This window comes from Pogoniulus pusillus, chromosome 12 (genome assembly GCF_015220805.1).
Source record: "Pogoniulus pusillus isolate bPogPus1 chromosome 12, bPogPus1.pri, whole genome shotgun sequence".
Taxonomy (NCBI): Eukaryota; Metazoa; Chordata; class Aves; order Piciformes; family Lybiidae; genus Pogoniulus; species Pogoniulus pusillus.
Window position 1 is genome coordinate 10,017,365 of NC_087275.1, and position 252,004 is coordinate 10,269,368.

At 40.6% G+C, this 252,004-nt stretch overlaps 1 protein-coding gene and 1 pseudogene across 5 annotated transcripts; both read right to left on the reverse strand.

The window, feature by feature from the left end:
* Positions 1-15,110: 15,110 nt before the first annotated feature.
* Positions 15,111-175,029, reverse strand: NRIP1 (nuclear receptor interacting protein 1). 5 transcript variants are annotated; one of them, XM_064152320.1, is made up of 6 exons: positions 174,621-175,029; positions 98,296-98,381; positions 97,066-98,197; positions 89,949-90,032; positions 39,341-39,389; positions 15,111-24,151 (listed from the first exon to the last, which is right to left on the reverse strand). In XM_064152320.1, exon 6 carries the CDS (start codon positions 23,779-23,781, stop codon positions 20,296-20,298), a length of 3,486 nt encoding a protein of 1,161 aa, XP_064008390.1. In that variant the 5' UTR covers positions 23,782-24,151; positions 39,341-39,389; positions 89,949-90,032; positions 97,066-98,197; positions 98,296-98,381; positions 174,621-175,029; the 3' UTR covers positions 15,111-20,295. The 5 variants fall into 5 exon arrangements, with proteins under 5 accessions (XP_064008390.1, XP_064008392.1, XP_064008391.1 ...); XM_064152322.1 differs by lacking the exon at positions 174,621-175,029 and adding an exon at positions 125,591-125,697; XM_064152321.1 differs by lacking the exon at positions 174,621-175,029 and adding an exon at positions 98,606-98,680.
* Positions 175,030-233,164: 58,135 nt separating this feature from the next.
* LOC135180246 (U1 spliceosomal RNA) lies at positions 233,165-233,306 on the reverse strand (annotated as a pseudogene).
* Positions 233,307-252,004: the final 18,698 nt, after the last annotated feature.

Below are 252,004 nucleotides of genomic sequence, written 5' to 3' on the forward strand. Positions count from 1 at the left end.
ATTCCTTCCTGGGTGGCAACACTGATGGCTGGCTGTATCATCATTTCTCTACAGCCAGATCTAGCTCTGCAAGAGAGAGAGATCATGAAATCTTTGGTCAGGAAACCAATATCAGACTGTGTACACATATACATATGTATATACACACACACATATATATACACAGACCTCCTGTATTTTACATTGTCTTACTCCAGATTTCTCCATAGCAGCCCTAGCAGTCACCGCATTTCCTTAGACTACCTTAACTCATAGATCTGGTGTTAAGGATTAAGCCCCTCCTGGTAGGAGTGGACTGGAATTCTGACCCCAGCGCCCCCCCCCCCCCCCCATCACCAGTAGGTGTGGTGTGGAACCTGAGCCCATCGGGTGCTCAGTGGCCCCTCCTGGAGAGAAGTCCCTCCAGGTAAAATGTTAGCCCATTCCTACTTCCTGCTGCAAGCCTAGTACAGACAAGCAAGCTTCCTCTTCTCGCTCCCTCTGTGCCTCACCTGCAGGGCAATGCCCTCACTGCTACAACGGCTCAGCTTAGCCACGTGGGCTAGCCCAGAACCTGGCTGACCACCTACCACGTGAATCTACCTCCCTCCAGGACAATGCATTCTCATCCGTATCCCTGTATCTGTTTTCCTTTCCTTATACCTCAGTAAATTCATTCCCTTACCCTAAACACGCATTATTTATTTTTAAAGTTTTTTTTTTTTTTTTAGCTTCCACAATGACTGTTTTCTGTGGGTGTTTTTACTCCTTTTCACTCCTCCTACCTAATTATTTAAAAAAAAAAAAAAAAAAACCAAAAAAACAACCAGGGAGAAGAGAGGCATCCTATATTTAAATTTGTTCTATGGGCTTTGGGTCTCTGAGAAGCACTGAACTAGAACATCTGGGCCTGCTGCAGTATTTAACTGTGCCTTAAGGACATCATGCCAGTGGTCCTTCAGGTGGCTGCAAGATTTTATTGAGTTCTTGCTGAAAGATAATTGCCATCAGCAGAATCGCTCTCCTCAAGCCCTGTTTTGCCTTTCTGGGCAGTTGCTAAGTGCCTCTGTGAGCTGTGACCCCCAGAAACAAGCTCCTGTGGGTGGCACAGTGAGTCACTCCTGCTTCCAGTGCAGGAGGACTTGGGAGGAAATGCTGGCTGCAGCACGTTCCCATGCCAGGCACCTGTTTGGTTTTGATGTCTGCATCATACCTGACCTGGTCAGAGCAGCAGCATGACCCAGCCAGAGCAGTACATTGGTACATCTGGTGCCAGGATAAGAGGGTGCAAATGGGTTTGACACAATCTGGATGAGATCAAAATAATCTCTTGGCAGAGCTGACAGAATGTGTAGCGGGAGACTTCAGGCTACTCAGTACTTGTCATCTGCTGCACTCTTTAAAAATGCCTTTGAAAGAAGGCTTGAAAAGTTCCTCTTTTCATCTTCGGAGTTGTTTCTTTCGGGTGTGTGCAGTTCTCACCCTCTCCTTTTAGGATTTACAAAAATACTTTAGTGGATGGTGTGAGTCTTGCAGGCAAATTACATGTATCTTCCAGCACTCTTGCATATCACCACTGCCTGGGTTTTGGCCCTCTGCTCCTGCCGTTTCATCAGAGTTCTTGTTAGATGTTATTTTTCTCCACTCCCACCCTCGCACAGGGATGCTGGAGGCATTGCCTGGACCATTTATTCCAGCAGGGTATAACAGGTCTTCACTGGCCTGGTCCAGCCTCCTGCCTCCACAAGGAGGAGGGATGGCCTGGAGGCAGCCTCAGATGCCCATGGTCACCATGGGGTTGGATAGGCACTGACATGAGGAAGGGAGGTAGTGACAAGCCTGCTGTGGTGCCAGCACCTTCTGTCTGACCTGATGGAGATAGTGCAGCAGAATCATAGAATCAGTCAGAGTTGGAAGGGACCACAAGGATCATCTAGTTCCAACCCTCCTGCCATGGGCAGGGACACCCTACCCTAGATCAGACTGGCCAGAGCTTCATCCAGCCTAGACACATCCAGGGATGGGGCCTCAACCACCATTCCAGGGTCTCACCGCTCTCATAGTGAAGAATCAACAGGGCCTTGCCCTTGTGGGTCTGGTGTCTGCCCCAGGGGAAAAGTTTTTGGTGTTGGTTTTTTTTTTTTTTCCCAATGGGAGCATAGAATAGAATTGTTTAGGTTGGAAGGGACCTCAAAGATCATCTATAGGCTCCAGTCTCTCTGCCATAGATGGGGACATCTTTCACTAGACCAGGTTGTTCAAGGCCCTGTCCAAGCTGGCCATTCCTCAGTGCAGATGCTCTAAACATTGTCTTAAAATAATCTTCTCCCAAATGGTATGTGACACAGATCCATTGGAAAAATACTAGATTTAGAAATGTAGAATCAAACCATCAGTTAATCTTGCAAGAGACCTCTGTTTCCCCCTGCAAGGGAGATGTGGGATCAGGCAGCTGCTCAAGCAAAGAAACACTCAAGCTCTAGGAGCTATTCATAAGTGTGCCTGAGAACAAAATTTCATAGACTTCATACTGTCAGCACAGTCACTTGCCTGACTTCTTTTAAGTCAATAACAAACATTTACAATAGAGTTTATCAAGTCATTACCTTACTGCTCTCTACTACTACCTTAAAGGAGGTTGTAGTGAGGCCAGTGTTGATCTCTTCTCCCAAGTAACTAGCAATAGAATGAAAGAAAAGGGGCTTCAGTTGTGCTAGAGGAGCTTTAGATTGGATATTAGGAAAAATCTCTTTGCTGTAAGAGTGGTGAGGCACTGGAATAGGCTACTTAAGGAGGTGGTCGGGTTGCCATCCTTGGAGCTGTTCAAGGAGCATGTAGATGTGGTGCTTCAGGCTGTAGTTTAGTGGTCATGGTTGCTGGGTTGTGCTTGGACTCCGTGATCTTAAAGGTCTTTTCCAACCCTAATGATTCTGTGATTCTATTTACTGTTTACAGAGCTGCAATTTACCTAGTTATAAAAATGCAATACCCAGAAGGTCTGATGATGTGAGCTTTTTCCTGTTTAGGTTGTGGCAGTAAAAACTTGCATTAAAATCTTAGAAGCAGTTCAGAGTGACACTACACCACTCACAACAAAAAAAAAAAAAAAAAAAAAAAAAAAAAAAAAAAAAAAAACCAAACATGGGAATGATACAAGATGGGCCTGCCAGTGAAAGCCCAGATTGAAATTCACAAGCATGGCAGAGTTTGGAGTTGTCATGGTACCAGTGCTACTATGTGTGAATCACTAGACCATCAGATCACACTGAAAAGTACTTTTGCCTGCATACAAACCAAGCAACATCTTGGAACAAGCTGTTCCATACCTTCAAGCAGATCAGTGTTCTCTCTGATCCAGCGGTCCAGATCCAGAGTTTTAGAAGTGGTGAAATTTCAGCAAGCTAGGCCTGACTCCACACTGTTGTGATAATACACAGATTGCAGAGCTGCAACTCTGTAATAAGTCAGAAGCACCAGAAACACCCCAGCTCTTCTTACAATGTTGGCTCTTACGTAATGCTGAAAAACAAGTGGCTTGCTCGGGCAACTGTACCTCATCCACAGTGATATATCAAATCAGCAGAATCCTGTCTGTGCTCAATGCTTTCATTACTACTACTGGCCTTTTTGTGCTCTGCAGAGAGCCATGCACATTGCAGCAGCAGAGATAATCCATCACTATCTTGTTAAACTTATTCTGCAAAATTTTACTTGAACATGTAGGCTAAGCTTTGCTCCCTTTATTGCTATGCTCCTAATAATAGTGTGCAGCCAAGTGTGAAAGATCTCTGTCTTCTCAATTAACAGACTATTAAGCTTTCCCCTAAGAGTAATAAACTCCTGTAATGTGGCAGGGGCAGCAGTCCACAGATGTATTTTTTTTCCCAAAGTGCAAGTTTCAGTTTCCAGATCTTTGTGGTTGCTCTAAACAGATTTTGCCGAAGAGTCGCGCAGAGGGTATATTCACGCTAACTAAAATGCTAAATAGGTGAAGAGTCATCTGGTATACAATTAAATCTAAATTGTTTCAAAATGTTTCTTCTGCTTCATCAAGTATTCTGCATCTTTTGCTCACAACACACGAATAAACTTTAGAGACTGCCTATCAACGGCAGATATTTTTCTCCTAAGGTCACAGGAATAGCTAGAATATGCAAACTTTTTGTCAGGACAGTTGAGTGCACTAACTTAAGAGAGTCTGCCCTTTTACGAAGTAAATGCAGAAGGGCAGTAAATTCCAGGGCACATGCTCTAAATTGAGGGTTTGAAGAATGCAGAAACTGAAGATAACAGCAAATCCCCTCAAATGTGCAGTCAGATACCTGTGGAATAGCATGCAGGTTATCTAAATTTATATCTAAATGCACTGCTGTTTAGTTTAACTCTCAGCGTTCTCCATAAAAGAGGTATACAAGGTCAGTTTGCAGAAGTGAGGTGGTACTGACACTCATTAGCCAAATATCACACCCAAAAAAAGCCTGGCATGTTTTCACAGTGAAAAAGGTACTGGCTAGGTATTCACAGTTTAACAGATCCAATGCTAGAGATGTTCTTGGGTCATTTAAAAAAAGACAAAAGAATACGGTTTTGAAATTTATGATTTAAAGACTTGGAAAAAATGTCATCTCCCCCCCTTCTCCCCAGAGTTTGCTGAAGAGAGCAAGCAGTTTCATCTACCTGTAGCTGCTTGGCTCTACTGTAGGTGTGCAGCCCCAGTAAGTACACAACAATATTATGAAACAAGATGAGGGTAGATTCTTTCACAATTTATAGATCAAGTAAGGTCATCTACATCATCAAACACCATACAAAACCCATGGTTGGTTTGTAATTCTCCCAACAGCTACGCTATACCAGTTGTAATTTGATACTTTCTTGTCCCTTGCAACCAGAAGTCAAAAAAGTATTTCCTCAAATTCACTACTAGGGAGTCCCACTGCATTTTAATTCAACTTGTAGTGATAAGATGGTATTGTCAGCACTAACCTTTAAATAAGCAAAGACTAGCCTTGGGTTGCAGTGAGGGGACCACCCACGCACCAGACTATACTTCGGTGCTAGTTAAAAGCATCTAAGTATAAACAAAAGCAGCACCCAGGGACCTGGAGTCAGCTCTCTCCACATAGCCTTTCCTGTTTTTACCTCACTACTGCTCATTTTTCAGATCCAGATGACACTTCACTTCTCTGCTAAAATCTCAAGGTCAGTCTCATGCAAAGCCCTGAGAGCATGTCTGCAAAGCAAAGTACTGCTCTGCTGCTGTGGCTGCGGAGACGCATCCACGCTAGCTGTAAATGTGTTGGCATGGGCATCAGCAGCATTTCCAAGAACATCAGAGCTTTTAGCCAAACACCTCAAAGCATATTCTAGGTTTCCTAATGCATTAAACAAGTTGAGTTTTCTCACTTTATTTTCTCTCTGGCTGATTTAACTTCTTTCATAACCCACTTCTGATCTCCATTTTTTTCTCTTCGTACTCTTTCCTGGGTTCATGGGAGATTTTTTTTGCAGGATCAGTGAGGAACCCCTCAGTGAAAGACCCTTTTTCTGATCACCTACATGACACACACTGTCAGCAATCATTGTTATCTCAACCTAAAAACTAACACTCTCCCTTCCTAAAACAAGGAATACCAATGCCTACATAACAAATTTATCAATTACATAAACCCTCCTCTACTCTTATTTACCATTTTGCTACATTTCGTAAGATGCTGGATGCTCTAGCTTGACTCAATGCTGGAAAATCAGCTCAGCACCATCTGTAAACAGCATTTCTTGACCAGCTCCAGATCAATGTCAGTTGTTACTTTGTAGTTCCAGAAATCCATATCTTCTCCTCATTGCCTTCAATCCCACTGTAAAACGTTTTCCACCTGCTTCCTTTTTCTCCTCCTTTGCGTGACAGCCTCTTCGAATGGCAAGTCATCTTTGCCCAGCGTCAAGGATAAAATTCACCCCACGCAGGAGACAGAGCCAGGTCCATTTAAGTCTTCCAAAGAATTTCACCTCAGATGACTTTCCCCTCTCCTTTTCCAGACTCATTCCTTTCACAATACTTTTCAACAATGACCTCAGTCAGATTCCTTCACTACTGCTGACTTGTACCAGTACTTAATGTACTTTATAGGCTTGCAGTGTTTTTTTCTGAGTTTGTAATAGGCTACAAATTCCTTGAAGCATGTCTCATTATATTTCTGTATAGCTCCACTCACTCTGTCTCTACTTAATAAATAATGGCTACTCTACAAGAACGTTCACTATACACCCCTACTGGTTTAAATACCAGCCCTTGCACTGTCAGCTTTTTCAGTTGTTCTTGTCTGCATAAGCCATTGTACTCATCTTCTACACATGTTGATGTATGCATGCTCATTCACATTTCTCTACACAGAAAGGAAATGCCCAAAAACCTTATCTCCTTGCACAAAAATTCCTTATTTTACACATAAATCCAAACAATCTGGGTCAACCAGAGTCACAATCAGCTTTAAAGATTTTCCACTTTTTTATCCTCCCTAGAAAAGATCCCTTTTCACTCCCAAAAACTTTCTTAGAGAGTAGAAAAGCACTGCTTTCTTCAACAGAAGCTATTTCAGACATAGATTCCATGTTTAACTCACCCTGCTGTTGATATAAGAAATAGTGGCAGAAGATAAACACATGCTAAAGACACACTGAAATCTTGAATGCTGAAACTAAGCCTAAGTGAAAGAGCTTTATGTTGAGAAAAACACAGTGAGGTGTAGCTCGGCTGAGAAAAAAAAACAGTCATCAGGCTCCCACAAGTGTAGTCACAATAATGTGCTTTCCCTGCTACAAGGTCTTATTTACTTGTCCAAGCCTATTAGAGGTTAGGCCTGCTACACAATTGCAAGCCCGGGGTCAGCTTTCACAGATTTCAGGTACAAATCATAGCCAGTGCTCTGCTACTGCTTTGGTTTCTCTCTCGCTTCAAAAGCCTTTTTTCCATTTTCTTCATTCTCAGTGGCTTTCAAGCTTGCTCATTTAATGCACTGCAAGTTATACTTCTAAAATGTTTCTCGTCCAAGCACATTTTAACCTAGTTTTACCCAAAAGTCTCAGGTGAGATGACCAAGGTAGAAGGAGTATTAGAGTGTGATTTAAATAACCAATGCAGGTAGGACGCAAAAGCGATCATAGTTGTGAAACTTATCTTCTACTTTGTGATCTGTCGTGTGCAAAGAGGTTTCTAACAGATTATGAAATCACAGAAGTTTTATCATCTGTAGGGATGTTTCCATAGGACAGAAATCTTCATGTTTAGGTGCTATAAATAGGCAGGCCAAACAACATGCTCTGCATTTTAACACATCAAAACATGGACCTGGAGTATAGGACATCCTGTCTTAACTGTCTCAGATACATGTTTGAGGAGTCTTTCTAATACAGAAATATGACCTGTTTCATGCAGGAGGCTCCTGGTCCTCTCAGGAGATGTTCCGTGGGCAGAATAGGCATAGTTTGAAATCAAACAATGAACAGCAAACCATGTTGTTCTAGTTTTTGTTAAACAAAAGACAAAGATGAGAAGAAAACTGGAATAGCACCTTTCTTACTGAAGTGAACCAAGTTTGCAAGTGCTAAGGAGACGCAGGAAGACAATGCAAGTCTGCTGAAACCAAGTCTCCTCCTCTCTTAATATAACCAGCTTATCCTTAGGCCTTCTATGCAAGTTTTAAGTAGTGAGATGTATTCAATACAACAGCTGCTGCTTGTTTTTAAAACATTATTCCTCCTCCTCCTAAATAAACAACTGCAAATCTATGCTGTGCAAAAATACAGGATGATTCTTTGGGTTGTTAACATTTTCAGCAAGGGATTTCACTGTCTTCTCTTCCTCTATCAGCATCTGCCTCTGTTTCGTTACCAGTGAGAATAGTCACCACTAGCTACCAGCTCTCTGCATCAGTCTCATGCAAATGGAAGCATGTGGCCCCCTGGGAAGCAACCACTGCCTGCACCACTACTACAGGCTCCCTCTGGGAAAGAATGTGAGCAGGCAACAGACTGCCAGCTAGACCATGCTGAGGACACCTGGGGGGGGAAACAAACCAACCCTCTCTCATTTTCCTACTCTTACTCTGTCCTTGGACTTGGTCCTTTTATCCTATGTCACTTAAATCTTGACTAGAAATATTGAAGAGAGCAGCCCTGTGGAGAGGGACCTGGGAGCCCTAGTGAATAACAAGTTAACCGTGGGACAGCAATGTGCCCTTGTGACCAAGAAGGCCAATGGGATTCCGGGGTGTATTAGGAAGAGTGTGTCCAGCAGATCAAGGGAGGTTCTCCTTCCACTGTACCCTGCCCTGGTGAGACCTCATCTTGAATACTGCATTCAGTTTTGGGCTTCCAGTTTAATAGGGACAGGAATCTGCTGGAAAGGGTCCAGGAGAGAGCTACAAGGATGATTAGGGGCCTGGAAGGCATGGCTTATGAGGAAAGGCTGAGGGACCTGAGACTTTTTAGAAGTCTGGAGAAGACTGAGAGGGGATTTCGTAAATGTTTATAAACATCTGAGGGCTGGCCAGGAGAGGGAGGACAGGCTCTGCTCACTTGCTCCCTGTGATATAAGGAGGAGGAATGGCTGTAAGTTGCAGCACAAGACGTTCCACCTCAACACAAGGGTGAATTTCTTGACGGTGAGGGTCACAGAACAGTGGAACAGGCTCCCTAGAGAGATTGTGGAGTCTCCTTTTCTGAAGGCTTTCAAGGCCTGTCTGGATGTGTTCCTCTGTGATCTGTGCTAGATTGTATGGTCCTGCTCTGGCAGGGGGGTTGGACTTGATGATCTCTTTGGGTCCCTTCCAACCCCTAATATCCTATCATCCTGTGAATTTTTTTTTTTAAGGACTTCATGACAAACTTCGCTTCTTTCTGTATAGTAAACAGCATTCTAAAATAAAGGGATACTGGGCATAGATGCTGCTAAAGGTCATCACCTCTCTTCTTGAAATGGAGACTTCAGATGATTACCTTCAGTAGAGGAGACCAGGATACAGGCAGTCATTGCAAAACCTAGTACCTTAAACAAATGCATATTTCACAGCAGGATTTTGTGTAAAAGTATATACTTTGTTTTCCCTCCTCTGAGTCCTTTCAATTTCACAACATCAAGGAAGAGGAAAGGGAAGCAACGGCATGAGAGTCAGCAGTTGCTCACACAAGAGATGGCTACACCACTACATACAAGAATTAGGTACATTAATTCTGTCCAGATTTTCAAGCATATTTACAGGCTGACCAACCACCAGTAATTCTGCATAATGAAGGCTTCTTTTGATTTAGGACTAGGACGCAAGGCAACTTGCATCAGTAATATTCCAATATTGAAGCAGTGATACTGAACTATAGTTAATGCAAAATCTATTACATGAGTAGCTGCATGCGCTTCTCATTCCCTGAATGTATGTAATTCTTGCTGCAGATGCTAATGAAGACTTTCTCTCTGCAACCATGCAAAACTGAGGGAAATGTGATGGGATTAGAAAATAAAAACCACTTAAGATTAGCATATTTGTAGCTTGTTACCCTAAGATTCTTCCTTCCTTTTCTTTCCTGTTCCTCCTCTCTAGCTGCAGCCCAACAGGTGAGAAACACCTTCATGTTGCTAGTTCTTCTTGGTGAACTGCCTGGAAAGGTGGTGGAGTTGCCATCCCTGGAGGTGTTAAAGAAAAAACTGGATGAGGCACTTAGTGCCATGGTCTAGTTGACTGGATAGGGCTGGGGGACAGGTTGGACTGGATGATCTTGGAGATTGCTTCCAACCTGGTTGATTCTATGATTTTATGAACACAAAAGACAGACATATAGATACATATGAACATAGGGGTAGCATGTCAGAGCACAGGCTTGCTGCATGACCAAAGGTGAACAGCATACAGCCATTTGTTAGGCACATGAGACTTGCTTATGTTTCTTTAAAGGGAAAAAAACAAAAAAAGAGGTTTTCTCTCAGAGCCAGTGTGAATAACATATTTGGAAAAAATCCTGCACAATTCCAACAGCTAACAGAGGTATCAGAAGATCTTCCTTCCAATTTCCACAGAACCTCAAGAAAGCTTTTTCCAAGCTACAGCATTCAAGAGACTGAATGTCAGGGCATCCTAACTCTAAAACATGGTGAATGCAATCTTTTACTGTCTCTCTTGGTACCAGTGATGAGATTTCTGCATATGTTCTAATCAACCAAAACTTGAAAGAAAAAAAAAAAAGACATTTTGCTGGAGTTATAAAGGTATAGATCGGCAAATATTAAAAGATAACAGCAACAGATTGAACGTATTTGCGTCCCAGTGGCTACTCCCAGCTCATTTGTACAAGTCACCTTAGAGATCTGTACTGAAATGCTTCAGAGAATTTCTGAGCATGCAAAAGGGAGTGACCTTGAAAAGCCAACACCATCTTGAGTCAAGACTGATCCTCACTAACTTATAAAATAGCCCAGTTATCCTCCTGTTTACTGAGAAGTATCTCCACCACAAACTAGACTGGGCAAAGAGAACCAAGACAGGGGACAGTTATTTCTCCATCTCTCCTCAGCACCTCAAGATGCACCGAAGGCATATGCTGAGTTTAAAACTTGATACTTGCCTCCAGTATATCTAACTAGCACAGTCACAAGTCACTAATGTATGTTTTGTGTTAAATACTGAGTAGTTTAATCAGAAAACGAACCTGGAAATATTGACAATTCGTCAAGAGCAAGCAGTCCTTAAAAAGCCAAATCGAAGCGAGATGCTGTGAACTCGGATCAGCATGTGGTCTTTCATCACCAGCATCGAAATTTACCAGCTGTTACGAAGGGGCTAGTCGAAACCCGAGTTTGGAGTGAAATGCAACGAGCCCGATTCAAAAGTTATTAAATAATGTATTAATATACACAAATTAACTCCCCCAAACTTATCACAGTATCATCAGGGTTGGAAGAGACCTCACAGATCATCAAGTCCAACCCTTTACCACAGAGCTCACCAAGCTACACCATGGCACCAAGTGCCACGTCCAACCTTGCCTTGAAGTGCCCCAGGGACAGCGACTCCACCACCTCCCCGGGCAGCCCATTCCAGTGCCCAATGACTCTCTCAGTGAAGAAATTTCTCCTCACCTCAAGCCTCAGTCTCCCCTGGCGCAGCCTGAGGCTGTGTCCTCTTGTTCTGGCGCTGGCCACCTGAGAGAACAGAGCAACCTCCTCCTGGCCACAGAACTATCTTACAGAGCGTCTCTGTACAACGGAATTTTGAAAGGGTTTAGAAATGTCTTTAATAGAGAGCCTGGCAGCTTAACTCACCGCTTGCGAGGGTAATTAAAATCCTTTAGCAACTCGAATAAAGGAGTTAAGAATACTCACCAGTCCTAACGTCTGTGGCCCAAAACATAGGCAGGAAAATGTTCAGCAGAAGTCCTGTGGCGAATTCCACGTGAGCTGCAAAGTGGAATCAGCTGCCGGCTGAGGCGGCTGAGGCGGTTTGAGGCGGCTGAGGCGGCAGGCGCGCGGGCGGCAGGTGAGCGAGGAGCGTAGGAGCAGGCAGCTCCTTGTGCACCTGTTCACCCCTTTCACAGGACAATGGCCGAGGCTAATGGTCTCACTGGCCACACAATCACTCAATCGCCTCTGGCAATCACCCAAACAGAGCCACAAAAGGCAGACCCCACAGGCTGTTCTCCTCCAAACATGGGGGCGCCTGCGCCTTGCACGCCACAGGCGCGTGAGCCTCGCGAAGCCCCCCTCAGGTGACCGGATTGAACCGGACTCGGGCGCCTGGGCTGCTTTGTCCTGTTCTCCTGCCCCTGGCTGCAATGCAGACACGCAGGTGAATATGTCTGGACAAGGCAGGACATGCTCAAGCCCATTTTGTGCCCTTTGGGACTATTCACCACACCAGCAGAGAGGATTTTCATGCCCCAAATTCATGCCATGCTCCCTTTGAGTCACTCTGACAATCAAAAGGAAACAAAAGTATGATCGACAATTATTAGCTGCATGTCCTAGCTACTGGTCAAGGCTTTTATCAAGTCCCTGCAGACACTCCCATGGGCGCATTACACACCTCTAACATGTAAAGCTGTATCACACATAAAAACACAGTCACTGTATTCTTCACTTTCAAAATCACTTTTTTTTTTTTTTTTGACCAAGCTAAGAGCCCATGAAGAATAATCACAGAATCACAGACTGTTAGGTGTTGGATTCCAGAAAGGATTCAACTCCAGAGATCGAGTCCAAACCCCCTGCCAAATTTGTATCACCTGGGGCAGGCTGCGTTTGTAGTACTGCAACTAGTTTTTCAGCTCTGATAAAGATTCCTACAATGCATAGTGTTTTAAATGATCTAGCAGGGTCCACAACTGTCCTTGGTGCCCATAATGCTGCAGTTTATTTCACTGAGGAGCCTAAGAACAAGCTGGCAAATTCTATAAACAACTGCTATTTCCCCCCTCCCCTCCCCCATATGTTGAAATCTCTGATGCAGAAACTTCCAGGGCTTTTTTTTTATGCAGCAGCTGTTTTGTGAAAAATAATCAGCATAACATTTATCTTTCATTTTGTGAGAAAACCAGAAGATCAAGAAAGTTCCACATGACAGCAGGTCTATCAATAAAGAGCTCACTGGTGATTTGCAGCATTTTGGAATGAGTTTATCGTGAATCGCTATGAAAATGCTGCTGATGTTCTTTTGGAATGAAATGTTTCTCAGTATATTTATCACAGAATCATAGAATCACCTGGGTTTGAAATGACCTTTAAAGGTCATCTAGTCCAACCCCTCTGCACTGAGCAGGGATATTCTCAACTAGATCAAGTTGCCCAGAGCCCCACTGAGCCTCAGCTTGCGTATCTCCAGGGATGGGGGCTCAACCACCTCTCCGGGCAACCTGTTCCAGTGCTCAACCATCCTCATTGTAAAGATCTTTTTCCTAACACCCAATGCCTGTCCAACATCCTCATCACTCCAATGGACATGTATCATACAACATATGCTCAGCTCACAGGTCTGTTTGTTCTGGTAGACACAGAGCAAGTTCTACCTGGTGTCACACCACAAAAAAATTCCATAAATATTAATGAAGTTGTTACAAATGCCTGAACTCTCCAAGTACGGAAGCAAAAAAAACCCCAAACCAAAACAAAACCCACCCCACAGTAACACTCAGGTGCTCCAAGGAGCTGTTTCAGGGCATCATCGCTTAAGAAATAAAGGCACACCACTGATTTTTTCTTGGTGGGTAGAATTAAAAGCAAAGGAAGCCAGTCAGTGAGGAAGGATGTTTCAGGAATCATTTCAAAGCTACACTGCCATTAGAAGACTGCATTGTCTAGATTGCTTTTGCCTGTGGCTGCATTCTGATACAGCATTCATCTCTCTCACAATTAGAGGTGTGTATGCAGAGGCAGAATCAAGGGTTTTTAACTTCTGAAGAGCTGAGTAGCAACAGTGGCATTATACACATCTTGAAGATATGGGAAAACAGACACTATCCCAGTTCTATTCCACTTATGGAATCATAGAATATTGTCTGGAAAAGACCCCTAAGATCAAGTCCAACCATCAGCCTAACCAAAGTGCTATGTCCATACGTCTCTTGAACATTTCCAGGGACCCCACCTCCTCGATCAACCTGTTCCAGTGCCTGACCACTCTTTCACTGAAGAAATGTTTCCCAATATCCAATCTAAACCTCCCTGGCACAGTTTCAGGCCATTTCTTCTCATCTTAACACTGGATCCTAGAGAGAAGATACCAATCTCCACCTGCTTCCAACCTCTTTTCAGGTAGTTGTAGGCAGCAATGCTCTTTCTCCAGACTAAACAAACCCAGTTCCCTCAGCCACTCCTCCCAAGACTTGCTTTCTAGAGCCTTCACCAGCTTTACTACCCTTCTATGATGCCAAACAATACAAAATGCTTGAGATTCATGGAGCTAGAGTTTTAAAACTAATTTTATGGGTAATTTATGGACTAGATAACCTTTGCAGGTCCCTTCCAGCCCATTCTATGATTTTCATTAACAGCATAAATGTCAAGGATGCAAAATATGAGGCAGTTGCACTGTTATATCTTTGTATAGCCTTCATGGGCAAAGTGAATCATAGAATCAGGGTTGGAAGGGACCACAAGGATCATCTAGTTCCAACCCCCCTGCCATGCCCAGGGACACCCTACCCTAGATCAGGCTGCCCACAGCCTCATCCAGCCTGGCCTTAAACACCTCCAGGGACAGGGCCTCAACCACCTCCCTGGGCAACCCATTCCAGGCTCTCACAGTAAAGAACTCCCTCCTCACATCCAGTCTGAATCTCCCCACCTCCAGCTTTGCTCCATTCCCCCTAGTCCTGTCACCACCTGATAGCCTAAGAAGTTCCTCCCCAGCTTTTTTTTGTAGGCCCCCTTCAGATACTGAAAGGCCACGATAAGCTCACCCCAGGGCCTCCTCTTCCCCAGACTGAACAGCTCCAACTCCCTCAGCCTGTCTGCACAGGGGAGGTGCTGCAGGCCTCTGATCCTCCTCATGGCCGCTCTCTGGCTGTGCTCCAGCCCGTCCACGTATCTCTTGTAATAGAGGCTCCAGAACTGCATGCAGTACTCCAGGTGGGGTCTCCCCAGAGCAGAGGGGGAGAATCACCTCCCTCTACCTGCTGGCAAGTGTCTTCACTTTTCTACATTTTACTTAAGAACCTAAAATTAATTCAACTAAAAACTCCTCTCTGTGAACGGTCCAAAGCAGATTTTAGTGGGAAAATACCCCCCTTCCTGCCCTGCACAGGGGACATGAAAAAAAAAATATCTTTCAACATTTGTTCAAAATTATTTTTGCATGAAAATTCCCATTGAGAGGTTTGCAATTTATGGTCACCGATTTCAAGTTAAGCAGCAGAAGGGTATGTGAATAAAACATAAACACAGTGCTTTGTAAAGTAAACCTGCTAATGTGATTCAGATTGTTGCATTCCCAGCTCCGTGACCCTCCTTCCAGCCAGCAGCCTTGCTGAAGTCTGCACCCCCAAATTCCTGGCGATGCTTTGAGTTGTCAGAAACTCACATGAACAACAGCGATGCCAAGAGCACGCTAGCGCTCCGGCAGCGGGAAGCACACACGAAATAAAGCAGATTTAAAACCCATCAAGACAATGTATTTTTGTCATTTATTCAAATCTTCTGCAGGAAGTAAACACTGAAAGATTTAAAAAAACTTCACACTGCAGTATGTACAGTTTTGTGACATCACATGAGGAAATTAATTTCTAATAAAAAAATGAGACCAGTTAGATAAATTACTGAAGACACATCACAATAAAATCGGTTGTGGTAAAATCCCAAATTCTTATGTACGGCAATGAAAAAAAAAAAAAAAAAAATCAATATTCCTTAAGTTTCACAGGGATGGAATAGTCCTGGTACAATATTTCAGTTATGCAAAAATGGAGTCCTGAACTTCTATGACTGATTATAGTTGTATGAGTACTTCATGGTTTAGAAGTAGTTTTGCTCTTTTATTTTCCCCCCAGACCCTTTTGATTTGAAGCACATTCTTTCACAAAGCTAAAATACCACAGCAGAAGTCATGTCCAGAAGTGGAATACTGTTGTGTGTTTTGAACTGACCTGACTTTTAAGACTCGTTTTGTTTCGCCAATGCACAGATGCACAGGGTCCCCCATGCACTTTTCATGCAGCAGGTAATCACAACTTTAAATAAAAGTATTTTTCTATACATTCTTCCAGACTTGCAACTGTATACATACATGCAAAAGTTTTTAAACTTATGTGATCATATTTACAGTTATACATGGAATATACATAACAACAACCAAAAAAAAGATTAAAAGGGTTTGTTTTGTTTTTTTTCCTTTGCATTAGAACAATACAAAATATGTATTTTTCATTAAGGAAACCACTATTTACATCACCTTTTAAAAACCAATTTCAACATATTATAGGTGTAACAAGTCAAACTATTTACATTATATATAAATATATATAATATATACTTACCAGTTTACTCCTCTGTAAGATGTGGCAGAGAACAAACTGGTAATATCATGTCACTGACGTCAATGAGAGCTGTAATACTTTCACCAACATTTAACAGGGAAAATTTAAACCATTCGTTCCTTTCTTTTAAAAACAGTCATAAATTAAAAATTTATAAACGCTACTAAGAGTAAATGGCTAAGAAAAGTGAAAGTTATGGCTGATTTCCCTTTTGATCTCACAATGTTTATGAACTTCTCAAGCTGAGCCGCTTGGTTATCAGCGGAGAAGCCCTCCAGCAAAACACCTGATTCTGTGGTCTTGCATTAACTCCCCCCTTCATTTCCTCAGACTTTGGCAGAGACACTAGAAATCTGGTTACACATTTCCTCAGACTCTGGCAGAGGAGACACTAGAAATCTGGTTATCTAAGTCTTGTACACCTTCCTCTGGAGAGAAAGGGCCTTAGCTATGAGGAAATGACAAGTCAGCCCCCACATCTAGCTGGCTCAAGTGCTACGCTACCATAGTGGGTGAAGAGGCCCGAGCCTGTGGGTGTCCCCTCAAGCAAGGCATTGGACAGTTAACAACACAGCTGTCACTGCTGCAGCCATTCTCTGTTAAGTGAGGCTACAGGTAATTCTGGTACAGATCCCAAGGGGCTGTAATTACAGCTATAAATGTGGTATAGAACACATCCCTCGTTCACGTCTTCACTGCTCTGAGAGGCAGAGGCAGCTTTCCCGCCAAAAGTCTGAGCCAGCTACAGTTGGGATGTGTTCTCTCCTCCCTCCCTGCACCTTTGACAGCGAGATCACACAACAGTACCCACCAATCCTGCATCTTCACCAACACAGCTACAGCTGCCAATTTCAGAGAAGGCTTTACTTTCCTTCAAGCCTACAGCCTTAAGGCTTAGCTGAAACTTCAGCCTCCTGAGTTTGCAGAGCTATCTGTGAAGCGTTCATTCCCACAGAGCGAGGAAGCCAAAACACACATCCGTGCAAGTAAATGCCTACTGAATCAAGAACACAGCAGTTATCAAGAACACCAAGCCTTACTCAACAGATGGCCTTGGTTTGTCCTTCCATCAACAGGGACTGGGATAAATCAAGGATCTGAGTTGCTTGGTAAAACACAGCCAACCCTGCCAGTCCTTCTGCTGAAGCAACTAACCCAGCTCCTGCACCCCACTTTTGTGACAAAAGAGTCCCCAAGGAAAATGATGGTGACTCCTTTTTACTCACCCATGCTACCAGATTAACAATAATTTGAAAAAATCTTAAAGTACCTTTGGTCCTTAGGTTTAACAGCTGTAAATATGGATTGGGTAGATCTGAAAGAGGCTTAAGTTCCTTCAGAGGGGTAACCTGCTGGATACTGGAGAATCTGATAGAGGAGGCTGCTGCCTGAAGAGCACTCAGTCGGCCTGCCCTATCCTCTCTCAAGAGCCTTGCCTTGCACTGTCTACAAGAGATGAGATCTTCCCACAAACAGCAGTCCTAAACTGTGTGTGTGTTTACTGATGTCTGTGAGAATGGTAACACCCTTTCATCAACACCCTCTACAAAGAAAGCTAAATCATTAACTGGTCAACTCTTAACATTTTAACTTAAAGCGTTTTATAAAACTTTAAAAACTAAATGTTCAGAACTCTATGTTATAACAATAGACTACCATAGAATAAATACATAGGTAAGCACACTCCTAGACTCCAATGATTAGTTTTTGTTAGGGTTAGGCCCTCCCCTCTTAATTTTTCCTCTCAACTTTGTTCTGATGAACTTTTCCTAGCCAGATTATTTCACGCCTCTTCAAGCTGCATTTTTCTGTGGAGCCCTTTGAGTAAATTATAGCCCTGTATTTACTCTGGGGACCATCTATTATTCTATATTCCTAGCTATATACATGTTGTTTCAAGAAAAAGAATCAATTAAGACTTTAAGAGACACTGAATGGATGGCATAAATACCATCATTTTAGCATTTATGCCGGGTTGACTCCTATAAAAAAGAACTCAGTTCCACCGTCAATCCAAAACATACTTCCTCTCAGTAATGGTGATTCTATGAGACACCTCAACTGTCATTGGGCCACTTAAAAATGCAATATTAAAGACAAACAAAATTTTATTTTTATACTTCAGACAATGACATTTAAAATGATACTAGATTTGTGTGAAGGTTTTTAAAATATAAATCTTCTTTGTACAGCCCATTAATATATTATGCTTCATCCAAATAACATAAAAATATATCTTTAAATTGCTCTGTTATTTCTCATATAAACCAGGGGGAATGCTCTAGAGCTGAGATTGCCAAATACTTGTGTTCTCTACAAGAAGGTATGCCTCAGGGGTGGGGTTGTTAAGGAGGGAGGCAAAACAGAATAGTGGTGTATCTTTCAGCTGGCAGAGATGTCCCTTTCAGTAGGGACTGCACTGGAAAGAGGAGAAGCTGATCCCAGACAGGGGGCAGGGGAGGAAGAGGGGACAACAGCTTGCTCTGCCTTGACAAGCTAATAGCCTAGGAAAAGGATCTCTGAAAGAAAAGCCCAAAATGCCCCATCACTCATCTCTGGCATGCAAACACGAGATGGACAGAAACAGCAGTTTTGTCATGTCACCAACTCTCAATGGTGAAAACAGTCAAAATTAAAACAGTGTCGCTTTTGTCACCTATCCTAGGCGGCTACTTAGCTGTTTGCTGATAGCTCAGGGGATTAGCAGCAAAATTAGAAGCTACAGAGGTTGGCTGTTTTTTTTTTTCCAGTGGAGGAGAAAGTTCAGCAAGACTTTTGGTTGCCAATAATGTATATAATTTAGGGCAACAGGATTTTGTCCTCCTCCTCCCCCATGAGAAATGAGAGCTGCAAATGGAGTTAACACTGACAGCGTTAATAGGAAAGCAGAGCTGCATGGCTCTTCCCCAGCCAGCGATTCTTTTAAAGTGTCACAGCTTTGACCGCAATTTTCAGTTACTCCCATCTCAGACTGATATTGCCAGATGTTACAAATCACAGCACAGGTGGGGACTGAGGAAAAGGGCAGAGGAGGATTTCTTGGACATGTCACACTATCCATTAAAGAACATGACAAAACCCACCATTTTATCCCTAGTGCCACCTGAAAAGTTATTCTAAAGCCAGATTTTTCTGCAGTGAAAGGGTAGTTCATTAAACCATGCATCAGCTGTTGAGAGAGTAATAAATATTGGCAGAATATGGATTCTTCTCCCTGGGTGTAGGAAGAGGCCAACACATATTTCAATAAAATCCTATTGCATCTTCAGGTGGAAGTCTGATGTGCTGCTTTAACGTGGCTGGAATTTCTCTGTAGGGAGGGCAGGATGGTGCCCAACAGACAATTTCATTCATTTGCTTCACAAACTTTCCACCATTTTCCTCCCCAATATATATTTACTAAGCTTTCTCAACTGCACTAAGAGGCACTTGGGCTTTCTCCTCTTAAGCAGGGAAGTGATAGGAATGTGCTGACAAATAGACTCATGCAGTACTCGCGTGGCCTATGACAATCTGCCTTTTGGGTATAAAAACCTAGAAAAAAAAACTTAAAGCTGGTAACTATGGCTAAAGATTTTGAGGAAGGCATTTGTCAGGGGCAGGGCGAGGAAGGAAACCAGATTTTACACCACCATTCTGGCAGAAACACAAAGGAGATTAAGATAAGAACAAATATTCTGGAAGCACTAAAAAATCCCTTTCAGTGCATTTTCAATTATTAACACTGACACCATTTTTCCAATAGGATGAGCTAAGACCTTGGACGGACTGCTCCAATTTTTAGAAGTTATTCTTAAAATGTCACAAAACATATTAAACATTTAAAAAGGGGAGGGGGGGAGGAAAGAAAAAGTACACTGTCTCTATGGTCAGGTTTCCAAAAAAAAAAAAAAAAATAGGGAGTATTTTACAGGGTGGGGGTGTGGGAAACGCAGCATTACCATCACCTAGGCTGTACTTTTACACTTTGTTATACCAAAAACTTGCAGAACCAAATAGGACTCTGATCAAAGAGTACTCATAAGTTAATCTTGGTACATAAACGTCTCGTACAAATTACAACCTTTCTAGTTTCCTTGTGACAATCTACCATAAAGCAAATTTTATCTACATGTATTTTAAATAACATCACCAGAAAAATAAGAAGTTTATCAAATGAAAACATGTTTCAATTAGACCATGCTCTTCTAAAATCATGCTGAATTTATACAGTAGTCAAGTTCCTTTTCTTTTTTTAATCCTGTTTTGTTTTAAACAAAGATTCAAAACCACTGATTGTAAACTCATTGAGGAGACTGTAATTTATTCTGGCTCTTTTTTGATTGATAGCACTTTTTCCAGAAGTCCATGCACTTCTCCATTCACACCATGTTGATGAGAGGTCTTACTCCCCATATGGCTGTTGTAAGGGCTTCTTAAGTTACTAAATGGAGTTTTAAGCTCTGCATCAGATGTCAACTCCTCTTTGATTGTAACTTGAGTTGAAATATCAGTAAATGGAGGTTCATTCCAGATTTCTTTGTCATGTGCTTCTTGGCTACTAACAGAGTTACCACCTTTCTGTAACATGTAGTACAATATTGGATTGGTTTTGGTCAGTCTTGGAGAGTCCTTTTCATTATCATTCTTGTCCATACCTGTGATCACCCATCTTATGGGCCCTTTTTCACTGGGCATGGGACACATGCCAAACTGGTCAGACTCAAGTCTAGATATTGTACTCCCCAAATGTTCAGGAAAGGGGGAACTGGCAGGACTTTTTACTGCTACAGGATACTGAAATGTTCTATGATCTACACAATTGTTCTGTTGTACAGGGCTTCCCCTAAATGCATTTACTGCAGAAATGCTGAATTCAGGTTTATTAATTGCTGCACTGGATTTGTTTCCTTTTTTCTTGCCCTCTGTTAGTATGCTGTTCCTATGTTGTGACAGATCTCTCTCACAGTTTTCTGAGAGAAGCAGCTGTTTCAACACATTGAAGCCTTTACCATCTCTAGACCAACTCCTGTTTTCACTTTCATTATTTGGACCGTGACTTACAGCATATTTAAATTCAGCATCACTTCTGCTGAATTTCAGTTCTTGCTTGTTAAGCAAAGGCCCATACAGTGCTTCAGTAGGAGAAGAGTGATTGTTTGCAGCATCAGACACATTACTCTTCATCTTTTTTAATGGACTTTCCAAAGGCTCAGGATGAAGCTTCCTCTTCTTTGGTACTGTGCAAAGACTCTTTGATTCGAGGTGTGTCAGCTCATTGTTTCGGTGACTCCTGTCCAGCTCATCTGCAGGATAGCCATCTTGATTCTGCCTCAGCAATCTACTTAGCAGGCCGTTTTTGGAAAAAGAGAAATCTTGAGGTGAAAGAGGCTCAGATTTCAACTCCTCACACGCTGGAGAAGCAGCTGTGTTCCTCTTCAGTGAATGAGCAAATCCTTGGAATTTGTTACCCTTGCACTCTCTTACTTGTGCATTGGAATTATAAGGAACATTTGATTCTTCTGATGGTTCAGTTTTTATTTTCACCGTCAATATTTGCTCATTCAAAGCCTTATCTGTCTGTTCTTGAGAAATTTCATCTCTTAAAAGCATCCTCTCTTTCTTTTCGCTTTTACCTTTATTGGGAGTTCCCAGAAGCAGCTGAAGGACAGTGCGCCTTTCAAGGAGATTTTCTATTTCCGAACCTGGAAGTCCTTGTTCAGTGGGTGCAGGCTGACTACTGAATATTTTGTTATTTTCTTCATGTGCATTCAATTTATTTGTAAGCAGAGGGCTGTTCAATCTATCAATCAAACCAACTGGTTTATCTGTGTTCCCTGCTAGCAGCTGTTTGCTAGCTCTTTGTTCTTCGCTTGACATGGAAGTCTGCATGCCACACTGAGCAAGGTTCTGCAACAGCTTGCTGGCACTGAATACCGAAGAGTTCTGGGGACTATCGTTCCTGCTCAGCTTCGCTCCTTGAACCTCCTTGCTTTTAGAAAGGTCTATCAAATGTTTAGATGCAGGATTCACCAGTCTGTCTGGCTGGATGGGGCAGGCGTATGGTGGCGAGCTGCGCTTGATGGCCAACGACTGGTGTGAGAGATTTATAGGAGAGTCTGCTTTTGCAGAAGCCAGCAAAGGTGGAGTGCTTAACGGAGTCATTCGATTTGCACTGGGACTATCAGTAACAGGAGTCCTTTTACCAGTCTGTACAGTGAATTTTGCCACATCAGATGCACTGTGTGGTCCCTGAGAGTCACTACTCTTGTCTACCTTTTCTTCACTCTTATGCCCAAGTAACAGCTGAAGTAGTGTTACTTTTTGATGGGGATTCAGCTTTGAAGCTTTTGGAGTGTTTTTGTCTTCCTTGTTCTCTGGACAGGAAACTTTTGGATCCCAGTTCTGAAGCAAGGACTGAGTCAGATTATCCAGTGAAGCAGCTGAACCGGTGTCTGGTTTATCTGCTCTCTGTTTAAAGGACAGGTCTATAGGAAGACAGTTAGAATGGGAGCTTTCATCATCACTGCTGTCATCCTCTGTAAAACTAGGATTGTTGTCTGAATACTCATCAATAGTCGTTGGTGTGCTACTGTCTTCAAAAATGCTGGCTCTCTCACTCTGTTCATGCCCTTTTACATGTTTGGTGGTATTCTGGCTCTTCAGCAGATGCAAGAGCAAGCTGTTGCTGGGAGAGGTTTTCAGGTTGCTCCTTTCCAAAGTATTTTTGTATCCCATAGTTTTGGGAGGTGAATGCATGATTCCCACTGAACTCTGAAACGGTGCCATATTGCCTTTGCTAGGTACTGTTTTGGTTGCTGATGCTGTTTGACCATTGAGATGGCTTGTCATTCCTTTTGCTAAACCAAATTGGCCAATATCTTTCTGAGTGCTCTCCTGTAATCTGGCCATAGCTGCAAGTCTCTCACTTGCGATCTGACTTGCATTTTGTGCTTTTAAAGCATGTTCCCTGGAGTACTGCTGCAAGTGAGCTTCACTTGAAAGAAGTAAAGCCAGCTGACTGCATGCTACGCTGGGCTTCGGTGAAGCAGCAGGACTAGATCGTTTCTCTACCATGCTTGCAACAGCTTGTAATCTTGCAGCACATGACAATGGCTCATTTATCACTTTAGGTCCACTCTGCACCACATGGGGAGATTCTATAAACCTCTCTTTTGGCAGATTCTTTGTTATATCGGGCAGGCTGTTGTCCAGTTTCTCATCTTTTGCTTTGCTCTTCTTCAGCAGAGTTTTCAGGTGACTGGATGCAACACCATAGCACCTTAAATCTTTCTCCACTTCTAAAGAGTCATGGCTAAGGGAATACCCTTGCTCTTTAAGGCTTTGCCTAATCTGCTGTGACAGAGCAACACTCTGCAGCCTAGAGCTAAAGGACTGAAGCAAAGAGGCAAGTAATGTGCTATCCTGTTTGCCTTTAGGCACATTTTCAACCATGCCAGCTAACAAAGCTTCCTTTTTTCCATCTAAATCCACAATGGAATCAGACAACCGCCTTCTCTTCGCTGCATTCCAGTCTTCAGAAGACTGCAAGAGTCTTGCTTTTTTGAGGTGCAGCATGCCAGATCCCCGATATGTATTTGTGTTAAGAACTGGACCATTACTTTGACAGTTAGGAAATATATTTCCAGAAATCTTAAAGTTTTGATCCTCTCCACTATGCCCAGTAGACTTTTTGTCAACTGCAGTACCTGAGCCTCCTGCTGCTTGATGCATCAGTAATCCCTCTAGGTAAGTTAGAACAACAGAATCCTGGTGCATCTCAGAGCCAAGCTCTTCTCCATGAGTCATGTTCAATAAGAGTTTCCAAAGGGGCTCTGGTTCTATTCACTTCAAAGACTAGTTTTGCTGTAGCTGAATCGAGATGCAGAGTTAAGAAACAGGTAGGCAGATGTCTAGAGTGTATTCTCACAGACTTTCAGAAACAATACAAAAAGTCATAATCCAAAGTTGGCTTCTTCCAGTGTTTACTGTTTGATGAGACAGGTTTCCAATCATATCAATCTGCTGATATCTAGAATACGTATGAAAGACGTCTTGGAGGAGCACTCAAAACGTGGTTCCACAGTAACCAAGTTCCATCAAGTATTTTCTGCCTTCTTTCTCCAGGAAGCCAGCTTGTTTTGCATCCTTTTCCATCTCCACCAAGCACATAAAATTCCTAAGTGAAAACAAAACAGAAAAAAATATTTAGGATAAGATCTAACTGCATCAGATACATATTTGTTTTAAGATTAGATACTCAGAATATATAAGCAATAACACCATTCCAGACAGAATTAAAACCCCAACCAAAAACAGAAACAAAACACCAAGTAGGGGACAAAGTGCATGGTAACTAACAAAGAACTTTGTGAAAACAAATCAAAGGCAGAAAAATCTGTACAAAACTTAACAATCATAAGAATACCTATGGCAAGGGTTAAAATTTTTCTATCCTACAGCTCAAACTAAGGAACAGCAAACATGAAAAGTTTAAATCACTATCACTGCAAAAAAGTTACATTGGATTTTACTTCACAGCTGCATTAACCTTTTTTCTTATAACATAAACACTCTGAACATTTATGTTCATGCTGAATCTGTTCACCAATAGTAGGACAGGTAGCATTGTACATGCAAGCACATCCTTGTTTGGCAGGTAGATGACCTTGCTAAAATAGAAACGAAGTTATCACTGCTCCTCAGGAGTAACTAACAATAAAAAATCCAGTACAACAGCACCACAGGGAAGAAATCTTGTTCTTACAAATCTGAGCTAGCAGAAGTCATTACAAAATTCATCATAGTAGTGGTGAAAGTTTACTTATGTTCCTGATGGAACATAAGTCATGCTATCAAAATCCTCCCTTCACTGGAGGATTTCTTCCATTACATGATGTAATGGTAAAAAAAAACAACAACTTGGGTCTTCCCTTTAAGTTTTGTTACTTTCAAAGCACATGGAACATCTCAATACTTTCTTGAATGAGGTGGTGTGCTACAAAAAGCTGTTTTAAGAAGTACAGTGGCACTCATGCTAGATCCATCCCTTCAATTTTAGTTATATTACTGGTCAATGGCAGCATGAACAGTTCAGACAGTCACCACAGTTCAATAAACACAGGTTTATCCCTTCACTCATTCATTCTAAACTGGAATAAATATTCAACACAAGCAAATCTAAGTGTATTTCCACATAACTAGCTATTCAGTTTGCTTTCACAGACTAAAAGCCCATGGAAACCCTGCGTTTACAAGTTTTAAAAGGATGTACAGAGATTAAATCCTTGCTTCATTTTAAGTGAATAAATATTTTATGATTGATTTCTCAGAAGTTAATTTTTAATTCAAAAGCTACAGGCAACTGGAAGTCAAAAAATTCTCTTATCTAAAAAAAAAATGTAGAAGAGGAGTCTAACCAATCAGCCATACCACTAACAATCCATATTTCCTCCTGTGCACCCTTACTAAGATTTTAAAGTTATTTAAAACTCTCAACACTGAGATGCATTTCCAGTGAGTTTTGAATCAAATACACTTGCCTTCCACTATCAGGATTGTGGACAAAAGGAAAACCAAACTCCTTTGGAATGGATGTTTAGCTAGACAAAGGCAAACCACTAAGTAACCTTTTAAAAAACATACAGGCTGCACCAAAGGATTTCCCTGGACCCACTGAAATATTTGCAGCTTCTCCCCAGTATTAAATACTACCAGAACCACAGAAATGGGTGAAGGAAAAAAACAAACCACAAGCAGAAAGAAGAGAAAGGAGGAGCCCTACAGCAATAGAGCCCATAGTTCCCAGTAAGGGATGAAGTAAAGTTGCTGCAAATAGCCTCTAACATCAACTTCTAATATCTATTAATTTCTAGACCTAAAAAATTAACTGTGACAAAACAAATTGCTAAATTGATGTGCTTTCTTGACTACATAACTACTGTATATGTACACCTTCGTGTTCCTTCAACTATCTCCTTCCAGAGTTTTATTTGTTAGCATACAAACCACTTGTTTTTTCTGAGACTATTTTCAGAACCTCCAAGAGCATGCAGCAGTCATAGTTCATTAAATCATGTTTACCTATACAGAACTAAAGCAGCAATAGGAACTGTGGCACAAATGCTGTAACCTGGGGAGACACTCCTCAAGTGGACCATACCATGAGAAATCAGTCCTCCAGCCTTTTAAAATGTGTCTGGGGAGAAATTGTGGGCAGAATAGGGAAGACAAGAGAATACTAAAATGTACACTGAACTATGTTGTTGTTGTTTTTCTTTGCTTGCAAACTATATTCACAAAGCTTTGAGAAGAATGATTATAGCAAGAATCAAGATCCTTTGCCTACCATGGAGTATCACTGCTGCAAAAGAGAATGAAATTTCAGGACACATCTTCTAAAAGGTGAAACAACATCTGAGACGTATTTACTTTTAAAGAACTCTTCGAATTAAGCATCTCAGCTGTAAAACGTAATTGGAGACTAAACAGCACTCTCCTAGTTAGTCTAGCTACTGCCATTTAAGAAACTAAGAAGAGTTGTCAGTTTTAAACCAGCAAAATGGCATTTGTAAGCCTTTTTTTTTTTTCAGCCTCTCTAACCAGTATATCTAGTTAAATCCCTTGGACAGAGAGACACAGTAAATTAACACTAGACATGTAATTTTTGAGTATTAGGGTTGCACAATCTAACGGAGAATACTTATGAAACTGGATCTCAGGGTGTCATTGTCTGTAGTTTTCATTCACTATCTGATAAAACACCTTGCAGAACCTATTATGGTATTCATTCAGAAAATTGTCATTAGCTCTGAGATCACCCAAATGAATACTTATTAAAAGCAAAATGATCCATGCTCATGCACATTTTTTGAATGGCTAGTAAAGCCTGAGACACACAGAGACATATACACAGATGAAGCACGCATTTCATTCTTTAATGACTACTAAATTCTGCAGTAATTTCATGTTCCATTTTTAAGTTGAATTGAAACATGAGTTTTGTAGAGTTAAATATCAAACTGATCTGTCAAATTAAAATCTTCAGTTATTTAATACTTTTACTGTTCTAATGGTTAGAAGCTACTGAAGAGAAAAAAATGGTCTCTCACTAGCTCACTAACTTCCCATTCTCATAATCCCAAATGTAAAAACTAGAGCCCACCACATCAACCAATGGCTCAGTCAGTCATTTTAATTACTACAGACCTGAGGAATGTAGTACAGTGATTACAGTGGCAGTCTGGGATCCAGGGGTCCAATTACCCACTGTGCTGCAGACGGGCTGTCTGACTTCTGGTTTTACTTTTCCATACCCTCTTTTCCCAGATGGAGTAATAATAGATGCAGACTCAGAAAGATAATTGAGGATAAATATATTAAAGGCTGTGTGTTGCTCAACAGCTCCATGAGCAGCACTAGGTACCCAAAATGTAGGATATGAACCAGTTTCCCATCCTTATTGCTGCCTGCAGTGAAATGCTGCAGAGCACAATGAAATTAAGATCTCCAGAGAAACTCCTAGATGCTATGGAAATCGCAGCAGTCTTGCAATGAACTAAACATGAGTAGGGAAGATGAGCATAGCCTTAAATCTCTAACACTAGCTGTCCCAGAATTATTTGGCTATTAAGCTCAATTCATATGTCTGCGATTCTAGCAAGCAGGAAGGATGCATTCAGAGTGGTGGTATAAGCACTTGAGCTGACTCTTTCTGCTCGGAGCAGCGAAACAGGCGCGATTCAAAACCCCAGTACCAAATCCACAGGGCTGCACAAACAGGCAGGTACTTCAACAGCACTTAAGCCTGCGTTTTAGGAGAATCAAGTATTTAAGTGCTTTGCTAAGTCCCTGCTTTATGTCAGAATACAGTGAATACAGCAGCTGGGGCCACTTCACAATTTTGATTCAGGCTGCCAAGACGTTTGGAAGGTTTCTTTTGCTATTGTAACTTCGGGAAAAAAAGCAAAAACGATCAGATGGTGGTGGAAATTCATCTCCCAAAAAGAATGAATTCTTCCACGGTTGCATTCAAAATGACTTGAGAGTCAGCGAGACAATTAATTAAGCAGGAAAACGGAATAAAAACCAGGCTCCTCTCCTACAACCATAGGCCATCACTTTGAGCCGGGAGCTTGGCATGTTATACACTCCTTCGCTAGAGCTCCTCACTGACTCCAAAAGACATTTCTAAGATGGAAAGGATAGCCTGCCACTTCTACGCAGCTCAGTTAGGAAAGGCCACACAGGGAATCGTATTGCAGCAGGAGCTCCCACTGCCGCCAGGATTTCTGGAGGGGGCTCCCGAGGCCCTAAGCCCGGCAGGGAGCCGGCATCCCCCATCCCAGGCAGGAGTGTTCCCTGCAGGCCGGTGCGCTCCCGCTGCCTGTCCCGCCGCAGCACATGGCAGCGCCGCTCACTCTGCTAACCCTGCCAAGGAGTCACGGCTCCACGGCCAAATCCCGTGGGAGCGGGGTGAGCCATGGAAAAGCCTTTTCTGTAGCGCTCAGTTAAGCTGTGCACTGCCAAACACCCTCTTGCTGTGTTTACTTTTTCCTTAAGAGAAGTTTTAGAGAACGGAAAGGGCTGGTATAGTTTTTTTCAGTAGCGAGTGGGGAGAAGAAGGGGTAAAGAGTAGAAGGGAAGGGACTCGAACCAGCCCGGTCGAAACCTTCCGATGATTTCTGCAGCTTTAACAGTAGGAAATTGAAAACTACCGCAGAAACAGATTCCCTAACAGCTGATTCGACAGCTCAAATTGATGCAAAGTCTTCTATTCTCCACAGGTATGAACACTGAAGTCCCTAAGTCACATAACGTTGACAGGAACACAAAAGCGACAGCACAGCAGACATGAGAAAAACATTTTCCTGTTAGCTCTGACACACCACTAGAATAAAATGTAAGCAAACTAACAACTGTAAGAAAAAAAAAAAATCTCAATTATTCTGTCAGTAGGGACTATTTAGATTTACTTCGGCTTTTAAGAGACCGATAAAATGTGAATGCTAATTGCTGTCACCGTTAATCACGGCCCCAGGGGCACATAAAGGAGGAGAGGCTGTTCCTGTATATTCCTTCTGCGGTATGGAAAGGGCAATTCAGACACCTCGTATCTCAGCGTCCCTTTGCTCCTCAGATTTCATACGGGATTCTCTACAGCTTGGGAATCTGTGACTCACCCAGACCATGCAATACCACCTTATGTCAATGAGAAGCTTTAGGACGAGACGTAATATATATCAAGGGGAATATGAAATTTCCACTGTCTGCTTAAATGACGTGTGGAAATGTCAGAGAGATTTTCATATTTATGCAGGGAGCCTTTCCAGGAGGTGGCAATTCAGTCTGTGCATGTTTGCACCCACGAGAGGACAGACACCAAACTCAGAATGTCTCCAACTCAGCAGCAAAGCATTTTCACACCAAAGACCGAAGATCTGAGCAGTGCGGGCTGTAGCGCAAGTTCTACCCAACCCTAGGGAAGCACATTGCAAAGAAACGTCCGTTTAGCTCTGATGCGCTGCTCTGCCCTGAGAGGTGACAGTATGAGCGTGACAACAGCAACCTGAGAGCGGCAGTGCTGGGGGAAAAAGGTATGTTTGTGCTGCAGACTGACACGTACAAGAGAGAGCCAAGACAGCTCAGGAGTCAGAGCGAGCCTAGCCCAGCAGCAAGGGACGCCTTCCCTGCGAAGCACAGTGCTCGTCTGCCGTCACTTGTCCGGTGCTGGTACTGAAGCCTCCTCACCTACTTCTTCCAGCAAGCAGTGCCCAACTTATGCAAGGCCACGGGCAGACATTTCTGCCCAAATTACATGCGAGTCACGATTCTGAAGCTTACTTTATAAATCCTAAAAGTTAGGAGGAGAAAATTAAACAAACAAACAAAAATATCGCCAGAAAACCCCAAACACTACCACAGCAAAACAAAGCACAATCTGAAACTCAATGATAAGGCAAGAAATTACATACTACCCCAAGCACAAAAATCCAGAAATGGCACACGTCACTAAATCTCAACTAACTTGGGCTAGTGTGTTGATCAAAGCTCTAAAGTATAGTAAGCAGAGTAAGCAGAAAGGCTTTTGGTTAATTCTTATTCAAAAAAACCAAAAGCACAAAAAAAAAATAGATACCAAGATCTGTTTTCAAGATAGAGAAGTGAGTAACACACTGGCAGGTACAACAGAACTGACAACGGATGAATCTTTGCACTCTTTGTAAACCACTTGCTTATAAACAAGTAATTAAACCAACTAACAATCAGATACACATTCTCCCCCCAAAACCAAATTACTGATTATGCATTTAACTCTACATCAGCTCCCCAAGAATGAAACTTGAAGAAATCAATGTCCTCTTCTGGACAATCATGCTTTTTGAGTTATGATCAATGCATGCAGACAATGCATTTCCACATCTCTGACCTTCTGCTTGTTGGATGGACTCAAAAGATACCTCCCATTTATCCACAGCGCTACAATAAAATTGTGTATTTATTGGGTTTGCTGGAATAGTTGTACATCTTGGATGATTTATTGGTCACTTTACTGTTTGCACAGCTTTTATTGATAGTAGTGTTCTCTTTGTGACCAAGTGTTTCATGGTTAGTTATGAACAACCACTTCCTAAGTTTTCAGAGGAACAGGTTTCAGCTAACTGGACATAAATACACAGTAATTCTATAACAAGGTAAAACATAGGATCACTGCTTCGTAAGTACTTATATATGAAACCTCATAAAGTCATGTTAAAGACTCAGATGATCTGGGATTTTTTTTTAAGTGACTGGAAGGACAATGAGAGTTTCTGTTTGGAAGCATATTGTAGGCAAAGTTTCTAAAGCTTACAGACTCAGAAAAGACTCAATTTCATCTGAGTAGGAAAGGAAAAATCTGCATTAGGGAGAAGTTAGCTAGGTCAATTACAACTAAAAATGTTTTTCCCTCTTGAAAGCATCAATAAAAACAAGCAGAAATAAAGATTTAAGAGCAGCAAAACCCAAAGAAAAGATGCTAACATCCTGTGAAGAAAGTCACAGAAGGTCCTCATCTTAACACTGTGACAGAGTTGATCTGAACACATTCATAACATAAATGCCTAAACTATTGCAGCATTCTCAAACTGGTCACTTTGTTAATAATGCTCTTAAATATTACAAAATGGGCTGCAACTCAACGTTAGACACGAATCAAAACACAATGATTCAAACACTGATTTAGCTTAACACTAATTAAAGCTGTGTCCACTGCTATGAAATCGTGGCAGGAATAATTAATGCCTAGCAAGGTGAAGTATTTAACCACCCCTCAACATAAGGAATCATAGAATCAACCAGGTTGGAAGAGACCTCCAAGATCATCCAGGCCAACCTAGCATCCAGCCCTAGACAATCAACCAGACCATGACACCAAGTGCCTCATCCAGTGTTTCCTGGAACACCTCCAGGGACAGTGACTTCACCACCTCCCTGGGCAGCCCATTCCTATGCCAATCACTCTCTCTGGCCAGAACTTCCTCCTAACATCCAGCCTATACCTCTCCTGGCACAGCTTGAGACTGTGCCCCCTTGTTAAAGGATTTTAAGGTTTTTTTAAAGTATTTTAATGATAAAGATAATATGCTCTCAGAAAGCAATAGTTCTTACTAACAAGTTTTATGTCTTTGATGAGTGCTAACTGGAGGAAATAACTGCAAAATGGCAAGAAAAGATTATCTGTTGTTACTGCTTGTTCCATTCATGTCAAGGAAGTGGCAATAGGCACCCACTTAGCATTTTATAACACAGAACAACACAGATGTGGTTGATTTTTAAAGGAAGTGTGTGATTTTCTACATATAAAACAATTACCCCCAAAATACATATTAAAAATAAATCTATTACTTCATACTTGCACATCAGTATTAGCTAATTTGAGACTAACTTCCATAGTGCCTGTCAAGCTAACAACCTAAGCCTTCATAAAGCCTTATGTCCAAAGTGTCAGTTACACCAAACAACTTCACTGCCACGTTAGCATAAGTCTAAAATTAAGCCTCTGCTCAAGATCCCTGCTAAATGCATGTGGCACCAGAACATCACAGCCTAACTGGCTGCCAGTGTGATCTATCTCAGTCTCTAGAGGAAAAGACTCAGTCACTGCAAAGAACCAATGCTAGTAATAAAATACACTGGGGTAGAAACTGTGCATTGAAATGCACACAACAGCATGATTCCAGAAGATCAGAAGATTTTTTTGCCTCATTTCAGTGTGCAACTGCTGACAAGATGTGTAGCCCTGTCTAGGGCTGTGGATCTGCAATCGTGTCTGCCTGCTGCCTTTCTTGCTCTGATAACATGAGCATCCTTTGCTCTTACAAGGCAAATCAGGCTAAGGATATCATCAAAAGAAATCCCAAAGAGCCTCCCAAGTTTCACAATTCTCCACTTGTGAAAGGGAAAGCTGGCTATGAGATTGGCATGAGGAAGGACAAAACAGGGCCTCCAAATTCTGGAGCTGAACTGCACTTATGTCAAGTGAAAGCAAGAGGACCACTGCCACTGCTGAGATCCTCCAAGAAGAAATCTGATTTTTCAGGCAGAAATTCCATGCTGAGTACAGAAAAGTTACTGGCTGAAAGAAGAGATGCCTTCTTAAGAAGCATTCCTCAATTTAAAAATGAACTCTAAAAGTTGGAATGTAGTCTTTTCAAGCTCTCTGAAATGTGAAAAAGGAATTGAAAAGTGAAATAATGGAATCAAATAGTTTAATTTTTAAATTTTACTGAGGTAATCTGTGAAGCTGGAGTAGAAATCCTATTAAACTGAACTTAGTTTGTCCATCCTTAAAATAGATTTGACATACAAACACAAACACAAGGTCAAGGTCACAGATCAGCAAGAAAGATTACGAAGAGGGCTGATGTAAGAGCTGGCATTTGATCAAAGCTCTTGGAATTTTTTTTATTTTAAGCATACTTACCAGAAATATCACTACATTTTGTTCACACTGGCACCTTGCATGTGTTAAAGTATTCCCTGCCTATAAGGGCAGCTGCCCTGTGCTCACTTGTTTTAACAGATGATAAGCATCGTTACCAAGTAAACTAAGGAGAAACTCTTACGTTAAATGAAAGGGAAATGGAAGACACTGCTTTCTGCCATCCTTCCCACTCTACTCAGCTATATACTGACTATTAAAGACATATTAAAATCACAAATCCAAAAAGAGAACCCACTCACAAATATAAGATATGCCATGAAACCATTGCTAGAGAACAAGAACCTGAGTTTATAACTGCGTGCACTCCAAGTTACTTACATAGCAATTGTCTATTTGGATGTGCACTTCGAAGCACACCCTTCTCCGATCCTAATTACCTGTGTGCACAACATGAATTTCTCAATTAAAAAAAGAGAACTCTTAACACAAGGTCTGTGCAAAACACAATCAAACTAACCTCTTCTGTAATCAGGACAACATTTACCTTCTAGAAAGCTTCTTTAATGCTGAACGCTAAGTGAGCGGATTAAACACAGTAGCAACAGTTGAAAGACTCATTAAAATTCAGCTGCTGAAAATAGTTAGCTATCAAAGTCACTTACTGAACTATCCAGCCACCTACCCAACCTTTGATACATTCTCAGAGCTTTAAATACATGCTGAAAAATACTTAGCTTATAGGTCACATCCACTAGATGTGTACCTTCTGACACTTATTAAGAGGAAGAAAAGCTGTCTTGGGTGACAATATTGCATGACATTCAAAGGTGTACTCCTGCCACAGGGTTTAGATGCTCATTATAATTAGTAATTTAAAGAATAGTCTGACTTGTATCCTTACTTCTGAACCTCCAACACCAGCATAGCACCAGTGCCAGTCTAGACATGACTGGGAGCAGGTTATACTTAGATATGAGCTCCGAGTACAAGTAGGATCATTCATGTTGGTACAGAGCTTCTACTAGAATACATTTGGGGTGACCCAAGTAACTCATGTATATGCAGGCATCACCAGTAAAACCTCCATGCCATTACATACCCTCCTGCATCTTCCTTTGCTGCTGTCTGAACATTTGTTTATCCATTTGCTCCATTTAGTTTTTGTATAGTTATTACTTTTGCAGCACTATACCTGCGTGATTGGGCTGACTTCATTACTAATGAAGATGCCTCAAGCCAAAGAGACAAAAAAACCCAAAGCTCTATTTCTAAAACATGCCTCTTGGAAAATAGCCTTCACAAGAATTAGACTATCACCCTTTTAAGCTATAGTATTGCCTGAGCTAAGCGAGCAAGACACATATCTCTCCTGAAGCCTGGATGCAAACTTCACAGCGCAACAGTAGAGATATTTTTAGCCCTGATAATGATTCAACGTATTTTAAACCAGTCACTGTTTAAAAATTAAATTGAGTTAGGTTGTAGACCTCAGGGCAATACAATTCTCCTTATTCCCTCTTCTAAACTCTTTCAAGAAAAGAGGCCAAAAAGGGGAGGTTTGGGGTTTAAGAGGAATTTCTATCCTTCCCACTCTGTGACAGGCTGATAACACAAAGAGAAATTTTGCAGTGCTAAGAATTAAAATAAATAACAAAATAAACTAAAACCCAAAACCAGTAACAAAAAACCCCACCCAGAGGTTTCATTTGACATCCACAACAAGAAAAATGTATCAGTAACTAATTTGGAGAATGAAACAGACATGAAAATATGTATGTGACATTGCACAGCCAAAACCAGTCTAGGAAACATGTTAGTTTATTAGCCACAAGACTATCCAACATTTCAAACTCTAAACCAAGTATATTTAGACTCGTGTAGTCTAAGTGTACCAACACATGAAAATCTGATTGCTACAGAAAGTTTTTACATCAGGTGAGCTATACTACAGTAAGTGACCATTCAGTATCATGTTAAGTCTTCTCTCATTGTTACCTCATTCAAAACAGGCAAATTTTATTTAATCATCATAGCCAAACCTTTAATGAGTAACCTCTAATAAGTTTAGTTCACAGACCTCGACATAAACCATTTCACATGTGCTGGCTTTGAGAAGAGGGTAATGACAAAATGCAGTAAATGACTAACTAATATAGCAACAGAACTGAGTATGACATTAGCAGAAAGAATGGCACTTCTGATCAATTCAGTAATCAAGTAGTTCACAACAATGGATTATCCTGAAGCACTAGATTGATGTCCATACCCTATCTGTAAAAGGCACCAGCTATCCAGAATGTTCCTGGAATGCATAGGTGACAGCTTCCTCCTCCAGATGGTGGAAGGTGCTATGCTAGACCTCATTCTCACTAGGGAAGGGCTGGTAACCTATGTATGGCTCAGGGACAGCCTTGGCTGCAGTGACCACGAAATGCTAGAATTTGAGATCCTCAGGGCACCTAGGAGGATTTATCCCAAGCTTACACCCCTACACTTTAAGCTCACAGACTTCAGGGATCTCCTGGCCCAAGTATCATGGGACAAAGTCCTAGAGGGAAGTGGGGCCCAGGACAACTGGTCAATATTCAAGGATCATCTCCTCTGTGACCAGGAGCAAAGTATACTTACAAAGAGGAAGGCAGGAAAGAATGTTAGGAGACCTACACAGATGAGCAAGGAGCTCCTAGACATGCTGGCACACAAAAAGAAAGTTTACAAGGAGTGGAAGAAAAGACAGCTGGAATGAAGAGCATATAAGGAAGTGGCACAAGCAGCAAGACACCTGGTTAGAAAAGTCAAATCTTCAGTTTGAATTAAATCTAGCTGAGATCATCAAGTGGAATAACAAAGGTTTCTCTAAGTACATTACTGGTAAAAGGAAGACTAAGGGACGTGTGGGCCCCCTCAGAAAGGAAACGGGAGAAGTGGTGACAAGTGATGTGAGAAGGCTGAAGTTCTCAATGACTTCTTTACCTCAGTCTTCACTGGCAAGGGCTCCAGTTACACTCCCAGAGTCACAGAATGTAACAGCAGGGGCTGGAAGAAGGAACTGCCCATTGTGAGTGAAGATCAGGTTTGTGACCATCTAAGCACCTGAGAGTGTACAAGACCATGGGACCAAACAGGATGAATCCACAGGTACGAAGGGAATTGGTGGACAAGGTCACTAAACCTCTCTATTATATTCCAAAAGTCATGGCAGTCCAGCCAAGTCCCCACTGACTGGAAAAGGGGGAACATAACCCCCATTTTCAAGAGAAAGAAGGAAGAGCCAGGGAACCACAGGCCAGTCTCCCCTCTGTGCCCTGTGAGATCATGCCACAGATCCTCCTGGAGATACTGTTGAGGCAGACAGATCACAAAGAGGTAATGTGGTACAATCACTTTTGCCAAGGGCAAGTCGTGCCTGATAAAGCTGGTAGCCTTCTATGACAACATCACATCAGTAGATGAGGGGAGAGCAGCCAGCATCATCTTTCTGGACCTGAGCCAAGCCTTTGACACTGTCCCACAGGACATCCTGATGTCCAAGCAGGTAAAACATGGGTTTGATGGATGGACCACTTGATGAATAAAGAACTGGCTTGATGGCCACACCCAAAGAGTGTCTATCAATTGGTCCATGTCCAGGTGTAAGCCTGTGACAGGAGAAGGCCCTCAAGGATCAGTACTGGGATCAGTCTTGTTTAACATCTTCACTGGCAACATGGACAGTGGCACTGAGCACAACCTCAGCAAGTTCGCTGAGGACGCCCAGCTATGTGGTGCACCTGACGTGCTGGAGGGAAGGGATCTATCCAGAGGGACTGTGACAAGCTGGAGAGGTGGGTCCAAGCCAACCTCACGAGCTTCAGCAAGACCAAGTGTAGGATCCTGCATCATCTGGGCCCAGGCAATTCCAGGCACCAATATAGGCTGGGTAATGACTGGCTTGAGAGCAGCCCTCAAGAAAATTACCCGGGGGTGCTGGTGGATGAAGAGCTCAATGTGCGCCATAGTGTGCACTTGCACCCCAGAAAGACAACCCTATCCTGGGCTGCATCTCGAGAAATGTGGCCAGAAAGTCAAGGGAGGTGATCCTGCCCCTCTACACTACCCTTGTGAGGACCCTGCCTGGAGTACTGTATCCAGTTCTGGAGCCCCTATTACAGGAATGATACGATGTGCTTGAACACGTCCAGAGAAGAGCCATGAGCATGATCAGAGGACTGATGCACCTCTCCTGTGAGGACAGGCTGAGACAGTTGGTGGTGTTCAGTTTGGAGAGGAGAAGGCTCCAACGAGACCTTATTGTGGCATTCCAATATCAGAACAAAGCTGGTGAGGGACTTCTTCAGGGGTTGGGTAGTGATAGGACTAGGGGCAATGGATCCAAGCTAGAGGAGGGCAGATTTTGAATTATATATTAGGAAGAAGTTATTTACCATGAGGGTGGTGAGACACTGGAACAGGTTGCCCAGGGAAGTGCTGGAGGTCTGGAGGTCTTTAAGGCCAGTATGGATGTGGCTGTGGGCAACCTGATCTAGTGGCAACCCCATGGCAGAGGGTTGCAACTAGATGATCCCTGAGGTCACTTCTATCCCTGACAATTTTGATTCTGCAATTTTTTAAGGGAGGAAGAAAATGAGAGAAAGTATTTTCTGTGGTTGTATTTCCACGTGCAAAACGTCAAATCAAGAAGCTGTTTGGTTTTCCTCCCTCAAGTGTTAAACCACCATTTTGATGAATAGTTTAATCTGTAGATCATGTCAATAAAAATAAGAAGACAACAAAATAATGGCAATATTATGCACACACAAAATTTTGTATGAAGCACCTGATATAATGTCTACTAAACTAGCAGAATTAGACACATAAGACATCTACAGTGCTGAACACCACTAATACTAATCACCAATTTAAGATAAGCATCATGACTGTTAAAAGCAAGCTAGTTCACATTCAAAATTTGAATATTCTTCTATTATTCAGGACATACCAGAGGGTTTCCCTTCACAAATAAGATGCACAAGATCAGTTATTCCAGATTTCCCATCTCTAAAGTTGTTCAGCATGCACCAACCACAGCAGGTGATCTGATTTCCCACATGCTGGCAGTTGGATATTGATTCATCATCTAACAGAACTGGCTGATGGTAACAACCAAAGGCAGTGAGAGGTAGGTGGTAAATTGTAAATTTCTCTCTGTGAATCTTGTCTCAGCCTGGGGTAGGGGAACCCACAGAAATGTCTTGAAGTTGTAATTACAGTTTTAATCTGTTCACTTCATGTCTACTGATTCATTAGGAAACAGAAATGTCATAAAACTACATCTAAAAGTCACAAAACCAGCAACTAAACTTGACACAGAAGTTACTTCGGAGTATGTATTAGTCTATATAACATTATTGTCTAATTATTATCCATAGCCACAACTATTGATTCAGTTGATCAGGCTAGATATTAATTCCAGCTTAATCTGGACACAAGTGTGGCTGACAGGTCACAACCCGTGTCTTTGTGTTATATAAAGCCATCTTTGCTTGATTTATCTGAAGTGTCATTTCCCAGCTCAACAGGCCATCAATATGTAGCTTCAGCATTTTCCTAATCATAGAACCAACCAGACTGGAAGAGACCTCCAAGATCATCCAGTCCAACCTATCACTCAGTCCTATCCAGTCACCTAGACCATGGCACTAAGGGTCTCATCCAGTCTTTCCTTGAATCAATATATAGTAAGGCATTGTCCCATGACTTGAAGGTAAGTTTCATTGACTACCTGTATTCTTACAAAAACTACCCTGGTTTTGTTTGTTCCTTTGTTTATTCTTTGTACAGTCTTAATAAGAAACCTGTCATAAAGCTGAAGAATGTTTTTGTTCAGCCTCCGTCGCTAAATTTCACCAGTGAATGGTAGCAAAAGAATTTCAATGTAGACTATGTTAATGTGATTTTTTTCAGCAGCAGATCAGGTTCACATGTAAGCACACTATCTTACAGAACCACAGAATGACTCACAAATACCAAATTAATGCAGAAGCAAATCATATTGGACTGGGAGGTACAGCAAAACAGGGCAACAAAGCAAGATCAGAAGAAAAGAAAAAAAAAAATCACAACCCACCAAACCCATACTCTTTTCAAAGTCTTTCTGTTCTCAAAGCATACAATTTTAAAAGCATTTGTTAAGAAAAGGCTGGAAGTTCTGGCAGGCAGATGATCACATCAACTTCCTCAGGAATCTTCTAGCAGATTGTTAGGTTGGCACCCTAGTTAGCAATCTCAGGAGAAAGAGATCAAAGGCTATTTGGGGACGCGAAAGAAACCATTCTCTAACTCAGATTTCTGAAGAGGGGTAGGACAAAAGCTAGTGTGAATTAGGTGAAGTTACCACTCCATGCCTGGGGTGAGGAAAAAAATACAGGTTAATAAAACTTCAAGTTCAGGGTCAGAAACTCATACCTTTTAAGTGTCAGTGCTGGATCTCTGTGAATCTGCTTTTCACTTGACCCTGGCAAAAATAAATACATTATAATCAGGATGCAGAATCTTATGGTGGAAAGTAATTCTACTTGAACAGGAAAATCTGTTAATTCAGTATTAGCTCATGAAAGGGAACCTGCTTTACTTAACAAGATGTCAACAGAACAAAATAGTTTTCCTTTGATGGTAGTTGTATTTTGTGGTCAGTTTGTGAAAGTATCAGGGCCTGACCTGTGAAACTGAGCTGAATGAGCTGGTCAAGGTAACATTCCAGGGAGAGGGGATAGGTCTCCTTGCCTGGTTAATACTATGTGCTCTGCAGGAGGGGGAGGTTGTCATCATGACATTACCTTTTCTCTGACATTCCCACTATCCATTTATCTACAGTGACTTAAACCTAAACAAACAAAACCAAACCAACACCACAAAATACACCCTTGACATTACATTCTACTTCTCTAAAATCTTACTTCTGCTCTCCTTACTCACGTTCTTAAATTACTCTCACTTGGTCTTACCTTGTCTCCCTACTTCTGCCACATTAGTGACACCAAAGACCCTTCCACATTACACAGAAGAGAGCTGTTACAGAGTCACAGAACCTTAGAGGTTGAATGAACCTCCAGAAATTGAGTCCAACCCCCCCGTAATACTTCCCCTCAAGCCACTCTGACCATATAAGCTTCTACTTCGAGTTCTCAATTGCTTTTCTTTTGCTCTAGATTAAGTTTAGAATTTCTGATCAGTGTTCTACAAACATTACTATTTCCTGCATTTCTACCCAAACAAGCTAACCATTTACTATGTCCTTCTTTCTTACCTTTTATTTCCACACACACTCCTTTTTACTCTAATACTCAGGCAAACTTCCATTTTCAGCTTTGTGCTGCACCCCAGGCAACCACCACCTACACCGCAGGCTGTTTCTTCCTCTCCTCCAATAGCAAATCACCACAGCAAAAATTAACCTAAATCCACCAAAATACTTCCTGCAAAACCACAAACCAAAACACAAATGCTACATGTTGCTTGCCTTTCCTCAGATTCACATCATACTGTTTGTTCCCTTTCTTTCATCACAGTCTATACGAAGTTCAAAATAAATATATCAACACCTGTGAGATGCTGAGTGCATGCATAACACAAGTTCAGGTGGAAAACAATTAAATGAAGCCCTAGAGCAAAACTGGCCTCCACAATATATGTGTATATATATATATATATATATATGTGTGTGTCTTTCCTTCCTCTTGCAAAAGAAAAGGTATTTGTTTTTGCACTACAAGAATGCACATTGTTATTACAGCTTTTACCTGATACCTTTCTTCTACTACATAGGATTAGGGAGCAAGGAAAAGAGTGGTACACACTAAAAGATCAACAGAACACAAAGATTAAAGATATGGAGAAAAGGGTACAGAAGGGCTAAAACAGAATGCACAGGGGCTAAAATAAGGTGTGAAAGGGCTCTTCTTCTCTCAAGCTGCTGCTATTAAAAACCAGTGAAAGCTCTTCTTCTTCCCTGGCTGGTACAATGCACAATATCCCTTCTTCAGTGCAGCCCGTTTTCACTTCAGAGGGCAAAGATAGAATACCAACCAGAGAAAGATAGGAAATACTGCTCCTAAGAAAACTTACTGTCAGAACAGCCTTTATTTAGTCATGACAAAAAAGGGGCTCAAGATGACACTAATACAGAAACATTTGAGGAAGAAGGTGAAGGCAGCAGGAGTACCCATTCCAGTGACAGGTTAAACAAACCTAGACCTTGTTCAGTGAAACGAAGGAAGATTTCTGTGTCTCAGCTGCCTTAAATAAAATAACCTTTCACACAGAATCACAGAACTTTAGAGGTTGGAAGAGACCTTCATTGAGTCCAACCTCCCTGCCAGGGCAGGAACCTCTAGGGTAGTTCACACAGGAATGCATCCAGGTGGGTTTGGAAAAGTCTCCAGAAAAGGAGATTCCACAACCTCTCTGGGCAGCCTGTTCCAGTGCTCCGTCCCCTTCTCCTCGTGTTGAGGTGAGACCTTCTATGTTCCAGTTTGTGGCCATTGCTCCTTATTGCTGCTGACCAGCAAAAAGAGATTGGCCGCATCCACTTCACACCTACTCCTCAGATATTTGTACACACTGATAAGATCTCCTCTCAGCCAGACTAAACAGCCCCAGGCTTCTCAGTCTCTCAACAGACACACTCACGCCCAAGTGACAAACAAGTTCAAGTTCTCCACTTTTCTGCACACAATTTGTCCTCTGCTCCTCAAATCAGAAAGATTTGACTTATTGTGTCTGCCTCCGATTTCAGTTTGACTGCAAATAATAATTTAACCCTTCCTTCCAAAGTCCCTTTGTTATCTCTCCACTAAATCACAAAGTCTGGAGCTTTCTTATAACACCTCTTAAGGTGAACAGTTTGCTACAGCTTTCTTATAGCACCTCTTAAGGTGAACAGTTTGGCTTACCCAGAATAACCTAACCTACTGGGATGTGAATTCCACATTTCCTTTCTTTATATTCCACCAGGTTTATGTGGGCAAGTCTATCTGTGCTTGACATTTGCTGGAAAACACTGCATGGCATAATTACTATTGTAAAATGTTTTACATTCCTGTAAATTCAGACTAAAACCCCCAAGTGCTTACAAACTATGACAAGATACAGAGGACAACTAAGCAGAAAGGAAAGGTTGTAGAGAAAAAGTAAGTATAAGAAAAATGTCAATGGTAGGTGAAGACAGTGAAGGCTACCTACCCAAGCTGCCTGGGAGACTTGTCTTGCAAAAATGAAGTCCTGAAGAGTAAGAAAGGGACAAACAGAAACAAGGTGATGCAGGACACTGTCAAAAGGATACAACCAACTTGCTTAATGAAGTAATAAAGCAAGAAGCAAAATTCTAGGTAGCATCACCCCTACAACATCAGCTGTGTTTACACTACTGGAGGAAGCATTTCCACTGACATGTAATGGACATTGTTACAATGCACACAGATGGGAAGTGAAAAATCTTCAGTGGTTACATAATTTTTATAGTGATCTTGACCAATGGAACAAGAGGTGAGACTTGAAGATCTAAAACATCTCGACTCTATTAATCTGCTGAGAAAGGGGTGGGAGGGGAAATTAAAAAACAACAAACACAAGTTATCCTCTATCCATTACAATTCAGACCAAAAAGCTCCACATACATTGAGGAGTGGAGAAGACTCCAAAATGAAAATTAATAGACTAAACTATTCTTGTAATTCACTTCAAGTGAGCAGCGGAAGTGTGCACTGAATGCAAATTACTTCTGTCAGCCGCTTGATAAGGCATGAACGACTAAGAAACATGGAATAACAACAGGCTCCTTTTTGTTAATACATCTGAACATTTTACTGAAAGAACTTTGAGCTTTCCTCAAAATCTTGTATTCACCTTTAATTATCTTACTTGAAAGCAAATGGCACTTTTCCCAAGAGCAAATATGATCTATGGTCTCACAGGTATCAACCACAAGGAAGGCAACGGTGTTGGTCAGTTTTTCTAACACATCCAAAAAACTCACTATCAAATCAACTGTTGGGTAAGCAAAATCTTTGCCATTCTAAGTACTGCCTCTGAAACCCTTTATTAAACATTTCTCTTTGATGGACAGATTCGATTACCAGTTTAATTTTTGCATAGTAATGCTCATCCAATCATCTTTAATTTCCAATTGGTTTGTGCTCCATCATGACTACCTGAATGTGACAAAGAACTCTGACATGGAGTCCTCATAAATCACGGAGAACAGAAAAAGGTGCTCCTAGGAGAAGGGAACTGTTGATAAAGAGACTTTTTCCTCCACTGACTGCACTCTGTCAACTGGAACTACATGCAGGAGCCCACTACTTGCAAAGTATACAAAACACACATCTGAACTAGTCTTCCATGAAATTGTAGCCAGGTGGGGGTTGGTCTCTTCTGCCAGGCAACCAGCAACAAGGGGACACAGTCTCAAGCTGTGCCAGGGGAAGTATAGGCTGGATGTTAGGAGGAAGTTCTTCCCAGAGAGAGTGATTTGCCATTGGAATGGGCTGCCCAGGGAGGTGGTGGAGCCACTGTCCCTGGAGGTGTTCAAGAAAAGACTGGATGAGGCTCTTAGTGCCATGGTCTAGTTGACTGGATAAGGCTGGGTGCTAGGTTGGACTGCATGATCTTGGAGACAACATTTCAGTTACCATAGATGTATTTCACTCTGACACCTATTTGATGTTAGATAGCTACTGCACTTTATGGACTTACACCAATTTGACTGCTTTGCTGTTCATCTGGACCTCTCATTACCTGCACTGTGTGAGTAAACCACATGGGTGGGCACTGTCAAAATTGCCAGAAAAGAGTTATTTTGTCTTTGAACACAACAGAATATTTTGCAAACATCAGTGAACATTATTTCAGCAGTCCTTCAGAGCATTCCCACTTGACACATGCAACAGCAAGCACAGATCTGAGATTTCTGCAGTGTGTGGGTGGAGTTGCTGGGTTTTCTTCCCCATACTGGCTAAAACGAAACAATTGTGTATGCATAACTTGAGGAAACAATGGGGACTACTAAAGAACTAAGACTTGCAACACCACAGTAAATGCTTTTATCTTCCCAAGAAAAATTACCAGCATGGCCATCTACTACTACCACCCTTAGGGGGACATGTTTGTCAAGTAGAGTCAGATACAGGTTTCCCACTATGTCTGCTGACATAGTTCTATTCAAGAAACAATTTCATCAGTACTGAACTAAAAAGATGAATGATGCACTGGGATTAAAAAAATAACCCCAAACCAAAAAACAACCTGATCCACCAACTTTCCTAGTCTTCAGAGAACTGACATGCTGACGTAGTCCTAAGGAAGCAGTTGATTAAAGCTAGGAGGACCACTGCACAGCAGCAGCAGATAAGACTACTGCACAGGAGTGGCTCTTCTGATCCACTGCCCAGTTTTAATCTTTATTTCCAAAGAACAATAAAGTTCTTTCTCTCCTGATGCAAGAGTCTTTCATAATGAAGCATGTATAACCTAAATATTTCCTTCCTGAACAGATAAATTTTTATTTCCTAGCTTTAAAAACCCTATCAAAATCTGTTTTTATTAGTCTAGTTCAGCTGCAATGCATTCATAGCACTGAACTGGCTGGATAGACTACCAGAGTGTGCATTCATCCATATGTACACCAGTGTACAGACATCTTCAGCAGCTCATGCTATAAGCACAGCTATGAAGGCAAGGTGTCTGCAGCTGCAGTAGCTAATCAATCCAGATTAGCAGCTTTTTTCACGTGTTGAACTGCTCCATGGTGCTCAGACTCCGGAAACCTGAATGACACTTAACATGACTGAGCACCCTCTGCAAGCCATACTAGTAACTACAGAACCAGGTTTCCCTCCCGTATAAATAGAAACAAAACATGTAAAAGCAACATTAATCCCTCAATGATCAATATTAATTTTTTTTTCCTGTTGAGTTCCCACATATTCAAAATTCCATTTTTAGAAGCTGCAAGCTCATGAACTGACCTAACTTATTAAACTTAGCTCCTATACTTACTCATTCATATAATTAGCAGATACGTGCCACACGTACTCTTACCTCAAGCAAGGAAAAAAAACCAACACAGATCAAGTAGCTGTCACTGACTTCAGAAAACACTAAGTTTAGGAGGAAGGGTAGTATCCCGAGCCTTGTAACTGCTAATAGTCAGTACCACTTATGGTTGATGCTGCAGAAGCAAAGATCCAAGCCAAGAAACAGTGTTTGGAACTTTGAACAAGACCATGTTTTTTCTAATCTGGTCTCCTGAAACCATTTGAAAGCACCAGACTAACAACCCCATCTACATAATTTATCACAATTGCAACCAGCAATCATGGGAGTAGCAAAACCAGGTCCCAGTTCTTTCTACAGTCTTATGAGAGTATCTTAAAAGCACACAAACACTTTGAAGTGCAGTCCCCTCAAGTAAAGCTGAATACCCATTTATTAGTGGCTCCATTTAAGGTCTTGAATCTGATTCTGCTGCTGCAGATGTTTTGTTCAGTGGTCAGAATGAAGCCAGGTCAGGTCAGGCCAGGCCAGAACTTATTTCACCAGGCCTTATAAAATTCTTCCCCATCACCCCAATGATGCATCAACAACAATTTTCAAGGAAAGTTAACCAACACAACAGACAAAATAATTCCCTCTGGACTAGGTTTCGCAGCAGTCTCAGCTCAATACACAAGGCCATTAATTACACAACTGTCTTCAGCAGTAGCAAATTAGGAATCTGTTAGCTACAGCACTGGTAAGGCTGCCTTCAGTATCTGCACAGAAAATCTATTTGCTTAGAGAGGCTATGCAACACCTCAGCTTCCTCTCTTCTGTGGTAAAGCATGATAAACAGAAGGGAATGGAGCAGAGATGGTGAAATGTTTATTCTCCATCTCAGGCAGGGTACCATTACCTTTCAAAGATTCACCCCGGATTGAAATTTACCTCTAAAATAACCTACATGGATGACATGGCCAGGCATCAACTTTGACTTAAAAAACAAACATTTCTAGAGAAAAGGTGGTGTTACAGTTAACTAATGCTAGATTCCACTGCATGCCTCTCATGTAAAGTAAGAATATTTTCTAAAAACCTAATTGCTTTTTTTGTTTGCTTGGTTCCCCCTTGCCCCCAGCCAAATACAGCAGTCCACATCAGGTCAAGCTGCATTACAAAATTCTCTTCAAGATTTTAGTATTATCAGCCATGCTCACTCAGTATAGCCAGTAGTAAAACTTTTAATTCCTCCAACATCCTCCTGCTTTCCACTTAAAAAAAAAGAAAACAAACCACCAAAAAGAAAACCCACCACACACACCACAGAAAGAAATCTGCATGCTACCCAAGTTGGTAATATTGCATGTTACTAGCAAAACTGAGATATCAAAACTGCACACTCATTAGTCTTATTTTAACTGTAACCTAAGTCTACTTCATACCTCTATTGATACACTAATAAATGACCAAAAAAGGCAAACTAAACCAGAAACTCCAGAACTCAGAACTGGCTCAACTCGAAAGAGGAATTAAATGAAGTCTCAAAGCAGTCACAACAATCTTAACTGGTAAAATGTTTTAAAGGATTTAAGATTTAATCACATGTAATTTTTTTCTCCTCTAATCATTTAAAGTCGTAGGTTGAATTATTTATGTACAAACGTTAATTGCATTGAAATGCAATATTGCCCCCTATTTATCTAACACCTTCCTCGTAACTCAACCATTTACCACTACCTGGTTAAAACCCATGAAACCTGAAAATAGAACTTAACATAAGATTTAACCATTTCTGCAGCACTACTGCAATTAACTTCCAGTATGTTGTAAGACACGGTCAAGTCCCTTGATCTTGCAGTGCACTGTGTAAATTATACAACTGTTTTTACCAACTTCTGTTATTTCAACATGTGTTTATATTTCCCCCCAAATCCAAGGAGAATAGCAGCTTACTCACAAAACATTGCCATAAGTATGTTTTTATTGATTAAGTGGTGAAGTCATTGCCAGTTGTGTGCAGTCACATCGCAGAGCCTCCCTACCCGGTGTTCTTTGAAATTTTCTTAGCTGTCAAAGCCTTTCAAAGATCAGTGGCTTACGTGCATAAGGCTGTATTCACACTCTTTGCAAGGTGTAAAATGTAAGCTCAAGGGTGCACTCCTACTGCACATCTAGAAAGTGTTAATCTTAAGCCAGCAGGGCCACATGACAGATGTAACTATTAGAGTCATGACTGCTTCGCAGCATACAGCATTTTCCAAGTCCCTCATTTCCTTAAAGCAACTCATTTACTTGTCACCTGCCAGGACAAAGAGTAGAGCAAGAATTTTGTAAATGCCTCTGTGGCTTGTGCATGGTGATAACATACCAGGCAAAATGGATTTTCATTTTCTCATTGAATTATTAGATTAGCTTTACATGCAGATTTAAATGCCCTGAACAAGTCTGCCACCTGTCCTAAACTTAGTCGGGTACGTCTGCACGACAAGAGCAAGACACTCCAAACGTTTTCAAATGGCCACAACCAAACATCCTCCAAACAATCACCAACACAACTTCAGTGACACCAGGCAGGAGGCACCAGGCACAGCTCTCTGTGAAACAGCCTGAATTTTATTAATGGAATGCTTTATACTTCCCAAACGCACAACTGACATCAGCTGAGCATCTAACACACCAGAGAACCAGCAGTGTAAAGTCTGCCACAGAGTTAAAGAAATAAAGAGCACTAGTTTCCTCATTAAAATACAAGTGCATATGTACACACTAAGAGCAGGGAAGAGGGAGGAGACACGAAGCCTAAAATCCTGCAAGACTTTTCCTCAGCTTTGTTATTGTTCTGTTTACCAGAGCAGCACATCCGTATTTTCGTATTTTTATACCTCTCTTCACATATCCCCACTGTGTAAGACCAGTGCAGTAGATTGCAAACTAGGAAAAAACCTACGCTATATTTGCATTTAAAAAGGCAACTACATTTATGTTCGAGTATATTTCACGTTTGCAACCTTGCTAAAAGCTAACCCCTCCCCCTCAGAACACCGATTAGAATTTTATCAGTGTAGATAGGTAGCAACTACTGACAGAGATGTGAATAACCAAGCATATAACACAGTGAATTCAGTTATCCACCTCCTCGTACTGTCATTGGCACAGACAATAAATTTGTCTCATTAGCAGGGGCTACTAAGTTCGTTGTAGTAAACAAAGCTGCCAATATGCCAGCCAAACATACTTTTCATTCATTCCTTTTTCCTTTTAGACTTCTAGCATGTGCCACACAAGAGCCAACCGTTAAACATTCCTGGAGTGTCACAATATGTAATACAATAAAACAGATTACAACCATACCTTTCTTTCACAGCAGTGGTGCCAAGCACAGGTACACTGTAGCAATCAATTTGTTCTGCAGACAGTAAGGCTATCACAGAATACTAATGCAAAATTCTCTTTTCTTTCTCCTTCAGCTTGACTCCCCAATGCCCAGGTCCCGACCAATACCATGGAGAAGAGCAGAATGTCTTCTGCTGAGATAACCACAACTACTAATCAAGTATACGTGTACAAGGGCACAGGATTAAACCTCCACCAGGCTTGACTCAGGCACTGAGAGCAGCTAAACACACGCACAGCAAGGTCAGAATTAAACACATACACACACACGCATCTACTTGAGTGAACTAATTTATCACACTTTACCACTGACGGCTTTTTACCTCGGGGGAGTAAAATTACATCCTGGTGCACTGACGAGGTTCAGACACAACAGCTTCCAATAACAAATAAGATCTTCGAAATGGGAATCATGTTCCTAGGTGAACACTCCTCCCTGAACAGGCTGTTTCAGAAACTCAGCGCATGACACACACGTCTGTATCTGCGTGCATGCATGTGCACACACATGAGAGACACCATCAGACATTGGCTAAAACAGAACAACACTTAAAGTTCAAAAGCAGGCACTAGCTCCCTTCAAGAGTTCTCCTTTTTTTGGTTATATTTATCTTTACCTCTCAACATAAGCAATCTATCAAGTCTAATTACTCCAGAAGAAAGCATTTTATTATTGTCTAACACTGCAAATGTCAAACAAGCTGTTCATTTACCTCCAAGTTTATTAGCATAGAAATGCAACATGAAGATACTCTCAAAGTACTGTCACTTCTCACAGCCTTCTCAGAAACCCACTTAGCAGATTTTTATTGCCTGGCATAGCTAGATACAGGCAAGGCATTATCTTAACTGTATCACTCTTGAGCTAATGCAAGACTTTTTTAACCATTCAGTTTATATTTAACTTTTCTCTTTACTGAAACACTTCTGCCACATTACAGTCAGCCGTACATAGGTGGATACACGTTTTCATACAGGGTCACACATGTGCTTTTCAAGGAGGACTGAAAAGGGAAACACTGAAATCTAAACCCAGCATTTTTTTGCTCTCCTTAAGTTCTGCTCTGTCATGCACCCTTCATGGTATTTTCCTGATGGTACATGCAGGCATATATTCCACCAGAAACATCCAGATGAGCCTATAAATTACCATTAAGCGGAGTTTTAACAATGCTGCTTTTGCATGTTATCTGTGCGGAGAAGAAAGCAGTGTACAGATGCTCCCCAAAATAACCCCAAAACTGATGTCTGCCACTTCACCCAGAATAAATTAACAAAATAATTTTGAAATACCACTAGCTTTGCAGAGACGCCAGGAAAAAGCAGTGTTAATCAATACTGATGAGTTTGTCCTTGACATACTGACCATGTCATTGGGCTATTGTCATGTGATATCATGTCATTTCCCCACCTGGCTCATGACCTTGTCCTTTAAATGACCCAAAGCTTCCCTCAAGTAGCAGGAGGCCCCTCCCCGCTGTCTCAGCAAGGTCGAACGGGTCAGCGTGTCCTCATCTATAATCCACCACCATTTGTCAGCAGGGAGGCTGGAGGAGGCAGGCTTGCTACAAGGGGAGAATGCCCAATTAGGCAGCTGTCACACAAAGCATAGGCTGCAAAATTATCCCCTGTCAAAAGAAAGAGCAGCTGCGGGTGCCAATTACAGCAACCTTTCAACCCTTTAGGTACTGGAAACTACACAGAAGTAAATGAAGTACAATTAGTGATAACAAATCGATGAATTAGGACAGTAAATTAGAAATTACTAGCAGGTGATCTTAGGTCTTCCACAATATTAAGGGCACAGCACACCCCAGGCAAGGGCAGAAATGTACAGATTTCACAGAGCACATCAGTACTATCCTATCCATCTTTCCTGTGAGGAGCCTGTTTTCCTCCTTCGTTTTCTTCCCACAAGCCTCTTCCAAGCTCCATAGCAGAGGCAAAGAAAAAGAAGCACAACTGAAATCGTAAAGAAGTTGTAGCATCTGATCTTCCCTCTTTGTCCTGGCAAATGCAGTTTCCTCCTTTCTCACAAGGAGGTCCTCAGAGCCAGCACAATCTCTCTCTAGTAAGCATAATCCATTTCAGCCCGACATTTGACATTTGCTGTGCCTCATGTTCCAGCCGAACAAGAGTCATTCCAGGAGAAAAAGAGAAACGACAAAAACCCAAAACAAACCAACCCAACAAACAGAACAAGAACTGAAACAACAAGTGAGAAACTCCAGAAATTCTGTCATTTTCACTTGAAACACTTAAATCTGAATTAAGTGCTAGACTTTTGACTACAAGGGGAAGACTTATTTCTCCACGGTTCAGTTCTCTTGCATTCATGCAGGGGCATCTCTGAGCATATATAGAGCCCCAAGTCTGCCAGCAAAGATCCTCTTCAGTACTTCTTCCCCTTTCTTTTTAAATCTTGGTGGACATTTTCAAAGTACTACTTCTCCCCTTCTCCCACTCCCTACTACTTTTGTAAGCAGACAATCTGGAAAGTTATCGTGTGCTGGTACCAAAAGGCAGGCCCTGCAGACTACAACAAACTCGGCTTCCCCAGTGGCATGAAGGTGATGCTGGGGTCAAGACTGTCCTGCAGGAGGTGCTGAGCTACAGCAAAAAGCATTGCCCGTGGCACCCCCAGGGCAGCTACAAGAGGCTGGCCACTTTAATAGCCGCAGGCACTAACAGAAAAAGCAGTCTCGAAAACAGAAGAAGGGGGAGGAAAAGGCAGGCACGCGGACCAATGCCTTCATATTTAGGTGCTTTGAGTCAAAAACAGATCTGAGAAACAATTCCGATTCCAAGATGCCTCTTGCAGTTAGTCTTTCCACTCAGCTCACAGTCATTCCAAACTAAGTAAAGTGGTCATCTATCTTATCAGTTCTGTCCTTTCCCACATCCATTCCCTGATCTCAAATCCACTTTCTTTGTATTTTTATGTCTTGCAACCACATTGAATACTTGAGGACAGTTGTCTATATTTCTCCCTGCAGCAATTCTTAAACAACACCTACATACTTGCTCTGCAGTTCACACAAATACACATGCATTTATGCCAACAGACGCACCAAAACGTGAAACGTGGTCAGAACTAACTCACTGATCTACAAGAAGCATCTCCTATGGCTATCTCTTGATCTCTAGCCAGCACAGAATACTCCACTGTTCAAAAAACAACTACAAAACCCCGAAACCAAAACAATAAATCAATCTTGCTTTCAAAACTCTGGTAAGAGAAAGCGTAACGCAGCCCTTACTACAAAATAGATGCCAAAAAAAATAAATGTTCATTTAACAACAGTTGCAATAATGCTCATCAAATCTGACATTTTCTGTTGAGTAGCATATGGAATCTGTAGCGTTCTGAAAGAGTTAATGTGTTTAGAATTCTGTTTCCATCATACTTGTGTGACTATCTCTTTAAATAATTTAAATCCCCTCCATCAACTACAAAGCTGTTTTGAAGCCATTTAGCTTTGTTCTTTACATGTGTTCTAATTAAGAAATGACCTTGTCATCACACACACCAGAAATCCTGGATTATTTCCTGCAGCAAAAATCTACGAAGCCAAAAAAAAAAAGGGGGGGGGGGGAAAGGCGACAAAAAGGGGGAAAAAAAAATAGACTTCTTCCTTTAGTCTGGAACTGAGGAAGTTGTTGGTTGGCTGCATGCTGAAGCAGTTTCACCGCATAATTTTTTGTGTGCGTTGTTGAATGTCACAGGGCGGGTTAGTGTGACCTTGAGCTGCATCAACAGCACAGCAAGGGTCGAGATGCCTGCAGGCGCCCTTGTACTGGATTTGCAAGACAAAAACCTTCAAACTGGCTGAAGGACATCTTAAATCTCTTCAAAGGTTTTCCGAACTAATCTGGGCTGCTCTTAGCCGGATCTGTGCCAGTGTGAGAGGCAAAATTAAAAACAAGGTCTTTGACAGGATGTTGTCTCCTCTTAACCCTTCTCATGCAGGAGGCAGTGCTTCACTGCCGTGCTGAAGGGACACTTGAATAAGTCACAGAGCGGAGCTCGGATCTACCAGCAGCATTCTTTCATAACGAAATTATGTAAGCGACCATTTCCTAGGCAGAGTGCTGTTATCGATTTAACATTTAGACGGCTCCCCACACAGCTATCCCTATCCCTCTCTCCCCCCCGACTCGAACCGTGGCGCTCCCATCCAGCGCCAGGCGCTGTGGCAGTGCGCTGCAGTGACATGCCCAAGCTCTCCGCAGGCTCACCGAGAGAGGAGTGCTGGGCACCCCCTGGCCCGGGCTCCCCAGAAATACTGTGGGAGCAGATCGTTTTTCTGAGTGAAATAGGCGGCACCTACCACGAGATGCAGCGTGTTAAGGCAGGGCAGGTAAGAGAAGATGGGGCAGGGAAACGCAGAGGGTTGCTTTGGCAAGCACCGGACACGTCTTAGGAGAAGACATTAAGAAGTGTTCACACTTCATCTTAACCTGTCATTTCCTTCTCAGACTTCCTGAGCTGAGAAGGGCACAGAGAAGGTATTAATATGCGACAGGCCTACCAAGAGTTTGAGAGCATGACTGTACTCATGGGGGGGAGCAAAAAAATTAATCTCCCAGCTTGCCTCCGTTTGACTGCTCAGCATCTGACAGGGGACACGGAGGCTTTCTAAACATTGCAGCCAGCATACAGAGATAACCTCTAAGGAAGGCTCTAAGAACACCTGGCTAATCTATGAAACCCCAAGTCTGACCAACAGAATGGGCAGGGTTGTTTTAAATGCAGCTATCAGCATATCAAAGGGATAGATAGCCATTTCCTTCAAACATTCGCACAAAGAACCTCCAACACCAGCTTCAGTAGGAGTCTGCTCCCCAGAAGTAGCCTTCTGTATGTCCACTTGTTCAGCAGCATGGGTTCCTCCGTCTTACAGCAGCAAAAAGCCCATCACGACCTTCTCATCTGTGTTAGTGGCAGTGTTATTGTTCAGATTAAACGATCAAATTTCTTCTCGAAAAAAAAAAATCATAGAAATAAATTCCAATGAGTTGAAATAACCTCAGGTTAATTGAGAAGAGCCAGCATCGCACTTCAGAACTATCTTTTACTATTTCTAGGATATCTGCCAGGCAGGTCCTTGAGGAGTAGAAGGAGCAGCCAATTGTGCCAGCAGAGGGTGTTAGGATTCTTCTTTGGCTGAGCATTGAGGGCTTAGTTTAGTCTGGTTTTGTGTAGTCATTTTTTAACTACTGTGGTCTAAATGGTAGGAAAAACACCACATTTACTGAAGGACACACCTTTGGCAGTTACACAGCAACTGCTAGAGCACTACCATCCACCTACCACCAAAACAGATTCACTCCATCACTCCAAAGAACCACGACCCTTTTCAAAAAGCATCCCTCTTGTTACGTAGCTTTAACAATTTTAAGTGCTAGTTTTTAGTAACATCAGTGACTATTCCTTCTGTTTCAGCAGAGGAGGAACTCATACTACACAGACCTACCAAAGTTTCCAAGGCATTTATTAAGCTTGGACAGAGATCCATGGCATTCTCACAGCAGCTGGATGTCAGAGCAACCCCCATAACGATTGCCCAGGGGGGTTCCAAGACTTGCTCTGCCCTACACGTCTGTCCTGCCTCTGGTACTCAGCCACACGGGAGAAGGAGGCTAGAGGTGACACACCTTACATGCCTCCACCACTACCACCCCAGGGTCTCTGGCAAATGGCAAGTAAGTAGATCCATACACTTGGGCTCACTGATCTTTCTGTACAGATGTGTCCTTTTTGCAGCCTTCAAATGCCAGGGCATCATACAGGCAGCCAACTGCAGTTCAAAAAAGTTTAGTCACAGTCACTTACCCTATCACACAGTTATTGCAGTACTGGGTCCCACACCACGCTTCCTAGAAGACTTTCCAGTCTATCCCAGAGATACCAGGAAAAGGATTTAGGAGAGACCAGTTCAAGTAGACCATGTCACACAGCCTAGCAGAAAACACTAAGAAGTATCTTCACAGTAAACACAGCTGATCATGCAACATCTGCAGTTTAAGTTCATCCAACACTTCAGATAAAAACAAATTATGGGCTTTCCAAACATAAAGTATTGTGAAAACTCCCAAAACAAGAACCAAAGAACTAGTGTTGCAATATTCCAGTTGAGCAGGGTGATTTAAAGATGCAACAGAAGCTTTCAAACCAGGTGGTTGCTGCTGCCAAGTATGGGACACAAGCATGGCTCTGTCAGAAGTGGAAGCCAAAAGCCAAAAATACAAGTTAGCAGCTTTCTCCCAGGGCCACAACAGTCCAACAAAATTCTTCCAAAATCAGGCTGCCCTAAGAACATCAGGCAGTAGCAGCAAGTGCAGTTATCCAGCACACAGGCACCACTCAAAAAAACTACTGCAGCAAGATGCATGCCCACAGACCCAAAACATCACCGTCATGACAAGGTAACATCTGTGCAGTCAGATAGTCATTCACTGCTAACCAGCTGAGAAAAAGCCATCTTCACAGTTACAACTTCTTATGACCAGCAAGTGCAGGCAGGGAGGTTGTTTTCTACCTGCTTGGCTCTTCACACAGGCATGCTTGCACAAAACCATACAAGCCCTAGAACAGATGGGGTGAGCATTTCACAACCCATTCAATCACATGCTCGCCATACAGCCGTAATTCTGCTATTTTCTAACTGCTGATTCTGAATATACAATGGGAATGATCTTCAACCATAAGGCAGTTATTTACTGCAGAGTATTCCTCTGCACAGCAGAAAAAGAAAAGGTTAAAGATAGTGGAATTTAATATAATCTATAGTCTCCCCACCTGGACCCCATTCTTAAATGAAACTGTCTGCTAAAGCAAAGATGCTATTGACAAAAGCATTCTCTTAGGAACAAACACAGGTAGTCCCATCAGTACTAGTATTAATAAGGAACAGTTGAAAAATTGTCCTGACACCATGTCACCCAACATTGCTGACCTAACTCTCCAGCAGCATCTAAAAGAGCCCTTCAAGTAACATCATATGTGAAAACTTTCTAGATAGAAAAGTCATAAAGCTCTCATCATTATAATTTCAGTTACATTGCTTACGAGATATAAGTTATAAGGTAAAGCAATGATGATTTTAAGTGCAAACGAGGTGAGGGGTGCTCTTTGTTTTATGTAATTTAAGTGGAAACATTGATGAAGTTGTTCTTTATAGCACTAATACAGTAGAAACAAGTATGGTTTCATGAAATCTATCAACCAGATATAAACTGAAATAACAGAACAGTAGCACAAATAACTCTTAACATGCAAAAAACATAGCTGAAGAATGAAGATTTATGAAGTGTTAGATATATCTACTTAATTGTCTGTATCGATTCTAGCCATATCAACTGAAGTCACAGAATTTAGATGTAAAAAAGACAGAAATCTTACTATTAGCATGTTAGTTTTAAGTATACTTTTTACAGCTTATACTAGTATGCCACTGTATACAAAAAATTAATATTGTGACTACAGCTTAAGAGTAACAGTTAAGGGCAAGAAGTAGTGAATGATGTAGATTAAAATCATCAAATACAGGGATTCTTCCAACATCCACGGGGTGAAGACAAAAAAGTCTTACTAGACTATTAGTGCTTACAAAGTTACAAAGGAAATAACCTTATTCCACTGAGATCTCAACTGATACCCAGGCATCTTCAGCACCTTGCTAGTAAAACATCTCATTTGGGTCTTCCAACAACTCTCAAGTAATCACAGCAACAATCTTCTGCTTTTGACAAAAGCAGTAAGATCAAGCATGAAAATACCTCTCCACAAGGTGGATCCCGAGAAAGTGAGGTTGACTACTTGTAATGGTAGTACTACTCATTTTGGTGGATTCATTTCCTGCTTCAGACATTTCAGATACTCATCTAAGGACACTATCAGCACTTCCTATTACATACGCTCACACACATGGTTTATTTTAGCATTTGTGTCCTGATCAGGGATTATATAAACACTTGCAGAATTAGTACTTCACCCATGTTAAAGATTCTGTTTTGCTGAATCAGAGTCCTGAACCTTAATGCAGGTTTTTCTCATTGTGGCAGTTTGTTGTATTCAGTACAAGGCCATCAACGACCTTTAACATTCACAAATACAGCTTTTTATTTCCCAGTGCATTTCAGAGAAAAGTGATGTCTAGAAACAGTTTTACACGGTGAAAAACATCCTTTAAAGGTACCTTATCCAGTCGTCTGTTAGTAACTCTACTTGGCTACCTTTATTACTGCAAGCTTTACTTCAGCCTTCAATCTCTGCAGCCACCCATATCTGGAAGTTATATCATGTACAAATCAATTTCACCCCCTGCAATTTCAAACACTAAGACACATCTCCCACTCTTAGCCTTTGAAGGCATCCAGTACAGAATCAGGTTCTCCAGCCTTTCCAGGCACAGTCTCTTCCACATTTGCACTTGAAAGGAGAGCGGGCTGGGGAGCTACTTACATTTAGCAATAATTTGCAACATATAAAAAAAAAACCCAAAACAAAACAGAAAAAAACCAAACCATCCACTGACTCACACTACACACACCACACAATCAAACCTGAAAAACAAACAAACAAACAAATAACCCCCAAAAACCCAAACAAATCCACAGGTTAGTTTATATTCTTTTATGCAGTTGAAGAAGACTTCCATATTCGCCAGTCCTTTTCTTTCACTACCCCAACTCTATCAATATTTCCTCCTTACAACTAAGGATGCAAGATTGAGCTGGAGAGGAAAGCAAGGACTTAGTTTACACTTTTGATTATGCCATAATAATTAGCATTTTGTTAGCACCTGATTGCTAAAGAAATATCAAAAGCTTGGGTGGAAAAAAGTTTGAGTGGGTTTTTTTTTTTGCTTGGTGTTAGCGTTTTTTGAGGGGTTGTTTGGAGTTTTGTTGTTGTTGTTTTAAACCTGTCTCTGTATCACCACTGAAACACTGCTTTGCCAATATTCACCTTTAAAGACTCTTGTATAAATACTCTTCTATTGTCTTCGAAAATTTCATATCATTGTAAAGCAAGAAGCAGCATCCTGATTACAGAAAACACAGCTAGTTATGAAAAGTGAAATACTACAGGTGTCTGTCAGGCAACCACCTTCTGCATATGTGTACTTTGCTATGTGTGTACAGCTACATTAGACATGTAAACTTTGTCATGATACCCTGGGCCATTCTGAGATGACAGGAAGAAGCTGACAACCAGATAAGCCCCACAGAATAATTATTTACATTTGTACAGTTCCAGCAAGGATCATACTATAATACTGTTTCCAGCTACTCAACACAATTGCTGAAGCCAACAGGAGTTAGCTGCAATTCTTAAGTTAAAGTACATTTGGTTATTCTATTGACAACTTCCAAACATAGTTTTTTTCTTTCTATCTTCAATGACATCAGTTTCTAGGTCATGAAGTGACTCAAAACTCTTCAGCTAGCAAGTGTGTCAAAACCCCTTTTGTCACACATAGTCTCTTACTATTCTGTTTCACGTGACAGTATTAAGATAGCAGATGATTTCCTTTATTCTGAAGACAAGGATTCCCACTTCATTGCATACATCTACATTTGCAACAGATTAAGCTCTCTTCCCCCCCCCCCACCTTAGAAGTTGAAGTGTTTTTGAATCTCTAATACCTTTATAAAAGTTTTAGACCTCTTAACTGTTTTCTACTGTATGAAAGTGATAGTAAATATCACATCAAAGTCAACATAAACTTCAGTAGGAACAAGATTTATCCTGTTCTGAGCTAGTGAGCACTGTAAGCTTCAGTATAGACCCAGTCATCAGAAACAGTAATGTTTCAAAACACAAAACAACAACAACAAAAAACCACCCCTCATGCAGTTCCCCAGAACTGTTCTCTTTGCTTTCTAAGAAACACGAGAGAAGTCTTTTAGACAGAAAGCCTCCCACTTGTCTTACAGCACACAAACCCTCAAACCAAGCACACTGTCACAATAAAACGAATGCCTAACAGCTCCGTACTCATAATTTTTTTTTTTAACTACAACTAGCTTGGAAAAATATGGAGCAGACTAAAATTGCTTTGCTTTTCCAGAAGACACATTAAGTTTGTATATAATGCACACCATGAAGCTTAACTCCAGCTTCTAAAAGCATAAAACAGTCCATCTAGGTTTGTCCATTCTTACTGTTTTGCCAGGAGTACAGTTGTTCTGTTTGTCCAGTTCTTACTGTTTTGCCAGGAGTACAATTGTCCTCACTACTGCAGCCAGGCTGATGATTTAGTGAATCAGAAATATGAGGCTTTCACAAATTTAATGCACTCAAAGATTTCAAAGCATTTACAAGATCCTTATAATTTCTCAGTTATTTTATAGATGACTAATGATGTGTCTATGTACTGCAGACATAAAACACATTAAGAGGCATGAATCTACATAAAAATACAGATTTCCTGAATTAAAACACTGTGAGAACAATTGCTTTCCTCCAACAAAACCAAAAAGCAACAATTTTTCAGCTTCCCAGACTTGTCTTTCTATCACAAAACTGGTTTGAGCCATTAGAAATGTATGTAACATTCATAGTAGTGAAAAATCAACATTATCCTCTTAGGCTATTTTTCCTGTTGTGTAACTGAACAACTATTGAGAAACCATGGATAAGCACAACACTCAACATTGGCAAAAAGCAAGTGAGCACTAATTTCAAAGAGATGGAATGTTTTGGCTACTACTCTAAATGTAACTCACAGACTTTATAAAATAACATGTACAGAAGTTAAATGTCCTCCTACAGTTTGCTTCAATCTTCAGTGGTTAATGGCTCAGCCATATTAGAGAAATAACCAACACAAACTCTAAACCTTTTATCTTTTAAGTGCTCTGAGAGTTAATATTAACAGGAATCAAACAAAGCATCACCAATGAACAAAGTATTGACCACTGAAAAAATAAGCTGACCTAATTTATTTGCCTGCAAGAGCCAGTACAGTACTCTCCCAAAGGCTGAGACAACCAACAAATCTAAGGACTGTGCACAACACACCTACACAGAGGTGTCTACATCATGGATCTCAACACTACCCAAAAGATCTTCCATGCTCACGAAACAGCATTCTTCTCTGATCTGTTGCATTCGCAGTCAGAACATAAAGAACAGACAATAAAGGTCTGAGGGAGGCACCTCATGGAAAATTTTCTCCCCTTAATTCTTTTCCTATCTATGAGGTTTCCCACAGCAGGGGCAATTTAAGCTCTGGAATATTCATGCTCACTGCCATCTGACATCAAGGTTCGTTTCTCTGTGAAAGAGTCCCCAAAGGATAATAAAGCAAAAGCCTGAACACTTGCAAGAAGCATGTAATAATGCAGAGAAGCAGTAAAGATTACTCCTGCCCTAAGCAAAGGGAATAAATGGTCACGGAAAAGAAACTACTAAGATTTTCCAAAAGTCTGCTAATTTAGGAACAGAGAAAGAACCTGGTCTCTAAACATAGCAGTTGTCAATATTTAATGAACACATTTCAAGGGAAGCTGGGTCGAAAGGTTTTTTTTTCCTTAACCTTTTTTTCTCCCCTCTGTAATGCAAACCAGAATGCCCAAGCTGCAGCCTGCTGACCAGATCCAATCCACTCTAGCAATTTCTCTGGTCAACTACCCTCTCCTTAGCATCCTCCCCAATGGCTAAGCAGATACAGGAAGAAAGCAGACAGGGGCTAGGGCAGTTACTCTCACATGTGATTTCCCAATGCCCTATTTCTTAAGAACCCACACTCTCCACTTACCAAAAACCTTTGCAGAAGCCATGCAGTAAAGATGGTGGTTGTCTCATATACCTATTCATATATGTGAATTTGGCTCAATGCCTGTTAGCATAACCACTCCTCTATCAGCCTGACTTGGTATTACCCACACATTTCTATTACCACATATACATGCTCCATTCTAACACTGTGTGCTACTTTGAGGCTAGTTGGAATATTGTAGTGAGAGAAATTAGATTGTAGGCTGTGAAAAGAGAACAATGGTGATCTCTACTTCCCTCATAGGCTTGCTGAGATGTATAAAAACAAGACCATAAACATAGGTAACACAGTGGGTCTCTGTTGCAACTGGTGCCTGTACTTCTCTCCCTCGCCTGCTTTCTGTGTAACTAATGCTTCTGCTTTGTAACTGCCCTGGCCAGTCCTCCAAACTCACCTTGCATGTAAGGCAAAGTCTGAGATGAGGTAGAGGGGTGGAAAGGAGGTGGAAGGATGGTTGGGAGCCCCTCCTGAGGACTCTGGTTTCTGGGAGAGGTGTTGCATTTCTGTAGTACTTTTTAACTTGTATCTTTCTGTCTGTAGCTGTATATACAGTAAATACCTGCTTGTATGTTGTGCTAAGCTGTAAATATAAAGCTTCATTCCTTAATTTTCATCCACCTGAGTCTCATCTGGGTGATTTCGTAAGACTGAGGGGTGGGCAACACCCAAACCATCACACACAGTGATCCACACAGCTAGACACTGTCACATCCATGGACTCATTATGCAGTCCATACCCTCCATAATAAATGTTGCTTCCTGGGGAGGTTGGGCACCAATCCAAATCAACAGGTTTCATGCCAACGCAGGTAACAAATGTCTTCAACTTGAGTGGCCTTCCTCATTTCTAGAGAGTACAGTTCACTGAGGGAGATTCTCCATGCTCAGTAAGATTTAACTGTAAGTTGAGAGGGACTGCTAGCTGCCACCACAACTCAATCAGGGCATGCATACTAATACTCTTGGACTGCTGCCATACTATCCATATATGTTTTATTATAGCTCATCTCCTTAATGTGCAAGACATTTATCTGCAATTCTGTCAAAATAAGGAAGAAAAAAAACCCACAACTGATACTGTAGAACCAGTTTTAGCACAGTTCAGACTATTTAAACTGGGTCACTCTAAGCTCTTCAAGCAGATGTTTCCTTGTCATGAGTTTGAGGAACTGAACTGAGTTATTTTTCACCTTATTACTACTTCTCTGAAATGCATGGGCTAGAAGTTCTAATAATCAGATCAGATTCTAGCCACAGTACTTCCAGTTACCAGAAGGATGTTTCAAAATACAGAAGAATAATTTTGCCTATGGAATCATCCTCTACTGTACTGAACCTTATGGCAAGAATATGGATCAGTAAGTACACAGACAACAGTGACAGAACCTGAGCAGAAGCAATCAAATTACATGAATCTAACTACTGGCTTCAAAACCAGTTAGACATGAGGAGGTGGGATGACAGATGGAAGATGGGACAAATACAAAACTTGCAAAATTGAGTTGACAAATTCAAGAACAGATTAATAACCAAGACTGACAAGAAAAAAAGAACAACAAACAAAACCAACGAAACCTCACAGACAACCACTGACCATCAGAAATACCAAGGTCTCACCATTCCTTAAGCAGACAATGAAATCAAAGACATGCAAAAAAGCAAATAAAAAGCATCAGCTCACCAGCAGTGGAGGCTGACTGTTTATTCCAAAAGCATATATGCTACTGCATTGTATTCTGTTTTTCAAAAAGCCCAAAACAACTCCTTCACAATGTTTTTTTTCCTGAGGATGAACTATATCAAATATCCTGAAAGAACATGTTCATTCTAGAAACCCGAGTATCTGTGATGTGGAAGAAAAAAAAACCCACCCACATCACACACACACACACCCAGTAACAGCAAACTGACAACCAACAAAATGCATGTTTAAATTCACTTGACCAACTACTCATAAAAATTCACCAACCCATATGAAAACAGGATTTACTGGTTTTTCATAACAGTAAAGAATACACAGAAATTTCTTTAATCCACCCATCAAAACAACCATTTTTTGCCTTTAGTTGCTTGAAACAGGAAATAATTTTAATAAAGCACTTCAAATGTAAGCAACTTCTTAAGTCCTGTTTTCTTACTAGCATTAGCATAGCATACAGATGTTACACAATCTCATTCACCAACACAGAAACACTGGTTGTGCGTTACATGCTTTATATACACACTATCAACACCCACAAGAGAAGTAGTAGGGAACAGCAGAAAACTCTGATTAGTTTTCTTCAGCGCTTGCACAGTTCAGCAGAAACTGAAACCCTAACTACTCTAAGCAGTGGTCTGTATGGATTCACTACAGGGACACTATAAAGTTGGACACAGATGGCAAATTCTGGTTTCTGGGTCTAACACTACGTAGTATAAGTAGGTAAGGTTTTTTTCTCTATCAGTTACACATGGCCTTTTATACTCTACCTTCTTCTCTGTCCCTGCTCTCACACTTCCATTTGTTGCCAAAACATTCTCATAATCTTTAAAAAAAAAAAAAAAAAATCAAAAGTTCTCACAAGTAAGGCTTACAACCTGTTGAACTCAATGTCTTCATAAAGGATATTTTGCCTTCAGTCATATGTTGAGAGACTGGAACATGTCCAGAGAAGGGTGACGAAGCTGGTGAGAGGCCTGGAACACAGCCTTATCAGGAGAGGCTCAGGCAGCTGGGGTTGTTCAGCCTGGAGAAAAGGAGGCTCAGGGGTAATCTCATGGCTCTCTACAACTACCCAAAGAGAGGCTGTAGTCAGGTGGGAGTTGGTCCTTTCTGCCATGCAACCAGCAACAGAAAAAAAGGACAGAGTCTCAAGTTGTGCCAGGGGAGGCACAGGCTGGATGTTAGGAGGAAGTTGTTCCCAGAGAGAGTGATTTGCCTTTGGAATGGGCTGCCCAGGGAGGTGGTGGAGTCACCACCCCTGGAGGTGTTCAAAAAGAATGGATGAGGCATTTAGTGCCATGGTCTAGTAGATTGGACAGGGCTGGGTGCTAGGTTGGCCTGGATGATCTTGGAGGTCTCTTCCAACCTGGTTGAATCTATGATTCTGTGTAGCATACCATAACTCTAGTTCTGTAGGTGTAAGACTCCCCCCACCCCAAAAAAAACCCCCAACCCCACAACAGACTGTCTTCCACTGCACACCTTCAAATAATGACTTGTGTGAGAAAAGTTCCACGGCAGTGCACGTACTGATGTATATACAACGATTTGATATGGAGCAAGATGCCAACGGTTTTTGTTTCTTTCCAGTATAGATGACTCTTTCTCCAAAATACTGCATGATGTCTGTGACAGAGCTGGAGAATGCATTAAGCCAAACACTCCTGTTCCCCTTGAGAATGGAGAGTTGCTCCTCGGAGAGGGGTGCTACACCCAACAATAAAGCTGCTTCCTGCTGAGGCTGGCAGGCAAGAAGTGGTATCTGCAATCCACTGTACCACCCCTCCAGAGCAACCCTCAGTGCAGCTGAGCATCTGGGTTGCATGCTTCTCTTGTAAAGGGCAAAGAGAGAAGCAGAAATCAAACTGCAGTTACAGTTTTATACCAAGTTTTGTCTCACTGGTATACACAGTTACCAAGTCTCCAATAAAACTCAGGTTTTGCCATGCCAAACTTTGCTTTTCACCACCAAATTATTTTTTTTCCCCCCCTGGAAAAAACTTATTGTGCAAAAAAGATGAGAGGGAGTATATTTTGGGTAAGCAACACTAAAAAAAAAAAAAAAAAAAAGAAGTCTGAAAGGTACAGCTTTTGCACACAAATAATAAAAATGGACTCTCCTTTGCAATTTAAAATAGATATGTCCACAAAGGGTTAAAGAAGAGGAAAGGCAATACATGACCTCAGACATTTGCAACCAAGAGGCTAAACGATCCAGGCCAATTTCTTATCAAGGAAGAAAATACTCTGAGGGGATTTGGAGACTTTCAAAGTTGCATAAAGTGAAACGATTGAAAATTGAAGTAAATAGCTCCTGCAGATTTACACTAAGGGTTGTACAATAAACTACTGCAGGTGCTGACTGAAGTAGAAAGTTTAAATGAGTTCAGGGAAGATAAAAATTAGTTTCCAAGTTAATGACGCAAGCAGATGCTTCAAAAAGCAGTCACTCTGCTTTTTGTTCATGCAAGGTTAAGTCTTAACACTACAAGCCATTATTTCAGTGCATCCTTTAGGCCCTTCACATTGTACACCATTTGCCTTTATGAAAAAAAGTAGGTTGTACATTCGTTTTATTAAAACACTACAGTGATTAATCTCCAGAAAGACAAACCGATGCCGTATCAAATAGGCAGCACTAATGCATGGATTAGACCAGCCTTCCCCAAAGGTTTTTAATGGACTCAGGCCACCTAAGCCTCAAATGATTCAGAGACATCAGGAAAAATAGGCTCCCTGGTACCACAGCTTCCCCCAGCTGAAACCCACATATCCAACCAGGTCTGACGTTTTTCTCTACCTAATTTTCCTCCCCTTGGTTACACAAGGGGAATCATTACGCAGTGCAAGGCTGTGAGACTATTTCAGCTTTAACCTGTAAGATGACCTGAATATAGACCTCTGGGCCTAGAGTGAGCTTGGGCACTGTCAAAAACTTGTCCTAAGCTCTCAGAACAATTGATGCTGCTTCTGTTATAATATTCAGGACCTAACTCAACAGTGAACTTGTTTGAATACACCTTGAAAGAAATGCAGATGATATACAGGCAAGGAAACAATGTTGAGGGATACTGTTGGGCCAAGTAGTATAAGTGGAGGGCATAAAAAGGGAAGAGGAGTGGAAAAAGAGGGGGAAAAAAAGGGCAATGATTCAAGGCTCCAGTGCAGGAAAGTAAAAACCAGTAAGACAGTACATCATCCCAAACAAAGAAAATCAGCAACAGAAAAATGAAAAGCAGGGAGACTAAGAACTAGAAAAGCAAATCAGATTTAATTCAAATACTTTAAGCCCTGTTGTAACACAACTGTGGTATTACTTCCTGTGCTTTCATCAACACTCACCCACATTGTTCTACCTTAATCCACCTCCAGTTTGGTTTTGCTACTCGGCTCTAGATTACATTCTTGTCTTTTCCAGGACTGTCAGGCTTCACTGGGGTTTGGTCTATAGCATGGCTTAGCACCCTGTGCATGTCTTGACCACCACCACCACTTTATTTCAAACCTCTCTAACCTCCTCAGCAGCATCTTTTTAAAACACTTGAAACTCAATGCCTGTGCCACTTCATCCCAGTGCATGAGAGATTCCTCAACTGATGAAGGTCAGAATGTGCATGTCGTGGAAGACATGGGAGTGGGGTAAAGGTGATGGCAGGAAAGGGAGGAAAAAAACTAAGGAAAGAATATGGGAGGTGGAAAAGTGGAGTCTCCAAATAATGAATGCCTAGCAGAAAAAGAGAAACATCACTTTAAGATATAAAATATCAGGTTTTAAAATACAGTAGGTGAAGAATCAGCCTTACTAGTCATTTAGCTAGTTTTACTGGGTATAAATCCAGCTGCTAGCATCACTGGAGTTTTCTCCACCCACCCCCCTCCTCCAATCACAGTTTCATTGTGAAACAACTTAATTATTATTTTCATTACCAGATGCATACATTATAAAGTAAGCCTGCACAGAGACAATGAGCACTTTGAGAAAATAGGTGTAAGAATGTGAATTATGTTTATGTTGGGGTTCTTTTTCCCAGTAAAAATGAAGATGCTCTCAACAAGGCCACCTTTTAAAAATTACTGTAACAAAACAACTCATAATAATCATAATAAACACAACACCCCTCGTTTTCTTTAAAAGCAGTAGTCAAAGCACCTTGAACATTAATGTAAGTTAAACTCAAATCAGAAGCATTAACTTCACTATTAAAATTTTCCTGAAAATTGACACATTTCAGTGATAAATTTTTGTTTCTTTAAAAAGGTACAAAAGAAACTAATCAATTGGCTGGTTATACTGTGCAGACAGAGAAATAACACAGCTTCTACCATACAACATGCAGGTGTTTGAGATAAACCACAGGGGAAAAAAATTAAGTCGGTAAATAAAATAAAAAATACATTTACTTATTTTAGGAACTCTGCCATATCAACAAAAAAAAATCTCCAAGTCCTGAATTAATAAAAGCAGATTTGTATGGATATGATAGAAACAAGTAGGAGAATGGTAACATCTGCATATTACTTAGAGTTACAAAAAGAGACTGAAGTTAGTAATAACAAAACAGGAGTTGTGCATTTTGTGTGACCTATTTAACAATACAGCACAACGCTCCAAGTTCAACCAGGAACTAGTGTCAGTAAATCATTTACTTCTCACAGCCCACCAAATGCATGCTAGGTGATTTACAGGTAACCACCAAGGCTGTCACCAGAATGTATACTCTGCTGTCCAGTAAGTGTCCCTGCGGAGCTCACCATCTGACTGCTTGTCACATCTACGTGCACTCACCTACAAATCAATCACTGCTAGATGGAAGCAACTCAACAGGCTACTACTTTCAGCTCTTGCAAGGTGCTTCCAGAGCTAGGTGAACCATACATGTGCTTACTTCTTGCTAGTAATGCTGCAGGACTCAGCCTCATAGCTCAATCCAGAACTGGTGTCCTCATATACTAACATAAGATGAGCAAGGACTCGCAATAGCTTTTCATCTGCTGCCCAGAAGAGGTGGCACAGGGGTGATGCCCTTTCAGCATAACAACATGAAGTGTTGTTTCTGGAGGCCCTTGAATGCCAACTCCCATTTTGAAAAGGTGTCAAGTCTTCACTAGTATGGAGGTCATCTGACACTTAACCACAAACCATAATAACACAGCACCCTTGTCTTCCCATTCTTAGATGTGGATGCCAAGCCAGAATTCACTTGACCAAATAAAGTTGTTTACAGTGCAGGTGTCTGTATCTGAACAGGTCATGTCAGTCTCCCTTTACAGCCCACGGGAAAAACTAGGTTCTTCTGCTATAGCGTGTGTTTGAAGGAAGTCAAATGAATCACACTCTGAAAGTGCTTGTTTCTGTCTCCTACCTGATAGGAGTTCCACAGGGTTCCCGTTTTTCTTTGCTGAACACACACAGGATCCTCCTGCCACCTTCCACTCAAGAGATAAGCATCTGTAACGTCAGGAAGGAATTCTGTGCACTGTCTTAGCACTAGCTTAATTCTCTCTATTTCAGAGCAACTAACCAAACACTGATCTAAATTCATCGTTTCCCATTCACCACAGTGGATACCTCTGAGTGGGTTGCACCAGTCCTTCACATAACTGCTTTTGGTTAGATGACACCAATCAGCATTCTTATTTCAACATACTTGGCAGCTTCCACTTATTCTTTCACTACTTATCCGCTCAGATGTCACAAGAATTGCCTCATCCAGGTAGCAACTCTTCTCATTAGAACAGAAACTGCCTCTCTTCGTTACCAGTCTCCAAAATAGACTTAAAGTCATGACCAAAGATCTGTAGTCATGAAGTTCAACAAGGACAAGTGCAAGGTCCTACATCTGGGTGAGGGAAAGCCCAAGCACAAATATAGCCTGGGCAAGGAGTGGCTCAAGAGCAGTCTCAAAGAGAAGAACTTGGGAGCATCAGTTGATGAAAAACTCAAAATCAGTCAGCAATGTGTGCTTGCAGCCCAGAAGGCAAACTGTATCTTGGGGCTGTATCATATGAAATGTGGTCAGCAGGATGAGGGAGGTGATTATCCCTATCTATTCTGCTCTCATGAGACCCCATCTCAAATGTTGCATCCATTTCTGGTGCCCTCAGCATAGGAAGGACACTGAACTGCTGGAGAGAGTCCAGGAGGGCTGGAACACCTGTCCTGTGGTGACAGACTATGGGAGTTGGGGCTGTGAGATGACAAGAGAGAATGCACTGAAGCTTGAAAAAGATAGATTTAAACTGAATATTAGAAGGAAATTCTTTACAATAAGGGTGGTGAGACACTGGAACAGGTAGCCCAGAAAGGTCATGGAAGTCCCCTCCCTAGAGGTGTTCAAGGCAAGGCTGGATAAAGTCTTGAGCAATCTGGTCTAGCAGTTGTCCCTGACAATACTGGGGGGGCTAGAACTAGATGATCTTTAAAGTCCCTTCCAACCCAAACCACTCTATGTATCTTTCCCCTTACGTATGACCTAATATTTTCCTCCAGTTTAAGTTTTGTATTTCTTAAGGTCTTTTTCCTTTTCTTCCACATAACAAAAAAATATCCAAAACCTGCTGAAATCAGTGAATCTCCAATTGATTTTGAATCCAATCACTTGACCAGGTTTACCATCATAAGAGTCCTAGTTTTTCTTGCAGTCAAGAACTAAAGTTATGGATACTCGCAAGTTCTCAAATTCTACCGTTGGTTTATTTCCTAACCTTTTCCAGAAGCAAGTAACTTTTGCCCTTATTTCTAACCCCTTCAGTTCTCTTTTCTCCTCTTGTGTTCTTGAAACTCTCTAGAAGCCAGACTGACTGGAAAAGGGTTAAAGTGTGTTCAGGAAAGTGACTTCTTCTATTCTGTTCAAACCAGACATGTAAGCTGAACTCTCCTGGCCTGTAGGACTACACAGTCTCTCACTTGAGCAGAAAGAGGAACCACGTAGCCATAAACTGATCTCAGCTGCCTAAACTAAAGTTTAGGGCTTTAGATCAAATTTATCTCCTCTTGTCCTCCCTCGTATCCTTCTATAACCACAGTTACCTTGGTTGGCTCTTGGGCATTTGCCAACAAACATTCAGACATATCACAGCAAGAGAACAGAGTTTTTCCAGGCCAAAGTTAGGACTTTATTTATACTTCAACAGTTCACTCCAACTTTGGTGTGCAGTTGTCATGCAGCACTCCTGACTGAACCCTTCCTTCCCAAAATTACTCGTACTCTCAAATGCTTGTTTGCTGGACTGACCAACCTCATCAGAAATGGCATGGAAAAGAAAACAGAGCATCCAGCACCTTCTTGTGAGGTAAAGCTGGCCTTATTACAGTCGGTTCAGCTGCAAGGCTTGGGAAGGTTTAAAGAACTTGGCAATGGTTTTAATGGTTTGAGAAATCTTCTTTCCCAGCAGGAAGGAAGCTTTCTGTGTCTGGCAGTGAACTGTTAAGTCTTCCACAAAGCTGAAATAAAACAACACTTATCTAAATTTAACTTGCCATAGTTTCAAACTGGTCTGTGTGAGGAAACATCTTTTGCTTTCATTTCATGCAAAACATTCAATTAAATTCTCTCAGGGAAAAAAAGCCCTTTCATGTAGAAAGGCAGCATGTGTGCTATTTTTTCTTTAAAGTATATTTCACTTCTCTTCCCACATAGCTGAGGTGGAAAACCTTAGCGTAGTGATTTTAAACCCACATTAACTTGCCTTTCTTTAGGGGCAAAGGAGAACAGGAGAAGCGCTGAATAATTCTTCATCTCCATAGGCAAAGAAATAAGATAGGCCTGGCACTGAGCCCGCACAGCAAGCTGACTCCACCAGCCCAGGTTGGGAATACATTCCATAGTCAAAAGTCCCTCTTGAGGAACTTCCTGCCAGTGGCTACTTGACATTAAAAACTAGGATGATCTAGGTCAAGTACCCTGGTTAACATTAATTGCTATGCTGGATCAAAAAAGCAGGCAGCCTCTCAAACAGAACACAAGGCATGTTAGACTTAAAAGCAGCCAAGGACAAAACCTTGAATTGTACCTAGAAGCCAAAAGGAAGCCAACATGGCTGTTGAAGAACTGCCCAAGCATGTTCTTGTCATCCATGCCCTCTCAGCACAGACAGCTGCCTACTTCTCAGTACTGATCAAGAGCAGCCTAAAGAACAGGCTAGCCTGTAGCCTTATGCAGAGGTCACAAAGTCAGAGACTGTCTCCATGGCATGGAAACCTCTTTCATGTCCTCATGCAGAAGGTGGAAAGACTGCTGCCTGTACATGCCTCAAAAAAACTGCAACTACAAAACACTCGAGAATCATAGAATGCCAAGCTGGAAGAGACCTCAAAGGTTCCACTCTAGGATCATAAAATGTTGGAAAAGACCTCCAAGATCAGAGTCCAACTTGCTTTAAAAAGGACAAATGAAACATCCCAGCTACCAGTAAACTATTGTCACCTGCCTTTAGTGTTTTGCTGCTACTTTTATTGCTGCAAAGTCTGAAGGTAAGCCATGTATACTGTCCAATTGGAAAAGGGAAAAAAAGCCTGGAAAAAGAAACTGACAGCAGCATGAGATTGGGTAACTCTCAGTTATGCAGAAGTCAATGAGTGCTTTGTAACACCAGGCAAGAGAACGCTGGCTAAAAACAGAATTAAACTAACAACAAAAACAAAAACCACACCAAACAGCCAACCAAAAAAAACAACCAACAGCTAAAAAAACCACCAAAACATCCAAGCAAAGAAACAAACATCTAACACCAAAAGCACATTCCCAAAGGATTGTTTTTTCCCTTAGTTTTACATATTTTTAAACGTAAAATGTAATTCTGTTTATTATATGAAACAAAACCAGCTTCAGAGTGTTTGAGGGGTTTGTTTGGGTTTTTTTGGTGGGTTTATTGCTTTATAAAACAAGCAAACAAAAAAAAAAACACCCCAAGAAAGTAAGTAACAGAGTAAGACTCCAGAGAACACAGCAGAAAGATGGATCAGCACTCCAGGTGGGCAAGCCACTAAAGAACATACTAAGTATTTGGGAGGAGATAGATAAGACACAAAATGTCCAGTAATGAAGTAGCCTGAGCTATCACTGTTGGTGAAGCAAAGAGCAGAACAACTATTTTAAAGTTCCTAAACAATCATTTGATAATTAAAAAAAAAAAAAAAGTCTTCCATAATTGTTTTTGTTTCAGAGGAGATGATTGCTTAGAAACAGCAGTCATTTTGAGAATACACCTTACTAATGAAAACCAGAAAGACAGGATTCCCATTTTCAATTCCAGAGTTATCACCACAGCCAATGCCAAGAAGGTCAGACTCTAGAACCATTGCTCATGTTGAAGGGTATCTCCTTCTGCATATTCTTCCAGTTACTTTCAAAATATTACTTAGAGCAGATGAAAAAGATTTTACATAATGAATTCATGTAAAGGAGAGGCAACTTGACAAGCCCTTGCAATTAATGTATTTTTCAAAGCTATAGCTGAAATGGGAAAACAAGCAGGGGCTCACCTTACTTCTCCACACAGCTTGAACAACAGAGTCTTTTATACAGACATAAAAGGAACAGATAAAAGAGTAGCAGATGGAAATATGGAGTTATATCTATAACTCATAGGAGGTTTCCAAATTGTAATCAATATTTTCCTTTGCATTTAAGCACTGCTGAGTCTATGTTCTTTGAATGTCCCCATGCCAGAAAAAGAAAAAAGATTTTATTATAACTATATTAGCATATGACTGGGTTTTGAGGTTCCCTGCAAACCCAATATGGGTTAAGTGCCCATACATATTGTTATAAAACTTCTTTACTGTCCTGTAATACAGTAACTGAAGCAACATGCCCTGAATTAATATTTACCTTAAGCTCACAACCTGGTAGCTACACACAGATCCCAGCCCACAACCTGGTAGCTACACACAGATTCAGCGCCAGTTGGAAAACCCAAAGTCTGCTGCAAGTCCAACAATATTTGGATTACTTTTCTCACAAGTTTAAGAATACAGGTGACAAAATACACTTTCCAAAGCAGAAACAATATTTGGAAGAAGTAATTTATTAGTCAAGCCAACTATTTGACAATCAGAGTGCATACAGTACTGTGGGTCATCGACTGCTTGCTAGTCCAATGGCATGACAGAAAAGTGTCACTCCCTCAAAACACAGGCTCTTTAGCCAGTAAGCTTTCTGAACAACAATTCTAGGCCAAAACTGTGTCCAGGATCATTTTCTAAAAACCTCCACGCACATTTGAACCTTTTATGCCCAACAGAGCAATGGTCAAAATTAAATCTAATAGTATCTGTAAAAAGACCACCATGACATTTTTCAATGTAAGCAATCCAAAGTCACCAGAGTCTGCCTGTGTTACTGGGAAAAGGCCTGGTAAACCTCCCAGTAATGATGAGCTACCCATTTGCACATTAGGAAATGTCCAACAGTGGTAGGTGACTGGAACAGGCTTCCCAGGGAAGTGGTCATGGCATCAAATCTGTTAAAGTTCAAGGAGTATCTGAATGTCATAGTATTCCTGCAAGGAGCAGAAACTTGGACTTGATGATCCTTACAGATTCCTTCCAACCTGACCTATTCTATGCTTCTAGACCCAGACTTGTAGTCAACACAGTTGATAACCTAGTAATACTTTTCAAGAGGCTTGTTTTGGATATATGCAATGATGCCTTTTCTGCTCTTACATTTTTATAAGGACCTAAATATTCTGGAACAGGTCTCCTACAGTCTTCAGAACAAAGCTCTAGAACACTACATATTGAACAGGTTATTACATATACAGATTCCTAGTGCAGATGACAGCTGCACAGATTCAAGATGGGTGGCAGAAACCAAGAATACCAACTAGCAAATACAATTCCCATGTCAAAGAAAAAATGCCCCCAGAAGGGCAGATCTTGGTGCCCTTTGCTCAGTCCTGGCACAGGTGGCAGCCTGCTACGTTCCAGCTATCTACAAGAGGACAGGACGAGGTTTCACTCTGCTTCTGCACAGCCACAAATGGCTTTTCCGCACCAGAGAACCCAAACACTAAGACTATCCAAGGCCCTTTAAGATGTTTTAAAAAGGTAGAGTTCTGTCAGCCCAGCACACTTGCATCAAACACACAATGCCCTACTGAAACCACAACATACACAACTCTACCTCTCCTTCTGCCATTCACCTCTTTGGAACTGCCCATTTCTGCTCAGAGACTTAGTGCCATGGTCAACTTGACTGGCTAGGGCTGGGTGCTAGGTTGGCCTGGATGATCTTGGAGGTCTCTTCCAACCTGGTTGATTCTATGATTCTATGAATCTAATCCTTGAGCCTCCCACCCTCATCTCGCTCTTACTGCTGGTAAGTGATGATTCTACACCATGCACATTTAAAAACAAAAACCAAAACACCAACCCAACAACAAAATAACCCCAACCCATCAGAAACCTCATAACATCCTGAGTGTATTAAAGGGGTATTTATCTCATTTTGATTCAAGAGAAGCATTGCAATGAGTTTAATATGAGGTTAAAAAGCAAAAAAGCTTAAAATGCTTATTTCATCAGCTAAGGAGCTATAGCCTTCAAACCAGTTTTCCACAGACATGTTATCAGCATTTCTAGACTTTTTTTTTCAAGTACAGCATTAACTCCTACATAAAACACTTTATTACTTAAAAAAAACAGACACTGCTTGCTTTTGCCCTACCTGCCTAAGACTATTACTTCAACCAGGGTATGTTTTCTAAGCTGTTAAATTAATACATTTCAATATTAGGAAAAAAGTTGCTTCTAAGAAAAAAAACCCAACCAAACAAAAAACCCACACCACAAACAAAAGCACCAAACACAAAACCTTTCAAGTGACAAAATAAACAGCGTATTTCTATTGTGTCTCCTTATTGTGAATTCAGTTTAAGTCAGAAAAGTCCCATGAACCTGAACTTAGGCAGTTAGGTCTGCTTCTTGTGACTGATGCCTCTCATCCAAATTATGCTAGCATTTCCATGTTTATCTACTCTTTGTGGCTACAGACTACTTTTGGATGACAGAATGGCTTGTTAGGTGAAATACCAGTTGCCTCAGTTTACTAAACTTTTAGGTCCTATATATAAATTTGAAAATAAAATGTGTTCTCTTCAACTGTTATTACAAAACTTAGGAATATTAGGAGCCTTGATAAGTTCAACTTTTTCTGGGGGGTTGCAAGCTTTTGTTGTTGTTGCTTCAATTGGTTTAGATGATCCAGTGCATTCAGAAGTTACTATGGTAGTATGTGTCTTTTTATACAATTCTAGGCTAAAATAGTCACTTATTAACTGTAGAAGAGAGTCACATTTTACAATGCAAGAATGTAACATGAGCCAGGCTTCTTGATTTAGTAAGATTTCCTTGAGCAAAACTGAAGTATCTCATATGTCTGACTCAGACCTGATAATGTTCTTTGAGAAAACCCATAAACCTTCCAACACTGATACAGTCTCTTGGAAGAAAAGGCTCTTTTTGTTCAGAGAATCCCCTAACACACATAACTTGTGTTTTGTTCATCCAGCTCTCTCTCTGCTGTTCTTGATCACTTGAGCCTATAGGCTCAGGTGAGTCTACTCAGAGGCCACTGCTAAAATGAAATAATAGTATTGGGAAAAAAAGAAAAATCATTAATTCCAGTCTCTCGCTTCCCTTTACTTCTGCTTTTGCATTAACCATTCCTTAGATGTCCTGCATGTTTGCTCTGCATTATTTCCCAGACAGGAACAGCATTCTTTCCTGATCTTGAAGCTGGCTCATGCAACAAAGACCACAGAAACACTTCTATTTTTTAGTTAAATAACTGCACCTCCTTGAACTGCTCCCAGTTGGGTAACACCTCCGTGTACAGCTGTACCAGCAGAGAGGCAGGACCAATGGGCCAGACAAGACTTCTCCACTCAGTGGAACAGAATTATACTGCATACCTCATCATCACAAATGCAGATTCTCTCTTGCTCTTCTCCTGTGTTTCCATATCTAACAAAGTGAACATGAAAGCTTTCCTTTACATGCATAAGGTCACTCTTCTGTGCAAGCCAAACCCCACATTATTTTACACTGGTTTAAAACGACACTTGATTAGAAGAGGTTAGATGACCTCCCACTGACAACAATATTGAATCCTAACTGCATGGGCCACGTACACAGGTAACAACATTTGTCTCTTGTTTGACCTCCTACTGCAGACAAGTACTTCAAATCCCTTGCATTCCACAGGTCATGCAAGCAGCCATCTATTATACACGCCTACCAAAAAGAGAGGAAAGGATGAAAAAGGGATATTTACTCCATGTGTTTCTCAGTGAAGACTGTCTGGTGAAAAGGTTGCCTGTTGTCCTACCTGGTCTTAGCTTTGTCTCTCACTGATATGCAGGCTACCGTAATACAGTGCACTGCTAGGAAGGTGTTGTCACTGTCCTCACTAGTCTTAAGTATTTTTTTTCCTGCATTCTCTTCTATTCTGTTTTTAATAACTCATTCATGCAAATACAGGAAGGTATTTTGTCAGTGCTAGACTGAACATACAACCAGAAATGCCAAAATAAGCCTATGGGGCCCTGGAATGGGTATACTATTGCCACAGGCTGCCTGTCTGAATGGTCAGCCTAACCTCACTCCCCATGTTTTAATCCCCTGTGTGTTAGCAATCCCATTTTTACTCTGGTTTTGTATGTGCTTGTGGTTTTATCCTCCAAAACACACTGGAGTACTAATTTCAGTTATAATACAGGAACTGTAAAATAATCATTAGCATATGAAACTAAAACCATAGTCAGACTTGAGGGAAGAGAAAAAAACTTTTTCCTTGCATACACCACACTTCTTCCTTTCAAAGGCAACTACAATAACCAAACCACCAACTTGCAGAAGACCCTGCAGTTTCACGCTGATCTCACCCTGGAATCAGTGCACAGTATGGTTAAGGGACTGACTGTCTTACCTGGAGAAGGCACATATAGAGCAACAGAGCTATTAAAAAGGAGCAGTACTTAACGTTTGTTAGCTACTGAACAAATGTTAACTGCTTGGGTACAAACTCAGCCTTCAGCTCTAAAAAACAGCTCTACTCTCTGCAAGCACAGTAGTGCTGTTTCCCCTGAATCTGGAGGTTTTGCACTTCAGTTGCTCTCTCACACTCAGTGTCAAAACTTACAAGAGCTAGAGGCAGCAAAAGCAAGAGATTTCCCTCGCTACAGGAGTAGAAATTTTGAAGCACCACAAGTCATTTGGCATGTTGGAAAGAGACATATAGAGCTATTCCTTTCAAAAGTCTCTTTTTCGGGCCAAAATCTTCCACATTCTTTTTCTCACAAGTACATTTTCACATGCTCTGATCTATTTTTAGAATGTCCTTTCTAGATTAATTTTTAAACTCAAGTCTGGATACTTTTTTACCCTCTCTCTGCCCAGACATCCCTGTCGAGCCTCTCTGTTCCGCTACCAGAGGTGGCAAAGACATGAAGTCAGCCTGCCACAGATTTGCATCACACCCTTTCCTCCTAAGGAAAACCAACAGTCACCCTTGCATACAGGAGTAGGGCACAGCACTTACAGGCCAAGACCACAGCTGCCTGCAAGCATGCATGCTACTGTAGGTACTTTGTGTCACAGTAGGTGACATCTAATTAAACGCTTCAAGGACTAAAAGAAGAAGAGAATACAACAACAGCACAGAGCTGGGAGGTACAGCAAGGGTCTGGTCCTTCATTTCACTGCCTAAGAACTACATTTTGCCAGTTTTTCCACTTTTAAGAGGTCATACCCTAGACACACTCTGAAACTATGGCCACATGAACAAAGCACCAAAAAAGGAGGTGTGCAGCACGTAGGGGGGATGGAGTGGTGGTGCAGAACAGACTCTGCAAGTCCTGTGCAATGATGACTGCATGCACCTCAAGACTGAACATCCAGGGGTTTTTACCTTTTATACTACAACTTTCTCCCAGCAGTGCTCCAAGACCCAGAGTCATACATCTACTCACTGGTTTCCAGCAGTATGTAGTCTCGGAAATCAGAGCAGACCCCATGTTCAGAAGGACATGAGACAATTCATAAGTCACATGGTGCTTCCATCAGTTCTTCTTCCTCATGAGGAGAAAGCCTCCAGAAGCTTTGCACATCGTCCTGTTGCTAAAGTGTGTTGCACAGAGCACCTTTCCCCCAGGAGGGTGGCTCTTTCCTCTAAATTACTTAACAGGTTGTAGAATTAAAGAATACTCAACCAAACCCAAAAGAGACCTCTTCCCTCTTGGCCACACAGAGAATCAAACAAGTCACAAAGAAGCTAAGGTGTCTAATCACAGCAATATCCTCATTTCTCCAACAACTGGTATTTCCACTGACACAAATAATGTCCTCCAAGTTCCAAGAATTCAGGACTCGTGTCTATCACGTTTCTACATTTATCACATCAGGAGGCTTTCCCAGAAACAAGATTAAGAAAAACCAACACAAAGAAAACCCCAAAGCACACGCCTCTAAAGAACACGCACTGACAGAGCCAAGTCGTTCATTCCCCAGCTCATCCACTCTCTTCTTAACATTCAGAAAGTAAGTTCTGCCTTAAGCGTAACACAGCTCAAGTATCTTCTCAATATGTAAGGCAAGCCTAACTTCACATCTTCCCTTCTAATCAGTTTGCCCCACTAATATGCCCAAAGACAACGTGTGAAAATGATTGCCATGGAATACATTAAACAAATTATCGAGTTTATCCTACACTTGGGATGGAGGAGGTATGGATATTATCACTAAGACAAACCCCCTGAATATTCTGTTTGTTTGTTGTTTTTTTTAATAAAACAATACTTCATAGTATATTTGAAGCCTCTAGCATTGAAAAAAATATTTAAATATGAATCATAGAATCAACCAGGTTGGAAGAGACCTCCAAGATCATCCACTCCAATCTAGCACCCAGCCCTACCCAGTCAACTAGACCATGGCACTAAGTGCCCCATCCAGTCTTTTCTTGAACATCTCCAGGGATGGTGACTCCACCACCTCCCTGGGCAGCCCATTCCAATGGCAAATCACTCTCTCTGGGAACAACTTCCTCCTAACATCCAGCCTATACTTTCCACGGCGCAACTTGAGACTGTGTCCCCTTGTTCTGATGCTGGTTGCCTGGCAGAAGAGACCAACACCCACCTGGCTACAATGTCCCTTCAGGTAGTTGTAGACAGCAATAAGGTCACCCATGAGCCTCCTCTTCTCCAGGCTAAACAACACCAGCTCCCTCAGCCTCTCCCCATAGGGTTTGTCTACCTTTAACCAAGGTCCTCAAAAAAGTACTGCTGTAAATACAGACATGTTGCTTACAGATGTAGTCTTAACGAGTGGCAAACAGCACAGATCACAGAGTATCAAAATACTCAGTGCTGGCCAAATTCAAATGAGAGACAATCCTCCTGGTTGTACCATGGTCACTGAACAACTCACAGTATCACAGTATCACCAAGGTTGGAAGAGACCTCACAGATCATCACTCAAACCACTTAAGCATTTCTAGGGGGGAAAAAAAGTCTGTTTGATGCACACACTGCACATGTGTGATCTGCACAGACTAAAGAGCACAAGCAGTAAGAAGAATTAATAAAAGCATACGGAAGATACTATACCTTTTAATTCTGCTCTGTGATCTCATTTTAGTAATAACCACTTATTTCTACATATCCTAAGTGGTTCACTTGTAAATAACAAATACAGGAATAGAGTGTTGGATTATACCATCAGCACATGTATGGGAAGCTAGAATTTAGAAATGTGAGTTCATGGTTGTTTACTACTACACTTTTAACATTAAGTGCATTGATTAAATCAGAAGAGAAAACCCTATTTGCCCTGATCTTAATTACTAAGTCTGTTTATGCAGGCTCAAAGCATGTGTTTGTCTCTCCATCTCATTTTTATTTATTGCAGCTGAAAAGCACTGCATCATTTGTACTCTTGAAATCATGAGAAGCCTCCAAACCTCATCTTTGCAGGATTGTTTTCTTAGAATTGACACATTTAGAAATCTCACATTTGATAGATGAGACTGACAGCTGGTTTACCCAGGAAGTATAAGGCTCTCAACTCATCAGAAAGACATGGAAGTACACAAAATCACAACTTACCATCCCTAGGACTTATTTCATTACTTTTTCCCCCTAAAGTTTGTGTAAATTTCATAACTACACTAGGTCATAACATGGCCTTCTGCCCTAACGCTTCCAAACATGAATGCAGGAGATGATTTGATAAGAGGTCTTGAATTACAGAACTGAAATGTCTATTAGAATAAAACCAACCAGAAGAAAAGACACAACCCCAAAACCCTGAACATCCACCTCAACACTATGTGCATCATCTCCAGTGCAGCACAACAGGTGTTCAAGAAGTAAAAAAAAGTGAAATGAGCTCATCAATTGCTTCCCTCCTAGTCTTAACAGTATGTGATGTATACTAGAGCTGGTGATACTAGGAACTAGTATATGAGGTTCAACAAGACCAAGTGCAAGGTCCTGCACCTGGGTCGAGGCAATCCCAAGCACAAATCCAGGCTGGGCAGTGACTGGCTGGAGAGCAGCCCTGAGGAGAGAGTCTAGCGGGTATTGGTGAATGAGAAGCTCAACATGAGCCAGCAGTGTGCACCTGCAGCCCAGAAAGCCAACCACAGCCTGGGCTGCAGCAGGAGAAGTGTGGCCAGCAGGGCCAGGGAGGTGATTCTCCCCCTCCACTCTGCTCTGGTGAGATCCCACCCGGAGTACTGCATCCAGTTCTGGAGACTCTATTACAAGAGGAATGTAGAGATGCTGGAGCATGTCCAGAGAAGGGCCCCAATGTTGATCAGAGAGATGCAGCACCTATGAGGACAGACTGAAAGAGTCGGGGCTGTTCAGTCTGGAGAAGAGGAGGCTCCCAGGTGACCTTTCTGTGGCCTTCCAGTATGTGAAGGAGGCTACAAAAAAGGGACTTTTTAGGCTATCAAGTAGTGACAGGACTAGGGGAAATGGAGCAAAGCTGGAGGTGGGGAGATTCAGACTGGATAGGAGGAAAAAGTTCTTTAGCATGAGAGTGGTGAGAGCCTGGAATGGGCTGCCCAGGGAGGTGGTTGAGGTCCAATCCCTGGAGGTGTTTAAGGCCAGGCTGGATGAGGCTGTGGCCAGCCTGATCTAGGGTAGAGTGTCCCTGCCCATAGCAGGGTTGTTGGAAATGGATGATCCTTGTGGTCCCTTCCAACCCTGACTGAGTCTATGATCTCTTACCACATGCCCTGTCAATAGTTTTGTTTCTCATCTACAGTTTGACACTGAAGCACAGTAACTGCAATATTCAAGAACAATTCAGTATTTTCCATTACTTTTGTGAATTATTTAAACAACCACTACTGCTTCTACAACCTAGGGCATCTTGTCAGAGTTCTCTGACTTCCACAAGACATGAACAAGTCAAAAAAAGAGGCAAGTTTCTCCACAGAAGCAAGCCGTATAATACACACAAAATGATTGCATTTCCAGGCAAGCCTCTTTGCTCACTGAGAAAGGGCATCAGGTGAGGAGATAACACATCCTGACTTACACCATTCTACTACAGGGAAGGGACCTTCTGCAGAAAAATAGAGCAGATCACTAGGGTCAGTAGCACTGCTGCAGGTACACCTGACAAAGTCCACCTGCCACACCGTCAAGCAACAAGCTAAGAAGAATTAAATCTGATGGCAGATCTGCAAGTGTTTATAGTCCATGACTCAACTTTCCCTCCTGTACAGTGACCTTGAAGGAGGATAGGAAGAGAAGATGAGCATGCTTATATGTTAAATTCATACAATCCAGATACAAGAGTAACTGATTACCTGAGGCTCTAAATCTATTTAAGTAGCCAAGCAGCAATAGTACAGATAGCAGAAGGTGGTGGCAGAGGAAATTCAGTGCTGCCAGTACCTTGTGAGGCATCTGTGATTCTCCTCAAAAAGCAAACAGTCTTAAGGTAGGGAGCACAGAAACAGCATGGACATCAGCACAATGAAGGTATTTTAGGATGTACTTTAACACTTAAGTTCAGTTTTGGAGGGACAAAAATACAGCTGGTATTTACTTAGACAAAGCCCTGAAGGCATCAGACCTAGAGGAACCATACAGAGTTGCAACCCAAAATACTCAATATTACCTAAAAGTAGTGTCCAGATACCGTTCATGTCCCTTACTGTACATTAAAATACTTTGAAAACAAAACCAGAACAGGGTAATGCAAAAGTGAAATTGCCTGGAAAGCCTGAAGGGCACACTGAACAGACCCTTTTTCCATTAAGGAAATTCCCAGTAGAAAATGACTAATGATAAAACTTGAGGTCCAGAAGATAAAGTTTGGGAAAGTGACCTTTTATGCATTTCAGTTCAAAAACCAGTTTGGTCATATGCATGCTGAGATAGCCTTGGGCATATGACAAGCTAACTTGAAACAAAAAGGTGTTTCTGAGCAAGCACTCAAGACAGCAGTGCTGAAGAGCTACATCCAAAAGACACTATCAAGCCAGAGCTCAGTCAGTGGAAGGATGTTACTCTGCACAAACTTATCTTCTCACCTCAACAGCAATGCCTATGCCAGAGAATGGAAAGAGGTTACAAAACACTATTGGGGCAATTTGCTGAATGTTCCTTTTGCATTTCGTTTTGTAGCCATGTAAAACTTAAGACAGCAGAACACTAAACGCCAGTAAGTTGAGAGGACCAGAACAGGGGCTTGAGAAATCATCTGGGCTTCCAGCAGCAAGAGGAAAATTTTTCATCAAGAATTTTTTTCAATGGTTACTGCTCATAGAATCATAGAAGCAACCAAGTTGGAAGAGACCTCCAAGATCATCCAGGCCAACCTAGCACCCAGCCCCAGCCGGTCAACTAGAGTATGGCACTAAGTGCCTCATCCAGGCTTTGCTTGAACACCTCCAGGGACGGTGACTCCACCACCTCCCTGGGCAGCCCATTCCAATGCCAATCACTCTCTCTGGCAAGAGCTTCCTCCTAACATCCAGCTTATACTTCGCCCAGCACAACTTGAGACTGTGTCCCCTTGTTCTGTTGCTGGTTGTCTGGCAGAAGAAACCAATCCCCACCTGGCTACAACCTCCCTTCAGGTACTTGAGCAGTTCGAAGCAGATTTGCTCTTACTATGTTAGCTGAGCAAAAGTAAATATCAAAGGTGCATAGATTGTTCCTTTCCCATAAATAGGGCCTGAAATAAAGGATATTTTTCAGCTGATTTTGCTTTTCCACTCCATAACCACACACATCCATTAATCAGGGAGTTCCAGGACTCTATCATATGATCTTGGAATTCAAAATTCTGGCCTTCCTGAAGTCAACACCACCGTTTTTTCCAAATCCAAAGGTGAAAGACTTCACACTTATCTGTAGTGGTCCTCCACCCAATCACCCACCCTTCTAGTTTTGAGCTTCAGCTTCTTATCTTTCTCACATCTTGCCCAAGAGATTTTGCTTATTTCTCTTCTGAGAGCACCTTTAGATCACTCCAAGATCTGACTGTTACTATGAATTCAATAAAGCTATTGTCCTAGCTGCACATTTAGGTAGCACAAACTACAAACTGAAGCCTTCATCTACAAAAAAAGAAGAGGAAAGATACTTTTGGGTATGAATTATAGGATATCTCCACAAGCAAGAAACAGTTTTTTAACTGAATTAATGACTGTTATAAAAGATATTCTCATTACTGCATAATTAACTTAGCATATTAAGTTCTAGTAAGAAGCAGTCTGCTACCTCAACAGTGAGGACCCCATGTACAACTCTTATTACATGAGAAAGAAACTACAATAGTAAATACTCTGCAAAATGTGGGCAACAAGGACCACCGGCTATATTGGCCAAATGTTTCCAGAAAGAGATGGTTCCAGGCTTGATGTTGCTTTCTCCTTCCTCACCAAACTCAGCCAAGTACAGGCCTGGCAGAACACACTTGTTTAGACTTCCTCAGCCATCAGAGATCAGAGGCTTCTCCAGCTGGGAACTGCACTTCTAGAAAAATGGCTGTGAGCAGGAGATGAAAAGGGTGTGGAACAGGAGGGCAGGGTTTTCTTTGCTTGTTTGCTTTGTTTGGTTAGGGTTTTGTTACATTTGGTTTTTGTTGTTGTTGTTTTAGGGAGGTTTCATTGTCTTTGGTTTAGTGCCTGGGTTGGGTGTTTTTTTTTTTGGTTGGTTAGGATTTTGTGTGTTTGGCTTTGTTGTTTTTTTTTTCCCATTTACTTTGTTCTGGGTTGTTGTTAGGAGGGGTTAGGTTTGTTTTAACATGATGCTTTTCACATATTAGCCTCTTCAGTAACTACTGAAAACTCCAAATGAGCAGAAATTAAAACCAAGATTCAGATAAGCATTTTTTCCCCATAAACAATAAGAGGGAAAACAAAACAAAACAAAAAAAAAAGACACAACAGAAAACCACCACAACACTATATTCAAACGAAGTTGAAAGCTACAGATAATAAAATGGATGACTAGGTCCTGTTCTTTCTACTGCCTAAGAAATGAAGGCAGAAACCAGTAGCTGCCTTCTTTTATGCTGCTTTTTCACCTTATTTCAGAAGCAGGGGGGAAAAAAAGAGACAAAAGCACTACAGAACAGACTATGGATCTCATTCTGGCAAAGAGGGGAAGGGGAACAAAAGACGTAAGTGGAAGGGCTACTTACAGCAATTACTGTCAAATATTTTTGCACTTCCTTCCTTAATGTAGCTCCTTCCCTACACAAAGGCCTACAAATAGTCTTGAGAGGTTCCCTTTGTAAGATGAGGAGAAAGGAAAACTGCAATAAAACTATGCAATGAAGATAAATATTTCCAATAATGCAAGCTACAGGAAAGACACGGAGGTCAAATAACAGTATTATTTGCCCCTTCAAACACTATTTTCTTCAGGTGCTAAATAAAAACATTATGAGGCCATTTTACACAGTAAAATTTAACCTTATATTAACCTTCCATACTAAGTAAACAAACCTTTCTAGCCAATAAACATCTCTGAACTCTCCAAGATGATAAGCAATACCTTAATTACATTCATTTACACGACTTTGAAATTGTTCCAGACCAAAGTCAACAACTACAAGGTCAAAGAGTATGGAAAGCTAAAATAAGGAGAAATTCATAGTGGGCCAGTTCACAGAAGCATGGTGCAGCATCCTTCCTCCCCAGTTTCTATAGGGTCAGGGATACCAATCAAGTGCCCAGCTGTGATGGTTTGAGTGTTACCCACCACACCACTTGTGTGTCCCCCCTCCCAACTTAATACAATCACACAGACTAGGCTCAGCAGATCTGGAAACTGAATGAAGCTTTCTATCTACAGCTTAGCACAATATACAAGCAGATATTTACAATATATACAGAAATACAGAAGTTAAAATGGTAATACAGAAACACAGCAGCCCTCACAGAAACCGGAGTCCCCAGGAAGGGCTCCCAACCACCCTTCCACCTTCTCCCCACCCCTATACCTTACCCCAGACTTTGCCTGACATTCAAGGTGAGTTTGGAGAGTCAGCCAGGGGGGTTAGGAAGCAGAAGGATTAGTCAAGCAGCAAGTTAGGGAGAGAGAAGTTCATGCAGCCAAGAGATAGAGAGCAACTCCTTTAAGTTTGTGTTCTTGTTCTTATACATCTCTGCAAGCTTATGAGTGAAGTAGACATCACCATAGTTTCCTTTTCACAGCCTATAATCTCATTCTTCTCACCAAAATATCCCAGCCAGGCTCAAACTAGCACATCACCTTTTCATCAGTTAAATGAGAAAAGCAAATCCTCTGAAACACCAAAGACTGTGTCCTTTTTTTTTTAAGCTAGTCACAGGTTAAAACAATGGACACTTGATAATCCTTTTTAATGCCAAATGGCAAATAAACATGTTACACAAATATTTTACAATATTCTAACTGAAAGGCAAAATACAAAAGAGGAGGTATTTCTTAAAAAGGCAGCCAGTTCACTGACAGTTATAGAGTATTTGGTGCAGTGTCATACTCAACCAAATAGTTGTGCTGAGATTTACCCAATGACAAAAGCAGAACAGTAGCAGACACTGTACCAAATCCATGTCACTCTACTTAATGAAGTGCAGGCTCAAAGAGAGGCCCAAGCCCCATTAAAAAAAAACAGTAATAAATATCATGGCCTAGACTTCCACTTAGCATCAACAGAACTGGTCTAACATCCCTAAGTTACGAGGAGAAAATACCTTAAATTTAGTCTTTCATACATCTTTAGCATGCTACTCAAAACTCTTTATTACTCTGTCTGTGCCACACTTAGAGCAGGAAATGCTAATTACACTGAAGCAGCAATTATGAAGATTTTATCAATGATTGTTGCAAAAAATTTCAAGTATGCTGTGCCTTGAAAGAGCAGAAAAGCAGACACAGTGTGCATCCCATTCCCAAGACATTAGATAATGGCTCAGGTATCATCAACAGCAATCAGAAAACACAGCATACGTGCACACTTCACTGATGGATTGCTTCAGGATTTTGAATTATTTTGAATATTGGTGTCAGGAAAATATTCCAGATATGCATATACAAAAACCCAAAATGCTGCTTTTGGATTTAGGCAATTCCATATCAATACACTGCAGCTGACAACATTTTCCTTGCATTAAATGAGATAAATCTCCTTGCATCCTCACTTTACTAGCCAAGCACTTTTTACACAAGTCTCAAACCAACAACCTGCAATTTAAGTATGATTTAGTGCAAGAGAAGCAATAAGTACTATAAAATTTATACTTGTTCACCTTCTCTCCCCACAGAGAAGGGCAAGATGGGTTTTTTTTTCATGTAAATATGTATTAGATCCAAATCATTTAAATAGATATTATTCCACAGAGTACATAAAGCTGCATATGCCCATTTCATCTCCATGTTACTAAATAAACTGCAAGATAATGATGTTGCCTTGCTCATCTTAAAACACTGAAAATATTTCCAGCCATTTCCAATAGAACTGAAGAGAAGAGAAAGTCATGAGAACATAAGAAAAACCAAGATGGCTTTTACAAAGTTAGGTAAGGTGAAGACAACTTACTCATGAATCAAACGGTACTATATGCCTTCACAAAGAGGCCACAGCTGGTACAGCAACAGTACAGCTCAGATACATGAGGCAATCTTTACAATACAGATATCAAATCAATAGTCACTACTGGTTTGATTTTATTTTAAATAAGGTGTAAGAGAAAGATAATCATGTCTGCAAAGAGAAGGGCAAGAAACTTGAAACAAGTGACTAAAAGTTAACGCAGGAATGTTAAATGCAAGGTGCCAAATGTTAATTTCGTGCAGTTTTATTTCTCAGTTATATTTAGCTACAAGGGTCACTGCTTGGAGGGGAGGAAGAATAGAGAAAACTTGCATAATGTTATCTAAAATGACAGCTTTAAGCATTACTTTTAAGTGAGCATATACATCTCACTGCTTTCCACAAAGCACAACGGAACCTAATGTTACAACAAAACACATTTGTAATTACCACTGGTCCTGAAGCTACCGCACGTCATTTGGGCCACAGTCAGCTATCTTACAATACTGTCTGACCTCTACTTGATTTTAAAATAGGATAATCACCTTCAACTATGTATGAACCTTGAACATTATCAAAAATTGTTTTATTGCATCAACGATTTATTAATAGTCTTATATTAATAGTAATGTAACTTTGACTTTACAAAGTCATAAAGATGACAAGAAACAGTCAAGACTTATTGTGCTACCTACTTTATTTTAGGCTTCAGGCAACCTCATGGTACTGAACAGAAAAACTATCCTGAGTGTAGCAGCTATAAAGGGATGAAACAGCCACCAGAATACACGTGTATCATCACAGTTCAGCAGGAGAGCGAGATGGATACAGAGTGTAATGAAGTTCAATACTGAAACACTGCAAGTGCTAAAATTCTCCAAGCCAATTGTGCTTGGAACTGGAAAACTGCTCCTGCTGAGGCAGATAACCTCTCAACAAGTAAACGAGCAACAACTGCTATGAAAAACAAGTGCAAGCCTTACACAGGAGTGCATTAAGCTAGATTCCCCTTCCATGCAAAGCCCTGCAAGATGACCAAAAGCCTACAGGCTCACATTCAAAGCAGACTTGATGAAGCAGGTAAAGATCCTCCCAGACCTTTCTGGTTCAGAACACTTGCCGCAGCAACTCTGCCACATTCTTCATGTCGCATGGTCACTTTTACAGCCGTTAGCCCCATTACAACACAGTTGACAGTTTAAACAAAGAACAACTAAGAAAGTACAATATGCTGTAAATGCCAGTTAGAGAATCGGCCTTGGACTTCTAATCTTTACCAGACAGGCACACAAATCAATCTATCAGCTCATAAAGGTGTGCTTTTTTAACCTCTAAAACAGATGGGATTGGCTAGAAATGTCTGGCGTGTCAAACTGCTAATCACTGCTGCCCTTTGCACAAAATAACCCACTTAAGTTGAGGCATGGTTGCACTGTAACAGACATTAGTCTGTGGGAAACCCATTTAACTGTCACATACTCCTGCCACTCCTGCTCTCCCTTAATTAAGCCTAATGCCTTATGCTTTGACCTTTTGTTCTAGCCTATTAACCCTATCTAGTACAAGTTCAAATATGTTAAACTTAAAAGTTTGCTGTAAAATATTAAATGCCAAGCTACAGAAAGAATGAGGGGTGATTCTCTACCCTGCAAGTTACCAATCCCTTTACCAAATTTCCTAGGTTGCCAAAACAGAAGCACTCTGTTGGCCCTCAGAGACAAAATGTAACCAAACATTAATCAGTTTCACAGACAAAACAAAAGTAGAGTTTCTTCACACAACAAATACAATTAGTTGCATAGCCTACTTAGCCCTCTTGAGAGGGTAAAAAAGAAAATTCTATTTGTAGCTTCACATCCTCAGGCTTTGGGTTTTTTATCCAAAAATAAAAGCACATACTATCAGCCAAAACTATCCGACATTCATTTGCTGTTCCCTGAAACCTACAGTTAAAAATAAGACTTAATTGGTTTACAGTAACCAATTCCTCAAAGGTTGCCTCTGCCAACCCTGCTCACCACCTTGTTCTTTTGAGAGGTTAGTTAGAACTCTTAGTTTGAATCCTCGTCTCTACCTTCTCATAAATTGTATTTTCTGCAGTTTCTCAGATCTGCATAACCTTAAACAAGAACATATTTAAGAGCTTTTAGCTGTTAGTCTTCTCTGATGTAAGCTCAACTTGAGCATGACTGCCTTCCCCCTCTTGTGTTTCTCATTTCATGAAGGTTACACAGCACCAACAAGATCAACACCTATACTTGCTAAGCAGCACTCTTTCACATAAAAACTATCCTATTAGTCCAGAACTCAAAACAAGAACTCTAATTCCAGTGACGGAACCAAACCCCTGATCAAGACACACCGCTACAGCACTCCATGTTAAAGCTACTTAGAACAGCATGCAACATCAATGTGGGTATTCTACAATTAGCACTTATACCCAAAGTTGTTCCCCATCTCAACAAAGAAAAATAATTAAGACATAGCACACGAGTGGTTTGTAACTTTGGTTAGAAAAGGAAAAACTACTACTAAGTGTGCCAGTAATAGCAGCCACCTATACATGGGCAATGTGTTTTCTCAGACCTTTAGCTTAACTGCCTTATGGCAAGCTGAATACCTGCTCAAGACCCGTTTTTACAGCTTAAATTTCTGCAACTCTGACTGAGAAGAACTGTTTCTGAACAGAGGTAATAATCTTGAAACAATACTTTTAATTACTTCAGCTATTTCTGAAGATGTGAAAGATTTCAAAAGCTTGTTGCTGCAGAAGTCACTGTCTACTAAGATCTGTTAAGGTTCTGTAAGTGGCCATCTGCTGCTGATCACAATTCTCAATTTTTAAATAGCTAATTAGAGTTCAGTTGCAAAGTGCTTTATCTTGCTGATTCAGAGGCCAGCAAGTAACACAATTAAATTTCCTGTAAATAAAATTACTCAGACAACTAAGAAACACTATGGCAATGTTAGACTTTTTTCCCCCTCCTGACTAGCTTAGGGGAGGCAGGGAGTAAAACACATCTCTCATCTCCATTGTCTTTATTTTCAGAACACCAATTCTAGACAAATCTGTATCTTCTCATTTTAAAAAGTGAGGATATTTGCAAGTGATTTCACTTTGCTGTATTCCAGCATGTTGGAAATGCTCTAACTGCAGTATGCAAACCCCATGTTATATTAAAATGAAACAGTATTATAGTTCAAAAAAAAAGGAAAATATATCTTCACATCTGTAATCTACATCATGAAAACAGATATTGAGAGAAGATTTGCAAACTAGGATTTGATAGACTTTTCCAGCTTCTAGACCTTCCCTACTAATGCTCACAAAAGTTGCCACTGGAGGCAATGCAAATGAGTCCTAAGAGAGACCAGAAACAAAACAACAACTGCTTGTCAACCATTACATGCCCAAATTGTATTCTTTATGCTCATCAGCATTCTCAAGTTCTTAGGCATTCATGTAGGCCTACTGAGTACAGTGGGGCTACTCAAGTGAATAAAATGACTCACAAACCAAAGTGCATATATATAAGCAATCACTGGACAACACTTGGGGAATTATTCTCTAGTATCAAAACAAAATAGGATTTAGGAAATGGGAACCAAGGGAGCAGATCCAAACAAAATGTCAGTGGTGCTAAATGTCTGCAAGCCATTGTAATGTAATATCTAATAATCATTTTACTGTGACAGTCCCCTGCCACAAAAGCTCAATTTGGTTCTGTTTTACTTTAAAAATGAGATTTGCCTATGTTAAGTATTATTTAGTCTACTCTCTCACTCCGAAATTACATACAAGTCAAGTTCTTCTCTATTCAGCAGCTACCTCCCAAACAACTAGGCTAAACCTCCAGGATCTCCCAGAGAACTCCACACAAAAAGTTCAAGCACCAATAAAACACTTATTTATCTTGATGATTACTTTTTAATAAGTCCAAATTATAGTAAAAGAAAGGGAACAAATTAAAAGTTTGTCACTTTAAAGCTTATTATAATCCTAGAAGACTTTTTAATAGCCAATAGTTGTCTAAACTTTGGCAAGACAAAGAAGGAAACCCAAATCAGAGAAAAAAAAACCTACAAAATATTTACCTTGTAAATGGTCCCATCAGGAAAGCTCTTCCTCAGAAGTTCAAGGATACAACAATTTCCCTCCTCAACACTTCCATGCTTGATCTGAAAAGAACAGCAGAGATCAGCCTATTAAAGTCTGCACATCAATTTTGCTAGCCAATATACCTCTGTCAGCTTTATCTGCACAACAGAAAATCATGCTTTGTTTGGACTAATAAGAATTGCAAATAATACTTTTTTTTCAGATAAGAAATGTATCACCAAACTTCAGAAACAAAAACCTACCAAACAGAACCACCAGCAAAACAAGAAGAAACAACTTACATCACCTAGACTTGTATTAAGCAGACAGTATTTCCACAAGAACAAAGTCCACATGCAACTCTGATTCAATGCCACAGCCCCTTCTCTTCCTTCCATTTAAAAAGAACACCTGTTACATGGTAAGTAATTACTATTTAACACTTCAGACTTGCACCTCTGAACATGAAAACTATATTTTTTAAAGAGCTTGTATTACTTTAAATATATGCATACACACCCAAGGAAAAGCATGGCTTAACTGGGGCATGCAATGCTCAACTCCACAAAATCAGAACACACTAAACTTGTAGAAATTAATTTTTCTCATATTGAAGAATAAAAAAAATCTATATTTAGTATTACAGTTAGAAGGTATTACCTATCACTAATGCCACCTTAAAAATGTCTTAGAACTTCTCTATTGGTTTGCTCCTTTTGGCAGATGCTCACTTTAGAGACTTAGAGCCAGCCCAGACCACTGTTCACTATTACAGCCTTGTTCTTGTGACAAGCCTCATTTATTAAAGGTTATGTTCAATATTCTGCCACCAAGTTAAACCAAACAGCAAGTTTATTGTGCCTTGAGAAACACCTTTAACTACAATAAGATCCAAATAAGAAAACCCACACACAAAAAACAAACCACCAAATCAACAAGACAACCAACCAAACACCATAAAATCAATAAACAAGCAATAGGCTACCACCCCTGTTTGGATGAACTTTCTCCTCTCAGTAGGCAGCAGGAGATGACTGACCCTCCTCTTTTCTACACCTTTAGCTCCTGTTGTAAAGAAAAACAAACCACCACACTGCATACAAAGGCTTTACAAACACACAACTTCTCTAGCACAGTGCATCCTGCAGATGGCTAAGGGCATGCAGGGTGGAGTGGGGCAGAGCGAGAAGTGACTGCACTGGGCACAGCTCACATTTCCCCCCACAGCAAAACCACCTGGGCAAAAGCCAGCTTAGAGAAAACATCCAACTATGACTGCTGCAATGTGCTACCCAGCAGAAAAAAAAAAGATAGAGGTGGTGATAGTTGATGGGTTGTCATCCAAAACAGACCTGCTTGGATGTTTCGGGTACAGGTATCATGCTGGATCAAATAGAAGCAGCAGATCCAATCAAACTGAAAAACATGTACTCTGAAATACTACAGGCAGACATTATTTCAACTCTTTCCCTTATATACATCAGAAAGTAAAAAGGCATTTTGCACCACAGAGCAGCAGCTATGCTCAACATCCATATTCTATTCAGGGAGCAGGGTAGGGGGAAGAGGTACCACTGGAATCAAAATAAACAGAGAAATAAGGGATTCAGAGGTCATAATATTTCTAAGCCTTCTCAACACTACTTCACCAAAAAGGGCAAATAAAGTAGAGGTGGACTTTTTTGTGACCAAAGCAAAAAGGCACAGTAAAAAGGCTTCCTTACAGCATAAAGAAGCAGCATATTTTAAAAAAAACAACAAAAAAAAACCCCAAAAACATTTCACCTTTTTGAGCAGCCTTAACTTGAGAAAAATCATTAATTCCAGTACTTCTATAATACTCATGTAGAGAAAGGATTTTCTATTACTGCTAAGTGGTTTTAAGTGACCCTACTTCCAAGAGAAATTAGATCCCTATCTAAGAGAGGAAATGGGGAAAAGAGGGAAATAAACCAGGAAAATTTTCAAAAGAAAATTTCAAAACAACAAACACTCCACAATGTATTGCCTTTGGGTTCATTCAATGTATACACAGGATTTCTTTTAGGTCAGCATTAAACAGCCTTCTCTGCATTGTTCCAAGCAGCCACAAAAGGTTTAAAAGAGTTCAGAGAAAAGAGGACAGAAGAATTTGTTGTTTTGGGGGAAAATTACATATTTCTTCATTAATGTTTTAGAAAAAGAAGAAAAGATAAAAAAGACAAAAAAAAGGGACAAAAAAGGAAAGAGCACTCCACACTTTATTGGTTTTATTCCCCAAAACTTTATGCACGAATCACTTGCTTTGCACACCCAGCTTTTTTGCATGTTGATTTGTTTCATATTATAAACTGCTCAAAGTAGGATAGGTGATCGAAACCCCAAAGAGGACAATCTTGAGGCAGGAATGATCATTTCTATCTCTGAGGCAAGCCCTGCTTCTTACATCACTGAAAAAGACTTTTCAATTTCCTTTCCCACTCATTTTTCACAGTGGCATCAAGCACAGAAGTAGAGAGCCTGCAGCCATGAACCTTAAAGTTTGCTGTGAAAAAAAGTCAGCATCAGAGCAGTATCAGACTATCATCAAGAAGAACAAAAAGTACTGATGTTCTCTGAGGGAGACAAGCCTAACACAGAAATGCATTAGGCATTTGTTTTCAAATAACAGTTTTGGTCAGGACTGAAGTATTTTACATCTAGTGCCTGATCTCAACTTTCTATCTCCAGAGGAGGAAAAGCAGGCCTCCAGAAGTCTTCCTCAGCACCAAGCTTCTTTTCTACACTACACACAACCTCTTGGAAGCCAGTGACTAATAGAAGACCTCTAACTCCTGCTTTTCATCTGATACTGCTTGTAAATAGAATTGGTTTCTCAGACGCTGAAGACAACAGTATTTAGAAATAAGTGGTAACAACACAGTTTCTTTCAAGACAGGAAACTAAAGAGGAGCAAGAAACTCCAGTAGCATCTTAAGTATGAGAAGACTATGCCAGGAAGGACTTGACCCAACCTAAGATGGCTAGCAACTACTTTTTTCCCTTTCTATACAAGAACATTTATTTAAATGAGTCTTAGATTCTATTCTTCTTCAGCCATCAAGCCAAGTGACCTGCAACAGACAGTCAAATAAATTACCAAATTAATGCTTTCAAGTGCTAAACAGGTCAGTTAACATTTCTAAGTATTTGAAATAAATAACCCAGAAACACTTGAGTCTAAGTATTTATTTTTACCAAAAGAATCATTTTGTTAGCTTTTCCTGAGGCAGATCTTCCCACTGAAGAAGGCATAAAAGTTTTTGCATCGTCACAGATGCCCACCAAAAGTACCTCCTGCCAACCACAGCACCGGGTTTGTCAATTAGGTGTTTTCAAACACAATGATCCAGAAGCAACGTCACAGTCCTTTTAAATACTCTCCTCATAGTTGCCACAGGCAGGCCAGCACAGCTCAGATAGCTAAGTGTTCTTATCCTTTTGGCCTGTTGGCAGCAAGACAGAGCAAACCACAAAGCTGTTACCATTAACCTTTTTGCCTTTAGTTTAAGACTGTTTAGACAGGCAGTTAACTTTCCATTTATCTTTTTGGTACATTTGTGCATATTCTTTTATATTTTTCCCCTCTGTTTAGGCTTCATTCCCTACCTGTGTTATCTTTCAACTTGCCTGTCATTAAACCCCTGCTGAGCAGCAATGATTTATACTTCTGAATTTGCACTTCTTATCCCAAAAGGTTATCTATCCTTCTTTAAACCACAGGACAGTTCCCCTATTTATCCCACCTATAGCTTGCTGCTCAGCATGTGCTGCCCAGCAGCTGGCAGGAGAGCCCAGCTGAGCCCCCCACCTGCAAACCCCACTGGGGAGAGGTCAACTACCAAAGTTCCACTCAGAAGGAGCTGCACCCCCATGGCAGGTAACCAGCTGTAACCCACACACCTTCTCAGTCTCTCTTCTGGACCACCACCATCCCCTGCTCCCTAGACATCCACATATAAGGAAAAGGCCAAACACACATCATCTGGTTTCTGAGGTTCAGGTAAGTTCTGAAGAGCTATTCTAATAAAATATTACAGTCTTCCTGTCGGTGTTGACAGCCCTGCAAGGAGGTGTCAAACAACTCTTGAGCAATTCAGCTGACTATGGGAAATGCAACTCAGCCTTTGCCTTGGGCAAGTTTATACATGTGCTTGGCACAACACAAAACATAGTCTCTATTTTTAATATAATACTGTCCTACACCATCTGTGGTAAAATTAAGTTTGCTCTTGCTGCTAACAATAGCTGGTATTGCAGAAAGCCTTTTATTTTTCTGTCTTTTAACATAGGGAACACAGCTCTGAGAAGACTAAGTTTTAAGCAAGCAAACCTTTGTCAACTCTTTTAAACCAACTTCACATTAAGCAAAACCTACAGGCAAACATGCTTATCATAAAAGTTAATTCATGTTTATGTCCTATAATCTCCACAGCATCACTTTAAAAAAAAAAAAGACATTTTCCTTGGTGATTTTTACAGACCAGATTCACACTAAACACAGCTATCAGAAACGCTGCAGGCTGTAGCAGCCAGTACTTAAATCATTCATCTAAGTTTACAATAGAAAAATGTCAGCTGACTTTCACTTTTTTTTAGTCAATGTAGTTTTTATTACTTGAGTAAATTTTGGTTCTTTTCCTCCGATTATCATTAGCACGTTTCCTTCAGAAAAAGGAACAAGCACAGCGAGCACATTTTTAACTGCTATTTTTTTGCCCAAAGACTAAGAAAAAAATAGTCACAAGTTAATCCAGTACTGTTTAGCACTGGACAGTATCTAGTATTCTGTGCATACGTGGTCCACAGAAGTCTGAAAACCGTTGACAGCTCTTACTCATGAGGTAACTCAGAAGTGCAGGCCAGTCTAACAGCAGATCAGATTTCACCCCCACCTGAAACATGCAGTCACTACTTGTTACCACTTCCATCCCACTCAACAGAAAACATACATCCTTACAAAGGCATTTTGCTCAGGCCAAACTTGCTCTCTTGCTTTGCAGCCACTGTCAACTACATCGAAAGAGACCAATGATAAAATAAGTCAGACTTCTTGACCACAAATTTGGAAAGCAGCTGCCCCAGACAGTCAAAACCCCAAACCTGACTGAACGTTGTTCTGCTTGAGAGCTTTTGCTGTCTAACGTGTCGAGTCTTGCTGCTTGTATAGCAACAATTACTCGGATACCATTAAATCATGTTTTAACCACAAGACAGCCTCAACTCAAAACTTCACCACATGAATCTTGATGTGTCACTTTTTAGTGCATTCAGTCAGTCCCAGAAACAGTAAATCACACACGAGTATTAAAAAGTTTTCTACTACTCACTCATGGACAAACCATCCTCTTTCCACAAGTGACTGCCTCCCCCCTCACAGGTCTTCACAGAACGGATTTGCACTCTTTGTTAAAGAAAGCTTTACAATATCTCTGAACATTATAGTGGCATGACTCAGTTAAATTCTAATCAGCCTGTAAGCTGTCAGACACTGCAGGCAGGTTCCCTCAGGATAAAAATCATAAATAATAGTCTCCAGATTCCAGAGAGATGAGGCACAAGAGGACAACTTCCACTTCAGCTTTGCTAGCAATAACATAACCCCAACGCCAGAAGCCACTGTTTTTGCAACATCTTCGACACACATTGAGCATTTTAACCAAAATATGTTTTAAAATTAAAAACCTAATAAATCACCAGAATCCGCAGTACCGAAGGAAATAAAGAGAGAGGTGGCAGCACAGCTACAAGGCTGCTTGTATGTTACAAAGCTGTCCCTTATTTAGCCCACGCTGTTGCTTTACGTTCCGCTGCTTTCCAACTTAATCACCAACTGACGCTTACAAAGAACAGCCTCAACGGAGTCTATAGGGAGGAGGGAAAAAATCCACCCAACTTCAGAAAAAAACCAAAACAAACAAAACGCACCATCACGGAATAACAAAAAAAAAAAACCCCAAACACCTCTGAAATGCTTCACGGACACACAAACAGGTCTGGCAAAGTAACCTTTAGTCGAGAAAGGAAACAGCGACGTCCCTACGGGGCCGAAGGGATGAGAAGGCATCTTTAGGGGAAGCAGGGAGCTGAGCGTGTGCCACCAACCACAGCAGATCGAACAGGCACCCAAGGCAGAGGCTGCCCGCTCGCCTTGGTACGGGCGGTAAGAAAACAGTCGGGGGAAAGGCGAAAAGAGGAAAGGAAGCGTGGCCCTGCCAGCAGCTGCGGAGAAAGCAGACGGGCGGCGGCGGGAGGCGAGCGAGGCCGCGGTCGGCGAGGCCGGGTCTCTGCACTCCCGGGCGGCCGCCGGCGCCACCCCGGCCACCGCAGCCACTGCGCACCGAGCCTGCGGCTCTTTAAATAATTCACACGCACACTGGGAGGAGGAAGTGGGTGTCCCTCCGAAACGGGGACCGAGACTTGTAGCCGGCGCTGGAGAAAACACTCACCGGCCTCAGGGTCAAAGGCTACTAACTTTTCTGCCCCTCCAGCTCCCCCAAGCCCACCTTAGCCGCGCAAACTTTCAACTCGCACCAGGGCTGATGTGTGCCGGAGGAGAAGCCGTCACCGGAAACACCCCCGCTACCGCGGCCGCCCCGCGCCGGGCTCACCCGGGTATTGTTCCCCGCCGCTGCCTCCCCGCCCGCCCGTGCCCAGCAGCGCAGCCCTGGCCCGCCCCGCTCGGCCATTTCCCCCGCCTGCCAGCGCGGCTGCCAGCGGAAGAGCACGGTACTCACCTCGCATCGGGCCCGCGCAATTTCCCCCCGCCGCGGCAGCAGTGGCAGCACCTCCCAAGCGATTTGCCTAGTGCCCGCCGACCGACCTCGCCTCCTAGAGAGGCATCGGCCGCGGCCCCCTCACAGGCAACGAACACGCACGCCGCCCCGGCCCAGAGGCCAGAGCAAACGAAGGTTCCGGCGGCCAGTCCCGGCGCGGAGGTCCGGGAAGCGGCAATCTCCTACAGCCGAGGCTGACGGCTGGGTGCCCCGACTAGAGGGCAGGACGCGCCACTTCCCCCCCCTTTGCCGTCCGTCTGTCTGTCTGTCTGTCCGTCCGTGTCCGTCCCCCCCCGCCCGGCCGACCCCGCGCACATACACGACGAGCTGCACTTGGCTTCTCTCCGCGCTCGGGGCTCTGCTGCAATGCCTGTGAGGCTGACTTTCAAAGCCTAACCCGCAGCCGCGATCCTCCCCTCCTTCCACCTCGCCAGCCGCGGCGCAGCCCGGCCCCTCCCCACGCCGCGCCATTCATCTCTCCAGCCAACTTTCTTAACCCTTTTGTAACCCCCGGCGAGGGGAGAACGGGCGGGCGGCAGAAGGAAGGGATGTTCCCGCACCGCCACCTCCTCCCCCGCTCCGTTTGGGGAAGGAGGCTGCGGAGCAGGTTGCCACTAAACGCGTCGCACGTACGCAAGTCCCTTCTCCTCCTGCCCTCTCTAATTAATCTAACTGAAGACGCAGAGCCCCCGGGAAACAAACTTAGGAGCGCTAGCACCGGAGGACCCGTATTTAAAGAAAACAGCAGTGACTTAAAACTAACAGTTTTTTTCTTTTTTTCTGGGTTTTTTTCCGGCTTGGTGAGAGTAACGGGGGGCGGGGTGGGGTGTGTGCTTCCAGTGATTAGTCGGTTTAGAGCTTATATTTTCAGGGATTTGGGGTTTTTTTAACGCAAGACAGGCTCTAGAAACTTTTTTTTTTTTTTTTTGACTGAAAAGCCGAGAGGCTGCTGTCGGCGCCAGAAAAGGGCAGAGAACAGCCTGGCACCTGCGGCTGCTCCCGGGAGGACGGAGAGGGCCCTGCCATCCTCCCCCACTCACTGCCTCTCACCCCCGCCTGCCCTGCTCGCACAGCTGCCGACACGCCTCGTCACTTCGCGGCCTCTGCCGCCCTGGCCGGGCAGCGGCGCAGGCGGCCACGGCGCCCGGGCGGTGGGACCACCCCTCCCGCTTTCAGTCGGGTCCCGCTGTGTCTCCGTGCGGCGGATGGCGGTGGGAGGAGAATCTGGGCTCCGAAACGGCTCCTCCCGCGGAACTGGGAGAATTAGGGACATCTAAGCCTCATGTAAACTATGTTTCTTTGCCCGTGAGGCAATAAATACAGTTAGAGAGGAAAAAAACAGCTTTGGGCAGAGCTTCTAAGAAGAGCCCTCCATTTTGGTAGGTGGCACCCCCACAACCTCTGCTGTAAGAGATTGCATTGCATGTCAAGTTGTTCTTCAGCCTTCGTTCCTGTCAAGGAGGAATAGTATTTAGACAGACACAAGAGGAACTTGGCTGTATTAGGCGAACCTACAAAGCGGGTGACCTTCATCACATCTTCTGTTTACCTGTGTTGAGCAAATGTCTCGACGCTTTGCATGGTGTTTGCCAAATGCTTTACAGAACACTTCATGATATTTCTAGAAGTTACAGACTGAGAAAAGAAAAACAAATTTGTTTACAAGTAACTTAGAAACTGTGATAATTCCTGCATTAATATATTCTAGTTCTAAAACTCAGGTAAAATAATTATAAATGGCTTATTCAGACATCTTTTTAATATAAGACTAAGCACTAAGTAACATACGAAATTCCACTTTAAAGAAAGCAAAAGGAAGCCACACGTGGGAAAAGCCAGATATTTTAACTTGGAGTTACCATGAATGAAAGTAGATGTAGGAATGCTAAGCAAAAGCTTTGTCACTTTGGAATGCATGGATTGTGTACAGGCTTAGAGCAGAGCTAGTAATGTATTACTTGACCTATTTTTTAAGCCAATGAAAGATTTAGGTTAACTTCATCATCATGTGTTTTTTAACCACTTTCTTCCAGAAATGCAGCACCATTTTCTAAGCTACTGCATGTCACAGTCTCTATAAAGTCTTTTTTTTGAGAGCATGTCTGATGGCTTGATCATACTTCCATTAAAACAACAAGTTTTGTTCTTCATTTCCATAGTGGAGTCATTAGCAAATTCTGATTGTAAAGAAATACACTTTTTTTTTTTTTTCATGAAGGACCTGTATCTCAACATTTTTTTTCAATGCTAAGCAGCTGAATTATCAAGGGAAAAGAAAATTTTCTCATTACTGCAGCAATTTAGCTGCTATTTCAATCAGGAGTGTCTGTAGTAGAGACCTCTTTCATTCTTAACCTTAGGGAACATATTTGCGTAGACAAGAGACCTACAAAAGGAATCTTGGACAAGCAACAGGAAAAAAAATGTGCATGTGGAATATTTGTTAAAGATATTGTTGTTAGGTAACATATAGGTGCCTGAAGGCACAAGTTTCAATATGATGCAATCAATTGAAACTATATTAAATAACACAGCACATGGATTTAGCAGGTTATTTCCAACACTTCATATCACGCTGAATTCTACCACTTGCTCATATTTACTTAAACTATGGGAATTGAAATAACACATAAAATAAATTCTCTGATTGAAGTAATACATGAAATAAATCCTCTGTACAAGTAAAGCACGCAGTAAAATCAGCCCTTCAAGAAGCATGAAAGTAGTGATGTGTTATTTGTTGGTTCTTCCTGTGCAATCTTTAACCAAAACCCCAGACATACACTCCTATCTTTGTGCCATCTGTGGGTAAGGTCTATACCTTCAATTTATTATAGATATTGCAATAGGGGACCTTTTTTTTTTTCCCTTCTTCCTCCTTCCAAGAGGAATTCATCACTAGAAGATGCCTGTAACAGGAAAGCCAATCCTGACAGGAAAATGTAAACGACCTTTGGATCAGTCTTAGAAGAGAAAAACAGATTTATAGAGGTTATACTAGAATTCCTTCTCAGAATTGTAAGCACTTACTGAAGAGCTGTTGGGTTTTTTTTCATATTTAAATATATATATAATAATACACACACACTGCTTACAATTGCTAATCAGAAATCTAAAGAAAGAAATGACTGGGTTTGACCTAATAAGAATTCTATCCAAAATATAATGGTTTTTCTGAGATTCTTGAAGTACAAAATGAATCTATGTTACTGTTTCAAAACCAACTGTTTTCTTTGATCACTTTGATGATTACAATAATGTGTTTGGAAATGATGAACAAATCTACAGTTCCAGTAACAAACTTTGTCATGACTTGCTTGAGTAAAAAAATGCATCTGTGCCATATGGTAACAAGGCATACTATTTTCAGAACAAAAATGAAAATGCTGTTACATAATTCCCAAACATTTTTAAGCTAATGCTAGCCTATTTTTAAATCACATAAAGTGCTTTGAAGAGCTTGGGAGAACTACAGTTGCTCTTATTTTGATTTTCCTTAAAGGCTATCTCAGCCTCTCATAAAAAACTACCAGCTCTAAAACTACCTTTCTCAATCAAAGTAATGAAAGCCTCACTTTATGGCATCCAGTCATTATATGAAAGTCTTAGGATGTAGTCAAGAAGCTGGATAGCTTTACAGAAATTCATTTCCAGAGTAAACCTTGCTCTAAAATAGTTTGTCAGCCTTACTTAGACAAATAATGAAATTCCACCTTTGACTCAGCCTGGTTCAATTCATGTGGTATGTCAGATTACCCACTATTTTGAAGGTGTTTTCACAGAGGATTAAATCACCTAATATTACAGAACTTATGTAGGTGAACAAAATAATTTTATATATATATATATATATATATGCATATATAAATAATTATTATTACTTTTTGTTCAATAACTGACTTCAAATAAGCAATAATCATAAAACAACTCAAACTTGTAACAGTGTTCATCCATAAATCTGAAGTAGGATGTGGAAAGATCTGGCTTTCTTCAGAAGAACTGTCCAGGACTAACCCAAATCTATAGGAACTCTACAAGTGTTATGAGAAGAAAAAGTATCACAGTATCACCAAGGTTGGAAGAGACCTCATAGATCATCAAGTCCAACCCTTTACCACAGAACTCAAGGCTAGACCATGGCACCAAGTGCCACGTCCAACCTTGCCTTGAACAGCTCCAGGGACGGCGACTCCACCACCTCCCTGGGCAGCCCATTCCAGTCAGTGAAGAACTTTCTCCTCACCTCGAGCCTAAATTTCCCCTGGCGCAGCCTGAGGCTGTGTCCTCTTGTTCTGGTGCTGGCCACCTGAGAGAAGAGAGCAACCTCCTCCTGGCCACAACCACCCCTCAGGTAGTTGTAGACAGCAATAAGGTCACCCCTGAGCCTCCTCTTCTCCAGGCTAACCAATCCCAGCTCCCTCAGCCTCTCCTCGTAGGGCTGTGCTCAAGGCCTCTCACCAGCCTCGTCGCCCTTCTCTGGACACGCTCAAGCATCTCAATGTCCCTCCTAAACTGGGGGGCCCAGAATTGAACACAGTACTCAAGGTGTGGTCTAACCAGTGCAGAGTACAGGGGCAGAATGACCTCCCTGCTCCTGCTGACCACACCATTCCTGATGCAGGCCAGGATGCCACTGGCTCTCTTGGCCACCTGGGCACACTGCTGGCTCATGTTCAGGCGGGTATCAATCAGCACCCCCAGATCCCTCTCTGTTTGGCTGCTCTCCAGCCACTCCGACCCCAGCAGTGTGGTCCAGGGTGAGATTTTCTGCAGGGTGTTTGTACTGTAACACATATCCTGGTTTGTTCATGACAGCAGCAAATCTGCAACTGTTGGGAAGTGGTGTTGAATTACACAATAACATGTAAAGGGAAGCGTAATGTCTTTATGTAATGAAAAAAAAATATCAAGAGTGCTTAACACTTGTTATTTATCTATCTATTTTTAAAATGATGAAAGTATTTGCATGCATACATAACTCCTATCATTTCCTACTGGAGTTGTTTGCTTCTTTTTTGTTATTATACAGTTTACTTATATTTCACAAGTACTTCAAAGTGAGTCATCTGTGAGAACTTAGTGCCTCAAGTTCCTTTTTTTTTTCTGCATTATTGAAAGGTAGACTTCAGATCTTGACTATTTGATGTAAGAGTAATAAGCAAAGGACCAGATGCTGAAGTCTCTTCAATTACAAAAACATTTAAAGACAGCTGTACCATATAAACTCTCATGGAGGAATCATATGCTTGCAGCATCTGGTGAGTTTTGGCCATGCCTTCTAGCACACTATATCTGTTCTGAGGCTTGAGCTAGGGTGAAGCTTACTTTGCCATATGCATTTTTCAGGGTGGGGGTGTGCATTTTTTGACCACAGACAGGAACTAATACTTTGTGTCTTACATGTGGCAGCAGTAAAATAAACACTACTTTCAGCCACTTTTCATGGAAGAATCAAAGGGACATATGCCAAGTTGATAGGAGTATTTTACATGAATATTTTAGCAGAATGAAATACCAGAGTTTTTAGCCAGAAGAACATATCCTGCACTTTCCTCACATGCCCACAGGCAAACACAAAAAATATATATTCCTGAGAACATTGCTCTGATGAGTTCTATTCCTGATACCATGAAGGTATCGTAGGTACCACGAAGAAAATCGTAGAATCATAGAATCAACCAGGTTGGAAGAGACCTCCAAAATAACTCATCTGGAGTCACTACTTCTGAACTGGAGCAGGAAAGTAGCTTCTGAACAGGTATAACACTATGAAAATACTGTTACTACCTGTGGATCAGTAACAATGCAAGCGTAAACTTTGTGGCTATATGCATGTACCCAAAACCGTTCAGAACATGCATATTCCTTTCAGACTTCATATATGCACCCCCATGTCAGCAGTAGCAGATTGCATAAGGACAGAAGTATCGTGTCCTCTCTCCCACTCTGCACTCAGAACTTTCATTAACAGTATTTTTTCACAGCCTCATTTTTCTGGCTGGGTATCATGAAATCTGGATAACCCTTTGTCGTGGTTCTCATGATGACACAAGCCATGTTGTTGAAACAGTACAGTCTAAAATAAAAAGAACAGTACGTACAAATTATACATACGGTGATCTGGCAGCCAGTATCACGCTGCAAATGAGTAAAGTTCTGGAAAGGACCATTAGGAAGCAGCTTTAAGAAAGAAGCTGAAGTGCCCTGTCTTTGCCCTTCAAAATAATGGAGGTATTGGGTCTTACAATATAGCAACACTTTAATTCCATGTTAAAATTGTTGTAATATTCTTTAGTACAAATGATCTTAAGTGCTCTGACTCAAGTAAATGAAACTGCTGTGTTAAGCCAAACTGTGTACCTCATGTACTTTTACTGAATATATTTACCTCCCTGCTTACTAGTTTATGAACAAGAGAACCTTTGACGGAAAACTGATAGTATAAAATCTATTTTCATACATTTAAGCTATGATTCAACCCATCCATTCACTCAGAACACTTACAGAATCACAGAAGTATTAAGGCTGGAATAGACCTCTGAGATCATCAAGTCCAGCTTATGACCTAAAAGCACCACATCAATTAGACTGTGTCACTTACTTGAGATACATTGTCAAAATTTTAACTTCTATTTTTCTCCTTTTATAAGACAAATAACATATACTACCTAATTTTATGTAACAATAAAATAAAAGGGAAACAAGCAAGTCCTGATTTGTTTTATCTGATTTCAGTTACAGCAGAGTGTACAGTAAATAGGAAATTTCTAGTATGAAACAGGGTACCTTAATTTCACACAATCACAGAATCAAAGAATTGTCAGGGTTGGAAAGGACCCCAAGGATCATCTTGTTCCAACCACAGGCAGGGATACCTTCCACTAGATCAGGTTACTCAGGGCCACATCCAGCCTGGCCTTAAAAACCTCCAGGGAATGGGCTTCCACCACCTCCCTGGGCAACCTGTTCCAGTGTCTCACCACCATTGTGGTGAAGAACTTCTCCCTAATATAATTTAGCCCACTCAGTCCTCCTACCTCAGAAGTATGCATGCTTTGCTGATGAAATAATACACCACCAGTGGTTTAAATGCCAAAGGAGCATCTTAGATTTTCGTTTGTCTATAATGTTTTGGGGTCTTTTTTTATATGTTGCTGTTTGCTTGTTTGTTTTTTTTTCATTGTTAGAGTTGGAGGGAGAGACAAAGGGAAGAGTGCAAGTGGTTGGCTTCAAAAGATTATTGGAATTCAAAAGCACTGAGTATCTTCATGATTTTCTTGTTTTATAATGAAAAGAAAAAAAATACCATTTTGGAATAACCTACAGTTAACAATTTTCACAGATGCACAATAATGTAATGTAAAGAGAAAGAACAGGGATTGCTTCCCAACATTTCTCATGAAAGCCCTCAGAAAAGTAAAAACTAAGAAATAATGAAAAAAACTGATGGCTTCTTTGGCCATGTACCTAAAAATGTTTGGAAACCATGGTCTCAGTCACAGGGATTAAATATTTCTAGAAAAATTGGGACTTACCTACCTAACATCACAGATTTAGTTAGAAGTGATTACTCCTTCTCTTTACCCACAGATGCCTAATGAGAAAATACATTCAAATGGTGTATCAGAAAACCTTAAGGAGCTCATTTTAATGGGCCATGTGAGCTTAGATGGATTCCTGCTTGATTGAATTTTATGTGATTAATTTATCAGAATCGTATTAGCTGTGCTTTTATAACTGATCCAAATATATATATTGGCATATTTTTATTAGCATACAAATATCTAGGTTTTATTAGAAGACATTAGCTTCACTAAATGTTAGCTATATAACAAATCCAGCTTTGGTGCTGGTGATCTTCATACCAGTATTTCACACGTGACATAAAGCTGGCAGAGACATAGGAGTGGTTCGGCTCACCATAAACCAGACAGCAACAGTTATGTTACATCCTCTCCTAGAGCTGGTAGATTTATCTTACCACTTTTGACATATATTTTAGGGAACTGCCAAAATTGCTCTTGTTTTGAGCAGCCAATGCTATAACCTGTTTCTATGTATACATTTTAAAATTGCATCTCTTTTTTCTTGTCTAATTTTAAAAAGTGAATATAATTTCTTTGGAAAAGAAAATTCATTCTAAATTTTGATGACTTTACACAGAAAATCTCTGGGCTGTATTCTTCATTTGAATACCCATTTTGCTGCATTGCAATGGCCAAACCTACTTTTTAAAAGTCAAAGCTTGCGTGGAAGAAATTTAGACATTTTGGACTAAGAAGCAATGTTTTGAGTCCACCAATATTATTATAATTATTACCTCCTGTATGATTAATTTGGGAAACCAGGACCTTGTCTTGATAAAATATTCCACAAAACCTGAACTTGGAAGCTTCTCTTACAGAGGGAGGAGAAGTTTGTACTCCTAGGGATTCCTGCTTCTCGCTTCCTCCCCATCTGAGGAATCAGATGGCCAAGCAGCAGGAAAAAGAAATATTTTGAATGTTTTCATGTTGCATTTTCTCTAACCTGATGCTGTGCCTTTTTGCACAATACCCTTATTTCATACAAAATACAAGTGGGTCCACAGTTTTCTCACAGACTCTATTAAAATTACTCCATTTCCTAAAATCCCTTATTTAATGTAAATTATATTGAAACTCTTGATACATCAGTTCTTTAACACTATTGCTAACTTTCTTAATAGAGGGGTAAGGACTCATGATTCCTTACCCTTATTTTCTAAAGTATAATAGTTTCTACAGCTCTGGAGCCCTTAGTACAGGAAGGACATAGACTTGATGGAGGGGGTCCAGAAAAGAGCCATGAAAATGATCAGGGAGCTGGAACACCACCGCTGAGGGAGCTGGGGTTGTGCGCCCTCGCTTTTGGGAGACCTAATTGCCACCTCCCAGTACCTGAAGGGGGCCTGCAATAAGGCTGCAGAGGGACTGTTTACAAAGGCCTGGAGTGAAAGGACAAGGGGCAACGGTTTTAAATTGGAGAATGAAGTTGGTTGAGCACTGAAACAGGCTGTCCAGGGAGGCAGTTGAGGCCCCATCCCTAGAGATATAAAAGGTGAGGCTTGACAGGGCTCTGGGCAACCTGATCTAGTTGAAGATGTCTCAGGGGGGTTTGGACTAGATGACCTTTGGAGGTCCCTTCCAACACAGGTGATTCTACAATTCTATATCTCTAATAACTCCTAAATAATTTACTGGCTGGGAGCATTGTCTGCCAACAGAAATGTACAAAAAAAGGTTACTATAAAAATTGGATTTGAGGGGAAAAAAGCCTATGTGTTTTTTCTAGATTTAAAGTCTTGAAAAGATGATCAGTATTCACAGTTATTTAACAAATAATTAATAAGCAGTTAAATTTGCCTAGTTGACACAATATAGTTTAATTAAATCCATAAACATTTCTTCACCTCTCCAAAGCCATTTCTATGTACTAGTGATTTGTAATTTTCTACTTGTGCTATTTGATTGATGTTGCTCATATGGATGCTTAAAGAAAGATAATAGAAGCAACAATTCAGATGAATTCTGGACTTTTTGAAACAAATAGTTTCAAGTGTTTTCCAGAGTTATCCCTTCAATTGTAAATACATTTTGTTCATTTCCTTTATATAAAGAAAGAGGGAGAAACAATTTACTGTGTTATGACCCTCACTATTCTCTACTGAAGTTCTCTTTCCCAGTATCAGAGATCTACTGCGATTCCAGTAATAAGCTGTAGCTGGATTTATGAGTAAAACACAGTGTAAATCATGACATGAAGACATGTAATTCTGTTTTCTATGACTGATCAGCCTTTTCTCAATTCCCACCTTCACATTTTCAAAAAAAAAAAAAGCCAAAAAATCTAGTTTAAAAAAAAAAATTGTGGGGTAAACTGCAAAGTCTGGCCCATGCAAAAGAAGAGGATATCCAACCTTTCCTCTTATTTCACATCTGTTTTCTTACTTAGAAGTTTTCACCTCTTCTTTCCCCTTTCTCTTCATGAGAGATGAAATACCAGTGAACATTTTCAGCAACTTTTCCCTGTCCTGCTAGAATGCTCCTGGTTGAATGAAAATCTATAAACCAGGAGATAAAAAGTAACCTATTGAACATTTCTCAAATTCTTCAAACTGATAAAAACAGATTTGCAGATCATTTCACCCAATTATTGTGGTAAATATTCTTTCTCTTGTCTCTTCTGGTCTTAAATGAAAAATGTCAACAATAGGCATTATTTACTCGCTGGACTCCAGGAGAAAGCAGGAGGTGCAATACCACACACAATCTCTGTTTGTTATACTGCAAAAAGGGCTATGCTGATATTCATAAAATCCTTCTGTGAATTACTGTCTTGTTTTACATCTCCATAATCCAGCATCACCAAAATAGATACAAAATTGCATTGGCTTCAGTGAAATCAAATTCTGCATTTCGGATGGGGTTCTGCTATTTAAAATTTGCAGCAAGACAGCAACGAGAAGTAACATTCTCCTGAAGACAGGTTCTCATTCTCCAGCTACTCACTCTTATTTTGCTAGATCTTAATGTTCTTGAATGCCTGAGGGACTTTGTCTTGTTTGGCACAGTTCTAAATTGGCTTAAATCATATTTATCCAATAGTTACCTACATTACGTTTTCAAAGGTAATTTGTGCTCTTCTACTACAGCATTTCCTTCTTGTGCTCTGTAGGATTCCATGTTGGCCATGTTCTTACTAAGCAATCCAAAGCTTCCCGTGTGCAGGATTGTTTGCTGGCATGATGCTGGGTTTCATTTCAGTGCCGACAAGACATGGTTATATTTGTCAACCAAACCAGCAATTTTGAACTATGCCATTACCACATTGACAAGCTGGTGACTATAAAAGCCTCTATGAGCATAGATTTTCTTCATTTAAAATGAGACCAAATAGAGCCATTCATGACTGGCTCATGCCATCAACCCAAGCCCACTTGAACTTCTAACCCATCTTTAAAATTCAACCTAGGTTCATCAGTTAAAAACCTTATGTGGTTTTTGATTGCTAGCTCTTTCAGTATTGCAGTCAAAAGAGTAAGGCTTTTTGGTATTAGTTGAAATAAATGTGCTGTGCTTATTGCTCCTTCATGCTTTTATGTTCCCTAGACTAGATTATTCTAATGTCCGGTTTGTTGTATACTAAGTTCTGTGTCCAGGGCAATGTATTTTACAGACTAATGATTTGTACCTGCTGTTCTCTCACAGTCACTATTAATACACTACAAAATCTATTTAAACTAACAAGTTTTTAATAAACTTAGACTTATTGCTAAGAGATACCAGTCAAAGGGGCTGATCCTACCAAGTTGAGTTAAAGGCAGCTTTATCACTCACTTTAAAAGAAAGGGGGGAAAAAAGAAGCATCTGTAAACTCAAGTAGCTCCTATTCATGTTCTTAAAGCTGTTGCACGGACACTGAGTGACAGCTTTCTGCTCAAGTGTTCTCTATTTTTTTTTCAGAAAGACTTGGTATATCACAGCCAGCAAATGTTTTTCAGCTCCTGAATCCAGGTGCTTGTGCACTATGACTATGTCCTACATATTCATGTAAAACCTAAGTATAGACACTCTATCTTTGCAAACTTTGATTTTCTTCTGAAGAACATCTCCTGTGTGATCACTCTGCCATCAGGTAGATTAGAGGACTATATGACTGACTGAGCCAGTCTGAACTGCTGTGCCTGGCCAAGGTCTGGTACTATGCAGCAAACTGCATGAGATTTGCATTGTTTTCTGAGGATTTCTGGCTTGTGTCTGTCAGCTGCCATGGATTAAGGAGCTGCTTAACTTACTTTAGTCCTTATAGTCATTTGTAAGAATTTAGACTAATCACTCTTTAAATTAACTAGTAGATAGATAAATAACACACAGACAGAGACAGAAGCACACCTTAGCAAACAACCAACAGCAGCCTGGATTTTCAGGCAACTTTATTCAAGCAAGTGCTTACATCTGAAGTGGTGCTATTGAAGTCAGATAAATTCTCCGAAAGAAAACATACCATAACCTAAGGCAGAAGCAGTTCTGTGACAGAGTCACTGCCCACCTGACTGGCCTTACTGATGGCATCTTTTCTGGGAGGGTTGATTAGTGATCTTTGCAGTTACTTAGGTTTGCACATTCAGGCACAGCTGCAGTGATCTGAGGAGGGTTCCAGCTTTAGGACTAATATGTTTTATTGTTTATGTCCAAGATGTTCTTATCAGTAAAGAAAGGGGAAAAATCCAACCAAAACAAACAAACAAACAAACAACCCAAATTTGAGTATTTTTCCTAGAATTTGGCTTTTAAATAATCAGAAATTAAACCTGTGAGAATAATGTTATCAGAACCTTTTCTGGGAATGCAAAAATTAGAAGGTTAGTAATGGGGAAAGGAAGGATTTATGGCTGCCTAATCATTCACAGTGAAGGTAATGTGAGAAAAGACTGCAAAACTTACTTGTTTATAGAAGGCCCCTTTAAGAGCAAGAGTTGCTGTACAAAGGAGTGTCACTGATTAAAAGAGAAAGGCTATTTGTAGAACCCTAAAGTTGTAGCTAAGAGTATGGTCCTGTAGGAATTATACTGAAGATTAAAATACTTTGGCTCTAGTGACTGCTGTAATGAGAATACATAGAGATAAACTGACAGAGCTGAAAAGTATTTAATTTAGATGACAGCCTACAAAAATTAATGTGAAAATGAGAATTGCTTAGAGGTAATAGACTGAGGGTACAAGATTCATTTTTTAAGTGTTAACCTTTTACATGACAGTATGAGTCTGTAATTAAAACAGCAATATTTTTTTGTTTGGGGAATTTATTTTACATTTCTAATTGCATTGTAGTTCCTAGGTTAGAATTTTTTTTTTCCAAGCAATATCTGAGTGGCAAAAGTTAAGGATTTTTCACAGCAATACAATGGAATGAGGAAGCTTCATCATACCGAACAAAAAGATTAAGCAGCAGCTTTTTATAATTGTTGTGACTAAACTAATTGTGAATATTAATATTTGTTCTGCTCTATGTTGAATATGAACATGGAAATTCAATTAATTTCTTTCTCGTAACCTGATCCTTAAGAACTTGCCCCAAACTTTGAGCTGCTTTGATGTTCAAAGGCTTCGGTTTAGATCAGAGACAAGAAGAAAAAGAATGGGGACCCCTTCACAATATTTTTACCTTTGAAGTCTCAGGTTAAAAGCACTATTACTGTTTGCTTAAATGAGCAAGAGACTGAAGGATAAGATCATGAATTAGAATAACAGAGAAATGACAAATGTTTCGCATGCAGTACATTTCCTTGTCAGGAGAGAGGATGAGCTTCTAACAGATTTCCAAAGAGATTGGCAATTAGGGAATCAGTAATAGGGAAGAAACAGACATATATAGTTGTGTTTTGGTTTAAACTGTTTAAGTGGGAATAAAGAATCCATCTGGAATTTCCCCCTTTGTTTTCTTCCACATTTCATACTAGTTGTAGCAAACATGCACATTATCCAACTGTACCCACAAATCCCCTAGACTCAAGCACTGAACAGTACATCCCACATCTCCCCCATGAAAGTCTTTTATAAAAGCTCCTCTGTCGTTCAAGATCACCCTATTCCCTCCTCTATTTATTTCTAAGTGTCACTCAGCTCCATTCTACCAGCTTGGAAAAACGTCAAGAACCTTTATCTTCAGAGTCAGTTGCCAGTTCTGTTTAGCGAACAAGCCAGCAGGGACCTCTGGTGCCATCAATGCAGCTCAGTCAGTGCCCCTCTCTTTAGGGATGGTGTATATCATTATCCCGATGGCTGGACAGAAAAGGGAAAAAAATGCATTTTTAGAACAGTTCTCAGGGAGCAGTTACTGGAAATCTCCTCCCTTGAGACAGTCTATTGGCAACAAGTTTTGCTGCTGTGACATGAAGTATTGCATCAAGGCCCAATCCTGTCACTAATAAAGTTAGTGGGAAATGTGCCATCCTTTTCAAGTGAAGTCAACAGGATTAGTGTAGCAAATAGAAGCTAGAAAATATACCTTGCATCTGCAAATGCAAATGGAAAGTCATCTCACAAGTGAGAATGAAGTTTTATGTCTGTTTTTGGAATCTGGCTTTGTTTCAGACTAGACTAAGCCTTTTCCCCAAATTTAAAATCGACATTAAAGAAAATGGAATTTTTATTTTCACATTACAACACTCTCATTTTTTTGTTTGGAGGCTGTTTATTTAAATGTGCACCTAAAATGTGTCAGGAACAGACCAATTCACTGTTTTTTTTCCCTCTCCTCTTAAAAATTTCTGAATTTTTAAGTTTCCTTTGAAATAAAAGACACTGTTAAAAAAAAAAGGGGGGGGGGGGGGAGAGCAACATTGTAGAAATTTTAATTTTTAGCAAAACTACTTTGTGCTAGAAAACAATTTAAACTTTTCCTTTACCAGCTCTGGCAGACTCTTTTAATTACCTACAAAGATGTTGCACAGCTGTGCTAAAAAACATTGGCCTGAATAGAGAGTTTCTGTGGCTATCAGCTACCAGACACACAGGTTCTTGACTGCCCTAACACATAACAATTAGTCCAACTGCCTTGGCAAGTAAACTTTTCCTAAACAGAAACAACATAGGTCTGGGATTATTATTATTTGACACATATATATATATGTATGCACGTGCATATATATAAAAGTGTTGGTTCATTGTATTTTCATAAAATATTATCCTACTTGGCAGTACTGGATTTAATTCCACTTAAAATGACAGAATTGAATTGTCATCGCTTTTAACAGGTAAAAATCTATGCATTCATCAGAGGTGCTGTAAAATCTAATCAGAAATTAGACTGTTAAATTAATAGGCTTATAGTCTGTATAATGCCCTTTTCTAAATCTGGAACTGTGGCAGAATGGAAGTTTCACAGGCAGTACAATTAGGCAGTGGTAGACTCTTTGGTTTAAACAAACAATCTTTGGAAGAACTGTTAGAGCATGATAAGCAGTTAGTACCTCTATATTACTTTTGAGTAGTAAGGTACTGTGGAGGGGTGAGGAAAATCCACTCCCTACCCCCAAATAAAATTTACTAGACTGGATGTCTTAGAAATAAAATAAAGCTGTATTTTAGAGCAAGCTAAACTTACAAGCGTATATATAAAATATATTTACATGTATTTACAATTATTTACAATTTAGAAATAATACAGAAATCCAATCCTCCTCCCTGGACAAAGGAAGCCCAGAGGGTGCCAATGCCACCTTTTTCTCTCCCCCCAGATAGAAAACCAGCAAGGCCCACATGTTAGGGGGTCTACAAAAAAGCTGAGGAGAGACTTCTCAGGATATCAAGGAGTGACAGGACTAGCGGGACTGGTGCAAAGCTGAAGATGGGTAAGTTAAAGCTGGATGTGAGGAGGAAGTTTTTCAGCATGAAAGTGGTGAGAGCCTGGAATGGGTGGTTGAGGCCCCATCCCTGGAGATGTTTACAGCCAGGCTGCATGACGCTCTGGCCAGCCTGATCTAGAGTAGAGTGTCCCTGCTCATGGCAGATGGGGTTGGAACTAGATGATCCTTGCAGTCTCTTCCAACCCTGACTGATTCTATGATTCTATGTTATCAGGAAAAGGTTAGGACACGATGTGGAGGAGTCAGAGAGGTGAAGAACAGTGACAGAGCCAGTGCCCAAAAGCCAAGAGAACAAAATTGTTTGCACATTGCCATTTTATCCCTCTTAGCAAAGCAGTGAATGACACAGACTTTATCATTATTAGTCTTCTTTTTCAACCAATGCTCTGCTCATTCAGTCTACGTTCGAAAGAATGCCCAGAAGGTTCATCTCTCTTGTTTAGAATTCAGAATCAAAATAGAGCATTAGCTCTTAAACAGCTACAAATCCATTAATTCCATGCCTAGACTTTCACACTATTGTATTTCCATACTGCAGCACTAAGACATGGGTAACTTCTTCCTGGTTTATTTTTGCACAGCAAAGGTTAAGGATGACTTCAAGACACTGGTTTTGACCACACAGCCCTTGTGTGTCCATATCCAAGTTACGGGAAGGCCGTACTAACCAACCCACCTTGATTTAGAGAGTAGTAGCAGGGAAAAATGGACAAGAGAAGCATGAGGGAAGCTAAAAAAGAAGCTATTTTCCTCAACAGCATTGCTGAGAAAAACAACAGCCAGCAGCTCCCCTGTACTACCTTGCTCTGGTCACAGGAAGGGAGGCACATGATGGGTGTCAGCATCTCCTCCCAACCTTTTCTCTGTCCATGAGCACAAACACGCTCTCAGAGAGGCACAGCGTATGGGCCAAAGTTTCCCATTCCAAGAAAGTGATGCAGAGAAATCCCGAGTGGGGGTTGTCAGGGTTTTCCTCCCCATCACAGCAGAAGGGGGGTGAGGAGGTGAATTAATTTGGTCCCACCCATCCCCAGCAGAGGCGGGGCAATCTGGCTAAACATATGCAATGTTACGTAATGCCATAGGAGCGGCTGCTGTTGATGGTAAACGATGGAAAGGCGGCACTAAGCAGACAGCTAACCTTGCTTCCCCGTGCTGAAATGATTCACTTCTAATGATAATTTGAACCATTTTAACTCTGACTACTTCCCACGTAATGATTATACAGTGTTACTATAAAACCTTAGGGTTCATTTGCAGAAACATTTCTTATGCTGGAGTTCTCTGTGGAGACATACTTATAAAAATTGGTATGAGGGGAAGATTAAATAGATAAGAACGTAAAAACAGATTAGAGGATAAATATGGTCCTGTAGATCAGATCAGCTGGATGACAGGGGCTCACACTCCAGATTCTCCTACCAACTTGTGTAATACTGGATGAATTGCTTTATGGCTTTGCACCTTGGTTTCCCAGATCTGAATGCCTGGTAATGCCTATTTCAACTCTTTCTCTGCCTTACCTAAGCATGCTGTAATACTTCCATTAGTGACACAAGGACTCCATCCAGCCTGTAGAATCTGGATGTTAGTTTAGCACTCTAACTGGAAACAAATAATTATCAACATACATACATGTTTCCTTTTTTGTTTGGTTTGTAGTTGCTTTTCTTGTAGATTCAAGAGAGATGTTGAGGTGCTGGAACGTGTCCAGAGAAGGGCAACAAGGCTGGTGAAGGGCCTGGAACACAAACCCTGTGAGGAGAGGCTGAGGGAACTGGGGTTGTTTAGCCTGGAGAAGAGGAGGCTCAGGGGCGACCTTATTGCTGTCTACAACTACCTGAAGGGAGGCTGTAGCCAGGTGGGTGTTGGTCTCTTCTGCCAGGCAACCAGCAACAGAACAAGGGGACACAGTCTCAAGTTGTGCTGGGGGGAGTATAGGCTGGATGTTAGGAGGAAGTTGTTGCCAGAGAGAGTGATTGGCATTGGAATGGGCTGCCCAGGGAGGTGGTGGAGTCACCATCCCTGGAGGTGTTCAAGAAAAGCCTGGATGAGGCACTTAGTGCCATGGTCTAGTTGACTGGATAGGGCTGGGTGCTAGGTTGGACTGGATGATCTTGGAGGTCTCTTCCAACCTGGTTGATTCTATGATTGTGCTGTTCATTCTGTCTTTATGTCCATCCCAAGAGAAGAACAGTGTTTCCCAAGAGAAAAAGAGGAAAATCTGTAGAGAAGTATTTTTTTAAACAATGTGATAGAACATGCAGCAGTGAAAAGAGTGTTGCTTTGTTTTTATCCTAGTTTTAAAAACATCTTTAGCAATGTTTCTTCATATTAATAAAGCCATTCAGTGAAGTAATCTTGCCTTAGTCCATGACAAGGCAAAACAAGATGAAAACTTTTGAAAAAGTACTTAAAGGAATAAACCTCTAACCAGAAATGCACTTTCTATCATCACTGCACATGTAAGAGTCTTCTGCTCTACCAGGGACAACTCACAGTGCTATTGCTAGGCTTAATGCTGTCATCTTGTAGCTACTATTCTAGAAATAGCAGTTGTAGAACTTTCAAAGCAAGATGTTTTATGAAGTTAATTGTGTAACATTGTTTATGAATTTAAACCACACCATTAATGTATTATTCACAGACATGCATAATGGACTCTTTGTATTGAGTGATGGTTTAAGAAATAAAATGTAACTGATTTTGGAGCTACAATGATTGATTTATGAGGTAACATTAAAAGTGATAAGTATGTATTACTTGGCTACTCATCAGCTAAGTGGATGGGTGTAGTATGAAAAATATCTATATATAACTAACTGCAATGTATGAATATCAAGGAATCAGAGAAGTCATTTAAAGTGAAGCAAGAGGATTAACCTAGAAGCAAATGGTGAAGATTTAAGAAAGGCAATTGGCTGTCAAGGGAAACTAGGCAAGAATTAGATGTTCTTGCCTATAAAAATCTTCTTTGATGTAAGGTGATGGAAGCTTTATTCTTTGAAATTTTAAAACAGGTGGATTGAACAATATCAAATTAAAAGAGAGCACTCCAATAACATCTCTCATTAATATCTTCCTTTTTAAGTAATAGTAGGACTTTAAATTAAATGCTACCAAATATGAATAATGGAAACTACCTGCCTCTAATGAAGAAAGGACCTCTGTGGTACCAAGTACTTTCCAAGTACTGGAAATACTTTCCATTTTTAATTCAGGTAAAAAAAAAACCCAACAGATGTTATTCCACACGGTGAATGCCACACAACTTCAGGAACAGTTCCATTAAAGAGCTTTACACCAAGTAAATATTCTCAGCTTATATGAAAGCTATGCACTGCCCTTCTGCTCTAGCTTTTTTTTCTACCAACAAAGTTTAACTGAACAAGTTGAAGAAGTCATTTGTTTCACCAGATTTCTTTCTCTGAACTGATAGTTTAATGAAAATTTATCAAACCATGCATGATCAGTTTGGAAGAAGCTGTGCTAGTTTGAGCCTAGCTGGGATGTTTTGGTGAAAAGAACTAGATGATAGGCGTTGAAAAGAATTAGATGATAGGCTGTGAAAAGGAAACAATGGTGATGACTACTGCACTCATAGGCCTGCTGAGATGTATAAGAACAAGAACACAAACACAGATAAAGGAGTCTCTCTCCGCCTATGGGGCTGCACGATCTTCTCTCTAACCTAACCTGCCATCTGTGTGACTAATCCTTCTGCTTCCTAACCCCCCTGGCCAACCCTTCAAACTTGATTTGAACGTAAGGCTAAGTCTGGGGTGGGGAGAAGGTGGAAAGGTGGTTGGGAGCCTCTCCTGGGGACTCTGGTTTCTGGGAGGGCTGCTGTGTTTCTGTATTACCTTTTTAACTTGTATGTTTCTGTATATATTGTAAATATCTGCTTGTATATTGTGCTAAGCTGTAAATATAGCTTCGTTTTTTCAACTTCCAGAGGCTGAGTCTAGTCTGGGTGATTTTACTTAAGTGTGGAGGGGGTGGGTAACACCCAAACCATCACAGAAGCACACCAAAGCATTACACTGAACTTGCTTTTTCCATCATCCTCTTAACTTACGCTAAGCAAAGGAGAGTCTCAATTCACCATCAGCTAAATGCCACAACATCCTGCTGTCTCTTATTTGAGCTAGACTGCGTCAGAAGAAAATAAATAAATATGTATTTCCATTAAAATTACTCTAGTAAAAGACAGATCTTCTTGTCAAAGGGCACAAGAAAATGTGTTTAGCAAGTATATTTGTATAATGTAATAGAATATTCAATCTAAATGTCTCCAAGAAGCTTCACATTTCTACAAAACAATGATGAACAGTGGACTATAATACAATTTGCTTTTAGGCTAAAGCAAAATAACAACTGCACTCTTCCTAGATTTATAACTTTCCCATATTTTGTCACAGAGGATGGATCATTTGTTCCTTCGATTTTAGATGCCTAACCCCATCAAAATATTACAAAGCAAAACCACTGCACCGATATGGAGGGGTTTATCCCTGTGTTGCTGATAAGCATATGTAAGCAAAATCCAACCATATCTCGTGATTTTTATTTTCTGTTGAGCATTTGTGTGTAATAGCCTCTGTTACAGAATCTTTGCATATAAACAATGTGATATATGTAGTCTATATGAAAGTGTGTGTGTGTGGGTAACTCAGATCCACGTTACTGCATATTCCATATTACTTGTAGCTGATTAAGTTCATTTTATCACTCAGCTTTATATTCATTCTCCATTAATTCTCCTGTCAAAGCAATTTGACCCTTTTCCCACCTGAACATTAACACACATTATAAGCTTCAATTCTTCCTATTACACCTGGAAATTTTCCTTCTTACTTTGTCAACTTTATATCTCATATTTTCATTGAGTTTCAGTCACGAGACTATAGCAGGTCTGAATGACTAGATGTGAGCATATGTTTACACTCATATTGTGTGTAATAGAATGACACTGTGAACTCTCAGAAGAAAAAGCAGATGATATGTACAGTATATCAGTAATGTTTTTAACATTCCACACAGAAATGAAATGGAAGTTTGCAATAATCTGACACTATTGCCTTTTCTTAGTGTAAGTTATTGGAATTGTAGCCACCACTTTGAAAATTATATATATATATGCTAACAGTTCTCTTTGCTTGCTCCACTGCCTGAGGTATGATTATATTCTCCCCAGAGAAAGAATGGTTATTAAGTGCAATAAGAATACTCATGGAAATGAGAAGTTTGCAATTAACAATCTAGCAAAACCCTAATAGAAGAACAGGTTACAAATAAATAGTTGCAGTGGTCATAAAAAAACCAAAGCAAACAAAAAAAAACCACCAAACCCACTGTATCTGCTAGATTTTATTTATTATTGAATAAATTAGAGTACAGCCTTCTGCAGATGACCTGGTGGCCTTCTAGGATTACAGACTCGAGCATGGGCTATTCAGCCCAAAGGTTAGGGCACATATCCAGAACTGGGAAAGGAGCCAAGTGTTCATGGCCAAAAATCAGGAAGCAGAAAGTCAAAACAAGGGTCATCAGCCAGAGATAGGAATAAGCATCTGCCCACAAATCATGAGCTGAAATCAGAAACTCATGAAAAGAAATTACAATTGCGGGGCACAGTGCAGAGGTGGGTCTGAAAATGTGCAGTATGATGTGCAAAAGGATGTGCTGGGCTTTGGCCTGCAAGACCTGCTTCTGAGTCACTGGCTGATGTGCTGTCCCTAACCCCTTAGAAATGGGTTCAAACTGCAGAGAACTTCTACAGAACAAAGTCTTATCCCAGGTTAGCACTACAGAGGATAATGAGAAAATCACAGAATCACAGAATTAACCCAATTGGAAAAGACCTCTAAGATGATCAAGTCCAACTGGTGTGAACAGTACATGCAGTATGTATTTGCTTTCATCATGCTGCAAATGGCATAGGCACCTGCCAGCCCGGTGCTGGTCAATACATGGTCTGCTTTGGCTGACAGGCACAGTTAGCAGCAGAGAGATTTCTCCCTCGTTTCTCACAAACCCCACAGACAGCCATGGTAGATATACTCTTGCAGAGAATGAGCACATCTAAAAATCTTCACTTTAGCATCACCATTGCAATTAGTCTTACAACAGGATACGGGCTAAAGATGCGGTGGAAGAACCAGTTAGGAGCACTGCTGGATCTTCCATGACGCCTGTGATTTTAAGAAGAGATACTGAGGACCTGAGAGCAAGGAGGAAAGGTTGAAAGCCTCTCACATAAGGAAGATTAATATTTGCATACTTTACACATATCTACAAGAATATCCAAATGAGTAGTAAAATAAGTGCCAACTGAAGACTATTTTGCTGCGTTAAGATAATTGCAGCTGCAAAACTTTTTTCCATGAAAAATATGGCAAATAAGCAAGCCAGCCTTATACCCTTCTAAACTGGCTGGATGGAAAATATTTTCTCCATATCTTACATGTTAGGTAGATTACAAAGCTACCTTCTACGCTGCTGCTGACCCAGTAAGTTCCAGAGGCCCTACAGCTGCAATACCACTTTTAATTGGGTACTAACTTCCAAATCTGTTCAAAGCAAGGATGAATTGAAACAAACAGATTAAAGTTGCACTAGTATGGCTCTCTGTAGTTTTGGTAAACTTCTCACCTTCCTTAGACTTTTTTATTTAACATTGCTACAAAGAGCAATGCCAAATGGTTGGACTGGACTCCCACTTGTAATTTTGTATGCACGAAGCAGCAATAGAGGAAGGTTGAATGCAGAGGACCTGGTGTAACGAATGCAGATCCAAAGATAAAGAATGAATCCTGGATTTCCCCAGTGAAAAGTTTTCTTTACCTTGGACTTACACCTTCATTGTGCCTTTGCTTTATTGGACTACCATCACACAAGAGAGGGCAACTCTCCATCCTCATACAGTTTGTGCAAGGACTAGAAGAAATTAAGGTCCACACACTCAGGGACTCAGAAAGTCCTATGTTTCCTTAGGAGTGCAGTTGTGTCAAGGAAAGCAGCACATCCTTTGTGGGAAAAAATTGATTTGGAGTATAAAATGTAGATTGAAAAGGAAATGTGTCTTTAGTGTGTTACACCAGGCTCAGGGGAGGATATGGCTGCTTCATCTGTTTTCTAGATTCGGGCAGTTGGAGTATGGAAGTGAAGTGACTACAGATGAAAACCTATATTTAAGGCAAGCAAAGGCAGAATCAACTGTGACTGGAATTGGAAGGGTTGGTGTTCAGAATAGTTGACAATGCGGCCTGAAGGATGTATTTTCTGAGGGCTGGTATAGTAACCAGTATGGAAGGCTACAGCCTTGGTGCAGTAGTGATACATTATCCTCTGACTGCTAGGAGCAGCCAGCCCTGGAACAGAGCCTTAGAAGAGTGTTCTGGACCCTTTAGTGCATCATCACAGAATCATAGAATAGTTTTGGTTGGAAGAGATATTTAAATGTCATCTATCCCAACTTTCCCTACAAAGAGTAGGCATGCCTTCAACTAGGATTATATTGCTCAGAGCCCTGCCCAACCTGACCTTGAGTGCTTCCAGGGATGGGGCATCTATCTCTAAGCAACCTGTTCTAGTGTTTCACCATCCTCGTCAACAACTTCTTCCTTGTATCTAGACTAAATCTCCCCTCTTTTAGTTTAAAACCATTACTCCTTTTCTTATCACAACAGGCTCTGCTAAAAAGTCTGTCCCCATTTTTCTTACAAGCTCACTTGAAGTACTGGAAGTCTGCAATAAATTCTCCCTGGAGCCTGCTTTTCTGTAGACTGAGGAACCACAGCTCTTTCAGCCTTTCTTCATAGGACACTTGGTATCCTGTGCTTAGCTCATGAAAGACAATGGACCTATTAGAGTGGGTCCAGAGAAGTGTCACAAAAAATGATCAGAGGGCTGGAGAAGACAGGATGAAAGATTTTGGGCTATTCAGTCTGGAGAAAAGAAGGCTCTGTGGTGCTCTTACAAATACATTTTGTGCTATAGTGAAGGAAGTGAACCTACCTAGGAAGGCTGGGGCAGGACTGTTTAGAAGGGTATATAGTGATAGGTCAAGGGGCAATGGTTTTAAGCTGAAGCAGGGTTGATTTAGGTTAGACATAAAGAGGAAGTTCTTTACAATGAGAGTGGTAAAATACTGGAACAGGTTGCCCAGGGATGTGGTTGAGGCCCCAGCCCTGGAGACATTAAAGATCAGACTTGATGCAGTTCTGTGCCTGATCTAGTTGGAAGTGTCTCTCTTCAGTGCAGGGGGGCTGGACAAGAGGACCTTTGATGAGCCCTTCCAACCTGATGTAATCTGTGAATCTGTGAGCAGAAGGGTGGAGTCAACTTCACTTGACCTACTGGCCATACATCATCTGATGCAGTCCAGGATACAGTTTGCCTTCTGGGCTGCAAGTGCACGTTGCCAACTGATGTACAGCTTTTCACCAATACCCCCAAGTCCTTCTCCTTATGCCTGTTCTAAACTCTCTAATTCAACCATACCAGGGTCTGCCACAAACTCTGTGCAGGACTTGTTGAAACTGGGTACTTGGACTTGTTCAGACTCATGAGGTTCACAGAGGCCCATTTCTCAAGCCTGTCCAAGTCCCTCTGGATGACACTCCTTCCATCCAGTGTGTCAGCCACACCTTGGCTTGGTGTCACCTGCTAACTTGATGAGGATATATTTGATCCCTTTATCTATGTCACTGATGAAGCTATGAAATCGTACTGGTCCTGGTGCAGTCACAAACCTAGGTTCAAACCCCTTCCTGCACTAGTTCCTGGGGACTGGTGACTCACATCCCTTTAAACAGCACATCTGGTTTGTGCATGGCTGTGGCCCAAGAATTACTGTCTGCACTACATTAACATGAGATTAATGTTACTGAGACACAGGCATGGTTTGGTATGTGTTGTGATGGACAGACATTACTACCTCTCTTATGTGGGCTTGCAGTTCTCATTGAAAATAGCAGCTGTGAGAAGCATGTTTGTGAGAAGAAAGGTGGAATGGGCCATGAGCCTTTCCCTACCCTACACTAGGTAAATGGGTAAGGTAAGGAGAGACAAAATGAGCCATAAGCCTTCCCCCACTCTACCTTCTTCCTATCCTACCCTTGGTAAGGCTCTTCTCAAGCAAGTTTTGGAGCCACTGCTTTGGACATGCTGGGCTGCATGCTCACTATGGCCATGCAGCTCCTTAGCATAACAATTGTTATTAAACTCTTCTAAACCATTAAATGTAACTGATATATGTATCTTAGACACATAAGAATTTAAATATGCAAGTATTGTGCAGTGCATCAGACCACCAACATCTTTCTTAGAAAAAAACATGGAGAATTTTACTATGACCTCACCCTCTTTTTCTACTTGAAAGAAAAAAATAATGTCTGACTTCCTTCACAGCATATTCTACATCTTATTGACAAATCACTTATGACACTAATTTATTAGCATAAAAATATTACTACACTCAAGACAGCCTCCTTTGATTTACTACAGCAGGTTTTTTTTTTCACATGTCAAGGTCCTATCATCTCTGCTTGATCATTAAATGTCCCTTGGCTTTTTTTTTTTTTTTTGTGGTTTTTGTTGTTGTTTTGTTTTGTTTTGTGCAGCAGAAGAGTTGTGCCCTATAGCCTTGGTTAAAATCCTGGATATATGAATGGATTTGCAGCTCACAGGGAGATTCTCATTGCTGACTACAACTACCTGAAGGGAGGCTGTAGCCAGGTGGAGTTGGGCTCTTCTGCCAGGCAACCAGCAACAGAACAAGGGGATACAGTCTCAAGTTGTGCTGGGGGAGGTCTAGGCTGGATGTTAGAAGGAAGTTGTTGCCAGAGAGAGTGACTGGCATTGGAATGGGCTGCCCAGGGAGGTGGTGGAGTCACCATCCCTGGAGGTGTTCAAGAAAATAAAAGCCTGGATGAAGCACTTAGTGCCATGGTCCAGTTGACTGGATAGGGCTGGGTGCTAGGTTGGACTGGATGATCTTGGAGATCTTTTCCAACCTGGTTGATTCTGTGATTCTATGATTCACTGAGCTAATACTTAGGAAATAGAGGGTTTTTTTTTCAGAACTACCTTCTTTACATTAGGCCCTTGCCACAAAGATCAATGGCCAAGTAGGGAAATGAATGGTATGTAAACACTGAAAAGCAAAATCTGATGACAATTAGAGACAAGATGCTTAAACCACAACATTGTTTTGATCCTTCTGATGTGAAAACTACCTTTATAACATGAAAAGGGGAGAAACTAAACTAAATACATATATCCCTTTTGCATACAGATAGCATTTTGAGGGTTGTTATCTGCTTAGTTTTGTGAAAACATTGACACTACGTTATAGAAGGTGAACCCAGAGGTACCCACTGAATTCCACAGAAGACATTGAAATGAAGTCATGTAGGAATGAAAATCTTGTTGCCAGCATTATGTTATGACAAGGAAGATGGCAGGCTAATTTCCTAAGCTGTTATTCCAGGATTTTCCTTCTCTTTCATGGGTGTGCCCTCCTGCTCACCAGCTTCATTTCAATGTGGCAGTCATACACAGCCAGTAACTGGCTACTGATACCAGTCAAAGTAAGTGAGCCCTGCATCACTACTATTCCAAACTACAAAACTCAAATCAGAAAACATATTAGAGATAGAAAAGTGAGATAAAAAATTAAAACTTAAACTCTATCCTCAAATAAATTAATTTGGTATTTGGGAAAAGAAATCAAAGTCTCATTGACCTAATGCTTGTGGCTCTGATAAAATCCATGAAAAATCAGGCATCTTAGATTTAATTCAAGGATCTTTTCCCAAAAAAACAGAAGAGAAAATACATCTTAAAATGTTCCTGAATATAGCAATTTTTTAACCTTCTCTTCACTTCTTTAGCCAATAGCAACTGCTGAAAGCAAATAAGTCAAAACCATTTCACTCTTAATTTAAAATGAGCTTAATGGGATATGAATAAAAAACTTGGGCATTTTCAAATCTTTCATGCATTCTCAGAGACTTCTATGCACATTTCAGCAAATGCTATTTCAGCTGCAGCAATATATTTGAACATCTATTGTTCATTTAATGTGTACCTGCCAGTCTCCCTGCCAGACCAGACCATGCCATAATATATTTCCAAATAGTACAGTTTTATTTTGCCTGAAAAGTAAACAGTTCATCTGCCTAGAAGGAAGCAACTTGGCTTGTGAACACAGGGAATAAAAGCATGGTTATATTACATATGCAGCATTAAAAAAAAAGCAGCACAAAGGTTTGAAATCTGTCTAAATATATCAGAATAATATGTGAGTGTAAGTTCAATTCACATGAGAAAAGCTAATTATCGATTGTTTGAGATGCATTATGCGACATACCCTGCACATACAAGCACACACCTTAAAAGCTGTGAGGAACATACTTGATCCTTCCTTATCTTCACACTGCTCACCAGCACAGCTGGCAATATGCTTGAGTACCTCAGTGTTTTCCCTTCCCTCTCCTTCTCCAATGGATAAGAAGCACAGCATATACCCAGCTGCATCAAACTCTCATTCAAACCCAGAATTTTTAATAAGGATTTTGCACACGTTGATATCAAATATATATCACAAAGTCAGCACATCTGATTGTCACATACGCAGTGCATCAGAAAGCTGATTCTGTCCTAGGGTTGCTGAGATATTTGGCAAGACAGACAGGCAGTCTCTCTGTCTCCCTGATGGCGTCTGCATTGCTGCAGATTTGTCATGTAATTCACTGAGCTGAACTTTGCACATCAATCTTCAGTTATGACTAAAAAGTTAGAAAATTCTCCACAGATGAAAACTACATGTCTGCATTGTTAGTCAAGCAGGGAGCACTTTGGTGAACAAGAGGAGGAATAAAGGATCAATCCCAGCATGTGAGAGTGACTTACAGAAAGGAAGAATAAGCTAAAAGAAATGCTGTCAAGAAATAAATCCAATGCTAACTTTTGAACATCCTTCTAGGTCTGTTCATCAAAATATCATTCAATGTTTAAATCATTCCCACCTTAGGTAGCAGTTTTGGGTGGAACAAAAAAAAATATTGTTTGAACAACTCTCTTGAAGAAATTTCATGAAGTCCTTACATTGCGAATGTAGGAGAGGAAGAAGAGGAGGCTCAGAGGTGATTCTCATTGCTGTCTACAACTACCTGAAGGGAGGCTGTAGCCAGGTGGGTGTTGGTCTCTTCTCCCAGGCAACCAGCAACAGAACAAGGGGACACAGTCTCAAGTTGTGCCAGGGGAGGTATAGGCTGGATGGTAGGAGGAAGTTGTTGCCAGAGAGAGTGATTGGCATTGGAATGGGCTGCCCAGGGAGGTGGTGGAGTCACCATCCCTGGAGGTGTTGAAGAAAAGCCTGGATGAGTCACTTAGTGCCATGGTCTAGTTGACTGGCTAAGGCTGGGTGCTAGGTTGGCCTGGATGATCTTGGAGGTCTCTTCCAACCTGGTTGATTCTGTGATTCTATGATTCTAAATGTATGTGTATCTATAAAAAATACTTTATTTTCATTCACTATTTCCTTCTAGTTTTGTAATGATGTGTTTCACTACTCTAAGGTGTACTGGTTTCATTATTACCAACCAAAAAAAAAAAAAAATTGAGCTACCCATAGACATCTTCTGCTTTTAACATTACCCAGTACCAGTACCAATATACATTTTGTTTTGTTTGAAATGTGTTTTTTTCAATGAAGTCATTCTCTCATGAAAAGTCTTGGTAAGCCAACAGCTTTACTGTAGAAATACAACATCAAATAATAGATGCCAATTTTCTTTACAGAGCATTGTAAGTATCTTTACAAGCACCTTTTTACTGATCTAACACAGCCTACATTAGGAAGCAGCAAGAAGTGGCAGAGAGTTTGCCTTAACTATACCCTTAAGTTACTGCCTTAACTTGAGCTGCAGACAAACCATCTTACTCTACCTCTCCAGTGTGGACAAGATTGACTGTGGAATATATGTAGAAAAGAAGAATTGTGAAGTAGAGATCAAAACAAAACAAAAAAAAATCAGAAACAAATAAAAAACTCCAGCGCAAGGGCATCTGTGCCAATGATATTTTGGACTATTCTTGTTGGTTTTCTTCCAGTATTCTTGCCAAATGAAATTCCTCTGTATATTCTTAAGACATCTGAATTTGAATGAGAAGAGAAGAGCTAGATGGGAAGAGGGCCTTGTTGATAGCCTTAGCTGAAGGGGTTTGAAAGCAGGGACAGGGATGTGTGTAAACTGTGAAGAAAAGAATTCACAGGCACATGTTGTTAGAGGCAAGATATTAGTCTGAAGATAAAATCCTGCAACTCATATCTAAATGCACACAGCCTTTCCCTGTCATTTTATTTTTTCAGAGACAAGTAGATAGTAATGATACTCTTCTTCTCTAAGGGCCTCAGCCTATTGAGTACACTGTGTTTTTCACTTACCTGTGAGGCCTTTCTAAATACTAGGATCCCAGTAAGTCTGCAGCCAGATAGTACCAGCACAATTCCACTCTGGGATCTGATTCTTGGTTCAGGTAGGTCACAGGTTGTTGATTTTCAAACTATCTGCTGAGAAAGTAGGCAATTTTAAACAAAAGCAGATATACCCAGACAGGGAAGGGGAAAGGGAAGGGGAAAGGGAAGGGGAAAGGGAAGGGGAAAGGGAAGGGGAAAGGGAAGGGGAAAGGGAAGGGGAAAGGGAAGGGAAAAGGGAAGGGGAAAGGGAAGGGGAAAGGGAAGGGGAAAGGGAAGGGGAAAGGGAAGGGGAAAGGGAAGGGGAAAGGAACAAAAATTGACCTGTAAGTAATTTTCCTGTTTATTCTTCTATTTCTAACTGAAGCCAGGTGACATGGGCACAGAAGACTTTCATGTAAATGGGGGGATGGGAAGGCAAGAGGGAGTGATACACACAGTCACATAGCTACTTTAGCAGAGCCAACAGCTAGAATTGTTGCTACATTGCAAATCTGGTCCAAGTTCCTGTTTGGCTTGGTTTGTACTATGTACCTGAACTTCAGCCTACAACCCTAGCCAGTGCAACCTTACTAACCACTATAGGCTATAGGGACTCTTTTCCTTCCTTCCATTACAGCTTCCCCTACAAAAACATTATTATTAATAATGTGGTCAATGCCAAGAAAAAAGGATGAAGGAAACTCACTGCACACAGTAGTTAATAACTTGACAGGGCAATCTCTTTGCATGAGGCAAGCCAAGGCTCAAATCTGTATTTACTACCTATATCATCTGAATGGCTTCTGCTGTAAGCAATGTATATGTTTTCCACCTGTTAATCTAATAATCTTCACCTCATCTTTTGTACTTTTTCAGTAGCCTGCAGTGCTGGGGAGAGTAGTGGCAGTAGTCAGAGTTTCTTGGGAGACAAAGATTTGAAGGCCAGGTATAATCAGTGTAGCAAAGAGATGCCAGGGACTCAGGTGGGACTTCAGCAACAGAATCAACAGCTGCCATGTCAGGGATTTGCATCAGTGCAGACAAGAATTAACTAATTCTGCACATGGACTGCCAGTGTAACTACTTACTACTAGTCTTAGTGACTTCATCTCGTTATGGCAGCAGTTGCATGGAGACCGTAAAGAGTAACGAACAAACAGAAAAGTGAATACTCCTTAATTTCCACATTCCAGGACAGAAATGGAACATCAGAGGTGCAGTTCCTGTTGTTTCTCTTTCCCCACACTCTTGCAGGAAGAGCTCAGCCCTTGTAACACATTATTTTGGATCTTTAGACCTTAGCTACCTTTACTTATGTTGTTGTCCTTTTGTGTCTTTTGTTTGTTGTTAGGTTTTTTGTTTGATTGGTTTTGTGGTTTTTTTGTTTTGTTTTAAGTTCTGTTAGCTTCTGAGTCCATTGCTGAGAAGCACAAGGTTATACTTGGGGCACTAACAAAAGCCTAATACTAATTCACCAGAGGATGGCTTCTCTAGTGTTTGATGCACTCATTAATGTTTGCAGAAAGGGGAAAAGTCACCATATCTAAGCATGCACATTTTTTGGATCAGAACTCATTTTTGGCTATTACAGTCCTTCTTACATACTGTTTTTAATTGTGACTCTAGATGATTAAATGTACTGAACCCAGGGAAATAGAAGCTGTGATACAAACAGGCTAGACCTCTGATGTCTGAGAAAGTTTTCTGAACATCCATCATCTTTTCAGTGAAGTGAGATGACAGCAGTCGGCTTAGAACTGCAGCATGCTGTGGGCACTAAGCACTGATAACTTGTTTGACCACCCATAGTTTGCCATCGCTTCCTTGAGAAAGGATGTGGCAACGGACAGGAAACTTTGTCTGTACTACTGCTACAGTGTTGCCTGAAATATAGATTCCTCCAAGGGTGTTTGTACCAGCCTTTGCTCTCAGCCATCAATCTCTGTTCTCACTCAGGGTCTGTGTTTGGGTACAGCACACTTTGATATGACCACAGCTAATCAAAAAAGCTGCACAGGTGGGGTTTGCAGCCTTTCTGAATAAGAAACTTTGGGTTAGCTTCATAAAAAGCCTTTGAAGGAGGAGAAAAAGGAGGACTTGAAAACAGGGTATCCAGACATATTAAGTTCTTTTCACCCCTGCAGTGTGGAACACTGTTCCTATGACACAAAAGAAACATATGGACTAGCTTTTCTGCCTTTTTTTTTCCTTCCCTTTTCTTTCTTTCTTTTTTTTTTTTTTTTAAATAAGAGTTCCATTTTATCTCTTTGTATATAGAGAATTAGTTCATTCATCCTCATTGAAATGAATCTCAGGAGGAAGAACACAAACAGGTGCTGTTCCCTACATGCATCATTTTACTAGTCTGTTCCTTCAGTGGGGTTTGGTTAGGTCACTCTGTTATACAGCACATTATTTTTAAACAGCTCAGTGACTCCTTCCAAAATGTTCCTTCTTTAATGAGATTTGACACATCAGAAAAGGGAACGGGAAGTTTTTTTTTGTTTGTACTTATAATCTTAAGCCAACTACTGCTTATCCCCAATGCGTCAGATAGCGCAGCAGACAGAGCCAGCAATCCTTCAGACACTGAACTCTGAACTTTGGTCAGACCCTGCCCCGGTCAGCTCTGTGACAGGAAAGCAGCAGACTTTGAACTCAGGGCTCTGGGGCTGCTACAGGGTTGTGGGCAGAGACACAGCTGCACTTTGCAACACGAACTTTGTACTCAGACAAATGCACATTTAATCTCAATAACGGAGCCTTTGTTTCATTACTTATTAACATCTTCTCCTTGAGTAAAGTTCTTTGTTAATGAAAGTTTAGAGCATGGCATGAGGGGCTTTTTCCACCTTCCTCTCCCCAAAATCCCTCATCACCCTGATAAGTACCAAAAATAAAGTCAGACTTTACACACATTCTGAATGCTGTGGATATTTGTTGTGTGCTCTCTTCTGAGCAACCAACTCAATTGTAATAACTAGAGCTAATGACAGAAATCAGACAATATTCTGGGGCCTGTCTCTGCAGGGATCACTTCTCGAGATGATACCCACAGTAATTCATCCTGCAGCAACACTCAACCTTATTTAACAAATCAGATAAAAAACAAACCCAAAACCAAACTAGTAGAAAATGTCAACACAATCACACTAAGGAATTATACATTATGAAAGCGGCATGGGGTGTTTTAAAGCTGAAAAGCTTTCTGCTACTGCTTTTACTGTGGGGCAGTGCCAGTGCTTGGCTTCTGTGTATTTCACTGTAATGTGCTAACATGCACCACACAGCAAATTCATGGAGAAGATATTCAAGGTCTAGATCTATCTGTGACTCATCCATTTGTTAGCCCTTACTAAAATAAAACTTTGATCAGGAACAGAAGTCTACCTAACCAAGGGCCAAATTAAAACCTCAAGAGAGAGGCCACGTGAAATGCACCACAAGTGTGCCAGAAGTAAAAGCACAAGATGCACATATGGATCTACTGTGACAAAGCCAAGTAACAGAAAGGTACTGGAAGATCCTAGTAATCCCCCACTATGTCTGTGTTGTCATAGAATCATAGAATCAACCAGGTTGGAAGAGACCTCCAAGATCATCCAGTCCAAGCTAGCTAGACCATGGCACCAAGTGCCCCATCCAGTCTTTTCCTGAACACCTCCAGGGAAGGCGACTCCACCACCTCCCTGGGCAGCCCATTCCAATGGCAAATCACTCTCTCTGTGTTCCTCCTAACATCCAGCCTATACCTCCCCCAACACAACTTGAGACTGTGTCCCCTTGTTCTGTTGCTGGTTGCCTGGGAGAAAAGACCAACTCCCACCTGGCTAGAACCTCCCTTCAGGTAGTTGTAGACAGCAATGAGGTCATCCCTGAGCCTTCTCTTCTCCAGGCTGAACAACCCCAGCTCCCTCAGCCTCTCCTCATAGGGTTTGTGTTCCAGGCCCCTCACCAGCTTCATCACCCTTCTCTGGACACATTCCAGCACCTCAACATCTCTCTTGAATTGAGGAGCCCAGGACTGAACACAGTATTCAAGATGTCATAACAATACAGAGTGGCAAAGAAGATCAAGAAAATAAAGGGGATTTCTGAACACTTCTTCATAACCAACTAGAATAAACCAAATACTTGGAAGCATTTTTCCTTTGTCTTCAGATACCACAAGCAATTGTCACATCTTGTTTGAAAGAAATGATGCACAGAGGGATTACAATTGTGCTATTCCCTTTTTCCCCTCACTTGCATGTTTTCAACATGAATTTCTTTCCATGTTTTTGTGGTCATCTTTTTTTTCTCTCTCTTTTTTTTTTTTCCTTTTAATTTCTACATAATAGGACACACACACACACACACACCATGCCACTCCGTTTTCCTTGCTTTTTGTTAAGAGAATGATGCAGAAGAGTACATTTTCAACTACTCTAGAAGTACAAGAGGAAAAATATTATATCAAGTCAAGTGATTTCAAACTGCTCCCTTGCATGAAGCTGGGTTCCAGGCAGGCCATGGAAGCAATTGAGTGAGGATAGTCAGCTTCTGTGCTTCCTTGTAAGAAGCCCTTGACTTTTCTTATTTGGGTGTATTTTTTTACCCATCACATTCAGTGCAGTACTTTGAAAACCTCATCTTTCATCTAATCCTAGACGTTGATTTACATTCTTTGCAGAGAGTGGACTGACAGAAAATGACAGAACTACTTTTCTTGTGTTACTACTATTTTGGGTAGGAGTACTGTTGTCCTCCTGTGACTGCAAAGCAGCTGGCACAACTACAAGAACGTTACACCTTATTATTTTCCTTTCATATCCATAAAGCCATGATTTCTCCTCCTTGAGGTGCCCTCCAATGATAACACATGCATTATGCATGCCTTATCGCCTCACCCCTGGAACACAGCCCTCCCGTCACATGGGTCTACCATGATGATCATAAGATTTAGCTGTTGCTAAGAATAGACATGATCATTTGGAACAGATCCTGCTTTATTTCTGGTACAGTTTCTGAATGGTGTTAGACAACAAAACCTTTAGGTTGGATTCTGGATAATGCTTGCTTGCTCTTTCCATCAGTTCATCAATGAATGGCAGCAGACCTTCTCGGGGAGCACAGACATGAAAACCTGCACTATTTTCTTAGCTAGAGACAGCTGCAGATGTGAACGTGAATGAAGCCAACCAAACCATGATGCCTCTGTGAAAAAAACAGGCAAGCTGGGAAACTACAATACCATTAACTGAAATTAATTAACTTGGAAATAATGCAGAGCAGAGCAACAATTATCTAGGTCTGGGAAAAAAAAAAGATACCTTCCAATGAAACACTTAACTAAATGTATTTTGCTTCAAAGAGAAGACTATGATCTTTAAGGGCCTAGACAAGAAGAAGAAATGTCAGAAGACTCTAAATTAGTAGGCAGAGACACAACATAATCCAATATTTGCAAGTTCAATCTGGAGATTAAAAGTATGTTTTAAGTGTAATTAGCTACTGAGATGAACTGTCAAAAGATGTAGTAAATTCTCCATCACTAAGAAACTATTTTAATTATTATATGCTGAGCTTACACTAGAGCTCAGAAGTCTCAGTCAACATGAGCCAAATAATCTTCAAGTTTAGCTAGCTTCTTGCACAATCCACCCTGTCTGTCTGAAAATCATTCCTGTTGCTAATTCCAAATTGGATGATTTTTTTCCTGAGTAATCCAAGGTGGGAAAATCATGAAGGGTGGATAATTAGTGCCTACAACACCAGGTCATGTAGGTATTTCTCAGTCCAGTGCTTCCAGTAAAAAAACCCAGCCACACAAAACAAAGAAATCACAAAGAAACAAAGAATAATTAAAAAAATCAAATCAAACAAACAAAAAAAAAAAAAACCCACCAAACCCAACCCAACCAACCAAAAACACAAACCAACCCCCAAAACAAAACCCCAACCGAAACAACAAAAATACATTATCTAATGTCTAATTCAGGTTAGAACAGAAAGAGAGCAATAAAAGACACCCAGTTAAAGAAAAGGGAGTATTCTTTTTTTATATGAGCTTAAAAATACAGAATCTTCTGCATAATATTGTAATATGCTTTTATCAGATCCAGGATTCACCACAGAGAGGAAAGGTTTCAGACTATCACTATCAAGCACTCTACCAGTTCACCCCCAGAAAACTTCAATAACCTATATGCTGAAAGAAAAATGTAGCTAGCAGAAAATGTCTCTTTTTGTTCCTCCAGGAGTTCACATGGACGGTTTCTGCTAATGCTAATCAGAGTTAAGGGCAGAAATCCCCCATGGGCAGCCATGTTGTCTGGGGATATATCCATAATTAATATGTTCTAAGAGTCTAATTTTGAAACAAAGTAATCAGGCTTAAGAAGAGTTATATTAAGACCATTAAACCTCTGACTACATATTTGCCTATATATATACATATATATAGTATCCAATGTCAGCCCAATGTAGAGTTTACAAGACAGCTTCTGATAAACCATGCTCTATCTTAGCTGTATTTGGAAGCATGAAATACAAGTATACAACAAGAAGAAAAAAACACACACTCTGGGATTCATTTTCTTTTTGTTTCTTATTCTTCTTTGTAGCACATCATTACTGTAAATGTTAATGCTCATCATTGTTCTTTTCTACATTGTAGTGCCTAGGCTCAGCAAAGCTAACAGAATCCTAACGCTTCTGATGTTGCAAACTAAAATCACCATGCAGCACCATGGGAGTATCTGGAATATAAAAGATGTGGAATGAGGACTTTGTGACAAGTACGTGGAGGAGAGAAGAGGAAGCTAGCTGGCTTGAACATGAGTGGGTTTTCAAGTAGGAGATGTTGTAATGGGACAAGGAACACAAAATAAAATTATGGCAATGGAATTTTGTTTCAGTATTGTTTAGGATTTCTGTCACTGAAAGAGACATTTTCAAGTCTGTGGCTGATGATGCTCCAGCACAACTGATGCCCAACTCATACATAATGTATTATACAACACAGTGTATTAACTCAGCTTTAAAGTGTTAATATGTCATGAAACTTAATTCAGATCTCACAGATTATGCAAAGGAGACAGAGATATGAAAACACTCTCTTGTTTCTCAAAGGTGTCAGCCAGAATTTGCTTTGTGTGTCCCCAGTCCAGGAGGACATAACAGCAGCTTGCTCCACATCTCTTTCGCAAGGTGAGGGCCGAGTGGCTCTTCATCCCACTAGTTTGAGCAAAGAGATTCCCTACTGAGAGCCAAACAGTGTAGTCAAAAAAATCCAGAATCTTTCAAACATAAGACAACAATCCAAGCTTTGCAGTGCTACAGCTGCACATTTCATACTGCAGATGTGAAAACTGTGCATCACATAAACACAGAAGAATCTGTCATTTATCTGCAATAAACCAGAAGCCTAGCTTTAGTGCTGTATGGGTAAAGAACTCAGCTGTACTCTCTGAACGTCCCTGAAAAGATAGCAGCAATGGAGACAAACTGTTTTCTTGATTGGCAGGTGGGAATAAAGATAGCAAACCTTTGGCCTCATTAGCTCAGCTGGGAATGGAGTTGCATGGAGGCTCATTTAGTGCCTCTGTCAGCTGGGAATGGAGCCTGTGACGATTCACAGTACTAAAAATGGAGGTAGAGACCTCCTATTTCCACACACTCACTGTTTTTGTGAGTCTTTCACTAACTACTCTCTCCCTGAAAACTTCCAGACTTAATAGAAGTTGCTACTGAAGAAGATCATAAACAACCTCTACCAAAACTGTATTTGAAACAGTAGAGGGAAAGCATCCACAAGAAGCTTTTCCTTGTGGAATGAAGTTTTCCAGATCCTCTCTGGAGGCAATTCAGCTGACAGAAAACAAGTGTGGCCCATTCTAAGCCTAAAAGTTTAGCTTCTGACACTACCATATTCTTCCAGACTTATAGAAGTTGCTACTAAAGAAGACCATAAACAATCTCTACCAAAACTGTATTTGAAACAGTAGAGGGAAAGCATCCACAAGAAGCTTTTCCTTGTGGAATGAAGTTTTCCAGAGCCTCTCTGGAGGCAATTCAGCTGAGAGAAAACAAGTGTGGCCCATTCCAAGCCTAAAAGCTTAACTTCTGACACTACCATATTCTGGGCTCTGATGATTGTAAAAAGAGGTTTAAAGATGGAAGTCTGTTTGTCTCTGGGTGTCACTTCATTCATAGAAAAGGGAAAACAGAGTACATATAGAGATAATAAAGGTAGATAATAAAAATATTGAACTAATAAGATATTATTGAGACAGGAAATACTTAATATAGAGCGCCCATTAGTATCCATTTTCTTTTTGTGTGTTTAACTAAAGGTAAACCAGGTAAGGCTTTTAAAGAGTGTGATTAGGAAAAAAATATTATGCAAAACACTTAATAGCTTTTATTCAGAAATTCTGTAGGATTCCCATGATTTGAAGCAAGAATTCAAAATATAAACCAAAGATGGTCAGGAAAGTGCCTTCATGTGGAAAGCCACATGTTATTATAATTAAAAAACAACCCTGTCTCAGAAACCACACACACACAACAACAACCCAAACCCAGAAAACACACTGTAACTCTTGAAGCTTTGAGGAATCGACTTGCAATTGATGAACTGTGGGGGCTTCAGCCCTCATGATTAACTAAGCTGTGGCTTTCTTTTTATTGTTTGTACTAAGCTGAGAGAGAAAAAGGATGCTTTAGTTTTTCAGATGTAATAAATACACTCAGAGGAACAGACTCATTCCAGACCAGCTAGGTAATCTAGTGTATTTGGAGACACAGAAAAATAAACTAGGACAACAGATGAAGTGCAGGATTCCCTGGAAGAAAGACCAGCTGACAAGACTGATCACACTAGCTGGGTCAGGACATGTCCTTCCTCAGTGACCAGTTTGGGAAGAGGGGAGAAAGAAACAAAACAAAACAAAAATTATGCTGTCTGCAGGCCACAGCATGCAGGGGGAGGCTGTGTGCATGAGGGAATCCTCCACACAGAAATGAAATCTTGCTGGTATTTAAGAGTACTGTGAACTAACATGGAGCTTTATTCTGTATCCTTTCATGGTATACTAAAAATGTTCCTTCTGTAAGATCAGAATCCAATGCTACCAATCCCCCCAAAAAGCATTTCCTTGAACATACATTCAAGAAAACACCATTCGTGGCAGCTGAGAGACAATTCTGGAGCCTGTTAAACCATCCTGCTGCAAATGCACATTACCAATGTAAAGCTGAGCATTTTCTAAAATGATAAAACAGTAAAACACATCAGCAGATCATACTTCACCATTAGCTTCTCCCTCAGCGACTTCGCAGTGTATGCAGCTCCAGCCTGCACTCACCACCTTACTTTTGTCCCATTCCTTGGTGGCAGAAGCTCCAGGTTCTCTTCATCTCCCCTTGGTCAAGCTGGAGTGTCTCTTAGGCAATGCTCACAAGGGCTTACTTCCTACTTTCTCCTCTATTGGCAATCCCATCCTCGAGCTTCTGACAAATATGGCTGTGAAGGTTTAGTTTTCCTATACCTTGTTTTCTGCAATTAAACATAATTATATATCCTAAGTCTTCTAGTTTATGCTACGGCTTAAGTTGTAATAAAAGGGATGCTCCTTTGTTGAAATTCTCTACCCTAGTGTGGCAGCTTTAAATTTGTATTTCTATCATTCTCTAATTAGTATCTCTCTTCTGTCTTTAGGCTGGCTTTTCCTGTTTATAAAGGCTGAGGTAAAACATCATAAATCATTTAACCTAGAAAAAGTGATCATACCAACAGTTTATAAAACCTGGAATGATCAGTTTGCTCTCAATACTACATAGACAATAATGATGAGAATGATTCTGACAGAAATTGAGTAGAAAAGGGTTACTTGAATGATTCAAGGTCTTCTTTCTACATAGATAGCACAACTTCTGCGGACTTCCTCATAGTAAATAAAAAACATATTTGTGAGGCTAATTAGTCCAGGTGTGGCAGCAGGCTGATGAGTCTAGAAGGTGGTTCACCTGGAATTGGTTCAGGTATTCACCCACTACTGAACAATATGAACATATTTCCCCCATCTCTCATGCTTTTAACCACATTTCAGCATGCAGGAAAAACAAAAGCCTAAGAACCATGACAGCAGGCTCACCAGGAATGATAGCAATCCATTACAAATATAGAAAAGGAAGAAGAATGTGATAATGAGGTATCCATCGGAGTAATTTCCCTTTGATTCCTCTTTGTTCCTTATCCCAAAGTCAGCTTTTCAGTTGCTGTTCTAGTTTACTATAGCTGCCTCTCAACATGCTGCTGCATGCTTGCACAACAAACACAAAACTAGAGAGAACCTAAGCCTGTTTTCCCCAGCATCAGAAACACAAAAGGAACCTAAGTCTCCAAACAAGTGAATCATCAACTTTACATCAGAGCACTACAAAACACCAATTCCTTCTTTGCCTTTTGTTCCAGACCAGTGACACTATCATACACTGTACATTCTTCAAAGTAAAAAAAGTGATTGTCAAACACACACAACCCCTTTTTGCATCTCAAAAGCACACATTTTCAAATTCTGTCCTCTTTTACAACAAAGAAAGTGTGTGAAGCTAACAACTACATGCTAAAAATGGAGTTTCAGTTCAAAATAACCCAAACACAGAATATATACCTTCAACTTCATGATAAGCCACTCAAGTAGGATTTAAACAACCCTCAACAAAACTAGTCACAGCAGAGCTCTGTCAAGCATTAAAAATAGACTACAAAACAAATCAAAAAGTCATCATTGACTTCTGTGCTGTGATACGACAGTTCTTTGAGGCTGGTCCACGCAGTAAGGAATCTATTATGCATCTTTGATCCTGCACGCTAGCCTCTGCCAGCAAATCCACTCTGAAGATATTCCTAACATTCCAAGTCTTGAGAAGCTTTAGTCTGTATTAATTAATTTCAATCCAAACCAAAATCGACAACAACAACTCTCCCCCCTTGAAAGAACCCAACCAAAACCAAAACAAGCAAGCAAACAAACAACAACAACAAAAAATCCCAAAACAAATGAAGAAACAAACACAAACCCAAAAAAAATTCAAAAGCTATTGATGTGCCTCAGGGCAATAGTCAGCTTGATCCCACTGACAGCTTTTCTTGTGACTTTGAAATCCATTACCTTCTTCAAGAACAGAAGTAGCCTTGAAAATGAAGCTTCTACCTTCAACACAAGAACTGCAAGTTACTTCAGTGGCAGATCAAGGTCTCCATGCAGTACAGAGCAGCAATTACCCAATGAATGTAATAAATGTGCCAGCAAGCATGTGTGGAAAAGAGTAAATGTAAAGAGAGAAAGCTCTGATAACATCTAGTCAAAACTCATCCCAGAAACTCTTTTTGGAGACACAGTTCCTGGCTAAGATGAGTGGAACATTAAAACTAGACTGGCTGCATAGCTTGCAGTTGCTAAAGTCTGAAGACATTTATACCAAACACAATAATTTACCCATAGGGGCTGAACTTCACTTTGTACAATGGTTGGATCCAAGAGGAATGGAAAATTCTTGCTATGAATTCCTTCTCCTGGGTCAACTGGACCTAAAAGGATTTAAGAGAAATTGGATGCCTGCTCTAAAGAAAGCCATTAGTGCAAAAATAGACTTCAGAAGGGTTTCAACCCCATTTGCACGTTGGACACAGACTCCTTTGTCAACCTTCAGCTACCAAAGAATTTCCCCTTTAGCATGGTACACAATCAACCAAACAGATGCCAAAAACTATGATGAAAATTCCCCAAACTTTTTTCATTTTTCAGAGGGAATAATTTAGATCAGGTCAAATATAAGCATGTCTCCCATTCACTCAGTAAGGTCACACTTACCTGTCAGACTTTCTTTCTGTCTGAGTTACAGTACCAGTTGTGGAGATTATACCTTACACTTTACACCTTACACTTACTGCATATGTGCAGTAAGGATGAGTGGCAGCCTTCTTCTTCTGCCCATCATCCTTTCCAAAACAAAGAAAATGGCTGTAAGGCCAGTTCTGACAGTTGGTTACACAAACAATTACACAGACTAATTATTAGTCTTTCATCTTAATAATTAACATTTCAAAAGTATTTTATTAATAGATACTGTACCAGGTAGAGACCAATGTAAGCTTTGAGTTTTGTTGAGTTTTTTGTTGCTTTTTAATTTTTTTAACATCTCTTAGACACTTTTTCATTATTAAATCACTACTCAGGTTTCCAGAGCTGCTGTTCCACAGGTTAATATCCCCTCCCCTTTCAAATCCAATTCATTATCTAGGTGAAACACTATCTAAAATTATGAGTATACTCTCCAGGTATCTCTACCTAGAATAATTAGGTTCCTAATGCTTAGCAGATACAGTAATAACATCTAATTTTTAACTTTCATGATAAGGTCACTCTGAGACACAACTGAGGAAAGACTTATGTATTATTAATATCATAAATAATTAAAATGAAAGAAATACACAAAAAGTGGAAGGCATGAACCAAAGGAAGAACCAGCACTCAAGCCTTGATGTAAATTATTGGCTCTGTGTTTATACAATACTAACCATGTACATTCAGCACTCTTTTACATCCCTGCAAAGTATGAGAAAAGCCTTACTAGATCACAGTGATATAATTTGCCACTCATTTCCCACACATGGAAGTATATACAGAAGGTGCAAGGCAGGGGAGAGAGTGGTCAGTCAGTCGTGGTTTAATTTATAGCTATTTTTGCCTAAGCCCTGAATGGCCTGCCAATTATGAATAGTACCAGCTGGGCTGTCAGAAGAGCAGGCTAAGAAGGACACATGGAAGAAGATAACAATAATAACAATAATGATGATGTAATAATTAAGATCAGAAGAAAAGTTTGGAGTGCAGAAGATCTGCTAAGGATTCCAGCTCTGGTGTTAAAACGCTTCCCTACTGTCCTACACTCATTACCTGAACATAGGCTAATAACATAGCTAGGACTACAGCCTAAACTTCTTTAGGCATAATCAAGACATCTAATTAGTATTAAAATTGGGGCTTTTCTGTGTTTATGTGAGTATCAAAAATGAGAATTGCAGATGATGATGATAAGGACCCTGATCTTTTAAAGTAATAACAACTAATAGTTGGGTTTCTTTTAAATGATGTTGTTATTATTACTATTATTATTGGTATTATTGTTGTTATTATTATTATCATACATGAGTTTTATACAAAACTTTCCCCAGCCCATGTCACAGGAATAATATAGAAAATAGTTCTTTCAAGCAGACCAGATGAATAACTACCAACAGTGTTTTGAGCAGCTATTGAAGGAACAAAGAATGAACACTGGTTTTAAAAGACAAAGATCTGTTCCATTGATGGTTTGACACTAGTAGGTATACAGAAATGTTGCATTTGGCAAAGCAGTAGTTTTGGAAACTGATCTTCTCATGACTACTCTTATCTGTGAAAAATTAAGAGCTTTACCCTATGCTTTATTGTAATTTTCTTATTTGTGGATGCAGATCAGCATAAAAAGGAGAACTATTTTTATTCTCATTCATTTCACTGTATGTCAGCAACATAACAGTAAATTCTACTACAATACCCCCACCCTTCATGTTTTCATAGCCTTGTAGGAGAGGCAAGGCAGACAAGTCAGTATGAAAAGCCAGCAAGCCATAATTCCTCTACTACAGACAACTGACAATTAATCATATCTACCAGCTAGGCAGGTAGCTCTTGTCCTTTAACACTGAGGGAAACATAAAGCTCCTCTCTCTGAGCACTGATTGTTCAAATGATACTGGAGATATTGGAGCTCTCAGAAGCAGCTACTGAGCTACTTAAAAATGAGGTAAACCAAAACCTAAACATGTTGGTCCTCTGCTATTTTACTAATCCTTATTTTTCAAGGGATCATTGAAAGCACAGGCAGCTGCTGGAGTGGAACATCTATCACTGTTTTCCCCTGCAAGATTGTAAATCGTTCCTCCTGTGCCAGGGGTTCAAGGTCCCTGGCTCTCTTTCAGGCTCTGATCACAATACACCTGCTCAAAGGAGAATCAGCCCCACACATGGCTGTTGCAGTGCAACACAGAGACTGAGACATCTCCTTGCTTTAGAAAAAGAAGGAAGAGAACAAGCCATAGCAGTGTCAAATATGCCTACTGTGGGACTAAAAAGAAAAATAGTATTGCTTTCTTTTCTGGTTTTGCTCTCAAGCAACTAACCTTTCTGATTTAGCTTTCTCCATACAGGTGTAACTCATTGATTCATTCTGACAATTACATAATGTTTTTGAAGTGCAAAGAGAGGCCAAAAAAGCACACACAAAAAATGGGGCAGCCGTAGATCATCTCTTTCCTATGGTTCCTTAGCACAGGTTTTATTTCCAAGTGAGTCAGTCATGTTACAGTGAGTGTAACAGAGTTATTTTTGTAACCTTTCCAAAAACCCTTCAACTAAGTACATGATGATGTACTGACTCTAAAATGCAGAGTGAAAGCATTACAGATATAATTTCATGAGACCACACAGAAAAAAAAACTCAGCAGAACTCAAACATTCAGAAATTCACACCATTTTTTAAAAAAGATCTGGATCTCGTTCTAGCTACTGAAGATTATTTGACTCAGGACTGCTAAATAAATTTAAAACCAAACCAAAACAACAAAAAAACACTTTGCAACTTGATCCTCAGATTGAGGGAGCCACTTCTTGGCTTTCCTGAAAACCCACTGAAAGTGGAAAACTGCAGTAAGGATGTGTGCAATGAGAAGTCCTGTTTGTAGCCAAGAGAGCCAATGGCATTCTGGCCTGGATCAGGAACAGTGTGGCCAGTAGGACGAGGGAGGTTATTCTTCCCCTGTACTCAACACTGGTCAGGCCACACCTTGAGTACTGTGTCCAGTTCTGGGCCCCTAAATTCAAGAGAGATGTTGAGGTGCTGGAACGTGTCCAGAGAAGGGCAACAAAGCTGGTGAGAGGCCTGGAACACAAACCCTATTAGGAGAGGCTGAGGGAGTTGGGGTTGTTCAGCCTGGAGAAGAGAAGGCTCAGGGGTGACCTCATTGATGTCTACAACTACCTGAGGGGAGGCTGTAGCCAGGTGGAGGTTGGTCTCTTCTGCCAGGTAATCAGCAACAGAACAAGGGGGGACAGTCTCAAGTAGTGCCAGAGGAGGTATAGGCTGGATGTTAGGAGGAACACAGAGAGAGTGATTGGCATTGGAATGGGCTGCCCAGGGAGGTGGTGGAGTCACCATCCCTGGAGGTGTTCATGAAAGGACTGGATGAGGCACTTAGTGCCATGGTCTAGTTGACTGAATAGGGCTGGGTGCTAGGTTGGACTGGATGATCTTGGAGGTCTCTTCCAACCTGGTTGATTCTATGATTCTAAAAGAAGTACACTCATCTCACTTTCATACAGGCTTGAGTCTCCTATCAGCCCAAAAGCTGACAAAATGAACATTTGAAGCATGTAGGCCAAAACTGTAGGCAGAAATGGGTGACAATCAGGGCATGTCAGCAATGTCACACAGCTGGAACACTGCCCAGCCTGTGGTGAACAGCTGTTCTCCAAACAACTAGTCACACCGGACGAGGCAGATCATAGAAGTCACCATTTTCAGAGAAGAGAGTACTGCTTCTTACAGTGCCACCTTCTGTAATTAGTTTCTGCTTCTCTTTCCAGTTTCATGCTAGAATAGTCTACCCACAATGTGCACAGGAAAAGTATGTCTCATATACCTAAGCATGAGCTTTAAGCATGACACTGTTTTCCCTTCAGTAAACTGCCTGGCAGCACTGTGCCACTCCAGATCATAGAATCATAGAATCACAGAATCATAGAATCAACCAGGTTGGAAGAGACCTCCAAGATCATCCAGTCCAACCTATCAACCAGCCCTATTCAGTCAACTAGACCATGGCACTAAGTGCCTCATCCAGTCTTTTCTTGAAGACCCCCAGGGACGGTGCCTCCACCACCTCCCTGGGCAGCCCATTCCAATGGGAAATCACTCTCTCTGTGAAGAACTTCTTCCTAATATCCAGCCTATACCTACCCTGGCACAACTTGAGACTGTGTCTCCTTGTTCTATTGCTGGTTGCCTGGGAGAAGATGTGGAAAGAGTCGATGATCAGTGAATTCACTTCTGAAATTCTTTGAAAATAAATTTGTAAGAGTAAAATATTCCTTCAACTGCTGTTTAGTCACAGACGGAATATAAAATTATGCTGAGTTCTAAAAAAATCCAACTCAAAGTTTATTGCTTAGTCTATTGAAATAATCACTTTAGGAAAGGACTCACGGAAGCCTAGAGACAAAGAGGCTCAAAGGTTGCAGACAGATTAAAGACCAAGCCACAAAGTACATTAGTTTGGATATACCTCATTCTGCAACCACAAATGTTGCAAGGAAATTTAAAGGAAAAAAAAATCAGAATAAAATGATAAAATGCAGGAAATTATTTTAATTTCATTAAAAAAGAGAAAGAGAGAGAGTTTGTCTACGTAAACATAATATTAGTTCACAGATGCTTAAAGGCAGGATAACATCCATAAAGTAAATTAGAATGTATCTTTCATCATCTCAAAAATGTTTGAAAACCCAGCCCATGCCAGGACAAAATGGCTGATATTTGCCTCTAATCATTCCAGTCTTCCTGGTTTTAAGGATCACAGTGATAAACAATTCCCTGAAGTATACTGTAATTCTGCAGCACTGATGAGCCCAATATCAATGTCTGTGTTAAGGGCAAGTTCAAAGACTATTCAGTATTTGCTTGATAAGCTTCTCAGAGAGGTCATTAACTAGGACAGTTACACTCTTCATGAAAATTTTCTGTTGTTTTTTTCTTTTCTTCCCCTCATCAAGACCTCCAATTTAGAGAAGCTTTTCCAGCTGCCTCGGCACCTTTATAGGAAAAGGTACACATACAGCAGTAAGCCTGTACAGCTAAAGCATGTTTATGGTTAAGGACTATTAGCACACATGAGAGCAGGAAGTGTTTTTAACTAGCTTAAGTATAAAGCTCTTACAGGACTGAAGAGAGAAGACAGGAATGCATCAGAAAACATTTGCAAGACTTCGGTCTAGTGAAAAGTTTTTCCAGGAGACACTTTGGATACCTCCTGGTGAGTCTCACCTCCAGTACACAAGCATGAGGAATAAAAGGAATCAACCAGATGAGAACCTTGGTAGCCCCTCATCCTCTGGAGTTAGTTACTGCTGCTTAAACCTGTAAAAACACCTGTGGTTTGGTGTTGTCTGCTAGCTCTGCAGATCATGGGGTGAAGGTGACCGGTCTGAGTCCCCCAGTGCAGTGTTGCACAAAGCATTCATCAGGATAGCTCTGACTGTCATAGTCAAAAATTGAGATAACTGTTCCTCAGACAACTCCTTCCAGCAAGCAATCTACAGTCTAAAACAATATCAGAAGAGCCCCTTGCTGACTGTTCTGCCATAACAGAAATTTTCACTTCATGGAGAAACATGACAGAAGCAACTTTTCTGTTATGAATGTCACCTTCTCAGTTGCCACTGCCAATGAAATATTACCAGTCTGCTCCAGTAAAAAGTTTCAACTGCATCTACACGAGGTGTGTAGCAGTTGGACAATGCTAATCCCTCTAAGCCTTAGCAAGACAGGCCTGCTCAAGTCTGTCACATACACATACCTCCATGGGTCTGAATTAAGGGCAGCTTCTCAGAGGATGAGCTACTGTCTGCTGCAGGACCCAGAGGCTCCAGCAAACATCTTTAAGTAACTCTAAAATCCAGAAGCAACCAGAGTTGCCTGAGGCCATCACAAGCATCAGACACAGACTGTTCATCCTGGCAAATCTCAGAGCAGCTGGGTGTCTCTAAAAGGCTGCTGGCTGTTCCCTAGCTCTGTGGAGCAAAGGCAGGAGCATGATCAAGAGATGTGATAAGTCAGAAGAGTCAGAAGAAACAGATACCTGAGCGGGCAAACTATGAAAGAAGAAAATTTAAACCAGAACATTTTCAGAGCCACTTTTCCAGCTTTGTAGCAAAAATAATTCAAATAAGGAGGATAATTCAGCTGAAAAAAAAAGCAGAATAGCATTAAAGACACATGATAAATTAGGAGGAGAAACCCCAATCTCTCCAGCCACAGCAGTCAGGCAGCTCTCTGCTCCCCAGCACTGGGGTGAGGGGGCAGTGGGAGAAGTGCTGACCCCTCTGCAGAGCCTCACTAGCACATCCACACACCTCTTGCCAAGACCTGCGTCTCACCAGTAGAAATTTTAGCTTTAGGAGTTCTGTCAGGATACACAGAGAGCTCTGGTCCTGGAGAAAACACCCAGTGTAAATACCTTGTTTGTTTCTTTACACTTCAACCACTGCTTTTAGACTACATGCTCTTTCCCCAAGTCTAACTTCTGTGTACAGAGCAAATACAGCACAGATTTCACCAAACAATTGCTATTTTTCATCTTGTAAGATCCCATTTGGGCACCATCATCAAGTGGCTTAGGTTTTGGTATGAAAACTTTACTCTCCTAGTACATGTATATAGATATATAGGAACCTACTTGCAGCAGAGGGGGTGTATGCTTTCCCAGAGACTGGTTGCCATCATTCCCCTCCAGTGGTAGCAGTTACTCAGATAACTTGTGCCATTAAAGAATCACATTGTCCAGCCACAAGAAAGTGGAGTAGAAGGGAAAGTTATGATAACCTTATCATCTGATAAATGTCATCATCTTCTCCAAGCACATGACTTTCTGTTTTTTTTACTAACTACCATGAGGGTGGTGGAACACTGGAACAGGTTGCTGAGAGAGGTGGTTGAGGCCCCATCCCTGGAAATATTCTAAGTAAGGCTTGAGAAGGCTCTGGGCAACTTAGAATCACAGAATCAACCAGGTTGGAAGAGACCTCCAAGATCATCCAGTCCAACCTAGCACCCAGCTCTATTCAGTCAACTAGACCATGGCACTAAGTGCCTCATCCAGTCTTTTCTTGAACACCTCCAGGTGTTCTAGTTGAGGATGCCCCTGCTTACTGCAGAGGGGGCTGGACTAAACAACCTTTGGAGGTCCCTTCCAACCCAGACCATTCCATGATTCTACCTGATCTCTACAGTATCAACACCACTTAAAAAAAGAAACTGCTTAAGTGTATGCTTAAACTGAAATGACTGATAAAGAGCTATTTGAAACCATCTATAGCTACTTCTGGCAATCTGTTTGGCTTAGTTGATCATTAAGCATTATGAAAGTACAGGTTATATGTAGACAGTCATTGTCTATATTAAAGATTGTGCTGTCAGTCTCTCATTTATTCAAATATCCCAAGTTCCTGGGATGTTCTCTTCTAGAAAGAGAAATGAAAACAGAAGAGAGAAAAGGAGAAGGGGAAATTGTCCACAGCACATTCTCCTTTTTAGACTTCCCAACAGATACACCATAGAGAAGATCTGAAAAACTCTGAATATTGGAACAATCAAACATTTCTCTTTTTGTGTTTATTTATAATCATACATCCACACCTGTCCACAAGTCATTAGAAAATAAGAATCCAAAGGAACAAGACTTGTACCCAGGAAGGCAGAATTTTGACCATATTTGTGTAATATATATATATATAGAGAGAGATATAAATTGTGAAATTCAAACTGTATGGATAGTTTGAGGTTTCAAAATTAAAGGCTGTATTACCCATTTATAGACTAACATCAATGACAGGGAAAGTTCAACAGTTTGAAGGGGCATTGTGGCCAGGTGGGGGGTGGCCTCTTCTCCCAGGCAACCAGCAACAGAACAAGGGGACACAGTCTCAAGTTGTGCCAGGGTAGGTATAGGCTGGATATTAGGAAGAAGTTCTTCACACAGAGAGTGATTGGCATTGGAATGGGCTGCCCAGGGAGGTGGTGGAGGCACCGTCCCTGGGGGTCTTCAAGAAAAGACTGGCTGAGGCACTTAGTGCCATGGTCTAGTTGATTGGTTAGGGCTGGGTGCTAGGTTGGACTGGATGATCTTGGAGGTCTCTTCCAACCTGGTTGATTCTATGATTCTATGAAGGAAAAAAAAATCAAAATTGAAAACACAGCAATTCAAATTTGCTGAAATTTGCTGATGGGTGGAAGAGAAGAACTGAGAGAGGACACAGTGTTGACTTTTTATTTTTCCACACAGCCTTTCAGCTAAGGCTATGAAAGAAACATTTTCTGAAATCTCTGACGCAATAGGGAAGAAGCAAAAAGGCACAACCAAATCAATCACAGCCCAGCTGATACTGTTGCAGGAAAAAAAAAAAAAAAATCCATTCAGAGATCTCCTGGAAGTAGAACAACACTTCTGAGTTGCAGCATATCCAATCTAGCGATAATAGGGCTGCGCTTGCTTCTTTTCTCCATGACAAACGGAGGCACAGGTTATCTGCTCCAGCATACTGTTGAATTTAGCAAGTCAGCTTTTATTATCAGTCCACTTCCTAAAGAAGGCAGTTTATACAACTGCCTGTATCCTTTTGTCTATCTTGCAACATCACTTCCAGTTTTTCAGGGAAATTTCAATGAGGTTTTGACAGAATGGTAGTGGATACAGTGTCTGAGTTTTAAACACGTACAGGTGGTAGGGCAGAAGAAAGATAATGCTTCTGCTGAGGAAAGCTTGCTATGTTAATTTATTAGACACAAGAAAACTCACATCTTAAGCACAACCTATAGGAAATCAGACTTCCTATCTCTTACTCCTTATGGCACCACTTTTTTCATACTCTTGTGAGATACTGAAACAGCACAAACCCCCAGGCAGACAGAAGGATGCACTACCCTTTTTATCTAAAATGGTAACTGTAGAATGAAGCAACTGGGATGAGACAACAATGTAACAAATCTGCAATGAAAGCACATACACCTGATGAAACGAAAGAAAGGTACAACAGCAAAACTTCTGCTTGGATTTTATGGCCTCCAGCAACTCCTTGTATGTTTTAACAGAGGGATTTCACTTAGGACAATCATTGGTATATGGAATGTACATCAAAATGATGACAGTAGTCCCATCTCTGGCAGGTGTCACTTGTCATTTACCACCACGTTTGCTTAAGCCTGTCTAATTTTTTATTCTGAGTGAAGATTTCAGCGAGCAAAAATGGAAACCATACTTTTTTATTAGGTCTTTAGCCTCCAAGCTGGTGTTATTCACCTAGTTTCCCAGTACACGGTAAGTAGGGAAAAGCAAGCAGAAGCAAATGCATTTTTAGTTTGCATTTCAATGAAAGAACCTGATTTCACAACAAGATTACAGGACCGCAAGATCACAGGACATTAGGGGTTGGAAGAGACACAAGGAGATCATCGAGTCCAATCCCCCTGCCAGAGCAGGACAATACTATCTAACACAGATCACACAGGAACACATCCAGACAGGCCTTGAAAGTCTTCAGAGAAGGAGACTCCATAATCTCTCTGAGGAGCCTGTTCCAGTGCTCTGTGACCCTTACAGTAAAGAAGTTGCTCATTGTATTGAGGTGGAACCTCTTTTGCTGCAACTTACACCCATTGCTCCTTGTCCTATCACAGGGAGCAAGTGAGCAGAGCCTGTCCCCCTCCTCCTGGCCAGCCCTCAGATATTTATAAACATTTATAAAATCCCCTCTAAGTCTTCTCTTTTCCAGACTAAAAAGTCCCAAGTCTCTCAGCCTTTCCTCATAAGCCATGCCCTCCAGTCCCCTAACCATCCTTGTAGCCCTCTGCTGGACTCTCTCCAGCAGATCTCTGTCCTTCAACTGGGAACCCCAAAACTGAACACATTATTCAACATGAGGTCTCACCAGGGCAGAGTAGAGGGGGAGGAGAACCTCTCTTGATCTGCTGGACACACTCCTCTTAATACACCCCACAATCCCATTGGCCTTCTTGGCCACAAGGGCACATTGCTGCCCCATGGATAACTTATTATCCACCAGGACCCCCAGGTTCCTCTCCTCAGGACTGCTTTCCAGCAGATCACCTCCCAGCCTGTACTTTGTGACTATTTTGCTACAAATTACATTATATGTGAGCTCAGATTTAATTTAATTTCTTCTACAGGTTACTCTGTAAAGAAAAAAAACAACAACATTTTACTTTTGCATTCTATCAGTAACTGTTATTTTGTCTGTTGTGAAAACATCAAGGTATTTTTGCTAAGGATAAGGTTATCTAGCCATCCTTGATTTGGGGCAGTCACCCATCACAAAACAATTCCTGGGAGTAAACGCTGGAGTTAGAGACATGCAAACAAATACTAGCATCATAAATGATAGTATCACACATGAAAGAAAAATAAATCAAAGGGATTACTACATGAAGCAAACCTGTATTATGCCTCTTACCGAGTCATTATATTTTCCACACAGTCTGCTTCAGGGGGTTGATGTTTGTTTGTATGTTTTTGTTGCTGTTGGTTTTTTTCTTAAGCAAAATCAGAGAGTATCTCAGGTAAAAACTTCTTTTTTTACCTTTCATTTTTGGAATGCCATACATTCTTGCATCTACCTCTCTTCCAGTATACTAGCTTAATAGGTCTCTCAACACAGAACTCAAGAAGGACTTAGTGGAATTTAGTACTTAAAAAAAACCCACCCAACAAAAGCCATTGCCTTACACAGTTTATCTATTGTCAAACATTTTAAATTCAGCTAAAATGAAAAAGTCACATAAAAGCAAGTCTAACTTACCTATGATTTTTTTCACAAGGTTGCCTTTACACAAGCATTTAATCAAATCCTTGGGCAATGGGAAAGGGCATTAATCTGCTACAGGCAATGAAGCTCCACTGATCTGCACCAGTATTTGATTTGGCCAAATATTTGGAAGAGACAATTATTGCTTCAAAACAGGAGGTTTCTTTGCTGAAGCAAAAAGGCCCTATTGAGAAAAAAGTGCTAGCTGAGCAGCATATCAGTTACGTTTTATACATGAATCAACCTCTAGGAAGACTCACCAGTGTACCCTTAATTTTTCTACTATTCCATCACTCTACAAAAAAACAGGAACTAATTACATAGGCACCCATCTTGAAACCTCAGTGCTATCATTATTTGCTAGGTATGTCCTGTGTATCAAAGACTAGACCTTGATACATAAAATAACATTAACACCATTAAAGCTTAGAGCCATTTCAGCCACCAGTAAAAGTTTTTAAAAATTAAGGCATTCCCTGAGAAATGTAAATGAATTTTCTTTTTGATAGACTGGTGTGAATCTATATATAATCAATCAGCTCAGCTGCTACAACTACACTGTCAGAAATGTAAGAACAGATTTACTATCGAATGGCACTGAGAAAGAATGATGACAATGACACACAGACACATCAGAAGCTCTTTTCCCCACATAAGGTCTCCATCAATTAAAGCTGCAATTCATGAGCAACACCAATAACCAAGTAACACTCCTTAAAATTCATCAGGGGAGTGGAACGCAAAGCAGATGCAGCAAAATGGAGGGCAGCAGCGTAAAGAATCCTTTTGCAGCCATGCCATAGCAGCTCCAGAAAAGCTACAGACTACCAGAAACTGCACTGCTGGAATTTACTTACCCTTCCCTTTCTTTTTATACAGCAAGTGACACTATAAGTTTTATTGAACAGACAGAGCAGGGCCACACAGAGTTTGAGGTGCAGCAGGAGTTTATGTGCTAAGGTGATCCTGCTTTGCCTGATTTGACACTGCATAGCCTCATAGATGGGACCAACTTCAATGGAGTGTGCATACAAAAATAAAGGTATCCCTCAAACTTGCTTCTGTCCACCCACAGTACTATAATCTCAATTGCTGTAAGCTACGTATTGGGTGCACATGTGAAAAACATTTCTGGGCTTAGGATAATCTAGTTCATGATATGTTCTTAACTTCTCCAGTTTCTTCTTCCCACATCTGCTCTTTTTGGCTCTGTGTGTACAACAGCTGCCTATCTGGAGAGACTGATTTCAAACAAAGGAAAATCATTCCTTGCTTTTCTAATAAATCACTCTTCAGATTATATATATAATTCCAGAAATTCGGAGAATTAGGCAAAAATATCTATTTTTCCACAACAAAACAAACCAGCCTAGTGTTATGCCTCCACCTCCACCAAGCAAAACCAATAGATATGCACCCCATAGAAAGCCATTTGTTTATATTTACATCTGTCCCAAGAATCAGTGTCAACTCATACATGTTTATCAGACCTTGTTATCACACCTTTCTGGACTGGAAAAAAGCTGAACAAAGTATGGGAATTATGGTCATTAAATAGAAGGAAAGGAAATATGCTGTCCATGAAGAGGGTAGTGGGATCTACATTCCTTCCCTGAAAAAGGGTAAAGATATTGACCCTAGACCAATTTCAGACAGCATGAGGTTGTTGCTTCTCAGCAGGCAACTCTCAAGCACAGAGAGTGAACATGACAGGAGCATGTCACAATCAACAAAGAGAGGATAGAGCATCAGCCCTTCTGAATCTCAAGCCTTTATATGCCCTCGTTTGCTAAGCCCTGGAGTCTTCATTCAAACCACATTATTGCTCATCTTAAAAATGAGTTAACCATAACGAAACATGCATTAAGATTTTAATGGTCAAGCACAATATGCAAGCACTACACCTGCCATATCATGAATAACTCTGTAATAGAAACCAAATAAAGTACATTTACATTTTCTTGGCTCACCTTTTTATATTTATACAGAAAAGAAGTGAAGATAGTGAGAAAGTGTTACACAAGGAGTTTCTCCTGTCCATTTTATGTACATGAGACGGTTATGAATGAGCCAAGAATGTGAAATTAAAACCAACAAACCCCGTGCCAAATGTTATGGATTCCATAAGTTTAACACCCTTTTCATAATCTTTCATAAAAAACACACTGCAGCTTCACACCCAACTCATTAATTGCTCCTCTTTAGTTAAGCATCAGATGCCCTGCAAACTGTTTTTAACTCAAAGGCTGACTGAGACATCTAAGATGCTTTATTTAATAACAGCCCTATGTACTATCTGATTTTTTCCAGTCTATGCAGTTTGGGGTTGGTTTGGGTTTCGGTGGTTATTTTAGGAGATGAATAGTATTTTTGAAATCTCCATGTAAAAAAACATGGGCAGTGTTCATTGGACAAATAGAGCAGAGTATTTGTTTTTTAAAATATAGCAGATCATTCTCTGCATAAAGTGACTCCTACATATGGTAACAGAGTAACAACAGTGCAGTATAGCTGTACATGTCTGACATGCAGATTTTCAAACTGCACGCATCGACTAGAAAGCCATGTACAAGAAGCATCAGGTGAAACCTCACAATCTGTCTGAAGAATACAACTTTAGGCAGCCTCTGTGAATGTATGCTCAGCCTACTGCTTTTCGAATCCTGATGTCACTTAGAAGAGGTCAGACTTGACCACAAAATCCTATAATGCAGCATCGGTGGTATCACACAGTATCACAGTATCACAGTATCACCAAGGTTGGAAGAGACCTCACAGATCATCAAGTCCAACCCTTTACCACAGTGCCCAAGGCTAGACCATGGCACCAAGTGCCACATCCAACCTTGCCTTGAACTGCCCCAGGGACGACGACTCCACCACCTCCCCAGGCAGCCCATTCCAGTGCCCAATGACTCTCTCAGTGAAGAACTTTCTCCTCACCTCGAGCCGAAATTTCCCCTGGCGCAGCCTGAGGCTGTGTCCTCTTGTTCTGGAGCTGGCCACCTGAGAGAAGAGAGCAACCTCCTCCTGGCCACAACCACCCTTCAGGTAGTTGTAGACAGCAATAAGGTCACCTCTGAGCCTCCTCTTCTCCGGTCTCCAACTCTAAATTGCTGAGATGATAAAAAAATATTTGCAGCCAGGTCTGCTGTCTCCATTAAAAAAAACAACCAACAACAAAACAATTAACACCATTCCTTCTCCTCCTTACCCCTCCAACCCCACCAAAGAAACCAAACCTTCTGGTACTACCATGACCCATAGAATCAACCAGATTGGAAGAGACCTCCAAGATCATCCAGTCCAACCTAGCACCCAGCCCTGTCCAATCAACTACACCATGGCACTAAGTGCCTCATCCAGTCTTTTCTTGAACACCTCCAGGGATGGCAACTCCACCACCTTGCTGGGCAGCCCATTCCAATGGCAAATCACTCTCTCTGGCAAGAACTTCCTCCTAACATCCAGCCTATACCTCCCCTGGCACAACTTGAGACTGTGTCCCCTTGTTCTGTTGCTGGTTGTCTGGGAGAAGAGACCAACCCCCACCTGGCTACAGCCTCCCTTTACGTAGTTGTAGAAGGTCTTATCTAATACCAAATACCAATAGCCTATGCACTGCACATGTTCCCAAAGGCAACCACAAAAGCAATCCAGTCACATTAAAACACAAAACCCAAAACAACAACAAACAAACAAAAACCCACAACCCAAGAAACCCCAAAGAATTAAAACTCAAAACTTTCTTGGCAATGACAGTGCAAATGGGCTGAAAAGGGGAAAGGTTAGTGGTCTGCCATTGCCTTACCCTCATTCCCACTTGCCAACACATGGCTTTGCTTTTTAGTATGCCTAGTACAATGTTTTGCAGCTGCTCCAAGAGAAATTTCCCTTCTGAAATAGTGCACAATAACAGTAGCTGGGAAATTCTCAGAACCAGCAGCTGGGGAGATCAGTGTTGGTGGGCTGAGCTGAAATGCTTAAGCATCTCTCATCATAACTGTGCAGAGCCAGATTCCAGAGTTGTTAATCAAGCACAACTCAGTGGGAACTTTGCCCAGTTAAGTAACAGAGAAGTTGGCTCATTCTAGCAAAGGATTACACCACAAGAGCAGAAACCCTTCAGCATGCAAGACTGAGGTTAGCAGCCTCTTTTTACTATACTGGTAAACTCCCTTCCCCTATCTTCACCTCTACTAGCGTCTCTGAATAGGACATTTTAAAGGCAAACTGTGAAATGGTGGTGAAAAAAGCAGGAATGCAGACAAAAAGGAGTATAGGACATTTGCTGCTCTTTAGTTCTTGTAATCTCAAGTTTATCACCTGCCTCACCTGCACTATGAAAATCCTTCTCCTTCTTTCCCCACATAATTAGAAAACAATACTGCAGTGAATCATAACCCCAGGATACTCAGGTATATGTCTCCAAAGTCTCTGTGTAGCCCTCCAGTTACATGCAGCTTGGGTCAGTTCCTTCATACTCAGGTGGAACCTCCTGTGTTCCAGTTTGTTCCCATCGCCTCTTGTCCTGTTGCTAGGCACCACTGAAAAGAGTCTGGTCCCATCCTCTTGCCCCCTGCCCTTTAGCTATTGAACAGCATTGAGTTGATTGCATTTCCATTACTGAAATTTTTCTTGCCCTCCAAGAAGGAGGCTCTCGGTGAGGCTGGCAGCTCACCTGCTGAAGCCTGGTGTGTCTACTCTTGCTAAAAGCCAGTCTCTAACTCGTCCCTGGATACTTAGTTAAGGGAGGGAAGAAATTACTTATTGGGGGAAAAAAAAGGTATTAGCAACAACAACAATCAACTAAGTGAGTGAGGCATTCAGAAAGCATCCCAAGCTGCAGAGAATGACACATGAAAGTATCTTAGAGGAGAAAGTATGCATTGCATAAAGAAGTTTTTTAAATCTCACATAGTTTTTTTAATCCCACATAACCCTCTTGGGTCCTTGATTTCTGAAAAGATTACTTTCTCTCAAAATCCTGAAGATCTGCTTCTCCAAGGCAAGGCAGAGAGAGTTAGCAGAACTGGACCAGGCTGAGCAAGAAAGCAAGTCAATAGTTTTCATTTAAGTAATTTTTTTTCTTGAGGTTTATGTCACTAGCCACTGTGGAGTTAAGACCTAGACAACTTTATGATCAACTTTGTTTTGCAGTGAAATTTACTTAAAATTAGCTCCCAATGCATTCTGAAATAGTGTCTGACTGCAGGAGGATTTTCATGTTCCATATTATCAAGAGAAAATATTTCTTCTCCCCTCCCCCCTTAAATAAGAAAGCTGCATAACCAGCTATACATTTAAATCTCTTTTACATTTACACTGATTTTCAGAAGCAAGTTTTGCAGTGATTTACATTTGCACACTGCTTGTGGTCTCTATGAAACCCGTGAAATTATTCCCAGGGTACAGAATTAAGCTGTACATAGCTCTTTGCAGGGTCTCAAAGAGCCTGTTCTGTTCAGAAACAATAAAAAGATATAGGCTTGTGGGAACTCCATGAGCCAAACGTTGTCCTCAGAAGTTCACTTCTCTTTGAGGACATGCATTTGAAACATACACACTCCACACCCCCCCAGCCTCTGCAGGAGTGCACCCAGGCATGGGAAGCAAAGCAGAAACAGGTGAAAGCTTGTGCCACTCCATCTGCAGAGAGGGGAGTTACATTTCATGAAGGAATTTATTGCTGTGAAGACATGGAAGCATGTTGGTGTTATTTAGATGCATTTTTAGCATAACACTCCAGCCAAACATAATCCTCTCTGGTCTCCCTGTCTGCCACATAGCATTTGATCTTCCATGGTTCTCATTGCTATGGGGGTCACATAAGAGGAATGTATCTAGCTAGGTCTGAGAAGCACGTGCAACTTTTTATAAAGAATAATGGATAGTCTACATTATTCATAACATAACTGATTTCATTTGCATTATGCTTTACTTTCTAGATTTTTAAACAAGGACATCCTAATAGGACTGTACAGGTACATTTTTTCTGCAGTTCACACTCTGCACTAGAATTAGATGTCTTCCACCAAATTTTTATTAAAATTAGCACTACACCTTGTTAGATTGAGGCACAAAATGACATGGTGAAAATACTGTCTGGAGCACTTGCATCTTCTGTTTCTCTAACACAGAGAACAGATATAGAACTTTAAAATAATGGCAAGGACAAAAGAAGGGGAAAAAAAAGGAAGGAAAACAGGCAGCAACATAGATCTAAAAGCCCTTGTAATGTAAAATTTGATGGCTGCTGAAAAAACAACAAATTAAAAAAGGCCTCAGTCACCCTGTGACAGTTTGGGTGTTCCTCACCCCCCCACCCCCCCCACACACACTTTTGAAATTACCCAGACTAGACTCAGACAGCTCTGGAAATATGAATGAAGCTTATATTTACAGCTAGCACAATATACAAGCAGATATTTACAGTATATACACAGAAATATACAAGATAAAAGGTAATACAGAAACACAACAGCCCTCCCAGAAACCTGAGTCCCCAGGAGGGCTCTCAACTGCCCCTTCACCTTCCCTCTACCCCTCTCAACCCAACCCCAGTCCCAAAGAAGAATGGAGGTTTGGCCAGGGGTGTAGGAAGCAAAGTGGGTTAGTCCAAAATGGAGGATGAGGTTAGAGAGTAAGATGCAGCTCAGCCAGTTCCCCATCAGCAGCCCAAGTGAGAGTGGTTATCTATATTTTTATTTCTTGTTCCTATACAACTCAGCAAGCCTATGAGTGAAGTAGACATCACCATTGTTTTCCTTTCACAGCCTGTAATCTACTTCTTCTCACCAAAACATTCTAGCTAGCTTCAAACGAGCACATACCCCAAACTATCTATGAAACAGTAAAATGGAAGAAAAAAAGCTGCAAACAAATCCAAGAATAAAATAGCCAGGGTAATGAAGAGTGGCTTGGAGCAGATAAGAGTTTACTCTCTTCCCTTAAAATTCATAACCATGTTTTTCTTCCCCAGAGATATTCTTCATGTGCAGTGGCTTCACAACATTTCCTTTAGAAAAAGAAAACCTTGCATGCAAACACACTTGCATTTGTCACTGTCTGCAATGGGATTTGACTAATTCAAGTGAGTAAATCTGTTTTAGAAGATGTCATTGATAATCCACTGAGAAGAAAACACTGATCTTCATCTCAGACCGAAACCTGGCATGACCCTTTAACTTTTCTTTTGGAAAAAAAAAAAAAGAATATAAAATTAACAAAGCCAAACCAAACAACCCACCGAGAAAACTGCAGTCCCACACACAAAGAGAAAGTAGAGCTGACTGGATTTTTCATTCTGGATACCTGAAAGTCTGTTCTTTTCCCTAATGTAAGATTTTCCTAGGAAGACAAAGAAAGGAATTGTTTTACTAGGCATTCTCACTCTTGTTGTCTTTAGATAACTACTTTTTTTTTAAAATACTGGCCAGTCTTATTTTTTTTAACTTCCCTTGCATTCACAAGACAATATTAGATGTTGTTTAAACCCAGTTCAGTCAATTGCAAACAGCCCATCAGCATATGCATCATAGAATCCAGGCCTAGGAACCCGTTCTGTAGCATTGGAGAAGAAAAAGAGGCTCTTGGGGAAAAAAAAAGAGAGTGAAAACAGGCATTCATGAAATGTTATTGTCCAGGACAGAATAGCAGAGGCTGAAGGGAACAAACAATATAAATAGAGAACACGTTTTTCCTTGCCTGCTTCACAATAGCTAAGGTTTTTCTTTACAAGAATAGGTAGGAAGATAAGACATGCATGCCTGATACTGAAGAAAAGACTGTTTGTACCCAGCGCTATGGATAAATTGTTCAAGAACAGTTCAGCCATGTCAAGAAATGACCCTGTCATGCTGCCAATGTCAGTCAGACCCATAGTAAGTCTTAGTAAGAAAGGTCATCATTGCTTGCCTATATAAAACACATTCACCTGTTTTCTCCTGGGACCTGATAAACTTAGTATAGATCAGTAAGGCAGAGGATTTTTAGGTGTGGTATGGTAGGCAGGTGTTTTACTGATGAATCAAGAGCTGTAGGTAATATTTAGCCCAGCGCTAAAGGCTATCAAAAAAACCTGTGCGCTGCTGAAGATCCCAGTTAGAGGCAGAAGCAGGACTGCAATGGATATGTGCTGGGTATACGTACACAGTTTGCCTGCTCACTCTTACACAGACACATCACTATGTGACACTAATAATAAACTACCCAGCTGGGACTGTCTCTGTGTAGCCAACACAGTAGCTGTTTTCTACCAACTGAACCCATTGAACCTCCATGTATGTTTAATACCAAGAAAAGGAGAGGTCTGACCCCAAACCTCCTAATTCCTGGTTAGAATTCCACTTCATTCCTAGTGTTTAAGACTTTTTTTAAATCTCAGCCTGATCTCTAGAAGGTCCTCTAATGTTTAACATGGCAAGGAAAAAGATCACATATGCCTATTCCCATGGAAATTCATTATACAGGTGCATCCTCAGAAGTAGTTTATGTGAATAGGAAAAACAACAACAAAGCATTAAGATGTAAATTAAATGCACGATGGTAGTTAGCCTTCCACTCAAGCAATTTTCATTGTTATTTTGATTTACTGATCATCAGAAGAATGCTGGAAAGCAGCTTCTTTTAGACATTTCCTAATAATTCTATTATTTCTCTAATTCCATAGTTTTGTTTAGATTTTGGCATAAATTTATATAAAAAATGTCTGACACATTGACATTGTGATGGAGCTACTTTGTGGCAAAAAATAGATAAAATGCTTTATGGTCCTTATCTGGCTGGGTAGAGGGTTGAAAAAAAGGGGAAAAAAAGGAACAGTTTAAATACCCTGTGGGAGTTGTTTTGTGGAATTGCCTCCTTTCCAAATTTATAAGCTGCTCTTTTGAGACAGTCACCTTGCAGAGTACACAAGGAAGAGAAAGCTCAGCTGGAATGCCTTACACGCAACATGTAAGAAAGAGCACTTGGCTACACCATGATCTCCAACATTACTTCATGACAACTCAGAAAAAAGCACACTTGCCCAATTCTTAATGAATTGTTGCCTTCAGATCATAAGGTACCTGGTTATGTGGATGTCCAATTTGTATAAAGGAGACTTACATAATTACACCCATACTTCCATCGGATACACCACTGTGATGGTTTGGGTGTTACTCGCCCCCCCACATTTAAGAAAATCACCCAGACTAGACTCAGTGGCTGGAAATTAGAGAATGAAGCTATATTTACAGCTCAGCACAATATACAAGCAGATATTTACAATATATACAGAAACATACAAATTAAAAAGGTAATACAGAAACACAACAGCCCTCCCAGAAACCAGAGTCCCCAGAAGGAGCTCCCAACCACCCTTCCACCTCCTTTCCACTCCTCTACCTTATCCCAGACTTTGCCTTACGCTCAAGGTGAGTTTGGAGAATTGGCCAAGGGTGTTAGGAAGCAGAGGGATTAGTTACACAGACAACAGGTTAGAGAGAGATGGGAGGCAGCCAAAGCCAGCGAGCAACTCATATCTATGCTTGTGTTCTTGTTTTTATACATCTCAGCAAGCCTATAGGTGAAGTAGACATCACCATTTTTTTCCTTTTCACAGCCTATAATCTAATTCCTCTCACTAAAATATCCCAGCTAGGCTCAAACTAGCACAACCAAGCAGGCAGGCACCCTGCCCAGCAGAGGAAAGCTCAGGGCAGGCAGTAAAATGCTATTTTAAACTAGCTATAGCTTTGTCCCATGATGTCTCAGGATGTCTCATCCACAGATATGCATCAGTGCTAATTGGCTGTCCAGTCTCATCTGTCCACGGTTGAAAGATAAAAGTGTGAAACAAGCTCCTCCATATTTTAGGGCTAGAATGGACTAATTCATTTGCTTGGTTTTGGTTTCTTGTTTTGTTGATTTTTTTCTTCTGATTGCTTTTTGTTTGTTTCCTTGTTTTTGTTGGGATGCGGGGTTTGTTGTCATTGGTTTGGGTTTTTTTCAGTTCATTCAGAACCTGAACACAGAGGTTTCCTCAAACCCCTTTTAAGAAAATTCCTATGGAAGTTTGGGGGATTCATCAAAAGAACTAACTTCTGTCCAGTCCCCTACTTCACCATTGCTCTTTAAAAAAACAAAACAAACCAGAAAAACACAACTCCCCTCCCCCCCCCCCCCAAAAAAAAAAAGCTAACCAAACAACAACCCAAAATCCAAACAAATCCCACCAACCTGGAAAGCACAGATCAAGATTTCCTGTTTGATATTCCATAATACACCAGCAGTTAATGACTTCACAGTGGCTTAGGTGAGAGGGTAATAGTATATCCCGTGCTCAATAAAGAACAAAGAATGAGGAGATAGGGAGAAGGACCTTTTTTTTTTTCCAGTGAAAGACAGCAATCAAAGTGAAATGGGAGTCAAAATGTGCTGGGAATCTCTATTTGCAACTATTAGAGCACCCAAGTACTCTTCTCCTGAAACCAGGACTTTTGATTTCCCAGCTTTTCTGTAAACTGTACCTCCCAATGACTAGACACTAAGAGAGGTTTTGTAAATATATATACTGGAAATAAAGTGATTGTACAGTGCAATCACTGTCCTACCTCAGGAGTGGTCTAGTGGAGTTTGAGACATGAACAAGCAATGCTGTGATTCACTCTACCTTTCTCACAGCCTTTTCATCCAATACATGCTGAAAGGACCTTTCTGTGCTGTCAGAAAACAACGATGCCGAGGGTGCTTAACATCCCACGCTTGTATTTCTATGCCGTGTGCACACAGTTCTTGTTTATTTTGAACAATGATTTCTAAGTTAAAGCTCTAGAGCCAGGCTGTGCCATTTTCTGTTCCCAAGCTAGGACACTCAGTTCTCTGCACCACTGAGCTGCAGCAGCTGTCTCAGCTAGCACAGGTATTTCCCTTCCCACTTTATCTCCTCCCAACATCTGTGGGCATAGGGTTGTGAGCAACACTCATGAACACATACTAAGACAGGAAAGGTAAAAAAGGTCTTTTTTAGCTGATGAATAACTGAGGAAACTGAGAGGAGAGTGAAGAGCTGGGGATTGCTCAGACTGGGGAAGAGATGCCTGCAGGAGCACCTACCAGCCAGGCAGGAAAGAGTTGGAGCCACACTCTTGCATCAGTATATGACAGCTTGATAAAAGATGGCTGAAAATTGAAATGGGAGGTTCAGGATGGATATAAGGAACAATTATTTCCCTATGAGGGAAGGCAGAGAAAAAGGCCATCTAGAGAGGATGTGAAGGCTCTGCTGCTGCAGGCTTTGAAGAGCTGCCTGGACAAAATCTTGACCAACATGGTCTGATTTCACAGATGACTTTCCTTTGAACTGGAGGTTCAAAGAAATCTCTCAGCATCCTTTCCAATCTAAATCCTTCTATGGTCCTTTAAAAACAAGTGAGTAAATTCAACAGTTTGGTTTATGTGAACACCTGTCTTTGCTCTGGTTCCTCAGAGCTGTAATGTCAGGACAAAGCAGATGTTTGCTTCTCCAATGTACTCCCACCTCATGTATGCTTTGTAAGGGCAAAGGAGCTTCTCAGCCCCTCTGCACAATGAACACACCAAAAGGTTTCAGAAGACCAAGTGGCACTGGTTTGAATCATAAAGAAACTCAGGCTGCTATCAGATACATGCTGACCTCTCTCAATGCTCTCAGCTCAAGATCTTCTCATAACTGGCAGGCAGTTATAAAATTTGTCGCTGACAAAACAGAACCTAAACCGGTTACAGGCAAAAGCCTTAGAGGCTTAATTGTTTAATGGAGAGATTCTCAACAAACACTTGCCTTGTAACACAATAAAACCACATTTTGAAGACACCTTTGCAATACCAATATTTAATAATGGCCTTCATATGAAAGGTACTTGCAGATGCCTACATACCATTTCAATTAAGATATAAACAGACATAAAACTATTTAAGCAGAAAATACAATGTATTTTTCAAACAGCTCATAATTTAAGATCATAAAACTGAGAGTAACTACAGGGCTTACAGCCTGCCACTGGTTTGAATTCAGATAAATGCTATCAAAGTTGACTGTCTCAATTCAGTGAGTCTCATGGTATTCCTCATCTACCTTATGGAGAACATAACTGTACTTCATATTCTTGCCATGATTCTCCACAGGAAAACCTAGAAACCAAAAAGCCACAGGTTCTAAAAGGCAAAGTAGTTTCAGGACCAGACAGAAACAAAGCTAAAATATTGTGAAAGGAGACTGGAATTAATTCCTGTTCACTTCATTTACTTGAGTCTTCATTTTCCAGAGACTCTGAACACGAATGCGTTTTTAGGTAAACCTTGAAATAATTGAAGGTGTTTACCACAAGAAACGCTTGAAAAGCATAAACTTCTATATTTCAGACTTTAAAAGCTCTCTTTAGAAACTGTCTTGTTTTTAAAGCCTCAGATCAATATTATCAGTGGTTATTAACAGCTATTCCTGTTACTGATTCCTTGTTCTTACATTTATATAGTACAAGTATTTGCAAGAGAAGGAGGGAGAAGCAATGCCATACAAACATGTAACCTAATCACCAGTTATTTTCAGGAGATGCATTAGTCATTTCTCAAAAACCAGATGAAAAACCCCAATACCATTAAACCCATCACATTGCAGGTAGGTATGTTGTCCACCAACACCCTTTGGGTGGTCAAAAGCACTTGCCATTTGACCTTCCCTCCACCAGTGAGGAGGGGCTCTAGGGGTGCAGCTGGCTTCAGCCTCCCAAGTTGGAGGTGGTAAGTTCTAAAGGTCGGTGCAGGCTGCTTCTTTGAGTACCCACACACTAACTGCTGGGCTCTCAGCCAGCTCCATAAAACCAATCAGATAAAGCACAAGATTTTCAAGTGCATAGGGATCATACAGAGCAGCATTACCATGTAACTGAGTTAGGTATAACATGCAAAGAAGCCTAATACCTTTGAAGATGAGAAAATTACTGCTCATTATGCTAAGTAATGCCTTATATCAGCATGTAAATAACTTTTCTTTGTAAGTAATCACCAAAGCATTCTCAATAGAAAATTAATGTATCTGATTTGTTTATGCATTCATCTAATTTAAGGTAGAAAGATTTTAAACTGTAACCAGATAGGGAAGTACATCACTAAATTTTTTTCCAAGTTGTGTGTTAGGATCCATATATAGTCATACTTAGACATACACATGCAATTACATGCTCTGTCTCTGTGATAGGCTGAATCAGATAAGATGTTAATTATACAGGTTTGTGCTGTATGTTATTAGAGATTTCACTCATGTCCCTATTTCTGACAGTCTTAGCTTTGGTGGGAAATTAAAAGTTAATTCTGTTTTTTGTCCTTTTGTCTTTTTCCTTATCATTAGTGCCTCTGAGGCATGATGAAGTGTGCTGAAAGTGACCTTCAGTTTACTCATATCATCCTGACACAAGTGATTTAGCCTCCATACTTGTAGGAGTAAACATGAGAAACACCCACTGACTGACAAATATTTAATCAGAATTCAGTTGCACATTGCTCCCAGACAAAGAGGGGAGGGTGTGTTAGATAATGACCTCATTTAGTAAGGCATCATCATTTAAGTTCACCACTGTTATATATATATATATATATATACTGCTATTACTATATATATATACGGCTATTACCTTTTGCACTCTCAACCTCTATCTTCTTGTCTTCATTCAAAGGTTGCTGTATTTTGTGGCCCATTCCACACACAGCTGCCATGCACTAGCACTGCAGTGCTGTGATGTCAAAGATGAACACAGATCTTTAACTGAACCTGATTAGGACAATGATTTTCCCATTTCTCAGAATTACTCCCAGAGCAAGCTGACAAGCAGATTTTGACTATTTAAACATATTGAGGTCAGACAAAAAAAAAGTAGGAACGAGCATATGCCCACAAACATCCCTCTGCAGAGAATGTGCCTATGCACACCACACAGCCAGCTCCTCTGGGGCTTGTATTGTCCAGGACATTAGTGGTACCACTGTTTGCAATGATCAAAAGTTCTGGGTCATTAAACCTGGTGGGGTGATCTGTGCACTCACAGCTATTCTCACATGGAAGTCCTGTGCTGAACTGGAGCTTGGAGAGCAGTTGAAAGAATTCTTAATATGTTAATTAGTTGTGACTTGCAGATTTCAATGTCTGTACAATGAGGCAGTGGTGGTAGCTTAACAGACACAACACAAATGTGAAAAAGCAGCAGAGATTAAAAAAATAGTGGAGATAAGGACTTTAATCATTGACTGGGGGGAAAACAAAATCTTAAGAAACCCAAAATCTGTAATGTCCCAGTAAGTCAAGTCAAATAAGTTATAGGACAACATTTGCTGAAAGAGTTTAATACCTGGAGTATCAGAGAGTGTATCCTGTGTTTCACAAGACAGAAGCCACAGGATTATTATGAAAGGCAATTTTAGAAATATCCTATCTCTCAGACTGGTGCTAGAAAACTATGTTAAATCCAAAAGACTGTTGTAGCAGACACAGAAAAGGCCATGAAGGTACAGATACAGAAAGAACAACAGATGCACGGGAGAGAACTTTTGAGTGCTTTAGTAAAGTATGGGAAAAACAGTGTTTAAAAAAAAACAAAACCAGGTGAGCTCAGAGCCACCACATCCAACAGAAGCTCAAGACAGCTCTCACTGCAGCTGAATGAAAATTTATTGTTGACTGCAGATGACACCCCTGCAAAAGTCTTTTTCTGGCAATGGCTGTTTAATATAAGTGCACACCTGCATGCCCTGGACCTGGGTGCTGCTGCAGCATTCATCTTGATGGCACCAAAATATTCAGACTTTATCATGGCCACAAGAGAACTGGCAATAGCTCATTCTTCCATTTGGTTTGGTGATTCAGTATGCTGCTTACAGCTGCTCATGATGTTTCACTGTTGTACTACATTTCTATGTATTGCCTCTCCTGCCAACCACACAGCAGACAAGGAACTAAACCAGCTGGAAGTGTCTGCTCTTAGCTTAGCATGAGTGAGTGCCCCAGCTGACTCCCTGGATAGAGTCAAAGCAAGAAGCTTACAGATTTCACCCACTCTTTAAGTCTAGCTCCACTTTGCTAAGAAGAGTTTCTGTCATCTTTCACAGAGGGTGCAGTTGACACGTCTCTCAAAAATATTTTCTGATGTAGCATCTTTCTATCACACACAATGTAAAAGGAAAGTCACACAAGTTCATGTGAACCTCTGTTTCTGACTCACATTTACCCACTACCAAGTCTTTGCGTGCAGTTGTAAATCCTGACAGGCTATTCTCATTTTCACATTGGATCTGTGTTTTAACTCAACACCAACAGAAGAAAAGGTCACAGAAACATGACCTGGCCACCCAGTCCTTTAAAGGAGATTTTTCATTGAATTTTAGCCAGAAAAAAAAAATGTTGGGGTCAGGCATTGGCCATTAAAAGAAAACCAAAATGTTAAAAAAGCATCTTCCAAATAGCAGGCAGCTCTTGGTGATCAATTATAACAAAAATGGTACAAGAATGATCAGATTACTTTTACACTTAGTTTAGGACATTTTGAATAAAGATCTGTCATACAAGGTAGAACTTTTTATTGCAAAATGTGATGACAATTCTGTCAGTCAACAATACACACGTGGGGCACTTTTCCCCCTATTATCAAGGGAAAAAAAGACAAGCTATTGAAAAACATATTTTGAAGCAGTTATGCAGAGCCATCTCATTTAGAATGGTGCAAACAGAATTAAAGACCTGGCCACACATACACAGCAATTAAGAACACAACAACTTCACAAACTTAAAATCCCACTCCAATGAGATTGAAGAATTTCTTAAAGTATTTGAAGGATCCAAACCTAAATCAGCTGATTCCTAGAAAAGCTGAACTCCTTAATTGTAAAGTCTCCTGTTACTATTTTGACATCAGTATTTGGAAAGAAAGAAAAAGGCCTAGTAACAAAAAAATTTGGCAGGCAGATGCCAATTCAGACAGCTTAAGGATATTTTTCAGCCTTGCTGCAAGTGTTTCAGTCCCACCAGTCTTCCAGTAAGTGAGGAGGAACTTCAGCCTATGAAGGTGCTTTCCTGAATCAGGGCACACAACATGCACATAAAGAGCCACTTCACATTTTGAGACACAGCTGTTCCAAGGAGCATTTTTGTTCTTGCGTGTGTGCTCCCCATCAGTGCAGAAAGTTCTTCTACAGTAATAGGAGCTTTCAGGCAAAGAAATGAAGTAGGAGTTTGGGGATTTATTTTTGAGAGGTGCTTTTGAAAACCAAAAAATAGCCTAGACATGTACATGAAATAGAATCCATTTTCTAGTTAATCCAGCTAGTCAGGGGTCAAAACCATAGTCTGTTATTTAACTTGCAGATTTAGTTTTGAATATTGTATTCCTGCAACAAATAATTGTTTGCAGAAACTATTTAGCAAATCATGTTATATAGCACATAAATCAAACAGAAGTGGAAGCAAAACTAATGAAAAACTAATAGCCAAATTAGTCACTGAGTTCTGTCCAATGCCTTCTCTCCAACACAACAAAGTGTTACATCTGAATGATGGTGATAATTCTATCTCTTCCCTCTGTGGTCCTTTTCTTTCTAAGGGAGGTGTTTGATTGATAAATAATTTTCTCACTAGTAAACCATTTTTAATTGCATTTTACATAAATTTTATGCACATATGTATATATTGTGCAGGTACATACAAACACACTTTACAGTTCCTCCTCTGCTTTGAAGATGTAATCTCCAAGTTCTTATCTTGTGAACACTGGTGTCTGCTCCCTTTCCATGACACCTGCCACCCTCCTGTAGGGCTTGTGCTGTCAAAAGAGCCAATACAACAGCAAAATCTATAGTTTGGAATATTTTGACAAATATTTAACAGTCAAATTAAACTGAATCACGTTCATTAAAAACATAAATTTCCTTAGGAAACTTTAAAATCTAGATTCAAATGTGAACAAGCAGAATAATTTAGATTTAAGAGCTCATCTAATACATGAAAAAAAAAAAAATCTGCTGTCCTTATTGAAAAATTATATTTAACAGCTCATATAATCTATTGAAAAATACAGCTATCCTTATTAACGCTTTTATTCCATCTATCAAGGTTTTCCTCTTATTTCTTCCACTTGCTTAAGCAATTTTTTCTCTTACTCTTTTTCCCCCTTGCTGACCTGCCCTAGGTATCTTCATATATTAAATATTCCCCTTCTTAAAAGCCTTCTCTTCTTGCTTCCCTCTTCCTTTCTTTCAAACCAATTCCAGCCCATTTCCCTAGGCTCCATCTTCTCTTGTCTCTCACAGGTAAGGGATTATTCTGCATGGGGTGGTTTTCAAACTCCTACTGGCTCTGCTGGCCAAGTGGCACCACAGGGTTGTTGGTCTCTGCAAGGTACCTTGGCCATGCTGCTGTCAGCCCACCAGGCTGACTTTTGGGTCAGGAGCACCACATGTACAGACTGGTTTCCTTTGGCATATTGGCAGGGAAGGAGCCCTTCTTTTTGACCCAAACAAGAAGAGTTCACTGTGAAGGATGAAGCTGTGGGCTACCTGCAGACACAATTGGGTTGCAGGCTTTAACTGCAAGCCTTATTCTTCCAGTTCCATTTCTGCCCTAGCTCTGGTTTAATTTTGTTTTTAAAAACTTGTTGTGCACACAAAACTTGTTGTCTCACAAAAAGGCACAGGTCCTACCAGCATCTTTAAGCTGCAAGCCCTCTGTCATTATATGACCCTGCAGGGCTGCAGAGAGAATCTTTCTTTGGTGTCTTGGTCAGGGACTTGTCTCTCCCATAGCCTGTCATGTAACTTATAGACAAGGATTTCAGCAGCTTGTTAATCAGACATGCTCAAACAGGACGACTGTGTGGTTGTGCCCATGTCTGAGCTTCAGGACCACAAACAAACCTCCTCTGCTTTGCAGGCATACAGAGACACCAGAGCTGCCACTTGTCTACCAAGCTGAATCCTTGTTGAGACTTGCTTGCAAAAGGTTGCTTGGAACCAGGCAGAAGAGGCAAATCACTCTGCTTTGGGTTGACTGCAAATAAGTATCCTGTTTCTTGTATTCAGCCCTCCCAACAAAAGCTCTTATACACTTGTGAATACAAACACACTGCAATTTGCCACCCTGGCTTTGAAGGCAACAAGTGGAAGGTTTCACAAACATACGCATACATTTGAGTACACTAAGCCAGAGGACTGTCCTCGTGATCCTTCTGAAAGCCCTGCTAGTTTATCTATTTATGGTATGTCCAAGTCACCTATCACCATGGCAGCTAAGAAGAGAGAAGACAAAATGCTTCAGACCAGAGCAGATCAGACAGCAGTGCTTCTAAGACATAACCACAAGACTCTATGTCACATCCTCCCTTGGCTGCTGCCATGACCCATTTATGATTTTTACCTGAAAGCTGCACAGTATGAAAAAGTTTTATTAATCTCCCCAAACTACACTCTTCAAAGATCATAGACTAGCAATAATGGAAAACAAAACCATAAAAGCAGGTGAGAAAATGACAAAAAAAAATTTTAACTAAAACAGAGAACCAAATCTAATTGTAAAATGCACTGCAGTGAGCCAGTCTAAAAGGAATGCACTCAGTTCACAGGGTGCCTCAAGCAACTTCAAAGGGGAAAAAATAATACATTTAAATATATATACAGAAATATATATACAGAAGCAGCTCAAGGCTTGTCATTAGCAAAGAAAACCAACAAGTGGAAAACCACAGGATGGATGGCAGCAGAGGTCAGTCTGTCCAGGGCGGGTGTAGGTCACCATTGCATTTTGCAACCTGGAGCTGTGACTCTCAGTCATCTCAGTCCCTCCTGTGTCTTGCTAAGCCTCATAAATCCACCCTGACTCCCCACAGCAAGTGTGCTTCCCTCACATTGCTTCTGGCTGCTAGCACCATAGTGTAAAGCAGGCAACATTGCAGCAAATGACTTTTTAGGAGGTGGTTGTATTGCTGCAACAGTTTGCTGTCTTAAACAGGGGTCATCAGTTTTAGTGCTGTAACTCAGGTTAACCAATCTCCCAGCCTCCAATACTTGATACGTATCATTTCATGCTGTGAAGCACTCTCAGAGTAAGAGAGATGGGCTTCGTTTAGGAAAGGTTTATCTGGAGGATGCATTCAAGAGGCTCACCCAGTGCGCTCCAGCTACCAGCAAGAGTTCAGGCTGCCAGAACTAGTCCAAGGCAAGGACAGAGTTCACAGCGGACCATTGCCTCCTTGTCACTACTTGTTTTCTACAGATCCACTCCTATCACATTGCACTTCTTGCATGAGTCCAAAGTTTGTGGTCCCCAGTACACATATCTTAAACAAAATGTCAGTGCCATTGTTTATGCTTCATCTCTGAGACAGTTAGAAGAGAAACCACCCTCTTTTCATGTGTGAGAGTGCAATTACTATGAGAATGTGGTCCAAAATCAAAACCAGAGGTCAGGAGGCAAGTGTATTTCAGGAAGGAGAGAAATACCTTGATAGCCTTCAGACTTTCTTCAACTTATTGACTTAAAGTTGCACTTCTTTCTATATGCACTGGCATTCCTATCAATGGAATATTATATGCATTACCATTATTAAGATTTTCTTTGGCCATTTCAATACCCATTTCTATGAGAATTAGCACCTGTGACCAAACAGGTCAAGCTAGCATTTGTGTATAAGCAAGTCAAAAAATGCTCTGATTTACCTTCTTGGTGATCTCCAGGGAACAATAAAAGCCTACATGATAATGTTTTTTTTTTTTCTACTGACTTTACTCCAAGACAGTAGGTAAAGAGACTGGACTCTGCTGATCACGTGTTCATTAAAGAACTGTGAAAGGCACAGCACATGAAGTCTGATGTACTAAGGGTCCTAGGATGGTCCTACAACCTGCTGTACTTCTGATTCCTAAGTAGATCCAACGGATTACCCTTCTCTGCCTCAAGTAGCTACGGGCCTTTGGACACGAACAGGAGATATCCTAACCCAGCTCAACCCCTGTTTCTGCCTCTCTTACTAGGAAAAGGGATTAACTGATAGGATAATCAGACATTGTTTACTCTTCTGTAGCCCATGCAGAAAAAGATTAAGGCCAAGATTTCAGTAAGTGGAAGCCTAAAATTAGTAAGCTCATACTGAAGCACTTAAATGTCTTGGTCTTTTTTTCCTTTCCTTGAATCGCTGAGCTCCCCATTGCTCCCAGAGGCTTGACTGTTGCTCTGTGAATGCATACCCTCTGATAATCTGACCTTTATGCCTTGAGACAAGATTAAAAGTGTTCTTGGATAAGAAAATTATCCTAAGGAAGAATTAAGTTTGGAAAGAGTTAAGAATAGACAATAGCACTCCTATAATTCCAATTGAGTCAAAACTCCAAGCAAAGCAAAAAAGCAAGGAGAAGGAAGAGTGAAATATTAAATGCAGTTGCCTCTTCTATTTGCCATTTAATAATTCAAGAACTATATTTATTTATTCATACTAATTGACCAACGAAGCTATGCTGTGGACTAGCTGAAGAGAAACTAATTGCTGTCTCATTTTATTTTAATAGTATATTAAAACACAGGCTAGACTGGAGACCTCTTCTCAACTTGTGCTGATGTTATCTGCCCTGAGACACTGGCAGTTGTCCAGGGACTTGCCTACACTGATATTTAGGACTAACCTTAAGAGTCAGATTAGATGATTGTGCCTTTGGCTATAATGGACCACAAATGTGAAGCTCATTTCTTTTTGAGATCAATCTTTCCTCCTTTCCATTTATTTTTTCCACTTAGGTTCTGTTATCATTTGCTCAGCCTGTGTAAAGGGGCCTTAAAGTGGATGCAAATGAATTTTGCAAAAATCTCACAGGATCCTTTAATATTACTGGAGTAATTGGGGCTTAACTGCAGTGAATCTTGAAGCACACTATCTAAATACAGGCATTCCCAAGCATTTCTACAGTATCATAATTAACACTCCCACCAGCAAAATGAAACGAAAAGTGCAATACGCATTCTGCTTTAGAATACTCTATCAGTTCCTGATCCTTCATTGTTTCCCATACACAGATTACATGCTCTGCTGATAACTAAATTGATGGCACTCTCCTCAGTGCTGAGTCCTTTTTTTCCTCTGCTTCCCAGCCCATGGGTCTGTTGCCCGACAATGCACTCTCTCCCACTCCAGCTCAATTCTTGCACACGTCCAGCCTTTTTCATTAGCACGAAGGCTACTGCTATGACTGCATACATGACAGCTCCTCTGCTCGGCTGCCAACCCAGAATGGGAAGCTACCATCCCCAGGAGGCATCATCCCTGATGCTGTAGCATAAGGGGCAGTGGGATGGCAGGCAAAAGGGCAGAGCACTGTGGACCTCGGCAGAGAAGCAAACAAGCCAAACCAAAAATTTGTCAGTGTTCCAGTATCATATCTCACATACATCTGTAGTTGCAATATTATGGATACACCACCCACATGCTGGAGAAGATTCTCTCCCCACCCTTTACCAGAACAGCATGCTCAGGGCACCATCAGCACTATATGGTATCACATGAGCACCTCCATGCATTCAGAGCCCAGCATATAGGCTAGTTCATGCTATACTGAGAGACAACAAGCCACTGGACTGGAGCCCTGGCAATTTACATACTCTTTGAATAGATTAAAAATAAGCTCAGAAGGTGAAAGGCAACAGAAAAGGAGGTCTTTTGAGTTCAGATCCTTTCATCTTTGAGTTTGCCAAGGACAAATGTAAAGACAGCTTAGATCCAAGTTGTGCACATTCCTCCTTTGAAGCTCTACCTTTCTCCCAGCCCAAGCTTCACCATTTCGCACCCTCATTACCTAGCAAGGTCTGCTCCTCCCTTCAACATTCAGTCCCTTTGCGGAGCAGCAAGCAGTTTCCCTCCCTTCCCAGGAATCTTAATTAACTTTTTTTCTGTGTGCTTGTTTCCTCCCCACCCCAGTCAGACATACCAATATCTTCAGTTAGGTTTGCTGCAATGCTTTTGAATTGTATTTTTATTTTGTATACCATCTACCTTTCATATAAAACATAGTGTATATCAGAGTTTGAACATTCATCTGTGCAGTATAACATGCAGAGCTTCACCTGTACTGTTATTTTTGACAGAGATGGTACTGTTGGTTATGAACTATGTTAATTCTATCCTTAGAAATAATATAGCAATGACTTTCATTCCTCCATATGTATTTATATGATGCCAAATCTTCTGTCATATTTCCAGCCCTAATACTTCACTGGCTGGGCCAAAAAGACCTCCCTGATTGTTCAACACTGATTTTCCTGAAGACAACTGATTCACATCTATCAGAAAGGTCACTTAATTAGGACTGCATCTCATAATTTAAAGATGTGGGAACCTCTTCCTGTTTGAGATCTAAACAGAACTTGAAGGATGCTGCCAGTAAAGCATGGTACGTGGGACAGACCGTGAGCCAGTTCTGTGCCCCCACCTTGAGTTGTGCCTGGTTGCCTCACACTGCAGCCAATAAAGGAGGCCTTGTATCTCAAGTCCACATAAAATCGGCCAGTAAAAGAAGTTATTAAGGGCATATTCACTCCCTGTGGCAGTGTGCTCACTGCCCTGCCCCCTCTTAACATTTCTTATAACTCTGCTCAAGTGATAACCACCCGTGATGGTCATATTGGATGTGTCTGGTCATGATTGCTGCATGCAGCTCGAATTGAATTTGGGTGAGACAAGCAGCCAAAGGCTATTGTGAGCAATGCACCCACCAAACCACGGTGCCAGACAATGTCTGGATTAAGCCAGACTTGGAAGAAACTGAATTCTCTAGTCATTATGTCAATTTTCTTACTCCATAAACAGTGGACAGCCCACAGCCTGTTGAGCTCCCCTGCACAGCAGCGGGCTGCACATCAGGATCTCCCCTTGAGTGGGGACATGTTTCAGGATTACTCCTAGAGGATGAGAGATTTCTTGTCACAACAGATTTCCAGTAAGTGATCAATAGCAGACAAAACTCTAAAATCTTAGTTAAGTGATACGAAAGATTGACTGTGTATATATAATCCTTTAGACATAAACCACTGACCAAGTCTGGGATGAGGACTGGATCCAGCCACATTTACACTTCTCTCCAAGGAGGAGTTCAGGATGCAAGGGATCCTTTCTGTATGAAATTGTCCTTGTCAGTTTTCTCTGAGTGTGCCCTCTATGCAGTAAATAACCAAGTGTACCGTACCTCAAATCTTGTTAAACCACTGCCACATCCACTATCAAACTTTGTTAAATCACCATTTTATGTCAATAAATATATTGCTACTTCTCTCTTACGAGTGAAGTGTGTCACTCCATCCACAACACTCACAGAAAGCGGATTACAAACTACCCACATTCAGCACACGGAAACAAGATTATTTGTGACATAACAGATTGCCACCCATGTAATCCAGAGCTTGTAAACACTTGTTAGCTGTCCACATGCAAGCACAAATCTGTGCCAGTGTAGCTGTTTTTAGGTAGAGGTGATCACGAATTATCAGATGATAACACCCAAACCCTTTTCTGTGCCACTAATACTATTTCCTGAATGCTTTCCCTGCTAACCTTAATCTGAATGTTGCCTGCATCTTCAGCGGCCCTAGGATTGGGTCTTTGTGGAATTATCTGACAACCCAAAATTCAGCACTATAACAGTAAATGGAATTTTCTGGGGAAAAATTAATTCTAAAATAATTTTAAGTAACAGATCTGATTAACCCAGCATTTGTTCCAAAAAACTTGTTTGGCTGTATTGTTAAACAATTTGAGGGAAAAAAAAAAAGTTAAAGTCAGAAGTCAACGTTTTCTGACTCAGTGATATCAGATATCTAGAAACAGCTTTTCCAGCACCTCATTCACAAATCAGGAAGTTTCAAAGGCCAACAGATTCCAGGGTGACATCTCCAAATTGGGATAAATTGTAAAATTGCTTACAAAGAGCAAATTTCTATGGAGCACCTAACTTTCAAAATCATCAAGTCAAGCTGAACGTGAAGCCAGAAGTCCCTGCAGGTGACTGACATCATGCCACCAGGATCTAAGCAACAGTTTCACTGTGGCAGTTTTGTATTGGCACCTGTGCAAACACAGACATTTTCCCTTAAAGAGGACTGGTGAGAGCAAGGCAATGAATTATTCTGTGAAGCACTGAGGCAAACACATGAATGGGTTAAGCATGTTTGTTCAGCAAAATAGCTATTATTACTGTATTAAGATAACTAGTTATGAACCAAAAGCTGCTTATTCAAGTCTCTGGTACTCATTATGAAAACATCACAGCAACAATGCCATTGAAGGCATTTTCTAGCAGTCTCTCCATGCCCTCGCTCACGCATTGTCCATCTCTTGAGAACAGCAGATTTCAATGAGCTGACAAATGAAGAGCTGGTTCTTGCTCATTTTACAGAACCACACTCAGGCCCACCACTGTTAGTCCAAGAATGGCAATTCTCACATTTTCATTATTTAGGTTTTCTGTTATATTTTTCTTGATATTCAGAAGATGTAGGAACATGAGACTTACATTTTAAGGGACGTGAGAATTACGACCTAACCAGAGTGAAAAACTCACATGGCAGATGCACCTGCAGAAGTAAAGGGCCATGAGAAAATGTCTCCTGTATAAAGCCTTAAAAGGCTGAATAAATTCCTTCAGTGTCAGAGATTTGGATAGAGAGTTATCTTCAAAAATGTCATAAGCAGAGTGACATGCAGGAGGATCAAAGATGAGTAATTGCAAAACAAGAGGAAAGGTCATTATTCTATAGTAACAAGTCCTAGTTTGTGAGACAATTCAATACACTTACCTAAAGAAGCTGAAGTAACCCATTCTAGAGAACAATAAAATAATTTCATTGTTTGCAAGATTTTTGGATAATGCACATATACACCACTGAATACTTTGGGTGTTATGTCACCACTGGCTCAAGAACAGTTCAAAATAGGTGTATGTACCTTTCTTATTTTTTAAGACATGCAACACAGTTGATCCCACTGGAAAACATCTCAGCAAGGAACACAGTTTTTAACTACCTGGATGTTTTCCTGACCCCAAGCTCATTCTTTCTTGGCCTTATCCTTGGCATAGCAGATGCCAGGACCCTTACAAGGCCAGTGTGGTGTCAGAGAGGTGCCACAACACACAACCACCCATCTCAGCAGTGGTGGCCAAGTCGCTGCATCTGTGCAGCCAAACGAGGGCAGAACCTTTTTTCTGCTGCTCAAGGATGCCCTTTTGCTGAGAGGTTTCTCCCAGGGCAAGGCTAGCTGGCAGCAGCAGGAAACAGTCCCAACATGCTGTAGAACTAGGGCTGTAATGCTAATGTGAAGACTTTTTCCAAGTAATCTTTACCATCTGTTGTCTCACACTGATGTTAGTATTAATAATTTATAGGCCTTCTCTTAAGGCTGAGGAGGAAGCAGAATGCTAAGCTTTAATGCAGAGACAATATCAACTTTTTTTTTTTTTAATGAGATTGATGTTGCTCTCTACAATAGCCTCACACAGGGAATATATGGTGCTATTCTGCTTTCCACTGGTGGTGTTTTTCTAAGTCTTTTTTTACTGAAATAGCTGTGGCAAGATATTTATTCTAGTTCCTCTTTTGCTTCTTTCCTTCTAAAATAAGGCATGCAGCCTATCCAGTACATGAGCAAAGTTCATGTAAAGGTCAGAGGCAAAGCATAAGCTAACAATATAAAAGTTGCATTATAGGATGCAGATACTGCCAGGCAAGAACAGGCAGGGTTCCTTCTTTGCTATCTGAGGGACTGCTAGGCTGAAGAAGCATAGTTGTGTTACCAGTTTAAGCCAGCAGAATCTCCTTGCTATATTTAACCTCGATTTCCTCAGAGACCAAATATGCAAATCCAAAATGTGATGCATGGCAAATACTGCTTTCATAAGGGAGGGCTAAGTTACAGTCCCAAACAATCAAATCAGCCTTTTCTACTCACAGGGCTTCACTTTAATCCCTTATTAACAGGATTAATAGCAGATTTACAGTTCATACCATCTTGCTCCCCTTTTACAAAACCCAAGCTAGTTGCTTTCACAGAGGGACAGGTGGATTAATAGTCTTAGTCAGAAACTATGGTGATAATGCAGAAAATCAGCCAAAGGGAGGGATTCCAGGGTGAAAACAGACAGCTGGAAGATTGCTATCAAAGCCATGCAGTGACTTCACCCGCAGACAGAAACGTGGAACGTGTGGGAGACCCTTCTGCTACTACACTGAAAAACAAAACCAAACCTCTGAAAGATAAACAAGTACAGTAAAGGCATAAGGGTCTCTATTAATAAATGCTTACCAGCGGATAAACAAGTGAAGGAATAAAGAACCTGTGAAGCTCAGAAATGTGGAGGCATTTGATGAAACCTAACTCCACTCAGAGACGCAAGGCTCTGGCAGACTGTTATACAATCCCGGATTTCTTTTACTAACAGTTGAAGGTCAGATGCCACAGCTCTTCCTGGAAATCCTAAAAAGACTGGGTGGCTCCCCAAGTTAGAAGGGAACTGCCACATCGTATATTGTGCAAGGTACAACTATTGACTAAGCTATTATATTACCTCCAGCAGCTGACTCAGGCACAGTTGTTATAAAAGGCCTTCGCACTCGGGCAAGCAGCACGTAGCAGCCACAGGCAAACGGGCTTGGGGCCACGGGACCCCGAGCGAGCTAGGGAAGGTCGTGGGGGTCAAGCTGATTACCTCCGCCAACCCCTTCCCCCCCCCCCCCCCCATCCCCCGTCCCCTCTCGGCGCAGAGCTCGGCTGGGTTACCCGAGTTCACACCGGGCTATTGACATTCAGCTGCATTGCTTACTCATTACCGGATCAGCAGGGGACTGTCTGGGTCTAAGAAGTTAACCCTTCGGATGCCGTGGCGAAGCGAGCTTTACGTCGGGGCCTACGGGCACCTCGGCCTGCTGGCGCCCCCGGGCGCAACCCCAGTGGGAGGCGGGAAGCGCCGAGGCAGCGCTACCGCCGCGCAAAAAGGCGGGAAGGGGCGGAGGAGGGCGGGCAGGCCTGTGCCCCAGGTGAGAATTCGCGCTCGAAAAGGCAGCAGAAAGGGCACCCGCAGGCAGTTCTCTCGCTGGTTAAGCAAAGAGTGAATCGTCTCCTCTGTTAGGGTAAGGGGCACATGCGGTAAGGTGGAGCACGTTTCTCACAGTGCTCTCGGCCTAGGTGTCCCTCAGCTGAGATCCCTGGGCCTCTGCTGTCCTTCCTTCTGCAAGTGCTCATGAAATTGTTGCAAATCCTGCGACACCCGTTTGCTTAACGATTCAGACCTCGACTAGGTGAAAACCTCAGTGGTTTTAGGAAAAAAAATGTGTAGAGTGCTTGTGGCTCCACTTTTTATGGCCATAACCCAGAAGAAGCATGAAAAGACTCCAAAAGGTGAGGGGGAAAACCATTGCTGATGCCTTGTGGTCTTGTTAAGGCAATATTCTGATTTCCTAGTAATATCACACTGATTTATGTCTTCTGAAACTAGAAGCTTCCCACTAAGAAATATTGGGCATCTGTTTGTTTGTTTTGGTTTAATTTGTTTTGGGGGTTTGTGTGTTTTGTTAAACAACATAGCTGAAAAATGCTCTTCTCTCTTCTCCATCAAAGGCTCCCCTGTAATAATAAGCTGTATGGTTCTCTCACAGAGAAGAACAGATGGTGAATAGCAGGTATGCAAAATGTTCATACTACTCTTTTTTACTTCACCTTTTGCTGTAATTATCGTGCATGCCAGGCTTCAGATGAAGCATTGAATTCAAACATGAGAATTTGGTGGAAATTAATTTTGCAAAGCTTTCAATGTTAGTTCAGTTTCGTGACATTTTGAGTGCGATTTATACACCTCACAAAACGTGCCAGGTATTTGGAGGTGCATCAGAAGAGGCAAAGGTCTCATCACAGCTCATAATCACAAGTGAAATTTTCAAATAAACAATGAAATATAAGGAAACAAGTAGTGATGTTTACTTGCATTTGGCTAATACCTCCATTAATCTTTATTAGTCACTTCTAATATTGAGAGTGGGGAAGCTATGATTTATAGCTCTTTTTAAGGAAGAACCAACAAAAATGAGATGTATTGAGCCAGTGGATCAGTTCCAAGGATAGGGAAGGAAAAGACAGGATGAGTTCTTTGGATATGGTGAGTGAGGCATTTCTATGGCTGAAATGTATTAGGAGATACAGAAAAACATATGTTGTTCATGTCTATGAAGGCAAGAGGGAATAAGCTTAAATTCAGCGGGAAGGTCAGCAAAAGAACTTGAAGAATGGGATTTGATTGAAGTGAAAGGTAAGATAGAAATGGCTTAAGCAATGTATCAGGAGTGTAAAAAGAATATCACTGATCTATAATTTAAGAAGTGCTGGCATATTTGTTTGTTGGAGATAGTGGAGAAAATACTGTTGTGTGAATTTTAAGACTGAGTGACAGTGGAAAAAGTTGGATAAGAAATGGTAAGTCAAAAATAGAGGGTACATTTTCAAGCTGAACAAGCATCAAGGAAGAGAAGGAACTTACTGAAAGCACTTCAGTTTCACAATTTGGTGGCCTGTAGTTTCCTTTCTGTAGGAGAATGCTGAGGAAGTTCAGCTGGGAAGGTAAAGGCAAGCTTCTCAGCAAAGCAGAGTGGAAATGAAGAAGTTAAATAGCTGAGTTTGTAAAGGGTAGTTGAAGATGTGGAAGTGTGTCACGGCATGGGAATGGAGGAAAACAAGAAGCGCATGGTGTTTCTGAAAGCTGGAGAACAGGTGGTTTTCAGGAAGGGAGGGTGTGCAGTCACCCTAAAACAGAAGGGAGGATGAGCTCACTGGTGACTTTTCTGGTAATGCTGCAGGCCATTTCTATGGATGAGAAGGAACAGAAAGCAGATTTTACTGGGGGAATAAATTGGCCAAGTAGGTTCAGAAGAACCAGTATTTATTTATTTTTACATATATTTAACATGTTTAAGACATATGGAGGCAAAGAAAGGCAGCATATGGAGTGGCACTTGAAAATGGAGCCGAGGTCAAGAAAGATGGTAGGGGAAACAATAACATGTTTCAGAAGCAGAGGAGAGTGGTTGAAGATGTCTCATTGTTTCTTCATGCTCTTCCATCTGTCAATATCCATCTGTTGTTTTTTTGTTGTACACTGAAATGTCAACTCCAGTAACTGTTTAAAATGAAATGGATAATCATGTCTCCCTTTTCCACCAATTTTTGGAAGAATGTAATAAAAAACCAACACACAGCACCAGAAAGGTGAGGAAGATCCACTTGTTCTGTGTAACCTAGAGCTTGGCAATTAAAAGATACAGTTCTGTGAACCAGGAAATGTCAGAAGTGAAATCCACAAACTCGAGAAGGATCCTGAACTTGTAATGGGGGGGGAGGGGGGCGGCCTGAAGCCTATTGAAGTGCTTAACTACTGCCTCATTCTATGAAAGGCACATATATAACCACAAATTCTAAAGGAAAGGTTTAACAGGAGAATGCACACCAGGGGAAATACTCACTATCACCCTGCAACCTGGTGCTTGGTGCTAAGGATGTCCAAGAGGTAAAATGTTGAAAATACCTGCGCTTGGTGGCTCTCTGCATCTCTGCTCCCTCCTTGGTGCCATAACTGCTTTGAGGCATGAAAGCACTCCAGTACAGGGAAGCTTAATGGACCTAGCTGGGAAAGCAGTGTCACTGTTGGCTACCTCATGCCTCTGCTGTAGGTCAGCTTTTTCATTGCAGGCATGGCTGATGAATGTACTGGCTTTGTAGTCATCTGCTAGTTGAGGGGAAAGTGCACCTTTCTGCACCACCAGAGAGGTAGGGGAATGGAGCATGTGAAGGGGATATGGTGACGTTTAGTGTAACCATGATCCACTGGAACCATTTGCCTCTCCCAGGCAGGATCAAGGAAGGGTACCCTGTTGCTGATGCCTTGGCTTTTGCTCTGGGAGGCAGGCACTTGTCCATTTTCAGGGGTTACTCCACCATAGTAAAGTAAAATTTTTGCCTCTGCATTGCTGTCTGCTGTCAATGACCCACGAGGAATATCCACCCTACCAATCATCCTCCCTCTTGGCAAAATGCAGTGATTGGAGCCCAGCTGCTTCACTGAGCAGCAGCATGGAACTGAGTCAGTCCCTACCAGGTCACTGGGAATCAGTCCATGCCTTCTACATCCCTGATCCACAGTGATATAGCTGTAATTATGATTTTCACCGTTACATTTGTGATATTAGAATTTGTCTTGCTCTAGCCAAGGCTCCTACTCTTCGTTCATGCACGAACCTGTCATGCTATACAATTACAGTGGAGTCAGGGCCTGATCTGTACTATAATTATAACTGAGTCAGTTACAACAGACTTGTCTCCTGACCTGATTCCAAAATAGCACTGTATTTTTTAAAGCAAAAGGGGTTTTAGGTGTATTCTTCACTATTTAACACTCATCTTGGGTTTAACCCAGGGGTTCATTTCTGATAAAGTGACCCTTTTATTAGCACAAGCAGGAAATTATCCAAACTGGTTCTTCATTAGCATTCACTAAGTCAGCTTCAAGCACCCTTTCTGAATGTCAGGTATTTCCCGCTTGTGTTCCCTCCCCACTTTGTGTGTTTGCTACTTCCTGGCATCCTTATCATATAGTAATGAATTACGCTGGAGTTACGGTGTCGCATTTAGATACAGAGTGGGATTAGTTTGGCTGCTCCTGGATAATCAGGCCTCTTAACAGGGAAATGCATTTAAATAGGTCAATGAATCTTGCATGTCTCTGCCTCAGGAGTTATCAGCACTGCAGAACTTGCAGTAGGGGGAGAAATTCTCTTCCAAGCAAAAGTTCATTGACACCACTAGGGCAGCAAGCATTTAATTCACATTTATGTTTAAAATGATGTTCTACCTTCATGAGTTATTGAGGGCCTTTCAATCTGGAATAAAAGAGTCTCTATTTCCACTTATTTTCTTTATAAACAAAATAATATATTTGAAATTAATTGTACAATCCTGCTGCAGCTGAAAAATGCTTAACTAATCTTCTGTCTCTGAAAATGAAGCTGTAATTCATAGCCTCTGTTCTTGTGTTGCCTTCAGTGATGAAAATACTGTGAAATATTGCATTGCAAAGTTGTGATGCTGGGATGGATGTCTTTGCATCACCTGCTGGTAAGGTTGCATTCCATCTTTGTAAAAAAAGAATCATGGAATTGTTTCAGTCGGAAAAGACCTATAATTGAGACCATCCACTGGCCTAAAGCCACCATGTCCCAGAGTGCCATGTGTATACAGTTTTTGGACACCTCCAACTGCCTGGGAAGCCTATTCCAATGCCTGACCACCCTTTCTGTAACATTTGTTTTCATAATGCCTGATTCAAACCTCCCAATGCAATTTGAGGCCATTTCCTTTCACCCAATCACCTGATACTAGGGAGAAGAGACCATCTCCTATCTCACTACAAAATCCTTTCAGGTAGTTGTAGAGAGCAATGAGATCTCTCCTCAGCCTCCTCTTCTCCAGATTAAACAATACCAGTTTGCTCAATAACTTGCCCTAAGACTTGTTCTCTAAACCCTTCACCCACTTTCTTGCTCTTCTCTGGACATGCTCCAGCAACTCAGTGTCCTTTTTTGTAGTGAGTGGCCCAAAAGTGAACAAAGCATTCAAGGCACAGCCTCACCAGTGCTGAGTGCAGGGCCACAATCACTTCCCTATTCAGTCTGGCTACACTGTTCCTCATCCAGGCCAGGATGTTGTTTGCCTTCTTGGCCACTTGAGCATGCCTCTGACTCATGTTCAGCTAGCTGTCAACCAGCACCTCGAGGTTCTTTTCTGCTGATCAGCTTTCCAGCTACTCTGCCCCAAACCTGTAGTGTTGCCTGAGGTTGTTGTAACTCAAGTGACCTGGCACTAGGCCTTGCTAAACCTCATATAACTGACCTCAGCCCACCAATCTAGCCTGTCCGGATTCCCTTGTGGAGTCTTCCTGCCCTCAAACAGATCAACACTTCCATCAAATGTACTGTCATCTGCAATCTTAATGAGGATGCACTCAATCCCCTCAACCACATCACTGATAAAGGTATTAAGGAGAATTGCATCTCACTACTGAGCCCTGGGTAGCGCCACACCACTAATGACTGACTACCAACTGGATTTGAATTTGTTCACAACTACTTTTTGGCTTGGCCGTTCAAACAGTTTTTAAACCAGTGAAGCATCCCCCCATCTAAGCTATGAACAGTGAGTTTCTCCAAGGGGATGTTGTGGGGCATTGTGTCAAAGGCATTACTAAAGTCTAGGTAGACAACATCCACAATGTTTGTCTCATCCATGAAGTGGGTCACCTTGTTGTAGAGGGAGGTTTGTAGAGGTTTGACCTGCTTTTCCTGGGCCCATGCTGACTGCGCCTGATCACCTGGTTTTCATGCACGTGGTACCTAATGGCACTCAAAATGATTTGCACCATGACATTCCTTATCATCAAGGTCAAACTGTCAGGTCTGTAGTTTCCTGGGTGCTCTTTCTGACCCTTCTTGTAGATGGGTATCATGTTTGCCGGCATTCAGTCAAATGGGACCTTGCTGGTTAGCCAAGAAAGGAGTAATGCCATCTTCCTCAGTGATGTTAGTGAAGGGGACCAATACACCGTTCTATGACCACCACTGTGCCCATACTATGGCGTGGGGTGTGTGAACATAGCTGGGGAAATGTTTCTTGGTTTGGTATCATTCTTAGCAACACCTGCATTTGCTCTAGAGTTCAGGAAGTGGACCAGTGTTAGCTACAAGGATGTATTTGTAACTTTCACTCCAGTTCCCCAGCTGTTAGTCCAAGATGCCATTATATGGTAGTATTTAAAATACCATGGTCTATTCTAGGCACTTAAATATAATCATGAACACACAAGTATAGAACTTTTACATCAGTTAACTTTTTGTCAAGTCCATTTATTTCTATATATTTCTTTTTGAACAAGAGCTTTGAAGCTACCAACTTTTGAAGGATAAAGTCAGGCTTTTTGTTAAAACCCATTTTTAAATTCAGTTCAATGCAGCTCTTGCAGAAGAGATGCAGCATAAGCCTTCCAGGACAAGATTACATAAAGTTCAGTCCTGTATTCAAATTCTAATGCCAGAATTTTAGTGAAACACATGCCACTTGACATACCTCTCTGATATTACTTAAATATACCTTTCTTAGATGACATCTCTCCGAGGCTGTGTATATGAAAAAAAACCCCTGTGGTTTCATGGACTAAGTGTTTTTAAAAATGGATCGAGATAAGTGATTACTACATTAGTGAGTTCACCAGTATAAACAGGAGACCTGTGATATATCCATAAAATTAGGTATTCACATGGTCAAATGTTTATCAAATACAAGTTATCAAAATTTAGATTATTTGCCATACTGCTATGGTTCAATCTTTAACGTGCGTGAGTGTAGAAAACAGTAGTTTTTAACTTGTAGTACATTAACTGCTTTTAAATGGTGTGTGAAAGTAAACTCAACCCCCAAGGCTGTTGTCATTAAGCTCCAGTCTGTTATACGTCATTTGCCCCTCTCAAAGGAAATGTTTAAAGGGTTAGAAAAATAGAAAGGCTGAAAATCTTGGATGCAGAATAGTATTCCTGTTGAACCAAAAAATAAGATGATGGACACCGATCATAGGAAGATTATTGTCTTCTGGCCAGTCCTTCCTACTCTTATTCATTTACAGGATGCTTGACTTCCAAATAAGCACATTCAATTTTTTTGCCCTGGGGCCCTTCACATCTGATACACCTGGAGGCAGCTACAGTCCTTTCCTCCAACTCACCTTCAACAGCTCTGGGGAAAACTGACTGTGGCATCTGCCCATCCTGTTGATTTGTGCTGGTTTTTCTTCAGTAGTTCCCCCTCTACTTGCCCATGTTTCTCATGTCTCTGCTGGATAATTGGATAGTATTTGCTTGTCCTTCCTGTCTATGCAACATTTTGCATAATAGGATTCTGATCCATAAAAGGGACTGCAGTGAAGCAAATAACAACAATACACACAAAAAGCAATCCTTTAATGGTGAGTAAGCTTGTTGAAGATATAGGAGAAACACGTGCATTAGTGTCTACAGAGACATGACTCGATGCCTTGGCGTAGCATGGAGCTAGATAATGGTATGGGCTAACACTGGGAGGTTGTCATCTCTGTAAAGGACATTTCTTCCCCTCTCAGCTTTGATCTAGTGTATTTCAAAACAATGCAGCCCCAAATCTAAGCTGGACAAAACCTGTGTTCTATGTACCATGTGAGATGTTTGCAGTGGCAGGCCTTTGGAAACGTGCCATAGTTCTTCTCCCCCAGTCAGTCATGTCAGGACCACAGTAATGTTTCTTAGGCTCACCCAGGGTACCTATTTAAATTATAGATCTGGAATGCTGCTGGCTTCTCTCCAAATCTCTGATCTAGTAGCTGGTTTTAATGATAAATTACATATGTTTAATAGCTCAGCTATTTTGTTTGGTTCCTTCAGAACTTTGAGATGAATAGGCTCCAGTCTCAGTGATTTATTGCAATTTAATTTGTCAAGTTGTTTCAGCACTTTTTCTTAGGCTCCTCTGACAGCAGTTCACCTTCACAAACCAAAGAGAGGTATTTCCCCATTCTTGTTGTAGTGAAGACCCACACAGAAACTACTTGGCATTCTCTATGAATTCTTTCTCCTCTTTGGCCTGTTTTTCTGCTGCTGAACTGATTAATTTGGGGGACTTTCTAATGAGTGTCCTATGCTGAACTCCTTGATCATCAGAATTGTATTATGCAATCCTTTGCATAAGCTGTTTTAAGCAGTTTAATAGCAGATAGAATTTTTGCCTGGATTTTTCTAGAATCTCTCTACGTTTTAAGTTTTGATTTTGATTTCCAGCTCACCTGTGACTGTTCCCTGTCCCTGATCATTGTCCATATCTGTTTCATCTGAAATAATCTTTCCTGAGCATGCATAGTTAGATGTCCAGAATTCCAAGTGAGGTTTTATATTCATTTCTTTCTCACTGCCTAATTCAGTCTAATTTAATTTCTGTCTTTCATGATTGTGTTAGACAAGGGCTTTACATTTATGCAGAGAGAATACCTGTATCAAAATTTGTATTGCACTCAGCTGGCTTCCACTTGGAAGTTCCCAGTTTATAAGAGACTACTGTTACTTGTCCCTGACTGTATCACCTTGCAGTTGGTATAATTGAATTTAATCCAATTCCTGTTACTCCATTTGTCATTTCTTTCCATGTGATATCCTCTGTTAACAGTACCTCAACATTAAAATTGCCGTCAGCAAATTTCATTTGTGAATTCCTACCTGTGTGCCAAGATCCCTAAAGAAAGATTGGTAGGTTTCAAGACCTTTCCTTGTACCATTCTCCTGTATCCTCATATTTTCCTTTTTGATATTCTTTAGAAAGGTCCTTAACTCCAGAATTGCTACTAACACAACAGGTTTTACTTAGCTTAACTTGTTATGTGGCAACATAGGAAATTCCTTGTTAGAATCTAGTTCTATTGTATTCTCACATATGTATACTTAATTTATCAAAGACAGATGTCAGAGTTCATAGAATGTCAGGTTGAAAGGAACCCCAAGGGTCATCTTGTCCAACCTTTCTAGGTGACAGTGTAGATTAAATGAGGTGACCCAGCATCTGGGACTTAAAACTGACCAATGTAGTGGAATACACTACTTTTGGTGGGATATTATTCCAATGTCTAACTGTTCTCATTGTGAAAATTTTCTTCTGGATTCCAGCTGGAGTATCCCCAGGAGAAATTTGTATACATTGCCCCTTGTCTTTTCCTCATAAAAAGGGAATCCCCATCATACTGGTAGCCACCTTTTATATACTGGTATGTGGTAATAAATCTCTTCATCTGGTTCATATTTGAGACACCATAAGGGTGTCAATAGCATTGTCCTACTGTATTTACAATTAGTCCTATGACTCTCTACTACCAGCCAAAAAAACCCCTTACAAATCTAATTCTACAATACCATCAGCAACTCATCAGATATATTTTAAAGAATTCTTATATTGTGGGTTACTTCATGTGCTTTTTTTCAGCATGTGGATTTCTTTCAGAACTGCAGGGCATTTTAAAGTAGCCTCTTGATCCCTACAGAGTTGTCCTGACCAAAGAAATGCTGTGAGGGCTTTGTGTCAGCTTGCAAAGAGCAAATATTTACCCTATTCTTCTAGGCTGTAGCTGTTCTCTCCTTTGCTTCCCAATTCTTCTGTTTATTGGAACATACTGGCTTGGGTAAGACTATAGCAAAATTTTCTTTAGCATCCTCCAGGATTAATTCCTCTGCACATTGATTCTTACATTTACCTGAAGAAAAAAAATCTGATTTTAACACACACACACACACACACGAGCACATAAAAATTTTGGAGAACTATTTCCTCAGAAGGATATTAGGCTTGTAGACAACTGTCATTGGAAAGTCTCTGGGGCCCTGCAGGAGAAATTGCACCTAGATCATAAACAGAAAACACTCCCAACCCCCTGCAAGGTTGGCAGAATATTAATTACAAAATAGAAGAGATGAATCAGTTGGGTGTCACTTGACTGGGGAACCTTCTAGGTGACTAAATCTATGTCTGATGAGCTGACAACAGGTAATAGGTGTGAAGTGCCTTGGCAGTTTGGAAACCTTTCTTAAAGGAGTGAGTTAGTGACTGAACAGCTAAATGGGTCACTGAATGAAGTGTGATGGACTGGAGGGGAAACAGAGAGCAAGGAATGGTGTGCAGACCTTTTCCTGAGAAAGGGAGATGAACTGTGACAACTAAATCACTGGTGCCTTGAAGTGTGATGCTCACTTCCTGAATAAGCTTCCTATGTAACTTGTTTGCCTTTAACTGCAGATTGTTGAGATTTCTTTGCAAATTGTGGGTTTTTATCCTTAGGAAGCTATTCCCATCTCTTTTGTGTTAAAGATTTAATTTTTTTTTTTAAATTTATTTGCTTTTCTGGATGGAACCTTAACTGGGAAATGAGAAGAAATACAACATGATTGTTTCTTAGTTAAAAGCATTTATTTAAATAGCGTAAAATCCTAGCAATTGTGTCAGTTTTGAACACTATAATGTGCAAATAACTCTCTGAGGTCAAAGTATTTTGAAAAATCATCCCACTCCCTTTGTGTAATTATCATTGTCACAGTGCAAATGCCCATCTTAGGCCTAGAAAACCATTGGTCTTTCAGGCAGGCATCTGTATGCCCTACCTCTATGATGTGGGACTGAAAGTATGTTTTGGTGTTCACATGCCTGGAGCCTTTGAGGGAAATTCCATAAGGAACAAAGAGTACCATCAGAGAGAGGAGGTACACACTGTATTTTTCCTGTCTATCAGGAAGCAGGATGAAGATCAAGAAGAACAAGAACCAGAAGATCAAACCTGAAATACATTCCATGTTAGGAGCTCTTTATCCTTTCTTTTTTTTCTCAGTTTTCTTCTACATGTGACACGTCAGAGCAGCCTGTCAGTGTCCAAATTTCTTTATTCTTTTCCCATGGTATGGCCCTTTTGAGCACATATGTTCTACCCTGGCCTGATATGGTTAGATATAACCCTGTCCATAATGGTTAGATATAACACAGTATAGCAGAGATGCCACAAAATGTCACATTCCTGGTTACTCCAATGTGACATAACCTCTACCCAGTTCATGACTGTAAGGCATGTGAATAAATCTGGTCAGAAACTCAGAACATCTTAAGAATAGCCTCTGCCTCATTGGGACCTAAAGCAATAAAGGTGCTGTGGTGCTGTGCCATGTGAATGCATCAAATTCCCATGGCCCACAAAAGGCTTTGCCAGTTGTGCATGTCCTGTTTAAAGGCTAAGATCGGGCAGAAGGCCATCAGCTCCAAGGCCTGGTGTGTCAGTGGCTTAGAGTGGCTGCTCATGGCAGTTGGGATTGCTTGATGTGCTGTCTCCTGTTTGTCTTCTCAGTGTACTGAGCTGGACAGGAAGGAAAGAGTGCTGCATGTGCTTTACAACATGACAGTCACTTCCCTGGCTCCTGCTGGGCTAAGTATCTTTATTTTGTGTTCTGAAGTATGTGTCTCACAGACTTCCAAACAGGGGACATCTTACTTCAAAAGGAGAATTGCCCTGCTTTGCATCCAGGCAGAATGGGAAGGGAGAACCTCATTGTTGCCTAAGTTGTTGTCCAAACACCACAGAAAAGCTTGTCTAACTGGACAGTTAGGAGAAAAAGAGACAGAAGAAATAAGCAACCATCAGCACCATTATATAGACACCAAAGGCCACCTCTTCTGTAAAATCCTCTGTGACAAACCCTTTCTGACAATATTGCTGGACAGTGTTTATATTCCAGCCTTGGAAAATAAATCTTGTGTCATTAAATAGGAAATAGTTTAATACTTTACCAGTGCTATCATAATGAATTAATTTGATATTCATGGGAATACCACATGTGCTTTCCTGGGTGTCTTACTACCATTTCACTTTCACTAATGGGCACTTAAGTCATGCTGATTTTTCCCCAAAGCCACATAATGATCTATAATATTCCTGAATAATTGCACCTTAAGTGGAAACTAACAGGGTTGACTACTCCCAGAAATCTGTCAAAATATTTTTACTATTTTAAGTAGGAATTTGAATATTAACAGGACCTGCCAATACATTTAAATATGCAGAAAAGTTTTACAAAAGAAAGTTATGGAATATTTTCTGAAGGTTAAAAAGTCCTCGATTTTTTTTTTTCCTGATTAGTTTTTATCACCATCTGCAGAGTAGCAGCATTGCTAAATTGTGTTAAAGAGAAAAAAAAAAGGAAAGGGAAAATCAAGGTTCATGTGGTACAAACCCCATAACTGCTTAATAATAGCTAAAATAACTCAACAGCCTCATTTATGCCATTGCTTGAAAATAAATCTTGGTTGCAGGTATTCTAAAGCCAGGATGGTGTATGCAATTTGTGGGGGAAAAAAACCAAATATTTCAAAATCAATTTTATTTCTCAATGGATAAACGTTGCTGTCTTGCTCATTAATAGCTGTGCCAGAAAGCTTTGTATCTACAGGTTAGTCCTATTGTTATTGCCTATGATGACTCCAGCTTGCTCTGCAAAGCTGTCAGGCAGAGCTTGGTTAGGTGACACTATGCTCAGCAAGAGCTGGGCTTCCCAGGGAGGTTAGGGCTGCACCCAAGAGCAGTGTGGGACAGGCTCCCTCCCCAGAGAAGTCAAAGAGGGCTTGAACCTCATCTCAGGACCATGTATGAAACATCATCTGTGCAAACATCTGCTGCATCAGCTCTGCCCAGGATCTCCTTTAAAACTCCTTTTGCAACTTTGGCTTGGCCATACATGAAAGCAAGCATATTTGGCATATGCAAGATGGGCTCCATGGTGTGTTACATTTGCTTTTGGGTGCCATAAAAGTAGGGAATGGGGGCAATAGATGGATGGAAATGACCTGCTGTGAAGCAAATTGCAGCAGGCGTAACAGATCTTCAAGGACAAGAGCTCTGCTTCATCTACTCCACTTTTGCACACTGGCCACCATGATGTCACCAGGGAAAGCACAGACAAGATGCTATATCTGTGTCCTTGAGTGATCCTCAATTATCAGGTCAGACTCTGAATGTGAATGAGCCTAGAGCCACCCTGTCATGTTCATGTTCACTAGAAGAAGGAGGTCCTGGAACTGGACTGGGAGAATTGGAGCAGGGCATCTGTGTCCTCAGGAGGATCCTGTGGTTCCAGAAGGAACCACTAAAGTGCGTAAGACTCCTTTAATTAAAGGATTTGCTTGTAGTCTCAGAATGGAAATTACATGCTTTGTTGTGCCTAATTGGATGGCTGCTCTCCAGAGTCACAGCACCTACTCCTGAATGTACAGTGAAATGTCCACTTACAAAACTCACCACAGACAAAACTATTGTGGCCGTCCCATAGCTGAATGCACGGCAGGACCTAAGAAACATCTAATTTTTATCTGATTCAGAACTGTAAAAATGTAGGGCATGAGCCTTGCTCATACATTATCGAAAGGACTGCGGTGGTGCTGACAGGATGGCAAAGCATGCCTGCCGATGCTAGAGGAACAAAGGCTTCTACGGTGAAACAGAGGAAGCCCAGGAGACCGGCGGGTGCGTCGGCTGGGAGGAGTGAGGAGGCTCTGTCTGCTGCTGAGCTTCCTTGCAGATGGAGGGCATGGAACAGACAGCGTCATCATAAAAATCCTGTGAGAGTTTGCCTGATTAAAGGAAAATGTTGAAGGAGACCAGCGGTTATTCTTGTCTTTCCCTCTGCTTTGGGTTAATGTTGAATTTGGGCTAGCAGCAATCCTCCTCTGCTACAAGATCCTTCACAATATGAGACATTGACTCTCCTCTGAATCACAGCCATAAAAAATGTATGCATCAAATCCACCCCATCTGACATTTATATCTGCTTTCTCTCCTGCAGTCCCCTCCAACTCAAAGCACATTTACTCTTCAGTTAATTACTCTTTTCCTGCTTATAGCTCTGTTTTGGAGGAATCTTCACATTTGAGGCACCAGTAGTTATCAGTGAAAAAACGTTTTCAGGTAGGAAGTCCCTACCAGCTCTGATTTAAAGTCAGCACTGGTAAGAAACCATTGCAGAGGCATTCAGAGGGAATCCCATAAATAATTGGTGTAAGGGTACAATATACATACACATCCTTCAAAAATCAGAAAGCTAAGGCTGCATCAGAATCTGTATGGGATTGCTGGGGTCTCAGCTGGGTGGCTGCCCTGCTTTCCCAGCAAAGGCCATGGGACAAGCTTTATGCACCACAATCCCTGCTGTGTAATTTAAAGTCTAGTAAATTAAAGTGACCTAAGTTGCAATTTAAGTTAATATGCTGTGTTACGAACTCTGGTGACAGAGGTGCAGCCACGATGCCTGTTCTCCTGTTCTAACCAGCAACAGTGGCAGTAGCCTCTGAGGCAGGCAACTGGCAGTGATAACCTCTTCAGCCACCCCTGTAACATCTGATGGAGACTGAGAGTCCTGATCTTTTTTCATCACTTAGTAAAATAAAACAAAATTATTAACAAAGAAACTGCCCTTTTGCAGTTTCTCTTCACAGTCTTTGAATAGTGGTCCTCCGTGATAGGAATTTCTGCTGAACCAAAGTGCTAGAATTCAGATCAGGGCATTTAAGGAATCTGTTCTTGCATTTACTTATGTTTCAGAAAATTTGGTAATGTTTTAGGCTGCACCTAGGCAGGTAAATTTTGATCTTCTGCATATTGCCTTCACCTGCAAAGCAAAGTGTCACTGAAAGCAGTCACAGATAGATGTCACAAATAGTGGTCACAGATGAAAGCATCACAGATGCAGCCTCTCTGCATCTGAAATACAGGTGGAAGAAAAAGTTTATCTTTACAGACTTACTATATAAAGTACTGCTGTACATAAGTATTTTTATAGCACCCTCTTTTCCCCCTCACTTACCTGTGGCAGTTCAGGGAGTGCGACTGGGCAAACTATCTTTTAACTCTAATCTGGAGCCTTATTATTCTTTCAAATATCATTCAGTCTGTGGTGAAGCTGTGTTGGTGAGCAGCTACTCTTCTTTTCTTATCTTATATTTTGTTGTGGCAACAATAGTTGTAGTGATTGGGAGTAGAATAACAATCCTGCATGGTTAACAGCTGAATTGAGGAGCCTGTGGGTAATTCCAAGTGTATCTGGTTGCATGTTCAGCCTGGATCTGGGAACCCACTACCTGGTTTCTGTTGAAAGGAAAGACAGCTGTATGGACTGAACTGGGCCTGCTGTACCACACAGTCTGGACAGCTCAGGGACAGGAGCCTTGCATGAGTATCAGAGCACTCATGTTCTGATGCTTTCTATTCCAGACCTATTTCTAATTGTAACCCCCCTAAAACGGCCGTAACTCAATAGGTCCAAACAATACACTATGAATCTATACGCTTCTATTCCTGACTCCTGAGCTTAAGAAGGGGGCATTAATGCTATATAACCATGGTTCTTAAAACCAAAAGAGCTCAAGACACATTGCAAAATTCGGTTTTCCACCTAATCAGTATACTTCTTTCAATGTTATAGATAAGAATATTTCATTTCACCACTACTACTTTAATTGTTATTCTTGTATCAGTTAACTCTAAACATAGGACAAGAAGCATTAAATTATATAGAGATAATATGAAGCATATTTAAATGCAAGCACAAGAAGAACATAGGTAATAATTACTTTAATACTAATATTTTACATTTTCCTATTAAACTATATTTGAAAACCTAGCCTGGAAAAATAGTAATAAATACCTCAACAGGGCAATTCAGTGCTCAGTTGACAAAACAGACTAATGTAGTACTTTTAATTTAACAGCACCCATAAAGTAAACTACTAAATTGTTTGCCACTATGAATGGAAATGTTTCAGTTAACACCAGTGCCTTGGTAATAATATTTAAGATAAAGAGAATATCTGAAGTATGTGGACAATCAGAATGAACAGTTTGCATGGAAATATGTGGTTGTATTTGCTTCTGCTTTTTTCCAATCCATAACAGAAATATTTGGAAAGAGGCACATATACCAGTGTGAGCTCTGAAACCTGGGGTTTCTTGTCTCTGATCCAGTCCCTGGCACTTGTCAAGAAATGCAAGAGGTTGCTTAACGCAATGTTCTCTTTAAATCAAGAAAATGCACCTCAGTCACAACTCTTTTACTGAATCATTCCCTTCTCCTCGCCCGAGGACATCTGAGCGGCAGCTGGGAATTCCCGAAGTCGGGAGCATTCACGAGAGTCTGATTCTTTGACATTTAAGATAGACAAACAGCTCTGAGGACCTGGGACAAATAGATCCAAAAGCTGGGGCTGAGCATAATACTGAAAAATTGCTTTACTTTGGGGTATTTTGCCTATTTTTACATGTAGCATGGGAGTAGGAACTTGACTGGGGGGCCTGAGGGCTTCAATGAGTTACAAACAAAAAGCATTAAGTTAATAATAAGAGTGATGTCCCTAAAGGGCAAGGATGAACTAATGGTTGGATGTTCCTCCGTCCCTGTATTACAACTGTGGAGCAGTAAAATAGTCAAAACAGTAGCTGTTTCCAAGCCAGGTCTGCTACATTATTCATTTCTATACATTTTATAAATGTAGGAGTTGCTTAACGTGAATTACTTGGACAATCTTTAGATATACTCATAGGAAGGGAATTCAAGGTCATCAGTCTCTGAAGGCTGTCAAAGTATTTACAAGTTTGCTATTTATAAGGACTAGTCTGGAAGTCCTAGAAGCACTAAGTTCTTAGGCAGGCAGTTTAATTTCTGCACGACACAGAAGAGGTGCTGTTTCTGTATTGGTGCCTAAATGCCATTGCAGTTCTCTTAAAATACCTTTTGTTACCTAGATGCTAGTGCTTTCACCTCTAACCACTCCATATAACACATGAAGAACAAAAAGAACAACAAATATCCTTGCAGCAACTGCTCTATGCAAGTTCTGTAACGTTTTCAGGGGTGACAAGAATTAATCAGAAGTTTAATGATTAATATAGAATATTAATCGATTGACCTTGGGAGTAGAGCGTGCTGTAAAATAGCAGGCTGTAGGATTCATTGCATTGCCAAAGAGCACTCTCTGAAGAAAAAAATTTTCTAAGGCAAGCGAAAAGTAGGGCATACTGGTTTCTGCAGACCAGAAAAAGCACGCTGCTTGCTCTCATATTAAGCTTTGAAACACTCAAGTGAGGTCGAAAATGTAGAAAAAAATTTGTGACCGAATTGCAAACATCACAGACTCAAGAGAGCCAATCTACTGAATTCAGCCAAGCCTCACAGAAAGAGGGAGACTAGTTGTTCTTTCCTCAGTAATGTTACCCAAGAATATGCACATACTGTACCTTTTGTGCTTTTTGGTAGGTGGATGGTACATCCTAGAAGAGCATCACTCATTCTAGGAAGCAAATTTTTAGACGTCATCTCATCTGATTGTAGTACACAAATGAAAGCAGCATTTGGTGCTTTTGATCTAAGGGCATCCATTTTATAGAGCCAGTGTACTCTTCCCTTGGTTGTAAAACAAAAACAAAACCACAAGCCCCTCCCTTCAAAAAAGAGAAAACCCAAAATGCTTGAAGAGGCATCAGGGCTTGCAGCTGACTTAATCCGTCTGTTAGAAATTTCAGAGAGGGATATTCTAAAGTGCATTTGCAACACCCTGTGCTTTTCCGAACACAACAGTTTGCATCATGCTAAGGCAGCGGGGAGATGGTAAACAAAAAGGGGAATGTGATACAAATGCTGGCAAAAATCATGGAAAGCAAGGTGGCAGCAATATCGCTCAAGCTGTCAGATCTGTGAGCGAGCCTTGTGAACCTGCTGAATTATGGCAAACTCCTGCTATGAGGGAATTGCAGTAACTGAGCCTTGCACTCAAACATTTATAAGGCTGTCCTGGGATAAATAAAGGTGCAGCCTCTGTAAACTCGGCAGTGAAAACAAACACCTTTGAACCTAAGCAGTTACAAGGCTCTATAAAACATGGGCATAGCTGATGTTAATTATAAGATTTGTGTCTTGATTTTCTGTCTTGAGAGCAACTGTCAGAGTGCTCTCGGCTGACAAGGAGTTAAATGCAAGGCCCTGGCCTGAACTACTGCATAAGGCAGGGCTGGTGTTACTGCAGTATCCTTGCAGGCATACAAAGTGCTCTCAGTTCAGGGTCTTCACTGGAATATGCAAAAAAAAGAGTAAAACTCCTTTGATTCCTAGGCAAAGCCCTAGCTATCTGGGGCCAGGCCTTCTTAAAAGGGTGGCTGTATTTCAGATAAAAGATATTCAGCTTATTTTAAGGTCATACCTCACGCACTCAGGCACAGCTGTGTATCACAATGAGCTTTGTTTAGAAGCCTAGTCTGGATTATAAGGGCATTTTGGAAATCATGTGCGTATCAGAACTTTGAATCAGACTTGCTGTCTATAACCAAACTCAATAATCAGACTCCTGAACCATGTAATGGGCAGGGGACACGTGGGGAGACAATGATTTAGCAAAATTTCATTTGGCTTTGAAGCATGCTAGCATGCCTGAAAATAAGAGATCCGTTATTAATTAGTTAATGTTTGCAAAGTATTTTGACTCTGGAATGTGCCAAGCATTCCTCATTTTTGGTAAACCTGACTAGGTAGTCTATGTAGTAAGGACATAGATTGTGGTAAGTAGGCAAAAGACTTGAAAGTATACAAAACATTTTAAAAAGAAAGATGCTATTAACAGGGTGAGGAGGGGGAAGTGTTCAAACCAGCAGAGTAAATATTGTGATGATGCAGATAGTTATCTATTAACTCTGCACTAATGGAGGGACTGCCTGATGGCACCGACGATCACTTGAGCCAGCCAGTGTCCTGTGAGACCTGTAAAGCTGACCTCTATCACCTTTTACTTCCAGAGCTAAATTTGGCACAGCCCATACTCAGCAGACCTTCTCTTACCTTCTGGGACTGCCTAATGCCTGCTTGAAGAGTTACATGTGCTTCTGAGGCTTTAATAATGTCTGGAAAACCACTTCTCATTGGCGGTCACAACCCCTGAATAGCTGCAAGGAGGTGTGCTGACACTGGGGCCCAGCAGCACAAGCTGCTTCACGCTCTTCCCCTCCCTGGCCGTTCTCACATCCCCATCTGTTCCTTTCCAGTCTCTCAAGTGGGAAATAAACTGAGTTAGAGTCAAACTGTCAAACTCATAATATTCGAGTGGGTTGAATGTCACACCAGCAGAATTCATGCAATCCATATTTCATTCAGTGCAATAAATATTCAGTCTCACACAGAACTTAGAAATCAATTATGTTTTTTTTTTCTTGGGAAGTCTTGGAGGAACAGTAGGGAGATTTCAGCAGAACTATTTCTTGTCTTCTTTTCCAATTAAATAACTTTTGAGTATTATGATTACAAGGTCTTGCTTCCTGAAAACAAGATCATAAGTGCCCAAGCCATCTGCTCCTGCCCTTAAGTCAAAGTCATGATCCTCAGTTTACAACATCATACTTGGAAGTTTATGACGTTACAAATACAGGATTGTCACTTTTGTTGACAGCTGGCCAATAGGATCAAATGAATTAAGCAACAAGCCGTGTCCTTGAAATCTTTGGCTGTAAAGATGAGACTAAGTGGAAGCCTTTTTAACTGAACGAAGTTAGCTTGCCTTCACAGGTGGTTGAGGTATTAGAACTTTATCATAAGCCCTGTAAACATAAGTAGGAGCAATCTTATGGCTTCCTAAACATACTTCAAATGTGTTTTTTTAAGCATACCTTTCTCTTTACAAGTCAGCTGTTCTGCACATGTAATTACATAAATGCATGATAGATTTTGACCAAAGCTAAGGGATCAAACAGCATATCAACCACCAGGGCCAGACATGCAATTGGTGCAAGCTGACTTTACATTAATGCAGCCAAGGGGAGGTACTCCAAATTTCTCCTGCATGACGTACTTCATGTGCCACAGGATTTTCTGTGGCTGCGAGTTTTATCATATGTAGAAGTATTGAAATTGGTGGGAAAATATGTATTGATCTCATTGTGCTGAGTGTTGAACTAGTGTCTTTCAATATGACAGATATTTAATAAGAGTAGTTTGAGGCCCTTCAAAATGTACAGCAAGTCTCTCTCTGCTGCAAGAAATAAGCAAAGCCTTGTTGATTTCTACTGGCTAAATATCTAGATAAAGATCTGAGTTCTGATGATCTTGCTCTATCCAGGCAAAATCACATACCTGCAGTTGTCCCCACTGGCTTTTTAAAAGTACAATTTTTTTCACTGCATTTTAATTACCAGCAGACAACTTGAAAAGGTACAGCATGCAGCAAATTGAGGGCATTATACTGATTTCAGGAATCTCCCTGTACAGCATCATCTGCCAAACAATCCAGGTATCATACAGCAGCAACTGCAAACCTAACATCAGCTGGATTGGATGTAGAGGCCAGTTTCTTGAACAGACCTTGGAAGGTCAAAGGCTGGGAAGCAAGAGCTATTTATGAGGATTTTAAGTAAGGATATTGGATCCTTCATTGCTTGAAATGTCTTTTAAGCCATTGATGGCATGTTTTCCCTGAAAGACCTAGACATAAGTATTAACAGGAAATATTATCTTAATTTGACCTATAGGTCAAAAGAAAAAACAAAAGTAAGGCAGAGAGTAATTTTATTTCACTTTCTAGAATGAATTAATCCACTTTGTTGCTAGTATGTTGAGAGACACAATTATTGGTTTTATGGAAGAAAAAAAAATCTTTTTAGAATAGATTTAGTTGCCCAAATAACTTCATAGAAAAAGGAAATAACAGCCTGTAGTTATGTTCTCTAGTTTAAAAGATACGAAATCTGCTTTGTTTCAGGATGGAGCTTTAATCAATCTATATTTTTTTGATGGGTAACTTAGAAATAACATTTTATTTTGATCAGAAAATAAAAAAAATAAGTTGAATGAAAATTTAATGAGTCAAATGCCTACAGCTGTTTCTAACATGACCAGGTTTGCTTTTATGGAAAAGTGCAAACTGGTGTTTAATGGTATGTCACTGGTCCTGTGTCACTTTGAAGTGTTATTTGGAGGCTTTGATGTAAAGTCAAGCCGTGATGATAGAGCTAAGGACCAGAGGATGGCAAGATTTTGGTTCTAAGTTTGACTTTGACTCCACTCAAATTTAATTGTGATTCACTTACTGAAAAAAAAAAAGGAAAAATGTTCCTTTGCAGGAGCATAAGATAGCAGTGTGCCCAGGTGGCCAAGAGAGCCAATGGCATCCTGGCCTGTACCAGGAACAGTGTGGCCAGTAGGACAAGAGAGGTTATTCTTCCCCTGTACTCAGCACTGGTCAGGCCACACCTTGAGTACTGTGTCCAGTTCTGGGCTCTGCAATTCAAATCAAGAGAGATGTTGAAGTGCTGGAACATGTCCAGAGAAGGGCAACAAAGCTGGTGAGAGGCCTGGAGCACAGCCATGTGAGGAGAGGCTGAGGGAGCTGGGGTTGTTTAGCCTGGAGACGAGAAGGCTCAGGGGTGACCTCATTGCTATCTAGAGCTACCTGGTAGGTGGGGGTTGGTCTCTTCTCCCAGACAACCAGCAAAAGAACAGGGGGACACAGTCTCAAGCTGTGCTGGGAGAGGTACAGGCTGGATGTTAGGAGGAATTTCTTCACAGAGAGAGTGATTGGCATTGGAATGGGCTGCCTCCACCAGGGAGGTGGTGGAGTCACTGTCCCTAGAGGTGTTCAGGACAAGACTGGATGGGGCACTTAGTGCCATGGTCTAGTTGATTGGACAGGACTGAGTGCTAGATTGGACTGGGTCTTGGAGGTCTCTTCCAACCTGGATGATTCTATGATTCTATGATATAGATGTTGCTGGTGAGCAGACACTGTGCTGGGCTAACTAGCACAAAATTGCTACTGTTGTGTAGTGACTGTAGTGGATTAGTATGTGGCAGCATGTTTTTTAAACGGAAGTGGTAATATCTGGGAAAATGAAATGGGAATCTACACCTCCTTACAAAAATGTCATTAAGTTCTTTGCTCCTTGATATTCAATTATAATTCACTTTGGAAATTAAGAGTGTGAGTTCCTAAATGGCTAAGAAACTTTTAAATATCAGACCTAAGACGTCCTGCTCCGTTTGCACGTTGTTCTGTTTCTTTAAAAGCTGAATTTGCATCTGTCTCTTGTGGCAAACACAGGCTTCAAATTTTTCTTTTTCTTCTTCTTCTTTTTTTTTTTTTTTTAGTGGTTACATTTGAATGATGTATTTAGCAACCAATAGGCATTTCTGCAAAACCTCTAATGTCTCAGCCAATGTCATTGTCTCTGTGATCTGCATTCGTAGCAGATGTGTTGAATGCATCAACATATAAAACATTAGTCTCTCGTGGCCATGGGAGGTGGAGTGTGGGATGGGCTGTCCTCAGAGCTAGGGCTGACTTTGTTCTGTCTGCACAGTATCTAGCTCAGTAGGGGTCCTGAGCTGTGACTGGGCTCCAAAATTCTGCAAAATGGTACAGCATTACAATAACATTAGTGTTTCATTCATGTGCTACAAAGAAGCATCCATTAAAAGTGTAGGGAGGAAAATAGACCAGAAGGAGGTAATGGAAGCAACAGAAGGCTCTTTTTCTTCATCACAAGCTGCCCAGAGAATATCTCTGGTTATTTGTTTTGCATTATGATATCTGACATATCAGAAAACATGAAAGTCATTTGTGAGCCTAAGATGAAAAGTAAAATGGTGCTTGAAAATTATTCTTTGTGAAGGCTTATTTTTATTTTGTTACACATGAGACTAGTCAAGCAGACAGGTTTATTTTAACTCTGTAACAAAATTTAGTGACTGGAGACAAACAATTGTCTGCTATTATCATTCCTGCTGCCAAAATTCATTAGGTTCAGGAACACCAACTAAATCATGTGCAAGAAGAGAACACACATCTACCTCCACTATTGCTGGAGAAATAATCCTGTAGTCAGCATAGTATCCATGTACATTCAGGAGACTACATGGCTTATTAAAAAGCAAAATGTCTCAAACTGTTGTCTTCCTACAATACATTGCAGGCAGTCCTTTTCTGAGACTGTACATTGCTCTCTGCAGCAAGACCTTGCTGTCTGTCATGAACCTTGTATCAACTTAGCTTTTTAAGGTTTGTACTTCACCAAAAAGTAAATGAATTCTCTAATATGCTGCTACTTGATTGCCAGCCTAAGAGAAGCAAAAGGTTGTCTTGGAATGGTACTTGTTAGTAAAGGTGCCCTTTTGATATGAGTTAAACTGAGTTTTATTTTTTTTTTCCTCAACTGTGGAGGAAGAAAAGGTCAGTCTGGCCTCATCCAAGTAATCTGCTTTAGAAACATAGACCCAGATCCATGGCATGATTATGAAATGAATCTGAGCAAAAGGAAGATGCTTAACACCTTTGGCACCTTCTGTTCTCCAAAGCAGTCAGGCTAATGACAACTGAAAAATGCAGATAGAATAGTATTGATTCCTCATGTTGCTGGATTTTCTGCAGATAGTCAGTGGCAGCAGCAGCATCTTTGCATCACACTGATGCAAAACAACAGCAGCATAACTTGAATCTCAAAAAAATATAATGGATTAAAGAACATGGAGAGTAGGAGTGCATGCATGTTTGTGGCATTTGCAACTTCTGGGAAGCTGGTGGACTAGCTGAGCTGGAATCTGTTTAAAGGAGCTCTGATTGTATGGTGGCTTAAGAAGATAAAGGAGAAAGGGAATTTGGCATTAAGTTAGTGGTTCTGGGAAGAAGCTTAGGAGCTAGGTGATGTCAGCTTCTGCAAGCCCAGAGAGGAATCAAAAAAGCATGCCTAAAAGGTGATTCAGACTCCTTAAGGAATGAGGTCAAGTTGTGGATCCACCAGCTGCCCACAGAGATGTGCTGAAAATGCCCAGCTTGTCAATAAGAGTAACAATAATGCTGGAGCACAATGATGAGCCGTCATCACAAGTTATAATGGTGGTGGACTGTGGTGTAATATCAAACTGGAGACACTGACCAAGCTGGCACTGAACCTTATGCAAGATAACCTCGTGCTTGTATCTAAGCAGCTGTATGGAGGTCAAATGGACACACAGAAAGGGAGCTAGCAACCAAGACAAAGAAAAGGATGATACATGCTATAAATGCTAAAGCTAATTACAGATTGGTCTTTGAAGCTAGGATCTTAAGCAGTAATAAAAATGAAGATATCAGAGGTCAGCTTGTAGATCATGAGGTGTTGACCAAAAAACAGGTTTACCCTAATAAAGTGAAATGATAACCTGCATAACAATATCATGGCAGGCTTGGATTTATTCCTTCATGAGCCTTCAGTTTTGATTTTATATATATATATATATATATATATATATATATATATATATATATATATGTATGTATCTACATGTGCATATAAATGTATATACATGTACATAAAAATGTATATATTTGTATTTCAGTTTAAATTGCATATGGGAGAAGTAGATTAAAAGAATCCATCATTAATCAATCAATCTGAAACTAAAAAGGGCTTTCAGACTCTTGCAGATACGAAGAATACACAGGGCACGAGACTTTATGGACTGCCCCAGGAGCACACCTACACCATGGGACTGGTGGTTCATACTTAAGCCTAGTAACAGTTTTTACAAATTAGTATAAAAATTATACACTCATTTCCATCACTCTATAGATGACAGCAAATGCTCTGTACTTGCCAGCAACTGAAGCTGTAGAACAGCTATTAGCAGATGCGGACTGTATAATGATAACCACTCTAAGTGGATGCTTATTTAAGGGAAGTTTTCAGGAAACAGCTTGCTCTTAGGGACAGTCTCTAAATGAAAATGCACTTTGTGAGATTTTTACATCTTGCTGGCTTGCGTTTTGCCATTTTGAAGTAAAGGAAATGTTAATGCAGAATAGAATTAGCATTTAGGGGAAGCCTAGAATACTGTCCTTTATAATATAGCCCAGTACTTGTTATTCAAGACAGGTCTTCTCGTAGTGCAATTTAAGCCCCCCAAAATTACTCGTCATTACACAGACAGTCCATTTAACATTCTGAAGGTAATAGTACAAAAACCTACCCTTTCAGAGGAGGTACAAAACCTCACTTTGGGGTTTAAGTTCTGATTAGAAGATGAGGTCCTGATTGAGAATTTCAACTATAAAACAAATGACCTTCAATGACCGTAGACTGTAAAACCTGGTGACTAATCTAAATAGATTTCCAGGCAGGGGGAAAAAAACACCACCCAGCTCTTGTTTCTAGTCCTCTGCATTATTAGGGGAATGACAAAGACAAGCAGAATGTGAAAAAAAAAATCATGACTCTAGTGACCTTCATGTCTTTGACCCAGAAAGGTCAAGAGTAATCAGCAAAACTTTTGAGTTCAAATGCCGCTTTATTGTCCTTAGTGGCTGTTACATTGAATATTCTGTTCTTGTGCCCTGTAAACAGCCACAGTAATTGGTGATGCTTTCCAGCATTGGCTATGAAGACATATTGACATGAACTGAAATTCAAAGAGAGACAGTATTTTACATGGTACACAGCAGCCTACAAACAAATCCTGATTTCAGTTTGTAGTGCTGGAAAGTCACAGTCACATTCCTTAAAATGAGATCGTACAAGCACATAGCAGAATATGTAGTATGCAGCTTTACTGTCTGTCAAACTTGCCATCTAAGGCAAAACACCTATCTAAAAAAATTCCTATGACAGTGGGATGACTAAATCATCAAACAGACAAAATTTGCAAGAATAAACTAAGTGGAAAACAAAATACAGCAGGTAATCAAGACTAGATCTGGTAGAGGCTTTTTAACATTGGCTTGAAGTACTTTTCTCCCTTTCTTCCTTTTGTATGTCACAAGGGACTTTAATTATTTATTGAATATCAGTTCTGACTAGACCTGTAGAAATCACCATGTTGGGTAAGACCACAGTAGTCCATGTTTTCCACCATCATACCATTAGTGAGCAAAAAGCTTAGAGAAGTGCAAGGATCTAAGGAAAGAATAAATATATACTCTCAGGAAAAATTTTCTACTTGCTTTTGAAGAGTTTGAGCTTTTCCTTGCTTATATCTCCCTTGGAGGATACAGGGTAAGAACATTCCAAATACAGCAGGTAAAATTGTGAGTAACTAGAAAGGAGCAGAGACAAAAGTAATTCTCTTCAGGCCTCCCATTGCTGTTCTATCTTTGCTCCCTGTGGGTGACACAAGTAGTAGCAAATAATGGTCTACAGGCCAGGTTGGTTCAGAGGACAAATACAACATCACTCCAACACAGGTTGCAAAATTACTTCACGAAGGTGATTGCACTGTGATATGAAGATAATAATATCTGTGAAAATTCACAGCAATTAAAAGTATCGATCTAAAATACGCTGTAAAAAATAATTAGATATGCAGTTTCATTAACACCTCTTACAGTGCCATGTGTAAACAAATTGTAAGGTCTATAACAAGGAAAACAAAAATAGCAGGAAAGAAAAGAGTGAGATTTATTATTACTTTAAATCCTATTACCTTTAAAATGCCAGAATAAAGCTGCTAATGTTTTACCAAGATGAAGCAGACAAGAATGTTCCTAGGAATGACATCAATAATTTTACCTTTTCTCTTTCCTTCCTCAGTTTTAGAACAAATTTGATATTATTTTGAATTTAGAACTGTGTTCAGTCCTTGCCCAGTGCATTATCCTATTCCAAAAGTAGGTTTATAATAGAAGTTAAAATATTCACAGAGAAATAAAAGATGCTCATATCATTATGGTGGCTTTAATTCTAAGGCTAATCATGCATTTATTACAGTTGTTAATAAGAGTTATCAATGCTAAATAGTTTTGTAGTCACTTAAGATCACACTCTCTAGTACTGTCTAGGGAAAAAAAAATATAGTCTCACTTTTTCTGTTCACATTCTTGGTGCAGAGTGCACCCAAGACATATGACTGAGCAATCACTTCTGCTGTTACAACATTGAATGTGGAATAGTGGTTGTAAGGATCATAAAGCTTCTTCATAAACTCTAAAAACTCCAAGATGGTTTCTGCTCCTTCCTTCAAATTCTGCTGAAACTCCTGTTGTCCAGCTGAGTCTTGTACTATGTTGTCTCCTAATCATTAATGGTTCATTAAATAGCTGGAAGATTTTTTTTTTTTTTTTCCATCTGGAACTTCTTTGAGCCTCTAGGTTTTCTGGGGACTCTTTTTCTTTCTTTTTCTTGTCACTGTTGATTGGTTGGTTGGTTTGTTTTCCTTGTTTGGGGATTTGTTTTGCTTTATTAGTGTTATTAGTATTATTGCTGTTGCTATTGCTATTATTGTTATGTTTTAAGGAGCAGATATACTGTGCCAATAAAGTAGGTCTTATCACAGTGCTTCAACTCCTTGGTTCTGATTTTTCATGGAGAGAGTGGTCAGGCACTGGAATGAGCTGCCCAGGGAGGTGGTGGAGTCACCTGGATGTCTACAAGAGTCATTTGGATGTGGCACTTAGGGATATGGTTTAAGGTGAATATTGCTGAATAGAGTTATAGGTTGGACTTGGTGATCAGTTATAGGTTGGACTTGGTGATCTTGAGGGTCTTTTCCAACCTGGTTGTTTCTGTGATTCTGATTTTGGGATTTAAGCATATTTAGTAAAAATCAAGATACAATTATATTGTGTGATTAAATGATTTAAACCCCATTTTAGGACAGAAACTTCACTGCTAAATAATGGCTCAATCCCAGGATTTTATCCTTCTCCTGTCTTCAGGCATAAGCCACTGCAGAAACTAGAAACCATTACAACAGGACAAAAGATCACTATTAAACAGTTATTAGAAGGGGCAGGAACATCAAGAACATACTGGTGTTCTGTTTTTAAAAGCAAACCACCCATTAATTCACAAAAACAACCCCATTACTGCAGTAACAAACTTCATTTAGGCAAATGTCCCTATCAGCGTTATTCAAGCTCAAATTTGATTTAGCTTGGAAAAGGGAAGAATAAAGCTCAGGGTAATGGCAACATATTAGACCATGCAGACCTTAATAATGTGTTTGAGATAGTGTGCTGAGAGAGTGACATGAGCATCAACAGAGAAACCAAGAGTGCGAGCTGCAGAATAAGGGAGAATTTCTATCTGAAATCATACCAGAGAAGGCAGAAGGAGAAATGCAGACAGGAGGAGGATAAACCTAACAATGAGTCAGAGAGTAATCATATTAATGACTGTTTCCCTACATAGTTTGGGTTTGTTTCTTTATTCTATTTTTACTGAACCTGATTTCTATTCAGGTTCAATTAATAGTAATGAGCCTAAAATTCATTTGCATTATCATTTATAATGGATGCTTTGATCATGTATGTAGTTGGAACTATAATGCATGCATTACCATATTATGCAAATTGTGCTTTCAGCATCAGATACATCTGTATATAATTTCTCCATGCAACTGATTTATCCATTCCATGCCTTGTTTCTTTCTTCCTGGAAGCTGGGAGAATTTGGGAAGATGCTACCAGGGGAAGTACTGCTGCAGGTGCCCCCTGGTCTTAATATTCTGTCTTTAGGCACCTAGGACTGAGGGAGAATTTTATTTTAACACAGATGGCTTGTTTTCTGTCCTTTATGACTCTGCTATTACCTTAGCTAAATTACTGTGCTGACCCCATACAGCAATGAGTTGTATCTAGCAGCGTTCCTTTTCAGATTGACCTTAACATAGGCAACTGAACATGCACAAAAAGTAGTAACTTTGTGGGGGTTTTGTGCTTAACATAAGTGTACCTCATGTAGGACTTCTGTTTGTGGCATAAATCAAATGAGAATCTGACCTAAAAAGGAAGCATAGGCAGTACCATGATGCACATAAAGATCTGATTTTTAGGTCAAACTTATGCATTCATGACATGCTGGGAGAAATGTTGCAGATCAGTGCTTAATGGAATCACTCAACACTGTCTCAGATGACTGTAGTTTTTGCCATTGGCCAAATTTTATATTGCAGTGAACAGGCTCGAAAATATTGGTAGTTTACATTTTTATAGTGCCTTTCATCTTGTGAAATACTGCCTTACTTTCACAAGCTGATACAGAAACCATGTAATGATTATTTAAAAACAGTGCTGAAGCTTTGTGGTGAAACACAGGAAGAGTTTAGTAGCCTACAATGTAGCTGCTTCAGAGAGGAAATGAAGACTACAGTATCTATTCGAAATGAAGTGGAAGTGTTGGAATGGACAATGTAATTCTCAGCCTCCACATTTGGCCAGGTCATCAAATTTAACACGCTTCACAGATAAAAATCCTGCAGTGGGATTTTTAATGACAACAAGTGGTCAGAACTTTGCTTTAACTTGTCATCCAAAAGATGCACTTTGGTCATACTTTTCTCTTCTCATCGTGCTGACTCACAGGCTGACTCACAGATGAGTGAGAGAGAATCCTCTTCATTCATTTACCTCTCTTAATTGGAGCCCTAGATACCTCTCAAAAATTGACCCAAACCACTATCAAAACAAAACTTTAAGCACAGTTTCCAGTCTCATGAAATCTCCACATGAAAACCTACCCCTCTAGCCAAGCTAAAGATCATATAACTTCATATCTCTCCTCCCACAGATAAATTACTGCACAGTTTCCCTGCAGGCTTGATCTTGCCTTCCAAAGAGATGGTGGTGTAATTCTGGTGAGGTTTCTGGGCCTTTAGAAGATGATTCATTTGGCCATTTTATTGTGCTTAATCTGTTTGACAGGAGATCAGAGTAATGCCTAAGGAAAGGGAAGGTGTGGGACCACTCTTTTTTGTGGCTAGCAAGCTCTTCAGTTGGATCATCCTGTCTTTTGAAATCTGCTACCTGGGAACTGGGTCTCTTTCAACTACCACTTACTTTCCCAGGATACTCTGGGACGTGAAGGTGTATTTCAGGTGAAAGAATTTAGCTGGGTGTTATCTGGTGAATGTCTAGCATTAGATATTGTCAATGAGGTATTCTTGGGTATCTTCATTGAAATGCAAATCTGATTAAACTCCTAAAATCACAATAACATATTAATATTGTCAACAAAATGCAATTTTTAGTTACTCAAACTCAAATGTCAGAGATCTGTTGCTTAGCATGTAATTAAAGGTTTGATCACCCTCCAAGTACAGAACTGACAAAAACAGGATGAGGAAATATTTTTGTTTTGTGTGTATATGCAGATGTTGATATCGATAAGAGTGGAGAATCATTTTGGTTCTGCATAGATAAAGAGATTGTTCTTGGCAGAACAGATTAACAAACCTGTCTATACAAGCATAGAGGAAGAAGCAAGAAGGGAAATAGATTAGTATTTTGCTGCATATGAGACAATAAAATATGATTTTTGGAGTAGCAATTTGACTAGTAATAACTATTCCAATAAACCATGAGCTTCATATCTCTTATATGCAGTATTAGCTAAAAGGTGGTTGCTTCTTAGGAACAATGAGCCAGATTCTTCATCACTCATCACCTTGTGCAATTATTGTGATGAGTTCAAAGGAAATCCATTATGCTACTGAATCAGATATTTTTTCCACGTTGTGTTTGTCTTGCACAGGCATAATGACTACTCACAACATAGACAAGGAAGAATCAGACTTACTAAATATATTTATAATATAACATTAAGGAAAACTTAAGAGACCTAATGGATGAGCAGAATAACTTGGATATGAGGCTGAAAGAGCTGGGGGTGTTTTGCCTGGAGATCAGGATGCTCAAGGGTAACCTCACTGCTGTTTACAACTACCTGAAGGGAGGCTGTAGCCAGGTGGGCTCTTCTCCCAGGAAACCAGCAACAGAACAAGGGACACAGTAGCAAGTTGTGTTGGGGGAGGTCTAGGCTGGATGCTAGGAGAAAGTGCTTCACAGAGAGAGTGATTTGCCATTGGAATGGGCTGTCCAGGAAGGTGGTGGAGTTGCCATCCCTGGAGGTGTTCAAGACAAGCCTGGATGAGGCACTTAGTGCCATGGTCTAGTTGACTGGCTAGGGCTGGGTGCTAGGTTGGCCTGGATGATCTTGGCGGTCTCTTCCAACATGGATAATTCTATGATTTGTTACTTTAAGGTTAGGTACTTAAATGTTGCTGTAGCCAAACCTTTGGTCTTCTCAAGGAAGAAAGAGGAATAGGTTTAAAAAAAACCCCACCAGTCTGGCAAATAACACTTTTTCCTCATTCATAATTACTTGTTAGCAGTTGTGTTAATAAAAGCAGGCATAGCACTATTGGATAATGCTAGCACAAGTAAATTACAACCAGCCTAGTAATTTAAAACTCAAAACATCTGCAAAATAATAATCTCAAATCTGAGAGGTTTTGTAGTAGCAAATTTGTTTTATGTTGTTTTTTTTCCTAAAGCATGGTGATTCTTCATAGCTGAAGTGAGGATAATCAAGGTAAATTATGAAAATAACCTAGTTATGTGATAAAGGTCAATAGAAAGTCTTGTTAAGGTCTGGTTCTTATGAAGATGTCCTGTCTGTGTTGTCAGAACTAATTAGCTTTAATACACAATATAGCCTATCACTTGGAAGAAATCTAGGTGTTAACATAAAGATACTTGCCACAGCTGAAATCAGGTTTTGGCTTACTCTGTGAAAGCAAGAAAATACCACAACGTCATTATTTCTCCTCTTAATTTATGTTTTTCTAGCAAAGGTCACAAAAAGGTGCTGATTTACACATATAGATGTGTGGGTTTACATGTAAGCAAGGGTTTTACTCTTGGGAATAACAATTTATAATTATAAGTCTTTAAGGAGAATTTTCCTTTCTAATTCTCATCATCTGGGCTACATCCAGCTTTAGAGGTAAGGTGGCTTCCAGCACTTTGCAGACTTGTACTGAACTGGGCATAGAGGCTGAAGGAGTTGCCTACGTGTTTCTGTAGCAATCTGTTTTCTAGCATTACTGACTGTTTCAATAAAACAACTTGTTCCACAAACATGAAAGGTCTTGTGTTCACATCTTCCAGCCCAAAACTGTATGAAGAGAATCTCCTCTTGGGGAAGGAATAACAAAGATGTGTTAAGCATTCAAATACATAAAGGATGGCTGGTAGAGCCTGAAAATTTCCTGGGAGATTCACTGTAATTGCATTAGCAGTGGTACAAATAAAACCAGATCAGAAACCTCCATCTTAAAAACCCTTGTAAGTATTCTTACATGGTCAAGTCCTATCAGAACTACTGGTAGGCCAACAGTTACCAGTGATATTCCAAAGAAACTTCATCCAGGAATAAAAACAAAACAAAGAGACAAAACAAAACAAACAAAAAAACCCCACCCAAACCCTTGCATTTCAAAATCCCCCCGGCCCTTGAAGAAAAGCTAAACTAGGGAAGAAGGCTAGCTCACCTTAGGGCCATGCTGTGAAGGACTCTGGTGTCCTCATGCTTGTGAGGGCTTTTACCTCCAGTGATTGGAATCATTAAGAAGACATACCTGTGATTGAAGTGATCTGAAACATAAATCTGGCAGGACAATATATGGCATGTAGTATAACCCTCAATACCCTCTACATAAATTAGAATCTAGAGTCTATCAGCCTTTGGGTTTAAAATACTTCCCTTGGGTTTCAGCTGTCGTTACTTATAAACAATTTGCTTTTGGAAATACCAAGTACAGTAGTTTTCTGTACTCACTAGTCACTCCTTTCTGAGTGACTACCTGAACTTGTAGCAGTCTCAAAAACATCCTAAATTTATCTTCATAGTATGCCAGAAAGCTAATGAAAGTATCAACTCTGCATCTTACTTCAACCTTGGGAAGAAGCCAGTGCAAATTGTAGTGATGATGCCTAAACTAGTGAGAAGCCTTATCAATGCATCAAGCCAGAGTTGAACGTTAACAAGGACTGTCACAATGTGAAATGCAGCCTCACTTTTCTGACTGCTTAGCTGAAAAACACTGCAAAAACACTGGTTTACAAGAGCTAGCATTTCTGTAATTTTCCAGTGACATAAAAACAGTTAGTACTCACTGCAATGCATTAGCAGCTTCAGTAATTAGTAGGCATAACCATTTCTTGTCAGTTCTATGGGCCATATCCTCAGCTGGCATACATCAATGACACTCCAGCACTGGAAATATATTACTTTACACACCTTGAAATAGTTATGCATACTAATTATTGCTTTACCCATTACTGCTCTTGTCACTTCAGACACCTGATTTACACCAGATGAGCTTGTTCCATATATTTAGAAGTTTCTGCACATTCCTCAAAAGATCTGTAGTGTTAAATAAACTTTCCAAATAAGCAAGGCACATGCTCTCCATTATCTATCAAATCAATGTTCAATGGAGTGACACCATTATACATAAATCAGGACTGCAATTATTAAATCAAGCTGAGAGTGTGTTGCTTTTGAGTAGAATTAACCAAGTGAACACATCCTTGGGTTGGAAGAAGGAATTAAAAACCCCACCCAAGCTCTCACAACCTAACCTTTGGAGCATGCAGCTGATAATGTGAAACAGAACATAATGCCCTGGAGGAGATACATCTGGAGGTCAGCTCAGTCAGATACCGTGGAACTGTTCCAAGAAAGCAATCAAATATCTCACAAAACCTATAAAAAAAATTCCCATCTTTGGTGAATAGACATTCAACCTAAGCTAGATAAGGGTAGAGAAGCCTGATTTCATTTTCATACCCTTGTCAGACAACCTAAGAGCTGAGTTTTCTCTCCACGAACATAAAGTGAGGCTTTTAACCGAAGCTTATTAAGGCTTAGTTTGTCTAACCCAAGCATAATAAATTCACATGTCAAGATTGCAGTTGATTGTTCATCAGAGAAAAATGAGACAAGATAATCCACTTTGCTGAAAACGTAATGCTTTAGGAATGTTACAAACTACTGCAAATGTTTGACTCCCTGTGCCTCATCGGTGGTTATATAACAAAACACCCATTCAGGGGCTGATTTTTATCTCTCTCTTGCATAAGGCCATGTCTAGACGAGGATTTGAAGGTGTGTTGTTTGAAAGTGTTAGCAGAGTGGTCTAGCTGGCAGATTGGGAAGCCTCTCCCTACCCCCTCCTCTGCTTGTAGAGACTTTCACATATGTGACAAGGGAGAAGCCCAAGTCTCTCTCCTTCCATTTTTCACTCAATTAATTCAGTATCTGGGGATGTTTTGTCCATGCCGGAGTCAGAAGGTGACTTCAGAGAGCTGTGGGAGGAAAGGCTCATCTCTCTATCAAGTCCTAGTCTAAGGTTTTGCATATTGAGGGATTTTCAGCATTCTTTCCAGTATATTCACCCGTGTGCTACATACATGTTATCCATAGATATCTGACATGAGATTGGATGGTACTTTGCCTTTTTGAGGCTTGTAGATGAGACAGTAGATGACTTTGCACTGATGGTCAACCAATTGACATCATCCCCTTTACAATAAAGTGATTCCACTGTTAATTTCCTGTTCCATATTACCTGCCTGGGTATAATATTTATTTATTCTGATTTCCAACCAGCCTGACCCAGTCACCCATTTGTACTTGTCATGAGTTGAGTTGAACTGATGATGATGATATTAAACACCATGCTGCTGTCATGCCAGTTTCAAAACAAAAGTGGTGGCTGGAGCAAAGTATCATGGGGTATGAAGTTCAGATTGTAATGTGAGAGGCTTCCTCTTCCAGTTGCTGCTTCTGGTTTCCATTTTTGGGGTGCTGGTCTTTTTCACTGGGTTGGCTTCTGCATGCTTGACCAGGGGGGGGATGTTTTTTACTGCTGGCTTCTGCTGCTTCTGCATTTTGCTGCTCATTTTCTGCAAATATGTTAAGATACATGTGCAGTGTATTATCTCAGTAAATTCCTTATCTCAATCCAGATTATTTCTGTTTGTGTGTGTGTTGCTTCCCTCCTGTCTGTGGGGCTTGTGAAAATGGGCTACATGTAAAGTAGTCAGGAGAAACATTCAGTGGAAGAGTGGAAAGTTGCTCCATCACATGCCAACTGGATGCTAAGCATCCATCCCTCTATGAATTTCTTTTACAACATTGTCTTAAATTTACAGTCTTGTTCCTCTATCTCTGATTTGCTCCTTTATATTTCAGCAGCAGCAGCATATGGCAATAATGAGTTGTTGAAGAGATCCACCACATGACTGTGTGTGATTTCATCCATGCAATGTTGTTACTCTCACAAGCAAGTTCTAGGAACAACAACAACATTTTTAACACTTGCCTACTTTCCATGATTTCCCTTTTCTTTCTTGTTTTCCTAAGAAGACTTAACTATTTCAAAACTACTTTTGCAGATTATTTTATTGTCACTTTAAGTTCAATGTGTACTTCTGAGGAGTCATCTGAAATAACTACTTTATTTATAGCTAATATTCTAATATGATTTCAAACATTTTAAAGAAACAGTTCCAGAAGATGAATGGGGAAGGGAGAAAAAAATTAAAAGTGCCTTTGTGCAGTTTTTCTTTTCAGAATCACACTTAGTTAGGTTCTTATTTTTATAAAACAAGTAGTAGGGAAAAAAAGAGCTGGGTCAAGTTTAAACCACAGTCTGAGGGAAATCAAACTGCTGAAAAACATGAGGAGAAACTCTGCTCTGCTGAAATCCATGGGAAGGTAATTTACTGGTCCCAGGAATTTACCCCCTCTTTTTTATAAATTAAATACATACAGATATGCAGTTATGCATGTGCATATATTTGCTTTTCTTCTATGAAAAAGCAAGGGTTGCAAGCCCAGTTGTGATAGCTCTTTCTGTAATGTAGTTTTCATTCTGTATATGCATACTTTAAATCTGGTGAGATAACCAGTGCTTTACAGTGTTGCTAGGAAGGCTGAGATTGTGAGGTGGCTATTACAAAATAAAGTCTGCTGTTGTATCTGGAATATATCAGAACTTGATAGAAATTTATTTTTAATAAAGAGAGGTGCTTTAGAGATGTCTATCTTGATACAGGCCTAAGTTCAACAAGTTCAATCACACATCTGACTTCTAGCCTCCCAGTACACAATAGGGTTTTAATGTTTAAAGTTAGGTGCATGTTTGAGTATGTTGCTGAATAGGAGCCAGAGTGAAAACATCTTTCATTAAAGATGAAAATTCCTGGTCTGAATTTTCTTCCTTGAACTCTGCCTTCAATTTAAGAATGCAGTGGGGATGTTCAGCTTTCTGCATGGAGTCCAGCACAAACGTCAGCAGTTCTGCTTCACTGCCGAGTATCAATAGTGCTCAGAGATCAGAGCTCAGAATGAACACTTAGGAGGGGCAACCTTGTCAGTCAGTGCTTGAGTACTTTGCTCTGTTCTTGACCAGCCCATGCAATTCTCATTGCCCTCAAGGTAAGATGAGTGGGTGGATCATGGAAGTGTACAAACAACCTTCAGGATAATAATTCAACTCCTCTCCTTTTACCTTGAAGCTGTATATTTCCACACACAATCAAGGTGCATAAGACAATGTTCAATTTAAAGAGGTGTTCAGAATAGGACAGGTTGTATTTAAGAAGCAGAGAGGAGTATGCCTTTTATAAATAATGCAGTGGCTCGCAGTCATAAGACAAGCACTGGATTTAAAAAGAAATTATATAGAATTCTTGGCCTCTCTGTGTGTTACTCTGTGAGTAAAATGAAGCGACTGAGCAGATAGAGATAGGTAGGTAACACTGCTAAGTTCGTACTCTCCCTAAGCAGAAGGGCTGCTTCTGGTTCACACCACAAGCCTTGGCAAAGTGGTGTCAGACTGAGAGTGGGCTGCAGCAGAGGGTCTTCTGTCCTTGTATTAGCCAGTGGAAAGAGCTGGGCTTCCAAGGGAGGTGACACTGTGGTCTTGGCAGGTGTGCCAGAGTACCTGTGCTCCTGGAGAAGCCAGACAGGAACCCTGCCTTCCCAGTGAGGGACCTGTCTTCAGGGTATGATACAGCCCTTCCTTTGAACTGGAATTTCAAACTTACTGACTTTTAGCAGAAGAAAAGTCAGCAGGTAACATATTAGGAGACCTACGCATTGAATATTTCTCATCGCTCTCTCTAACTTAAGGAAATAATTAAATGAAAAATATCACAGCCTGTTACAACTTTCATGTTCCTCCTCACTTACAGTGGTTGCCAAACGTTTAAAAGCAAACATTCATTGTGGTGTAACGTGTTTTGCAAAAAAGGATCACCTCGAACTTCATTCTCTTTATTGCATTTATCACATCTCATACTGGACATTAGTCTTTAATGGCCATGTCCCTAATCTGTCTATTGACATGTTCAACAGGTAGGACAGATGGAAAATATGGACACAAAAAAACCCTCTTGCTAGAGATAACAACTCAGACCATTATGCTACTGCTAAAATATTTATAAGAGGAGTTAACAGTCTTTTAAAAATAATAACATTAAAGAATTCGTGTGTAATTCAATGTGATATGTAAACCAAGTTGTTTGCTAGAGCTATTGACAGCACTGCTCTCATTCTGCCAAACTTAATATAAAACTAATTGTTAATTTTCAAGCCAGTGCATATGCTGGCTGTTTAGATCAGGGAAATATTAACAGCACAATGTAAATTTCTTCTTTCACCATCGTAATGATGTACTGTGTCCAGTTCTGGGCTCCTCAGTTCAAGAGAGATGCTGAGATGCTGGAACATGTCCAGAGAAGGGCAACAAAGCTGGTGAGAGGCCTGGAATACAGCCCTGTGAGGAGAGGCTGAGGGAGCTGTGGTTGTTCAGCCTGGAGAAGAGGAGGCTCAGGGGTGACCTCATTGCTCTCTACAACTACCTGAAGGGAGGCTGTAGTCGGGTGGGAGTTGGTCTCTTCTGCCAGGAAACCAGCCACAGAACAAGGGGACACAGTAACAAGTTGTGCCAGGGGAAGTATAGGTTGGATGTTAGGAAGAAGTTCTTTCCAGAGAGAGTGATTTGCCATTGGAACAGGCTGCCCAGGGAGGTGGTGGAGTGCCGTCCCTGGAGGTGTTCAATACAAGACTGGATGAGGCACTTAGTGCCATGGTCTAGTTGATTGGCTAGGGCTGGGTGCTAGGTTGGACTGGCTGATCTTGGAGATCTCTTCCAACTTGGTTGATTCCATGATTCTACTCAAAATACGACCACTTTTAAATAAAAATACCTGTATTTTTAAGCTGCATTATGGACAAAGTTTTATACTCAATTTTTTGTCAGTCGTGCAGCTGATACATATTGTCTGATTTCATTACACTTACGTGTCTTAGCAAATAGTGCACCCAGCTCCTCAGCAGTCACAGCCAGAGTTCACACAGCTATGCAACCTGCATCTGTGCTAGATGTAGCCCCTGTCTATACATATCTTTGTTGAATAAACTGTTGTGTATTGAGAATACTAAACATAATCCAAGTTATTCTAGGGCCTAGTACTCACACAAGGTTTATCTAGTATTGACAGTTACTTGACCTTACTGGGCAGAGCAAGAAGAAAACGCTCTTTTACATTCTCTTATGCAAACGTCTTAGATATTAAATGAACTGCGCACAAAACTTTCCTTGTGGGAAGGACCGATAATAATTTGGACCTCACTTGAAATCTAGGTCACTTTGACCTTGTGTAAATGAAATCTTGCATTTCACCAATTTTTCACATGCTTGTTCTGTCTTGAGCAAAACCTCAGAATCAAATAAGCACCAGCTTCAATGTAGAGGATGATTAACTTAAGGAGTTCTTGGCTTCTTCTTCAAGAAGGTTAACCTGACCTTGAATGGTAGGACAACATTATGGATTTGTATTGCTGAATTTTATGCAGAATGTTGTTATAAGAAGTTCACTTGAAAATGTTATTTTAAAGCCTTAACAAAGAGGCATTTCTCTTTCACTACTTTTTTTTTCAGGTTATTAGTCCATCTACAACCTGAAAATAGTTGGTTGGCTCTCTTCTACCATGATGATACTTAGCCAAATTCGTATTTCCTGTTTGCTTCAGTAATAGCTTTATTGATGGCAGTGCTATAAATTCTACCTCTACCTTCTCTCTAATTGGCTCCAACATCAGATGCTAAAGGATGTCCTTGGAAAATCGAGAGGCCAGAAAGCAAAATTACATAGCTAAGCTTGGTCCTCCATTGCACTTACAGCTATCTATTAATTTCTGTAAGCTTATTCCACATCAGAGCTTTGTTCTTCTCATGTTAAAGTCCAAAGTAAAAATCATGTTCATGTGAATGGGACAAAACTAGGCACCTAAGTGAAAGTGAAGTCAAATACTGTCTGAAGAATTCCCACTTAGGACTTACAGTCTGACATAGTGGTCACTGAAGCATTTCTAAAGGTCGTTGTCTGATATCATCTTTTCATAATTGTTAGTGGAATGAAGGCATCTTTATTCTGCTCTGCTTACTAGCAACGCTTATATAAAAAGTGGATTATTCACAGCTCCTTTCCTTTTGAAAATGGGCATTATTTTTTCAGAGAAAAATAAAGCACACCCAGTGTGAGTCAAACTGAAAACAACCAGTGGAGATTTATAGGCTAGTCAAACAGTGCCTCTTGTATTTTCCAGCTGTAATTTGTATAGAAGGCATGTCTATCTTGAAGAGCACTGCCATCAGCTTAGGGAAAAAGTCTCAGAATTTAAATCCTATTGATTATGGGCGTGTAGGAATGATTTCAAATCATGGTCATGCCCTGCATTATGTATTAATTGCTATTCTAGTCATACAGTGTATACTTGAAGCTTTTCCTTGAGGAAAGACTTTCACATTATATCACTGCTCTAGAAAAACAACCTTCTTGATGAACAAGCTGTAGCTGTGATGTCCTTTCAGTTGAAAATTGGGAAAGCAGTCAGACTTTTTCGTCCATGCCTGTGTTTCTAAACATCTGACCAGAACTTTCTTTACATATTTTCTAACTTTGTTTGTACACTGCTGAATTCCTTGTTAGAGTGAAAATAAAAACACACTTTCTCAAGTTAGCACTAAGAAAACTACCTATTTGATCTTTATCTTTCAGAGTGTTTGACCTTCATAGTCTGTCAACATTGTTACAGATACTGTTGTTGAATGTTTTGTGATAGCATTGGTAAGCACTGGCTGTGAGGCACACTTGCCCTAAAAAGCTATCTTTGATAGTCAAAGTTGTCTACTAGAATCTTTTATGAAGGCTCTTACTTCTAAGAAAGTAAATGTATCTACCAAGGAGAAAAGACAAGAGGTAGAAAAGGAACAAATTAAATACAACATGACAAGGAAGAGAAGTCAGATATTGCAGTAGAAAGAGGGAAAAAAAAACTTAAGCCTAAAAAAATTAACCCAAATGGTCCACAGGGGAGGGGAGGGGAGGGGAGGGGAGGGGAGGGGAGGGGAGGGGAGGGGAGGGGAGGGGAGGGGAGGGGAGGGGAGGGGAGAGGAGAGGAGAGGAGAGGAGAGGAGAGGAGAGGAGAGGAGAGGAGAGGAGAGGAGAGGAGAGGAGAGGAGAGGAGAGGAGAGGAGAGGAGAGGAGAGGAGAGGAGAGGAGAGGAGAGGAGAGGAGAGGAGAGGAGAGGAGAGGAGAGGAGAGGAGAGGAGAGGAGAGGCGAAGCAAAAAAACAACCAACAAACTGTACAAACAAAAAAAACCAACCCCAAAACCTTGTCAGTTTGTTTATTCAAACTGTCCAAGTTTCAACCTAGTGAATAGTTCCAGCAAAGTCAGACATACAGTTCATATTCTTCTAGTTATGCATTTGTATAGTCCCATTGCAGGACTGATTATCTTGCGCATTTCAAGAGGTAATCTAGTTCTCTCAATATGAATCCTTTGAAAATAAACTAGATAGTTAGACCAAAAGTAAAGAGCTAGGTGCAGTTTTGTGTGTGTCATAATAATTTTGATGTAGTCAAGCTGACTTTTCAAGTGAAATTTGTTCAAATGTTCATACACATATTCCAAGAAGGCATTTACAGTTTTTAAGTGGTCATTACCTCACAGAAGGGGATTAGATTAAAATGTGCTTCTTTAGAGGGAGGATGCGAGTCAAGTCACTCTCTGAAAGTTGTTAATTTATGCCTACTTGCAGATGTGATAGATCAGATCAGATCTGTTTTCAGAAAAATTGACTCTTTTCAAGATATTTGCCTCAAATGCTTAAGAAAAACATTTTGGCTCTAAAATCATGTTAGCATGACTGCAATTTTGAATAGTTTTAAGAAACAACATTACCCATGGTAACACAGTCATCTTACTCTCATAAGCCTAATTTCTTCTCAGACAAGAATAAAAAAAAAATAAAAAAAGGAGGCTGCAGTTTGAATTTTTCTGCAACCAAATTAATTTAATTTGCCTGCAATCAATATAAAGATGAACATTTATGGATATTCCTTCATTAAAACACCTGGTATCAGCTTTCAGATTTGAAAACAGAAGATTTCTTTTCTTAAAAAAGAAGATGTGTTCTGATGCTGTTGGACCCACAAGGAACTTCTGGATCCTTTAGACAAGTCGTTCAGCTAGGCTGGATGGTAACTGCTTTTTTACAGCAGTGGTTTGGGCTGCAAAATTATCTGCATGTTTTTTTGTCTGCCACCAAAGTGATGATATAAAGCACTGGTCATGCATGTGCTCACATGCAGCTGCTTTAGAATGTTCCATTGTCTTTCATGGAATGAAATATTTGAGGTATAAATGTATATAAGTGGATGTTGAACAGGGGCCTAAAGGATTTCTGGGAACTCTCAGCTGAATGGAAAAATAGTATATCTTACACAACCTCTTTCTTCTTTGAGAAGGATTGGGTTTAGACCAGAGCTGCATAAGGCAAAATAAACTACATAGACTACCATCATAGCTGTGATAGCTCTTTAATTCATATGTAAAATGGTGGCATTCACATCTACTAAACAGTAAACACAGTGGTGGTAATTTTTCCCACCCAGCTGGAAGCCTGCACTCTCTTCCCTTGCTGAGGGAAGCACCAAACAGCAGCAAATGTCCAACAACCATTGTCCTAGCTGCTGCAGAGAAGAGACAGCTGTCCCACAGAGGGACAGTGAGCAGGAGGCAGCAGTGGATGTGGCTGGGAAGAGCTCAAGGAAGGGGGCACACAAGAAGCAAGCTCCAGAAACATTCTAGGGACAAAGGTTGTGACCGTTGCTATATCACCTCTGACAGTCCAGTCTTGGTGATCTAGGAGCAGTCAGATTTCTTCAATGAAAAGGCAGTATTGATTTCTCCAAGAGGAACACAGAGCCCCCCTCTGCTAACATCATTGATTCTAGTTCTAACATGCTACTCTACCTGCTTTAACATGCTTGGGTTTGGATACTGGGGAGGCTGTAATGAATTGCTGCACAGCTGAGCACAGAATAATACTTTCCAGAAGTAAGCTGGCTTGCCTGAAAGAAATAAAAAGAAGCATGGTGCATTAATAAGTGGTACAATGGACCACTGCTACTGCCCTACTGAAACAAAGGGCCCTTTGCAAGAATTCTGTCCTTTAGCGTGTGATAGACCTTATGTCCTGAGATCACAATGGCACACAGATCAAAACAAGAAATCTCATCATTTTTCCCCTGCAATGGGATAAATAACATTTTATTCTACCTTTAACCCTGGAGGGAGGCACTGCCACTTTGCAGGCAAATCTATATGAAGTGCACTTGCTGAAATTATTTACGGTATCATTTGTTCCAGAAAGTGACACTAATAATGTATCACCGAATTCATAAAATGGAATTTGACATGCATAAAGGCCTTCTGAGGGGTAAAAAGCATCCTCCTTAGCCAACATGCCTTATTAAGGAATTCCCCGGCTTTCCTGTTCCAAAAGAAGTGGAAAATATCACAGTTCTCTTACAATGCCATTTTGCAACTCACAGATAAGTCACTTTGGCACCCAACTTTTAACCATAGATGGCTCCATAGTAAGCAAGAGCAATTCTCATTTTCTGAGACAAGCAAAAGCTCCACCTCACTGTTCAGTGTTCAGTTTTCCTGTAGAAATAGGTTCATATACACATCTTTCATCACTGTAGACAACTTTATAGTTCTTTACTTCTCACAGCAAAAAAAATATTACTTGATAACCAAAGAAAAAGGAGGTTGTCATGTAAAGTATTAAGTTAAAATGTGTTATTTTGATACAATCTTAAGAATTCTGTTCTTTTGATTGCTTCTTTTTCCACTTTCCCGATATGCCTGTGTAACTTTGCTTTCATGTAATGTGTCAGGAGTTTACTCAGGAAATAGAGATGCCCTGCTGGCCAAATCTGTTTTTCTAATGGTAACCCTGCAGGTTGTATGCTACTAGCACAGTTTTTATGCCAAGAAGTTCCTGCATTAAACAGGGGAGGTCAAAAGTCAGCCCTGCCTTGCAGCTGCTTTTAGCAAGCTTTGGCAAAGGTTCGCCTTTCTGTCCATAAATGTATGGTGTCCTTTCTGTATAGAAACATTAATCAACACTATCTGTCTCACAGTGAATGTCTTGCATTGTGATTTTGATGGAAACTGCAGACAGGATCACATGTTCCCGTTACTTCTTAGATTTTTTTTTTTTAGTAGAGCATCTGTAACTATTAGTTTTACATTTACTTCAAGAGTTAATTTCAACAGTGAGCATTCTTTCAGTGAAAGGTAAGAAAATAACCCTGATAATACTTCCCCCCCCCCCCCCCCAGAAACTCCTTTCATAAATACTACAAGATGATACCAATTATCTCTCTCTCTTTTGGAAGGTTTGGAGTTTTTGTTATTTAAATAATGTCCAGTAAGGCAGTCAGGGTTCCTTAAAATGTACAATTAAATGGAGGTAAAAAATACAGCAGTGCATGTTTTCTGTATCTGGTGGTTATATAGAAGACTCTGTGCTCTTGCACTCAAAATGCAGGTATCACAAAATAAACATTATGCTTTTTTAACAGTGAAGGAAAGTTAGTGGTGATTTTCAGGATTTTTTTTTTTTCTAGAACAAGAATGAGTCTGTTAATGTGTGAGAATGAGTCTCTTCACATAGGAGAAATATTCTTACTGTCTAGCTTAAAAGCTTGGATGCGCTTTAGGAAATCTCCAGTTACCTTCATTGATACATAGGAATCCAGGGGTTTTGATATAGGTGACATCAGAACCTTACTTTGACATCTAAAGCAGCAATTTGAAGACACCTACCCAGGTATTGCATTTTTGTAAGCTAGAAAAGGGAAAGTTTCATCAGGAGTTGTCTTATAATCACCTCAGGTTTCTACGAAAGCTATAGTAAGCTTTGTGTTCAGCAAGTGGCAGTGAATGCAAATGGGCATGGTTTTCAAAATACAGATACAGACATATCATTGCAGAGTTACATGAATAATAAACTAATATGTAGATAGAGAAGCTAGACAATTTATTTATGTCTTTAAAGCAGAGACATACTTCTGTGCATGATCTAAACTCCTAGGTTCCACAAAAGTAATTTTTCTCATTTTACTGTCTCAGGTGATCAAATCTAGCACTGTTTTAAAGCTTAGTACATATCATAGGACTTCTGTGCCTGACACACGTATGTTTTTATTTTAACCATTAAAAATCTCAACTAATACTTTGTGACAGTTTGGGTGTTACCCCCCTACTCTTATGAAATCACCCAGACTAGACTCAGGTGAGCTGGAAATTAAGAATGAAGCTTTATATTTACAGCTTAGCACAATATACAAGCAGGGATTTACAATATATATACAGCTATAGACAGAAATACAAAAGTTAAAAATTAATCATGAAACTCAACACCCCTCCCAGAAACCAGAGTCCCCAGGAGGGGCTCCCAACCACCCTTCCACCTCCTTCTCACCTCTCTACCTAATCGCACACCTCGCCTTACATTCAAGATGAGTCTGGAAAATTGGCCAGGAGGAGTTAGAAAGCAGAAGGGTTAGTTACACAGACAGCAGGTTAGGGAGAAAAGTGCAAGCAGCCAGAGATAGACAACCACTGTGTTATCTGTGTTTGTGTTCTTGTTTTTGTGCATCTCAGCAAGCCTATGAGTGAAGTAGACATCACCATTGTTCCCTTTTCACAGCCTGTAATCGAATTTCTCTCACTAAAATATCCCAGCTAGGCTCAAACTAGCACACACTTTGAACAGCTAGGTGGTTATTGTTGTAATTAGTAATACTTCTAAAGATTTAATCTTGGCATCTCATAAATCAGTTCTTTGGTATCCTCAGTCATGTATAAACCAATAGTCCCCAAGACTAGTAACTTGTGTTTTATTGCATCCTTCCTGTCTGCTGTGTGGGACAAAATGAAATAAAATAATTATTCAGCATCACTGTCTTACTTTTAGCTCACCAGTGACATGCCATTGGGGCCACTCCAAAATGATCTTAAAATACTGCTTAACCAGCCAATCCTCTTCAACAGTCAATCTTGCAGCAGAACACAACTTGTGCAATGTCAACAGCCTCCTCTTCTTCCCCCAGGATATGGAAGATGGTTGCACAGTTTAGGTCACAGTTTAGGTCAAACCCTGCCTCCTTTACACAAGGTGGAAACAAACAAAACCCTGTTCAACACCAAAGTGAGAGTAGGAGGGGTTAAACAATGAGAGACCTGATTGCAGCTAGTGCTCACTAAAACTTCTACTTGGAGAGGGAAAAGAGTGGTGAAAGTAGGTGAAATAATTATACAGAAGAGGTTCACCTTGTACTTTAGTCTAGTGAAAAGTATTTGGCCTGTACAAATGCAGAAATGAGAGTATCTTTTATTCTGAAGACTTTTCATGAAGAAACTTGTGCCCTTGGAAAGAAAGTGGGACATGGTGTTTGTATCCTTCGATATCAACCTCTTTCTACTGTGGATGGCAGTGAGCCCTGTCTGTTTTGTGTTCTGTAACAGAATTTGTAAAGAAAATAGGTCTGATTTCAAAATTTAATGTAGTACCTACGATAAGATAGCAGACTCTTCTAATGTTCTGTCCCTTCTTGAGGCTACAGTTTAGTCACATTGTCTGATAAGGATAAGCTTCTCTCAGTGGCTGATTTTGAATAGAATCTAAGAATCATGCTGCTTTGACAGAAGATTGCAAACTACATGTTGCCATAGAATGGATCACAGAATCAGCCAGGTTGGAAGAGACCTTCAAGATCATCCACTCCAACCTAGCACCCAGCCCTGTCCAATCAACCAGACCATGGCACTAAGTGCCTCATCCAGGCTTTTCTTCAACACCTCCAGGGACAGTGGCTCCACCACCTCCCTGGACAGCCCATTCCAATGGCAAATCACTCTCTCTGGCAAGAACTTCCTCCTAACATCCAGCCTAGACCTCCCCCTGGCACAACTTGAGACCGTCCCCTTGTTCTGCTCCTGGTTTCCTGGAAGAAGAGACCAACCCCCACCTGGATGAAGCCTCCTTTCAGGTAGTTCTAGACAGCAGAGAGGTCACCCCTGAGCCTCCTCTTCTCCAGGCTAAACACTCCCAGCTCTCTCAGCCTCTCCTCACAGGGCTGTGTTCCAGGCTTCTCACCAGCTTCGTCACCCTTCTCTGGACACATTCCAGTATCTCAACATCTCTTTTGAATTGAGGAGCTCAGAACTGGACACAGTGGTCAAGGTGTGGCCTGAGCAGTGCTGAGTACAGGGGCAGAATAACCTCCCTTGTCCTACTGGCCAGAGTGTTCCTGATGCAGGCCAGGATGCCATTGGTTCTCCTGGCCACCTGGCCACACTGCAAGATCTGCTGACTCCTTTTGCCTTCTGATAACCTATTTTAATATCTTCTTAAAACAAAAGTTTATGTTTGAAAGTCTTTCCTAACTGCAATATCATTGTGTTAGTTCCTAATTAATTTTATTTTTTTATTTCTAATTAGCTTCATGAACCTTATCATGAATCAGGAATTACTGTTGCATCAGTTTGTGTACTCCTAATCATAAAGACAGGAGTGTGATGAGCTATTTATCCAAAAGAGTGAATGCTTTTAGCTGTAAAGCTGAATTGGTTAGGAAATAAATGGAGAGCTGATCTACTGCAAACATTTGTTATATCCTCAGATGATGCCTTGACTTTTCCTATGGCAAAAGTTTCCTAACCTTCATATATACCAGTGTTTGGCAGATTAAATATTTAATCTTTCACTTGTGGAAGAACAATAGACATAGCAAGTACAACTTATTCCACTCATACATGGTGGAGTTACCTGTTGCAAATTATTAGCTGCTGTATTTGACAATAACCAAGCTCTTGTTTCCAAATAAAGAGGTTAATTTGCTTTGTACAAAATAGGCATATCTAGCACACATGACTAATTTTGGGATTGTGAATTAATCTAAAATTATTAATATTAATCTGCAAATTCACCTACAATTATTCCTATTTTTCCAGTAATATGCTCTTGACCAATAATTGTACTTGGAGAGCCCATTTTAATATGTCATTACAACTACCTAACAAGTTTACTGCACTTTCAGTGTTTCTATTGTTATGCATCAACTCTGTTACCAGATGTTAGCCTTTGCAATGTCTCTTTATTTCTTTTCTGTTGTCATTGGTGTCGTGGCAGAACTGATGACCTTCTACTTGCTTAGACTGTAAGCACAAGTGTCTATGAACCAGCCTCTAATCCTCACTGATATCTAACATTTTGGCAACAGTTTAAGAAAGGGGACCTGGGGGTGTGTGATTATGTATCTGTATAAAATCTAAATAAAGGCACACATTATATATCTGCCTGACAACTGAGAAACCTGTGCTTACAACTTCTATTTAATATTTCATGGTGATACATATGTGATATAATCCTTTTGACAAAGATTTTAACAGTTTTGAGACTGAGATGATGGTCTCTGCCTGTATGTGTTATCTTTCTACCATAGCTTTGGAGGCACAGAAAACTTTAGTTTGACGGAGTTAGCTGCACTGTTCTATATTTGTCTGAGAAGTCATCCTAGAATCTGTCCATACCCCCAAAAAAACTAACTATGCTTACAAAATACATCTCTTTAGTGCAAATCTCATCAGTGATCATAGATCATTCAGATTCTAAATACTCCAGCTGTGTTCACATTTCTTCAATTTGTTCCCAGTGCTGGCATCAAAAGTTTTTGAGATGTCCTAGAGTAAACAAATTTCTCTGGCTCTTATTCCTCTATTTTTATTCCTAATTCTTGTCTTAATTGTGATGGGGTTTAGATTTCCCTAATTAACATAGCATTATGTCTCATCCAACTACTTTGCTAGATCTGTCTTGGAGGAATACAGAGTGAGTAGATTAGTGATGCTATTTTCTTATCTTATTGGTTTTAATTCATTTCAAATAATGTTAGTTTGCTGACTGGAAATAATGTATTTTTTTTCCTCAAGTTTGTTTCCAGTGTTTTCATGAATAGTAATGAAGTATTAATTTTGTTTCCTCTGTACATAACAGCATTATGGGAAAAATCTCCAAAAAGTAAAAACTCATTTAGACAGTTGAAGAATGAGAAATGTCAGAGTTCCCCAAGCATCTTATTTGTCGCTTATGATAACCATTCCTTTCTCTCATGAGAAACTATGAGAGAAACCACTGGTGATAACCATTCCTTTCTATCTCTATGAAACGTTCAGAATAACCTCCACACATATCATCTGAAAGTCACAGGCATTTGTGAGATTTTTATCATCAGCAAACAATGGGCCAGATCCTCAGTAGATGTAGATTTGTCATAGCTCCAGTTATGCTAACAAAGCTTTACAATTTACAGCAGCCAGAGGTCTGGGCTGTTGCTTCCAGGATGTTATTTCACAGTTACTCTAATTTATGGAATTAGATATTATCATTTCATTTTTCTATGTATCTAGTTCTATCTCTCCAACAAATTTCAAAGAGAAAGAAAAGAATGAATTTAAAATGTTTGACATATATATACTGAGTGCTGCAGGGCAGGCAATGATGTTTGGTAATAATTATGTCCTGCTTTTTTCATGCCAGTTGTTAATGAAGTGTGGATATATGTGTTGATGTTCCCCTCTAATCTGCCCGGGTGAGGTTGCACCTGGAGTATTGTGTCCAGTTCAAGGGAGAGAGGGAACTGCTAACAGAGGGACATGAAGATGATCAGGGAACTAGAGTATCTCTTTTGTGGGAAGAGGCTGAGAGACCTGGGTCTCTTTACACAGGAAAAGAGAAGGCTGAGAGATCTTATCAATGTGTATAAATACCTAAAGGGTGGATGTCATGAGGATGGGTGTGAGTTCTTTTCTGTGTTGGCCAGTGATAAGGCAAGGGGCAATCAGTACAAACTAGAACACAGGAGGTTTCACATGAATTTAAGAAAAAGCCTTCTTTATGTGATGTGTGACAGAGCACTGGAAGAGGCTGCCCAGAGAGGGTGTGGAGTCTTCTTCTCTGGAGACTTTACAAATCTGCCTGATCTAAGCATGCCAGCATTAACGGGGTGGGGGGTAAGACTTGATGATCTCCTGAGGTCCCTTCCAACCCCTACCATTCTGTAATTCTGTGTAAAAATATCTGTATGAAGAGCTCATTCTATGACTTAGTATGTAGTAGTATTTAATGGACAATTTAGGTCATATAAGTTGAGAGAAAGGATAGCCAAAACCATGTTCTTCAATTAGTCACTGTGTGCAGGTGGATGGTTTAAGCAACAGTTTTTCCTTCTTGCAAAACTCCACTTAGGTAGATAACTTCTCTGTTTACTTACAGTCAGGATTCCTGCTGGCTGATTGAAGTGGAAGATTTTTCTGTCTTGTAAGGCCTGAGCTATTTTCATAGAGTCATAGAATCATAGAATCAACCAGGTTGGAAGAGACCTCCAAGATCATCCACTCCAACCTAGCACCCAGCCCTGTCCAATCAACCGGACCATGGCACTAAGTGCCCCATCCAGGCTTTTCTTGAACACCTCCAGGGATGATGACTCCACCACCTCCCTGGACAGCCCATTCCAATGCCAATCACTCTCTCTGGCAAGAACTTCCTCCTAACATCCAGCCTAGACCTCCCCCTGGCACAACTTGAGACTGTGTCCCCTTGTTCTATTGCTGGTTGTCTGGAAGAAGAGACCAACCCCCACCTGGCTACAGCCTCCCTTCAGGTAGTTGTAGACAGCAATGGGGTATGAATTTGGTTTGTTGGGGTTTTATTTTGGGGTTTTGTTTTTTCTTTAGAAATAATAAAATCCTAGATATGCCCTTTTTACAAAGACCCTAGAATTCAATGGCGTGAGGACTGAAAGACACTAGGTCAATGAAAAACATTAGCAAGTGACTTTATAATCTTAATCTGTCATTACAAGTAAAAGAAAAAAGAAATCTCTTCTCTTAGTAAGAAGCACATTATTTCTAAATATATTAGAACCAAAACAGAGAATGATATTTACTGCTCCATAAAATGAGGAAACGAACAGATGACCTGAAACGACAATATAATGTACTAAGAGTATTTGAATATATGCATTTTTAATGACGCTTCTAACTCAGAAACTGTTCAATTAAATACAGTCTTTCATATGGGTGGAAGGGGAAAGTAGGCAATCATACTTAAGAAAGATATTTCACTATGGTAACTTACACTGACTTAAAATGTTGTACATAGTGTTTAAGCATCATTAGCTGAATACAGAAATTTTAAAATTATGAAATTGTAACTGAGGGTTTTTTTTTCTACTATCCTTTAATTTTAGGCTGTTTCAGAAGTACAGAACAAACATTTTCCTTTATTTGCCCTTTACATTCCTTGAAGAGTATTTGTCTTTGTGGAAGTTAAGCAATAAAGTGATATTTGCTTCCAATAATTCTCAAGAAAACAGCTGAGAATAACTTCAAAACTGTCCCAACTCAATGCTGTTCAGATATTTAGGACATAATTTTTTTTTTGCCTATTTGAAACTCCATCTGCACTGCACACTTGTACAGTATTATACTGCATAGTGTGGTCAGGTAGTGCCCACTGTGTGAATAATGGTTTTGCATGTGGAGAAGTCACAGGCATTTCACAAATGCATGCCAATCTAAAAAGCAGCAAGCAAAGATGAAATAAAAGGTATCAGAGGAGTCTAGGGATAAAAACAAGGGATCATGATGTTCCTAAGAGCTAAAGGCATCGTGTATCTCAAGGAGGATTGAATTATAGGCGCCAAAAGTTATAAATGATTGACATTCAATAGGAAATGGAAGCAGGGAATAGAAACCTTTTTGGGGGCATATTCTGATGAGTACACAACAGTAAAAGCCATTATATCTACTTATAATTTTTCTGCAATTTGGAGTGTGCCTATCATTAGCAATACCAGCCAGCTTAATCACATTAGACTAAAGCTTTGGGGCAACATTTAAGTCTTCATATTTCTCAAGTGTCCTGATGTAATTGGGACACCCTGAACTTTTATAGTAGAACAGAGTTTCACCTGTCTCCAAACCAGCAGGCAAATTCTCACTTTCCCTTATTATCCCCTTATGCTGGCACTTTCCAGAGGGTAAACAGAAGTCTGATAATACACGGACACAGAAATGTCAGATGTCGCTCTATTTAAATACAAAGGTATTTTAAGGTTGGCTACTTGGGCAGAACTGTTTGTGCATAAAAATTGCCATTTACAGGGGATTAAAAACAAGAAAAATACTGTTTGAATCACAATACATGCTATTCAATCATGCTTTCATAGAATCATAGAATCAACCAGGTCAGAAGAGACCTCCAAGATCATCCAGTCCAACCTAGCACCCAGCCCTATCCAGTCAACTAGACCGTGGCACTAAGTGCCTCATCCAGGCTTTTCTTCAGCACCTTCAGGGACAGCCCATTCCAATGGTACTGTGTCCCCTTGTTCTGTTGCTGGTTTCCTGGAAGAAGAGACCAATCCCTTCAGGTAGTTGTAGACAGCACTGAGGTCACCTCTGAGCCTCCTCTTCTCCAGGCTAAACAACCCCAGCTCCCTCAGCCTCTCCTCACAGGGCTGTGCTCCAGGCCTCTCACCAGCTTTGTTGCCCTTCTCTGGACACATTCCAGCACCTCAACATCTCTCTTGAATTGAGGAGCCCAGAACTGGACACAGTGGTCAAGGTGTGGCCTGAGCAGTGCTGAGTACAGGGGCAGAATAACCTCCCTTGTCCTACTGGCCAGAGTGTTCCTGATGCAGGCCAGGATGCCATTGGCTCTCTTGGCCACCTGGGCACACTTCTGGGTCATGTTCAGCTACTATCTAACAGTACCCCCAGGTCCCTTTCTTCCTGGCTCCTCTCCAGCCACTCTGTGCCCAGCCTGTAGCGCTGCTTTGACTTTGAAACCACTCTAGGTGCTTCTGTTTTCCATGCTCTGTGCTTGGAAACAATGCTGATTTAACATGCCAACTCCATTTATTTTTTTAAATCTAATTTTGGTGATTATTCATATGAAACTTACTGAGAAATTTTGACTGCCTTTTTTCATTAAAGAGTGCCTAGTCATAGACATTTGTGCCAAGAAGCATCTACTTTAATGACAGTTTCTTCAGGAAACAGTTCTCAGTGTATGGTGGGGAAAATAAATGGTCAAGAGTAGAAACTGAACTTAGAGTAACGAAAAACACACCAGAAAGTGAGGCCTTTGAACTCCAAGGGTTCAGTTCGAAGGTCTCTTGTATTTAAAAAGAGGACCTTCAAGCTACTGGTGGTTTTGAAGTGTTCTTGTAATTTTTCTGTGGAATATAAAATTTTAGAATACTTGCACATACATTCATATATTCACAACTTCAAACACTTTCAGGAATCCATTTTACATGCATCTGTAGTGCTGACATGGCTTCTGAAGATATTTAGCTATAGGGTTGGCTTGTGTGTCCAGTGGAAGCTTCTGGGGTCAAGTACTGTCACCTTCTTTTACCACGTGCTTCTTGGCAAAAAAGCAGTTACAAACCAGGAGCATGAAAATGTAATTCAAGTATAATACAAGCAGCAGGAAATATGATGTACAAAGAGGAATAGCAACAAATAGAAGTAAATATAGATGTTTAAAATGGAAACCTAGCCAAGGGGTTTCATCCACTGTTAATACAATGAAAATTCAAAATGTGAATATTCCTTGCAACTGATCATATTTTATTTCCTTTCTGTTATGTTACACCATGAGGTCATTTTCAACTGCGCAATTACACTTTCTTTGAACACAAAGAGCTACAGAAACTCTGAGGGTGGTGAATCAAGTGTCCACCCATCTCAGTTTGGCTGCAGTATTTGTGCAGTGGTTCATAGGCTGGTATTGTTTGCAGGTTGCAGAGCTAGATCACCCAGTAGCTACTGCTTCTTTCCCTGCAGCTGCATCAGTGAAAACGTGTACACGTTCAGGAGAGGTTGTATTGCTGCCTTCAGGGTACCATGCCTCTTTGTAGCCACCTGCATAGCATGATGAGGTGACAGCACAGCCACTAACCCTGGAGGAGGGAGTCTGCCCTTGTCACAATTTCCAGCTGCAAGGTCCAGTGCACTCAAAAGATGGGACAGATGAAACAAGGCAGGGAGGAAAGGGAGGCATATTTTTACAGACAAATCCACAAGTGTAATAGTTTTAGATAGAGTATTGAAATCTTGATAGCAGCTTTTTGACAGCATCAGCTGAATATTTACTGCCTATCTAGGGGTAATTCTCATGCTGACAGTGATCACCATGGGAAAGGAATGGTCAGGATTCTAAAAATAGATCTCATATGTAAGGGGCTAAAACTCTTTTGCTTAGTTCAAAGTATACAGTTTCTGTCTCCTGGGAAATAATTCTTCAGTGGATAAATTATTGGAGCAGCTCAGTTTAGGTGGGGATTAGAAGGCCTTCCTAGGCAAGGAAGAGTTTTCTCTTGATCTGTTTGTAGCTCCACTTGAGGAATTGCTTACTCTTGGTTTTTTTTTTAAGTCTACTCTTATACTACTTTTAATCATTTACTAAATTCTTGTCATTGATCACCTGACATCCCCCCAAAAGCATTTTAAACTCTTTGGTTAAGGTTGCAAGATTATATCATTCCTTGTGTGTTTTTGTCTTCAGTGACAATTAAGCAACTGTAATATTTGTTGGAAATTTTCTTGAGTACTGCCTTGTTTATTGTTTTTGCTGTACTAAATTTTCAAAGTAATGGTGCATTGCAGTAATTACCTTAAAGATATGTGCTGGTCTGAGGCTAATTGGAGTATTTTAATGAGGCAAAATAGATCATTGATTGTGAAAAGAAAATGTTGATGCTGTCTATATCATTCATTGGTTGGCTGAGAGGGATAAAAAAGTCAAAACATAAATTAAGTTTGGGCACTTTCTCCAGGGACATTGTCCCACTCACCTCTCTCTCTGAGCTCTGTGCCACTTGATCTAATAATTTTCTTCTACCTTGGCCTTCTCTGGCACTTCACCTCTAATTTCGGCAATTAACATGTAAGTTAGGGGGTTCTGCTTTGTTTATGTGTGGATTCTGAGATAAAAAGGGAGTTGGAAACAGAGAACTGGGGAGGAGGGTAGCCTTGATCCCCTCTGGACAGTTTGCTTTGTCTGGGAGGGGTTCAGGAGTGCTGCATTATTACTAACTTGTATATAATTGTAAATATTTGCATATATTTTGTATATATGCTTGTAAATTGTGCAGTGCTGTAAATACAGCTTCATCTTACTTCCAAAACCATCTGACTTAGTCTGGGTAACTTCAAGTAGTGGGGGGGGTGGAGGTTCCTAACCCATTACAAGGTTGGACAAATACTTATCTGTTTGTATCCATTATGTATCATAGAATCATAGAATAAGGTGGCACTTTCGTTGAGAAGGGAAAAAAAATCCTACACAAAAAGTCTTTGTTCATCCTCTGAATCACTCTTTCTCAGATTTCAGTAGCTAGCCAGGAATATCTGAACTGGCAAAGTACTTGTTCAAGATGATGTGGCATATCCCTGATCATATCGGTCATATTGTATGGGTCCATTTGCAGACATAAGACTGTGCTACCTGGCTCTCAACTACACAGAATTCAGTCTGTATTCATACAGAAAGTCAACAGAATAGAAACATAGAATTCATTGGGTTGGAAAGGACCTTTAAAGGTTATCTAGTCCAAGACCCCTGCAATAACTAGGGACACCCCCAAATAAGTTGGGTTGATGAATGAATAGAAGTTCAGATGTATACTTTGTGTACTAGCTTTGAACTTACTTGTTGAATTTATATGTTTAAATTCACCGTGGATCATTATAGGCAGTGACAAAGTAGCCCATCGAATCTTACAGAGAAAGCTGAACTAGGTCCTAATGATCTCCTTCAGATGAATTGCTCTCCTTCAAGTGGATGAAGAACTGGATATGAAATAGCAATGTTTGCTTGCATCCCAGAAAGCAAATAATATCCTGGGCTGCATCAAGAGAAGTGTGGCAAAGAAGTCAAGTTTGGTGATTCTCCTTCTCTGCAGCATTCTGGTACTGTCTTCAATTTTGCAGTACTGTCTTCAGTTTTGAGGCAGGCCCCCAGCATAAGAAAGACATTGATCTACTAGAGCAGGTGCAGAGGATAGCCACAAAGATGATCAGGAGACTGTTAGGGGTTGGAAGGGACCCAAGGAGATCATCGAGTACAACCCTCCTGCCAGAGCAGGGCAATACTATCTAACACAGATCACACAGGAACACATCCAGACAGGCCTCCAGAGAAGGAGACCCCACAACCTCCCTGGGGAGCCTATTCCAGTGCTCTGGGACCCTTACAGTAAAGAAGTTCCCCCTTGTGTTGAGGCGGAACCTCTTGTGCTGGTTTTGCACTGAAATACAGTAGATTTAGATCAGATGTAAAGAATAAGTTCTTCACTCGGAGGGTAGTGAGACACGGTAATAAGTTGCCCAGTGAGATTGTGGATGCTCCATCTCTGGAACAGTTCAGTGCCAAGCTGGATGGAGCTTTGAACAACTTGACCCCATGGCAGTGAGCTAGGAACTAGGTAGTCCATTCCAAGCTGAAGCATTCTATGATTATATGAAATGCAGTGGCTATCACAAGATATTGTACTGTCTTTAAAAGAAAACCACCTTTGGTAATACTTCTAGCTGGATTTCTGTGGGAGTCTTAAACAAAGAAATATCTGTGATAATGGCAGTTCTTCAGTCCTTGAACATGGTGATACCAGCTCCATGTGCCTCAGTGAATCCTGCCCTACTGCAAAATTGGATACTTGCATGCCTTTCATTGGCTTAATCAGCTTCACATCATTTCAGTAAATGAGATGCTTTGCAGAATGCAGTAACATCAGTCCTCTTAATGACAAGTGCAAGGCAGGGAGTATGGAGTGCTTCAGCCAGGAATTCATGACACTGATAGAGAAAGGTGTTTTTCCTCTTTGTTGGACTCAAATTGTATCTTCAAACCATGACTGGAATGGATTACTCCTGACCTTTCTTAAAAGCTTGATTGATTTTTCTTTGTATCAATAGCATCAGGACTGTGTGTATAGCAATAAATGATTATTGCTACAATCTAGTTCCAAAACGGTGGTTTAGAATTAATTAGTAGGTCATGGAGAGTTTCTGGAAGGATATGGCTCAGCAGAGCTTCAGAATAAAGCATATGATATGTATTCCAAAGGTGTGAGTGCCCTTCTGCTCCACAGCAATAAACTCCAGTTCACCTGGCCTGTGTCAAATAGCTGTTTATTACACTGGTGTTTTCCTTTACTAAACCTGAAACAACCAAGCTTTCTAGGTTTAAAAGTCTTCTATTTTTCATTACCATTAGGATAGGTCTACCTATAGGAAATGTAAAATCTTTCTTGCTCCTTAGTCTTTTGTGATGTTCTCTGTTTAAAAAAAAGGGGAAAAAAATCCCAAACAACAACAAAACCCAAAGAACAAAAACAACAACAAAAAACCCCCAAACACAAATATCCTGTAACTTCTTCGTGCTGTTGAAAACACAGAACCTCTTCCTGGTCAATGCATTATAATCAGACTTCAAAATGGATAGGAGGCATTACTAAATCCCACATTTCTGCTTCCCTTTAAAAGAAAAAAGAGCATGTGGGTGCTTTTTTTTTTTCCCCCACCAATCCAAGATTCTTTGTACAACTAAGCTGAAATATATAATTAAGGCAAGTCCCACTATTCACAAGACAGAAGTGACACTTTCCCTGAGTACTGTAGGAAGAGCAGGCTTTCATCTGCAGCCTTCTATTTATTTCTACAATCCACAGGAGAAACAGTCATCATCAAGCTCTGTGAAGAGTGCCTCAGCATTGTGTAGAGGACACACTGATGAAGCAGCAGTTGCTACTGCTTTCTCAGGGAATGTGCCACCCTTTACAGGATAAAATCATGTCATACCATAATGATGCAGATTTTCTGAGACTGTCAGTTTGCTGAATTCTATTCACCTCTTTGAGGTTAATCTTTAAACCTAATAATGACAGTCAAGTTTAGGCATGTTCTACAGCAAGGCTTTATTCAGAGTTGCCCTACCTGAACAAATACTAGTGAGAAAGATGCACTGTGGACTCGGTACAACTTCTTAACTTCCCTTTCGCAACTTTAAACGCTGCTGCCACTATTCTACTGCAAAGCCCTCAGAAAGAAGGAATGCTGTTTGGCTAAACAGTAAAATAATAATTAGGAAGTACAGAGCTTGTGAAAGGATTTTAAAAAAATGGAATTTGGTGTCAAATCCTAGTCTGAATCTGTCAGTATTAATGTATGCATGCATGCATCAAAATACAGAATGGTGATCCAAATATTTGATCATGCACATGCATGCAAATGGCTATTAGTAGATACCAATCAGAAAGCAGTAGAGATACACTTCCATTTTTGTTTTCCTCTCCTTGATATTATTCAAACCACACCTGTTGGCACTGTAAATGTATCTGTACTGAGTTGCTCTGAGAATTATGTTTTATTTCATGAGTTTCTAGGGACAAAGAGATGGATTGCCTTGATGTTTTGGACAAAAAGTTTGTTAGAAACATATAATGAAAATCCAGTTAAAAAACATTCTTTTTCACTAGGATACAATGCTTCGAAGTCTCCAATGTTTCCATGTTATAGCCAAAACTTTAATTGCTGAATAGTTACTGTTGATATCATTAGGCCTTATCTGGAGAGAAGACTAAGAGAGAATCTAATAAATATCTATATATATCTGAGGGCTGGGTGTTGAGAAGGAGAGGACAGCCTCTTCTCACTTGTGCCCTGTGATAGGACAAGGGGCAATGGATGTAAACTACAGCACAAGAAGTTCACAGTATCACAGTATCATCAGGGTTGGAAGAGACCTGACAGATCATCAAGTCCAACCCTTTACCACAGAGCTCAAGGCTAGACCATGGCAGCAAGTGCCACGTCCAATCTTGCCTTGAACAGCCCCAGGGACGGCGACTCCACCACCTCCAAAAAACCAGGGGAGAGCGCGAACGCAGTCCCCCACTACCACAAATTATGCAGTCGAGTTTCCCGCATTTGGGGAAATCGCAGGGGTCAGCACACCCGGAGTGCAAAGGATGAGCCTCGCCCTGGGAAAACCACCTGCCTGATACATGAGAAAGAACTTCTTTACTGTAAGGGTCACAGAGCACTGGAAGAGGATCCCCAGAGAGATAATGATGTCTCCTTCTCCGGAGACTTTCAAGACCCATCTGGATGTGTTCCTGTGTGGTCTGCACTGATTCTGCTCTGGCAGGGGGGTTGGACCTGAAGATATCCAGAGGTCAATTCCAAACCCTGACATCCTGTGATCCTTTGATTTGTCACTGTAAAAATGCCTGAAGCAATTTGAAAAGTCCCTGATGATTCTGTATGACATTTGGGAAGCCATGGTGCTGAACATCCCTGTCTATCTGGGGTGAATTCTTGAGATCTTTAAAACAAAAACAAAAAAACAGCTGGAAACAAAGAAAAACATCACATGTGTCTGGGTCTTATTTCATAGAATCATAGAATCAACCAGGTTGGAAGAGATCTCCAAGATCATCCAGTCCAACCTAGCACCCAGCCCTGTCCAATCAACTAGACCACGGCACTAAGTGCCTCATCCAGGCTTTTCTTGAACACCTTCAGGTACAGTGCCCACCTCCCTGGGCAGCCCGTTCCAATGGCTAATCACTCTCTCTTGTATTTCCCTTCTCTCTCTGTTTCCCTTCTGCATAATTCAAAAAAGAAGTGATGGGGCAAGGTGGGTGCAAAATGAATGAACTTTTGTGTGTATATGCCTCTGTGTGTGTGTCTCACCTTAATTGGCTTTGTCTATGTGCAAGATGACAGAGAAGGTCTGAGTCATTCAGAATTGTCACTTCTATAATTAAAATGATCTGTTACCAAAAGAGTAGATTCATTGTTCAGGCTGCGATTGAATTACAGAGCACGTTTAATTATCAGCCCTTCTTTCTAGTTATTTTAATGTATTATTAATTCAGTTTCTCAAAATATCCTTTTCATTTAGAGCCGTTGATGGAATAAAATGTGACACAATTTGTTTTCTTTTCTCCTAAGTAGATGATGTACTCGAACAAGAGCAGGTCGACATGACCTTAGCTGTAGTTATATCACATGATAAATACAATAGGGCCTTATCAGAATCTCCTACTCTTTTATGTGTTTGAAAATTCCAAAAAGAAATTAATATGTCTGAGCAGACTTTAACCCTTGGTAGCAAACCAATAAAAATAAAAAATGTAGTTATGCATAGCTGGATAATATTTCTTCTGAGGTTCTTCCTAGTTGAAATTAAATACAGCAAAAAAAACCCTAAATCAACCCCAAACCCAAACCTGTCTTCAGTGAAAGGAGGATGAAAAATACATGCAAGCTGGCAGTTGTTTGAGTAATTATATGACTTTCAAAATATGTAGATGAGAGCATTTGATTATCTTGTTGCCATTCAACCTTTTTTATTTTCTTTTTTCTCTTCCTTTTTTTTGTAAATGATGTGCCCTTTTTTTTTTTTTTTTTTTTGGTGCTTTGACTAATCTTATGAACTGTGATCAATTTCCAGCCCTTCCTGATTTTCTGAAATGTAATCTTGAAAATTGCTACAGGAAATCTTGGCATATAACTTGACCCAAATCTCAGCTGCTGTAAATCAGTAGCACTATCTTACCATGAAACCAAACTTTTTTCTTCCATTAAAGGGTCTCTGCATAGAAATGGACACATCTAATTTAGCAATGATTTCCTGGCACCAACCACACAGGTAAATTTGCTATTTTTAGGTCCAGGGATTGACTAATTTTTGATACCCTCTAAGACAATACAAAGTTGTGCCTTTTTGAAATGTCAATGAGCATTTGTAATGCCTGCTCTGTATGCATCATTTGAGGAATTTCTCATTGTTAGTTAAGCACTAATGATCTTTTCTGTGCCATTGATAAAGATACTCTAAAACAGTAAGCACTCCAAAGTACTGTGTCCAGTTCTGGGCTCCTCAATTCAAGCGAGATGTTGAAGTGTCGACGTTCCACCAGCAACAAGGCTGGTGAAAGGCCTGGAACACAAACCCTATGAGGAGAGGCTGAGGGAGCTGGGGGTGTTTAGCCTGGAGAAGAGGAGACTCAGGGGTGACCTCATTGTTGTCTACAACTACCTGAAGGGAAGTTGTAGCCAAGTGGGGGTTGGTCTCTTCTCTCAGGCAATCAGCAATAGAACAAGGAGACAGAGTCTCAAGTTGTGCGGGAGAAGGTGTAGGCTGGATGTTGGGAGGAAGTTCTTGCCAAAGAGAGTGATTGGCATTGGAATGGGCTGCCCAGGGAGGTGGTGGAGTCACCATCCCTGGAGGTGTTCAGGACAAGACTGGATGAGGCACTTGGTGCCATGGTCGAGTTGACTGGCTAGGGCTGGGTGCTAGGTTGGACTGGATGATCTTGGAGGTATCCTCCAACCTGGTAGATTCTATGATTCTATGATTTTATACTCAGATGGATGCAAAACTGAGATGTCCTTGAACACCTGGAAAATGAACTTAGGATCTCACACACTGTCCCCTTTCCACTGACTGTTGTTGATATTAGCTGTCTCACTAAAAAGGAATAGTACACACCAATTTTTTATTTGACTTCTGATTTCTATAGACTGTTTGGATACCTACATACATAATCACTTAGCTTTGCTTACTCACAGGGTTAATAGTGTTCAGATGATTTAGGAATGGAAACAACAGGGTCCAAATTTAAAAGATACAGCCCTAGCTCTGCAGTAGCCACAAAAATAGGCACAGTGGTTGATCATATTTAAGCATATAGATCTCAGCTAAAAGACGCTGGTGTGCATTGGTTCATACTATTTAATAACAGCCTATGAATGCTGTAGCATTATGTTGGTGCTTGAAACAACCTCAACCCAAGCATGGCTTCCTAGTATACTCACAAGCAGTGCTCTTTGGAACCACACGAGACATCAGGTGTCTTATCAAGTGTCTGCTATTTTCAAGTATCCCAGCAACAAATCTGCTGCAGTATGAAATGTTTCATTTTGTCATTATCCTTCATGCAGGCCAACACATACTCTGAGAAACCAATGACCTGAGTGAGAACTATTTATCTTGAGAGTTCAAAAGTCTATCCCAAAATGAGTATTGCCAGTTTTATAGAGAAACATTATTACTTTTTCCTGAAGTATTTCTCGAAACTAGTCTCACTCTGGTATTTACAAGTGTTCCATCCAGGTTCTTGCTGCCTGGAAACCTGAGGATTAAAAGATATCTGAGACTTCCTTGTAAGACCTGCAGGAGAGTTGAGTCTTTGTGAAGTGGTAGCTGGAATCCAAGAATGACAACACCAGGCAGTTCTCAGAAATGCTAGAGAGCAGTGGATTCTCGTTTTCTGTTGAGATTGCAATTTATTGTTAATCTTGTCTTTGACTTTACATATTTTGGGGAACACCAGGGATGTGAAGTGACTGATTCTGCCCTGAAAAAAATACTGGAATATGTCCTTTTGTAAAGCTGCTGCTAGAGTTTTTCCTGATAGAGAGTGTTTTTCTATTTTTTTCCTAATAGAGAGAGAATACTTTTTTTAATATGCCAAGTTTTGTTCTCATGACAAAGAAAAGGCAGAACTTGAGAAGCAGATGTGTTGCTATGAGAACAAGTCAGGAATTTTCTCTTTATTCTACCTTCTGGAGAACATAGTCACACAATTTTACCCTACTCCAGCTGATGGCCTGAAACATAGGCTTTCCAGTACATGGCAGGACAATGGAACATGAAAGGAACAGGAGAAAATTGCTTAGGTGTAAAATATCAATCATGCATATTCAGTGAATACCAAAGCCTACAATGATTGTCCAGTGAAGCCCCACAATTTCAGGAAAGCCATGCCTAGAAACTTTATTTCTATCCCAGTTTCCTGGCACTGAGACTAACTAGATCAGAATAACTTGTCCTATTATTATAATCCTTTATAGTCTTGCAAGTAGGATTGTTGCAATTACACCAGTCAGTGAGGTATGGTGTAGTTATCTAAGGCCTATTGGAATAGTCTAATAAGATAAATTGATACTTTCCTGAAAGTTCAGTGCAGAATCTAACTAAATTAGATTATTGGTTGTAAAAAGATAATAATAATAATAAAGTCTACATAATTCATTGGTTTGCTAAGAGGCATAAAAAGCCAATGCATAAACAATCTTGTTCTTCTTTGCTCTTGGGCACTGGCTTTTTTTGCTTCTGCCTCTGACTAACCTTGACTAACCAAATAACATGTGAGCTTTGCTGGTTGTTTTCTGCCTGGGGAGAAAGAGGATCGTGTTGGTCTCTTCTGGACTTTCTTTGTCTAACGAGGAAGATCGGATTCCTGCATTATTTCTACATTATATATGTGATGGTTTGGTTGTTACCCAACCTTCCACTTTAGAAATCACCCAGACTAGACTCAGCCAGCTCTGGAAATTGAATGAAGCTTTATATTTACAGCTCAGCACAATATACAAGCAGATACTTACTATATATACAGTTACATACAGAAATACACAAGTTAAAAGGTAATACAGGAACACATCAGCCCTCCCAGAAATCTGAGTCCCCAGGAGGGTCTCCCAACCACCCTTCCACCTTCTCCCACCTCTCTCTACCTTACCCCAGACGTTGCCTTGTGCCCAAGGATGATTTGAGAGTCAGCCAGGGGGGTTAGGAAGCAGGTGGATTAATCAGAGAGACAGCAGGTTAGGTCAGAGAGAGAAATGCAGCCCACATCCTGGACAGAGAACATCTGCCTTATCAATGTTTGTGGTTTTGTTCTTATACATCTCAGCCAGCCTATGAGTGAAGTAGACATCACCAATGTTTTCCTCTCACAGCCTGTAATCTAATTCTTCTCACCGAAACATTCCAGCTAGGCTCAAACAGAATATAATTGTAAATATGTGTAAATATATTGTGTATATGTGCTTATAAATTTAGCTTTCCTGTAAAATACAGCTTTATCTTACTTCTAAGCCATCTAAGCTGGTCTGGTAAATTTTAATTGCAAGGGAAAGTTCCTTTTTTTTGGTTTTTTTTTGTTAATGGTCCAACTTGGAGCCTGTGGCAGAGAGCTCCCCACTTATGGCAGTTTATTATGCAAACTGTCCACACTAACCCTCTGGGACTGTAAGGGACAGTGTAATCTGGCCCAGAACAAATTCAAGCCATATTCAACCTGTTTAGTATTATAGCCAATTCCATTTCAGTGCTCAGAAACTACTTAAAAGTCTACATTGAATCAAATTATATGCAGGGGTTTGGGTCTGTGCTTTTAAAAAACCAAGCATTTTTAATCTATAACATAGTACTGGTATAACTTCTTGGTAAAATAAAAACCAAATTGGTCATGCTTTGTGATTTTCATGCCTGGAAATCCAGTACTTTTTTTCTGCTGTAGCAATAAAAAAAAAAAAAATAATGCCAGTAAAACTGTGTTTCAGCAAGTGCTCTTGCTTTACATTTAAGTCTACAAAAAAAAGCTGTCATTTGCTAATGTGAATTCTCTATTTTATTTTTTTAATCTCTGTCTTTGATTATGCACCACTGAGCCCTCATTGCAGAGCAAGTAAAAGATCACTCTTGAGCCAAGGACAGGAAAGTATTTAACATCTGAGGCATCTTACAGATGGTATTGAAGATGCTTTGCATCTATTAGAATGGCAGGATACACTGCATTGCTAAGTTATTGTTGAGCTGAGCGTCAGTTAATTATTCACACTGCTCCTGACACCATGTAAGCTACTAAACTATTTAAACAATGTGAAAGTGGAGCAATGCCTTATTGCTCAATTTTTAATTTTTTTTTTTTTTTTTTTTTGGCATTGAATCCACCTTTGAATTAGGGGGGGCTGAAATGAGAATAAGAGAGGGAGGGAAAAAACTTATATTGTGAAAATGTTGACTTGAGGTTCTCTTTAGGAATAAAGCTTGGGATTAGTATTTAAATGCTAACTGCTTCATAAACACTCAGTTTTGCTTCCAATCTTAAGTAACTGAAGTAATCAGACATATCACTGTATCCAGACTTCATTTAGGCAACAATCCTTGCTTCCTTCCTGATTGTCTGACTGTACTTATTCTCATGCTGTCATCTGACTGTCTTTTCTTCATCCTTCCTAGTGACATGAAGACTGTTGATATTTTAAATCAATGTTGATTCTCTAGAATTGCAATTTTATATTGAGCTCAGCAAGTGACTCAGTGCCCAGATGAGGTCCAAAAACAGCCCCCTCACAACAAGCCATCCTATTGCCTCTGTCTGTTATATTGAAGGATGTAGACAGTCTTTTCCACTTTGTGAATACAGGACTGTAAAAATTACATAGAAAAACCCCTCACTTTCCCAGCTGAATTCCTTTACTAGCTGTCCATTTCTTTGTGTACTTCAAAACTGTGAGACACAATGACATGATGGACATTTTAGGAGAACTTACTTCATCCATGCACAATTCAATTTACATACACCACAGGCAAGCTGATGGTTGCCTTCCCAAGCTGACTGAGATGGAGGAATGGCAGAACTTTCTCTTATGTCAGAAAGGAAAATATCTACACTTACAGTGCCTCAGATATCGAAGCTGTTAGTGTGCCTGTGCCACTGAGACCCCATGGCAGTGTAGTCACTACAATATAAAGCCTGGGGGAAAGCACCATAGGATTGTTTGGAGATGCCAATGAATGTTATGGTGTGGAAATTCAGTCATAAGAACCAACGACTGTCTCAGTGACAGTAAAATTCTGAAATTTAAGGGCATTATTCAAGTTTATTACAGAAGATCCAAACAACAAATTATTGCCACTATTTCTTAAAATAAGCATCTCTCTCCCTGACAAATGAATAGTGCTTTGGAGCTTGTGTACCTTTTCATACTTATCATTATAGTAGAGGTCATAAAAAGGGATTGCAAGGGCAGTGTGCTTTAGATGCTAAATAGTTATTTTAAAATGTATTGTACAATTCTGTGTGTACTCACTTTCTAAAGGAAAAAAATACTCTTCATACAGCTTCACTACCTATGTAAACCAAGGATCTCCTACTCTTCCACTTTATCTAAGACTAGTTTCTCTGATATGAAAGCAACTATTCTAACCTGTGGCAGAGAAGGATCTGGCCTGGTCTATTTGATCTATGAAGTAATGAATCTCTTATTGTTCAGGGCCTGTATTTGTTTCTGGGTTTGCATCACAGTCTTTGGAACCCTCTGTATTTACCTCTGGCCTCTCTTTTGTCTTCCCTTTAGTCTCTGGCCTTTCAGTTCTACTTCCTGTACTAATACAGGTCTTTATGTCATTGAAAATTAACAATACCAAAGCAACGCCCTGCCAGAGCAGAGCAGATCAATGACCCAGGAGCAGCATGTTCCAGCTCAATGGTGCACGAGTCATTTTAACTTCCACTCTCCAGTGCTCAGCCTCCAAAGGAGCAACCCTTTTGCCCGGTATATTAACTTCTGGAAACTCCTTGCTAATCACTGTGGCTGCAGTTCCTGCTCTGAATTTTCTACAAAGACCTAAGTGAAGCTTCTCATCAGGGTGAAACACTTTCCTTTTGCCTTTCTTTCCATTTCATTGTGTGTTGTCAGTCAGAATAGCAGCACTGCTGCAATATACTGTGCAATGGTGCTGACAGTTATGTTTACTGTAAGAAAACCAAAGTAACTATTGGAAAACAAGAAGTCTTACAGTGTGAAATTACACCATGTCACTATCAGGACCAATCTTATGTTAAATAAATAACCAAAAAAAAGAGTCACATATACAGTGGTCTCCAAAACATGGAGAAAATCAGAGAGAATGGTATTAAACTTTTTATTTGCTGGCCTTCTTAGAAAGAATATAGTCTTCAAATATAATATTAGACAGACAATATATCTAAAGGCAGTAATTAAAATTCTACATGTAGACTTGTGGTGAAGTTTATTAATGGGGCTAAGACCAGAGTGATCCTGGGATTTACAGGGTGCAGAAGCTTCCCATGACTTTGGAGTTACCACACAGCAATTTGGCACATGGGTTCAGAGTACACTTGTTTGGAGCCATGCCTTGTTTTAGACATCCCCCAAGTCTGCCTGCTTTCATTAGGGAATTTACAGAGATGTGGGCTTTGAATGCAGAAGCTGTTTAACCACCAAGGCAAAAATAAATTTCAGCTTGAATATTTCAAACTTCATTTTCGCTTCTAGAAAGCAGAAGTCATTACAAAATTGGTCTGGGGAGACTTGTCAACCTTTTTATCAACAGAAAATGTCTTTTCATGATACTAGTGGGATTTATCGTAACAAGAAGTTACAGCTGAGGCTCTGGAGAAAGACATAAGGCTGTTTCATGGAGGATTTGGGTATTTTGAAATTTGATCTTGCTCCAAGTGAAAAGGAAACCAAGAATATTTAAGTTTTTGTGAGAGAAAAGGGAAATCTAATCCCAGGAGAGTCTGTTGAATCTCCTTTTGAAGCTGACCCACAAGAAATGGGACAGCTTTCCAACACATATTTGCTGAGCTGGAATATTCATCTCAAGCACTAAGAAAATAACATAAGATAATTCCAAGGGAGAGAAGTTGTCTATAGGAATTTATTGACCACAGTGTGAACACAGCTTTCAACTGAAATCACAAGATACTAACTCTTTTCCTCAAGGGAAATCAGAGCTTTTCACACATTCTTCACTGGGTTACTGAAAGAGGCAGGAGGAACAGAGGACTATCACATTTATAAATAGCTAAATTGAAAAAAGCAATGCATGACAACGCATAGTTTAGAGACATGTTGTCTTTCTTCCACTTCAGTGACCTTATTTCCAGCAGTGGATGCTCAGTCTGAACAGCCAAGCAGCACAGGCCTCCCTCTGCCAGGAGCACTTGGTCAGATTTATGGTTATAGTATAAAGCAGCGATAGCATTTTACCAGGATGTGGATCTTGTACAGATTTCTGTCAAGATTTCTTTCCATCTGGTGACAGTGAACGTGCATGTGGAGGGGACTGTGAATCTGCAGGGCAGTGTGGTGCTCTCCCTGCCCTACTAGACTTGCTCTGCAGTCTCCAGTGAGGTGAAGTGAGCTGGGCCAGGGACCACGACCAGGAGTGGCAGCAGCCATCCCTTGGCATTGGGGAAGGGCTGCAGCAGGGTAGTGGTAGCCCCAGAATAGGCCTCTCCTCAGATCCTTCCTAGCAGCTGCTGGGGCCTTCGCCGAGGCTGCAGCCACCACTGCAGGGCCATCCCCCCACGCACTGCAGAGCAAAGGGCCTGGACAAAGACAATGCCCTGGCGTTGTTGGCCTATTTCCTCTTTCAGCTGCCAGACTGTCTCTAAAGGGGGTCTCAAACTGGCAGATGATGATCAGCAGACAGAACGGGGATGTTTCCCTTCACCAAGGCTGCATTACTGAGAGAGCCAGGTGGGCTCCGCAGTGGGGGCAGTTCACGGTAGCTTTGGCTAACATAATGCACACCAGCCTCCCTGCAGCAGGCCAAGTGGCAGCCCTGGCCCAGCTGGGCAGCGGCAAGCTGGTGGGAGCAGAGGCAGTTTGGCCATGCCCAGGCAGCCCCCTGGCAGAAGTATGTGTCTACAGTGCCTCATTCAGCCCAGCAGTGCCTTCCTTCATAATGCAGGAGAAATGGTCTGGGTTTGCTCTGCCCTGGGGAGAGTTGTCCAGCCGGCCCTGGAAATGCCATGGCCCATGCTGGTTCCTGTCGGGAAACCACAAAACCAACGGAGGGCAAGGAAATTCATCATTATCTTCAGACTGAGAATAAATAATACTAATAACATGTGGAACATCAGCTGGATATGGAAACGACCCATCACTTCACTGTGAAGGATGCTCTTGCATATATATGAACATAATTCACAACAATATCCTTAAAAAAGATAGCAAGAATTTAAATGCATGTGTGTGCTTGGGTATTTAATGCATCATGCAGCATCATATTTCTTTCATATTTTGAGCACAAATCATGGCATCTTCCTTAATGAGCAGAGATCCGTGGCAACGATGAATTTTTATGGCAAATAGCATTACTGTGCAATGCTTCTTCATTAAAGCCCTGATTCAGCAAAGGGCTGAATTTAAGCACATGCTTAATTTTAAGCATCTGAGCAAACTTTCTGATGCCATGCATATGTTTAATATTCACTAGGTCCATGAGGAATTTGCTTGAATTGAATCAGATATACCAAATATATTAATGCTGTTATCTACAGGATATCCTGCCTAAAGGAGCTGGTTAAAATGTTAGATGCTTCATTAGTTCTGCACTAGGAATTTAAATTTTCACTGCCTCCTTGATTTGTGAAGAATGAATGTGTATGCACACCTGACCTCAAGATCCCCAAAATTAAGATGGCACAATAAATAAAGGTACATTGTGGGTCCAGGACATCTGTAACAAACTTGGGCTTCATCAGCATTTCTAAGTTTTTTAACCAAGAAATATTGATTCATGTTTATTATATTTTATGGCACTTTACAACAATTTATAATGCTTACATTAAGGAATAGATGGGCTGGGATAAGAGCCAATGTGGGTATGAAAAAGATGAAGTGCTGTCAGGAGTAGCAACTTTCAAGTGTCAGGTACAGCTCTTTTTTTTAACACTTCATCTCTCTTATCTAATATATGATGGAAAGATTTAATTATTAATTTTAATAATACAAATTCTAGGAAAAGACATGCTGTAGAATGGCCTACTGAAGAGTATCTTAGCAAGGGTGTTTCGTTATAAAGCCAAATATAAAATGTCCTCAAAGCATATGTAACTAAAGAATGAAGATGTAGTAATTATTTTGCAGAACCACTGTTGGAAATGTTTAAGAAACAATGAAATTGCTTGTCAAAGATGAACTTATCACTTAATGTTTGTTTTTTTCTCATTAGATCTTATAATCTTTCAAATCAAGAGAAATTACTCAGAAAACCATTTTTGTGCACAAAAATCCCTTGTTGCTATGTTACTCTAGGTATTTATACAGGGAAATCTAGCATGAGCCAAAATCTGTTTGTATAAATATTTATAAGCCAGGTAAAACAAAGAAGTAGCCAGGAAACCTGGTATTTACCTGGTTTTCCTATTTCCTGGCCTTCAGCAGGATTTTCCTCCATTCTGTACAATGACCAAGTCCAGCTGCTTTAAGAACCAGCAGTCACACTCATTCATTGCTGAACTAAGTTATGGGGATTTCTTCTTCTACCATCCTAGCTGGCTGGTATGGTTCAGTTTCTCAGCAGTTCTGGAAATGAAGAAGGTTACTGTAACTTGAAATACAGATTGAGGTTGCTTTCTAAATCTGTCCACAACAGAATCAATTGGAGAAATTGCAAGGTAGAGGCAACACTTTAAAAATGGGTGCTGTATAACACTGTGTAATTTTGTGTGCTTGTGCTATCCCCAACTCTAAATGAAGAATTCACTCTGTGAGAGAGGCACTGTGATAATCCCAAGGTAATTAGACAGGAAAGAAGTGTATTTGCTGTTTGGAATAGTAAACTGCTTGCTGCAGATGTTAGAAAAAGCTTTTAAATGATGACAACCCTAATCTGTAGTACATGATGTCTGCTCATCATTTCCCAAGACTTCTAAATTTCTTCTTTGATATTGCTTAATTTTCTCGCTCTAAGGATATTGGCTTTTTCCTTGAAAATTTTCCCATCTGTTTTTTCACTTTTCTGTGGCCACATTGGCCCTTTCTTCATCCTTGCTCACCCTTCTAGAGGCCCATAAGGAAAAAGAAAGAAGGTCATATATTTTTCAATTTGGAAAATATTAAGCAAATTATAGTTTCACAGGTTGTTACCCTCTGAAGACAGCCTGTGCTTACCTTATGTGACATTTATCAAGAAAGTGATAAATTGCATACATTTAGCTCATATGATTCATTAGCTTGGCAACATATATTCTGAAAGCATGGTATATTTTCTGTGTCACCAGGCATGAAACAACAATGTGGTTTGAACTAATGCATTAGATTGGTCCAACACTGAACACAACAAGTGCAAAATAAAAGAGAAAGGTTGCAGTAAAAGAGAAGACATGAGATCCACTAATAACTACCTGAGACAAGGAGCTATGTGGATTATGCTCTCCTCACCTTTCTGCCATCCCTCTAGTCATTACCACAATAAGTTTAGCTAGAGAGGATATTTCTTATCTTCTTCATAGTTGTGATGATGGGTGTGACCTAATGTTTAGCAAGGTGTATGAGCAAACATCTATCACACAATTTACAACAGCACAAAGTGTATCTTAAGCAGAGACAGCTCACACATTTTATATGATCAATCAACCTATAAATTCTAGCATCTATATTTTAAAGTATTTCCAAAAGCTGGATTTAATTCATTGTTGCAATGCAAGTTTGGGTCCTAGTCCTACAGCCTGATCATGATACCCAGGAGCCTTGCATCTGTTCATGGTTGTGTTTTTTTTTCTCAATCACAGCAGTTCAGTGGTCCACCTACACGGAGCAGAATGTAAGACTGGGGTCCAAATTTATGCACCATCTGCCCTTGGTAATGCATGCCAACTTTTATAAAAATCAATCACTTGGTCTCTCTGAAAAGCTCACACATGAACAATGGCTCCATGTAAGTTTGGAACTTAGAATGAAACATGTACCAAAAAAAAATCTGATTTTACTGAGATTTTTTTGGTTGGATTTTGGGTTTGGGGTTTTTTTGTTACTAATATTAGGTATGACATTTTAGGTGGAAGAGGCATGACAAAATAGCCAGAAACACACCACCTGCTGTGTTTCATTGCTTTAGTATTCTACTGTTTAATAAGAAAATGACCCCAAGTGCTTGGATGACAACTCCAAAATGGACCATAAATATTCCATACATAAGGAGAAGCTGAAAGCTAAAATACATTGCATAATATTTCTGTAGTGCAAAAGGGAATAGGAATACATTCAATTTCCCTAAGTATCTAGTAGTGACAGCCACTAACATTTGTTTAGGAGAAACATCAAGTGGATGTCTGTTTGTTAATAAATGATAGAAAAGAAATATGGATTACTGTGCAAATGGACATTGGAGGAGCACAGTTTTTGGGTTGATGTATAAGACACATAAAGAACCCAGTTCTGGGCACTGCTAGGTGCTTCTTACAAAATGCTGAGCTCCTGCTAATTTCAGTAGGAGTTAAGCAAACTCAGCACCTGGCAAGTATGGCTCTATCTATATTTAAATATGGAATGAACACTCATCCAAGTGGATTCACTTATGATAAACTGATGCAGCCTAGAAATTACATGTTTGTTTAAATTGGATCATAAAGGGAGATGCTGAAATAAGCAGGGACAATTGGTACTACAATGTCTGTTTCCTCCTTCTGATCTTGAGTCCTCCCTGAGGATTCTCTCCTGGTCTGCATTAATTATGAGAAAGCATGTGACATTTCTTGCAGCCTTTGACACCAAGATGACCTATCCCTAGGTTGCTAATGTACTCCTGCTGACACCAAACATGTTTCTTACTGTACAGGACCCTTTATCCACCAGACATTCATAAACAATATTGAATAATATTCCTGACCAATTATTAAAACACACAAAGAAATCTGTGCTGTTATGAGAGGTGACTAAGTAGTTCATAGGGAATGTATGTATGTATTTATTTATTTATTTCAAACAGAAGCTTTTATTTAGCTAATCCAAAAATAAAAAATTTATTCCTCACCTGAAACCATCATTCAGTTGCTGCACAGGTGACCAGTACTGTTTAATATAGAATTCTATAATACATCAGGTTGGAAGGGACTCTTTAAGGTCATCTTGTCCAACCTTCCTGCAGTGGGCAGGGACATCTTTAACTGGATCAGGTTACTCAGAGCCACATCACACCTGCCCTTGAATGTCTCTAGGGGTGGGGCCTAAACCACAACTCTGGGTAACCTGTTTCGGTATTTTGCTACCTTCATTGTAAAGAACTTCCTCTTAATGCCCAACCTAAACATACCCCGTTCCAGTTTAAAACCACTGTCCCTCATCCTGTCACTACACACCCTTATAAATAGCCTCTCCCCAGCTTTCTTGTAGGCCCTCTTCAGATACTAAAAGGCTGATTTAAGTTCTCATCAGAGCCTTCTCTTCTCCAGGTTGAACAATCCCAGCTCTTCAGCCTGCCTTTATAGGGCAAGTGCTCCAGCCCTCTAATCATCTTTGTGGTCCTCTGGACCCATTTCATCAGGTATATACCCTTCCTGTGTTGAGGACTCCAGAGTTGGACACAGTACTTCAGGTGAGGTCTCACCAGCACAGAGCAGAGTGCCAGAATCACCTTTCTCAAACTGCTGGTCACATTTCTCTTAATGCATCCCAGGACATGGTTATCCTTCTGGGCTGCAAGTGAGCACTGCTGGCTCACATCAGGCTTCTTGCCCACCAGTACACCCAAATCCTATTCTACAGAGCTGCTCTTTATCACATCTATCTCCAGCCTGTACTGATACCAAGGACTGTACTGACCTGTGTGCTGGATCTTGTACTTTGCCCTATTGAACATCATGAGGTTCACCTGATCTCACTTTTCCACTCTGTCTAGGTCCCTTTTTTCCCTTACATATACAGAGCAGTTTCTGGCATGTTCCCTCTGTCTAATCAGTCACTGGGGATTTCCATTTGGCATGATGCTGCACACTGGGATATATTCTCAGAACTTCACACTCTCACCAAAATTACAAGTGGAATTTCTATTATTTCACACAAACAAATAAAACAGCATCCGAGTAAAAGCAAATATGAATGTAACTACGTAGCAAAGCACTTCCTCAGAGTATCTGTGTAGCCAGTAAACACAAGGCACTGGAATCTGCTGTGGGAACATGAGGCCTTAGCAAGGGCAAATTGGAACAGGCCATGTGAGGCTGAAGTTCACATTGCTTGTGTTGGTGACTCCATGAGACACCTTGACTCCAGGTTATCTCTGAAAGGTACACACGATATTTGGCACACATTCTCAGAGACTGAAAAATAAAGTGTGGTGAGGGATGCATGACTGAGGTACTATTAAATTACCCTGGAGTATATTCTTTTTGCAATTAACTGTCTTCTGTGTAAAAAATATTCTGCCTGGTAATGGGCAGCATCACAGGGAGAAACAACCTGTTGGTAAGACAAGAATAAAAGAAAATAGCAAAGATATTACAATTTTATCTTGCCTTTGCTTTTAATTCTCTACATGCTGACCCCTGAAACAAACAGCTTTCCATAAACTGTAGTTTGTTTTCCTGATGAAGCTCCTCCCTACAGTGATTTGCAGTGCATTTACAGTGCAACTATCCTTCCTTGACTTTCTTGTTTGTGCTAGCTGAGTGTGTCAAGTCAATTTTAACTAAAGCTAGAGAGGAACATGGATAAGGCTGTGGTCAGACCCAGTTCCCTGGGATCTTTCCCATGTCTTCTCAGCTTTCCCTTGGAGCCATCCTCAGTGTGGTTCCTGAAATGCTGTAGCACATTACCTCATTGTAAGAGAACACAAACTACTATTGGAGGGAGGAGTAGGTACATTAGAACTCTGCACGAACGTGCAAGTGTAGGAATGTCCTGCTTCCAAAGGACAGAGGTTCTCACTGCAATGAGGGACTGCGACACAGTCTGGACTTTTGCTCTCACAAGCACTGGTGCTGAGGAAGCCAGTAGCAGTCTATGAAGCTGTGAGGCCCCAGTTAGTGCAACAGTATCCAAAACACCTGGAGTATGTTTCGTTTCATGTCAGCATCCTTGCTGCAATAATCTCCCTGTCATATTCACTGATGTTCAGTTTTACATTGCTGATACTGTAAATACTTTCTGGCATATCAGGCCAACTGAGTGAGACACTAACAAAAAGGTTGTCTCAGGGAACTGATACCCCTCCTGCAGTGTGCTGCTGTTCCAGTGAATGCACTAGCAGGAGGAATTTGCGTGGGCAGTTTTGCTGGGCAGTATATGCATCACCCTTTTACCTTTGTTTTCTCCTCTGTGGGCTCCATTCCTCATCCAAGGCATGCCAGCTGTGGGCATTATCCGTCCTCATTGTTCATCTGCTCCCTTGAATATAACCACTTTATTTTAGCGTCATTTGTATGTACTCTCACTCTTCAGCTTGCCTTTAACAACTCCAGTATATGCAGACTCTTCTGTATCAATGCCTTACATTCCAAATAGCTCCACCTTCTCAGATGTGGTCTTATTCGTTTGGCTTAGTTTAGTCTTAGAGTATGGCAGATTATTTGTGTTAGGTAAGAACTCTGCTACTTCCATTACCACATGGCATAAAGCCTGTTCAACAAGACCTTTCTAGATTCAAGTGTAGATAGCTGGTATCTCCATCTTTGCTAGAAATCAACTGAAAAATAAATTCTCAAAGGAAGTTGTTAAAGAGATTTGGGCTGAAAGGCTCTTCTTTGGAGCTATACACAACTACTGTCAGTATGTATTGTCACAAAAGCTGTGCGGTCACAAAGAACCATTGATGGGGCTGGTACAGCCACTTGATTACCTGCTTTACTCTTATCTTCATTCTCAGGGATAAAATAAAACCAAACAAACAAAACTTTGGCTTGGCCATTTTAAAATACCAGAATTACAACAAAGTAGACACTGAGTGATTTAAAATAACTCTTTTAAAAACCTATCTAAATTAAAAGCTGCTTACTTTAAAAGTGCATCTTTGGTTGGATTACTTAATGTGGTAAAGCAGTTACTCAGCACATAAAGAAACATAAGTACATTTCATAAGAGTTTTAATGACACAACAATTTTTTTATGGTCATTTACACAATAGTTCCTGATGACTTGCTGTTGTATTTTACCAGATCAAGTATCACTGTTCTTGAAAATCACTTCAATCAAATTTATATAATCCACATTATTGAAAAGAACAGACAATGTGTATCTACATCAGAAAGCTTAATAGCTCCTTCAGAGCTGTTAAGGTCCTCTACTTGCAGTCTTGTGCACTTCTGTGAAGATCTTTACCATTATTTAAATCCCTTAAACCCCAAAGAAATTAATGCCACCAAACTTCACTCACGTAATGACAAGCCATATCTGATGCATTTTGACAAGTTTCTGAATCATGAGTTGGGCAGGATGTGACACAGATTTACCTTTAAGAATATATCAGACTGAAAGATGTGGCTTTACAGCTTGTTTTGTTTCCTCTAACTTCGCTGTACTGGAGTGCTGGGTTACAACTGCTAGGCTTTCAGCTGTATAGCTTCATGGACTGTGCTTTGTGCATCAACTGTATTTTAATCAATGGCAAGAATGTCTGTTGTCCAGTTAGATATTCTTTGAAGTTTTAAATTAAAATACCTTAAAAATTTGGCTTAATAAGAGCTTAATGCCTTAAAATTACAGACTTCATGTTTATACTGCAAGCTCTGTCATGCTACAATTGAATATGCTCATTAGCGTGCATGGAGCAGGATCTTACTGCAAGAGAGTTTCTTTCCTCACTAAGGGCTTGATCCTGAAGTCTGAAGTCATGAGAGAGCAATCCCATTTGATTTTAGTGTGTTCCAGTAGGTGACTAATGATACTTGTGGAGACACTGCAGGGTCAGGTCTTGTTTTGATTGCTGTTTAAATGTCAGCACTTGTCAACAGTTATCACAGCAGTATTAGGGAGCTGTACTTCTTTCTCCTTACAATAAAGATACCATATATTACACATGATGATGGTTAGCAAATGTTGACTTCTGCTCTACCCTTAGAAATGTTTATTGAGGCCTGAGACTGTGGACACCTAACAGGTCTTTTAGATGTGCAGCAGTCACAGCTGTGCCAGTTTGATGTTTGCTAAAATCATGTTGAATTTTCAGATGCAAAGAAAAAGAGAAAAATAGAAAACCAGGGAAAAAAGCTTGTTTGTTTTTTTTTCTTTTCCACCCACAAGCAACTGTAATTGCCACTATGTACAGGTCTAGAGTGAAGACATTTAAGAATACACTGGGAAGAAGAATCTTCTCAACCTTCAGCATGGCTTTCTGTTTAAGATGAAGCCAACTATACAAGAAGAGGAAGAGTTGCCTTGTCTCAGCCCAGGCCCCATTACCCCACAGTTCACGTGGCTCTAGGAATGCTTTGGCCACAAACTGAGTTTGGTCAGCTGATCAGGCTGCAAGTCGTTGATTAGGAAAAAAGATGTGTGCAGATGACCTGAAGGAAAAAGTGGGGAATGCTTTTGTAACAGAGATGCCCTTTTTGGAGACTGCTGAGAAAATGGCAGCAAGTTGTCAAAGTAGAGAGGGTAGAAGAGAAAGCCAAGGAAACAGACACTGCTTTACTTATAAAGGAAGTTAATTGGTAAGAGAGATACCTTAACTTGCACTTGACTCAAATTTAGATCAGAGATTACTTCAGAAGGGCTAGGAAATATAACCAATAAGGTGTGCAAGTGCCATATTTTTATTTGTTTGGATGTTTCTTGAGTCAGTTAAGGCAAGATGATGTAAGATGCAATTGGAGTTTAGAACCCTTCAAAGGTCATGGTTCTGTTTGTTTCTATTGCCACATATCCCAGAAGAATGAACTACAATCCTAGTTTACTCTGGGTTTATATGGTTGTGGAGCCTAAAAATATATAAACCTTGTAATCCAGTTCTTCTGCAGGTGTTATAAGTCTATACTGAGAATCACACCAATGAAGTGAGAGTGAAACAGTGAGGATGCAAAGACAAGGTGAAAGGGAGTGATGCTGCCAAATCAGGTTAAGGCTAGAGAGCCTCTCACTCCCTTGTTCTGAGAGTAGAGATGGGGTGTACCTCACATCAGAGATCTCCCCAAGAAAGAGACAAAAAGAAA

Bases quoted from the DNA above. Each gene is read 5' to 3' on its own strand.
- NRIP1 (XM_064152324.1), bottom strand. From the start codon at position 23,781: ATGACTCATGGAGAAGAGCTTGGCTCTGAGATGCACCAGGATTCTGTT.